Here is a 281,080-nt window from a genome sequence, read left to right on the forward strand (position 1 = left end):
AGAGCTGGTCCTGCGCCCGGTGGCCTTGTCTTCAGGTTCTGTTGTCCAGAGATGTGTGGGCAGTAGCCTTGGTCCACGATGCCCACGGGGAGGTGCCGGCGGTTAATTCATCTTCACGCTCCCTTTGAAAGGGCCCCTTGGCACCCTTGCTGCTGGCGCTGTCTGGGCTCGGGGCTGTGGGCGACCCAGGATGTGTTCACGGCACTGCGGCCGATGCCTCCTTCGGTCCTGTGGGGAAGGCAGGCTGACCTGGGACTGGGGCCAGCGGCGTTACGACAGGTGCTGCTTAAAGACGGCCTTGTTGAATTAGTGTAAGAAGTGAAAGCTGTCCCTTCTCCAGTCCCGATCCGTAGCACAAGCCTTGAGTCCTCCCTGTTTCGCAAGCTAACTACTGAATCAGAAGTAACGTGTCAGGTTACGCTGTGTGCTGTGCATGTGGACTTCAGCTGCAGGGGACAGAACCACGGCTCCGGTGGGTTTGTCTCATTACATCCCTCACTTGCCTGAGAAGCGATGAGTGGAGCCTCAGGTATGGCCGGTTCTAGGTGTTCACTGCATACTCGGGCGTCGTCCAGAACCCGAATCCTCCTCCTCCTCTCTACTGCTCGCACTCAGGAGGCCTGCGCACTGGGCGTGATGGTCAGACCCCATTCGTGCTTCTGGTGACGGGCAGGGGCTGGGTGGGGGTATCACCACGGGTGCGGGACAGGGGCAGGCAGGCAGACGTCCAGGAATCAAAGCACCGTCACTGTCTTGTTCTCTTCAGCAGGGTAAGCGTAGGTACAGTTATTTGCTATTCTCCACAACGGCAGTAACCAAAGTTTCCAAGGCTGGGCTTGGAAGGCGAGGGCTGTCTCTGACGGCCCTGTTAGCACAGAAATGGAGACTGCGTAACCGGGAACCTGGTAAGTTTGAGATGTTTGAGATCTCCGTGAACACCCACGGTCTCTAAGGCCGTGGTTTCTAAAAGGGCTCAGTGCTAACTCACGGCATTGCTCACACCGAGTGGAAAGTGGGTCTGAGCCGAGGCTGTGGGGCCGTCCGTGGTCCCGGGCTGCTGGTTGCTGTCACACCGAGACGACACCGTGGTCTCTGCACACCCGGGAGGGTGGGTGACCAGCTGTGTCCATCTCAGCTGGTTGGGCCCCTCCTCGCGGGCCCTGGAGGGAGACCAGAAGACAGCTCCTCAGTGCTCAGAGGCCCCGAGGCCCCGAGTGCTCCGACGAGTGACAGGACAATGCCGGTGGTAGGATGTGAAGACCCAACACCCGGACCTGGTGTCACCAGCAAAGAAGGGCCGAGGCCCTGGGAAAAGGAGACACCTGTCCGGGGTTGGGGACGATTGGAGGCCCAGTTGCGAGCTGACCCGAGCAGGAAAGACACGGAGGTTGACAAGTCGTCCCGAAGACACGTCTTCACCTGCTGGGAAGGGTGTGTCAGGGACCGTGATGCTGGTCAGGACTCCGGGCAGCCCCGGGATGCTGGGTGGTAGTTTTCTCTGGGCACTTGGACTTGACGTGTCCGGTGGTGTTCCCCAGAGCGGGTGTCCGTGTGGGGACGTGCCCGTCTGCAGCGAGGCTCTGCTGTGGGGGACGCCCGAGGACCCGCTCGACCCACGGCCTGGGAAGGTTGGGGGCGGCCAGGCAGGGGCAGGGCCTGCGGTGCCCTCCGTGGGGGGCCTCCCAGCCCCGCCCACGGTGGTCTGCTCCCCATCATCTGGCCTCTGGTGGTTTTGTCACTGTTAACGATGCATTTGTGCCCCAGATGAAGAGAAAATACGTCTTTAAACTGAGGACTCAAATCCCCCTCCCTCTGGGCACATGACTGGCCAGGCAGCCGTCCTGGTCGGGCCTTCTCTTCAGAGGGGCAGTGGGGCCACCAGTCACCCCTGCCCTCTGGCTCCCTCATCCAAGCACACGCGTCTCGGGGGATCCCAGCAGCCGAGTCGACCACGTAGTCGCTTCAAATGCTGCTCTTGGGGTACCGGGGGCTCAGTCAGTTGAGTGTCCAACTCTTGATTTTGGCTCAGGTCATGACCTGGCAGTCTGTGGGTTCGGGCTCTGCGCTGACAGTGCGGACCCTGCTTGATATCCTCCCTCCCTCCCTCTGCCCCTCCCCCTGCCCTCTCTCAGAAACAAACATTAAGAAAAGAAAAATGTTTCGTGGGGCTCTTGCAGAGCCGGGCCGGGCGGTGGGAGGGTGGGCTGGGGCTGCAGAGAGGAGCACCGAGTGCACTCTGGTCGGGAACACAGGGACACGAGCCTTCCGTGCTCCAGGTGAACCCTCTCCAAGAGGTTTTAGGAGATGCGAGCCTGCCTCCCCGAACATCGCGTTTGGGAACTCGGGTCCACGATGCAGCCGTGAGGACGTCCCTAAGCAGGAGCTGGAAGGGAGAACTCCTTAGGTCCCCAGAAGTCTGCACGAGTAGATGATAAATTTTAGCCTTTTGTTTGCAAACTTTCAAAAATCCGTAACAGTAGAAATTAATGAAATTTTTATTTCTTGGGAAACTGTTGAAATTTTGCGTAAATATGAGCGGATCTCCTGTCCTATCTGAATTTCTCGTGTTTAGAAAACAACCGTGAGCCTCCCCGTGTGCAGGCCAGCTCCCCCTGGAGGCATAGGCTCCCCCTGGAGGCATAGGCTCCCCCTGGGGGCATAGGCTCCCCCTGGAGGCATAGGCTCCCCCTGGAGGCATAGGCCGACCCGCCTGGGCCCCTGTGCACCGGCCGGAGGCTCCGGCCTGGAGGGTTTTATACTCCGAATGCCCTGGGAGTCACGCGGTTGTACACGAGAAGGGCATGCCTCAAGGTATGGGAATCGCGTGTGCATAAAGCTGTTAGTTCTACAACGAAATCCAACCCAGCCAGCCAGAGCCTGCCTGGTATGCACACACGCGTGTGCTCACGTTCAAGGGCGCAGCCTGGTCTTTAAGCAAACCTTGTCTATTTTGAAAGTACTATCCAGGTGGAAAACCTTTCAAGTACAGAAAAGGAAACAGGAGAAAACTCAACACGATCATCGCATCTAGCGTTTTCTTTACTACAATCGTTTGCCTTGATTTTTAAAATTAATCTGGGGCGCCTGGGTGGTGCAGTCGGTTGAGCGTCCGACTTCAGCCAGGTCACGATCTCGCGGTCCGTGAGTTCGAGCCCCACGTCGGGCTCTGGGCTGATGGCTCGGAGCCTGGAGCCTGTTTCTGATTCTGTGTCTCCCTCTCTCTCTGCCCCTCCTCCGTTCATGCTCTGTCTCTCTCTGTCCCAAAAATAAATAAACGTTGAAAAAAAAAATTAATCTGTGGCCTTTTAGCATATACAAATGAAAGATGAAGAAAAATTGCTAGAATCCTGCTCCCAAAGTTAACCACATTGACATTTCAGTGTGCTGTTTGTCTACCTATGCATATTATTTTAATAGACTTCAGTTTTTAGAACAACTTAAGGTTAGAGCAAAGGTGAGGGGAAGACGCAGAGACCTCCCTTCCATTCCTGGTTCCCACCCACGCGGAGCCTCCCCATCAGGATCCCCAGCAGAGTCACGCATTTGCCACTGCTGACCCACGCCGACCCACCAGAGTCCCCCAGAGTCACAGTTTGCATCAGGGTAACTGGGTGGCCATCCCGTGGGTTTGGACAAATGTATGATGTCATGAGACCACCAGACAGCATCACACGTAGTTTTGCTGTCCTTCCCCCCAGCCCGTCCCCTGACGCCCCCCTCCCCCACCCCCCGGGTTCCTACTGTCTGCATAGTGTTGCCTTTCCCAGTGTGGCCTTTTGCCGTGTGCAGCTTCTCACCCTGGCCTCTTGTGCTCGGTGCCATGCGTTCCAAGTGCGTCTATGTCTTTTCATCACCGATATCCAACACACAAAATCCAGATTGTGGGAAATCAGACAACCTGGTTTCTTCAAAATATAATTTGTAAGAAAAAAAAAAAAGAAATGGAGGGAACCTCGTGGTTAGAGACCCAAGAAGCGTATCAACCCATCCCCGCACGTGGGCTTGTTGGGTTACTAATTCAGACGAATGGGAGTCCGCACAGACAGCCGTACAGAGCTGATGTTTATGGAGTATTCACCTACTTTAGATGATGTGCTTTTTTAAGAATCCCTATGTTTTGTTTATTTTGTTTTGCTTTTTTTTTCCCACTATTTTTTTATTTCAATGCAAGTTAGTTAGCATATAGTGTAACAATTATTCCAGGAATAGAATTCAGTGACTCATCACTTACGGAGCACAGTCAGTGAAGAGCCCCTGTGTTTTAGAACTACTGAGACATGATGGCAACGATAGGATGTCTGGGCTTTGTATCAAAATGCTACAAGACAAAGGGGGGCACACGGAGCTATTAAAGGACAGAGCACATCGGGGTTTATCAGCTGTGAGGTTGGAGTTCTGTGTGTGTGTGTGTTTGAAATGTTCCATAAAGATGCACAGAATGAGGCTCCTTTGCAATAAAAGGACCAGGGCCGCCCGTGCACCCGGGAGGGTCAAGCACAAGCCGCGACCCGGCCGTGCCTTTAGTTAGCGTTTACCGCCATTTGTAGCAAGTAGAAGAATGAGATGGCAGCAGGTGGTCTCTGGGCCAGAAGGTGCTCGGCACGGACTCATGGGGACCACCTGTCCACGGGAGGGTCAGCTGCCCCCGCGCCACAAAACTTGCCCCAATTTGGCTCCGAACTGAGACCCTCTCGTCTTTTTTAACCACAACTCCTGGTTCTTGCCACGCATGGTAGTGTGTTTCCTGAGCCCCTGCGGTCGGGAAACCGGCGTTTTGATGTGATGTCGCATGAAAGCCCACCCAGGAGAAGTCGCCCTGGCCTGAGTTCCCTGTCAGAGTCCCGCAGACTTTGTCCCGGCGTCTGGAGTCTGGCCCCACTGTCCCAGCTGTGTCCAGAGTGCTTTTAGGATTGTTAGCCGTACGATTTTGTTTTACTTCAGGATTTCTTTGGATATCGTACCTCTTTGGAGATTTTTGTTTAGGAACCAGTCTGCATGCGTGAATATTTTTTAGTTTAAATTGTTTTTGTTGCTTCCTAGTTATTCTGGGTTTTCTTGGAGAAACTTTGTCCTCTGTCACCTGTCACTTGTCGTCCCGTACCTGGGGAGCTGCTCAACCGACTGAGCCACCCAGGTGCCCCACATTTGCCCATTTTCCAAAGGCAAGCCCTTGTTGGCAACACGAATGGTCACCAAGTGACCAGGGATGCCAGCACTTGGAGTGCCATTGTCCCCAGAGGGACACCCTGACAGCTTAGCCCCTAATGGCCACCCTGTTTGAGGGTGCGGCTGTGGTCCGGGACCCCAGACTCCCATCACCAGGCACGTGGTGGGAGGGGTGCACGTGGCTGTCAGAATCGGAACAAACAGCAGCAATCCGTAAGATGGTCGAGACAGCAGTGGACGTGACCGGCTCGACCCACAGCACCCGAGGGCAGGTGGCCGCTCCCTTGCTGGCCTCCAAGGGCTGGGGCAGGAAAACCAGGCCTTGTAAAGATTTTAGCCCCAAGGGTTATTTTTGTTGCAGTTGTTATGACTAGTTTCTAATAGTCCGTTGTTTACGTTGGACAGTGAAGAAAGCAGGACGTCGGCGCTCGCGAGGAGCCGTCTAGTGACGTCGACAGCCTTAGAATGAGTCCAGAGCCCTTGTGTGAAACGCCGGAGGCCAGAAGGCTGAGCGCTTTCCTGCGGCCGCAGCCAGAGTCGCCGCACTGGGGATGGGGTGTGGCCCCATCAAGGCCGTTAGTAGGTACTTTCTTTAAAAGCTTGATTCTGAAAACTCCGATCTTTTGCAAGAGGGAGGAAGAAGACAAAAGTAACTCCGACCTGTGTCCCGGGACGGGAAGAAGCACACGACAGACGCTCTGGACACGGCTCTGATGCCATCGAGATGCCCTTCCTCCCGGCACTTGCTGGGAAGACGCGTTTTGGTCGTCCCAGAGTACAGAGCCCCCGCGTGCACAGTGCCTGACACCCACATCACTCCGGTTAGGCTGAGAGGCCGGGCCAGCGCATTCTTCGTTTTCCAGACCTAGAACAGTATGTGCATACAGCAGGGTATCAATAAATGCTGAAGAAGATGCAAGTTAGGAAGCGAGCCACTGTCCTTGCCTAGCATGGTTTTCGTGCATCCAGGTCGAGACTCCTGCGTGCCGTCTGGGGCCCGGCCTTTCCTGGGCCTTGCTGCCCCCTGCCCTCCTGAGGAGCTGCCCCAGGGGACCCTGTTTGCCGTTGCCTGTCAGACACGCCGGAGGACGACCCTCTCGCTTGCCCCCACCTCGAGGCGGCCCAGCAGGGCCTCGCCCAACTGTGAGAACGTGGTCGTGGGTCGGGGACACTGTGGCCCAGGGGAGAGTCGGGCCGGCTGCCCTGGCGGTCACCTCCTGGCGCTGGCCCACAGCCTCCTCTGCGCGAGGGCTTCCTGTTGGCAGATATGTGGGGAAGTCAGCCACCTCTGCGCGGCCGTCGTCACTGTGCCTCTGTTTACCAGCTGCTCCCGGACTTGCTCGCGGGGCCGAGCCACCGCCGCCGCTGTGCGTCAGGGCACCTCCGTCCCGGGAACCCGATGAGTTTACAGAAGCAGGACTGACGGACCTCATAAATGGGGAACACGGGGGTGACGGGGCTCCCACGGGCCGGTGGGCAGGAAGGCCAGGCCCCCCAAAGCCCGGCCCAGAGGGCAAGCCCGTGTCGCCAAGGCACGTGCTGCGCTGGGCCAGACGGGCGAGGGCTGGGCACCACGGTGGTGGGGGGTCAACGTTCAGAGCCAGAGCCCCTCCCGTCCCTGTGGGCTGCAGTCCTAGGCACGGAGAGGCTGCCCCCGGGCCCCGCCGCTCCAGCTCCTGCGGCCTCCGTGTGCACACGGCCCCAGGGGCTCGTGGGAATACAGCCCCGACCCCGTGGGCCTGGGTGGGCCCTGGGTTTGCATGTTCCCATCCGGCTCCCGGGCCGCGCCACCGGGCCCCTGTTCGCGGATGTGCACAAAGATACACGGGACGAAGGCGAAGGCCCCCGGGGAGCACGGCAACTTCCGGTCCTGCTCACAACGTCCGCTTTGCCTCCGGTTCTGGAACCCGCTCGCAGGGGGAGCTGCCCTTCCTCCCACAGGTTTGCCGTCTGCTGGACCAGCTGCCGAGCAGAAGAGACAGATGCCACCCTGGGCTTTGCTCCCGGCCCTGCGGGGACAAAGGTGGCAGAGAAGGCAGGGGGACACCACCCCGTCCTCAGCCAGGCGCATGCCTGCACGTGCACACACTTGCACGTGTGCACACACCTGCGCGTGCCCTCACACGCACATGCATGCACATGCACGCTCCCACCCGCACCCAGTGGGGGAGGGGGGGCCGCCCCTGCAGCAGCTCCGCCCTCAGCATGAAGTGTGTGCTCGTCCACGGGAACCTGGTAAGTCCCGCTGTGGCTCAGCAGACAGGCAGGAAGCAGCCACCCCCCGGAGCCCCACTCTCCGTGGGCAGGTGCTCTGGCACTTTCAGCGGCAAGGAACTGAGGCCACCAGATGGCATGCCTGGGAGGGAGGCAGACGAGGGCCAACCCGGGGACGTCTGACAGGTCGGGACCGGGACCTGAGGACACAGGCTGGGGTCACGCTGCCCAAGCCGCACGATCCTGGCGTGTTTGGTGATAACGTGCCACCTTTGGGTTGGGTGGCGTGGCTTCTTCCCCGGTCCTGGCCGTCGAGGCTGTGACGGGTTTTCTGGCTGTGACACGTGTGGCCCGATGTCCTTCCGACAGCCCGGCAGCACGTGACTTGCACTTACCAAGTTACTTCTCCATCTTGACGAAAGCCGTGTGAGGAGAGATGTCAAAACGTATCAAATGAGGTAGAATGCAGCTGTCCTCGTGGCAGAAGAAGAAATACAAAGTATTCGGCTCCGCTCCTCAGCCTCCGTGAGAGGCCAGTTTTGCCTTTTCTGAATTTCCGGTCTTTTCCCAGCCCAGGCCCTGCCGCCCGTGACCTACAGGTGCCCACGTGGCCACTGCTCCCGGGAGAGTCCGCCGCTGCCGGGGGTCCGCACCTGCCCGCGTGCCCTCGGGTGCTCCGCACGCCTGTCTGTGTCCTCTCCAAACGCCCACGGTCTCGGTCTTGGGCCGGCGAGGAGGGTGTGCAGAGCACAGCGGAGCCGGCCCTGGGCGGAGCCGGGTGGGGGAATTAGCTCCCGCCGCAGCCCAGCACCCGATACGGAACAATCGTGTGGAAGGGATTGGCCTTGACTTCTGAGCTCCCCCCGCCACGTGGGTTGACCTGGCACATTCTCCAAGTGCAGCAAGGTTGGGACACGACGTGTCAGTTTGAGGGAGGGACGTGTAGCAGGACACCTTCAGGACAGCTGTTTCCTGGCTCTTCCCTCTCCCCAGGGGTGACAGTGTTCCAGGAAAGTCACTCTGGACTTCAGACAGGGAGCTCAGAAAGGGGACGTCCTGGTTTATTGCTTGTGCTGCGGGGAGTGTAACCCAGGGCTTAAGGTCAGGACTGACAGAGCGTTGAGCCACGCGGGACGAGGGGCTTGAGGAAGCCCCTACCCCTTGGGTCACCCCGATGGGCCCAGTCAGCCCTGCGGGGAGGAGTCTGAGCTCCCACCAGCTGGAGGGTTCAAGCCCTCCGGGAGGCCCTGACCCAGGGGGCCCTGACCCGCACCTGCCACTCAGCCTGCTGGAGCCAGGTGGGAGCGACTGCTGCCCCAGAGCCCGGGGGACCCTCGTCAGCCTGTCCCCTCCTTCTCTGCAGATGGTCTAAGGGGACGAATCCACCAACGTTCCATGCCCACTGAGCTCTGTCCAGGCCCTGGGTCGCTGCTCAGAGGCAGGTGGTGTTCAAGCGCGTTTCTGGGGGCGGAGCTGAGAGCTCAGCCTGCCTGCCGCCCCGCCCGCTGCCCACGAGAACTGTCTCTGCCCGAAAGGAAGCTGGAGGCCAGAGGCCAGACAGGACCGCCCACGGGGGGGGGGGGGGATCACCCTCCTGTCCTCGTGGGGGGTGGGGGTGGGGCTTGTCCTCCTGTCCCCCTTGGGGGGGCTGTCCTCCTGGGGGGACAGTCCTCCTGTCCTCCTGGGGGGCCATCCTTCTGGGGCAGCTGGCCTGAGACCTGGAATCAGGCCACTGCTGAGCCGCCCCTGACCGAGCTTCCCAGGCTCTGCCCAGCTGGCCTTGCCCTTTGGGAAGCAGTGGGGACACCCAGCAGGTCCCCCCTCAGGAGGGGCTCTCAGGAGGGAGGGAGTCCGTCTAGAGTGCTTCTCACTTCCGCAGGAGCATCTTCCAGGCGATTCTACAAGGAGGGCTTAGCCCTAGGACCTCTGAGCCTCTGGAGGGTCCTAGAGATGAAGAACCAAGGGCTCCCAAACCGTGTCCACTCTGCAGGGCTGCCTGCCTGTGACAGTCGGGGACAGTGTCCCGTTCACCTTACAAAGCTGTTTCCGCAGACTCTCCCCAGGCTGCACTCCCCACTGCCCCACGGGTCTGGTGGGGCCATTGGTGCTGCCCCCACGACAGACAGCGGGGACCTAAGACTGTTCTAGGCCAGCCCTTGCCTGGTCTGGGCTCCTCTCCCGATACTTGGTAATAATTATTCGAAGCTTAGGGAGGGGAGGGAAAGAACCTCACACCCCACCAGATGGATCCCAGCCCAAGTCAGCAGCACAAGCAGCAGGCCTCGGGGATAAAACGGACCCTTCTGTGTTCGAAGTGGCTCCAACTCTGTGCTCCCTCGATGGAGAAGTGACAGGGGAGCCTCGGTTCTGAGGCCTGGAGTGTTTGAGGCGGCGGCCTGGGCCCTCAGGTGTGCACACCTGGGCACCTGGCCCCGACATCCCCGGGAAGAGCTCAGTGACCTTGCTCTGGCTGCAGGCCCAGCGCGTTTACCGAGAGCCAACTTGCTAGAACAGCATCAATCGCTCTCCTTCTGATGTTTCCGGGGCCTTCCTGCAGCCCCTCAGTGACTCTCTGACCACCTCCTAAAGTTCGGGGCCCCCAGCCTCCCTGTGCCCGGCCCCTGCCTCGTCACCGCCACTGGGTGCCTAATACCTGTTTGCTGAGCGCGTGAAGGACAGCAGTGCAAGGATGTGCAAGCTCCGGCTTGCGGAGAGGAGGAGGGAGCGCGGGAGAGGAGGCGGGCCGCGAGGTGGTCCCGGGCTCCTGGAGTCCCTGGCGGGGCCCCACCGCCCCTTCCCAAGAGGGCCCGCTCCTGTCCTGTCCGTTCGCAGGCTGGATCTCCACGCAGGACCCGGTTTGAAGACAGGGCCTCCCGCGAAATAAAGAAGAACAATGGAACTGCCGGCTCACTGCGTCGAGCGCCTGAAACCAGTAGCGTATGTTCACTAGCGCGCAACTGAAATAAAAGTTTCAGAAAGAGAGCAGAGACAATGACAATAGTACGAGTAACGTCTGAAACTTCACCAGCCTGAACAGCCCACTGGGACCTTGCTGCACACACGGGGAGCCGCGGCACAACCTGAAAGTGCCAGAGCCAACAGCAGGTGCCGGCCTTGCCGAGACGCGCGGCAACATTCGGCGGCGTCCCTGGTAATTCGCTCAGGATGTCACAACGCACACTAATGAGTGCAAAAGAGAACAGCCCCTCAGCTCTGGCGGCACCCACATCCCGTGGCAGGGAAAGAAAGACTCTCACCTCGGGCCCACAGGGAGCCCATCCTGCCGGGATTCCGCAATGGAGAGCCGGGGTGGGGGGGGGCACCAGAGGAGCCAGCTGTCCTGGTGGGGCCTCTGTCTCCCGTCCCAGGGGGGAGGGGACTGGTGTCCCCAGTGCCGTCTGTCCTGTGGATGTTTGTCCTGAGAGGAGACAACGCCTGGCTGAAACATGAACGTCCGTGGACTGAGCGGGCTCGGAGACATGGTTGACGTCTGCACCAGCTGCCCCACCGACGACGTCCTTTTTCTGTTCCGGAACCCGTCCCAGGAGCTCCCGTGGCCTGGCGAGGAGAACTGGTCAACGGGTTCCTCGGTTTGGGCTTTTCTCCTGTGTCCTCATGGCCAGAGTCATTTCTGTCCCCGCTGTAGGACTCCCCACAGTGGGGTGCCCTCCCACAGCCCCTCCCAGGGACAAGGTGGCAGCTGTGTCATTACCGTGACGTGGACCTTGGTCCCCGGGCTAGGGCAGTGTCCACCAGGTTTCTCCTCATTTTTCAGAAGTGCCCTGGGGGAGGGTCTCCGGGGCTCCGTGAGCATCGCGTTGCCCTGGGGGAGGGTCTCCGGGGCTCTGTGAACATCGCATTGCCCTGGGGGAGGGTCTCCGGGGCTCTGTGAACATCGCATTGCCCTGGGGGAGGGTCTCCGGGGCTCTGTGAACATCGCGTTGCCCTGGGGGAGGGTCTCCGGGGCTCCGCGAGCATCGCGTTGCCCTGGGGGAGGGTCTCCGGGGCTCCGCGAGCATTGCGTTGCCCTGGGGGAGGGTCTCCGGGGCTCTGTGAACATCGCATTGCCCTGGGGGAGGGTCTCCGGGGCTCTGTGAACATCGCATTGCCCTGGGGGAGGGTCTCCGGAGCTCCGCGAGCATCGCGTTGCCCTGGGGGAGGGTCTCCGGGGCTCTGTGAACATCGCATTGCCCTGGGGGAGGGTCTCCGGGGCTCTGTGAACATCGCATTGCCCTGGGGGAGGGTCTCCGGGGCTCTGTGAACATCGCATTGCCCTGGGGGAGGGTCTCCGGGGCTCTGTGAACATCGCATTGCCCTGGGGGAGGGTCTCCGGGGCTCTGTGAACATCGCATTGCCCTGGGGGAGGGTCTCCGGGGCTCTGTGAACATCGCGTTGCCCTGGGGGAGGGTCTCCGGGGCTCCGCGAGCATCGCGTTGCCCTGGGGGAGGGTCTCCGGGGCTCTGTGAACATCGCATTGCCCTGGGGGAGGGTCTCCGGGGCTCTGTGAACATCGCGTTGCCCTGGGGGAGGGTCTCCGGGGCTCTGTGAACATCGCATTGCCCTGGGGGAGGGTCTCCGGGGCTCTGTGAACATCGCATTGCCCTGGGGGAGGGTCTCCGGGGCTCTGTGAACATCGCATTGCCCTGGGGGAGGGTCTCCGGAGCTCCGCGAGCATCGCGTTGCCCTGGGGGAGGGTCTCCGGGGCTCTGTGAACATCGCATTGCCCTGGGGGAGGGTCTCCGGGGCTCTGTGAACATCGCATTGCCCTGGGGGAGGGTCTCCGGGGCTCTGTGAACATCGCATTGCCCTGGGGGAGGGTCTCCGGGGCTCCGTGAACATCGCATTGCCCTGGGGGAGGGTCTCCGGAGCTCCGCGAGCATCGCATTGCCCTGGGGGAGGGTCTCCGGGGCTCCGTGAACATCGCATTGCCCTGGGGGAGGGTCTCCGGGGCTCTGTGAACATCGCATTGCCCTGGGGGAGGGTCTCCGGGGCTCTGTGAACATCGTGTTGCTCATCATACTTCGGTTGATTTTAGCACCAGTGACGAGGTTTATCTGCAGCCCCTCCCACTGCGGGTCTCGCCAAATGGCGGGGCCCTGTAGCCACAGCCACCTGCCAGAGGAGCCTGTTCGCAGCAGCGGCCTCCGTGGGGTCCCTGCCATGCAGTCACGGCCCGCAGTCCCCTGTGCCTGGACCCTGTGGCGGGGATCTAGGGGCACATTGTCCCAGCACCTCACATGCTAGATGGACACCTGGGAGGGCCTCAGAAATAACATCCGAGGGGATGAGCGCATGGTTTTATTTGCTCGGAACGTGGAAATCTAGCATTGGACCGCCTCTGCCCGAGCTACGCGGATGAGGTTCTTAAATTCTTCTTTTTCAGCCCGTTCTACATTGGAAAGTAGCTTGTGTGAAAAGCCACGCGTATCCATCTTGCAAGATCTCCAGGACGTCAGGCCAGGACGTCAGAGCCAAAAGTAGGCTCCGGTGCATTTCTGTGCTGGGTGGAGGGCTGCATGAGCACCCACACCAGCTGCTGGCAAGAGCGGGTGGGTGACCGTGAGGACCGCTCTTTGTGAAGAAGCTAAAGATAAAATGATGCACAAAGTGCACTCACATTGCCCACCCCTCCCCCCGAGGCAGGCTTTCGGGTGTGGGAAGAGCGCCTTATGGAATGTCACAGAGATCCAGAAAGTCAAGGACGTCCCAGAAACCAACAAGGAACCTGTGTGATGATAGTGCTGGCTACTTAGCGGGCAGTCAGGAGGGTCCAGGTCAGACCTCTGACACGGAGAAGAGGGGGCAACCCACAGCCGGCCATTCTGGAGGAGGGAGAAGGTCTTGGAGGAAGAAGAAGGTCCTGGAGGAGGGAGAAGGTCCTGGGGGGGGGCGCATCGTGGAAGAGGGAGAAGGTCCTGGGGGGGCATCGTGGAAGAGGGAGAAGGTCCTGGGGGGGCATCGTGGAAGAGGGAGAAGGTCCTGGGGGGGCATCGTGGAAGAGGGAGAAGGTCCTGGGGGGGCATCGTGGAAGAGGGAGAAGGTCCTGGGATGGGGCATCCTAGAGGAGTGAGGAGGTCCTGGAGGAGGGAGAAGGTCCTGGGGGGGGCATCATGGAGGAGGGAGAAGGTTCTGGGAGGGGTGTCCTGGATGATTGAGGAGGTTCTGAAGGAGGGAGAAAGTCCTGGGGGGGGGGGGGCATCGTGTAGGAGGGAGAAGGTCCGGGGGGGGGGGGGGCCGTCCTGGAGGAGGGAGAAGGTCCTGGAGGAGGAAACTGGCCCTAGTCCCAGAACCACCTGCTGTTGAGAAACACAGACTGGGCCCGGGTGCCTTGCTCAGGAGTGATCTTTCTTTGCAAAGAATATTCAAGGAGAAAAGACAATTCGATGACCATGGCACACAGTACACAGGACATAACCATAGGCTTTTTATTCAGTGTTCTTAAAAATATGTTATTTGAAGTATATTAAAGAGATGAAACGCTAAGTGCGCTGAACACAACATAAATCATAGATGTATGACTTACATATGTATGTGTATATATTTAGCAGTGGTTTTCCATTTCAGCAACAGAAAAAGGTATAAATATGAAACCCACACGCATATGAACTTAAATTTTGTTTGCATATATTACACTATAAATACATATGCTCGTGTTGAAGAGGGACGGAATGCCTGGACCCAGCCCGCACGCAGCTCCTCCCTAACTGTCCACATCGGTCTCCTGCTCCGGGTTTGAGGGAGATCCTGACCAGACTGTCTCCGTCCCATCGTCTGCGTGAGTGATGGGTGGGGAGACCAGGGGAGTGGGCTTTGTGTTGCGCCCTATCCTGAAATCTGATCCCGCTCGTAGAGCCCCGGAAAACGCCAGGGACAGGCCTTTCACGGGGCTGGTGGGAGCCGGGGGAGCGGGGCCCTGGTTCAGAGGGAGCAGGAATGCCTTCACCGCCTCTGAAGGACCCCCTCGCTCTCACAGGCACCGATCTTGCTGCCTGAGGAACACAGGTGATGGCCCAGCAACGGGAGGCCTGGGTTCAGTGCCGTCATCTGGGCTGTGGCTCCAGCTCCAAGCCCTGACCTTGGCTCACTGTCCACAGGGCAGGAACAAGAGGCTTCAAACAGATGCGCACAGAGGAAATGTTAGGGGAACAGAAGCAGGCTGGTGGGGACCAGCCAGAGCCTAGCTGATGCGGACAGCCCGACAGGCCAGTCTGTCCCAGACGCTGAGAGCAAATGGGGGTCTGTCCGGTACCTTGGACTCAAAGGTAAAGCCTAGCTCCCGGGTGTCTGCCAACCTGACCCCACCACTCGGCAAGGATGTGGCTTACTGGGGCTCCGATACCCCGCATATCCCCCGTCTCCTGGAAAGGCCCCAGGACTTTGCATGGCTGACAGCAGAGGGAGAGATGCTAAGACACAGGCCCACCGGCTCCGGCGTCGTCCCCTGCAGCCCGTGCGAGCCCCTCGCGGAGGGTGTCCACCTGCCGTGGCTGCTCTGTGGGAAGGTGGCTCGAGACCTGGGGGGGTGGGGGCCACACAGGCAGGGCTGGGGGGGGGGATCTGAGTGGCCTGGACCTTCTGTTATTTAAGTCGGGCAGAAACCGGGAACCCTACGGTCCTGGCTGCCAACAGCGCCTCTCACTTGGGACATTGATCTGTCCTATTTATAGCGAGACGTGTGTGTGTGCACGCGTGCGCGTGCGCACGCAAAGCCCTCTCGGGCAGGAACCACCTGCCAACACAGAATTCTATACGTTCAGCTCAGCTCAACACATGTTCATTGAATATCTGCTTGGAATCAGCCTCTCGGCTAGGAGCCACGGACACAAAGAAAGGCCAATGTCTGCCTTTAAAGAGATCACCTCCACACAGGAAGGGCGTCTGAGCACCATGTTCTGACACTACACATGGGCTTGGACACCTGCAGGCCCGCAGGGGGCCACTGAGCCATCAACCGAAAACCAGCTTTGACCACTTTGGGCAAAGGGCCATCACCTGGCTCTTGCCCTCGCGGAATTGCCGAAACCTTGGACCACACAGGTGGGAGGCAGGGGGAGTGGCAGCCACAGCCGAACGCAGGCGCGCCATGCCGCCTCCCCCTGCACGGGGCCTGCTGTCCGGCCTCCCCGCGCCAGGCCCCGCCCGCCGGAGGAGCAGTCTGTCTCCTGCGTCTGTCTGGGCTTCTGCTTGCAGCCCACCCGCCCAGGACCCAGTGGGGAGTCCCCGGGCCAGGGAAGTCGTGGTGGCAGCTCCCAGCGAGGAACACGGTCTGCTGGAGAATCAATTCTCAGAGGCAGGTGCTGGCCCTACGAGAAAGGGGTGTTTAGGGCAAGAAAAACTACCCATGGTTACTCCACTAGGCCTGGGGCCAGACGGGGAGGTCAGAACAGCGGTCAGCCTGTCACCCACTCTGGGACCCTCCAGATGCCAGTGGGAGGGGGTCTGCACTCAGGACACAAGGACGCTGGAGGGCTGGGAGGGTCACCGCATCCAGCCTGGGGCGCGAACAGGCCGGGACGCTGCACGCCGCACACGGGTGCCCTCGTTAGAAGCTTCTGGCTTCGACTTCCAGCCAATTGCTAAATTGAAGGGCCCCGTGGACAACGGTGGGCCCGCCAGCCAGCTGTGTCCACTCTGGTCTCGAAAGACCGCCTCGTGCCAAGTCCCGCCTCCCGCGTCAGAACCTCGTCGGTGACGGGAGGGTCTACATCTCTGCTAAGCGCAGACGTCCAGCGCTTTCGGCAATGAAACGGGGCTGCTTCTCACTCGTTCGTACATTTAACAAACGGTTATCTGGCGATGGTTGCTGGACACACGGCCGGGCGTGAGGAGGACTTGTCCCCAGAAGATGTCGTGTTGGGACCCAGAGGCCACTTACCACACAGCAGGCGAGGCCGGGGAGGGCGGGGTGCAGAGGCGGCTGGCCTCAACCTCGTGCTTCTGCGTCAGCGTCCTGGAGTGACCCCGCATCCCGCGTCCCGGCCCCTGGCAGCCAGCCTCCGGCGGGGCAGGCCCACCCCTCGGTGGCTTCTGCTGGGAACTGTGTCCTCGTGACTGCATCCGGGTGAAAAGACACCCCAAGGCGTGCACCCAGCGCCGCGGGGCTTCTTCCGCAGGATTCTGACAAAATCCCCTCCTTGGCTGTGAGCCCAGTCGGCCAGCAGCACGGCAGAGGGGGGCTGGGGGGCCAGACGTTCAAGTGGAACTTTGTGATGGAATTGATTTGGAGTCTGGTTTTGAATGTTAGACCTGAGCGCCCGGATGGAAGAGCTCAGCAAAGCCCACAAGAGGGGCGCGCTGTGTGTCGGGGCTGAGCGCCCGAGGGGCACGTCCTCTCTAACGCGGAGGGAGGGCCGGACGGATGGTCCCTCCCTCCGGGAGCTCCTGGAGTCTGGGGCGCAGAGCCCCCCGGGACCGCTCCCTGTCACTGGGGGGGGGGGTGCGCCGGTCCTGAGGGAGGAAGGCCTGGCCCCCCTCATGGCGCCAAAGGTCAGGCCGCCAGCTGCCACCCGTGACCTTTTCAGGGCCGCTCGTCCAGACTCCGTGGCCCCGGAGCTGCCCCACTCGGGCCTAGGAGCTGACCAGTGAACCTGTGAGCTCCGACCGTTTTTCTAGGAAGTGACCAAGTCACTCGTGGAAACTTCACCTGGGAGCGGGTGGTGCTGGGGGCGGGGGGGGCCTTCTGGGTGCTGGAAGGCGCCCCACGATCGCGGGCAAGGGTGTGTGTGCGTCTGCGGTGTGAGCCATCCCGCCTGGGCCCAGTTTCCACCAGAAAATGTAGGACAGCGGTTAGGGATTGATCAGGCTTGTTCTTTACTATTTATGTCCTGGTAAGTTTATGAAAGTTAATTTTTAATAACGGCTGTTCAACAACCGCCTTGCTCCCATGCTGGCCCAGCAGCCCCGGGCCCCCGCTGCTCGAAGGCGCCTGCACGCGCCCCAGACAGATATTAATAAGCAAAGGTTCTCCATCAATGTAGCCCCGTTGCCCGTCCTGTGAGCGGCTGGCCTCTTCACAGCCTCTTCCGAACCTGCCTTCTTCCGAGAGAAGCGAACACGTGATGTAGGGGGCAGACGGTAGAGACCGGGAGCTGGGACCGCTGAGGAGCCGCCTGGGCATCTTGGGACGTGCAGACCTGCAGTCTGTGGTCCGGGGCAGGGTCTGGGTTCTGGAAGGTCCAGCCGGCTCAGGGTGCAGGTGCCCGGCTCAGAGCCGCGGCAGCCCTTTGTTCTGGACGCGCACCGGAGGCCCCAGAGGCCCATAGCGGCCGCCGCTCTCTTCCCAGCTAGTCAGACAGGCTCCCCCGCCCGCCCCTCCCCTTTCTCATCCACCCTCACTGGTGTGCCCGCACGGCCTCCCCCTGCCTATCTCATCACTGTGCCTGCAGGGCCTCCCCCCTGCCCATCTCATCACTGTGCCTGCATGGCCTCCCCCTGCCCATCTCATCACTGTGCCTGCATGGCCTCCCCCTGCCCATCTCATCACTGTGCCTGCAGGGCCTCCCCCCTGCCCATCTCACCCAAGTGCCTGCAGGGCCTCCCCCTGCCCATCTCATCACTATGCCTGCACGGCCTCCCCCTGCCCATCTCATCACTGTGCCTGCAGGGCCTCCCCCCTGCCCATCTCATCACTGTGCCTGCACGGCCTCCCCCCTGCCCATCTCATCACTGTGCCTGCAGGGCCTCCCCCCTGCCCATCTCACCCAAGTGCCTGCAGGGCCTCCCCCTGCCCATCTCATCACTGTGCCTGCACGGCCTCCCCCCTGCCCATCTCATCACTGTGCCTGCAGGGCCTCCCCCCTGCCCATCTCATCACTGTGCCTGCATGGCCTCCCCCTGCCCATCTCATCACTGTGCCTGCAGGGCCTCCCCCCTGCCCATCTCACCCAAGTGCCTGCACGGCCTCCCCCTGCCCATCTCATCACTGTGCCTGCACGGCCTCCCCCTGCCCATCTCATCACTGTGCCTGCAGGGCCTCCCCCCTGCCCATCTCACCCAAGTGCCCGCACGGCCTCCCCCTGCCTATCTCATCACTGTGTCTGCAGGGCCTCCCCCCTGCCCATCTCATCACTGTGCCTGCAGGGCCTCCCCCCTGCCCATCTCATCACTGTGCCTGCACGGCCTCCCCCCTGCCCATCTCATCACTGTGCCTGCAGGGCCTCCCCCCTGCCCATCTCACCCAAGTGCCTGCAGGGCCTCCCCCTGCCCATCTCATCACTATGCCTGCACGGCCTCCCCCTGCCCATCTCATCACTGTGCCTGCAGGGCCTCCCCCCTGCCCATCTCATCACTGTGCCTGCAGGGCCTCCCCCCTGCCCATCTCATCACTGTGCCTGCACGGCCTCCCCCCTGCCCATCTCACCCAAGTGCCTGCAGGGCCTCCCCCTGCCCATCTCATCACTGTGCCTGCAGGGCCTCCCCCCTGCCCATCTCACCCAAGTGCCTGCAGGGCCTCCCCCTGCCCATCTCACCCAAGTGCCTGCAGGGCCTCCCCCTGCCCATCTCATCACTGTGCCTGCAGGGCCTCCCCCCTGCCCATCTCATCACTGTGCCTGCACGGCCTCCCCCCTGCCCATCTCATCACTGTGCCTGCACGGCCTCCCCCCTGCCCATCTCACCCAAGTGCCTGCAGGGCCTCCCCCTGCCCATCTCATCACTGTGCCTGCAGGGCCTCCCCCCTGCCCATCTCACCCAAGTGCCTGCAGGGCCTCCCCCTGCCCATCTCATCACTGTGCCTGCAGGGCCTCCCCCCTGCCCATCTCATCACTGTGCCTGCACGGCCTCCCCCCTGCCCATCTCATCACTGTGCCTTCACGGCCTCCCCCCTGCCCATCTCATCACTGTGCCTGCACGGCCTCCCCCCTGCCCATCTCACCCAAGTGCCTGCACGGCCTCCCCCCTGCCCATCTCATCACTGTGCCTGCAGGGCCTCCCCCCTGCCCATCTCATCACTGTGCCTGCATGGCCTCCCCCTGCCCATCTCATCACTGTGCCTGCAGGGCCTCCCCCCTGCCCATCTCACCCAAGTGCCTGCACGGCCTCCCCCCTGCCCATCTCATCACTGTGCCTTCACGGCCTCCCCCCTGCCCATCTCATCACTGTGCCTGCAGGGCCTCCCCCCTGCCCATCTCATCACTGTGCCTGCACGGCCTCCCCCCTGCCCATCTCACCCAAGTGCCTGCACGGCCTCCCCCCTGCCCATCTCATCACTGTGCCTTCACGGCCTCCCCCCTGCCCATCTCACCCAAATGCCTGCACGGCCTCCCCCCTGCCCATCTCATCACTGTACCTGCAGGGCCTCCCCCCTGCCCATCTCACCCAAGTGCCTGCAGGGCCTCCCCCTGCCCATCTCATCACTGTGCCTGCAGGGCCTCCCCCCTGCCCATCTCATCACTGTGCCTGCAGGGCCTCCCCCTGCCCATCTCATCACTGTGCCTGCAGGGCCTCCCCCCTGCCCATCTCATCACTGTGCCTGCAGGGCCTCCCCCCTGCCCATCTCATCACTGTGCCTGCAGGGCCTCCCCCCTGCCCATCTCACCCAAGTGCCTGCACGGCCTCCCCCCTGCCCATCTCATCACTGTGCCTTCACGGCCTCCCCCTGCCCATCTCATCACTGTGCCTTCACGGCCTCCCCCCTGCCCATCTCATCACTGTGCCTGCACGGCCTCCCCCCTGCCCAGTGCAGACTCCCAGCGGTTTCCAGTGCACTCACCTGCACCCACACTAAACAAACCACAAAAATGATGGGGACCCTGTGTAAACAGGACATTTAGCTGCGTATCACACAGTGAACCACACAGACCCTGGTGCGCCAGCTCACAGACACTGTTGTCGTTCGGGTCTGTCGTCAACACTGTGACCTCGGCAAGCACAGAAATGCCACTGTGCCGCTGGGCACAGCTTGGGGACAGCAGTAAGTAGGCCTGAGTCCTGCTGGCCTTCTGGAATCAGCTCTCACAACACCACTGCCAGGCAAGTGGGTGGCCTGAGGGTTATCCAATTGGCCAACAGCTCTGCTTTCAGAACGCGACACAACACAACGCTGGGAACCGGAACTGCTTCGGGTCACCCGGCGGCTCAGTGGGTTAGGCGTCCGACTCTCGACCTCGGCTCGGGTCGTGATCTCATGGTCCGTGGGTTCAAGCCCCACGCCAGGCTCTGCACAGACAGTGCGGAGCCTGCTTGGGATTCTGTCTCCCTCTCTCTCAGAATAAATAAAGAGGAATGGAAAGGAAAGGAAAGGAAAGGGAAAACTAGAACTGCTTCAAGCTCCTTTTGCAAAGGAAACAACCTTCTCTGGCCCAGCTCCACGGCACTGATGACGGGCCCTGGGTCTGGAGCTCAAATGTCCCCTCCCGGGGGAAGCTTCTCTTCAGTGAGCTGCCCCGGTGGGCGGCCCTGGGGCCCACAGGCTCTCTGCCTGACTGAACACTTAGCTTTTTGGGCCACACAGCTCGTGACGGGCTGCCCTGCGGCCGAGGTGAGAGGTGCTTGGTCAGCAGGGAGGAACCCGGTACCCACATCCTTCCGTCTCCTGGGGGCAGAGCCGCACCCAGGACCCGCGATCCCCGATTCCCGTATTTTAGCTAAAAGATGAGCGGAAGTCTCATCCCTGAGAGCGAGGGACCGTCCGATCTCCCGGTGCACGGAGGACCGGCCCCCCGCCCCCACCATCGAGCTCTGTGCCTCGTCGTGCGGTGTGGACCCTGGCACACGTGTTGTCACGGAGACCGTGGCTCTGCAAGGGTCAAATTGTGCGGTGGTTGTATTTGGAAGGAGTGCCGGGCACCAGCTCACCCTGAGGAAACTGCCCTTCTGGCCCTGTTTCGCGACGACGTTTTTCTTCCGAGACCTGGCATTTTATTACTCTTGAACGGCTGTGCGTTTCCTTCTAAAATCCAAATTTTCAGTTTTAGAACTTGGCCGGAGCTCAATTTGAGAAAAAAGAAAACAGCTTTTTTTTAAGAGAAAAGAAAAATTTTAAGCTAGCAGCATTTGGCGTTTTTTGTTTTTGTTTTTGTTTTTTTCCAACAGGAACTGTTTCTCTCATGGCTCTGCAGTCTTAAGAGTTCCCGCGAGCGGGGTCCGGGGGGCCCCGGGGGGCCTCCCATCGCTGTGCTGTGCCCTGCTGGAGGAGCTGTGGGGCATCGTTTTATTTTTGGTCCTGGTAATCTCTGGCTCGTAGGTGTTGAGGGAAGGGGAATTTTCCAGTCGTTCCAGTCGTTCCGTACAGGAACCTAGGTGAGCAGGAAACCGTTCAAACACGGGCCTCTGCCTTTCCGGCCTCTGTGACACCATGACTGTTCCCTAAACAGCATTTCCAGAACCGCGTGTTGACCCAGGAATTAGCCCGTTCCCTGTGTGCCACGGGTCGCCCCCCCCCCCACCCCGGTGCCACAGACCCCAAAGGTGGGACGGTCCCTCCTTCGGCGGCTAAACCTGCCCAGCGGATGCCTGGCCCGGGATGGGTCCTGCAGAAACCCCCGTCAGGAGAGGAAATGAGCAGACAGATGAAGCTCTCACGGCCACTCTGAGCAAAAGGCTTCCCCAGAGTCTCCCTTTTCAAAACACGGTCATGTCCTGGAGTCACTCTGGGAGCTGGACTTCCAACCCAGCAGGGGGCCCCCGCGGCCCCTTCTCCGGTGCCCGTGCTCACAGCAAGGTCGCGAGGAGCACGCGGCCACCCCGTCCGGAGCTCACAACTGGGGCGCCCGGCCGGCTCACCCGCAGAGTGTGCGATTCTGGATCTCAGGGTCGGGAGTTCAAGCCCCACGCTGGGCATGAAGACTACTTAAAAAAAAAAACAAAAAACAAAAAAGCCTGTCGATACTGACCACTGTCTCACTATCAAACAAGTAAAAGTTTATGCCCAGTGCTCTTGCCAGTGGCCGGGGAAGAGTTTTACTCAAGATCCCTCACCTGGTAATCATGTCCCGCCCTCTGTAGTCAGGGTGAAAGGCACGCATCTGGGGAGGGGGAACGGAAGCAGGGGGGGGGAGAGTCCGCCCATGACATCACAGGGGACAGGTGGCACACGGGAGGGGGGCCGTAGCCCGTCCCCGGGATCACCGGCCCAGGTAGTCCTCAGCGCAGGGGGAGACGCGGGCCCGGCACCCGAGAGGCACCCGGTCCATCCTCTCTGTGAAGGTCCAGAGCGGCCCTAAGACGGTCACCCCAGCACTCCGTCCTGCAAGTGTGGCCTCCCCACTGGACACAGCCCTCCGGGCCGCTGGCTCTGTCCCATCGTGCTGTGAAACGACCCTTCTCACTTCTATCCATATACAGAGCCCACCCCTGGGTCTGCCCCTCAGACGTCCGCGCAGGAAGGGCTGCAAGGTGGCGGCGAGATGGGGAAAGGATGAGGTAAGTGTGCCAGCACCACGACTGGGGACAGCCCCACGAGCCCTTTTCATTAAGTGACATGCCTCCACACAGGCAGGACCGAGGCCAGCTGAGAACCTGGGGGCACCTTCTGCGTAAGGCCGTCCTCACTTCTGACACCCCTGAAGACCACCCTTGGATGGGATGAGAGTCCACAGAAAGCTGTCACGCTCAGGATTACAGCTCATCCTGGGAAGGACGGACGGCCACCGCCGAGGGGAGCCCAGGGCCGCTGCATCTGGGCAGGGTCACTGTCCCACACCTGTGTGGTGGCAGTGCGGGGCCCTCCACCCAGGGAAGCTCCCACAGCCCCGGTGCCCACAGTTCTGTGCGGCACGGTCCCAGAGGCACTACCGATTGCCTGATTCTGATTGAGGACCGGGGGCTGAGTCTGTGTCTGCACCCAGCTAAGAACATTCTAGAAATTCCGCTTTCGAGGGCTGGCGTAATGAAAACAATAGTTTCCGTTTTGCTTTGTTCCCTGTGGAATGTGCTTTCGCAGCCCACCTGGGCCAAAGCACAGCGTCCAACAAGGAGGTAATGATAGCGAGACAGTGAAACATCTAACCCCAAATCAAATCGTCTGTCTTGCTCACGCTGGCTCAGACACCAGAGGCAACCGACGCAGAAAGGGCTCCCAGCTAGGTCTCGGCTCCTTGGCCGCTCGTCACCGGTAAACTGTGGCACACAATGGGAGAAGGGACACAGTACGTGCCCGATGGCACAGAACTTTGTAAGGTTATGACAGAAAAGGCCGACAAGGCCATTGGAAGTCATCAGAGCGTCAGAAAGATGTGGAGATCCAGAGCCAGATAAGTCTGCAAATAGGTTAGAGCAGAGTCGGCAAACTGGGTAAGAGCGAGGTCCGGAAAGAGGAAGGCCTAGGGCCGGGGCGGGTACAAGAGAGTGAGCGGAGAGCCACGCTTCCAGCAAATGGACCTCCCTCCCTTCCCTTGGTGTCACCCAAACACAAGAATTTGGAATGCGGCCGGCACTCCGTCACTTCTTATGGAACTCAGTGCCATCACTTCATTCCTCTACAGAACTTTCTGCCCCCGCCAAGTGCCACTGTCCCCGGGATTGGGGGTGACAGACGTGGGCCCACGTGGAGGAAAGAGACACCGAACCAACACCAGCGTGTAGCAAAGGGACGTGCGTCATGACGGCGTGAGTGCCTGCACAGCCCCATCTGCCCCATCACACCCGCCCACCTCTACCGTCACACCTGTCTAGCTGCCCTACCCCACCTGCCTTTCTGAATATCACACCTGACACCTGTGTGTGGGTCTCTTTCCCCTTAAGATCAGAAGCTGCTCCGTGGCAGGAATTTTTGCATCCCAAGCGCCTGGCCCATACCTTGCAGTGAGAGGGTAATTAAGGAAAGTTCTGGAATGAGGAGACATTATTTTACAGTAACAGGAAACTCAACTGACAACCCTGTGTTCGGGCATATCGATACGGGTTTCAACCAGTCAGTTCAATATGAAATGTGGGCGCGCCCAGGGAAGCTGGTTGACTGCGTTCTGAGCGCCGCGTCGATAAAGGGCGCGGCGTCCTACGGGCGATGCAAGGAAAGCCAAGACGAGCGGACGATGCCGGGTCCCCTCACACAGCGTCTACGCCGTCCGGGGAACGAGTTGCTTCGGGACTACCTTGGTCGGAATCTATCGTACTGTGTGCTCTTTCTCTGACAGGAGCCTCGGCGCTAATCCTATACTAATTTTAAATGCTGGCTCAGCTCTGGACCCCACAACGAGAGGGCGGACTCGGGATGACTCAGCCCGCAGCCGCGCGCAGGAGTAAAGTGCTGGCAGGTTCCCCCCATGAAAATCTGCTAACGGAACTGGAATGATTTAGCTGGAGAAGGGAGAAGACGGGCCGAATCCATCACCCATAACGCGTCTATCTTTAGCTCCTGCGACTCCCACTTTGGGGGTTGTGGCTTCGGGGCCCATGGGAGCACTGGCTGGCCGGGGCCAGGGGGCCGCCTGGTACGTGGGGAGGGGCCGCTCCCGACTCGGCCGCACACTCCGCCATCGTTTCCTCCTCTGTTTGTGGGCGGGGTCACATCTTCCTTCAGTGCGATGAGTAGTCAGGCCTGAAACAGGTACAGAAAACCAGGGGCTTGCTTCTCTGTGCTTCCAGATTGGATCTGAGACGTTATTGAACGTTCCGCTCCCACAAATGCAGCAGCACCGGATGACCTCTGAGATCAAGTCCAAGTGGCAAAACCTCATTTCAGCTCTAAAATACAGCGGTCTTCTTTATCCTAACAGAGAATTCGGGGTGTGGACGTCGTATAACACAATAGTTCTCCAGTGGGGTTCTCTGCCCCCACCCCCGGGAACATTCGGCAACATCTGGATGGTCTTGGTTACATATGGGGGGGGGGGGCACTGGCATCTTATGGGCGGGGGCTGGGGACGCCGAACATCTGGTGAGACACAGGACCCCCCATAGTGATCCACCGGGGAGTCGAGGGAGCCAAGGTGGAGAGGCCCGGCTGTCCGGTGTTTCTCTGCTCTGCGCGGTCCCTCTCCTCACCCTCTCCCAGAGCTGTTCCCCCCTGGGGACCCGCGGCCCTGGTCCTCCCTTCCCCACCCTCCCAGCCTGATCTGCCGGGGAGTTCATGGACACCAAGATAACCACGCTGGGACAGAAACGAGACCTGAGCTAGACCGTTGGGACCCCTCCCGGGAATGCTGCCAGAACGTCTCTGCACGGGAGGCTGGAAGACAAAGCCTCCTGCGTTGGGGCCTCCGCCCGCGTGTGGCACCTGCTGAGAACAGACAGGACAGGACGGCAGGGCCCAGACCAGCAGGAGAAGAAACACGGGCCCCATGACATCATCTGAATGCTAAATTCGGGATGGCCTGAGGCTGAGCTCTTAGCCCTGAGAAGGGGGTTGCAGGGCTGAGTCCTCTGGAGGCTGAACCAGCTTGAGAACATTTCTCGTGTCCAACCGAAGTTCTGGTTAATACATTTACTGATGGCATAGTGTTTCTAGTAAAGGGGCAACCATGTAAATAAATATAAAACCCTTCACTCTTTAATAGCACACTAGAGGAATGGGGAGCGTTTTTGCAAAGCCTGCAACTCTTCCTTTGACTTGAAGTTGAAAATGTCAGAAAACACCAGAATTACCTTTCTTTCTTTCCTTTTTTAATGTGAAGCAGTTTAATAAATTAGGATTTTTTCCCTATTTAACTGTCATTTGCTCCAATGTTCTATGGTTAAAAATGACACTTTACAGGGGCGCCTGGGGGGCTCAGGCGGTTAAGCGTCCGACTTCAGCTCAGGTCATGATCTCACAGTCCGTGAGTTCGAGCCCCGCGTCAGGCTCTGTGCTGACAGCTAGAAGTCTGGACCCTGCTTCGGATTCTGTGGCTCCCTCTCTCTCTGCTCCTCCCCATTCACACTCTGTCTCAAAAATAAACATTAAAAAAATCTTTTTAAACAGCACTTTACATTCCCGGTATTTTACCAAATTGTTTGCAAAACACTAAGTCCTTCCAGCACAAGGACTTCCTCGATCAGTTGATAGAGTTTACGGGTTACAGGTCAGACGGGGCATTGTGACTGTCCTGTGACTGCGAGTGAAGCCGTGGGGTGGGGACGGGCCCTTATATACCGTCCGTTTCCCACCTGTTACCGTTATGAAAGTCCCACGGGTTCTTGACAGAAGACACGGGAAGTACAGAGAAGCACGAAGTGCTCAGATCTGCAGGCGAGGCGCACGGCGAGCTCTGTGCGACGCCGTCCTCCGAACCTCCGCGTCCTCCGGCACCTGCCCCGCAAGCGGGACCCCCGAGGCGGCCTGACCGGAGACCGCTTCGCATCGCATTTGGCAGATTTTAACCCAGAGGCAGTGTAACACCGCCCCCTGCACCTGTCGTGGCGCCAGGGTCGTGCAACATCACGAGGCGTTTGTGGCAATAGTGTTCTGTGCAGCATCTCTGTCCACGTCCCCCACCGCGACCCACGAGGCCAGGCCGAGCTTGGTGGCTCCCCATTTTCCCACTTTGCAATATTATGAATACAGCTCCTGTGAACATCCTGGGACCTAGACCCCTCCGTTCCAACCCCTTCCCATCTGGGACAGCGGAGAAGGGTACCTGTGCAGAGGGCATCCGACGGGAAGAGACATCGTCTCGAGGGAGCCTCAACGGCGTCTCCAAGTGCTTGTTGGTATTTTTACACCTTGTCACTTCCATTTCAGTCCCTTGGGAAGGAGCCGCCCTTGACCGCTCTCATCGGACAGACGACAGACTAAAAGCTGGGCGGAGGCCGCCAAGCCCAGCGGGGAGAAGCCAGAGCCTCTGCCCGCCAGGTGTGGCCTCCGGCCAGTGGGCCGGACGCCTCTCTCCTCCACGGAGCTCAGCTGGCCTCGTGGTCACCTCACAGCGCAGCAGGGCCGCGGCCTGCTGCGGAGGACCGTTGGGGACGCTTGTAGAAAGCTGCACTAAAGATCTGTTCGCTCTGAGAGGTAAAAACACAGCTACTCTGATGGACAGATATTTTAGTGATTTTCAGCGGAAAACAATGGCAAGGGCCCCACCCAACCATTAGACACTTGAGAATTCGGACCCCTGTCCACACAGGACACACAGCACAGAGGGGACAGATGGGCACCTGCCGGGGAGGCCCAGTCAAGGGACACCTGTGATTCAGACACTCCCTTGGTGCCCAGTGACCCTACGTTCAGGAATTACTCTTCCCCAGCAAAAGTCGTCCAGAGGCCGCGCCCAACCACACCGGTGCCGCACCGGAGCCCCAGGCCGTGTCTGTGCCTGGACCCCCACCCCCAAGGAGCCCCAGTTCCCCCTCCACCCCACCCCTCCACCCCACAAAGATCCCGGGCCCCCCTCCACCCCACCCCTCTGCACACCCTCCAAGGAGCCCCAGGACCCGCTCCACCCCACCCCTCCAGCCCACAAAGAACCCAGGCCCCCCTCCACCTCACCCCTCCACACACCCCCCAAGGAGCCCCAGTTCCCCCTCCACCCCACAAAGAACCCGGGCCCCCCTCCACCCCACCCCTCTGCACACCCCCCAAGGAGCCCCGGGTCCCCCTCCACCCCACCCCTCCACACCCCCCCCACAAGGAGCCCCAGGACCCGCTCCACCCCACCCCTCCAGCCCACAAAGAACCCAGGCCCCCCTCCACCTCACCCCTCCACACACCCCCCAAGGAGCCCCGGGTCCCCCTCCACCCCACGCCTCCACACACCCCCCAAGGAGCCCTGGGCCCCCCTCCACCCCACCTCTCTGCACATCCCCCAAGGAGCCCCAGGACCCCCTCCACCCCACCCCTCCACCCTACTTCGCAAGAAGCCCCGGACCCCCATCACCCCACATTACCCCACCCCTCCACCGCACCTGCAAGGAGCCCTGGGACCCCCCCTTCACCACCCCCACCCCAAAAGGAGCCCCAGGACCCCCTCCACCCCACCCCTCCACCCCACCCCTCCACCGCACAAAGGACCCCGGGCCCCCCTCCACCCCACACCTCCACTCCACCTTACAAGGAGCCCCGGCCCCCCTCCACACCCCCCCCACCCTACCAGGAGGCCTGGGTCCCCCCACACACACACCACACCTCACAAGGAGCCCAGGCTTCGCTCTACCACACCCTCCACCCCACAAAGAACTCCAGGTCCCCCAACCACACAAGGCCCCCACCACACAAGGCCCCTGGGCCCCCCAACCCCACACACACCCCACCCCACAGGGCCCCAGGCCTCCCTAACCCCCTCACACCCCACACTCCCACCCCACATGGCCCCAGGCCCCCTAACTCCCCCAGACACCCCACCCCACAAGGCCCCGGGCCCCCCTAACCCCCACACCCCCCACCCCACAGGCATCCAGGTTCCCTAACTCCCCCACACGCCCCACCCCACCCCACAAGGCCCTGGGCCTCCCTAAGCCCCCACATGCCCCACCCCACAAGGTCCTGGGCCCCCTAAGCCCCCCAGACACCCCACCCCACAAGCTCCCGGGCCCCCTAAGCCCCCCACACACGCCCAACCCCACAAGGCCCCGGGCCCCCCTAACCCCCGCACGTCCCCACCCCACAAGGCCCCTGGGCCCCCCAACCCCCCACCCCCACCCCGCAGGGCCCAGGCCCCCAAACCCCACACCTCCACCCCACCCGGCAGGGCCCAGGCCCCCAGGCTCCAGTCTGGGTCTGGCAGACCGCTTTCATCTCACTTGTGGTGTTTCCGCTGAAGCCTCTTTTTCTGGGAGAGGAGAGCCCTCCCGGGCCCATGAGGACACCTGTTGTCCCTCCCTGGGCATCGAAGCCGACCCTTCACATCTATCAGCCTCCACCAGCCCTGTCGCCGCCACAGAGACCCCGCTACGACAAAGGGCCACCAGCCAAGACCTCGGAGACTCTTGAGGTGCTGTTGGGGGAAGAGAGGAGGTCCTCATTTTCCACCTACCAGACTCCCCAGTGGATACAAAGCGACCTCCAACAGGGCAGTTCCTAAACGGAAGAGAACGTTTTAGCTGACCACCTCTAGCCGGCTATGATCTCCTCCCGTGCACTGAGTTTAAATGTTTTCCAATGAGTTGTTTCAAATGCAAGAAATATGACTGATTTGCTACCAAAATGTAAGAAGTTACTTTTCCTTCAGAAAGCTTGTATAAGCGTGGCAACGGAGGGTGGCCCATAACACACAGCAGGGTCCCGGTTCCTGCCTGAGAGACAAGCCAGCAGGATTGTTCCCCCCTGTTGAGTATGGTCCACGTGCCACGGCAGTGGGGCCACGCCAACTGTCTCCGGTGGCCCCAGAAATTGGAGACTCCAGCATCGATCCTCTGGCCCTTCGCTCCTTCCCAGCTTCACCTGGGGCCACCCTTCTGGACAGTTCCTCACCTCTTTGAATGGGAGAGACCCTCACCCACCCCCGGGCGTGGCCGCCCTGAATTCCCGTCTCCTCGTTGCTGGAGGCTCCGGGCCGGAAGCCAGGAATGGGGAGCAGGGGAAGCAGCCTGACAGCCACCGGACCCCAGGCTTTGCTGCCGGAACTAATGCCACAAGTATAACCCAGCACCCGCCACACGCAGGACTCCCTCCCAGGCTCTGTGAGGACACCTGGCGTCTCCCCTCCAACACGGGGGCAGGCTGAGGGGCCAGGCACACACATGCACACACGTACACTCTACACACACGTCACGCTCACGTGTGCACACACACTTCACACGTGCACGTCTGTGTGTGCTTACACACGCATGCACATACACACACCTCACGTGCACACACACCTTGGGCATGTGCACGCACATCGCTCAAACACACATGAACAACACAAGGTTAAAACCCATCAGGTGGCGCGTGTGAAGGGACCAGGAAGTCCCAGCGAGCGTAGCAGGGAAGGCTGTGCCTTGGGAACGAGACGTGGGCACACGCTTGTCCATGGTCGTCTGCCAGCCTCCAGGGACAGATGGCTCCCGCCCGTGCACCTATTTCCTCCCTGGACCCAGGTCAGACTGATGTCACTGTTCCAACTGCAGAAGCAAACACAAGTGTCTCATGGGAAAATGCCCTCGGAATTTCCAAAACCCACCACCAAGAAAGTGATGTTTCACACTGATAAATGCCACGGATCGTGTGCACGCACGCGCGTAGGCACGAGGGCGAGAGCGAGCCCTCACGGATTGCTCCTGTCAGAGCTCCTGGGACCGGCCCCCAGAAGGGGTGTCCGTGGGGCCCGGGACAGGCTCTTGCCACACGGCATCACTTTGCTCAGGACAGGTAGCATGCAGCCCCGGCCTGACCCACACGGCGCGACCACCACAGAGGCCCCGGGAACAGAGTTCCCAGCGTCTCCGAGGTCACCACGCTGTCTGCAGGGGTGCAGGGCGCTTCCGATGCTGTTGTGTCCGGGGCCTCGTCTCGTCCCGGATATTCCTTCTGGCCCCACGGGACGTGTGGAAAACCCGCCACATCGCTGGTGTGGTAAGGGACAGACCTCAGGCACACCGTCCCCAGACGCGGTGGGGAGGAGTTTGTGCAAGGGAAGCCTTAGCAAGGGTGTGAGGCTGACAATGAATCCAGGGAAAAATTCTAACAAAACGCCAATCGTAGCTGAAATACTACACGTTCTTAGAAACCGCGGTCTTGCTGTTTATTCGGAGGAGACGGACCACGTCCTTAGACAACTAGGGGAAGGACAGCACAGCCGGACAACAGGGGGCCGTCTGCAGGGGGCCGGGCCTGCGATCCGCGGCCGGGAGACACTTCTGACCTGAGCCGACAAGGGTCTGGGCGTCTGGGCCCGCCCCCAGGACACCAGCTCAGGCAGATGGTGACTACCAGCATTTAGACACAGGCAAGGGTCCAGACACCGAAGAAGTCGGCTAAAAACGAGTGGATGATGGGGGGTGGGGGAGGGGCACTGAGGAGGGCACCTGTTGGGAGGGGCGCCGGGTGTTGCATGGAAACCAAGTTGACAGGACATCTCACATAAAAAAACCCCAAGTGGACGCATGCCGCCCCTCCGTCGCCCAGCAGCTGAGAAAGAACTCGCTCTCGCGGGGCACCGAGCGCCTCTGATCCGAGCCCACCCTGACGGACCCGTGCGGACTGAGTAACAAAATGGAAGCCTGCCCACGCCTTCCGCCTGGAGCAGCGCTCTATTCCCGGGGCGCCTCTGCTGCGTCGGGAACCTCGCATCCCAGCAGACGGCTTCCCAGTCGGAGCTCGGGTTAAGGTGCGGGAACAGAGCTAGGGGATTGGGATCAAAAGGAGCGGACAAAGGAGGAAAGCCGAGCGAGCTCAAAGGGAGGGGGCGCTCCCGGTGACTGACGGACGGGACTGCTTGATCCATCAAAAGCGGGACGACAAAGCCGTGCGAGCTAAGAGAGGCCCGCGGGAGGGACGCCGATCTCCAGGCATTTGGGGCCACGGCAACGCGACCGGGAGAATAAGCACTGCGAACCCTCGAGAGAAAGATCTGAGAGCAGAGATGCGGAAAGAGAAGCGTTGGCAGTGGCAGCCGAGCGAAGCCGGGAGAGGCGCCGTGGAGGAGGTGGTGGCTCGAGGAAGAGCCCGTGGCCGCAGAGACGGCTGCGGAGAGGGAGGGCGGCAGAGACGGTCCCCTCTGTCGTGACGGCACAAAACAAGAACCGAGAGCCAGCGGGTCAGCAGGAGAACACACGCGTCTGCCGGCGCGGGGTGCCGGGGTGCACCGGACGTCGTGGGAACCCAGCCCAGCTCCAGCCTCCGCTGCCCGCGCCCCAAGGGCCACCGGGCCGGGGAGGCAAGGCAGTAAAATGTCCTGAACCGAACGTGCCAGTGGCCGCACGCCTCTGTGAACATCCTAAAAACCACTGAATGGCACACTTTCAATGGGCGAATTGTCTGGGGTCTGAATTCTACCTACCGCAAGGCAGCTGTGACCAAAAAAAAAAAAAGAAGGAATGTATCATCTCTTGGTTTGAAAAGCATCCAAGGAATGAAAAGTCATGAAACTTAGAAATATCTAGAAAAACCGACTACTTTGGAAAATATTAGTGAAGCGAGAGATTAGACGTGTTACTCGCCTCCTCAGCCGCACACTCGGGAGACGTCCGCTGAGCTCACACTCGGGCTTCCGGGCTTCACAGAGGTGAGTGAAGGCACACACAAACTCTGTTCAGGGAAATGAATTTTCAGCTACACTCACACAAGGACCTAAGAGCACGGCGGCCAGTGTCACTCACCACTGTGTTGCTGTAGGCAAGTGGGTCAAGATACGCCTCCTAAGCTGCTTATGGCAGAGTATTTTATAATAGGGAAAAATTCAAGACAATATAATAGCCAGATAATGGAGTCTCACTTACAGCATGGTGCCAGCCGCAGGACGGAGTTCTACGCCATCATTCAGAATGACGCTGGAGCCTGGAAAACATCAAAGATGTTCATTTCTCGTTAAGTGGTGAAAATGTGACATACATTATGGTGCTATTTTTGTATATAAACAACCAAAAATATATTGTTACTTTAAAAAAGGACAAAATGTTTTGGCACAAAAATTAGGGACCAAAAGAGGGGCAGTAATGATTTCTGAGCGATGGGGATGGGAAAGCAGGGGGGTTCTTCTTTTCTCCTTTGGATTTTTCACAGAGAGTTTACTGATGTTCTACAACGAGCACGTTATTTACCTATTGTAAATGTTTGCTCCTTCCAGAAAACCGAAGCTATACAAAAGTGCAAATGCGTAAACCAGGACAGGAGTGTAATGTTACCTAGCAAAAGCAACCGGGAGCCTCCTGGGGGGGGTGCACACCATCTCTGGCAGCCCCGCCCCGGGCTTCTGTCCTCGTGAACCAGCCACACAGCACCCCTCCCCCCCCAGACGTGTGGCTGCCAGAGGGTCCAGTGCCCCCAGCGTCAGCCCTTTACTGACGCTGCCCAGCTGTGACTTCGACAACAATCGAAACACAGACGAAACACTGGGGGGTTGGGAAACAAGGCAAGACAAATAATAGGAGAGAAGGAGACACATAGGAGGGAAATTACAGACCAGCCTGGCATGAAAAAAGACACACAACAAAGGGAACGTGGAGTAAGAGGTAAACGGAGGTACATGCACAGCGGCCCTGAGCCCACCGGATGCCTGCTTAGTTACATCGCGTTTCTGAAAGGCTTTCCGGAATGTCTCCGCTGATGCACGCCAAACAAAATGGGAGATGCGAGTTGCTGGAACAGTCCAGGCGGGAGATAGATTGCGGCCGGCCCAGCGGTCAGGCCCGGTGAGTTGATCGCCGGCCAGCACCAGTTCCCAGGCAGAGCTCCGTGAGCCCTCCGGGACCTCCGGCACGGCCTGCCTTCGACAGCAGTGACTGTATCCGTGCCCCGGCCTTGTGGATTTGCCTACGGCTCGGGGTGAGGAAGCAGCAAGACGTTGCACGACAGGATTAGGTTTTCTGAGACTCTTCATTGCCAAGAATCAGAGGACTGCAAATTATGGATCAGGACAAATAAAAAAACAACCAGCTGTAGAGATTTTTGTTGACTAAAAAGCCAAGGTTGACCGAAACTGATGCAGCGTCAGAAAAGCCCAGATGAACAGGGGTCTCGCGTCTGGAAAAGGGAGGTGACGGGCCAGTCCCACTCTGCACAGTCACGGAAACCCAGACACTCGCTAAAAGCTTCAGGGTCTGCAGGAGGCAGCCAGGGTGCAGCTGGGTCTGGAAAATTCCTCCGGGAGGAACTGCAAGGGACTGAATAACGTTCAGCCCGAGAAGTCATACAAACCCACCCACATCCTTACCTGTGTAAATAAAACTACCAGCTGAGTGCCAGGCACACGAGAACTTTCCATGAGTTATCTGTTTGCCTACTGGTCCTTCAGTGCGTGTTCTCGGGTGGAGGCTTATGTGCTGTGGTTCCCGGAGGCCCCTGCAGGGCAGCTGGGTACCTGCTCCGGAGAGGCAGAGTTCTGCTGGCTCTGGGGAAGACTGCTAGGAGAGGCGACGAGGACAAGCCATGGCAAGTGACAAGTCGTGGCGTCCCGAGGGAAGGGTGGCCTTCCAGGGCCGCTGGCCAGGCCTCTCCTGCTCTGAGAGTCAACCAGGGTTTCTACGGAGAAGAACCCTCTTTCCAAGGTCTCCGTGTTCAGGCTCAGGCTGGGGGGAGCGCCTCCTCCCCGGCAATGGAAACCAGGAAACGAGTCCTCACCCGAGGCCGCGTGGGTCACCCAAGTTCATGACAGGGACGCAGCTGGGATGCTGGCCCAGACGGCAGGCCCTCTTGGCGCGGGACCCGCCGTCTCCAGACCCGAGCGGCCTTCCGGAGGGTTCCCGGGGCCGCGCCCACGAGGACGGCCCGGGGTCTCCCCTCTACCACAGGGTTGCTGCGGGTGTGGTTTGGAGGGGCGCCACGTTGTGTGCGTGTGTGTGAGCGCGAGTGTGTGCGAGCGAGTGTGAGCGCGTGGGGCGCGCGCGGCGCGGGGTCGGGCCTCGCGTGTCCCCGAGCGCCCGCTGAGAGCGGACCCGGCCCTGGGGACCTGCGGCCGGGCGCGAGGGGGCGCCGCGCCACCGCCGCGGGGCGGATCGCCGGGGCCCGAGCCGGGCCGGGGGCGGCGCGCGGGGCGGTGCCGGACTCCGCGGGCTGCGGGCTCCGGAGACGCCGCGCTCCGCCCCGAGGAGGCCACGGCCGGACGAGCGGAGCGGCGGCCCGCGGGGTCCCGGCCCCGAGGTAAAGTTGCGCGCGCGGCGGGGCCGGGAACACGCAGGGAACCCACAGCCGGGGCGGGGGGGGGGGGTCGTGGGGACGCGGAGGGTCTACGCGGGAGTGTTCTGGGCGGGGGCGCGGCGCGGAGGAGAGGTCCACACGGGAGCCTCTCGGGGCGGAGTGGGGACGGGGGTGGTGTCCACACGGAGGGTCCGCGGCCAGAGGGGACGCGGAGGGGGGGGAGCGCAGGCGCTGGTCCCGCGCGCGCAGTTGCTACTGGGTTGCGCCGCGTGGTCGGGGGCGACGGAGATCCGGGAGGGGGGGCGCGTCTGGAGAGCCCTCCCCGCGCCCAGGGACCCCCGAAGCCGGGGAGGGGCTGTGCCGGGCGCCGCCCCCAGCCCCCGGCCGCGACCCGAGTCCTTCCTCCCCCCGCCGGCCGGCGGGGCCGACTCCGGGCGCCCTGGGCACTTCCGCGGGGGTCTGGGCGGCCGCGGCCGGAGCCCCTTCCGTCCGCGTCGGGTCCGCGGGAGCCCGGGGCGGGGAGGGGGGGCAGGCGGTGCCCGGAGGGGTGGTGGCCGGGGCTCCCCCTGCGCCCGCCCCCGCCTGCTGGTTGGGCGCCCCCGGCTCCTGCTGCCCGAGTCGGGACGCAGGCGAGCGCGGGGCTCGTGGGGGCCCTTCCTCGCCCCTTCCTGCTGCCCCTCGTACCCACCCCTGCACGCCTCACACGCGCGCCTCACACTCACACACCTTTCACGCGCGCACGCACGGCCCTGCCTTCTCCAGCCGCAGCCCCGGCGCGGATCCGAACGGGGGTCCCCAGGGTGCCCCGGCTCGGGCAGCCGAAAATTCTGCAAACTCAGTTGCCCGAGCCGGGCCGAGGGGGCGCCCGCACTTGCCCGAGGAGCCCGGATCAGCGGCTGGGGCGCGGGGTCCGTGGGGGCGCGCCGGGAGCGGCCCTGGGTCAGTCGGCGGGGGCTGGGGAGGGGCGAGGGGCGCGGTGCTGAGAGGGTTGCAGGCGCCTGCGTGTGCTTGTGTCCCGGCGGTTTGGGGGTCACGGTGGAGTTCTTCCAGCCTGCCCTGTTCCAGAGGTTTCCGGCCCCTGAACAGGGCCACGGTCCCGGGAGGTTACTCCCTTTGTCACCCAGACTGAAACCCCAGCCCAGGCGCGTGGTGGACTCCAGTGAATTCTACGTGGTCTTTAGAATCCCTTGAAAGTCCGTTCCCGGTCCCAGGCCTCCCTTTCTCCTCCCTCTTCCCTGGGCTGCAAAGACCCATGGTTTCCTCAAGTGTGTGCTCAAGGTCGGCGTTTGGGCCAAGTAGTGGCTGTAAAATGGACTTGACTCTGTTGAAGCGTCACAGAACGACCGACCTCCGTGGTTCAGCATTGGTTCACTTCCCAGCCCTGTCCGGGGAGGGGACGGGGCGGCTGCTGAGGTCAGTTAGGGGAGCGCTCCCAGGTCATCCTGTCTACCCGGAAGGAAAACCCAGTGGAGGGAGTCATGAGATGGTTCTGTTTCTGCCGAGATGCCAGGATGGAGCCCGCAAAGCCCAGACGCGCTTCGGCCGCAGCGTGGCCCGTCGGCCGGCACCGTCTCTGGGGTTGTGCAGTGGGTGCTGCTGTCCTCCCGGGGCTCCCTGTCCCTGACAGTCCCAGTTAGTGAATGGGATGGGACTGCTCTGGGTTTTTTCCTCTTTTTTTTTTTTTTTTCCTCTTTTTTATTTAAGTTTGTTTATTTATTTTGGGAGAGCACGTGCACTATCAGGGGAGGGGCAGACTAGGCAGAGAGGGAACCCAAGCAGGCTCTGTGCCGTCGGCGCAGAGCCCAACACGGGGTTCGAACTCACAAACCGGGAGATCGTGACCTGAGCCGCAGCCAAGAGTCAGGCGCGTGACCGATTGGGCCAGCCAGGTGCCCTGCTCTGGGTTCTCTTGAACTGGGAATGGTGGGGAGGGCGCGTTGCGGCTGGGGGGTGACATCCACTTAGCTGTGGCTCCCTGGTGTGCACCGGCCACACACATACTAAGAATCACACGCTGTGGCTAAGAAAAGACATATTTGTATCTTAACTGGAGACAGGTTAAGAAATCAACTTCGAGATTCTTTCCAAGGCCAGTGCCAAATAGCGTTCTGATCTCTTTCCTCTTACAATTTATATATTCCACTTTGCAAAAGTTTTTTTTATACCTTGAGATTTCCATAATTCAAGAAAAAATGGGTGTTTCTGTAGGCATGGGGAGAAAAGGAGGGAAGTGTGTTCTTAGCTGGCTCCGAAGCGGGGAGGCTGTGAGGCGTTCCTTTTCTATGCCTGGCACCGAGTCCTGCGCATGCCAGATGCTCAGAAAATATGTGCTGCTTGATTAATTGTTGGAGTTGCAATTAAGAGTTCCTACCCCGTGTGTGGCTGGGAGCTGCGTTGTCATAATTACAGGTGTATGTGCTGTAATTAGTAGGTCGTGTGGAACACACAGGCTGATGGGAAATGGTAAGGCGTTGGGGTTTGCCCTGGCACGAGCGGGTGGGGTCTGAGTGTCTGGGGAGGACTTGGCAGCCCAGGGCTCGGCAGCCTCTCCCTCCTCCTGTCCCACGGTTCCGGCTGCAGCGTCTCTCATTCAGGCGCCAGGAGGGCAGGACTAGCTGAGGAGTGTTTGCAGTGGGAGGGAGTTCTCCGCTTCTGCAGCAAGTGTGGATGTGTGGGGGTGGGAGCCGGGGGGGGGGGGGGCAGCACCGTGGGGGGGGAGGTGCTGGGGGATCAGGAGGCCGCAGAGGATGTGAGAGATGGGGAAGGTGGGCTTTTCCAGATGAGATGGGGGCGGGGGGTGGGGGCGTCCAAGACGCGTGGCCGTGCGTGTCATAATACCTGAGCACCTGTGCACGGCCGGGCAATTGCGTGAGGAACAGGGGTATTTTAGGGCCGAAGCCGGGGAGCCCCCGCTGCCTGAGGGCCCGCTCGCGGTCCGACCGAGTAAGGGCGGCACCAGGGAGCCTGGGCGGGCCGTGTCTGAGGACAGTGACACGGTGAAGGGAGCCAGGTGAGGGCCAGCTCCTGGCACCCGGCTCTCCCACCGTGCGGAGGATGGCCCTGGAACTGGTCAGGGCTGCAGCCAGGCTCCCGGACCCCACGCAGCCTCTTCGTGAGCTTAGTGGGCGCTTCCAAGCTGGAGAGGCACGCAGGGCCACCGTGAGGTTAAAGAGATAGCCATCCAGCGCTTCCTGTCCCTGGGCTCTGAGGCCAGCTCCTGGCTCGGCGTCTCGCCTAGGGGCACCTGCAGTCTTTGCTGGGCTCCACTTAACAGGCAGGTTCGTTCGTAAGAGCAAACTTAAGTCAGAAACCACTTTGAGAAGCAAGAGGACCGCATGCCAAGTGTAAAGACATCACCGGGGGAAGGCCGAGTTGGGTCGACCCGCAGTCACAGAATTCCTGAAGGAACCCTGTGAACGGGCTGCTTCGGCCTCTTCTTGCGACAGGTGAAGCCAGACTGATGGCAGTGCACAGACTGCTTACTGGCTCCTATTGTGAAGACCCCCCAACGGCTAAGGGTGCACGTTCCTGGGAGGGCCAGCGCAAAGGTCCTGGGCCTCGTGGGACGGGAGATGTCAGTCAGTCTGTCGTCGACTGCTTGTGTTTTCTGATTCCTCCCGCAACAGATGACAGGGCTGGGACGAGCCGTGTCTTAGCTTTCTGATGTTTGGAGGAGAAACATGCATCCTGAAAAAGGAAGTTAGTAATATATTCACTCAAAATGGAAACACCAGTATTTTATTGATTTCATGCTTAGGAAAAGGCTAATTGAAGTATGTTTAAATAGCACAGAAGACCTTTTCGTTGCTCTGTTCAATTAGGGAAGGTAAGACAGAGAGAGAGAGAATTCACAGAAATGCGGGTGCCAGCTCCCAGGGGTGCCCCTGAGGGGCCAGGCTCAGTGCCCCTCAGCCGCTCCTGCCCAGCACGGGGCGGGGACTTCACGGCGCCTGTAGACCCAGCAGTGTCTCCCATCGGCCCCCAGGCACCGTGCCACAGGCCACAGCGGCTCTGTCCCGGCCCTCGGCTCGGCCTCCCGTGGACAAGCTGGCGTGGTCAGAGCCCTGGGTGGCAGTTCCCAGAATTTAGGGAAATTCCTGGATATGTTTAACCTTCTCAGATATTTGAACCATGAAGTTTAAATCTCGGATTAGGCTGGAGTGTGTTGGGCACACGAAAATCAAAGGCGAGAATTACGGGCCCAGCGGAGCCTCAGAAACCCTCAGTCTCATCTGAATGTCAGCACTTTTTACACAACGTACCCTGAAGAGGCAGATTTATTTCTGTAAAGGCTTAGCGCCCGTGGGAGAGCCTGTGCGGCGGTCACGTTCCTGACTGGGCTCTGACCTGCACCCGCCTGGCCCCAGTGCACCCGGGGAGGGCTGGGTGCACAGAGCGTCTGCCGCCCACCGGTGTGGCTTCCAGGACCTTCTGTGCCCCTGGCTGGCTGTCCCCACACACGCCCTGGGCCCTGGAGGGGCGTGAAATCGGTGCATTGGGTGGACGCCTGCCCCCAGGACACCTCTCTCGGTCCGGTCTGGTGGGTCAGGTGGGGCCCGGGGATTCAGATTCCCAACACGAATTCTGGGTAGTTCTCATCATTTGGAAGGCTGGAAATGCTCGTTTGTGGGTTGTGACTGGCCCTTCTGTAACAAGATAGAGAAGAGCAGGTATCAGAATTTGGTATCTCACAGGTGCGGTTTTGTGTGTGTGGACAATATACAATGTATTTCTTACTGTGGGTTCAAAATAAGGACAGTCCCCTGACCGTGTGTGCCTTGAGGCGCCCAAGTCTGTCTCTGCGCTTAGCTGTAGAAATTTCCGAAAGCTCCCAGTTGGGTAGCCCAGGCTGGCATGGGTCCCGGAGCACAAGGGGCTGGGACCAGCACTGGGGTCGGGCCCCGCCCTCGCTGAGGGGCGCCTGGCAGGCTCCCCACACAGTCTTGCTTCCTCCGCTCGCGGTCAGGCTCGGGGGTCCCGCCGGGCGGAGTCGCGGGTGCAGCCCAGCGGGGTTTCTGATCACCCCCCAGAGCGGACAGGGGAGCCCGTGTCTGGTAAAGCCAGGAAAAGGGTTCCCTTCCTGTTCCCCTTCTCTCTTCTTGGGGGGCGTGGAGGAGGCGTCTTCGTGTGCACATTAACGGGAAGGTAAGCCGCATGACGAGTTTTATTTCACATCATAGCAATTAATGTTTGGTAAAATAAAATGCATGAAAAATCAGTGCTTGTTGTGTCGCGTGGCTGTTCGGTCACAGGAGGGAAACTTGGCGTCTGTGAGGCTCGACCGTGGTGGCAGGAACAGGCGGCACCCCGACTTCTGGCGTCTCTCTGAGCTCGCGCTCGCTCGGCTCTGTGTTTCCTTCCAGAAAAGGACAGTTTCTGGCTGTGAATAAATTCCCCTGCAATTTTTCCACCGAAGAAGACAAAGACATCATTTAGATGAGGGAAGATGAGAAACGTGTTTCGCTGGCTTCCTCCGGAGGCAACGCTTTAGAAATAGAAAAATTCTAGGGCCTGGAGGAGGTGCAGGTGTAGGAGCCGGTGGGCAGCGCTGAGGAGACACGAGGGGACTCTTGCCCTCTGGCAGTCGTGACACGTTGTTTTTCCAAGCAGCCCGCGACGTCGGCGGCTCCCGAGGGGCCCTCCCGCCGGCCGGGGTTGGGGCTGAGACGCACCCGTCTCGGGCGGCATGGGCGCTACGGTCTGACCCAGAGCTGTGGACGGACCCTGGTCCCGCACAGGCCACGTCGCCGGATCTGGCAGGAGCCTAAGGACAGGGCCACCCTTCCCGGTGGGCCCGGCGCGTGGGTCATGTCTGGGCTGACGCTCTTTTCTGGGAACTGTGAGGGGACCGTTTCCCAGCAAAGGCAAGGAGCCGGCACTGGGCCCCAGGAACTCGTACAGTTTGTCGTGTTTCCAGATGCAACGAATACGATGTTAAAATACCTGTTTCTGCTTTTCCCTCCTTTCGAAACAAGCCCACGTCGGAGACAGAGAGTAAAGAGAAGCATACGTTTGAAACCCCTGTGTGGTTTCCGCTCTCCGCAGGCAGTGGCTCCGGGTTGACAAGGACGTTTCCCCTGTCGCTCGGTGTCTGTGCGCAGAATCAATCACCCCACCTACCAGCAGCGCACACAGTGTCACCTGCACACTTGTTCTGTTGAGCACGTTTTGCACGGATCTCTCGGAACCTGTCCGTGTGTCCTGCGGTCGGCCCCGTGGATTGTTTCTAGCTTGTCCATATTCTAAGTACCACTGACATAGCATCTTTGTACACAAATGCTTGAAAAACTTTGAATTGGGTCACAAGGCATCAATGCCTAAGGCGCGTGATACTAACGTCACGTTGTCCGTCAGGGGCCTTGGGGGCCCGCACCCCCGGCACCCTCCTGCTCGACCCACTCCTCTCTCCAGATGCCAAAGTGAATGCCTTTTGGTTGTGAGTCACACATGCTCGTTATGAGACATCCTCACGGGCAGAACGTGTGAAGTGGGGTACGGGCTGCTGTCCGGGCCCTGTCTCTCTGGGCCCCGGGTCGCGTGTGCACACGCGTGTACACGTGAGTACGTGCATGGACACGTGTGTCTGTGCACAGGAGATACCGGCTTATCTGGGTGTGTTCTCAGAAGCCCTTGCTGCCCTGAGTGTCGTATTTACCTGTTGGGAAGGTGACCTTTCTCTTGCTCCGGCCTCAGTTTCTCTGCGATGCTCTCCTGTGCCCCGTTTTGGCGTACACTTGTTCCCAGAACACTGTGTGCCCACCCCCCCCCCGACACTGTTTGCATTTGCCTCCAGCCTGCGGTGGGTCGCCCAGCACGCCAGCACCCACGCTTGGCCGGCTGTCCTCGGGCCCGTCTGCACTCGTGGGGAAGCATGTACCCTCCTGAGTCAGGAGACGCGGCTGGGCATTTGGAGTGACCTGGGTCTGCTCAGACTTAGAAAACGTGTCTCAAGCCTCTAAAATCTCAAGTGTAATCATGGGGCAGGAGGAGCCGTAGACAGATACAGGTAGATGTACAAGCCTCCAGTGCACACACACGCATGTGTACGAACGTGCACACACACGTGCGCGGATACGCAAGCCTGGGGCGCAGGGGTGACCTGCGGAAAAGTCGCCCGGCGTGTCCCGACGAGCAGGTGCTGACCCAGAGCTGACTCAGGGCTCAAGTCCCCAGCGAGAGTCTGACCTGCACACGCTGAGCTGGGTGGTCCGTGTTGTGTCTCGCCCTCATCCGTCTTCCTGATGTCTGCACTATGACACGCAAGTGCCCTGGGCGACTTCGAGCCTCGTCCCCGCCGAGTGGGGGGAGCCTGCCGCCGAGAGTCTCGTCATCTCCCGCGACGAAGGGCAGCATGCACGAAGGAGCCTTCCGTGCCCACTCGGACGTGCTGGTCCGCCCGTCCTCTGACCCCACGTGGGGTCGCTCCACCCTGCAGGCCGTCTGGCCAGCAAGGGCTTTGTTCACCTCGTCTCCGGGCTTGGGGTCCGTTGGGCTTGGCGGGATCACATGGGTGTCTCCTAAGATGTGTTCGGCCAGCCGCTGGCGCATTGCCTGGGGCCCTCGGCAATGCGAATTATTCTGGGATTCTTCAGACGTGCTCTCTGACCCTAGCCAGGCCTGGGGAAGAAAGCCCGCGGAACCAGACGTCTGCTACCTCTCAGAAGTCGGCACGATTAACACCCGCTGGGAGGAAGCTTCAGAACACGCCTCTCTGCTCCTCACCGCGTCTCCGTTCACCACGGCAGTGACCCCTCGCTGTGCTGTCTGGTGCCGGCACTCGCCCGAGACCGTGGTGGTGACCCCCTTCCGGGCCGAGCCCAGGAATAAGCCCTCGGGAGCCTCCTCGGGCAGGTGAAGGTGAAGTTAACACCGAGGAAAACAGCTTCTTCCCTCCCAGGGGGCCTGCGTTCCCAATGCGCACTGGTTTGGGGCCGGAATTAGAAATTAACAATAAGTGGGGGTTTTGCATCATTTTCTCTTCTTCAGTCCCTCCCCATGGCTCGCAGCTCTGTGTCGGGCGTCAGGCTTCCATCGGGGCTGAACTCCCTCATCCTTTTCAGGGTCATTACTAGAATTAGCCTCCAACCTGGGGCCGCCTGGGAAGAACTCTGGGGACGCTGCCCCAGCGCTCACTTCAAGCCAGAGGGGTCGACCCAGGGCGCGGCGGGCTCGGGCCCACGTGCTGGCCTGCACCACGGCTCCACGCCTGGAAACGCAGAGGTGCGTCAGGGGCAGGGCTGCGGGCTCTCGTTCTCTGTTCTTCCCCCAAAGGGGGGTCTCCGAGGGGTGCAGTTCGCACACGGGGCTTTCCTTGCATCCCGCGAGACACTTCACAACTTGCCCCGCACCCCTGTTTGCCTGCACGTGTTGTCACCTGAGTGAGCCCTTGAGCTGCACGTTCAGGCTCCAGGGGAGCATTGTGGGCGCCCGAACTTTATGCCGTCTGCACACATCACGCACTCACCCTCACAGAGACCCTGAAGCAGGTGTGCTCGCTGCAACAGAGGAGAAACATACTGAGTGATGGGCTCAAGGGCACACATCTTCCAGTCAAATGACTAAGACATTTTCTGACTCAAAATCCCTTTTCCCAGCTTGTTGTCCCAGGCCCCGACGGCCCCCTTCCCTCCTGACTGTTCCCGTCATCTGGGTCCTGGCAGCACTTTGGGCATGGGTCCACAGCCGCTCACGCGGTTGGCCCCCATCACACCACGGCCAGAAAGGCGGGTCCCAGTTGTGATGCCCCAAATCCCATCCGAGTCTGCACTTGAGAGCCTGGTGCCATCTGCCTCCAGCCACACACGGTGCCCGGGCGTACCGGTGCTCTGTGGGGCTTCTGTCCTGACCCTCAGTCACAGCAAGGAGGACACTCGTGTCCCCCGAATCATCTCATACGGTGCACTGTGGCATGCCGCCCTAGAATAGAAGGCTGTTCCTCTCTTCTAGAAGATGCAAGAGCTTCAGAATGACGCTAACTGCCCCGGCCCACCGTGGTTGTGGGATTTCACGAAAGTCTTCCTCCTTGCCTCCTTCGCTGCTCTGGGCTTCAAACTCCTCGTCCACCACGGTGGGCACCCAGCCTGCAGGGGCCGTGGGGGATCCTGAGCGCAGGGCCAGGGTCTGTGCCCCAGGTAGGCACCTGCATTTGGGCCAGGCTAGTCCTGCGCCGCTCACTCAGTCAGCCTTGCATGGCTGCCCTGTCCCTGGGCTGAAACGGGCCCCCACCAGTCTTAATACAACTTACAAAATGGGATAAATTCTTTTAAGACTCCTAAGAAAGGAGATATTCAAGCCTAGGTAGTCTCACTGGAAAATTCTACCAAACATTTGAAGACGACTTAATTCTATCAAACATTCAACAAAAAGGAGGAAACTCCTAACTCACTTTCTGAGGCCAGCATTACCTGGAGACCACACTAGACGGCACAGAAAAGGAACTACATATCAGTAGTTTTCGTGAACTTAGACACAAAATTGTAAGCAAAATATTAGCAGATTTCTCCAGCAATGTAGAAAGCTGTTGGACCAGGTGAAATTTACTCCAGGTGTGCAGGGCTGGCTCAGTATTCAAAAATCAACCAGTGTGATCCACCACATCCACAGGAGAGATACACAATCAGATCAACTGGTGCAGAGAAAGCATTTGATAAGGTCCAACACCCACCTGTAATGAAAACTCTCAGAAAACTAGAAATAGATATTTAACCAGATAAAGAACATCTCCAAAAAGCCTAAAGCTAACAGCATACACATGGCAAGAGGCTGAATGTTTTCCCCTAAGATCAGGAGCAAGACAAAACTGTCCACCCTCACCGCTGTTACTCAACCTAGTACTGGAAGGTAGGTAAAACAGGAAAAGGAAACAAAAATGGTATAGGTTGGAAAGGAAGAAATAGAACTGCTCCTCTTTGCAGATAGTATGATTATCTGCGTAGAAAATTCCAAGGCATGTACCCCCCCAAACCACCTAAACAAATGAAAAGATATACCATGTTCATGGATTGGAAGACCCTATATAGTTTACTTGTCTCTTCTTCTCAAATTGATCTGTGGATTTGATAAAGTTTCTATCAAAATCACAACAAGAATTTTTGTAACACATAGGCAGCTTATTCTGAAATTCATATGGGAAGGCGTGAGCTCCAACATAGCTCAAACAATCTTGAAAACCAGGTCTCACTACCCAGTATTAATGTTCATTATATAGATCCAGGAGCCAGAACCATGTGATGCTGGCAGAGAGACAGAGAGATGCACAGAACAAAGGAACAGAATACAGACCCACACCAGTATGTCCAACTGATTTGTAACAAAGCTGCAAAGCCAGGTCAGTGGAGGAAGCAGAGTCGTCACAACAAATGACAGTTAAGCAACTGGTCATCCACAGGTGGGGAAAAAAAGAACCTCATACCTGACCTCATACTTAACCTCGGTTAAGTGTCTGACCCTTAATTGCGGCTCATGAGCTCACAGTTGTGAGATCAAGCCCCAGGTGGGGCTCTACAACTGACAGCATGGAGCCTGCTTGGGATTCTCTCTCTCTGCCCCTCCCCCACTCTCTCTCTCTCTCTCTCTCTCTCTCTCTCAAAATAAATAAATAAATAAATATTTTTAAAAATGCATCATAAATTTAAATGTAAAACGTACAGCTATGAGACTTTTAGAAAAAAATGAGAGAAAACCATTTGGATCTAGGGTTAGGCAAATAGTTTTTAGACTTCACACCAGGGCGCCTGGGTGGCTCAGTCGGTTGAGCGTCCAACTTCGGCTCAGGTCATGATCTCGCGGTTCGTGGGTTCGAGTCCCGCGTCGGGCTCTGTGCTGGCAGCTCGGAGCCTGGAGTCTGCTTCAGATTCTGTGTCTCCTCTCTCTGCCCCTCCCCTGCTCACGCTCTGCCTCTCTCTCTCTCAAAAATAAATAAGCGATAGACTTGACACCAAATGCATGATCCATGAAAAGTAGACTTGATAAATCTGACCTCATGAAAATTAAAAACTGCCCTTCAAAGGACCATTTAAGAGCATGAAAGGGAAAGCTAAAGTGAGAGAAAATATTTGCAAACCACACATCCAATAAAGGACCAAAATCTGTAATATATAAAGAACTCTCAAAACTCAATAGCAATCCACCCCCCCCAAAAAACACAAACAAAATATGCAATTAAATGAACAAAATGTATGAAAAGATATTTCACTGAAGACGATATACAGATGTTAAATGAGCACATGGAAAGGTGTCTAACATCATTAGCTATTAGGGAAATGCAATTAAAACCATAAAGAGGTTATCATCACACACTTATCAAAGTGACTGAAATAAAAGTAAACCCCAATACTGATGAGGATGTAGAGAAATGATCTCTCATACACTGCTGATAGGAATGGAAAATGATATGACCACTCTAAAAATAGTTTGGCCATTGCTAATCAATCACGGAACTACCACGTGACCCTGTGGTTACACTCCTGGGCATTTATCCCAGAGAAATGACAACTTCTATTCACACAAACACCTGTACACAACTGTTTATAGTAGTGCTGTTTGTAATAGTCGAAAACCGGACGCAATCCCATGTCCCTCTATGGGTGAATGCTTACACCACAGATGTCCTCACACGACACACTACTCAGCAGTGAGAAGGAGTAAACAATTTTTTTTTCAATGTCTATTTGTTTTTGAGAGACAGAGAGAGAGCGAGTGGGGGAGGGACAGAGAGAGAGGGAGACAGAGGATCTGGAACGGGATCTCTGCTGACAGCAGTGAGCCAGCCCCACGTGGGGCTCACACTCATGAACTGTGAGATCATGACCTGAGCCAAAGTCAGACATTCAACTAACTGAGCCACCCGGGTGCCACAAGGAGTAAACTATTAACACACCCAACAACTTGGATGAATCTTCAGGGAATTATGCTGAATAAAATAGGTGAATCTCTAAATGATCATCTAATGATTCCAGTTTCTATAATATTCTCGAAATGACAAATTACAGAGATGGGAAACAGATTAGCAGTTGCCAGGGGTTATGGAGGCAGGGACAGGGAGGGACCTGGGTGTCAGGATGCACGTCCCGCATATGGGGCATCAGTGTCAACATCCCGGTGGTTTTAACACGGGGGAACTAGGTAAGGGGCACGCGGAATGTGCTTGTATTAGTGCTTCAATTGCATATGAAGCCACAGATATTTCAAAGTAAGTTTTATCTTCAGAATGTGTATGCAAATATTTCATAGAAAGGTTTAGTAAAAGCTCTGGGCAAATGTGTCACCTTGAAAGTCACCTGTGGGTGTTGGATTGAATTTGAAGGGGACGGTGGACACGGGGGCTGTTGTAAATGCTAATATAGAGACAGTTGGGATGAGGAAAGCGTCTCAGGACAAGCGCGGGAGCGTTCACAGCGTCTGACTGTAGGTTAGTATTGAAATACTGTCCACTCGCCGAAGTAAGTCGTGACGCATCCTCGGGTTGAGACAGTATGCACGCTTTCTGTAAACACGCTCGCCAGCGGTGTAGACGAATGTGGCGGAGTGGCTTCTAATGGCGTCGAAGAAGCCCCAGTGCCATGTTTATACTGGATTCCCAGTGTCAGTGAGAGAACCACCGTTTACCAGAAGCGTGGACCTCATCACACTCCATGGCCGTCCGTCCCGTCCAACCAGACGGCACAGACCCCAAACTTGTCCTCGCAGGCCTTGCTCGACCTTTTTGACTGTTGACTTCTTCTGGGGAGGGAGGAAGGAGCAGAGTCCTGGACACGAATCTGAGGACGCTCGAACTCCTGCCCCAGGGGCTTTCCTGCCGTGGCGACCCGTCCTCCCAGGGTGCAGCCCCGCCCCTCTCTGCCCTTGACCCGGAGCCCCGCGGCCCATATACGGAGTCAGCCAGCCACGAGGAAGAGGGCCCAGGTTCCCACGGCTGTGTGGGGCGCTGGGGTTAAAGGTGTTCTTTTCCTTCTATTTTACTCTACTGTGCGATTTCCCATTTTTCCCATGGGTTACTTTTATCATCGGAACATTATTTTTTATGAAGTTGAACGTCTGAGACTCATTTAGGCGAATGAACGTAGAGAAGAATAAGAAAAACAAGAACATACCCTTCTTGTGGCTAAAAGAACAGAGAAGAGTGTCGTATCTGCTGGGGGGCCCCACCCCTGGGTGGCCCCCGGGTCAGTCGCCATGCTGGGCGTTAGCTAGACGTAGACGGTGTGGGAGCGAGACGTTCCCACAGGGACGTTTGCTGACTTGAGTAAGGCCATGCACGCATCAGCAGGGCCAGCATGTGAGCGAGCGGAGGGACAGCCCGGCCACCATGAGGAGAGAAAGCAAGGACCGCAGAGACACGGCCGTCACACATACAGAATTTGCAGATTTTATTCCTGAACCAAGCAGATGCCTGGGGGCAGGCACGTGGGCAGTAACCCAGCCCCAGTGGCTCTTTGGCTCCCTGAAGCCACGGTCGTCACGCCCAGGGGTCCCGCACAGGTGTCGCACAGGCCGTCACATACTTGAGGGTCAGCAGGTACTGGGTGGGCACAGAGCTTTCTGGGATGCCCCATCCTCTGCCCTTCCCCATCATCGTGCCCACAGCTTCCCCTGCCCTGGGGCTCCTGGACCCCCACCACCTTTCCCATCTCTCTCAAGGCCTCATCCTTGACCCTTGAAGGGGGGGCAGCCCACCCCCCCACCCCCCCACCCCGGGACCCACAAGCCGGCCACCCCGCAAGAGGCCACGAAGAGGAAGCTCTCGGAGCGAGAGCTCCCGTCACCCCAGAGGGCGTGCACGGGGCGAGGACCCCAGCACAGAGGGATGCCCGCCCACGCCAAGTGCTCCTGCATTCCAGAGCCTCGGAGAAGCTGGAGGGGCCGGGGCCCCTTCCTCCTCCCGACCCGGCAGCCCGTCACCCTGACTCTTCACAGCAAACACCATCACCAGCTTAGGAGACCATCCAAACTGAGGAGAAGTAAGAGAACCCCAAATAATCGGAAAGGAACACGGCTGGTTGTGACCTGATCACTGAGGAGTCAGCGGAGAAGTTGTTCACGTGTTAAAACCCGGGTTCCTGGGCAGGTGTCCTACCTCTGAGTGTGGCTCCACCCAGAGCAGGGGCAAGACCGGGTGTGGACAGAGTTGGGGCAGGAAGGGAGGGCATCTCAGCGAGACGGATGGCCGTGAGGGGAGCCTCGGGGACCCAAAGCTGACGTCCTCTGCAGACAGCCAGGCTGGAGTGGTGTGCCCAGATGGCCCCTACGGCCTCGGGATCTTCTTGAACCCTGACTCCGCCTCTGGGCTCCCAGCCCCTCCCGGGAGAGGCCCGTGGCCGCCTGTGGCCCCCTGACGCCCCTCAGCTGCCACAGACCATGGGCCGAGGAGTGGGTCTCGGCGGGGAGGGCACCCAGCTTCTAGGGGGGCGCCTGGCCACAGAGGACAGAGGGGGTATTTCCGGGGACTCCCGTGTGTGCGTCGGCCACCTGTGGTCTGTTCGGGAAATTCTGAGCGAGTCTCCTGAGGAGGGCACTTCACCTGAGAATTTGGGGGGTTCCTCGTGCCAAGTGTGGCCAAGAGGAGGGTGATGAGGTGTAGCCAGGGTGGCTTCAGGACTCCGCGTGGGGTGTGCTGGACGTGTAAACGGCGCTTTCTTTGTGATCCCTGTAATCTGGACGACGACTCGGTGACAAGACCACAAGCAACTACACGGCTTTGGAGGGTTGTTACTGTGGTAAAATACACATCACGTGACAGGTGCCGCTCACCTGCCTCTAAGTGGCGGTCCGGGGGCGGGAATACATTCACGCTGTTGTCCGGCCATCACCATCCGTCTCTGGACCTTTCTCATCCAAGCACGTTAAACGGCAGCGCGCCGCCCCCGCCCCAGACCCTGCCCGCGTGTCGGCACCTCAGTGTGCCCCTCGTTACCGGCCCGTTGTACTCAGCACGGCGTCGTCGAGGCTCGTGAATTTCTGCAGGGGTCAGAATCTCGTTCCTCTTTGAGGCTGAATAATATTCCAGCGGATGGATAGACCGCACTCTGCTCTCGATTCACCCGCTGACGGACACGTGGGCTGTTTCCACCTTCCGGCTGTTGTGAGTGATGCTGCTGTGAACGTGGGTGTACAAATGTCTGATGCATCTTGGGGCAGATGCCCGGAGGCGGACTTACTGGACCCTGTGGTGGTTCCACTTTTAACGTTTCGAGGAATTTCCACACCGTGTGCACAGTAGCTACACCCGTGTACGCTCCCAGGGCCCCAGGCCTCCGCTTCCTTGCGAACACTTGTTACGTTCTGTGTGTTTTCTTGGAACGGCCCTCCTAGCGGGTGTGGATGGCGTCATTTCTCTAGTGATTAACGATGTTAGAGCATCTTTTCGCATGCTTCTCGGCTATCTGGGTATCTTCCTTGGAGAAGCGTCTATTCAAATGCTTTGCCCATTTACAATTGTTTTCTTGGTGCTGCTGTGTTCTCTGGATACATGGAGTATTCTGGATATTAATCCTTGATCAGATATATGGTTTGAAAACACTTTCTCCCTTCAATCTGATCTGTGGGCCTTTCCACTGTTGATACTGTTGTGTGTCCACAAAATGGTTTAGGGTTGAGGAAGTCCAATTAGTGGATTTTTTCTTTTGTTACTTGTGCCTTTCGTGTCCTCTCCGAGAGCTCACCACCAAACGCAGTGTCATGAAGGCACTGTTTCCTTCTAGGAGGTTTAAGGTTTGGCTCTTACATTCAGCCCATTGGTCCGTGTTGAGTCAGTTCTTCAGTCTGGCGTGCGGCGAGGGTCCGGCCCCTTTCTTTTGCACGTGGACGTCCAGCGTTCCCAGCGCCATTTGTCAAAGACCGTCCTCTCCCCAGTGGATGGCCTCGGTGTCTTCACCAGCATCCGTGACCACGCACGGTGACTTCATTCTGGGCTCTCTGCTCTAACCCTTTGGTCCGTGAGTCTGTCTCGATGCCAGCAGAACTCTACTTGTGGTGGCTTTGAAATCAGGAAGTGTGAGACATCCAACGTGGTTTGTTTTCAAGACTCTTTCGGCTGTTCAGAGATCTCACATAGATTTCTTCGGTTTCTGCAAACACGTGTTGTTGGGACTTTGATAGGGCTGCACTGGGTCTCCAGGTCGTTCTGGGTGGTGTAGACACCTTCGTCCAGTACAGGAACGTGGGGCGTACGTCCTCTTTTTTTAACTGTTTTCTAAGTTTATTTATTTATGTTTTGAGAGAGGGAGAGAGAGAGAGAGAGAGAGAGAGAAAGAGAGAGAATGAGCAGGGGAGGGGCAGAGAGACAGGAAGACACAGAATCCGAAGCAGCTCCAGGCTCTGAGCTGTCAGCACAGAGCCCCACGCGGGGCTCGAACCCACAAACCGTGAGATCACGACCTGAGCCGAAGTCGGACGCTTAACCGACTGGGCCCTCCACGCACCCCAGGGTGTACTTCCTAGTAGCTGTGTGATCTTTAATTTCATCCAGCAGCCTTGGTAGTTTTCACAGAAAACTCACCTCCGTGGTCAGGTGTATTCCTAAGTATGTTATCCTGTTTGATGCTACCATACGTGCCGTTGTCTTTCACTTACAACGGCCTGGGCTCTGCAGGGTCCAGGGCCGCGCCCCACACATACCTGCTTCCTGGGGCCTCTGCTGTCCAGCTTCCCTCACTCTGCTTCTGCCACGAGGTCCCCCAAGCTTTGCAAACATGGACGGACCCTGCCCCAACCTGGACCTGTCCGGTGAGTTGAGGACAGCAGTCGGGACACCCCCCCCCCCCACCCACCGGCTCCTTATCACTAGCGCCCCGGTGCCACCATAGGACTGACTTCCTGGAGGAGAAGACGTAAGCGGCACAGGCGTTTTCCAGGAAGGCATTGCTGTCGTTAGAAGCGGTGGTAGTCACCGACCCCGTGGCCCTCCCTGACCCCCGCGGCCTCTGGCAGGTGAGGTGCCATGCCGTTGAAGAAGGGCTGGGACGGCACACCCGCGACTCCAGGCTGCCGGGGCCCTGACGACTTTGCGGGACCGGGACGTTGGCTTTATTTGACTCGTTTTGAACTGTAGCAGCTGGAGATAAACGTGAAGGCGGGGGAGCCTTCGCTCTGCTGACAGAAAGCAGAATTTCTTTTAAAAATGTTGTTTTCTGAGGCCTGAAAGTCACAGCAGCCCACAGGCGGATTGCCTGGAGGCCCCTTCGCCGTCCTGATGGCGCCTCGGAGGGTGCAGGGTGCCTTCAGGAGCAGTTAAGTAGCTTTATGTCAGGGAGACGGGCTCCAGATCAGCTCTGTGTCTCCAAGGAGCAGCCCCTCCCGCCCCGAGCCCCTTGTGTCCGAGACGGAGAAACGCCTCCTGGAAGAAGCGGCTGGAAGGCACCCTCCTTGAAGGCGCCGAGCTTGCCGATGCTTTGCAGGGAGGGCCGCTCCCCAGTTACCCCGAGGTGGGCCTCTGGCAGCCTTGCCGTTGAAAACGGCCCCCCAGTTGGCTGCACCGAGCCGTGGCCCGCCGTGGCCCCGGGGTCTGGCTGCCATCACTGAGGACAAGTGGTCCAGCCTCTCAGAGCCCAGGGCCCGGCCCGGCACCTGGCCAGGGTAGACGCTCCGGTGTGTCAGATGACAAACTGAGGCGCCTGTGACAGCAAGGAGCTGAAGGAAACGAAAGACAGAGGAAAGGAGCAGCTGGGTGCACGCGGCCCTGGTGGGGAAGCTGGCTGTGCAGCCCTGGGGTGGGACTGAGCCCTTAACCCGCACCCCCCCCCCTCCAAGGCCGGGGAGGGGCAGTGGCCGTGCCGGGAGGCAGGGGCGCAGACCACGTGCCCACAGGACGCAGGCCGTGGAAGAAGTCTGCAGAGGGATGCTGGGCAGGCCGATGCCCCTGGACGGCGCGTCCTCCACCCTGCGTCACGGCACGTGGCCGCACGGACGCTCGCAACCTTGCAGGTGGACGTAGGGGTGCGGCTCAGGGCTCGGCCGGCAGGGCCAGAGCCAGCACTGTCCACCCTGCGGAATACAGACGCTGCCGTTGCAGCCATTCCAAACTTTCCTATGTGGCGGCAGTGACTGCGGTCGCTGCACCCACTGAGCGCTAACTCCCCCTCCCTCCCCCAGCCTCCCTGGCAACTTCTAAGCTACTTTCTGTCTCCATAACTTTGCCTTTTCTAGCCATTTCACGCGCTGTCTGTCCTTCCTGTGTCTGGCTTACTCACTTAGCACAATGTTTTCGCGGTCTCTCCGTGTCACTGCGCGGATCAGTACCTCCCTCCTTCTTGCGGCTGAAAACATCCCAGTGCATGTTTACACCTCATTTTCTTTCTTTTTCTTTTTTCTTTTTTTTTTTTTGGTAAAAATACGGAGTTTAATTTAAATTACCCTATAATTATTTTTTTCGTTTCTTCTCTTAACTTCAAGAAAAAAACACAGAAGGTTGTACAAATATACCATTGTCTTTATCCATCCATCCGTTGGAGGATGCTCCCACCTTTTGGCGAGTGTGAATAAGGCCGCTGTGAACATTAGCTTACACGTATCTGCTGGAGTCCCTACTTCCGAGTATTTTAAGCATTACTTAGGGGTGGGATTGCATGGTTATATTATAATTCTATGTTTAATTTTTGAGGACCCTCCAGACTCTTCCACAGCAGCTGCACCTTTACATCCCACCAGCCGTGCACGGGGTTCTGGTCTCTCTACATCCTTACCCACACCTTTCTGTCTTTGTGATTCTAGCCATCCCTGAGGTGGCAGGTGAAATGTCATTGCGGCTGTGATCTGCGTTTCCCCAATAGCTAGTGACAGTGAGCATCTTTTGGGGCATTTATTGGCCATATGTATGTCTTCTTTGAAGAAATGTCTCTTCCAGTCCTTTGCCCGTTTTCTAACTGGGCTGTTTTGTTGTTGTGGAGTTGTGGGGGCTCTTACACATTGTCAATGTTAAGTCCTTACTGTGTGCGTGATGGGGAAATACTTTCTGCGTTGCGTGGGCTATCTTCTCACTTTGCTGATAGTGTCCATGGGAGAACAAAAGTCGTTAATAGAGCCCAACTGATCTATTTTTTCCTTTTGTTGCCTGTGCTTCTGTGGCATATTTAAGAAACCACTGCCGAATCCAAAGCTGTGAAGGTTTCACACTGTGTTTTTCCCTAAGAGTTTTATAGTTTTAGTTCTTAAACTTAGATTTTTTATGTACTTTGAGTTAAGTTTTATCAATGGTGTGAGGTAGGGATTTAAGTTCACCCTTTTGCATGCAGACGCCCAGTTTTGCCAGTGCCATTTGCAGACAAGACTGTTTTTTCCACATTGAGTGGTGTTGGCACCCTTGTCTAAAATCAGCAGAACACGGATGTGAGGACTTATTTCTGGACTTCCTGGTACGTGACACTCATCAGTGTGTCTGTGCGTCTGCCAGGGCCGTACTCTTGATTACTGTAGCTTTGTGGTATGTTTGGAGGTTGGGAAGTGCGAGACTTCCAACTTTGTTGTTCTCTTCAAGGTTATTTTGGCGATTCCGAGTCTCCAATGTTCCTCATGAATGTTAGAATAGGTTTTTTCTATTTCTGGAAAGAAAACACCGTTGGGGTTTTGAGAGGCCATCCTAGAAGTGGGCTGAACATCCTGGTAGGTTTGGCCTGTGCGAAACTCCCAGCACTAATATTTGGGGGAGGGTGTGAGGGTTCCAGTAAAACTGGTCAAATGCAGACTCACGACATTTCATTCCAGTGCCCCAGGGTTGAAGCAGAAGAGTTAGATTTAAAAAAACCAAAAACAAAAAGGCTTTATTTGAACTATTTTAGGCTTACAGAAAAGCTGCAAAATTAGTACAGGGCCTTCTCACTCGTCTCCTTAATGTCACGTCTCACCTGACGAGAACACAGTGACCCAACCAGGCCGTGGACGCTGGTCCTGCACACTGACCGGGCTGGAAGCCTCCCTCAGCTGTGCCCACGTCCCGCTGACGTCTGTCCCAGGCCCCCGCCCAGGCCCCCACAGCACACTCGGCGTGGCCTTCTCAGCCTGTCCCCTGCCCCTTGGCTGAGGAGAGGGCCGTTGTCAGCCCGTGAGAAGGTGCGGGCCTGAGCCGGCCCTCTGTGCACAGCTCTTACTGCCCTGGATTGTCCCCACGGCTCCTCGGGTCGGGTCCCGCCTCCTCAGCCGCAGTGACGTCGTGCTTTATGCGGCACATGAGCTGAAGTCTCATTTATTTCGTGGCATCTGAGGGGCTGTGGAGACCACCGTGTTTCTAAGGGTCGTAGCCGTGCAAAGGGCGCTCGGAGGGGGTCACCCTCCCGAATTTCTTCCGGTAGTCAGACACGTGTGTATTGTCACGTACGTCTGTGTCACCCAAAGCGTGTCGCCCTCTGCGTTTTCCTCTGCCCCTTGCGTTTCGCCTCACGGCCTGCCCCGGAGCGCACGCCAGGTCTAGGGACCTTCCTCATTCTCCGCGCCCGGCAACACCCCACGTGTGGACCCCCAGGTGTGTGCGGTCCCTCCCCCGCACGGGCGTTTCCGGTGTCTGCTGCGGGGGACCCGCGCTGTGGGCTCTGAGGTTCTCTGCAGACCCGCTCCGGGGGGCTGCACCTGCAAGGCGGCCTCACGGTGCCGTGCGGTTGGCTTTGTAAATCGTTCAAGCCTCCCGGACGAGAAATGACGTCTCACTGTTGCTTCTCTGACGATGAGTGTGCGTCAACATTTGTTCACACGTCTGAGAGCCATTTTTGTCTTTTTTGTGGATTGCCTTTTCGTGTTTTTTCCCTCGTTTCTCCATGGGGTTTGTGGTTCTTTGTCCCTCAGTTGTAAGAGTTCTTTATATGTTGGCTTTTCTCCTAACTTCTTCTTCGGAGTGTTCCTGACGACGCGTGCGTATCTGAATCATAGCGTTACGTGACTGGCTCCGTAAAAGGCTTGCTCTTTTACTGGGATTGAATTGAACGTATAAACCGACCTTAGGAGAAAACTTCTTTGTGTAAAATGCTGGGTCGTCCTGTCCAAGAACAAGGGATGCCCTCCCTGTGTTCCGCTCTCCTTTTGTGTTTCTGGAGTGTGTTTCAGTTGCTCCTTGTAAAAGCTGTACACATTCCTTGGGAAACATCTTCCCACGTATTTGGTTTTCTTCTGTTGCTGTCGTAAATGGACTTCTCGATCGTCACATCCTCTGTTTCTTGTGTGTGTGAAGAAAACTGTTGGCTTTGTGGCCTGCCACCTCACTCAGTTCTTTTGTTCCGTCATTAAAGTTTTACCACTGGTTCCCTGCGATTTTCCGAGCGTGCTGTCGTCTCCAAGCGGACACGGTTTTCCCTTCTTCGCCTACCCCCTCCTCTAATTCATGTTGCTGTGTGATTTCACTAGTTCGCGCCTCAAGGAGGGTGGTGAGTGATTTCAGAGACAGCAGGTATCCCTCCCTTGCTTTTTCTGGGAAAACCTCTCGTACTGAACCAGAGACTGGCTTTTCACGTGGTAGTTTATGTGTTAATGAAATATTCCTCAGCTTCTTGACATTGTTAAGAGGCTTTCTTGGTGTCTATGGAGATAATCAGATGATTCTTTACCCCTTAGATTTATTTTTATGATGTATGATGCTATTGAACCTGTCCTGCATTCCTGGAATAAATTCCACTTTTCCTAGTATTTTTTTTAAGTTCATTTATTTATTTTCAGAGAGAGGGAACACGTGCGCACAAGAGTGGGGAGGGGCAGGGAGAGAGGGAGAGAGAGAATCCCAAGCAGGCTCCATGCTGTCAGCACGGAGCCCGACTCGGGGCTCAAACTCACGAACCATGAGATCATGACCTAAGCCAAGATTAAGAGATCAAGGCTTAACCGACTGCGCCACCCAGGCGCCCCTTAAATTTTTTTTAACATTTATTCATTTTTAAGAGTGAGAGAGACAGAGCATGAGCAGGAGAGGGGCAGAGAGAGGCAGACACAGGATCGGAAGCAGGCTCCAGGCTCTGAGCTGTCAGCACAGAGCCCGACGTGGGGCTTGAACTCATAGACTGTGAGATCATGACCTGAGCTGAAGTCAGATGCTTAACCGACTGAGCCACCCAGGCGCCCCTGCCATCCTAGAATCTTAAGCATGATTATTTTCAAAGCAACATGTTACAGACTACTGTTCACTCTCAGTTTTCAGAGAATAAGCCAGCGTGTGGTTTTACAAAATGCCCCTTCCGTGCTGTTGGTTGGAGAACTGCCCACCGTGAAAGTAGTTGCAGTGCTTGGGAATCACGGGAGCCCAGCGATGGGGAGGCTCTGACCATCCCTGCTGCCGGCTCACACAGCTTCCAGAGCAAATACCGGGGTGTTCCGTGCCAATACAGACGTCTCACAAAGGTAGATGTATCACATCACCATTTCATGGGGTTTCCCTCTCATCACATACAAACCTGTAGGACGCGACTGTCCCCCTATCGTTGCCCAGGCTTGAAAAGATTGTCTTGAAAGCGACGCAGAAAGGAAGCTCCCTGAAGGGGACGTTGTGGGTCTGTGGGCTCAGGTTGTGGGACGTGCCCCCTGGGTCCGCATCTGCCCCAGCCTGGCAGCGAGGGGGGGCCCGCGGTGTCGGCGCACGAAAGTCGGGGCGAGTGCGACAGCGTTCTCGTCAAACTGGCTGAGGGAACCCTGGATGGTGAGTTCTCCACGTGAAGGTTGCTGCTTCCGACTTTACGTGAAGACTTATTTTTGCAAAAGTGGGCAGCGCCAGACCCCGTGGAGACGTGCTGTCCCCTCTGTGGGGAAATGACGGCCACTCAGAAATCGGGCCATCAGTGCCCCCCCCCCCCCGCACACGTGCCGTTGGCACCACGGCGAGGCAGCTTCACAACTGTGCACACAGCTTCTCACGGAAAGTTGAATTATGTGCGCTATGTTCTGTTTCAGGGGCAGAGCAGTGATTAATCGCTTGCTTTATAAAATTGATTTGAGAAAGAAATTACCAATTAAGAGTTGTCGTGATTGAAAAGTAAAATTAAATCGCCTGGGAAATTTGCTCCCTTCCTGTTGGGGTCAGCGAGATTTGCCGTTTGTGTCTGCTGTCACTGGGGTGGGAGGGGGGCCCGCTTTGGTCTCCGCTGGTCCTTTATGGGGACGCGACAGAGGCCTGAGGACCAGCCTGGGGACCCCTCACTGAGGGCTCGGCAGAGACTCCCCGGGGTCGTGCAGCCAGAGTGGAGCCTGGCGGCTTGTCCGAAACAGACCCTGTGCCCTCGGATCGCAGCCCCCACCGCGGCCTGTCCGGTGCCGGGGGTGCCGGTGGGCAGAGGGCGGGAACAGGGAAACTACCGGAACCCATGGGAAGTTCAAACCGAGCTCCCATTATTTCCCCTGCTGTTTCGGTGGCTCTGTCCCGCAAGCCAGGGCCAGGCCGCACCGGGGCCGTCCGGATGGAGCGGGGGCTCGGGCCGGGACAGGGCAGGGGACTCAGTGGCTGGGGGTAGCAGCTCTCACACGTCTCCGCGGCCTTCAAGGAGCTGGGTTTTCACGTGGGTCGTGTGTAGCACCACTGCCAGGCTAGAAATCGATGGGCAGAAGCGCCCTGAGGGCCGTGCCCTGGACGGGCCAAGGGTCCAGCCCCTGCCCGGATGAGGGGCTGCACAGGTTCTCACCGCGGGTGAGAGGTGCTCAGGGCGGACTTGGGAAATGCTAGAAGGAGTGTCAGCCACTCCCTCCAGGACTGCGTTTCCTGCAAGCTATGGGCCCGGAAAGCACCGGCGAGCAGATGGGCGACTCCCCTGCCCACCCGTCCGCTGCCCGCTGCTCACAGCGCTCGCTTGGAGTGTGGTGGGCGGAGGGAAGTCTCTCTTCTCTGGACTCCACAAGCAAAAATACTCCCAGAAATAGCTGCTTCAGAGGAAAAATGAAGTTGACAGTACATTTGCATACAAGTGTGCTAATTATAATCCTCTTACCTATACGCTGAAACAGATTTAGCAGTTACAATTGGACTGGAGCAGCTCGTCTTCTCAAAAATAGGCACCGGGCAGAGGGGGGGGTGTTAGGCACATACGAGGGCGTGTGTGTCTGTCTTTGCAGACTAATGGGACCGCGGGTGGGGGGGCCCAGGCTGCCCCTCACGGGTCTCGTGGGGCCCCGCGGTATGGCTGACCCGGAGGGGACGTGGTGCACACCTGGGGTCGGCTGGACCGGGGACACCGAGGCAGGGGGAGCAGGCGCCCCGGTTACAGCGACTTGTGTTCCAGCAGCTTCATCGATGCAGGGGCGGCTGGTTCTCGGGGGGAGGGAAGGAGACGCTCTGGGCGCGTAGGATGTGGCGAGCACTGGCGTTGCCCAGACGTCCGGGAGGAGGTCAGAAGCCACCAGATGCAGAGAGAGAGGTGAGGAGCCAGGACCCGGCTTCTCTGTCCTAACCGCACGCCGGTCCAGATGACCTTGGGTGGAACGCACAGGGCCGGGGGGGCCCGGGCCGAGCCACGATTATGTGTGTGCTGATGTAGATTACGTCCGAGGAGATGGGTTGTGGTCGTCACATTCTCTGACAAGTTCGTGACCCAACCACGGTCAAGAAGCCGTGCCCTAAAGGGGGATTTGACGTGTCGTTTCAGGGACCTGAGAAGCCCTGGCAGGGGCCTGATGAGATGGCAGCATTTGCAAAGGGCCGCCTGGGATGAGCCCCCGCACGGGGAAGCCGACAGGAGGTAAGAAGCGTGCCTGTCCCCAGCGTCCCACTCCCGAGAAAACTGGGAGGCTGATCTTTTCGGTGAAACCATCTCATTTAAAGAACCTTACCATACGAGGCCACAAACGCACTGACTTCCTCACAGGTTAGGTGACGGATAGGAAGGAGCCAGCCCACGACCTGTGTCCTGAGCGAGGCCACTTTGCACACCTGTCCCCTCAGGATGGCTCCCCGGAGCCCAGGGCTACTCGGGAAGGCCGGCAGGAGGCGGTCAAGGGTGCCGGCTTGAGTTTTAACTGCAGAGCGGGATGGACTGGGATCCCCCAGAGAGCCCGTGTCCGCTGTCCCCCAGCCCCATCCTTTGTCCTATGAGTCCCCAAGGCTCCAGCCTCCCCCATCCCCCACAGGACTGTTTATTCTTCCAGCCCCTCCCAAGATCCCAGACTGAAGGCTTGAAGGGGATTTGGGGTGCTCACCACCCGGAGAAGGGATGATGTCACAGCTCACAACCAGCTCCGTGCCAACCTGCCGCACCTGCCCCCCGGGGGTCCCTCACCTACACCCCCTCCCTCACCTGCCCCCCCAGGGTCCCTCACCTACCCCCCAGGGGGCCCCTCGCCTACACCCCCTCCCTCACCTGCCCCCCCAGGGTCCCTCACCTACCCCCCAGGGGGCCCCTCGCCTACACCCCCTCTCTCACCTACACACCCTCCCTCACCTGCCCTCTGGGGTCCCTCACCTACAACCCCCCCTTACCTGACCCCCGGGGTCCCTCACCTACACCCCCAGGGTCCCTCACTTGTCCCCCGGGGTCCCTCACCTACACCCCCTCCCTCACCTGCCCCCCCAGGGTCCCTCACCTACACTCCCTCCCTCACCTGCCCCCCCAGGGTCCCTCACCTACCCCCCAGGGGGTCCCTCACCTACACCCTCTCTCTCACCTACACCCCCTCCCTCACCTGCCCCCCCAGGGTCCCTCACCTACAACCCCCCCTTACCTGCCCCCCGGGGTCCCTCACCTACACCCCCTCCCTCACCTGCCCCCCCAGGGTCCCTCACCTACACCCCAGGGGGCCCCTCGCCTACACCCCCTCCCTCACCTGCCCCCCCAGGGGGTCCCTCACCTACACCCCCTCCCTCACCTGCCCCCCCCAGGGGGTCCCTCACCTACACCCCCTCCCTCACCTGCCCCCCCAGGGTCCCTCACCTACACCCCCTCCCTCACCTGCCCCCCCAGGGGGTCCCTCACCTACACCCCCTCCCTCACCTGCCCCCCCCAGGGGGTCCCTCACCTACACCCCCTCCCTCACCTGCCCCCCCAGGGTCCCTCACCTACACCCCCTCCCTCACCTGCCCCCCCCAGGGGGTCCCTCACCTACACCCCCTCCCTCACCTGCCCCCCGGGGGTCCCTCACCTACACCCCCTCCCTCACCTGCGCCCGCAGGGTCCCTCACCTACACCCCCAGGGTCCCTCACTTGTCCCCCGGGGTCCCTCACCTACACCCCCTCCCTCACCTGCCCCCCCAGGGTCCCTCACCTACCCCCCAGGGGGCCCCTCACCTACACCCCCTCCCTCACCTGCCCCCCCAGGGTCCCTCACCTACACCCCCTCCCTCACCTGCCCCCCCAGGGTCCCTCACCTACACCCCCTCCCACACCTGCGCCCGCAGGGTCCCTCACCTACACCCCCAGGGTCCCTCACTTGTCCCCCGGGGTCCCTCACCTACACCCCCTCCCTCACCTGCCCCCCCAGGGTCCCTCACCTACCCCCCAGGGGGCCCCTCACCTACACCCCCTCCCTCACCTGCCCCCCCAGGGTCCCTCACCTACACCCCCTCCCTCACCTGCCCCCCCAGGGTCCCTCACCTACACCCCCTCCCACACCTGCGCCCGCAGGGTCCCTCACCTACACCCCCAGGGTCCCTCACTTGTCCCCCGGGGTCCCTCACCTACACCCCCTCCCTCACCTGCCCCCCCAGGGTCCCTCACCTACACCCCCTCCCTCACCTGCCCCCCCAGGGTCCCTCACCTACACCCCCTCCCACACCTGCGCCCGCAGGGTCCCTCACCTACACCCCCAGGGTCCCTCACTTGTCCCCCGGGGTCCCTCACCTACACCCCCTCCCTCACCTGCCCCCCCAGGGTCCCTCACCTACCCCCCAGGGGGCCCCTCACCTACACCCCCTCCCTCACCTGCCCCCCCAGGGTCCCTCACCTACACCCCCTCCCTCACCTGCGCCCGCAGGGTCCCTCACCTACACCCCCAGGGTCCCTCACTTGTCCCCCGGGGTCCCTCACCTACACCCCCTCCCTCACCTGCCCCCCCAGGGGGTCCCTCACCTACACCCCCTCCCTCACCTGCCCCCCCCAGGGGGTCCCTCACCTACACCCCCTCCCTCACCTGCCCCCCCAGGGTCCCTCACCTACACCCCCTCCCTCACCTGCCCCCCCCAGGGGGTCCCTCACCTACACCCCCTCCCTCACCTGCCCCCCCCAGGGGGTCCCTCACCTACACCCCCTCCCTCACCTGCCCCCCCAGGGTCCCTCACCTACACCCCCTCCCTCACCTGCCCCCCCCAGGGGGTCCCTCACCTACACCCCCTCCCTCACCTACACCCCCTCCCTCACCTGCCCCCCCAGGGTCCCTCACCTACCCCCCAGGGGGTCCCTCACCTACACCCCCTCTCTCACCTACACCCCCTCCCTCACCTGCCCCCCCAGGGTCCCTCACCTACAACCCCCCCTTACCTGCCCCCCGGGGTCCCTCACCTACACCCCCTCCCACACCTGCGCCCGCAGGGTCCCTCACCTACACCCCCAGGGTCCCTCACTTGTCCCCCGGGGTCCCTCACCTACACCCCCTCCCTCACCTGCCCCCCCAGGGTCCCTCACCTACACTCCCTCCCTCACCTGCCCCCTGGAGTCCCTCACCTACACCCCCTCCCTCACCTACAACCCTTCCCTCACCTGTGCCCCCAGGGTCCCTCACCTGCCCCCCAGGGGGTCCCTCACCTGCCCCCCCAGGGTCCCTCACCTACACCCCCTCCCTCACCTGCCCCCCCAGGGTCCCTCACCTGCCCCCCAGGGAGTCCCTCACCTGCCCCCCCAGGGTCCCTCGCCTGCTACCCAGGGAGTCCTTCACCTGCCCCCCCAGGGTCCCTCACCTACACCCCCTCCCTCACCTGCCCCCCCAGGGTCCCTCACCTGCCCCCCAGGGAGTCCCTCACCTGCCCCCCCAGGGTCCCACACCTGCCCCCCCAGGGGGTCCCTCACCTACACCCCCTCCCTCACCTACAACCCTTCCCTCACCTGTGCCCCCAGGGTCCCTCACCTGCCCCCCAGGGGGTCCCTCACCTACACCCCCTCCCTCACCTGCCCCCCCAGGGTCCCTCACTTGCCCCCCAGGGAGTCCCTCACCTGCCCCCCCAGGGTCCCACACCTGCCTCCCCAGGGGGTCCCTCACCTACACCCCCTCCCTCACCTGTCCCCCCCAGGGTCCCGCACCTGCCCCCCCAGGGGGTCCCTCACTTACACTCCCTCCCTCACCTGCCCCCCCAGGGTCCCTCGCCTGCCCCCCAGGGAGTCCCTCACCTGCCCCCCCAGGGTCCCACACCTGCCCCCCCAGGGGGTCCCTCACCTACACCCCCTCCCTCACCTGCCCCCCCAGGGTCCCTCACCTGCCCCCCAGGGAGTCCCTCACCTGCCCCCCCAGGGTCCCACACCTGCCCCCCCAGGGGGTCCCTCACCTACACCCCCTCCCTCACCTGCTCCCCCAGGGTCCCGCACCTACACCCCCTCCCTCACCTGCCCCCCCCAGGGTCCCGCACCTACACCCCCTCCCTCACCTGCCCCCCGGAGTCCCTCACCTACACCCCCTCCCTCACCTGCCCCCCCAGGGTCCCACACCTGCCCCCCCAGGGGGTCCCTCACCTACACTCCCTCCCTCACCTACAACCCTTCCCTCACCTGTGCCCCCAGGGTCCCTCACCTGCCCCCCAGGGAGTCCCTCACCTGCCCCCCCAGGGTCCCACACCTGCCCCCCCCAGGGGGTCCCTCACCTACACCCCCCCCTCACCTGCCCCCCCAGGGGGTCCCTCACCTACACCCCCTCCCTCACCTGCCCCCCCAGGTTCCCACACCTACACCCCCTCCCTCACCTGCCCCCCCAGGGTCCCACACCTGCCCCCCCAGGGGGTCCCTCACCTACACCCCCCCCTCACCTGCACTGCCTGCCCCCCAGGCTCTCCTCATGGGCTTGAGCCCCTCCCCTCTTCAGCCTTTGCTGCTACTTTCCTCCTCCCCAGTCTGCTATTTTCCAAAACACCACGGCTCCCTTGCCGTCCACTCTTACCTGGCGTTGACAGACCTTAAATCTGGAGGAGAGGTAGAGAGTTTCATTCGACCCTGGGTTTACCACCTGGACTCTGAGACCCTGAGGGATCCGGGTGATGGGCCCCAGATACACAGCCGTCGCAGCCAGGACGCGTCTCCCAGCCCTGTCCTCTGACTCATCCCCCGGCTTCCCCGCCTGGGCGGCAAGAGTCCTGCTGGGCACAGCGCCCGGCTGGCAGGGAACCTCCAGCATTTGGACGTGGCGTTTCAGCGTGGTCTCAAGGGGACATCCCTTCCCCACGGCCCCGTGGAAGGCAGGTCGTCATGAGCCAGAATATAGACTTGGGCCCCCCCTGCTGCGAGCCCGGGCTCCCCCCTCCTCGGGGAAGGTAGAAGCTTCATGTCCCTTAGAATTTGGCAGAAAGGGATACCCTGTGACCTTCCTTTGCCGTGGTGTCTCTGCGGGCCTCAGGCTCCGGGCCTAGCTCAGGTCTTTTGACGTCCCACCTGAGTCTCTTGATGTGACCGGTCCTGTGGCGGACAGTGTCACGTGTGATTCTAATTTAACGCCCGCATCCGCGTGGCATTTGGGGAGTGAGAAAGCAGGGCCTGAGAGGACGAAACCCAAATCTGGCTACAACAGTTTCAGAAGTGCACTTTCACCGAGACCCACGGGTGGACAGAGGCTGCGCAGGTCAACGTGCGCTGCACGAATGGAAGGGACAGATCAGTGGGAATGTCTTTTCACGAGATTAACCCGTCCTGTCTGGTCAAAGACCAGTGTTGTGCGTTGACGGGTTCCGGGAGTGGACATACGACACAGCAGACGAGCACGCACCCCAGCTGGGTCCTTGGCCTGGGGCCACACTGTGTCCAGGATCCAGACTCCATCCAAAGGCTGCAGGGGGCGGCTGGATCCATCAGACTGAGCGGGATCGGGAGAGAAAGGAAAACCCTCGTGACCCACAGCAGATGGTCAAGGGTGTGGATGCCCAACCCAGAAAGTAACATCACGAGAATTACGTTTGGTCGGTTTGGAGTTTGTGTTTTGTTCTGTTTTGCTTTTGGCTGTTTTTCCCCAGGTTTTTTTTCACCGAGATTCAAACATACACAAAGTAGAAAGAGTAGTGTGATGGAAACCTATGTATGTGTGTGTACGTACACGAAACGTGTGTGCGTTCATATAAAATGAAATAATGAACCATTCTGGAACTAGCTTACAGAAATCAAGACATTTATCCCTGAATAATTAAGTATGAATTTCCTAAAAAATAAGGTCACTCTTTTCCATAACCACAATACCATGTAACACCGAAGATTTCCCCAATTGTCCGAACACTGTCTTTTATAGATTTTTTGGATGAAATTAATCTGGTTTATAAACTTCATCGCTTGGTACGTCTCAATCACTTTGACTCCATCAAAGAGAATCAGGCCATCCTGATTCTAGAACATTCTTCCCACTGGCTGATCCCCCACATCACTGACTCTGTGAAGAATGCAGGAGTCGTTCTGCAGGAAGGCCTTTGCTCTCGTCTCTGTGTGGTGTTTCTCTATCGCCCCGTATTCTCTGGACCCTGGGATGCGGGTCTACGTGTCTGATCGGAGTGTGTACTCAGGGCAGAGCCAGACGGCTGCCCGTGGTGCCAGTCACTCTGCACGTTGCGTCACGTTCGAGGCACATAGTGTCAGGATGGCCGTGCTGAGTTGTGCTACCGGATTAAGGGGTGAGCCCAAACGTACTCATGGTAAAGCCACGTCCCCCTCTCGGAGGCTGGGTAGCCAGCGCGGTGCAGACGCCCGCCCTCCGATGGCGGCGAAGGTTTTTTCCCTCCTCTCTGTTTCTCTTTTATTCCTGCGTCACTACAGACTCGCGGCCTCTATTGGCTAATGTTTTACAAGAAGCTGAGTCGTTCCATGTCTAGACTCTTGGCATCTGCGGTAGGTCCCTTCCGTGTGCCTGTTGACACCGGAGTGCCTCTCTGCTTCTGGACACAAAGCACGAGGTCCCACCCCGGACTCTGCCTGCCTCCCCTCAGGAATCGGCGCTTCTGGCGAACACGGCTCAGGTGGGAAGGACCGGTCCCTGATGGCTAAGTGCGTTGTTAGCATTTATCTGTGTGGTCTTAGGAGCTACGTGGGGAGTGTTCACTCTACTCTCCCGAACGGCTACAGCAGGAGGTTATGATAAGATCCAGAGCCCGTAACATAAAACCCAACGTTTCCAGGTTTCACTGGAAAATCAGTCATCACACCAAGAACCGGGAAGATTGCAAACCAAATGGGGGACAATCAGCAGACACCGACATCAAGATGACAGAATTATTTGAGCAGCTGCTGTAAAAACGCTTCAACAAGTGGTTACAAACATGCCTGAAGCAGACACGGAAAGAGAGTCTCAGCAAAGACATAGAAAGTCTCAGTGAAGGAAGAGAAGACATAAAAAAGAAGGCCATGGAAACTCTAGAACAGAAAAACACGATACGTGACATGAGAAGCTCGGTGGGTGGATTCGGCCTCCAGCAGGAAGGACGGAGGAGTCTTGGACGCAGAGCAGAGCAACCACATTTACCCAACCTGAAAAGCAGCGAAGACACGGGCCGAAGATAAAATGGACAGAGGCTCAGAGACTGCGGTCCGTAACCAGAGCCGACACTCGTGCTGTCGGAGTCCCGGAAGGGGAGGGGAGTGGTGGGGCCGAGAGTTCCTGCAGAAATAATGACTTAAAACGCCCCCAAATCAGGGGTGCCTGGGTGGCTCGGCTGGTGGCTCAGGTCATAGTCTCCCGGTTCGTGGGCTGGAGCCCCACATCTGGCTCTGGGCTGATGTCGAGGAGCCTGCTTGGGATTCTTTCTCTCTGTCTCTCAAAGTAAACAAAGAAACATTTAAAAAAGAGAAGAACGAGGAAGAAAGCCACAACTTGTGGGCGGTGAACAGACTGTGGCCCCTCCGTGCCACGAGCCATCACCAGGACGAGGAGGAATGTGGACGAGCCTCCAGAGACCGATGCTGAGCAAAGGGAGCCAGTCCTGGGCGGCTTCCTAACGGCCCGTCAAGACGCCACTCCGGGGTTTAACTGGAGGACAGGGAGGGGCGGGTGAGCAGAGGCCGGGGGAGGGGAGGGGAGGAGGAGCTGAGCCCAGGGGAGGGGAGGGGCAGGCGAACCGAGTCCAGGGTAAGGGAGGGGCGGGAGGGAGGGGGCATCAGGGGCCTCCTGCTGGTTGGGGTTCTGACCGGGTCAGTGCCCACATGACACCCTGGCCGTGAGACGGGCCTGCAAGTTTGCACGATGCCACTGCCTGGCATCACGGGGCCGCTGCAATCTTAAAAGTTTAATTTTCAACGTTTATTTATTTTTGGGACAGAGAGAGACAGAGCATGACCGGGGGAGGGGCAGAGAGAGAGGGAGACACAGAATCGGAAACAGGCTCCAGGCTCTGAGCCATCAGCCCAGAGCCCGACGCGGGGCTCGAACTCACGGACCGCGAGATCGTGACCTGGCTGAAGTCGGATGCTTAACCGACTGCGCCACCCAGGCGCCCCTTAAAAGTTTAATTTTAAAAAACCTTCGAGGCAGTTATTTGCAGCTGTGCTGTGCGGGTAATTAGTTGCCAGATTTCCACGTGTCTTACAGATTTGGAGATGGTATGTAGTTCTAATACATCATGACTGAAAAATAATCGTCGATTTTTCCGTCGATGACACGGCTACAAATACATTTAATTAGCACATCTTCAGGTCTGTTCAGATACACTTTAGAGACTTTTCTAAGTTGTGTCGCTTTGACATATAGAAAATAATCCATTTCAAAACAAAACAACTGAACACATGTGGGTTTGAAAATCAGAAAGGCATTATAGGAATGATCCTAAGAGTACTAATTTTGAAGACTATGAAAATCTCCGAAGAATCATGTTTTATTTGAAATTAGTTATTTGGGGCACCTGAGCGGCTCAATGGGTTAAGCGTCCAACTTCGGCTCAGGTCATGATCTCGTGGTTCTTGGGTTCGAGTCCCGCATCAGGCTCTGTGCTGATGGGTCAGAGCCTGGAGCCTGCTTCGGATTCTGGGCCTCCCCCTCTCTCTCTGCCCCTCCCCCGCTCGTGTTCTGTTGCTCTCTGTCTCTCAAAAATCAGTCAACATTAAACAAAACGTTTTAATTAGTTATTTACAGTTGGCTCTTTGTTTTTAACTGATAGGTGATCTTTACCTTAACTCATCTTTACCTTTACTTGGCGGGACAGTAAGAATTAAAGACAGAGCGGCTCCTGGCCCAGTACTAGCCTGCGAGCTGTCGTGTCACGAGGGGAGGGTGCTTGGGCTTCGGCGGTCTCAGCCACCGTCCCACGGGAGCCGGCCGGCCGAAGGGCATCATGTGTCCCTGCTGTCACAGGGCCTGGTTCATGCGTCTGCTCTTGTGAACTGGGTCATCTCAGAGGTTACGTGTTTGGACTGAGAGGCGGCGTGTGTGCCCGGGAGAGGACCAGACACGCCGGGAGGGCCGAGGGGGCCTGGGAAGGCCGGGCGCCCCTGCCCCGAGGACAGACAGCGCAGGCCGCGGTGGCCGGTGAGGAGCAGAGAGGGAGTCGGCTCCGTGAAGACACCGGAACCAAAAGTGAGGCAGGGGCAACAACCAAAGGCTTTAATTGCTGCATTAATTATCTTGCAACATCTGTAGTGTGAAAACATTTTTAGATCCTAAAGTAATGGCTTGTAAGCTGAGGCCAAACCACTCTGAGCTTCCTCCTCGCCGGGACGCCCCCGTCGGGACGCCCCCAGCCTCAGCCGGGCTGTACCATCTCTCCTTGCACGGCTGCTTCCGTGAGTCAGACGGGCTAGTTTGAACGGGGTCTCCCCTGGGCACCGCTGACATTTGGGTGAATAGCTCTTTGCCGTGGACGTCCTGTGCCCCGTGGAGCCCTGACCTCCACCTCTGGTGCCGGTTGTGATGACCCACAGTGTGAGCAGATGGCACCCCGTGGCCCTGGGACCCCACAGGGGGCCCCGTGGTCTGTCTTTGCTGCAGGACCGATGACCTTGTTTCCCGGGGGCCGCCCTCTGAAGCGTGTTAACCCGTAGGTCAGGCCCGCCTGCCAGGCGCCCCCTGGGGGAAGGCATCCCTTGTGACCGCGAGGCCCCCACAGGAGCTCTTTCGGGGCTGAGCCATTCCGGTTCACAACTGCAAATGTCATGATGTCCCGGCACCTGCTGTTTATTTGTTACATCTCCCAAAAAGCCTCGGTGACACTGGGGTGACCACACCCTTCTGTTCACACACATACTCATGTGGGAAACGCCAGGGACGCCCTGGGAAGTACTTACTCGACTCTGGTCCACCCTTAGCCTTGATTCAAATTCAGACTTTTTTTCCAAGCACCTGAGTGCAGGTGGTGTTCTGGGCATTTGAGACACGGCAGCAACACGGACCCAAGTGTGCCCTCCTAGGGCCGGGCTGTGAGTGCACGGGAGCCCCCTCTTGGCTCTGAGATACGTGTCCCTCCCCGGACGCCCACCGCCTGAGCCTGGGCACGGTCAGGGACAGGGGCCGCACGTGCAGGTGTGGAGGCCCAGGGGCAGTGACGGGCCCGGGGCGCCCCAAGCCCTCCCTCGCCAGCGTGTGGTCACCCCTTCTGTGGAACAGATGATGCCAGCACACGCTCGCGTCTCTGCGGCACGGCATCTGCGACGCCCGGGGCCTCAGCGGGCGACTGGAAAGCCCGCGTGTGGCCTCCCTGTGTCACCCAGGCTTCCTCACATGTGGCACCTGGGCCCCACGGCGAGGTTCCCGGGAGAGTGGGAGCCTGTCCCGAGAGACCCCAGAGCTCGGCATCCACCACGGAAGGAGCATCACTGGACGGAGTGGGCTCCTGCTCTGTGTCCTACTCAAAAGCCGATCTGAGGTGCCGTCCCCAGAGAGGACGGCTACGGCACGAAGCTGGTAAGGACAGACACCACGCTGCTCTTGGCCAAGAGGCCCTTTGCAATACACTTTCAACAACGCGTAGGCACACGTACGCGTTAACATGTGCGGAGGACTCCCGTGCCAAGACTGTCCTAAACGCTCACGTGGCCTTTGTCTTCCTCACAAGGCGGGTGCTGTCATACTATTACTTATTCCGGCTTATTCGCGTGGGATCTGTGGCTCTAGCAAAACCAAGTGACTTCCTGAGACTGCACGGCTCTTGAGGCCAGGAGCTTGGCGTCGGCCCGGCCGCCTGGCCACCGTCATGCCCTGAGCGTGGGCTCCACCTGTCCCGTGGTGGCTGGAACGGAGGGCGTTACAAGTTGCCGTGGTTGCCACCGAATCGACTGTCCACTCCCTCGGTGACAGTACGTAAGGAGTAAGCTTTCTCCCTTCTCACGGGGATGAGGCCACGATTGGTACTTCCGGTAAGGCGCCACGCATCTCCTACCGCTCAGAGAGACGCTGGTCTGAACGCTTCATTCCCTGAGGAACATCTCGTATTAACTTAATCCTCGCTCTATTTCTGCAATATTAAATCATGTCCGGGAGCCCGCGTGTTGAATCAGGACGTGTTGAATCACCCAAGAGGTTCAGACGTTAGTTAACGGAGAGGACGTGTTCCCGGATAACGTGGCACCACCCAGCAGCGTCACGGGAGGAGAACGTGGAGCCCTGTTTGCAGGCTGCTGGCGTCCCTGCCTGTGCCCTGGCCACCTTGGGTCTCCCCACACCGGTGACGGCCACACCCTTCACGGCCCTCAGGGCTCCCCCAGCCAGGGTGGGCTGTGGCCCGTCAGAGCCGGATGTTCGTCTCACTGGTGAGGAGACCAGAGCTCCTCGGTGGGGCCCCAGCCGCTCGCAGCAGAGCCACAGCTCAGCCCCGGGCCCCTGACCCCGCTCGGTGTTCTTTCTGTGCCACAGGTGAGGACCCCGGCTCCCGCCCTAGTACAACCCTTGTGGCTTCTTCCAGGGAAATTGCGTGGGCTCCGTTCGTGGGCGACCCTGCGTCGGTTCAAAGCGGTCCAGCAGAAGCCTCCTGTGTCCGTGGACTGGACAGCCACACTCACACCCACTCTTGCCACCGTTCAAGGGGCAGGTGACGTGTCGGGGCCATATGTGCTAGGAACATCTGGGGCAAGTCTGAGGCTCATTCATCTACTGGCTTGTCCCTCCAGCAAATATCTCCTGACTACCCACTATGCTCCAGGGACGGCGTTGGGGTGTGTGATACGTCCTGGGCAAAACAGGAGAACGACAGCCATTCCCTCACGGGGCTCAGATTCTCGCAGGAGTAAAAAAAAAATAAGCGATTGGTGAAACAACGAATTACCTGCTCCTTCAGGAGGAGAAAAGTGCTATGGAGACGGGAAAGTACTCGGCAGGTGCGCGGCTGGGGAAGGACACGGGTGTGGGTGGTGGTGTAAACTGAGCGAGGGAGGCCCCAACAAGAGGTACAGTGCGAACAACGCTGTGGCTGCGGCATCTGGGCAGGTGCTCGGGGCAGGGGGACAGCCAGCACAGGGACCCCTAGCTGGAGCGTGCCGGGAGGCGAGGGGGAGGGCACGGCACCGACCCCGCCAGCACCGTGTGGAGAGCGGCCTTGTCCGCGGGAACAGACCCGGAGCGTGGAGGTCGGTCGGAGGGATGGTGGGCGGGCGGGCTTCGGGAGCCCCCGCGGCTGTGGTGCTGGGCACAGGCAGCAAAGGGCGGGGGGCTGGCAAGGAAACCCGTCGGGGCGGCTACCAGCAGTCCTGGCAGGAGGGGGTGGTGGCTCAGAGCCGTGCGGTGGCTGGCCTCCGCCGCTCGTCCACACCAGTCAGGAAATCCCCCCGGGGTCGGGCCCGTGGTGTCAGCGGCCCGCCGCCGTGACCAGGCTGGACGGATTCTTGCGGAAGCTGGCGCGGCTGGGACCACAGGACGGCTCGGAGGCTGCCGCCAGCGCTGTGCGGGCCGGCGAGGAGGTCGGGGTGCGTTGCCTGCTGGGCGCCGACGCGGCCTCCTTCCCGCGGGCTGACGCCACTCAAGGGGAAGCTGGCCTGTCCTCGCCGTGAGCCTCCTGGCGCACGGGGGTCTGGGCCCTCTTCATCCAGTGCGCGGCCTTGCGGGTCTAGGCCTGTAAAATGCCGTAAGGGCAGGAGCACAGACCTCATTGCCCTGAATCTGAGCTGGACGCGAGTGCGTGAGCTGCAAGGCCAGCTTCGATGTCCGCTTCTGCAGCCGGCCTTGGGAGTGTGTGTGCGTTACAGACGTGGGCTGGGGGCCCCGTGTCACAACCACAGAACACGGCCCCAGGCCAGGCACCTCCTGAGTGCGGCCGCTGAGCGTCCACACCAGCTCCCGAGTTCTTGGGATCGTCTTGGAGCACGGCCCCCATCGTCCCATGGCCCCCAGCGGGCTGGCTGGGAGCTCTTTCCTGTTTGTTTTCTGTGAGCTTTCCTAAGTATGCTTGGAGTTGAAAGCGAGGAAGCAAAGGCCTTCTTACACGTTCCACAACACACATAAAACGTCCGGAAAATGCTGTCGAGTCTCAAAACTATAGTCTTCTGAAATTTTGAGGAGGAGTCAAAGAATACCAGTGGGAGACTTGGGGGTGAACAGGCCTTCCGGCACCAGAAGGGGCCCAGGAGGCGTCCGGGAGCCAACGCACCCCGAGGGTCCCACCCTGAGGAGCCAGAGCGGGACACGCGGCCCGGCTTCACTGCTGTCCGGGCCGCCGCCAGGACGTGGACGGTGCCCAGCCACCAGCGGCGTGCCCACCGCTGCCAGCAGTAAACGCCACAGAGATGCCAAGCCACAAAGAACGGGTAAATTACGTGGACGTCCTTCCATCCGGAGGACGCCACGAGGCAGCACAGCTCGGCCTGCAGACCCGGCCCCGCTCGGCGTGGCCTTTGTTCACAGCTCTGCGGGCCCCCGCTGACCGCCGAAAGAGCAGGCGGCTAAGCAAACACCACCACATGTCAGTTGATCCGGCAGAAAGGTGAAGGCAGACAGGTTAGCAGGACCCGTTACTGAGGAATCAGCAGGGCAGGGTGAGTGTGGGGGTGGCCAGCGGCCAGTGCAGACCAGGACCAGAGCCCCAGCTCTGTCACTCCACAGCGAGGACACTACTCAGCCTCCGTGATACTCGGTTTGCCACCGCAAGACGCAGCCGACAGAACCTGCCTCTTGGGGTCCCGGTGCACGGAAACGACACGGTATTCACGGAAGTCTTCCCACCTCGCAAGCCCTTAGATGGTCCCCCGAGCAGCTGGCGCTGCCCTTGGACCGTGCCCACCCCCCAGCTCCTCATGTCTGCCCTGCTCCCGAGGGTGAGAAGTGCCTCCCTGGGCGGGCTTCCTCTCCCTCCTCCACCCCGTGCTTCTCCTCCGGGCCTGGGTTCTGTTGCTTTCGCCAGTAAACGAGCTCGGGATTCTCTAGGGGCTGCGTCCCCTCTGCACAAGCTACCAAGCCGGCCGTCTCGAGATCGGGTGGGAAACAGACTGCCAGGGCATGAGCTCCAGCTGATGCACCAGCCTCTCCCAGGGGACCCTCCGCAGGGCACCAAGAGCTTTGCCCGGGTCCCTTCTGCTCCCCTGGGGCAGGGTAACATCCCTCTCAGTGGACTCTGTTGTCCCTTGTCATTGTTAACAGCACCCTTGCCTTCTGAAGAGTGAAGAGTGCCCCAGTTTGGAGGATAGGCTATGTGGCACGGGGGAGGAAGGTAATGGGCAGAAGTTGGCACTGCGAGGTTCGCAGAAACAGTATCATAAACAGCAGCAGCTCCTATAAAAGACCCAGTAAACCAGCCAAGGTAATGGCATTAAATCCCCTTTCTTTCTACAAAAAGCAGAAGGTTCCATTCTTTTTTTTTTAATTTACATTCAAGTTAGTTAGCATAGAGTGCAACCATGATTTCAGAAGTAGATTCCTTAATGCCCCTCCCCCATTTAGGCCATCCCCCCTCCCACAACCCCTCCAGTAACCCTCTGTTTGTTTTCCATATTTGAGAGACTCTTCTGTTTTGTCCCCCACCCTGTTTTTATATCGTTTTTGCTTCCCTTCCCTTCTGTTCATCTGTTTTATATCTTAAAGTTCTCATATGAGTGAAGTCATATGATATTTGTCTTTCTCTGACTGACTAATTTTGCTTAGCATAATACCCTCTAGTTCCATCCACATAGTTGCAAATGGCAAGATTTCATTCTTTTTGATTGTCGGGTAATATTCCATTGTGTGTGTGTGTGTGTGTGTGTGTGTGTGTGTGTATAGCATCTTCTTTATCCATTCATCCAGCGATGGATACTTGGGCTCTTTCCATACTTTGGCTATTGTCGAGACTGCTGCTATAAACATTGGGATGCACGTGTCCCTTCGAAACAGCACTCTTGTATCCCTTGGATAAATGCCTAGTAGTGCAATTGCTGGGTCGTAGGGTAGTTCTATTTTTAGTTTTTTGAGGAACCTCCATACTGTTCTCCAGAGTGGCTGCACCAGTTTGCATTCCCACCAACAATGCAAGAGGGTTCCCCTTTCTCTGCATCCTTGCCAACATCTGTTGTTTCCTGAGTTGTTAATGTTAGCCATTCGGACAGGTGTGAGGTGGTATCTCATGGTGGTTTTGACTTGTATTTCCCTGATGATGAGTGACGTTGAGCATTTTTTCATGTGTCAGTTGGCCAAATGGATGTCTTCTTTGGAGAGTGTCTATTCATGTCTTTTGCCCATTTCTTCACTGGATTATTTGTTTTTTGGGTGTTGAATTTGATAAGTTCTTTATAGATTTTGGATACTAACCCTTTATCTGATATGTCATTTGCAAATATCTTCTCCCATTCCGTCGGTTGCCTTTTAGTTTTGCTGATTGTTTCCTTCGCCGTGCAGAAGATTTTTATTTTGGTGAGGTCCCGATAGTTCATTTTTGCTTTTGTTTCCCTTGCCTCTGGAGACGTGTTGAGTAAGACGTTGCCTGTAGCCAAGATCAAGGAGCTTTTTGGCTGCTTTCTCCTCGAGGATTTTGATGGCTTCCTGTCTTAGGTTTTGGTCTTTCATCCATTTTGAGGTTATATTTGTGTTCGGTGTAAGAAAGTGGTCCAGGCTCATTTTTCTGCAGGTTGCTGTCCAGTTTTCCCAGCACCACTTGCTGAAGAGACAGACTGTCTTTATTCCATTGGATACTCTTTCCTGCTTTGTCAAAGATCCGTTGGCCATACGTTTGTGGGTCCATTTCTGGGTTCTCTATTCTGTTCCATTGATCTGAGTGTCTGTTCTTGTGCCAGTACCATACCGTCTTGATGATTACAGCTTTGTAATACAGCTTGAAGTCCAGGATTGTGATGCCTCCTTCTTTGGTTTTCTTTGTCAAGATTGCTTTGGCTGTCCGAGGTCTTTTCTGGTTCCATACAAATTTTAGGATTATTTGTTCTAGCTCTGTGAAGAATGCTGGTATTACTTTGATAGGGATTGCATTGAACATGCAGATTCCTTCGGGTGGTATTGACATTTTAACAATATTTGTTCTTCCTCTCCAGGAGCATGGAATATTTTTTCCTTTTTTTGTGTGTGTCTTCTTCAATTTCTTTCATAAGCTTTCTATAGTTTTCAGTGTATAGATTTTTCATCTCTTTGGTTAGATTTATTCCTAGGTATTTTATGGTTTTTGGTGCAATTTTAAATGGGATCGATTCCTTGATTTCTCTTTCTGTTGCTTCATTGTTGGTGTATAGGAATGCAACCGATTTCTGTGCATTGATTTTATATCCTTCAACTTTGCTGAATTCATGAATCAGTTCTAGCAGTTTTTTGGTGGAATCTTTTGGGTTTTCCATATGGAGTATCATGTCATCTGTGTAGAGTGAAAGTTTGACTTCCTCCTGGCCGATTTGGATGCCTTTTATTTCTTTGTGTTGTCTGACTGCTGAGGCTAAGATTTCCAATACTGTGTTGAATAACAGTGGCGAGAGTGGACATCCCTGTCTTGTTTCTGACCTTAGGGGGAAAGCTCTCAGTTTTTCCCCATTGAGGATGATATTAGCATTGGGTCTAGAAGGTTCCATCCTTGAATCAAAGAGTGTGACACAGAGGAGGCTCTGAATAATCATTAGTTAGAGGGACAGATGCATGCTTGAACGAAACCACTGATAACGTTCTCTTTTAGACCCTTTTCCCTGCATGTTCCTGTTTCTTTAAAGTTCCAGCAACTGTGCACTCCAAACCCAGAGCTGGCCTCACACTTCCCAGATGTCTGAGCTCAGTTTGTCCAGGGCAGACCCTAGGGCAGGGGTGCAGAAGCAGGCAGCTTACTCGGGAAGCAACCCCAGGAATGCCAGTCTGGGAGTCGGGAGTGACCAGGAAGGGAATGCAGAGCAGGTCAGCTTGAGAGGCCCCTCCCAGGACCAGAGGGCTCCAGAGGTCTCTCACCTCGGCTTCTCAGTCCTGGCGAGAGCTGTCCCTGGGGACACTGAGTCTCAAGTATCCCTGGTCTGTGCGGGGCAGGCAGGGCAGGCCTGGCCGCCAGAGAAGCCCAGGCAAAGAGACACAGGTGCTGCAGCTGGGTGTTCACCCAGTGTGCCCACAGGCCCAGGGGGACGGGGAGCTAGGGGGACGTGTGGCCCAAGGAGATTTGGGGGCTAAGGGACATGGGCCCAGGGGGACGTGGGGCCCAGGGGGACTTGACCAGGAAGACATGGGACCCAGGGAGACTGGAGCCAGGGGACATGGGACCAGAGGATGTGGGTCTAGGGAGATTGTGGAGGGGGAAGAACATGGGCTCAGGGGAACGTGCAGCTCAGGGAGACTTGGGGGCCAAGGGGCCTGAAGCCAGGGGACGTGGGGCCCAGGGAGACTCGGTTTCTTGTTCAGGTCCTCCTGGTCTCTTTGAAGATGTCCTTTTTCTCTGGTGTTTTAATTCCTTCTTTCACATCTTTATATATCTTTTAAAATTGTGTTATCTAAAGTTCCCAGGAGCTCAATTTTCTTCTTCGTGTGGCTCATGTGGGTTATTGCCCTGGGTGTTTTATAATTTTGTTTTGTAAATTCATCTTAGTTGGGGCTTCATCTGTGGGAATCCCTGAGACTGGAGGTGAGAGTTGTCCCTCTAGACCAATGGCTCTGTTGACACTGGGGCTGGTTTCCAGCTCTTGGTTCTGGTGGTGTCCTGTGCATTGGAGGGCTTAGTGGCACCCATGGTCCCTGCCTACCGTTGTCGGTCACAACAATGAAAAATGTCTCCAGGCCTTGCCACATGCCCCCTGGGGCAGGCTGTGAGCGACTGCTCTAGACCAGTGTGTGGCTCTAACACAGGCTGCAGGGGGGTGACTTCCTGGGACTGCCCACCGTGAGGGGTCATTTCCTGGCTTTGAGTTTCACAAACCAAAATTCCAACCTCAAAACCATTGTGCAGGTGGACTTTTTTTTTTTTTTTAATTTACATCCAAGTTCGTTAACATAATGGTGTCAGGAATAGGAGTTAGTAATTCAGCACTCACACACAACCCCCAGCGCTCATCCCAACACGTGCCCTCCTTAACGCCCGTCACCCATCTAGCCCATCCCCCTGCCACCTCCCTCCATCAACCCTCAGTCTGTTCTCTGTATTTAAGAGTCTGCTATGGTTTGCCTCCCTCTCTGTTTTTATCTTATTTTCCTTCCCTTCCCCTAGGTTCATCTGTTCGATTTCTTAAATTCCACATATGAGTGAAAACACACGATATTTGTCTTTCTCTGACTGACTTATTTTGCTTAGCAGAATACCCTCCAGTTCCATCCGCGTTGTTGCAAATGGCAAGATGTCATTCTTTTTGATTTCCGAGTGATATTCCATTCTATATATATTTACCACACCTCCTTCACCCATTTGTCGGTCGATGGACATTTGGGCTCTTTCCCTACTCTGGCTACTGCCGATAGCACTGCATGTGCCCCTTGGACTGAGCCTTTTTTTATCTCTTGGATAAATAGTAGTGCAATTGCGGGGTCAGAGGGTAGCTTTATTTTTAACTTTTTGAGGACCCTCTGTACAGTTTTCCAGAGCGGCTGCACCAGTTTGCGTTCCCAGCAGGCGGGCTTTTAGGTCCACGCTGTCGTGTTTCCCCTAGAGCCAGGCAGAGAACTCTCACGGTCTTCCTCTACTGGCAGCTGCGTGTTTTCCAGTTTTTCTCTTCCCTGGAGACGTAGCCCATCAGAGGCCTGGTTAGTTCACGCCCTCAGCTGTCCTAATGGCTGAACCCATTTACCAGAGGTGGGCGCGTCTGACAAGCCCACACCCTTGACAACAGAGCGCTCAGACCTCCTCATTACACGCTGCGCATTGGGAACAGGGTGTGTGTGCAGGCTGCTTGGAAGTGACTGTGCAGCCTCTTAGGGCAAAAGGAAGTTGACTTAAAACACTTTCAGACTCACATATGATTTATGATTGTATTGCTTTTTTTTCTTTTTTTGAGGGCGAGAGAGAGAGAGAGAGGGAGCACGTGCACAAATTGGGGGAGGGGCAGAGGGAGAGAGAGAAGCCCAAGGAGGCTCCACACCCAGCTGGAACCCACCTCGGGGCTAGGTCTCTCCACTGTGAGGTCATCACCTGAGCCAAAATCCAGAGCCGGACACTTAACCGACTGAGCCACCCAGGAGCCCTATAGTTATATTTCTAAGTGTATATTAGGGGGAAGAAAACTGTTTACAGGAGTTCCAGGTTCTAGCCCTCTTACTGACTATCCATTTGCCTAAGAGACTTCGGAGCACACATTTGATTTAGCCACAAAAGGAATCCTCCCTCCTGTCCCGCAAATTTCGTGTGTGACTGACTGCAGGGAGCCTGGAAAGGGGGAGGGATCAAGGCCACGTGCAGCCCAAGCAGGCTTTCCAGCATGTGTGTTATAGAAGCCGGGTTATCCTGGCCCTCGTGGTGAAGCCGGACTTGTATTCCAGGCAGAAACTGTCGTCCCACCTGCGACATCAGCAGCCCCAGGAGAGGGCGTGTGGGCTTGCCCCCTGGGGCTCTTGATCTACACAAAGGCTCACCTCTGCCCTAGCTCACAGACTCAGGGCGCGGCACCTCCTGAGCCTGCCCCGGAACTGCAACCAGCTGGCCTCTGCGGCTCCAGAGACTGGACAGAGTCTCCCAGGAGGGCCACGGGCCACCCCCACGAGGCCCCCCGGGCACAGTGCTGCCGCCGCTGAGTCCCCGCAGTTTCAAGTGCGTGTGTTCAGATGCCCTGTTGCCTCATTAAGAAGTTCAGTCTGTGAGCCCTGGAGTTCGTGTGAGTTGGAACCCTCAGAGCCCGAGCCCCTCGGGGTCTCCGATTTGAGGAAGCAGCTCGGGAAATCGTGGCACCCAGTGTCCACCACCCAAACACTGGATTTTAAGTAACCCAGGTCTGTCTCTTCCAGCACAGCTTCTTCCACATTTCCCCCAACTTGCTGCCCAGTCAGCTGCTTCTGGGAAGCCCTCCTGGCTGCCCCGGACCTCGCTGGTGCCCTCCAGAGCACCGCCCCCCCCACCCCGGTTCTCACACGGAGCTCACCTTGCAGTTGGGGGTGCCGGGCTGTCCCTACCCCAAACTGTGACTCCAAGGAGCCATGTCCTTGGTGCCGGGAGGCTACCCCCAGGTGTTCATGGTCTCCAGAACGCAGGCACAGGTACCCACAAGATTCAGTTCTGGTCACCCTCTGTCACATCCAGCACCCAGCTTGGCTTTCCAGAGTCCACCTACGCCCTGTTCCACAGGTGGTCCTCCTCCCTCGACCTCGTTTGAGGATCGGGTGAGCCCGGCCTGGATCCCCTGGGGGCGGGGGGGCGGGGCACCTCCGGGGCGGCCGCCCTTGGTCGCCGGTCACCAGGGGACGCAGCGGGTCTGCTCCGCGGGCCCCCCGCGGACGGACGTGGGGGCCCCCGCCCGGCGCCGCCTGACGCCTCCTTTCCTTCGCAGGCGCTGCGTCCTGAGCGCGGCCGGGCGCCCGGGGCCATGGCGCTGCGCCCCGAGCCCGCGGGCGGCCGGCGCGTCGTCACCATCAACGTGGGCGGCTGCAGGGTGCGCCTGGCCTGGGCGGCGCTGGCGCGCTGTCCCCTCGCGCGCCTCGAGCGCCTGCGGGCCTGCCGCGGCCGCGACGAGCTGCTGCGCGTGTGCGACGACTACGACGCGGGCCGCGACGAGTTCTTCTTCGACCGCAGCCCGTGCGCCTTCCGCGCCATCGTGGCGCTGCTGCGCGCCGGGAAGCTGCGGCTGCTGCGCGGCCCGTGCGCGCTGGCCTTCCGCGACGAGCTGGCCTACTGGGGCATCGACGAGGCGCGCCTGGAGCGCTGCTGCCTGCGCCGCCTGCGCCGCCGCGAGGAGGAGGCGGCGCAGGCGCGCGCGGGGCCGCCGGGGAGCCCGGGCCGCCGCCTTCGGGACCTGCTGGACGACCCGCGCCCGGGGCCGGCCGGCAAGCTCTTCGCCTGCGTGTCCGTCGCCTTCGTGGCCGCCACGGCCGTCGGCCTGTGCCTGAGCACCATGCCGGACATCCGCGCGGAGGAGGAGCGGGTGAGCGCGGGCGGGGGCGCGGGGGGCGGCCTGGGGGGGGGGGGACCCGGGGGCAGTGGTGGCGGCGGGGGGGGGGGGGGGGTTGGGGCCAGCCGGGATGGGGCAGGGGGCTGGAGGCAGCCGGGCCAAGGGAGAGCCAGCCGAGCCACGGTCCGTGACACGCCTCCCCCGCTGGGTGGCTGGCGCCTGCAGGTGCCAGACGCCCCCCTGCGCCGGGTAAGGGCACCCCGAGCGGGCCTTCTCCAGGAGGCCCGCACATCGGACGGCTGCCGTGCCCTGACTGACTAGACGGTCTCGAGAACCCAGTGAGAGGCCTCTCTCTGGTCAGCAGGCCTTCCCTGAACCTCTCCAACAGTCGGGCCTTCAAAGCCGGGACAACTTGGAGCTAAAACGTTCGGTGTCCTGAAGGTCTAGGGAGTTGTGTGCTCTGGTCCCAAGTCCCGTCATCTCGAAGCAAGGGGACGTGACCGCCACGTTCTTGCGGGTCACGGGAGCCAGGGACGGGCGTCTGCTGAGGCAGGCCCAGCCTGCCGGTCTGTTGAGGTGCCGGGGGCTGTCTCCCACCAAATGGTAGACTTCCCGCCCCTCTTTGGTCTGTGACAAGCTGGTCAGCACCCAGCTCGTGTGGCCAGAAATGTTGCTTCCGGGTTAGGATGTCACCACGCTCACCAGCGTTGGTGCACTGAGCGCACCGTGGAAGGTTCAGGGAACGTTCGGGGAAAGCCTGGAGTGTGCTGTCTGGGGCGAGAGGGATGGAAGGCGAGAGGACACCGCAGTGTTTGCAGGACAGAGCCCAGCGCGGCCTTTCCCCCTGGGGGGTGGGGATGACCCCTCAGCAGTCCCCCTGCCCCGCCCTCCAGGCGCAGCACAGAGGCTCTGACTGAATGAACCCCTTTCTTGGGCAGAGAGCTCACCGTCAAAGCTTAGAGCCCTTCGGAGGTCAGGAGGTCGTGCCTGGAACACATGTGGTGGGGTCAGCTCCTTACCGAGAGACACGGTGGAGAGCTGAAACATTAGGCATTAGCCGGCTGGACCGAGAGCAGGGCGACCCTGACCACAGATCGCGTGTAAGTGTAACTGTCGGGAAATCGGTTTGGCTCCCGTGGCTGTTTGGGCGTCCGATTCCTGAGCCGTGGCTCCCGGTTGTGCTTAGGTTTTTCTAAATGGCGGTAACGCCATACAGCACATAGGAGGGGAGCCATTTACGTGAGAGTCAGGACACAAGGCAAGTTGGAGGTGCCTCAGTTCGTGACATCATCCCAGGAGTCGAGCTGGCCCTCTCAGAGCATCCACTGGCCTCCATGTTACCCACTGTTCATATTCGCCAGCCCCCCTCCCCATTTCCTGAAACGTCACTTCATACCGCCCAGGTCCTGTTTTACCAAATCAGTTATCGGACTGCGGGGTAATAACCCAGTGTCGGTGAGCACGTGGTGACGTATGTCTGTGCGCTCCCCGTTGCCTCGCGAGGGACGCCGACGGAGCATCTGGCCTGCTGCGCGTGGCAGGTGCTGAATCAACAGCAGGTGCTGTCGCTCGTCACCTTTCTAGGTGTGATGAGATATACACAAAATGTATCGATATCTTAACCATTTTAAAGTATGCTGCCCGGCGGTATTAAATACATTCACATCGTGTGGTTGTCACCACCACCCATACCCAGGACTTTTTCTCCTTTCCAAACCGCAACTCTGTCCAGTTAAACACGAGCTCCCCACCGGGCGCCCTCCCCCGGCTCCTGGAATCCCGCATCTGCCGTGTCTCTATGACTGCGACTCCTCTGAGAGCCTCGCAGAAGCGGAATCCGACGGCGTTTATGTTTTGGGGACTGACATCTCACTGAGCGTATTGTCCTTAAGGTTATTCCGTGTCGTAGCAGGGGTCTGTGCTTTCTTCCTTTTTAAGGCTGAATAACGTTTCGGTGGTACGCGTACACCACTTCTGCTTATTTGCTCGTCTATCAGTGGACACGTGGGTTGGTTCCACCTTTGGGCCACGGCGCATCATACTGCCGTGGACGTTCACGTAAAAACATCTGCCTGAGTCCTTGCTCTTGGTCATTTTGGGCAGACACCCAGGAGTACAAGCACTGGACCATACGGTCATTCTACGTGTACTTTTCCGGGGAGCCTCCAGACTGTTTTCTGCCGTGGCTGCACCACCGACTCTTTCCAGGCACAAGGCAGACGGGGTGGAGGGCGGAGAGGAAGAGAGAAACTTGGGAGCCTTTGATTATTTTTTTTTGTTGGTCTTTTCCAGTAGAATTTTACTTGAAAGTTACAGGGCTAAAATATTCCGTGTGTGATCTCTGGTTCTAAACAAGTGGCTAAGAGATTTCTCTCTAAAGTGGAAGCATTGTTCTGAAGCTCCCAGTGAGCCCTCCGAGGCCGGGTCGGCAGGCCCGTGGGCCACCGGCTCTGATGTGCGTGGGCCACAGAACTGCTTCTCCTGAACCACATTCGAGTGGACGATCTGACCACAGGCACCCAGTGTCTTCTGGAAAAACGCGCTGGGGGAGCAGGGCGTGGCCTGGAGAAGCAGAGGTGAGTGCAGGTGCTTCCCATCAGCTGTCTCCCCTCCGGCAGCGCCAGCATCAGCGGTCGTTTTCGCGTGTTGGCCCGGAGAAGCACGGAGGAGAGAAAACATCGTTCCCCGGGATTAAAGGGCTTGCAGGAGAACAGCTGTGTGGTTCCCAGGGCTGGTCCCTAAAATGCCTCTGTGACTGAGTGAGTGCCCTTGCCGGGGGTCCCAGCCCTCAGCTCCGGGGAGGCCGTCTCCATCCACGTCTGTCTCGGCCCCACACGGGATCACTAACTGCCACACAGAAACCCCTTCCCTGAGGCGGGCTGGGGCCGAGTGACCCAGCTGCCGGGGAGGGGCGGGGCTCTGCGGCCCGGAGGAGGCGGGGGCGGGCCGCGGGCCGAACTTGTGCCTGTACTTGACGCCCCTGAGCCGTGCACCTGAAAGGCCTGAGGTGGTAAATGTTACGCTTCGCATATTTTACGCACACACCCGCGTGAAGTCATCTGCTCGCCTGTGTGGGTGGGAGAACGTTAGCAGAGACCCCGGGGCCTTGGCCAGGGCTCACCCTTTGCCCCGGTTGTCTGGCCACCCGTCCCCGCGTCCACCCCTGTGCTCGGGGTGCTTGTCAGCTTGGCGTGAGGCTGAGGGCATAGAGGTGCCTCCCCACACACTGGGGAAAGCCAAGCACCTGGAGACTCAAGCTGCACGATGGCCGGGGTCACCTGGTGCCACAGCTGCCCTGGCTCAGCAGAGGTCCCGGGGTCTCCTGCTCTCCGGTCCCTTCTGGAGTCCCTTCACTCACCCTGGGGCACACGATGTTCTGGAACTAGCTGCTGCCATTGGGTGGGTGGGGCCTGGGGCAACACAGAAGCCAGGCTCTTCTGCCCAGGGCCACGGGCCCCACTTCCTAACACACCAAGGACCCGGGCCGGGAAGCGTCCCTCCCCCACTCAGCTCTCCCACCGCAGTGACAGTGAGTTCTGGGGGCCTTCGTGAGCTTAGAGGGACTTCCCCAGCAGGCAGCCCCTCAGGGCTGCTCCCAAAGGGCCGGAGAAGACGCACAGCCCCCTCCCAGCTCATCCCTGCCTCCTGCTCCTTTCCTCTAAGATGAGGAGGGCCGGGGGGCACAGAACTACTCCCCCAACTCGGTGGCCCGTGACCGTCCAGATGCTGGCATAGAAGCACCAGCACCCTGGTGCCCAGAGGACCCCAGGTCAGGCCGAGCAGCAGGCGGGGACCGGGCCAGGCCACAGTGCTGGCCCCACATGACCCCAGGGCGAGGAGTGCAGCCAGGGGACCCTAGGGCCCCTCCTATGGCTGGAGTCACCCTCAGGGCTTAGCCCAAGCCGCCAAACCCTGCCGTTCCGAGGGCGACGGTGTGCGTGGTCAGGCCCAGGTCAGGCCCAGTTAGCGGGTGCTGCTCATGGAGAGCACCTCGTATCTGCCTCTGGCTGCATCGCGGGTCACTGCGTGTGCTCCCTGTGGCCTGAAACAAAGTGCCACAGACTGCCTGGTGGCAACGCCCACGTGGCTCCCCCCAGTCCTGGCCCCCAGCCCGCCGGGCTCAGACCGCTGGGGTGGGCTGGGCCAGCCCCCGGGGGCTCCGGGACGGCCCCGGCCTCCCCCTGCAGCTTGCAGGGCAGGTGTGCTCCTGGTCAGTGGCCTCTGCCCCCTTCGTGTTCTCCTTCCTCAGGCCTCCCTCTCGTGAGGACCCTGGATGACATGGGGCCCCTAATCCAGGACTGTGCCCAGGGGACGGTAAACACTGCTGTGAGCTGCTGCCTCAGGCTGCTTGTGCTGTGTTCACAACCTCTGCTGAGCAGATGGGCGAGAGCTCCTCCTCCAGTAACGAACCCCCCTCCTGGGAGGGCGTCTGGGCCTGAAAACCACGAAAGTGGTAGCTGGGCCTGTGGCGTCAGACCTGCGCCCTGCAGAGTCTGCAGCGGGGAGGCGAGGGTGAACCTGTACTGAGCGAAGACCTTACCGTCGGGCACGTGTGTCTGTAACGGGAAGTCAGCCGCCCGGAGCGCTGTGGACCACACCCCAACCCTAACTCATCCGTGGGCCGGTCACCATGTGTCACCGACAGCTCTTTGAGGCATGCTTCCTCGTTTCGGGGGCCTCTCCGAGCACACCCCGCCCCTTCCCCACTGCACCCCGCATCCCCCCGGCCAAATAGCAGCCCCCAGGGCCACGGCCGCTGGCTTCTTGGCCCCCACCTGCAGGACCTACCCTGCCGGGCCCCAGAAGGTCTGCAGCTCAGAGCTGGCCCCCCCTCCCGTGGCTCCTGACAACAGCGGGGCTCCCTCCCCAGCACCTGGTCCACGGGCAGCTGTGGAGTCCCAGGACGGAAGGCTTGGTGGCATCCTGAATTCAAAACTCGTGGCCAGGTCTTGGGGCAATCTGCCCGGTGGTTCCACCTTATGCGCAGAGACCAACATTGGTAACATAAACATCCGTGGCCAAAGAAAGTTACGCTGAATTCTCTGATCGCCAAAAAATACTAAACCAGAACATGCCCGGTGCATACCCTCTCTTTCCCACGCTTCCCAGAACACACAGCACAGTAGTGAGAATCCAGAGGTGTCCTTTGTGACCACGTGGGAGGGTCTCGGCAGATGAGTCCACGTTCTGACGCCAGGAGCTCGCAGGGAGTGTGGGGTGAGGGGGGGACAGCCGGAGTGGTGCTGTCGCCGCTGTTTACAAGGAGACCCCAGGCCCCAGGCTGAGGGTCGTCTCCAAGCTCCCTCTCCCTAGAAGGCTCGGCAAGTCCCCGTGGCATCTGTGGTCTGCACCTGCAGGGTGGAGGCTCTCCCGTCTCCCTCGCCCCCTCTGCTGTGGTGCCCACACACCCACGTGGGGGCGCCCGTGAGCACGCGCTTGAATTACTGTGTCGACCCTCCATCAGGAGTGAGCAAGGTCACCGAGGCCCAGCTCACTCCAGTGGCCGGGAGAGGCCAAGGCCGTGCTGAGTGTGGGCTGTAGCCAGACTTGGCAGGGAGACCTCGGTTCTGGCGACTCCGTGCTCGGAGCCGAGGCCTCCGAACCGTTTGGAGGACGGGCCACAGGAAGTTTAATTCCGGCAAAAGGCTCCTGGGTTCCTTTTGTGCGGCGGCAGCTGGGGTGTTGCTGGGAGACGGTGCTGAGCGCCCACCCCGCGGCTGGCCGTGGGCACGGGCCACGCACAGCAGACTGTCGGAGAACAGGGTGTCTTCGGGGAAGGCGCTCGGGGGGGCGGTGCGTGTCAAAGCCGTCCCTCGCTCTGAGGTGGTGCTGGTCTTGGGCTAAGTCAGCTTTTGTCCTTAAAGCCCACATGATCAAAAGAAGACCCGCGTATTAGTTACAGATTTCGTGACTGTGATTGCAGCCTGAATTCACCAGGAACATTTTGGCAACAGCATCGAAAAGCTGGTGGCCAAGCTCCCGCTGCATGTGGCCGTGACACACACACGGAGCTTTGCCAGGTGCTCTGAGTAAGAGCCGCGCTGTTTGTGAGCTTTGTTAGGGTTTTCCAGAGAAACAGAATCAGAGCCAACGAAAGGGGACCTCTCTCTCCTCCTTCTTTCTTCCCGTTGGACAGAAATGTCTGCCCTGTCCCCGGCCGACTGTTGCATTTTGGGAGCCCACACCTGGTCCAGTTCACAGTTCACAGCCGGGGGGCGGGGGGGGGGGGCACTTTACCCTGATGGATCACATCTGGAGTATCGCCTGCCCCTCCGTAGACAAGGGTCAGCGAGGCTTTGGCCTTGGACTTTGGAGCTGATGTTGCAATGACGTGAGACTGTGGGGCTGTTGGATAGAACGAATGAGTCTTGGGGCGCCTGGGTGGCTCCGTCGGTTAAGCAACTGACTTCGGCTCAGGTCGTGATCTCGCGGTTCGTGGGTTCGAGCCCTGCGTCGGGCTCTGTGCTGACAGCTCCGAGCCTGGAGCCTGTTTGGATTCTGTGTCTCCCTCTCTTTCTGCCCCTCCCCCACTCACACTCTCTCTCTCCCTCAAAAATAAATAAATGTTAAAAATATATTTAAAAAAAGAAAAGAATGGAGGAGTCTTGCCTATGGGAAGGGCAGGAACTGCGGTTGTCTCGCCAAACTCACATACTGAATCCCAACCCCAAGGGGATGGTTTTAGGGGGTCAGGCCCTGAGAGGCGATTAGGGCAAGGGGGCGATTAAGCCCCCATTAGTGTCCTTAAAAAAGAGGCCAGAGCCCCCCTCCCCTCTCCTGCCACAAGAGGACACAGTGAGAAGACACCGTCTACAAACCAGGAGGCAGACCCTCACTGAATCTGCAGGCGCCCTGATCCTGGACATCCAGCCTCCAGAACCCTGAGGAACAAATGTCTGCTACCCGGCCCCCGCTCTGTGGTTGTCACACTGCTAACGGACAAAGCCAGCAGGCGGAGGAACCCCGGGCTCTGAGCACAGCGCAAGGACCGGGCTTTCCTCTCGAGCTCTCACCAGAGTTTTCTGTCCAGCACGAGAGAGCTGTGCCGGCCGGGGCCGCTGCCAGAGGGCCAGACGACGGGCGTCTCCCCTCCGTGTCCAGGGGCGGTGAGCGGGGGCCACGGGCAGCTGTGAGCGCTCAGCGTGCAATGCTCCCCTCGTCCCGAGAGGCTCCGGCCCCGCCCAACAGGGGACAGGTGGCTTCCACAAGGAAATGTAGCTGCACAGGGAGCGGCCCGTGTCCTACGTGCCATTGGTGCACACACGTGGAGGGGCTGGGATCGCTGTCCTGACCGGACGGCCACAGGCCCAGGTGACACTCAGCTTGCTCTTTGCCGACGGGAGGAAGGAAACACAGACGGGTCAGCAGCCTGTGCCACCACAGCCGGGCCCGACAGACCGTCGCGGGATTCCCCACGGCTGAGGGATACAGACAGTGGAGAACAGCACAGGGAGTGCCTGCCCCTGGGGGCCAAGGAAGCCACAGGACCACTGCCAGGAGAAGAGGCTTCCAGGACCCCCCAGAAACAGAGAATGAGTTTGGTTGGTTTGTTTTCCCATTTGCAAAGATCTGATCTGATGATCAGCGAACTCCAGTGGCAAGTTTTGTGCAGCGAACCACGCCCGTTCGGGGGGACAGACATGCCCGGTGTGGGCCCTGGTTCACCTTCCTCTCGGTAAAATTAGGTGATCATTCCTCCGGGGCTGCTGTCTTGGGTGCCAGCGGCCCCCCCAGCCGGCCCGCAACTCCGGTCCAAGGCCTCAGGCCGTCGTCCGCGCCGCTTTGGAGAGACCATTGCCTGCTTTCGCAGGAGACCCTTTGGCGAGAGCCTTACAGGCTGGAAACAGCTAGGAGTGCCGGGCGATAAATGTGAGGACTTTGCTCCGCCTCTGACACATCTGGCAGGAAAAATGCGGGATTTGTGCTTCAGTCTGGAAAAAAGACTTCAGGGCACCTGGGTGGCTCAGTCCGTTGAGCGTCTGACTCAGGCTCAGGTCATGTGTCACCATTTGTGAGTCTGAGCCCCGCCTCGGGCTCTGCTGACAGCTCAGAGCCTGGAGCAGCTTCGGATTCTGTGTTTCCCTCTCTCTCTGCTCCTCCCCCACTCACTCTCTGTCTCTCTCAAAAATAAATACACGTTAAAAAAAAAAAAAAAAAGCCTTGTACTCAAATGCCTAGAATAGAGGCTTCAAGATTCTTGTTGTTGTTGTTGTTGTTGTTGTTGTTGTTGAGAGAGCATGAGCAGGGGAGGGGCAGAAGGGAGAGGAGAGAGAATCTCAAGCAGGCTCTCTCTCCTGAGTGGAGCCGGACGCAGGGTTTGGCCCCACAACAGTGAGATCATGACTTGGGTGGAAATCAGGAGTTGGGCACTTAATCGACTGAGCCACCCAGGCGCCCCTCTTTTTTTTCAAAACCATTTTTAGAGCAGTTTCAGGTTCAGAGAAAAATTGAGAGGAAGTCACAGAGATTTCCGCTAGACCCCCGCCCTGACACGCACGGCCTCCAACATCACCAGCATCCCCCCAGAGTGGTGCATTTGTCCCTGTTGATGAAGTGACACTGATGCGTCATTATCAACCAAAGTCCGCGGTGGACATTAGGGGTCACTCTTGGTGTATATTCTGCGGGTTGGGACCAAAGTAGAAAGTCACGTGTTCATGGTTATGGCATCACACAGAGCAGTCTCACTGCCCTACAAACCGTGTTCGGCGTGTTTGTCCCTCCCCCCACCCCGCCCCCCACAGCCACTGGTCGTCCTGTCTCCACAGTTCTGTCTTTCCCAGAGTGTCCTATACTTGGAATCACACAGGATGTCGCCTTTCAGACTGGCTTTTTCCACTCAGCAATAGGCATTTAAGGGTTGGGGCGCCTGGGTGGCGCAGTCGGTTAAGCGTCCGACTTCAGCCAGGTCACGATCTCGCGGTCCGTGGGTTCGAGCCCCGCGTCAGGCTCTGGGCTGATGGCTCAGAGCCTGGAGCCTGCTTCCGATTCTGTGTCTCCCTCTCTCTGCCCCTCCCCCGTTCATGCTCTGTCTCTCTCTGTCCCAAAAATAAATAAACGTTGAAAAAAAAAAAATTTTAAGGGTCTCCCGTGGCTTCTCGTGGCTTGATAATGTGTCTCTTTTCATTGCTGATAATATTCCATTGTCTGGATGGACCACAATTTATCCATCATCTACTGAAGGACATCGTGGTTGCTTCCAAGTTTTGGCAGTTAGGATTAGGTAGATTATGAATAAAGCTGCTGTGTTTATCGTGTGCAGGCTTTTGCATAGATACAGGTTTTCAATTCATCTGGATAGCTGAGGAGTGCGATTGTGCCATCGAACCTAAGAGGACACTTAGCTTTACAAAAACCAGCAAACTGTCCTCCAAAGTGGCCGCACCATTTTGCATTCCCACTACGCCAGATAACAGTTTCTGGTGTTGCGCGTCCTCTCCGGGATTCGGTGTCAGTATTTTGGATTTTGGTCATTCTGACAGGTGCGTGTGGCATCTGGTCGTCGTTTTAATCTGCATTTCCCTGACGACGTCGACGCGAAACGTGCTTTCCTGCGCTCACTTGCCATCCGCGTATCGCCTGTGAGAACGTGGTCAAGCTCCTGGAGGCAGGTCTGAGCGCGTGGCGGGGCCACCCCGTGGCTGGAGCCTCGCACACTTGCCCACGCTGAGTGTCCAGCCGTCTGGCGATCACAGTTTGGGTTCTCCTGCCCGGCGCCGGCTCCCGCGGCGGTTTGGAGCGTCTGCCTCCGCATATCTGCTGTCTCTCCGGTCTTGGGGCCGCATTCTCCCTTCTCCCGGATTCCAAAAGAGCCACCGATCTTTCCATCTGTTCAGCTTTTAATTGGTAGGATGAAACCCTTTGGTGCAGAACTGGAGACAAGCTCCCAGGTTCTTTTTGCCAGAACCTGTCCAAGGCTCTCCTTCCCTGTCACCATCAGAGGCAAAACTGGGTACCTGTTCAATTCTCGGGCTCTGTACACAGAGCAGGGCCCTTCCCACTTCCTGCCCGACAGCTGCAAGACCTTGCAACACTCCTGCCTCCTTCCAGAGCCGCGGCCACCTCATCTTGTAGATGCAGACACTTCAGAGCTAGTGAGATTAAACTGAATAATTCATGTAAATTACTTTGGATGGTGCTTTGCACGCAGAATTGAATATGTGGCCACTCTCTTTGCCTTTCTGCGAACGAGGGTACTAAACTGTGTGCAGGATATGGCAGCAGTGGCGGGGGTGGGGGGGCAGTGCCCAGGAGAGCCTTCTTCTCCCAAAGCTGGGTTCTGTAAATGGTCTGTGGAGCAGCAGAGAAAGCCAATCCAAAGACATCAGCAAACCAGACGCCCGATCTTGCATGGAGGTCAGCAGGTGCTTTGTCACGCCTAGGATGTGACCCAGATGTGGCCACCGCTCTCACCTCTGCCTCCCCTCCGGGTGCTCAGTGGGGTTCACAGCACCTGGCCAGGTCCGCACCCTCCCTCCCGGCCCCTTCGGGAGCCCCGGGACTGCCTGCAGCCCGGGTTCGAGCAAGACTCCCACCGGCCGGCAGACAAGACCCCCCTCCCCCACTCCCCACAGCCCAAGAGGGAGAAGGTGGGCTTTACTGTTACTGCACATTGAAGGAGTCTTTCTGTCCCTTCTTTCCCTGCTGCTGCCGGCGGCTATGAGAATATTAAATGCTTATCAGAAATAAGTGGAAATAGAAAGATCTCTCCAAGTGTATATAATCTCATTGCCTCCCAGCATTTCCCTCATAGGATTGAACTATTTTGACTTAGAAGCTGCATTTTTAAGGGACCTAAATTCATCAGGCATCACCACCCAGGAGAAAAGACCTGAGAATTCAGATGATTTTAGGCTCCACCTAAGCCTGAAATATTAAGTATGACATCAGGGTTGGGTTTTTTTTTTTTTTAATGTTTATTTATTTTTGGGAGAGAGAGAAGGGATGGGCAGGGGAGCGGCAGAGAGAGAGGGAGAGAGAAAATCCCAAGCAGGACTCAAACTCACAAACCTTGAGATCATGACCTAAGCCGCAACCAAGAGTCAGACACAAAGGATTGAGCCACCCAGGCGCCCCACGAAGGGATATTTTTAATAATAATACATTATTCTAATTCAGCAAAATGGCTATTCCCAAATGAGGAGCTTCTGCTGTTTATTTTACCAAAAATATTAATTTATCAACACATGTAGTTTGCTAAAGGTTTGGAGTTGGGACACCAGCAGGAAATACGTTTGTGAAAGTTGTAAACTGGGGGCTCTTGGGCCCTCTGGGGGGAGCAGTCGGGGTCCTGTGCTGCCCGGGCTCTGTCGGAGCTGCGTTTCCAGGCAGGACTCACAGGGGTGGATGTTTTTGAGTTGGCCTGGAAATGTCCATCTCGAGACAGAGCCGGGCTCCTCCCCAAGAGCGGTTTTGTGGGCTCAGGGTGCCACGGAGCTGGGGGAACACAGCCGCCGAGCCTGGGGTCCTGTCCCGGGACAGGTGTGTCAGGTGCGTCCCACCTGCCTCCTGCGCTGTCACTGCAGCCCTAGGGGTCCCCGGGCGGCCTGTCCGTCTGCCCCCCCCCACCCCTGCCACCAGCCCGGGGAATTTGCAGCTCCTCACAAGTGCCTTCCTGGCTAAGCATGCCACTTGCTGCCTACAGAAAGGTCCAGAGCCTCACGCACCTTCCTGCCCTGCCTCTCAGAGCCTCTTTATGCCGTCGCAAAGCAGCATGCAGTCCGCGGACGGTGCAGCGTGGAACAGTCGTGTCGTTCTGTAACTCTTGAGTATCCCTCCTCACTGCTTTTGGTTCTAGTTCTTTGCGGACATAAGGCCACATTGGGATGAATGTTCTCACAGACCTTCCACCGTCTGCTGGCTGTTTCCTGGGTATTCTCATCCGTCACGCTGCAGGCCCCACTTCTGCCCCAAAGGGCCCCGTGCGGTCACGTGAGCACCTCACGGGTCGTGTCCCCGAACGCTGGGCCGTGTCCTCGAACAGTTAGCCTGCGTCTGAAAGAAAGCCGGCTCCCGGTGGGACGCGCACTCGATCAGCCGGAGGCCAACGCCCTGCCACGTGTTTACTTACCAGTTACACTTTGAGGGTTTCTTTTCTTCTGCTCCGCTGGCTTGTGGCTTTGCTTTCGCTCTGTGTGCACAGCAGCTGTTTTCCCAGTGGCCCCGCATCCGCCGTGGGGTCGGGGAGGATGGCCTCCAGCCTCTGCCACATTCAGGGTCCCCAGGGGCCTCACGCTGCCTGTGGCCTCCTCCCCTGCTGGCCCTCGTGGGGGCCGTTACGTCCCGTTACGTCACCACGCCTGTCCTCTGTCCCGTTACGTCACCACGCCCGAGGTGGCCTCTCTGTGGGGCTCCTGCGGCTGCCCCTCCAAGGCCACCTCTGTATCAGCCTTCCCGCGCTGCCCCCGTCATCCTCCGCCCCTGTTTTACCGACAGCAGGCGCTGGGACCCTCCTGACATGTGTCTGGCTGCGCCTCCCCCACGCCCAGGAGCCCCAGTGAAGAGACGCACGGCGGGTCCTCACGGGAAAGATGCGAGTGACGGCTGTGAGGTGAGGGTGCCGCTACCCTGGCCCAGGAGACACCCTGGGAATCCAGAAGGAGGGGTTTAGCCCAAGGAAAGACACAGCCTGTGCCCCCAGCGGACGAAACCACGTGGCCTTGGCACAGGCGGGCACAGACACAGCCTCAGAATGCGCTCGGAGGTCCCAGCGCCCCAAGGGCACCCGAGGTCACGCCTGCAGGGGGAGGCTGCCGGACGGGGCAGAGCCGCATCTGAGGGCGGGGCACGCACTTGGGACGAGGCCCCGGCTCTGAGTGCCCACCTCCCGTTGCCCGTCGTCCGGTGCGGCTTTGCAAGCTCCCCACAACCTTGCCTCTGACCTGAGTGCTCCTCCCGGCACCAGGCCCGAGGGGTGGCGATTCCATGCACACACTGCATCTGGTTAGCAGGTGACAGAAGACGGACCACAGACGCGTTTATTTCTAATAAGCGACTAGTACAGTTGGCATAAGCAAGTCCTTTACTTAGGAAGTATAAAATGTGAATGGTAAAGTAAACGTAAATGTTCCTTTCACACATAAAAGTCTAAGTGACTAAGAGGATGGATCTAGATCTGTGAACACACCGCCATCAGCCGTGACGTCCAGGAGCCGCGGGAGACGAGGACACGAGCGCGAGCATCGGCGGACCCGTTGCAGACACCTGTGTCGAGCCCTGTTTCGCACACACACCGTTCTCCCCTTCGGGCCGCACAGCTGAGTGACTGCATCACCAGGTGGAAGGCTTTTGTCCGTGTTCTGTACTGAGAGCTAATTTGCTGCGTTATTTGCACGTCAAATGAAACCCAAGAGGACTAGCTGAGAAGTTGTTGTAAGTAAATGAATTTGTCAACGTAGCTGGCTTCCAAATAAACATGTAAATGTCAGCCGCTTTTCCATATATTATCAGTAATAGAAAATGTAATGGAAAAACTGTCCTGGTCACTAATAAAAAACACACGAAATGCCCAGGAATGATCTTAGCGAGAAAGGTTGGATATTTATAACAGAAAAAACAATGTAACTCTACCGTGTGACACAAAATGGCTGAATGAGAGGCAGGCACCTCACGTTCTCGAATGAGAAAATCACTCCCCCGGGGCGCCTGGGTGGCTCGGTCGGTTAAGGGCTGAGTCTTGGTCTCCGCTCAGGTGGTGGTCTCGCGGTTCATGAGTTCAAGCCCTGAGTCAGGCTCTCTGCTGTCAGCGCAGGGCCTGCTTTGGATCCTCTGTCCCCCTGCTCTGCCCCTCCCCTGCTGGTTCTCTCTCTAGCTCTCTCAAAATTAACAAATAAACTTAAAAAGTTATTAAAACAAGAATTGGAATCAATAAATAATTAAAAATAGTCTATTCTTTCAAAAAAGACAGAGAAGCACATTTCCTACCGGCAGAGACGCAAGGAGGTCATCGGCCGCACCCAGCGTTTGCGAGCTCCGCGCGACCCGCGTCCGGTGGGAGGGACTCCCACAAGGGAAGGCCACTGGAGACACGTAAGTGTGCTCGCCGCTGAACCCACGCAGTGCGCCTGGGTCACCGGTGCTGCGTGTCTGGGAAGCTAAGGCCCCAAATGAGGACAGTGGCTGCAAAGTATGTGCTCAACGAACGACACTCCTCGGTACACGTGTGTTCGAGGCTGTGGCACCGCAGTCTCCTTCCCTGCTTGGGGCACCAAACTGTGGGCCCTTCCTCGTTTGTGTAGAGACCCTTCGTGGCATTTAGTCCAGGACGCTGCTCACAGGAGAAACCAACAGACGCCAGACTGGGGCCCTTTGGAAGCCCAGGCCAGTTCCAAGCGGGGGCGGGCAGAGTACGGAACACTTTACAGCGAAGCTGGAACCATTTCTTTTCGAAAGACGGCACGACACTAGTCAACGGAGCGATAGCAGGAACGTGAATTGACACCCTGCCTCAGTGGAGATAATTTGAAATGAATACGTTCATTATCTCTATGTAAATGTTCGCTATTTTTAAACAATCTGTTCTCTGAAGTAGATTTAATATTCTCCCACTTTTCTATTTGCACTACAAGAACCTTTTTCCATAGATAATCGGAAAGAATAAATCCCAATTCAGTTCAAAGTCAAATTATTATAAATTCACAGTGAAATGAGTTAATAAATATTTTCTTTCAGGCACTTATGGGAGGCTGAAGATAAAATCTGCACACAAAGTCATTCACGAATGAGTAGATAAGTCAATAAGGGTATGTCCCTTTTATAGGGTGTGTCCTTCACGGTGGCCGGCGTGGGAATGGAGGTGGACTCTTGACCCAGCCCTGCAGCTGAGGACACCAGCTTTCCTGGACTGCTTTGCCGCCTACACCGGGCCCATGAACAGCGAGATGGGCATCGGTGTCCAGAAAATACACAGGCGGCAAAGGCACGTGACCATTTAAGAATTTAATTACACGCCAGGTAAACACAGGGCAAGTCTGCAGGCCTCGGGGTCTCTGCTGAGACCCTCACTGCGGTCACACCCCTCACGCCGGGGTGATGGGCCTTCAGGCCGGGAGCCCCGAGGTGCCCTTGCCGTGTGGCTTACAGAGAGAAACCCGCCCCCCCGGCCCCGCCCCACGCCCTTACTCTCCGGTTGAACCCACGCGAGTTACGGCACAGAGTGTGGTGGAGCCCGCAGAGCTCACTGCTCGGTGCTCTGAAACGAGAACAGGGCAGAGATGGGAGGCTGTGCGGCGTGGCCTCGCCCGAACTCCGTGTGCCGAGGGCCCCGCAGCCTCTGTTTGCCTCGTGGAGAGAGGGAGAGGACCGGGCTGCAGGTGCAGGGTGAAGGTCGCGGTGGCCTTGGACCGCGGGCGGCCGGGCCTCTGCCTCCCGTCTGGGCTCCGTTTGGAACTGCGCTGACACGGTTTATGTGCTTTTCCGAGTGAACGTTAAACTTCTGGAGCTACATGGAAAGCTTGGACACAACGGGGAGCACCTTCAGAATCCTGCATGGGGTTAATTTCTACCCATCGTTCGACATCAAACTGTCATAGCAATCCAGGCTGGGGGTAGAACGAGGCTTCCCAGACGTGCAGAGGCTCAAAAAGTTACCCCCCACGACCGTTTCTCAGGAAAAGTGAAGGCTACACCTCAACAGAGTAATGGGATAAACTAAACAGTGGGGGTGGGGGGCACAGCGTTTAAGCAGCTCAAATCAGCGGCGGAGAAACTCCAGACACAGCGTTCAGCAAGAGGGCCGGGGTCCCCGCAGGGCAGGCGGGGCTCGGAAAGCAAACAGAACCCGTTAACAACTTGATGTGTTTGGGCATTTGGAAAAAATACACCGTGCTTCAAAATAGCAAGCCAAGCAATTTTAGAATGAGGCCATAAAACTTTAAGAAAAGGAAAACACTTTATGAGGGAAAAAGCCGTAATCGTACACCACTACCTGGGGCCAGCAGTGAACAAGATTTACATTATCTTAATAATTGCTGATTTTACCCCAGAATGTGACAAAACTATTTTTGAAGGAAAAGGGTCAGGGGTGTGGCGGGGGTGGTGAGGTGGGGGAGGTAAGGGAACCAGATCCTGAACACAAAGTCAGCATAAATGTATGAAGTTAGTATGCCTGTAAGGAGCCAGATACACATATTATGAAATAAAAATACGGAAATGACTGTCAGAAAAACCGAGTAAAATAGAAAATTATTGCCTCCGGGAGGTAAGAGTTGGGGTGAGAGTACTCTTTTTTTCCAATAAGCCTTTTAGTATTTATCGAGTTTTTTTTAATTATACACATGTGTTCGTTTTGTAAGACAATTAAAATTAAAAACATGTTCAATCACCAAAACTCACTCAAGAAGACGTGGATAGGGGCACCTGGGTGGCTCAGTCAGTTGAGCATCTGACTTGGGCTCAGGTCGTGATCTCACGGTTCGTGGGTTCAAGCCCCGCGTCGGACAGCTCGGAGATGAGCCTGCTTCGGATCCTGTGTCTTCCTCTCTCTCTGCCCCTCCCTCGCTCGTGCTCTGTCTCTCTCTGTCTCTCAAAAATGAATACATGTAAAAAAAATTTTTTTAATTCAATTCACAGTTTAAAATCTTTGAAAAAGAAGACTCCAGTCTTCGTGGTTTCACTGGTGAATTCTACCCAAAAAAGTAAGGAAGAAATAATATCAGTTCTGCACACTATCTTCCAGAAAATAGAAGAAGACAGAGTACTTCCCAACTCACTCTGTGAGACCAGTATTATCCTGGTGCCAAACCAGACAAAGACGTTGCAAGAAAAGAGAAAATACAGACCAACATCTCATGAACATAGATGCAAAACTCCTCAACAAATATTAGCAAATCAACTGCAACGTATAAAAAGGACACCACATCATGACCAGGATGAGTTTTCCCAGGAAAGCAATCCGGGCTCAACATTTGAAAATCAATCAGTATAATTTATAATATTAACGCACTGAAGAAGAAAAGTCACGTGATCATCTCAACAGATGTAGAAAAAGCATTTGAAAAAATTCAATATCCATTAATGGTTAAAACAAAAACTTTCAACAGTATAGAAATGGAAGGGAGTTTCCTTCACGTGATCGAGAACCCCTGCAGCTGATGACATACGCAGCAATGAAAGACGGAACCCTCCCCCCCCAAGATCGGGAGCAAAGCCTGGCAGTCTTGCACTAGAAGTCCTAGCCAGTGCAATGAAGCAAGAAAAAGAAATAATAGGTAAATGATTGGAAAGAAAGAAAACTGTAGATTTTTAAATGCATGAAAAAGCTTGAAGAACAAGGACGTGAGTACGCTCACATGCCATCCAGCAGCCCACTCTGGGTCTTCGCCCAGGAGCAGTGACTCACGCATCCATCCGTAGATCTGTACAGGAAGGTGCGTATGGCTGATCGGAAACGGCCCCAAACTGGAAACCACACAACGCACACCAGCACATGTGACAAACGTACGTGCGTACGTGTGCCAGTCAGAGACCAAGAACAAACCACTGATTCCCAAACAACATGACTGAGTCTCCGATTATACTAAGTGGGAAAAGCCAGATGCAAAGATCTGGCATAATTCCATTTCTGGGACGTTCTGGAAGGGGCAAAGGGCGTCAGTGATTGCCACGTTGGGGTGGGGACAGTCCGGCTACAAAGAGGTGGCACAGAGACGGCGGGGACGACGGTGGTGCTCGCGGGCCTCGACGCATGTCCGGAAGGAGCACACATCCTCCCACGTAAATCCGTGGGCACGTGTGCGCTGTTTCCTGAGAACCCATTTCCCAGACCAGGATTTCCAGGTCAAATGTACACACACTTTGAAGGCTTTGAAAATATATTTGTGAGAAATTGTACAAATTTATTCTCTGCCCAGTGACCGGGGATCTACCTGGAACCACCCAGGGCCTCCAGACCCTTGGCCTGGGGGAGGGAGTTCAATCTGTGTAGCTACTTAGGGGAACAATTCAGCAATTGCTGACAAACGTGAAAGTGTCCCACCTGACAAAGCAGGAAAGCCCTAGACAAGCTCTAGCCGGTGCACACGAGAATATTCCCAGTTTCGTTTGCCTGTGTTGGGTTTTGTCGTTGTTGTTGTTGTGCGTTTTGTTTGTTTCGGTGATGGCGAGCGATAACATCTACCTAAGGTTTAAAGACATGTTCCCAGTCTGATGTTCGGCTTAGTAGTGACTGGACATCAGGGACATGGAAGGAGCGGAACGTGCTAGCTGAGCCACTCCCTTGTAGGCAGCTGACCTTTGATTCTTGAGCCACAAGTCACTGAAGGATGCCAGTTCCTATCCTAGAAAGAAAACAAAAGAAAAATAGGACGGACTCACGGCCCAAGGGCTCAGGTGCCAGCTGGGGTGACTTTGTTCCCTGCCACGTGCTAACTTTGAAGGTTGATACCCAGACCCGGGCGGCCACTGGGGAAGGGCACACAGTGTCTTGTGGCCTTTCACCGAGAAGGGAAGTTTGCCAGTGAGGAGCCCAGTGAGGGTGTCCAAGCCCGTCTCCGGAGGAGGGGTCGGGATGACCGTGGGGGCTCCTGGCGGAGGGCTCTGCGTCCCGGAGCTCAGAGAGTTAGGGCCCTTCTGTTACCTTCAGCCCCTCTGGGAGCAGGCCTGTGTGCTGACTCAGCTGTGGCTCCCAACCTGCTGTCCCCGAGGATGACCCTGCACGGGGCTCTTTCTTTCCCGCAACCACGGGCCTATCCCCACGTCAGTGGACCCTTTCCACAGGCTCTAGAGACCCTTGGGCCTCGCCTTCCCCAGCACCACCACCCCCACCTAACGCCCCCCAGGCTTCCTGGTGGTGGGTCCAGTGCTGGGGCCGTGACCTCTGGCCCCGGCCTCATGTTGTCTGGGCCTTGAGGCCGGGTCTCCTCTGCCTTTGCTCTCCTGGTCCTCAGCCCCTCCCCCACAGCCCGGATGCCACCTGCTTCCTGTCGTTGCCTGGGGCCAGTCCCGGCAGTGGAGGCCCGCACCAGCCTTGACCCTCCTGAGTGCAGCATAACCCACAGCTCCTGGCCGTTCCTGCAGGGGTGTCCACTCCGCGCTGCTCCACCCGCCCCGTTACCACCCCCGTCTGGGCTGGGACCGTCCCCCTGACCCTGACGTCTCCATCTCCGGACCCCAGCCCTCCTGCCGTTTCCTCTCGTCTCACGCTGCTTCACGGCTTGGCTCTCACCTCCCCGCCCACGTCCCTGCCTCCATCCACAGGAGCTGAGGCCTGGCCCCACGTGGCCCAGACATCCCCTGCTTTTTCCACCTGTCTCCCAGGGCCTCCACCCGCCTGCAGGGGCCCCTCCTTCCCCACACACCCCAGCTTGACCCTTGTACCCCTGATGAGAAGCCCCTGCACCTGTCACTGTCCCTCTTGGCGTCCACCAGCCCCACGGCACCGTCCGGCGTGTGTCGGCAAAGGGAACCCACCGAGGCTTCGTCCTCCGCTGCGGCTGCCGTGGGGCCGGGGCCCCAGCGCGGCAGCCGTGTGGCCAGAGCAAGAGAGCTCTGATTCCTGGGATCCCCTTATTATCACTTTATATTCCTGTGGGGCTGGGAGGTGAAGCACGTATGGGTTCGGGAGCCGCTTTACCTGCGCCCGGGGGGGCAGCGGGGAGGGGGTTGGCGCATATGTGGGGCTCTCTGGCACCTCCTGGCACATGGGAGGCGATGTGTCCCACATGCACACGTGGAGGGGGTGTGGGGGTGAAGCGGCCCCCACACTCCCCGGGGGTCTGCAAGCACCGGTGCTGCCCAGACCCATCTCAGGGTTTGGGGTCCGCTTTCTGTCCGTCCACAAGTGTCTGTACCAGAGTCCCTGCGTCGTCTCCAAGACCCCAGGGCCACAGCCCCCTCCTCTTGCCCCCGACAGCGAGCAGACGGTCAGAAGCCGTCGGCTGGACACCCCATCCCGTTCCCGAAGGCCAGCTCCCGAGTGGGAGCAGGGAGTGACCACAACAAAGAGACGGACGGTGTTTCGCAGCCTAGAGCCAAGCAGGCAGAGGTTAAAAGGCATCGGCCCAGCCCCGGCAGAGAGAGGAGTCCGGGGACCCCAGCCCCACCGGGGCAGGCGGGGACAGCCTGCATGCCTGTGCCGCTCGGCAGGGCCGGTGCGCAGACAAACGTGTTATATCCATTCGGGTGCGGTTTGTGACCTGGGCACAGCTCCACACGTCCATGAAAACAGAAGCAGAGGCCGGACAAGGGCAGATAATGAGAGGGAGCCCTTCAAAACTCGGTGAGCCACGCCGAACGTGGGTTTATTTCTGACCCGATTTTGCCCAAACAGGCCAGATGTGTCAAATTGTGATAAATCAGGGTCTGTTTTCTGGGTTAAAGTTCCAGAAATAGCTCCTTCCAATTAACCTCCACGGCTGGTCCTTAAGCAGAGGGCAGCCGGGGGCAGGGCTCTGGTGGGCTCTGACAAGCTGTGTCATCTCGAACCCACCGGGGTCGGGTTGGCTTCAGGCGAGCATACTGGGGTCACTATGCACGCGCGGGGTTGGGGGACAGCCTTCCCCGGCCACCCCCCGAGGGGCCCAGGGTCTCTACATCTGCTCTTTCTGAGCACGGAGGTCACGCCCGGACGGGGACTCACACAGCTGCACTCAGCCGGCCGGCGTGGCGGGGGCTGGGCCACAGTCGGCCCAGACGGATGAGGGGCCTCATGGGGGTGCGTGCGGGTGGGCCTGGGGCCCCAGGACACCGAGCGTCCCTGTGCCGTGGTCCTCAGACTCCTGCCTTCACCTTCCAGACCTGGCTCTGGGCTGGACTTCAGCCACCCTCCTCCGCCCCGTCCCGGGTCCTTCCACAAGCTGGGACTTTTCTAACCACACTGGCCCCCGTGGGCCCCGGCCGGCCGTCTCTTTACTGAAAACTTGTCAGTCGGGTTCCCCCTTGGATCCAGCTTTCCCACTCCTGAGGCCCCGGGCTCTCTGACCAGCCCGGGTGCTGAGGTCTTGCCCTGGAGAGGTCCTGTGACCTCCCTGAGCCTGACCTAGCTTGAGACTGATTCCACACCGGGGGTGTGACAGCGGGACCCCATCCTGGGGAGGGTATGTCCCCCAGGCTCGCCTGCCCCCTGGGGTTCAGGACTCAGAGCCTTTCCGCCATCGCCCAGCGCAACCAGCCTCGACTTGTCTGCCATCGAGATAAATAAGCATCACAAAGAGCTGGGACAAAACTCCCACCCGAACCTGGGGGCAGGGTGGCTCCGGGAGCAGGGGTCCTCGGTGCCTCGAGCGCCAGCTGGCACGGAGCAGCGCTGGGGAGACCTGACCGAGCCCGTGGGATAACAGCGGCCACGGTCGGCTGCTGGTGATGCCAAATTCTGCACACCTGGGACAGGAGTCCTGCAGAAAATAAATGGGAGCTGGCCCTGGTCCTAAGGAACTTTCCGGAAGGATGAACGGCAGACGCCCTCGCTGTGTCCATGCCCCCAGTCGCTGTGGACTGTCCTCCCACCAGGCCTCGCCCCTCGAGTGCCCTCCTGCCAGGACCTGTGCCTCGCCAGCCGCCACCGGGTGAGCATGAGCAGAGCCAGTCTGCAACACCGTCTGCGGGGGGAGAGCAGCTGGCACCCCACCCCGGGAGCCCAGCAGGTGATATCCCCGCCTCACTGGTGTTCTCCATGGACCCGGGATCTGCAGGGCTGAGGCCAGGACACCCCCAGAGCATGGCTGGGGCAGCAGCCCTGGGGCGCTCCACGTACAGCAGCCCCTGATTCCAGCTCTGCTCTCTCCATGCGACAGAGGGACGCAGGCACAGGGGCTGACACGACGCCACAGACCGGACACGCTCAGGCCCCCAAGCTGTGCTGCAGACCTGTCCACAAAGAAGCCGGGCCCCTCCAGTCAGGCTGCAGCCCCCGCTTGTCTTTAAATCAAGGGCAGCAGAGACGCCACAGGAGTTTCTGGGACAGGCGCAGCACCGTTGGCACCTGCAGTGAGCTAGCTGTCCACTCCCGAGCCAGGACGGGCCAGGTGACCCCTGGAAAGCCTCTGGACTGGCCGAGACACCACCGGCCCTGGGAGGAAAAAGCCTCTTGGAAAGATGGGCCGTCGAGGATCCCCAATCAGTGGCCTGCACACCCCGGGAGAGGGTCCGAAAACCCCTTCATCTGGGCTGAGGCACCACGGCCTCTGTTCGGGACAGACCTGCCAAGTGGTGATCAGGGGACTTACACCTAAGCTGTGCACCTGCAATCAGGCATGTGGAAGTCAGAAGCAGCAAGCGCGTGGCCATTATTTCCAGTCGCCAAACAGAGACGATGAGTAATGAGGCGGCTGAGGCATCGGGCTCTGACAGCTCGTTAATGGAAGGGCTGAGCTCTGCTGGTGCACACACACTGCCTGAGGCAGTGAGCCTCTGGCTGGGAGTACAGACTGGAGACAGGTTTGCGGGAGCCCAGTTTGCCTCGGGTTCCTTGAACACCCACGACGAATCGGCGCCTGGCCCTGGACATACGAGACAGGACTTGGGGAGAAGCCCTATGGGGTCCTACTCACCGCTGGCCTTCAGAGTGCCGAGCTCAACGCCACGGTAAATGTTTGCAGTGCGTAAAAACTGATCGCAAGCCACCACCTGCCCCCATTTGAAGCAGCAGCAGCTGTCTGTGGGTGACAGAAACTCGCCAGGACTGGCCCCCTGGAGAGGGCTCAGGAGCTGGGCAAGTGTCAAGTGTGAGGGACGTGAGCCAGCGGGGGACAGCGCAAGGCCCCCGGTCCCTCTCTCCTCCAGCATGGGGTGGGTCCACGAGAGCACGCGGGCATCGGCTGAGTGTGGCGTGTTCTCTCCAGCCCCCGGGGAGGGGGTTCACTCCAGGTGGGCGTCCAGACGGGGCCGGACCAGGGCCCGCCAGCAGCCGGGGGCTTGCAAAGGTCTGCACGTTCTGCCTTCCGCCGCATCAGCAGATGTCCGGGAAGGCCCCGGCACTGGGACCCCCCACACACTCAGGTTTGCCTAGAGACGAAGTGTTCTTTCAAAACAGCTTTACCCATCTGTAATTCACATGCCATACAATTCACCCATTTAGGGTGAGCGATTCGGTGGTCTTTAGTACATTCACAGCGCTGTGCGCCCATCACCACAATCTAATTTTTGCACGTGTCTATCACCCCAAGGGAGACCGGTGCCTCTAGCACTCAGCCCCCTTCCCCCCCTCCCCCCACAGCCCTGTGCAGCCACTAATCTGTCTTCACGCGTTCCGTGTCCTGGGCTCCGGCGGGAGCAGCATCAGACCGCAGGCCCTCCGTGGCTGGCATCCTTCAGGTCACATCTGTGAAGATCTGCCCGTGTTGCACACGAATCAGTACTCGTCCCTTTTGATGGCCCAGCGGTACCCGCTGTATGGATTCAGCAAGTTGTGTCTACCCTTCAGTCCGCCGGTGGGCATTCGGGTTGGGTCGTGCGGCACCCCGTGGCGAACACCAGTGCACGCTTTTGTGTGCGCACGTGCTCACCTCTCTCGGGCGCACACCCAGGACTGTAATCGCTGGGGCACGTGGGAATGCCATGTTCAGCTGCGCGAGGAGGGCGGGACTCTCTTCCAAAGGGCTGGACTGTGTCATGCCGCGCCAGCTGTGCGTGAGAGCCCCATTTCCTCCCCGCCCCCCAACACTCGCTGGGCTCATTCCAGCCGTCCCGGGGGGAGGGAAACGGTATCTCTTGGTGGTTTCAATTTGCATTTCCCTGATGGTGAATGATGTTGAGCATCTTTTCACAGGCTTCTTGGCTGTTCGTGTATCTTTCTCAAGATGTCTATTCCTTTGCCCATCTTTTAATTGGGGCTTTTAATTGTTGAGTTGTAGGAATCCTTTATATATTCTAGACACAACTCCCTCATCAGATGTAGCACTTGCAAATATCTTCTCCTGTCCTCTGGGTCATCCTTTGCTTTCAGATGGTGTCTGTAATAGTTGCTCCAGCCGCTGTAACAAAGGACCACAGACCGTGAGGCTTAAACGATGGAAACCTATTTTCTCACAGGTCTGGAGGCTGGAAGTCTGAGGTCAAGGTGTCGGCAGGGCTGGGTTCCCCTGAAGCCTCTCTCTGTGGCCTGTAGACACTCTCTTTCCCGTGTCCTCCGTGTGAGACTGTGCCCTGATCTCCTCTTTTTATAGACACGTCAGTCACGTTGCATTAGGGCCACCCTCGTGACCTCATTGAACTTGAGTCACCTCCTTAATCAAGACTCTATGTCCAGGGGCACCTGGGGGGGCTCAGTCGGTTGAGCATCCGACTTTGGCTCAGGTCATGGTCTCGTGAGTTCGAGCCCCGTCTGGGTCTCACTGCTATCAGTGCAAATCCTGTTTCCGATCCTCTGTCGACCTCTCTGCCCCTCCCCCACTCATGCATGCTTTCTTTCTCTCTCTCTCTCTCTCTCTTTCTCAAAAATAGGTAAAACATTAAAAAAAAAAAAAAAAAAGATCCTGTGTCCAAATACAGTCCCCTTTCTAGGTGCTCTGGGTCAGGGCTTGAACATACGGATTTTGAAGAAGCCAGAAGTCTTAAATCTTCATTAAATGTATCTATTATGTCTTGCTTGCTCATGTGTTTGGCGTCATCTCTAAGAATGTTTTGCCAAATCCGAGGTCATGAAGATGCTGGGATCTTCAGCCTAAAGAGCTTCCTTCTGAATTTTGGCAGGGCAGCTGCGCTAGAAGCAGATTCTTTCAGTTTTTGCTTCTCTGGGAAAGTCTGTATTTCACCCTCACCCTTGAATGACGGCTTTGCTTGGGTACAGGATTCTCGATGGCCACCTTTCCCGAGCCTTTGAACACGTTTCCCCACGGCACTCTGGCCTGTGCTGCTTCTGCTGAGACGTTAGCCTGATCCGAGGCACTTTGCGAGGACAGGCTGCTTCTGCCTGCCCGGGGTTGGGGTAGGGGGTGGGGCGGCTCCGCATTTAGCCTGCTTGCGATCCGTGGAGCTCCCGGGATGTGCAGGCCACTGTGTTTCCATAGATTTGGTGACTTTCCAGCCCTTATTTGTTTCTAAAAGCGTGTGTCTCCGCCTCCCTCTCCCCGCTCCTTCCGCACTGGCGTTTTACAAACTCGCCCCACGCTTTTCACACTCTCCTCGGTCCCCCTTCTCTCTTCTCGGGGTAATCTTCTAGTTCACCAGTTCATTCTTCTGACGGTTCACATCTTACTGTGGAGCTCCTCCCGTGATATCTACTTGTACTTTTGAACTCCAAAATCTCCATGTGGTTGTTTTAAAAAGTTTCTCCTTGTTGATATTCTCCATTCGATGCAATGGATTTGTCATCGCACCTTTCACCTCTTCCCTCTGCCTCTGGTTCCGTGAGCACACCGGTGACGCTCCTTTGAAAAATCCGACACTGGGGCCTCTCAAACGCAGTTTCTGTTGCCTGATTTTTTTCTGCTGTGTGGATCATACTTTACTGCGTCTTTGCCTGACATGATTTTTTCATTGGAAACTGGGCATTTTACATAGTACACTGTAGCAGCCCTGGGTAATACCCCCCCCCCCACACACACACACACACTTTTTTTCAGGGCTACTGTTATTTGCCCATTTGTTTAGTGATTGGCCGGATTGTTTTGGTGGAGTATATCCTTGCCCTCCCCACACACCCAGACACACACAGAGCTGAGCCCCTGACGCTGCCCCTCCGGAGGCACAGTTGGGGGACGCCCACGGTCTGAATGGCCTCCCATTTTCCTTCACTACCACCCGCACGGTTCCGGAGAACCCCTCGAAAGTGGAACTTCTCCCTACCGTGTTACAAATGAAGCCTGTGCAAGAAATGAGCTGCTTTGAGAGCCCGCTTCTGCCCCCAGGCAAAACCTCCGCGCAGGGACTGGGGAGTTGGTGACTCCCGTTCTCTGAACTGAGGGCGGGGCGCGGAGCGACCCCACAAGCCCAGGGACAGGGCGCCCCTCTCCTCAAGCGCACTCCCCCAGGGGGAGCCCCGTGGCGCGGGGCAGTGGGGTGTCCTCCCTGAGGCCGGGGTGGGGGTGGGGAGGGGCGCCTCCTCTCGCCTTTTTAAGCGAAACTTCCTCCATTTTCTTGAAGAGATGCTCCATTTGCAGTTTGCCCCGGGGCCCGTTTGCAGAGGCTTCAGTGACGTTTCCCAGCGGCGCTGGGGGCCGTGGGCAGAGCTCCTCGCTCCACCCCCGATCTGGAAGCCAGCCGCCTCCGGCGGGGATCGGGACCGTCCGGCACAGGAACCGCCCCCCGCCCCCATCGGCGGCGCCCCGGCGAGGGTCGGGGTCCCGCCGGGAAGGGCGGCCCGGGCGTGACCCCCCGCCCCCTCTCCTCCGCAGGGCGAGTGCTCCCCCAAGTGCCGCAGCCTGTTCGTGCTGGAGACGGTGTGCGTGGCCTGGTTCTCCTTCGAGTTCCTGCTGCGCTCGCTGCGCGCCGAGAGCAAGTGCGCCTTCCTGCGGACGCCGCTCAACATCATCGACATCCTGGCCATCCTGCCCTTCTACGTGTCGCTGCTCGCGGGGCTGGCGGCGGGCGGCGCGGGCGCGGGCGCGGGCGGCGCGGCGCTGCTGGAGCGCGCGGGGCTGGCGCTGCGCCTGCTGCGGGCGCTGCGCGTGCTCTACGTCATGCGTCTGGCGCGCCACTCGCTCGGGCTGCGCTCGCTCGGCCTCACGGTGCGCCGCTGCGCGCGCGAGTTCGGGCTGCTGCTGCTGTTCCTGTGCGTGGCCCTGGCCCTGTTCGCGCCGCTCGTGCACCTGGCCGAGCGCGAGCTGGGCGCGCGCCGCGACTTCTCCAGCGTGCCGGCCAGCTACTGGTGGGCCGTCATCTCCATGACCACCGTGGGCTACGGCGACATGGTGCCCCGCAGCCTGCCCGGCCAGGTGGTGGCGCTCAGCAGCATCCTCAGCGGCATCCTGCTCATGGCCTTCCCGGCCACGTCCATCTTCCACACCTTCTCGCGCTCCTACTCGGAGCTCAAGGAGCAGCAGCGGCGCGCCGTCGGCCCCGAGCGGGCCCCGCGCGACGACAGCACGCGCTCGGACAGCACGCGCTCGGCCCCCGCCACCGAGGACGGCGCGCAGGGGCCCGGGGGCGGCCACGGCTGCCGCCCGGGCCCGGGGCCCGCTCCCGAAGAGCCTCTGCAGAAGTAGAGCCTTCGCCTTTCCTCCCGCCCGCCGCGCGACCCGGCGGGGGGGGGGGGGGGGGGAGAGATGGGGGAGGGGAGGGCCCACCCCGTCAGGCCGCCCCGCGGGGCGTCCACTGCATGTCGCTCGAGCCAGCGAGGTGCGGGCGAACAGCGCTTCCAGCCCGGTCGTTCCCTCATCCGCTTTCCGCCTTCCCTTTGGAGCTCGGCCTCTGGCCCAGAAACTCCGAGCTTGCAGCAAATGCCAGAAGGCTCTGCGGCCGGCCCAGGGCGGGCAGGTAGGGGAGTTCCCTGAGGAGCAGCCGGCCACAGGGGGTCTAGGGGCCATGCCCCACCGCGAGGGAGCCCCTGCCTGCACATGGCGCGCTGCTGAAGCCCACTCCCCCGACAGGGACAGGGGCAGAGGTGTCCCATCCACGTGGCCACCCACGCCCAGACCTCTGACCTCCCTCCCCTAGGCCAGCTCCGTGGGGGCTTCCTGGACCCCCTCCCCTTCCCCCCACAGGCTCTCCCTGAAAAAGACTCTGCAAAGCTCAAGGCCTGCATGCTTCCCGGCCCTTGTGCTGGCCTTGGACGTGCTTACCCTCCGGGGTGCCTCAGGAACACCCCCTGGTTCTCCAAGGGCCGTGGGGGAGGGGCTGGGTGTGCAGCCGCTGGAACCCCGTCCTCACCAAAGCATGAGCCTGTTTCTGCTGCGGGCATGAAGGAATGGAACTTTCCGAATCATGTTACTTTGTACTTTTTCATGTTAATGAGTCGGGCCATGACATGGGAGACATTGCTGCCACAGGCCCCTGGGAGGATCACCCGCAGCATCCGCCCCCCCCCCCCCCCCCGCCCCGGGACCTGCTGACACCCGCACCCACCCTGCCACCATCACAGCTTTGGCAGGGGCCCTGGTGCGAGGCCAGAGCCAGGACACGCTGGGTGGGGCTGGGGTGGGACCCTTGCTCTGGGGACATTTCCTAAGATGCTACCGCAACCAATAAAAAGTGCCACCTCTCCTGCACATACCTCTGCTGAGTTCCTGTGGGCAGCACCGGCGTCTGCCCCAGGCACAGGGGCTCCCAGGCCAGGAAGGGGTTTCCTGCCATCGCAGGGAAGTCCGTGTGTGCAGATGGCGGGGCACCTCTGCCTGGACAAAGCCCTCGCATGCAAAGCCGGGTTGTACCCCTGCGAGTCCTACCGCAAAGAGCCCTGTCCCTAAATCTGCAACCACACTGTGACCCTCCCCCCCGGGGGGCTGGTCGTTCTCTGGGAACCAGGCTGGAATAGAACCCGGGGCTGGAACTGCAGGCTTTACAAACAAGCCCCAGCTCTGGGGCGGGGTGGACTGCCTCTCGGCAGACAAGTTTCCCCTGTATCTGCTTCCTCCTCACTCCCAGCCTCACTTTCACACACACACACACACACACACACACACACACACACACACCTGGGCTCCACTGCTGGAGTCTATAGGTCAGTGTCAAGTGGGCAAGGGCAGTGAGGAGTAGGGAGGCTGAAATAACGGTCTTACCAGCAGCCAAGAAACGTTCTGGGATCAGAATGAGCTGAGGGTCCCCAAACCACATGCAGGTGAAGGCTGTCTCCCACCGTCTGCTCTCGCATGGATGCTCACATCAGCTCCGAGGCAGAAAGGGTCCCCTTGTATCAGATGGGGACACGCTCTGTCCACAGTAGACCAGGCCATTCGCACCCGGCCTGACACCTGCCCCCCCAGCCCAAGCTTCTCCCTGGGGCAGGCTCCTGGCAGGGGGGAGGCTGGGCTCCTGCCCTGGAACCCGCACTCCCTGGGGCAGGCTCCCCTGCTCCTTCCTTCCTGGGTCCACGTACTCAAGCAGAGGCCAGCAGGGCTCTGCCAGGAGAGAGGGCAGGGAACTGGGGGCCAGGGGAGCCCCCCTGAGTGCAGGCTCTCGGCAGACTGAAGCCGGAAGCCTAGCCCTGCCTCTTCCTGATGTGCCCGGTTAGCTGAACCCCCAGAGGATGGGGCTCGGGAACCCACAAACACACCAAGGGTGGCCGCGCTCTTGCAGTGACGGCATTGGGTCTTGCTCAACCCGGGCGCCGTAGCTGGTGCCCGTGGGGTTCCCACGCATGGGGGCCACACTCGGGGTGCCCGCTCCTCTGCTCCTCATTTGGCTCGGCCGATGAGCCCCAGGGACAAACTGCTTTTTCCTGTGCCGTGGGGCTTGCTCAGCATCACCACGAAGACCTCCGGAAATTACCCGAGTTGTCTCTCCAGGACCAGGTCAGAGGTGGTGGATGGCCTGAGGGACCTGTCCCCTGTCCTCCTCGCCCGGGGCCTCAGTGGTTCTGTGGGTGCCCCGCAGTCCCCCCCAAGACTAGGAGAGCCAGTGGAACACCACGGGTCCCAGGAAGGAGGGGCACCTGCCAGCCGTCCTGCGTGGGGTGCGCTTTGCCCAGCGAGCCCCAGGTTTGCTTTCCCCTTCCCCACGGTACCAGCCACCCCGCCTCCCCACCCCCAGCCCCATGGCCGTCCCTTCCACACAGTCCGAGCTCCTGCCGCTGGGCGCCGGGCAGGCCTCTGCCGCCTGTGGCCTCACTTTCCCCCTCCGGGTCAGGGACCGGGAACTCGCCAGGTCCCCACCAACTGCCCCCTCACACACTCTGACAAAACCTGTACTGAAACATCTGCTGTGGGATAGAATTGTGCGAGCCCTACACGTGACGCTGACCTTGCCAATCTGTTCAAGATGCGCAAAGGCAACGAAGGGGGGCAGTTTGGAAATGTGGCCGTTATCACCTCCAGAATTATGCGGAGAGCTCTGTCCAGCTCCCGGAGTATCACTGACTCGGGAGGCAGGCTCTGACACCAGGTGGTCAGTGACTTGTCCCAAACCAGCAGGCCAGCCAGAAGCCTCTGGCTCACCAGAAACCGTCCTGAGTGTGTAAGGGGTGTGATTTGGGGCCGTGACGTTCCAGAAACCACCCCCCTTACCCTCGGGGCCGCTATGTGTAAATGCAGCGCTCTCCCTCTTGTACCTGAGCCCTGCCTCGTCCCCCCACCTACACCCATCACACCCACCCGCTCCCCCCACACCCACCCTGGCTGAACTGTGTGCTTCTGGACAACCTGGAGACCCGTGCGGGCCGAGCACGGCAGCCCCAGGACGGAACCAGCTCCAGCATCGCTGTTGGGGAGTCTGAAACCCTCCCCGATACTTGCTGCCCAAAAAATCCCTCCACACTTTGCTTTTGGGAAAAACGCACCACACACACACGCAGACACACACTCTCTCTCTCTCTCTCTCTCCCTCTCTCTCTCTCTCTCCAGTCCTTGGCCAGCTGGAGACCGGGACAGCATCAGTGGCCCCAGAGCCGTGGGCAGGGCCACGGCACATTCACAAGCCTCCATATGTGTAAGTTCTCCGAGGCCCAGCAGGATGAGATAGACCGTGGCGCTCACCCGGAGGCCGTGACGGCGTCCCCGCACTGCTCCCACCTCCCAAATGCGGTCCTGTCAGAGGAAGGGCCGTGGAAACAAACAGGAGGCTTAAGGCTGCGGAGGGTGGCCTTCACCTGTTTTTAATTGGGGCCGTTCAAACCTGGGCCCTCCCCCCAACAGACAGCTGTGTCCAGGGCTCAGGGCACGTGCTGTCCCGGCCAGGGCGACAATGGCCCCGGGGCTCTCCGCTCGGAGACTCCTCAGAGGGACACGGCACTCTCCCCGTGCCACTGCCCTGCTCGTCGGTGGAGCCGCAGGAAGAGGCCGCAGGTGAGTTTTCAGGAACACAGATGGGTTCACAAAAAAGACACCTTTGTATATTTTGCCGCCTTTCATCTTACTGTGGACGTTTTCACTGCATGCGTTAATTTAATTAAGTTGGTTTTAGGTAACACATGGTCAGAAAGCAAATAAAAAGCCACCGCCAGGCAGGACTGTCGCCCTGCGGCAGTAAGCGGCCCCCAGGGCCCACGCCGGGGATGTCTGCTGCCGGCACGAGGGCCACACCTGTGTCACCACCTTGGCTCGGCCCAGACCAGACTCTCTCAGACTAGAATCCAGGGCCGGGGGGTGACGCATCCCAAAAACTTAAACTATCACTTCCACGTACCTTCGCTTTGTGTATCGTTTTGACATTTTTTGCATCTTGCCCCCAGTGTAAATTGTCTCCAAGAAAAAAAAGAAAATCGCTCGGTGCAAACAGCTCCGTCCCTACTTGCCATACAGAACCGTCGATTATTCTTGAGACACAGCCCTTGGCCTAAAACGAGGCACTTCCCGCCCTTCCAAAGCATTCCACGGTCCGGGGCCCTGCCGGCACTGGGCCGTCACCCGTCCGGGGCTGGCCTGCCTGGGGAGGGGGCACCTGAGCGAGCAGCCCGGGTCTCACGAGGACAGCCGCACCCCAAGGAAGGGGCGTCCACCCTTCCCTGGAGACCCTGAGGTGAAGTAAGGGCGGGGACCGGTTCCTCCCTCTGTCCTGGGCCCTCGCTCCCGAGTCCATTCACGAGGCCACACTGGATCCGCGAGCGGTTTATTGATTCACAGTCACCACACTGACAGAACGGAGCCCCCCCCACCCCCCACCTGGGCGCGGCCGGTCACCACTGCAATCGGTGACGTTTTAATTCGGAGGCTATTACTGCTGCAGACATGTCCCTTCATTTTTATAAACTAAGCATTTCCAGGTCATCTCACAGCCATTAACTCGGCAGGATCCTCGCTCAAACACGCAGGAGTTTTTGAGGAAAACTCTGGAGGAGGGAACGGCTGTGCACAGCAGACACCACTAGGGCTGTGGCACCCCGGTCAACCCCCCCCCCCCCCCAGAGCTGCCCCTCTGCCCAGCAGAAGGGAAGCCACGTGGAAGCATCCAGAACACAGGCTCTGGGGGCCTGAGAGCTTGCCCAGGGCTGCTGGGCACGGCTGAGATGCTCATGTGACAGTGAAGGGGGGAAACACGGGGCGACCAGAGTCACCCAGCAGCCCCCACCGCAGCCAGATGCAGGGGATGTGGAGGACCAGGGGTTCGGCGGGCAGAGATGCCGGGGCCCGGCCCCCTACCCCGGAAGGTCACCCCAGGCCTGAGGGCCCAGAGTGTGGGGTGTGGGACTGGCTCGGCAGCAGGGACACGGGCCACACGTGTCCCCACTCCTGGCCCGCAGACCGGCCCCGTCCTGAAGATGGAAGGCTCTGTGCTGCAGACACGTGCGTTCCCCAGGGTACAGGGAAACGCCCCGCAAGGCAGCCCTCCTTGGGGGACCCGGTCGCGGGCCCCTGGCTTTCCTGGGAGCACACGCGGGCCACCGGCACCCCACCACACCCCTGAGCCCCAGCAGGGTCCACACCGGTGCCTGCCAGGAAGAAGCCAGCGTAGCAGTGAGGCCCAGGGGGCCCACAGGACAGCCCTGGGCCCCACTGCCGAGCTGACGGCCGAGTCCTGAGTCCCATGAGGCAGCTGCACTGCAGGTGGCCCCGAAAGGGCCAACTCTGGCCGGATAATCAAGAATACTCGTGACGTACGTCCTCACGGCCTCCTTTCCACATGTATCAGGCGGGCTCTGCGCCCGGGCCCTTCTGAGACCGGGCTCTGCACTCCGGAGGGGCTTCATGGTGTCCTCTGTCCTGTCGCAGCCCCAGGTCAGCCTTTCCCGGGTTTGTGAGCACGTTCTAGGCTGCAGACAGGCGTCTTGTGAGAGGAAGGAAGAGAACGCTCGCTTTTCCATCGCCCGAAAGCAGCTGCAGCCCAGCCCTCGCGGTGAACCCCACCGGCGCCCGTCCTCGGGGCGGGCGGGCACAAAGGCCGGCACCCAGGCCCCCCCACCGGCCCACCCCAGACCCACAGAGGCTGACAGAGATCCCGACGGCTGAGACCCCTCTGGGGCCACGGTGCCTGCCCGCCCCGACGGGGAGGCCGGGCGGCCGGGCGGCGCCTGCGGCTGGAGACCGCCACGCGTCCTTGTCCTCCTCCCCGGCTGCCTCAGAGGGCCTTGGCACTGGCGGGGTGCGCCGCGTGGGGGGCGGGCTTCGGGGGGTGGCGGGCGAACACGTAGGCCTGTCCCAGGATGGCCAGGTCCACCAGCACCTGCAACAGGCCACACACGGAGAACTGCAGGGGCGCGCCGTTCAGCAGGAAGTAGGCGGTCTTGAAGGCGTCCCCGCTGGTCCACATGAACACCATCTTGATGCTGCAGAGACACCAGCCAGGGGTCAGGAAACAAAACGGGGCTGGGGGCTCAGCAGACGGGGCAGTCAGGGGACACCCGGCCCCAACCCGTCCCTCCCATCCCTCCCATCCTCGCCATGAGGGCCCTGCATGCCCCGCCACGGGGACAGGGAGGCCCTCCGGCCGGAGGGGCCTCAGCTGTGCGGGGCGGGAAAAGGCCGACACAGCGGTGGGGCCCCCACGGCCTCACAGGTGCTCTGCCCCTCGCGGCTGCGGGCACGTCTGTCGCGTGCCCCTCAGGAGACTCGCCGTGGCCTTAGGACAGGGGAGACCACCCATCCCCACGCTGCATCCCAGGGGGCCGACCAGGCAGGGGCAGCAGCCACAGCCACAGGACTTCAGGACGGCCGCACTCGGCCACAGGAGCCTTGCCCAGGACAGGTGGTGGCCCCCTCAGCCTCAGCTTTCTCTTCCTGGCCACGGAGCCCCCGGTCTGCACCCAGGGGACAAAAGCAGGGGCTGCCAGGAGAAGCGGAGCAAAGCCGGCCACTCTCGGAAATCTCTGCCCGGCCAGACCCCCCCCCCCCCCCACGCGGAAGCTCACTGGAGGGTGATTCCCTTCCTGGTCATGGACGCCGACCCCCCTCAGACACCTCAGACCCGTCTGTAGGGGGACAGGGACCCTTGGTGAGTAAAGAGGGAACTGTCACTCACGTCACTGCCCACAGCCCACATGCACACCACCGAGCCCTGGCTCCCCGAGCGACGAGCGGAGCACCGCTGTGCCTTCCCGCGTACGCTATGTTTAAATCGCACCACCTCCGCCAGCAGGCCGAACCTTCTCCAACTAATGAAACCAAGCCACAGAGTTTGGGGGTGGTGCCACCAGGCAGCAGGAAGGACAGCGAAGTTCCCCAAGCAGACAGGGTGCCCGTCAGAGCCGCAAGCACCAGACCGAGGAGAACTTACGTCGAGGGCGAGGCAGGCGCTGTGGGCTCTTAGAAGTGGGCACTCCTCCACCCCAGAGCCCTGGCGTTCGGACAACCTCAAGCCCCAGGCTGGTTCTGACAGAACCGGGGTGAGGAGCCCCGTCTCCTGAACCCCAGCGCACGGAGGCAGCAGGCGCTCAAACACTGCTCTTGGTCCCATCCTCCGCCCGCTGAAGCGTCACACTGGCCATGCGGAACCGACGGGAAGCGGAGAAATCTCCTGACCTTTCCGCTCACGACAGCCTGAGGTTCTCGGGACGGCCGCTGGGGAAATGGCCTAAGGCCGAGCTCCGTCCAGCTTGTCTGTGGGCAGGCATCCACATCCAAACAGCCCACGGATACATCTCACTTGGCCTGTAGTGTTGGCTCACGTAGTATTTCAAAATGTTTGTTCTGAGTTAGCTGATAACTAATTCTGCATTTTGAAAATCCAGATTTATTATATATAACAGAGCTTTTTCTGGCTGCTTTCCACATTTAACGTTGGTTTTTAGCAGATTGTGATGTGATACATGTTTGGGATTTGCCAAACGTCTGAAATCTGTGTTTATCTAACATCAAACTTGGAAAATTTTCAGCCATTATCTCTCTAACTATTTTTGTCTGCTCCACACTCCTCTCCTAAACTCAGACGACATCAATGTCAGATCTTCTGGTACTGTCCCTACGTCCACTTTTACCCCGTTTTTCTCTGTTGTTGAGAATGTACGATTTTTATCGATCTGTCTTCAGGTTCAGACTCTTTCTCCTGTTACCTTCATTTCTGCTACTGAACTCACGAAGTACCTTTTTATTTGGTTTTCTGTATTTTTTAATTTAAGATCTTCTATTTGGTTCTTTTTTATAGCTTCCACGTCTTTGCTGAGATGTTCTGTTTTTCATCCATCTCCAGAGTGTCTGCTCTCGCTCTCTAGAGTGCTTTCCAGTGACCGCAGTGCCTCTGTCACCTGGTTCACGGTCCTTGTTGTCAGCTGGTTCCCGTGTCCTTGGACAGCTGCTGAGATCTTCCTGGTTCCTTCATATGTTGAGTAATTTGGGTTTGTATCCTGGACACTGTTAACATACAATGAGACTGAATGCCTTATTAAACCCTATGGAGAACGTCGGGTCTTGTGTTCTAACAGCAGCTGATGTGGGCTGCAGGTCAATTCAGCTCAGTTTTCAAGGCGTCTGCAGAGCCACCTGCGTCCGGACTGTGCAGGCAGCACTCAGTGGCCGGGCTGGGATGTGGGTGGCGGTCCTCCCCAACATTCAGTTTTCAACGCCTCTGGGATGTGGGTTAGGGCCAAGTCCATGCACGCGTAGCTTGGCGTGAGCCCAGGAGCCACATGCAACTTTACAGGATCCCTGTCCCAAGATGTCCCTGTCCGTCTCCCTGACTCTGTGCCTCGGGGACACTCCTTTCCCAGGTCCTCTGGCTGGAAAGCCAGGGCTTTAGTGTCCAGGCCCACGTGGTGGCAGGGTGGACGGAAAGAGCCACAGGATCCCCCTTTACTCTCAGGGGCAGGTGTCTGTCCAGCCACCGCTCACACGGCCCCAGCTCGGCAGACGGCCCTTCAGGATTGGGACTTGCCTGGAGCCAGGACATAAGAGCAAGGCCAAAACAGCAGCGACGACAACCTCGGGCGTCTCCTCACTCTCTGCCCTGGAGGGGGCCCTGCCCCACGCTGGGACCAGTGGAGGAGGCCCCTCGTGGAGCTCTTTCCACCCTACCCAGGGCACAGTGCTGAGTTCCAGGCTGGCAGAGATGGACGGGAAAACGGAACTCAGGTCAGTCATCCATGTGTCAAGTTGCGGTCTCCCTCCCGTGACCTGCCCGCGCCGGCTGACTTCTTGGAGTCCCCACAGCTGCTCCGTGCCTTCTGTCCGGGCCTGCGGTCGTGCTCAGGGGGAGAGATGGGCTTGCCCCGTGCAGCCTCATGGAAAAGATCCGAGATTGGAAGTTTGGGTCTGCATTCTGCCACTGGCCACCTTCCCCGACTGGTCCCTGTGGACATCGGACCTGGTCCACACTGGGCAGCATGGCCGAGGAGCAGGAGGGACGGTGCTGGCTGCTGTGACATTTCCCACGGGGATTTGTCGCCTGCGGTGATCAAAACCCTCCACTTCCCGCCCCGTGCCTCTCTCTTGGTCTGAACTGTCCTGGTCTGGAGCACCAGCTGGGGATGTCTGCCTGTGGATGACTCGGCATCATGGCTCAGCGCCTCAGTGGGGCCGCAGGGCAGGGACTTGGGCTGATGGCGCCCTTAGAAGCGGGGGAACCGTGGAGGTGGGGGGCACACCACGGAGACGAGCTGAGGGAGGGAAGAGGGGTGAACGGGGGACAGGGCTGACAGCACGCGGCCCCCTCCAGGCCTGGGCTGGGCCACCAGGAGGCCGCAGGCACCTGGCAGACTGGGGCCCGGGTGCACGGAGTGAACTGCACCGCGGAGGGCCGGCCTGTCCAAGCTGCTCACAGCCCCCACACTCACAACACCACACTTTCCGAGGAAAACCCACAGCCACAAAGCAAGCGCCTCAAGGAGAAGCTCCAAAAGCAAGCGAGGTTTCTGCCCTGAAGACAGGAGGGAAGCAACGGGCGCGCAGAGGAAGAGGCTCGTTCCATTCTACGGACTCAGAGCTCAAGGCACGGTCTCCCTCAGAGACACCCAAGTTTAGGAGGGGACCGACAGACCCTCCTCAAAACACAAGGAAAGCCTAACGAGCCACAGAGACAGTTCCAGCTCAGGCAGCAGGGTCGGGCAGACGGCCGGGCTGGAGCCTTCTCAAGTGGGGCTCTGGGGCTGCAGCCAGAGCCGGAGTGACACCAGCCTGGAAAAGCCCTGTGTCCCCAGCCCCTCAGGGCCAGGTCCTTCGACGGCCCCCTGGCCAGAAGCTGGCCCTTCCCTCCACTGGTGGCTCGGAGAGAGACAGGACTCCACACAGCGGCACTCCCTATGGGGCAGGCAGAAAATGCAGCTGCGGTCAGTCCCGGGACCCGAGGCCACCCCTCCCCTGGCGCCCTGTCAGAGCCCCTCTGGGTCCTGAGTGCACAGGTGCACGTGCAGACGTGCGGTCACTGCTCAGACGTGAGGTCACCTGATGTAAAGAACATTTTTAGCCGCACAGACCAGACGCCTCACCCAGCCTCGGCCCTTGAGTCAGCTATGGCTCGGGGTCAGGAATGTGACAGCCTCGCTGAGGTCCCACGACCAGCCGCCTAGGTCAAATATTAACCAAGTTGTTCCCGCCCCGTCTGGTGCAGGAGAAAACCAACACCCTGAGCAATCTGCTTATCAGGAAGGAACGCCCCTGTGCAGACAGCAAGGACTCTGATGTACAAGCTCACGTTGTCACCCCAAGACTCCCAGGACCTTCAGTGAGCTGTGAATTCCCATCACTTGCAGCAGCTATGGGACGGAGGAGCGAGCCACAGAGGTCGGGCTATCACTCTTCAGTATGTCTGGGGTGTCTGGAGTGCCACCCAAGGGAGACCCCGACTCCTCCTCCTACACGGAGCCCAGGGTTTCCACCACGCAGGAAGCCCAGCTGGTGGCCTCCCAGGCCCCAGGCCATGTCCTTCCTGCTCAGGCTGGTAGCCTGGGAGCTGGAGTCCTGGTCAGGCCACCAGCTCCTCCCACACCTGCCCATCCCTACCCCCTCCCACTATTTTAATCCCAGCTCCCATTACCTCATTCTTGGCTCCTGCATTTTTTCCTCTCAGACTACTCCTAAAATACCTCTCACCTCATCCTTGCCCTGCCCCGCAGTCCAGAAAGCCTCCCCCACAGCACACAGGTCAGGCAGGCCAAGCCCTGTGGCCTCCCCAGCCCTCCCCTCACGAGCCCAGGCCCAGACCTTGCCCTCCTCCCACCCATCAAACTCCACCCAAAACACATCCCAAAAGAGTAGGTTTTTGTGACCTTAGGTCAGACAATGGTTTCTTGGGCATGACAACTAAAGCATAAGCAACACACACACACACACACACACACACATACACACACACACACACACACAAATACGCTAGACTTCATTCAATTTAAAAATCTTTTGGGGCGCCTGGGTGGCGCAGTCGGTTAAGCGTCCGACTTCAGCCAGGTCACGATCTCGCGGTCCGTGAGTTCGAGCCCCGCGTCAGGCTCTGGGCGGATGGCTCAGAGCCTGGAGCCTGTTTCCGATTCTGTGTCTCCCTCTCTCTCTGCCCCTCCCCCGTTCATGCTCTGTCTCTCTCTGTCCCAAAAATAAATAAACGTTGAAAAAAAAAAATAAATAAAAAAAAAAAATCTTTTGTGCTGAAAAGGAAAATATCAGGAAAGTGGAGACAATCCACAGGATGGGAGAAAAAACTTGCAAATCATATACCTGACAGAGTTCCAGTATCCAGTGTAGCTAAAGAAATCTACAACTCAGTAATAAAAAGACAAACAACCAAATTTAAAAATAGACAAAAGGTCTGAACAGACATCTCTCCATAGACATATAAATGGTCAAGAAGCACATGAAAGGATGTTCAACATCATTAGTCATTAGGGAAATGCAAATCAAAACCACAACAAGATCCCACGTGACACCCACCAGGATAGTGGGGATGTGGGGGAGAGCGCAAGCAGGGGAGGGGCAGAGAGAGAGGGACAGAAGATCCAAAGCAGGCTCTGCATTGACAGGCTGACAGCAGCGAGCCCGACGTGGGACTCAAATTCACGAACTGTGAGATCATGACCTGAGCCAAAGTCAGACACTCGACCAAGTGAGCCACCCAAGTGCCCCAAAACTTTTAGATTTTATAAAGCCCAACATGTATTTTTTATGTTGTTTCCTGTGCCTTTGGTGTCACATCCAAGAAATCACTGCCAAATCCAATGTCATGATGCTTTTCTCCTGTTTCCTTCTAAGAATTCCATTGCTTTAGGTCTTACATTCAGGTCTTTGATCAATTTTGAGTTAATTTTTGTATACGGTGCCAGGTAAGAGTCTAATGTCATTCTTTTGCATGTGGATATCCCATTTCTCAGAACCATTTGTTGAAAAGACTGTCCTTTCTCCACTGAATGATCTTGGCACCCTTTCCGAAAATCACTTAACCACATATGTAAATGTCATTTCGGGACTCTCTAGACCCCTGGTCTATTTGTCTTTATGCCAATAACACACTGTCTTGATTATTGTACTTTTTAGTTATTTTTGAAATCTGAAAGTATGAGTCTTCTAGTTTTGTTCGAGATTGTTTTGACTATTTGGGGGTCCCTTAATATTCCATATGAATTTTAGGCCTGGTTTTTCTATTTCTGCACAAAAAAAAAAAAAAATCACTGGGATTTCGATAGGGATTCCATTAAATCTGAGATTGCTTTGGGCAGTACTGACATTACAACAATATTGAGTCTTCCAGTCCATGAACATGGGATGTCTTTCCATTTACTTACGTCTCAAATTTCTTTCAGCAGACTGTTTTGTAGTTTTCATTGTACATGTCTTTAATCTCCTTGGTTAAGTTCATTTTTTTTCAGAAAAAAAATTTTTTTAGGTTTGCTCATTTTTGAAAGACAGAGAGAGGGGCACCTCGGTGGCGCAGTCGGTTAAGCGTCCGACTTCAGCCAGGTCACGATCTCGCCGTCCGTGAGTTCGAGCCCCGCGTCGGGCTCTGGGCTGATGGCTCAGAGCCTGGAGCCTGTTTCCAATTCTGTGTCTCCCTCTCTCTCTGCCCCTCCCCCGTTCATGCTCTGTCTCTCTCTGTTCCAAAAATAAACGTTGAAAAAAAAAAAAAATTTAAAAAAAAAAAAAAAAGAAAGAGAGAGACGGAGCACAAGCAGGGGTGGGACGGAGAGAGGTGGGGGGACACAGAATCCGAAGCAGGCTCCAGGCTCTGAGCCGTCAGCACAGAGCCCGACGTGGGGCTCGAGCTCACGCACCGTGAGATCATGACCTGAGCCCAAGTCGTACACTCAACCGACTGAGCCACCCAGGCGCTCCTCCTTGGTTAAGTTAATTTCTAAGTATTTTACACTCTTAATATTACCATAACTAGAATTGTTTTTGTAATTTCCCGAGCGTCCTGCAAGCTGCTCTTGGTGGCACTGGGGGAATTAAGCTGTTGTGTCACTTCCCACATGAAGAAGCTTGAATCTCCTGCCTCTGGCGAGGTCTGTGGACTCAGCTTCCTCTCCGTGGATCACGGCCTCCAACCTTGGGCGCTGGCAGCCTCCACTCTGGCCTGCCTCTGACCCATGGAGAGTTCTTTCCCATCACAGAAGTTGAACTTGGAAAAGTGAGACAATGTTGGATTCGACTGCCCGGGTATCCCCTACATGCCGGATACAGGAAGTTGCCTACAGGATCCAACCAGTAAACGGCGACCGTGCAGGTGTAGCAAGCACACAGATACAAGCAGGTGGGCTTGGAAGCAGCAGGTGTGGGACCAACATGAGCCCACTTGGAGCACGCTGTGGCCACAAATCAGGTGGTCAGCCTCCGTGAGTCCGCAGGTGCCAAGGGTCCCCAGAGGAGGGGACGCCACGCCCCAGCCACCGGACAGGCCTCCCGCCGCACATTCGTATCTGAAAGTGCACGCTAGTCTTCTTCTGTCATGCTTCAGTGGGATAGACATCCATCCGGGGAGAAATGGGTAGGGAAGGGCCTGTAAGCCACATCACGGGAGAGGGAGCCAATGCACCCGAGGAGGGTGAGAAGAGGCCCCCAGGGAGGTAGGGTCACGATGCTGCCTTCACACACACACGACCACCCTGGGAGGGGCTGAGGGTCTGCACGGATCTAGGCAAGAAGGCATGAGAGGTTCAGGTACTACTACAGGCCTCGAAGAGAGCCCTGCACAGCTGTAAGTGCTGCATGGGGAGGGAGCTCCCCATCGCAGGAAGCAAGCAAGTGCCAGAGGAACAACCAGTAGGAATGGCAGCCAATCCGGGGGGCCCCTGGGATTCCAACGGACACCCCGTTCCAACGGCACGGGTGACTCTCATCAGGCCAGGCCAGGGGAGGGCCCTACCCAACGCCTTCAAGACTTGCGCCCCACCGGCCTCCCGTTACTCGGAGGACATCTGAAGTCACGGATGGCATCGGCACACCTGCTCCGCCGTGACAAGAGCGAATCCCATGACACAGGGCCCCCACCGCTGAGTGCACCTCTGTGCTCCGCAGCCAGAGCGCTGTCCCCTCGCCCCCCCTTCTGCACTCGGCACGTCCCTCCCACCGTCATGCTTCAGGGCCAGCCCGAGTGGCGCTCAGGTCCCGCACCGCACACCTGCCTCGCGAGAGGGCCGCGGCCTCCCCCAACCCGTCCCACACTCACGTCTCTGCTCACACACCCAGACATCAAGGGCCAACGTGTCCAAACCTCAACTGCTCTTTACCCGGCGGTTTCACAAGCGTGACCGAAGACACGGCAGCCGTGCTCGTGCACATTCCGTTCTTACCAACTTGGAGGCACCGGCACCCACCACTGGGTCCAGCGAGAGCCGCAGGGGCCGCCTACCTCATTCCCTCGGTGGACTGGTGGCGATAGTTGCGGTAGAGCTGTGGGACACCCAGCATGGCCTCGGTCAGCACGGCCAGGAAGCCCAGGGTCTCCACAAACAGGGCCGAGTCGATGGACAGGTACGTGATGTAGCCCGCCACGCCCGTGAAGGCCACGACGCACTGCACGTAGTCCCCGAAGCTGCTCCAGTGCCAGAAGTGGCGAGGGTCAAAGTCTAGGGCGAGAGGCGAGACAAACGTGAGCCAGGCGTACGGGTCAGGGCACCGTGAGGAGAGGACGTGAGCGGAGCGGGGAGGTCAAAGTCAACGGACGTGAGATGGACGTGGGCTGTGGGGCTCCGTGTGCTCTTGGCAGGGCCCTTGTGCGGGAGCTTTGATATCAGTCACCGTAAAGACGTGAAAATCCTTCAATCCTGTGATAGTGTAGTGCAGGGGTTGTACGGGAGCCTCTGAGGTCTCTTCCCTGGGTCAGAATCCTCCCCCCTTCCTCCACAAGTGGATTAGTTCACCAGGTGTCTCGGTGTCTTCAGGTGTGAAAGGAAGAAGGTCACCTACCTCCTATGGTTATTCTAACGGTTACATGAGTTAATCTTGCAAACCCAATAAAGTGCCCAGCCCATAATAAGGGCCAATAAAAGTATGTACTTATCATCACTACACAGTTGATAGAATGTTATCGTTCGCCTGACAGATAGATGTGTCCTGCAGAAACCAAATCCATAAGCACTCACAAATCAGCAAACTGCGTGAAGTTCTTGGGCTCTGGCAGATAAACACAGGAGGTCCCGGGGACAGAAGCGGCGTCAGGGCAGGTCAGGGAAATGGGGATAAATAGAAAGAGAGCTTGAGGGTGCAGGATGCACCCGATCCTGGCCCAGCCCTTAGAATGGCAGGATCTGGAGCCAGGGCGCCTTGCCAGGAAAATGACCCAGCAAGGGCTGCAGGCATGGGCGCCAGTACGGGGCGGCGGGTCCGGCCCTCCAGGGCCCGGGAAGTGCCGGCAGGGAAACATTCAACCTGCACACATGTGCCTGTCCCCCCCCCCCCCCCCTTCAGGCTCCATTCCCTCACTCTGCGTGAGAACACTGCCCAGAGTCTGAGCTAGAAAGGGGGAGCGCGGGCAGGAGGCGGGGCATGGTTTGCAGGTGTGACGTCACACCAGAGTGGGGGTCACCTCCGAGAGCAGGGCAGGGTACGAGCCAGGCTTGCTTCAGGAACAAACCCCAGCTGTGACACGGGGGTGGCCTGAGCGTGCAGGGGAGCTGGGGGCAAACACTGAGGTGCTCCCTACAGAGAATATGAAGTCACGAGAGGATGTGACAAGGGGGCGGATCTCAGACCCGGATGAAGTTCCCGACTTTGTGCCCAAGGAGTGGAAAAACAGGGTCAGAACCGAGAACCTGGGCCAGGACAGGGCTGGACTACGAACAGACGAGCTGAGGACACCAGGTGGGGTCCAGGGGGCTTTAGGAAACAGGGTCTGAGGTCGATCGGTCACAAGTCTTTCTGTTTTAGGTTCTCAAGGAGCAGGTCAACTGGCAAATGACTAACAGAATGCCTTTATTACAAAATTTCTGAGAAAAGACTGAGACGGGACCCTTACCTTAGCAGACACAAAAATTATCTCAAAAAGACCTAAACATGAGAGAGAGAACGGTAAGACTCTCAGCAGAGAACACAGAGGGAGAGCATCAGGACAGTGGATCTGTCAACAGCTCCTTAGATATGAGAACAAAAACCCAGCAACAGAAGAGAAAATAGACCAATTTGACTGTATCAAAATTACAAACTTCTGTGTTTCTAGGAAAAAAAAACTCTTTGAAATTATTGGGCTTGGCAACGATTTTTGGATAGGACACCAACAATGCAAAGCAAAAATAAACAAGCAGAACTGCATCAAACTGAAAGGCTTCTGCAGAACAAAAGAAACAACCAGCAAAATGAAAAGGAGACCAACAGAATGGGAGAAAATGTTCGCAGACTGTCATGTTATAAGGGGTTTATACCCAAAATATATGCAAAACTCATACAACTCAGTAGCCGAAACAAAAAACAAAAACAAAACAAAACAACCCAATTAAAAAATAGAGGACTAGAACATGTATTTTTCCAAAGAAGACATACAAATGGCCAACAGACACATGAAAAGATGCTCCACATCACACATCAGGGAAATGCAAATCAAAACCACAATGAGATACGATCTCACACCTGTCAGAATGGCTAGAATAAAAAAAAAAAAAAAAAAAGGGATCAGCGTTGGTGAGGATGTGGAGAAAAGGCAACGCTAACTGGGGCAGCCACTGTGCAGAACAACATGGAGGTTCCTCAAAATATTAAAAATAGAAACACCGCATGACCCAGCAATTCCCCTTTGGGCATTTATCCAAAGGACATGAAATCACTATCTTGAAGAGACATCTGCGCCCCACGTTCACAGCAGCGCTATTTACAATAGCCAAAACATGGAAACAACCGAAGCGTCCACACCAAGAGGTGAATGGAGAAAGACGACTGGTGTATATATATACATAATAGACTATTATTTAGCCATAAAAAAGGGAAATCTTGCTTTTGTGACAATATAGATAGACCTTGAGAACCTTGAGCATAATGCTAAGTAAAATCAGTCAGAGAAAGACAAACACTGTGTATTCTCACTCATATGTAGAATCCAAAAAAGCCAAACTTGTAGAAACAGAGCAGAATGGCGGTTGCCAGCACTGGGGGTGGGGGAGGTGGGGAGATGTTGGTCAAAGGGCACAGACTTCCAGCTGTAAGATGAATAAGTTCTGGCATCTAATGTACAGAATGGTAACTATAATCAACAATATTGCATTACACACTTGAACGTGGCTGAGGCACCTGGCTGGCTCAGTCGGTGGAGTGTGTGACTCTTGATTTCGGGGTCATGAGTTTAAGCCCCATGTTGGGTGTAGAGTTTACTTCAAAAAGAGAAAAGGAAAAAAAGAAAGGTGTTAAGAGAGTAGATCCTGGGGTGCCCGGGTGGCTCAGTCAGCTGACCACCTGATTGCAGCTCAGGTCATGATCTCACGATTCGTGAGTTCGAGCCCCACAGGCTCGCTGCTATCAGCACAGAGCCTGCTTCGGATCCTCTGTCCTCCTCTCTCTCTGCCCCTCCCCTACTCATGCTTTCCCTCTCCCTCAAAAATAAATAAACATTTAAAAAAAAAGATCTTAAATGTTACCTCCACCAAAAAAATAAATAAATAAATCATGTGAAGGGATGGAAGCATTAATGAACCTTACTGTGGTACTTATATCACAAATATAAGTGTATTAAGTCATCACATTGTACATCTTAAATAGGTTATATGTCAATAATACCTCAATAAAGCTGAAAAAATGAAAATTTTTAAATAGTTCTGTTTCAAATAACACAATCAACAGAGTAAGAAGGCAACCCATGCAATGGGAGAAAATATTTGTGAATCAGATATCCAATAAGGAACTTATATCCAGAATACATAAAGAATGCTTACAACTCAAAAAAAAATTTTTTTAAGGGGCAACGTAGTTGAACAGACATCTCTCCAAAGGACATCTATAGATGCCCAATAAGCACATGAAAAGATACTCAATGTTATTAATCATTAGGGAAATGAAAATCAAAACCAAAATGAGATACAACTTCACAACCATTAGGACAGCTGCTTTTAAAAACAAAACAAAACAACGCAGGGCACCTGGGCAGCTCAGTCACTTGAGCATCCGACTCTTGATTTCGGCCAGGTCGTGCTCTCCCAGTTTGTGAGATCGAGCCCCATGTCGGGCTCTGCACTGAGCCTGGAGTCTGCTTGGGATTCTCTCTCTCTCTGCCCCTCCCCGGCTCGTGCTCGTGTACTCTCTCTCTCTCAAAATACAAAATACAAAAAAACAAAATACAAAATACAAAAAAACAGAAACAATTGTTGGCAAGGACGGGGAGAAACTGGAACGCTGTGCACTGTTGGCGGGTATGTGAAATGGTGCAGCCGCTGAGGAAAACAGTATAGAGGGTCCTCACAAAATTCAACACAGAATCACATGACCCAGCAATTCCACTTCTGGGGAGACACCCAAAAGAACTGAAAGCAGGGGCTCAAACAGATATTCGTACAACCATGTTCACAGCAGCATTATTGGCAATAGCTGAAACACAGAAGCAATTCAGGGTCCGCCAACAGGTAAATGCATAAGCGAAATGTGGTCTGTACATACAGTGGAGAATTATTCAGCCTTAAAATGGAAGAAAATTCTGCAACGTGCTAAAACATGGATGAACTGAGAGCATGATACTGGGTGAAATAAGACAGGTACAAGAAAGAAGCGAAAGCAGACCCCTAATGCTGCCCAGGACAGCGATTCTAACAAAGCAAAGGTGGCAAAGGAACAGCCAATCGGTCACCACTGCTTCCCAAAGGAAGGGTGAGGCATCCTTCCACTCTGGCAAAGTCCAGTGTCGAGAGGAGGAAGAAAAACCCACATCAGATGGGTAGTCACACATATAAGCAGCTAGGAGCGGTTAAGGGAATACAAAGCCAGGAAAATGCAAACTGAGCTGCCTCTCTTTTTCCAGTCGAGATGGAACAACAGAGACCAGACCTACTGTCTAAATAGCCACAAACTGGGCAAAATAGATGTCTGCAAAACACTGGACACGAGGCAGTAAAGGACAGGGATCTCTAGGAGATGCAATACAGGTGAAGTGAGCCCCAAACTGTCCCAGGTTCGGCCTGGAGTTTCCAGGGTGCAGAAAATGAAGTGAGAACCAGGCCAAGCCCCCAGAAACCCACAGTGGGGAAGACAGAGCTGGGTCTAGGACATGAGGTGGCTGGAGTTTGCAGGACAAAGCAAGCACCGATCACAAGACCGGGCAAAGAACCGCTGAAAAAGGTAAGCATTCACAGGGTGCAGCATTCCCAAAGGGCCAGGAGCAGTGTCTTCCTTTCAGTCAGAATGGGAAACCTCGAAATTCACAGGGCTTTAGGTAGAACATTGCTTCAGCAGTGGGGAGTAACTAGCCCAGGCTGAGCAATGCTCCCACCTAACTCATCTTTTTTTTTTTTTTTTTTTTTTAAATTACAACCACACTGTACTTTTTATGCTTGCTCTTTTTTTTTTTTTTTTCAACGTTTATTTATTTTTGGGACGGAGAGAGACAGAGCATGAACGGGGGAGGGGCAGAGAGAGAGGGAGACACAGAATCGGAAACAGGCTCCAGGCTCTGAGCCATCAGCCCAGAGCCCGACGCGGGGCTCGAACTCACAGACCGCGAGATCGTGACCTGGCTGAAGTCGGACGCTTAACCGACTGCGCCACCCAGGCGCCCCTCCCACCTAACTCATCTTAAAAGCAAGATCTAAACAGATCACACTGTTTACAAGTTCCTTAACCATATCCCCAGAACAAAGCTCACAAATATTTATAGAAACTTAAAAATATTCAGCAGATAGCAAGATAAAACTCACAATGTCTGACATCCACTCAAAAATAACCAAGCATGTAAAGAAACAGGAAAATGTGATCTATAATGAAGAGACAAATAGACCAACTGGAAAAAAAAAAAAACAAAAAAAAAAATTGGAACCAACATGAATGTCAGAACTGACAAGGGCATCAAAACAGTTATTATAACTATATTCCATTTGTTCAAAAGTTAGGTTGGGATACAGAAAATTATATACATATTTTTAGACTCTACACCCTCCCCAAAAAACCATCTAGGGATAAAAATCACAACATCTGAGATGAAAAATGAATATATGGATGGGGTTAATATCAGATTAGATGAAGAAGAAAAGATGAGGAAACTTGAAGACATAGGAAGAGAAATTGCAAAATATAAAAGAGAATTTTTTAAAAAATAAAAAAATAAAAATTAAAAAAATAAAAATAAATAAATAAATAAATAAATTTTAAAAATAAAAATAAATTTAAAAAAAAAGAGAAAAGAATTTTTTAAATCAACCAAGCATTAGTAAGCTGTGGAACAACTTCAAAGCACATAATATTTGTGTGATTAGAGTCCCTGAATTTCAGGGTTGGGGGAAGGCAGAAAAAAATTGCTGGAGGAAAAAAAGGGCCAAAATCTTCCCAAATTTTATGGAAACGTTAAGTCATAAATCTAAGAAGTGCAACGGATCCCAAGCACAAGAAACATGAAGAAAACCACACCAGGGCACAACATAATCAAACTTCTCACCAAAACCAGTAACAAGAAGAAAATTATAAAGGCAGCAAGAAAAAAGGATATATTACATACAGAGGAACAAAGAAGAATAATGTCAAGTTGCTCATCAGTAGAAGACAAGACAGCAAGGGAGCAACGTCTTGAACAGACTGAAAAAAAAAATGTGTCAGCTTGGGATTTTATACCTAATGAAACTATTGTTCGACATGAAGGCAGATAATGAAGATTTTTTTCACATTTAACAGCTAAAAAGGCCGGTGGCTTCGGGTCCCTCCACTACCGTGAAGAGTCCTTGTGGCTCCTTGTTGACCTAACATAGTGAATGCAGTTAGCCCAGGAGGCTAGCCCAACCCGCTACAAGGGTCATTCCCGCCTACTAGGGTTGCCGGGACCTCTTGCCCTCCTTCACCAGATTTTCAGCTACTGATGTTACAAACAATAAAATAATGGAGCATAGAGTTGAGGAAAAGACTTAAACCAGATTTTTCTTCAATCGGTTAAAAATAATGGATCCTGAATCACAGGGACCACAGATTATCAAAGTGACACCTCTTCAACAAATGTTTGCCTCTCGTGTTGGAGCTATCCTGACATCACTAATGGTAACTCCTCTGGATGTTGTGAAGTTTCAAGTCCAAGCCCAATGCAACCCATTCTCCAAAGGAAAATGTTTTTTGTAGAGTAATGGACTTATGGATCATTTATGTGTTTGTGAAGCGGAAGGCAACAAAGCATGGTATAAGAAGCCAGGACGTTCCCATTGGATGCCTTTTTGAAAACCATTCGAAATGAGGGCATTAAATCCCTGTGGAGTGGCTTTCCCCCTACTTTAGTGATGGCAGTTCCTGCCACAGTCATTTAGTTTACCTGCTATGATCAATTAACTAATTTTCTGAAATCAAAATTAGGAGAAAATAAAAGTCATATACCAACTGTTGCTGGAATTGTTGCCAGATCACTGTACTGGTATAATTATGAAGTCTTAAAGAAGCTGCTGTGTGTGAAATCTGGTTTATATGAACCAACATTTATGATCCACTTTACTTCTGGGGTAGTCTTGGTTATACTTCCGGGGCATCGTCTGGTTTTTCTGCAGCTATCGCAGCTTTGCCCGTGGCAAAAACACAAAAGCAGACACAACTTTGGATATGTGAATGTCATAAAATTTCTATGCCTCTGCATATGTCAACGTGAACTATCATGAAGAACACTGTTGCTAAGAATGGGTTTGCAGGATTATTTACAGGACTCATTCCCCGTTTAATTCAAACTCTTCCTGCTTGGGCCATTATGATCAACACCTATGAATCTGGGAAGGCTTTTCCCAGAAGCAAAATGCTCTAAGACAGCAATACTAGTGATGCTGTTTCAACCTGAAATAACAACCAAAGCCAAATAATAAGTCGGAGACTCTAAGGCAAGAACTCTTTCACCATTATCTTGAAATGATTTTATTATTTTCTATTTTATAATTTAAATAAGTAGCAATTTCTACTTTGCCTCTAAATCATAATCCTAATTTAAAAATAAATTTTGTTACTCTAATTTTTGAGATATTGAAAACGGTATTCCAGAAATCACAACCATTAAATGTTCTTGTAAAGAAAAGAAAAATTATTCCTTAGCGCTGAAAGCAATAATCTGAGAGTTTTATAATTGAGAATGTTTCGGATATATCATGATACTTTGAATTGTGTGCTGAATGATGTAGAGAGTCTGGAAGAAAAATGCCCAAGTCTTTTATGCACACTTAAATCATATACATAGATATTTAAGTATTTCAGCAAAGTATATAATAGATAGCAGGCTTTAAATAACATTATTCGCATTTACCAAATAATACCTATTAGATACCTTCTTTAATTCAAATGCATTAGTTTTTTTTTAACTTCCTGTTGCTATTTTAAGGCTTCACCTGAGTTAGGATTTCTTCACTCAAAGGTATGGTTATTTTATATCTTTATGAACCAAAATTAACTGTTTATATGATATAGATATTTTTGATAATTAAAGACTCTGTATAATGTTAAACGAAGTCCTTTGGACAGAAGGAACGCGACACTACATGGAAATACAGATCTAACATCTTCAGTTTTTTTTTTTTTTTAATTTTTTTTTTTTTTATGTTTATTTATTTTTGAGACAGAGAGAGACAGAGCATGAACGGGGGAGGGGCAGAGAGAGAGGGAGACGCAGAATCAGAAGCAGGCTCCAGGCTCCGAGCCATCAGCCCAGAGCCCGACGCGGGGCTCAAACCCACAGACCGCGAGATCGTGACCTGAGCTGAAGTCGGACGCTCAACCGACTGAGCCACCCAGGCGCCCCTAACATCTTCAGTTTAGATATGGTAACTAAATGGATTGGGGCACCTGGGTGGCTCAGTGAGTTAAGCATCTGACTTCAGCTCAGGTCATGATCTCGCAGTTCATGAGTTCGAGCCCATGCTGGGTTCTGTGCTAACAGTTCAGAGCCTGGAGCCTGCTTCAGATTCTGTGTGTGTGTCTCTCTCTCTCTCTCCCCCTCCCCTGCTCATATTCTGTCTCTCTCTCTCTCAAAAATAAATAAACATTAAAAAAAAGATTTTTTTTAAGACATGGTAACTAAATGGGTAAATGTATTTGATTTTTCTTCTTATAACTTAAATCTCTTTGATACACAATTGACTATCAAACAAATATAAGAAACAGTAGAGTTTTAGCATATATAAAGCTAGATAGGCCAAACAATCACAGGGACAGGAGGGGTCAGTGACGCCCTGCAGGTGAGGTTCTCAGCAGCACGTGCAGGTGGCAGGACGTCACTTGAGGCAGACAAAGGTAAGGGTGACCATAAACCCACAGCAAACGCCCATCAACACGCGAATAAAGAAAGAAAACTTAAAATTAGGAAAGAGAGGGGCACCTGAGTGGCTCAGTCAGTTAAGTGTCTGACTCTTGATTTTGGCTCAGGTCATGATGTCACGGTTCGTGAGATCAAGCACCACACTGGGCTCTGAACTGACACCGTGAAGCCTGCTTAGGATTTTCTCTCTCCCAATCTCTCTGCCTCTCTCCCACTCGCGCTTGATCACTCTCTAAATAAATAAATAAATAAATGTTTTAAAAAATGAGGGAGCACCTGGGTGGTTCAGTCAGTCGAGCATCTGACTCTTGATTTTGGCTTAGGTCATGATCTCAGGGTCATGGGATCAAGCCCCATCAGGCTCCACACTGAGCAGAGAGCCTGCTTAAGACTCTCTCTCTCCCTCCACCCCTCGCCCCCACTTGCATGGTCTCTCAAATAATAGATAGATAGGTAGATAGTAGATGGATAGATAAATGTGTTAGAAGGAGAACTCAAAAAGAAATTAGGAAAGAGAAATTAGAACATATTTTGAACCGACTGAAACAAAAAAGCTACACCCAAGTTGAATGCAGTGCTGGGAAAGACTCGTGGCCGCACGCATGGCCCTCGATGCCCACACTGGAGGGCAAGCATGCTGGGGGGTGAGCAGAGAACAAAGTAAACCCAGAAGAAACAGATAAAGGGAAATAAGAAGGATAACAGAAACCAATATACAGAAAACAGAAAAATAGAGAAAATCAATGAAACCAAAGCTGGTGCTTGGAAAAGATCAATAAAATGGATCAACCTGCAGCCAGAATGATCAGGAAAAACAGAAAAGGTGTGAATGCGCTCCCAATGAAAAAGGTAATACAAATGACCCTATATCCATTAAGACGCCGAATTTGAATTAAAAACTTCCCACAAAGATAACGTCAGGCACAGAGGGCTTTCCGAGGGAATTTTATGGAATATTTGAAGAAGAAAAAATAACAATTCTCCAAAAACTCATCTAGTAAATTGAAAAGTATGGGATAATTCCCAACTCATTCCATGAAGCCAGCACTGCTCTGACACAAAAACCAAATAAAGGTGCTACAAGAAAACTACAGACCAAAATATCACTCATGATCATAGATGTAAAAACTCTGAACAGACTTCAGCAAATAAAATCTAACAATATATAAGAGGGTTAGTATATCATGACCAAGTAGGGTTTATCCCAGGAACGCAAGGCTGTGCCAATGTCCATAAATCCACCAATGTAATGCACTATATCATACTAAACTAAAAAAGAAAAACACAGGATCACATCAGCAGATGTAGAAAAAAAGCATCTCACAAAATTCAACATTCGGTCCTGATAAAAATCCTCAACGACTGAAGAATAAAAGGGAACATCCCCAACCTGTGAAAAAAACAACCCCACACAGAACCTGCAGGCAACAATCGTCCTCGTGGGGAGCAGCGAATGCCCTTCCCTAAGATCAGACACAGGGCAAGTGCACGCACCACCTTCTGCCCGACGCCACGCCCACCTCACTGTGGCGAGTAAGCAAGAGAAAAGAGACGGAAATTTAGAAAACAATACCATATATGATACCCTCAAAAAGTATGAAATACCTAGGGATAAATCTGACAATGTGCAATACCAGTACGTGAAGACTGGGAGGGAAGCAGTGGTGACATTTTAAAAAACATAAATAAACGGAGACACACACAGTGCTCATGTCCAGAAGTCTCAATGTTGTATGTGTAAGAGTTCCCAGAGCATCTCCAGGTCTGACGATTGTTCTACAAGGACTCACCCAGGATGAGCTTAATTCCCCCAGCAAAGAACTATTGACAACGTGTGAAATGCTGTCGACCAAGGAAGCTCATTAGAGACTCAAGGCCCAGAGTTTTCATTGGGCGCCGGCCACGTAGACGCTCTCTGCCTGGCACATACCAAAATCCCAGACTTCCAGAAGGGAAGCAGGTGTTCAGTGTCTACTATGTCGGGCCAACAGTCCCGGCACAGAGAGCCACTCCACCGGTTCTGGGAATGAAGCAAAGTCTCCTACAATGCAAGTTCCCAGACACCAGCCAGGGGCCAGCTTTGCAAGCAGGCCTCTCCAGAGACCACAGTTATGAGGCTGCTGTGTTAACACTTTCTGCATAATCGTAATTTTACCCAAACTAATCTAAGATCCAAGATAATCCTAATCAAAATCCTAGCACGCTTTTTGTAGACATTGACAGATTGATTCTAAAAGCCATACAGAAATGCACGGCGTCTAGAGCGAAGTTGGAAGACTAACACTGCCCGATCCGAAGACTTATTACCAGGCGACAGTAATCAAGACATGTGGCAGTGCCCAGGGCTAGAGAAGCGAATCAGTGCAACAGAACAGAGTCCCCCCACCACAGAAGCTCATCCTCGACAAGCACACAAAGGCAACTTGGTGGAGAAAAGACAGTCTTTGGACAACCATACGCAAGAACAAAGCTGGGCCTGTGCCCACATCATACACAAAATTAACCCAAAGCGGATCACAGATCTGAATGTAAAACCTGAAACTACAGTCGTACAAACATCTCCGCTAGGACACCAAAAGCACAATCCCACAAAAGAGCAGACTGATAAAGCAGACTTCTTAAAAGCTGAAAGACTTCTGCTCGCCAAAGGTGATGTTAAGGGAACAAAAAGAGCACCGACCGAAAATACTGCCGACCACACGTCTGACAGAGGACCTACGTCCAAACTAATAAAGAAACTCAAAACTCAGGACGAACGATTTTTGAGTTGGCAGACGTGGACACTTCACCGTGAAGACACAGGAGGACAGACAAGCCCAGGACAAGATGCTCAACATCCTTCGTGAGACGAAGACCGCAAGGAGATTGCCACTACCCACCACAGACGGCTAAAACCAAAGACAGGTTTACACGGTGTAGACGAGGGGGTGGGGCAGCAGGAACCCACACGCTGCTGGGGAGACAGCGGACGGTTTCTTCAAAAGTTAAACATGCACTTACCACAGGGTCCAGCCCGTGCACTCCTAGGTACACACCCGAGAAAAGAAAGCATACGTTCACATAGAGACCTGTACCCACATGGCCACGGCAGCTTCATCTGTAACAGCCAAAAACTGGAAGTGACCTAGATGTCCACCCCCGGTGAGTGAGCAGAAAAACGCAGTACAATCAAGATGGGCTAACGAGGAAGGACCCACTGACGCGCGCTGCCATGTGGACAAATTTCAGGATAATTCTGCCGCGGGAAAGAAGGCAGACAAAACAGAGTGCACACCATGTGATTTCATTTCCGCCCAATTCTAGTAAAGGCGACGAATGTGTAGTGATGGAGAGCAGACGGGAGCTGCCTGCTTGGGGGGGTGGGGGTTACAAAGAGGAAATTTTGGGGGGTGAGAAGCACGTTGTCTCAGATCACGGGTGAAGGTTCCATGGTGAACACGTGTCAAAACCTACCCAAACCGCACACTTTAAACACGTGTTCACCTTGCACTGATCACACCGCAGAAAAGCTGCGAAAAGCCAGCTGAGCTGCCCGAAGCTCAGGGAGAAGGTTCCAGGGGCCGGGGGTGCACCAGAGCCACACAACCAGGACAACAGGGCCCCCCAGTCCTCAGGCACCGCGGCGGGGCGCCCGTCCGTCCGTGACAGCAGCCCCAAGCCTCCTGAGCCCTGCCCCCGGTCAACCGAATATGACGGCAGTTTTCCCCGAAGCTTTGCCGAAGCTTTATCCCCCTCCAAGATGAGACCCAGGCTACTGCCGGGTCCCAGGCCTTACCTCCCCAGGTCACGGCACTTTCCTTGGGTGGCTGGAGGGACACGCTCCAGCCCGCGGGGGACCCGAGCCCACAGGCGCCCCTCGCATGCACCCTGCCATGTGAGCCTGCCCCCTCTGCTCCCCGCGGCGAGTGCCTGCGGGCTGGAGCGCTGTGTGGGGGCCCATGTCGTTCCCACAGCGACAGTGACGTGATGGTGATGGTGACACCCACCCCAGGCCGCACAGCCACCCGAGGGAGCCCAGCAGCATCACCTCCACAGCCTAGGACTTTCAAGTTTGCTGCTCTCCTGCCGCCATGGGGCTCTTAGGAGCCACGTTCCCCAGACCACAGGACACACGTCCACCCCTGTGGGAAACAGCCATCAGAGCCTCTGGGCTCACATTCCTTGTCCCTCACACATGGGGGACCTCGCCTTTTCTGTGGGACCATTTCCTAACCTGGAGTTACAGGGGGAGGCATCACGGCCCACGCACACGTCCCCTCTGGCAAGGCAGCGGGTCCTCCAAGCAACTCGGACATCTGCGGGGACAGCCGAGGACACGGAGGGCTTCCCGGTTTTCCCTGACTCCGGCCTCTGTGCTCACGGGCAGAGCACTCAAAGAGCGTGTCCACGGAGCACGTAACAGGGACACATGAGAAGCAGCCCAGGGGGGCCCCTGGCCCCGAGGACACCACCCCTGACGCCGCTCCCATCACCACACCCCCTCTGCGCGCCCGGCCCCCGTAGCACCATCCTTCCTGATTCTTCCCCAACAAGAAATCCTGCAGAGGGTACCTGCACCCCTAGTGCCCGGCGTCCTTCCCCACACACAGTGCAGGAGGGGACTGTCCCACACGGACCTGGGGACCCTGCACGACAATCCTCACCAGTGACGAGTCTCTGCCAACAGCACCCAGGAGGTACTTCGGCGCAGAGCCCCGATTGCCAAGGGCTGTCCCAGATCCTCCTGCGCACAAACGTCTTTAACAAGGAAAACGACCCTGACGGACACAGCAGTCTCTTCTGAGGTTAAGGCTGGATTTTCCAAGAAGCCTCCTTCTTCAGCAGAACGGCAGCTCTGAAGGTTTCCACGGACCTCAGCCCATGGGCAGACCAGCTTGCCTGCGCTAAACCTTGCGGATTAGCAGCCCCCCGGCAGGACTGGCTTCCTTGGCCTGTCCCTGTACCACCAGAGGAGGGCAGACGGGATCGAATTTCCATCTGCAGCAGAAGCGACCTGAGAAGGACCGTTTCTAAGCCCAGCCAGTAATTTTGCCCAAGAGTGTGAGACAAACACGCTTTTGAAGGTCATTAAGGAAACAAAACAAAACAGCCGAAGCTTGAAGGAACGTAAAAATAGCCCCCACGGAAGCCGCGATGAGGGCAGCGGCCCCGGGCGCTAGCACACCCAGCAGCGTGCGCACAGCGCACACAAGCCGACCTGGAGGTCTGGCAGCGCCCTGGTGCTCCCACCACAGCGTCACCCACCTGCAAACGCACGAACCGCTCGGCGGCAAAGGGCTACCGCCGCCGAGCCTCGATCATGGGCACGCGGCAAGGCCCAGCAGGGCCAGCCCGATGGCCACGTGTGTCAGCCCCTCCCGGGCCAAAGCTCCCGCAAAGGGCAAGGGGAGTGGGGTGTGCACAGAGCGCCAAGCTCTGGGGCTCATCAGGCCCCTGGGCCCGACTCCCCAATGAGGGACCTGAGGCCAGAGGGGCCTCGTCCACTGCCTCTGCCTTCTGGATTCCAGAAGTTAGCAAAGCCTCCTTTGGGCGTGTCCTCAGCACCTCCTCAGTGTGACGGCCGTCACCAGGGGACCCCAGAGAGCAGCTCAGTCTCCACCACCTGACCCCTCCTGGCACCGAGCCGGTCCCAAGGCAGTTATCCCGAGACCCCGGGGAAGACTGAGGGCTGCCGCCGGGGAAAACGCACACGTCCCAGGTTTATCTCCCAAGACAGCAGCACCAATAAAAACTGAACACTTTTAACGATCTATAAAATAAACATCATTCGGCATTCCCAGGATAGTTGAAGAAGAAATATTCCTTCTGAACATATATGATTTACAATAAAATGACAACACAATTTAGAAAACGGCAAGGGACCTAAGTAGACATTTTTCCAAGGATGACGCACAAATGACCAAGAAGCTCATGGAAAGATGCTCAGCATCACAGGTCGCCAGGGAAATGCAATCACAGCGTCACTGAGATTCCACTTCACAGCGTCTATGACGGGAACGAAACGACAATAAAAACTTTTGGTGAGGACATGGAGAAACTGGGAATGTAATGTGCAGCTGGTGGGAATATCGGAAAACGTTCTGGAAGTTCCTCAAATGACTGAACACGGAGCTACCTGTGGCCAGCAACACTCCCATGTGCGTGCCCAAAGAACTGAAACATGCATCGTTTACAGACTCGTACACGAGTATTCACAGCTGCGTTATCCCTGAAGGTAGAAAGAATCCAAATGTCTTTCAATGGGTGAATGGATAAGCAACACGCAGTCTATCCATATAACGGATCTGGCTTGGCCTTGGGAAGGAATGAAGCCCTGAGGCCCGCTACCGCATGGATGAATCTGGAAAACAGGGTGCTGAGTGAGAGAAGCCAGTCACAAAAGACTGCATCTGGTATGACTCTCTTGTGTGAAATATCCAGAACAGGCAAATCCAGAGACAGAAAACAGAGGAGTGGTTTCCCAAGGTTGGGGTCAGGGGGACATTGGGAGGGATAGGGTTTCTTTTTGGGGTGATGGAAACGTTCCATAATTAAACCTTTTTTTTTTTTTTTAAGTGATTTCTACACCCAACATGGGGCTTGAACTCAAACTCCAAAGTCACATGCTCTTCTGAATGAACCAACCAGGTGCCCCAAGAAATGTTCTGTAATTAGATAGTGGCGATGATAATACAACATTGTGAAGGTATTAAAAACCGCTGAATTGTGTACTTTAAGGTGATTAAAATGGTGAATTTGCTGTGAATTTTATCTCAAGAAAATTTCAAGGGTAAATTTTATGGTATGTGAATTATACCTCAAAAGACAAATTTTAGTGAACAAAATAGTTTTAACGTATATGATATTTTATAGAGAAAAATACAGATATAAACAGCCATGTTAGTAAGTATATTTTCTAATGCTGGAGTTAAAATACTTCTTTTAAACTTCAAGTATAAGGTGCTGTCCTTTGTATCCCGGATCATTTAAAATAAATTCAGCAACCCATGAACCCATCAGATGTAACTGATACATTGCAGTGAATTAAACCAAGTGGTAGGGAGAGAAAAGCGGGAACTAGATAAGCAAAAACGTCAGCCGAGGATAATACCGGGTAAATACGGAAAGCATGAAATGAGATTTGCAATGAGGAACACAGAAGATGCTTTTTAAAAAGTACAGATCAGATAGAACCACACTTTTTCTACACTTCTGAGAGATTCCTATGTCCACACAATTTCATTAATAAATACTAAAATAAATATTAAAATAAACTTAAAGAGAGTTCTGGCTTCCCTCTCAGGAAAAACGGGTGCTGTACCCGGGCACAGGGGAAGGCAGCCCCACTCTTCAAAAGGAGCCCCCGAGGTGACCCCTGCACCTGCAGTGAGCGTCCCGGGAGAGGTGCGGGTAAGGAGCCCGCGCTCCAGGCGCTGGGACAGGACACGGGAGGGCCAACCCGAGTCACACCCCCTCAGCATTTTCACAACCTGCACACCGACCAAGATGGGACGTGTTAGGTCCCACAGGGTGTTTTCTAGACAAGACTTGAAAGCAAGGAGTTTAGCGCTGAACAGATGTGTGCAGGGCGAGGGACAGGCCAGCCTCCTCCCAGCCACGGTCAGCCCTCCCTGCCCCTTAACTGCTGCTCAGAGAACGGCTGATAGCCACGAGGGATTCCTCATGACTTAAACGTCTGCAAGTCCCTACCTGTCAGGGCAGTGGCTTCCCTGGGTTGGCAGACTGACCCCTTCCTTGCCCGCAGCCCACAAGGGTTCCCATTCAGCCTCACCCCCTCCAGGTTCACCGTCTGGAGAATCTGTCCCTGCGGACAGGGAATCTGCACCAGAAGACGGCGTCCCGATGGGCACAGGGACCCGATTTCTCACCCGCTGGCGTTCTGATGCTCCAAAGGTGACGAAAGAGATCTGGTCTTTCTAAGAGGATGCTGAGCAAGCCGCACGTGAAAAGAGCAGGCACTTTGAGGAAGCTCGTGAGTCAGGAGGAAAGTGCAGGAAAAACACCGCAATGCTGGCTCCAGATGCGAACAGACAGCTGTACCCGGAAGCTGTTTCCCACCGGAGCCCGAAGGGGCCGTGGTGACACTGCCTCACAAGCCCCCAGCTGACCCCCCCCACCCAGAAGACAGGCTGAGTGGTAACGCCTTCCCTCAACTGTCACACCCCCACCCCACATGCCCCACACACTACACGCTTCAGCCACACCAGACCACCTCCCTACCCTCACCCAGGCAGCCCCTCCCCCAAGGCCAGCTCAGACAGACCCAAGCCCCCCCAACACCAGCCTCACCACATCTGTCTTCACTTTCCCCCCTGACCCCGGTCCTCTGTCCCCCAGCCCCCTCTTTGTCCCCAGCCTCCCTCTCTGTCTCCCAGTCCCCCCTCTGTCCCCAGCCCCCTGTCTCCACTGGCCTCCCCTGAGGCAGGAGATCAGGTTCGAGAAGGCTTCCCAGGGACTGACTCTAACCACCATCCATCAAGTGTGGTGTGAGAAGGCACAGAAGCTATTTTTTACAGCCGAGGGCTCCAGAATTAGAGTCGGTTCTGTTCTGACTGCGGGAGTGGACTCCCTCCACAGCCCGGACGGTCACCCTGATGATGGGAGCATCGCCTTGGCCGAGGTGACCACAGCTGGCCCAGAGTCACCGCAGGAGCCTGCCCCGTGCAGTGGCCACACGAGCTGCAGAGGGTACGAGAGGTGGAAGGAATCCCCCAGCTCCTTTTCCCCTCTGCTGACCCTGAACCCGTGAAGTTTTCCAAAGAGCAAACTCTAGCCCTTTCTACCCACCCCTTCCTCTTCCTCACCAGGCAAGTCCTTTACACGGGTGCCCTCTCCTCGCCACAGCCCCCCGGCAGGCCTACAGACCTGGCCACGTCCCCAGGGAACAGCCAGGGTCGCGCAGAGCCAGCTCCGGTGAAAAGGTGTCCCGGGGAGGAGCCCCTGCTGCTGGGGTCACGGCCAGTCCCTCACAAGTGCTGACACCACGCCAGCATCGGGCATGCACACACCCCAGGTGTGTGACCTTGAGACAAGGGCCTAACCTCACAGCGCCTCAGGATGCCACGCCGCCCCATGAGGTCACGCCGTCTGGCAGTTAAGACCCACGGGCACAGAACGAGCTCGGCCCACCCTCGGCAGCCCTCGTGGTGAAGCCACCCACACGCCTTCTTCCCGAGACATGCACACAGGTGCTCGGCCAGGAGGCCGAGGTCTCAGAGGGACCCAGGGGGCCCTGGGCACCGGCACAGGTGTGTGTGCGGTATGGCACCTCATCTCCCTCACCACAGGGTCCAGTGGGCCCAACACAAGGACGAGGAGGCTGGTCAGTGTCCTTCTGGCCCTGGGCCCTCTGACCCACCACATGGGAATTACAGTCCCTCAAGCTGGATGGGGCCCAAGAACCTCGAATCCCAACACTTCACTGGCCAATAGAAGCAGGAGTTGCCCCGATGCTCCTCCTCCGACGAGAAACCAGGAATAGCATCTGGCTCCCGCGGTCTACACCCCCCAGGGGCAGACACGGCTCACGGCACACGGGAGGGGCAGGCGCCAGGGACCACCCCCACCGACCAAACAAAACCCCCTTCTAGTGCCCCCAGTGACTACCCGATGGGCGTGCGCACCTACAAGGGGGCATTTTCTTGTATGTAAACTGTACATGGAGACGTTTTTTAAAAACAGACCCCCTTCTTCAACCTCCATGCACTAACTCCACTCTCAGATCACGGAGACACATTTCACAGAGAAAAGGAGGTTGTTACAGCTGCCGTGGGGAGTTCCCACTGAACAAACTGCGGGGGGGGGCTCCTCTGCATCCCCACCAGGGCAGGGGGCCCCTCCTCTGCACCCCCGTTGGGGCAGGGGACCCTCCTCTGAGCCATCGTCGGGGCAGGGGGCCCCTCCTCTGCGACCCCGTCGGGGCAGAGGACCCCTCCTCTGCACCCCCACTGGGGCAGGGGACCCTCCTCTGCATCCCCACTGGGGCAGGGGGCCCCTCCTCTGCACCCCCGTTGGGGCAGGGGACCCTCCTCTGAGCCATCGTCGGGGCAGGGGGCCCCTCCTCTGCACCCCCGCCGGGACAGGGGGCCCTCCTCTGCGTCCCCGCCGGGACAGGGGGCCCCTCCTCTGCGTCCCCGTCAGGGCAGGGGGCCCCTCCTCTGTGTCCCCGTCGGGGCAGGGGGCCCCTCCTCTGCACCCCCGCCGGGGCAGGGGGCCCCTCCTCTGCGTCCCCATCGGGGCAGAGGGCCCCTCCTCTGCGTCCCCGTCGGAGCAGGGGGCCCCTCCTCTGCACCCCCACTGGGGCAGGGGACCCTCCTCTGCATCCCCACTGGGGCAGGGGGCCCCTCCTCTGCATCCCCGTCGGGGCAGGGGGCCCCTCCTTTGCACCCCCACTGGGGCAGGGGCCCCTCCTCTGCATCCCCACTGAGGCAGGGGGCCCCTCCTCTGTGCCCCAGTGGGGCAGGGGCAGCCACCAGCCTCCGCATGGCTGAGGGACTCCACGGTGGCCCAGAGACCACGTGCTGTCACGGGATCCTGCCAATGCAGCTTCACCTCCTGTCTCTCAGTCAAGGGCTGAGGAAAGCCAGCGTGCCACCGAGGGAGCCGGGTGCCCCTCCACACAGCCCCGGGCCTCGTGGGGTCACAGAGGGCCTGGCCAGGCAGGGGCCAAGGCCAAGTGCAGCCCCGCAGCTTGTGGCCTGACCCCAGGGAGGCAGCTGGTGGTCAGGCTGCTGAGAGAACCAGTGCCTCGTCAGCTGTCTCATTCCACCCCAGGGAACGAGAGCAGCAGAGACCCCAGCCTTCCCTGAGGAGGAGACCCCCGCCCTCTCGGGTCACCTCTTAGGGCTCCATCGCAGACCCCATTAATGACGGAACAGTTATGTAACCTGGAGCCGTCCCTGCGCCTCCCAGACCTCGAAGCCCGCCAGCACCCCCGTGTGGCCTGTCCCTGCCGGTGCAGGCAAAGTCCTTCCCGCTGGAAAAACACTGCAAGAGACCATGGGGGCCCAGGGTTCAGGCCTGGGCGCCGCAGCTGGAGGGAGGCCCAGCACCAGAGGCCACAACCACAACCAGAAGCTGTTGGAGAAAGTCGTGTGAACCACACAGCCACGGGCTCTCCACACGAGCCACGTTCAAAAGACCCCCATGTGCCCCGAGCGGCATGGGCAGTGCTGGGGGCTCTGGCCACCGTGGCCGGTCCCGGACCCCAGCTCCCGGCCTCCCCGGCCCCTGCCCCCAGATGCCCACGAACCAAGGGGAGGCTGTGAACAGAGGGCTGCCCTCCAGGGGACAGGGGCGCTCCCAGGGTCCGCGACACACACGGTGACAAAGTCAAGCGGGCCAGCCAGGGCTGAGCTGCTGGGTGGGCCGGGGCGGCTAGCTCTGTCCTACAGGACAGGACGCCCTGATCCCGCGTGGCAGGCAGCTACAGAGCGAGCAGGGCCATTGCCCAAGGGGGGAAGGCAGGTTCCCAGAGGGCCTCGTACAGCAGCCACAGAGACAACACGCACGCGGTGGGCGCCAGGAACAGAGCCGAGCGCCCCGCTTGTCGCGGTCACTCTGTGGGCCCTCACGCTGCCTGGTCCATTGGTGTCCCCCGCGCCTGGGCACACAACCCCCCGCCCCCATCCCGCAGACAGGCTGTGGCTCCACACTGCACGGCTTCTGCCCCGGTGTGTGCGGCAGGCCGGGGTCCACAGGCTGGGGTCCCCGCGGGAGCAGGGAGGGGACACAGCCGGCAGGAGAACCACCGAGGGCAGAAGTAACATGCAGACGGGGGCCGGGGGGGGGGGGGGGGGCGGGGCTGTGCCTGTGGTGAGAGCCCACCCATCGGAGAGTGCAGGGCCCCAGGGTGACCCAGGAGCAAACACACACAAGGCTGCCAGCGAAGACGGGGGGACGCGGGGTCCTGCTGTGAACATGGCTCTGGGGCCCCAGCCGGCCTCTTACTGCTGTGTGCCTTCCTGGCTAGCGATCCAACCTCTCTGGGCCTGTAAAATGGGGGAATCACAGCACGCTGTGCATAGGCCAGCAGGAAAATTAAATGACCGATTTCCCATAAAAGACTTAAAACAGCGTCTGGCACCTACTGAGCACTGAACATCAGCTACGTTTAAAAACAAAGTCTACCAAACAAAATCCCCGCGGCCAGGGGCCACTTCCCAGGCGGCAGGTGGACTTCACCCCTCGTAGCTCCATCCGATGGCAGTCGTGCTGTGCTGCTCACCAACCCCCCACCCCACCGAGCCCAGCAGGGGACCTGCCCATCACCAGTTTCTGATGAAGAGAACAGAAATTGGTGGGGCTCGGGGGCCAGCCCAGGCCTCTCCCTGCACTCAGGTCCCCGCTCCCTCAGCGCCCCCTCCCAGCCGGCTCCCCACTGGCAGAGTCCAGATCACCGGACACACCCGCGGCACCCTGAGGTGACGGGACGTGGGGACCCAGCAGCAGGCCAACCAGACACGGGGTTTGGTCAGTGAATGAGGCACAAGGCCATGCGTCCCTGTCGTGGCCATCACACACGGGAACAGGATGAAAGGGGGAACGGGCTTTTTACATCCTTTCAAAGTGTCCCCCCAACGGGTACAAACCACCGGCAGAGGCGTGGGGGCCGGTGGAACGGCGCCGTGTGGCCCCCCGCACTGGAAGCACGGGGGACCTTCAGCCAAGCTGCCCCAGGACCCCCAGGACAAAGGTCCGGAACTGAGCCCTGGGAGCGGACGGCCAACGGCGAGGGCAGCTCTGGCGTGGTGAGGCCGCAGGCGCCAGGCTCGTGGGACCAGGCCGCGCTGTGGCCGTGGAGGCACAGGTCCTGCCTTCCAGAGGGAACACTGGAGGACGTGGGTGTCACCAAGCACCGAGTCAGCAACTTGTTCTCCAACAGCTCGAAAACACACTACCAGATTCCCACCTTAACTCTACGGTCTCTCAAAAAATTTTTAAATATTTAAAAATCAACTCTCCGTGAAAACAAAACCACCCGGGGCAAAGTGACACTCAGCTCTCACTACACTGCTCTCCTGGAAGCTCCCCGTCCCCCGCCCCTGCCCAAGCACCTGTGCTTGTCTCTGTGGCCCTGCCGAGTGCCCGCTCAATCCAGGGACACAGGGACACAGCCCTGACTTACGACCCCAAGTCCCCGAGCTCGCACTCCAACAAGGAATAGGGGGACGCCAGGCTCTGGGGGTGAGGGGGGGCATGTGGCGCCTGTGGGGCCACCAGAGAAAGCTCAGGACAGGGGCCCGTGGGGCTCCTGCTGTGCGGGAGGGAAGCCACAGGGCAGGGGAGGAGATGGCTTGCAACCACTCTGCCTGGACAGGGAAACAGGGTTAGCAGAGACAACAGCGCCATCTGGCTGTAGGACTGCAAACGCCCTCGTCAGCCTTCAGAGCCGGGGTTCACTGTACTGAGCCACCTTTGCCCCATCCGCCCACACCCACACCCACCAGGCGGGCCAGGGGACCAGCGGGCCGCTGCTGTGAGACACAGATCCAGGGATCCAGAGGCCCCAACCCACCCGAGGGAGCTGAGCACGACTGAGCAGTGAGCCGGAGCACTGGCCCTCACTGCAAAATGCTCTCAGAGAGTAAGCCCATCGCGTCCTCGTGGCTGACCCCCCAGCAGAGGTGAGCCCGTCTTGGGTTCCGTTGATGGGCTGGCCTTTCTGGCACCCCTCAACTGCAGCAGCCTTTTCCTTTTATCCTACTGCATTTCTGGCTCTTTCTTTTGCTGCTAATTTCTGGTTAGTGGGCATCCTACACTGGACAAGAGGCCACAGGCTGAGGCCCCGTGCCCTGCACCAACAGTCCAGCAGGAGGCCGGTCACCCCGGCCAACAGCCCCACAGACAAGTGCTTGAGCAGTGACTCTCCACACAAGCACCCTGGACTCGGCGGAAAGAGCAAGGGAGGCCTTGACACAGAGGGACGGGGACGTAGTTTTACCCCAAGTCAAAACAGCACCTTCACTTACAATTACGGTTTGAAGGCTACCTCTAAAAACTTAACGGAGGACATGTCTTATTCACATGAACACGAAACCAACCAAGAAGCGGCCAGGCCCCGAGTCCAGCCTTCAGGGAAGCTCCAGATAAAAACAGACCGTGCTCTCCTGGCCCGAAACATCCCGTGTAATCCCGGCTGCCAGGGCTCCAGTCGGGTAACCCAGTGAATGGGACAGAGTGGCGACGTGAGGGTCTCTGCAGACGCTCTCCCCGGCAGAATAAGAGAACCGCTGTGAACTCTAAAACACCACCATTGACAATCTCTGGAAAGTGTCCTATGGCCGTACAGCAACGAAGAAACATCTACTTAAGAAAAGAGGGTTTGAGACATGACCCCGCGTGACGAAAGCTCCACCCCGGGTGGGGCGGCCAGAGCTCCCAGTGCGGGCACAGACACTTCTCACCTCTGGCTGGGCTCCCGCTCTCCTCCTGGCAAGAAGGGCAGACAAGTCAGGGCTCCCTGCCCACCGGGACAGACACTCCACCCCGGGCACAGCCAACAGAGAGCACCGTCCTGACCCAGCTCACGGGGTTTACGGGTCCCACGGTGGGTGGAGCGGCACGCCGCCCCAGCACGGGTGCCAGAGCAGGGGTTCAGAGGTTCTGTCCCGGAAGTGGGGGATGTGAGAACAGCCAGTTCTGCAGCTCTCCCGAAAGGGAGAACCTCTGCTTAGAACACAGTGTGAACAAGTTCAAGCCTAAGGGCGCTGACAGAACAGTGAGGAATCTGGTACCTGAGCAATTCCAGGAAGCTGGAAGCTCCACTATGGCAACAAGGGAAACAGACCCGGTCGACATTTACCAGACACAAACAGCCAAGGAGAGGCATCCTGGGGACACAGCAGTTCTCAAAGACTGCCCTCAAGACACCCCCTGACCCCCTGCCTGGCCTCAACTGGACCAGACCTGTGCACGCCCCAGCGTGTTATCAAAACCAACAGAGCAATGAGCTAGCCATTAGAGGAGGCTAACAGGTGAGTGTGACAGCAGTGGAGGCAGATCACCCAGGGGCTTGGAGGGGACCAAGTACATCAACCAACCACAGCCTCACCTGGGGGAGGAGAGGTGCAGAGACAGCGCTCATCCAGCCAGGTCACTAAACAAATAAGCAAACAAGCCTCCCCGCAGCCAGGATCAGGGATCAGTAACTAGAGTTGCTACAGTATTTTGCAATACAGTTTTCAACAAAATATTGAGAAATGCAAAGAAATGGGAAAGTGGCCTGCACACAGAAGAAAAAGAAAAATAAAATCAAAAACAAAATTGCTTTTGAAAGGGAACAGCTACCAGACTTAGCAGAAATGACTTCAAAACAGTTATTATAAATATGTTCAAAGAACTAAAGGAAATCAATCGTAAAGGATAAAGGAGGGCAGGGGGTGCCTGGGTGGCTAGGTCAGTTGAGCGTCCAACTCTTGATTTCAGCTCAGGTCATGATCTCACAGTTCATGGGATTGAGCCCCATGTTGGGCTCTGTGCTGACAGTGAGGAACCTTCTTGGGATTCTCTCTCTCTGTCTCTCTGTCTCTCTGCACGCCCCCCCCCCCCCCACCAAATAAATAAACTTAAAAAAATTAAAACTAGAACTCCACATGACCCAGCAATTCCACTACTAGGTATTTATCCAAAGAAAACAAGAATAATTCAAAACGATGTGTGCACCCCTGTGTTTACAGCAGCATCATTTGCAGTAGCCTAGATGTGGGTGCAGCCCAAGCGTCCACCAACAGGTGAATGGATAAAGAAGATGTGGTGTGGGGGCGCCTGGGTGGCTCAGTCAGTTAAGAAGATGTGATGTAAATACGTACAGTGGAATATTATTCGGCCAGAAAAAAGAAGGAAGTTCTGCCACTGGAACAAGGATGGACCTTGAGGGCATTGTCAGTGAAATAAGTCAGACAGAAAAAGACAAAAATACCATATGAGCTTATTTATATGTGGAACTCTAACAACAACAACAACAAAAACAAAGCCACAATAAGCCCATGGATGCAGAGAACAGACTGGTGGTTGCCAGAGGTGGGGGATTCAGGATGGGTAAAATGGGCGAAGGTGGTCAAAAGGTACAAGCTTCCAGTTACAAAATAAGCCAGGGGGATGTAATTTACAGAATGGTGCCTATAGTTAACAATACTGTGGGGCGCCTGGGTGGCTCAGTCGGTTAAGCGTCCGACTTCAGCCAGGTCACGATCTCGCGGTCCGTGAGTTCGAGCCCCGCGTCAGGCTCTGGGCTGATGGCTCGGAGCCTGGAGCCTGTTTCCGATTCTGTGTCTCCCTCTCTCTCTGCCCCTCCCCCGTTCATGCTCTGTCTCTCTCTGTCCCAAAAATAAATAAACGTTGAAAAAAAAAATTAAAAAAAAAAAACAAAAAAAAAACAACAAAAAAAAACCACAGTCATCTCACACACACACACACGCACGCACACCAATATCTCTTGTGAACACGGACACAAAAGTCTTTAACACAATACTAGCAAACAGAATCCAGCATCTTATAAAAAGGGTTACGCATCATGGTCAGGTGGGACGTATCCCAAGAATGCAGTGTTGGTTCAACATACAAAAATCAGTCAATGTAGAATAAAGGACAAAAACCACATGATCATCTCAACAGACACAGAAAAGCAGTAGACAAACTTCAACGTTGTTTCAGGACTACAACAAACAAACAAAACAACAAACTCAGAACAGAAAGGTTCTCGCTTCTGCTAATCTGAGGCATCCGTGAGAACCCACGGCTGACATCACACGTAGTGGCGAAGGGATGCCGTCTCACTCAGCTCGGGAGCAAGACCAGCTCGGCCAGGCTCACCGCTGTAGCCATTTCGGACTCTAGGGTAATCGGGCAAGAAAGAGAAAAAGTATCCAGACTGGGAAGGAACAAGGAAGCGGATCTCTATTTGCGGATGATGTCATCTTACATACAGAAGTCCTAAAGTATCCACTAAAAAGCTAACAGCACCAATAAACGAGACGCACGAAGCTGCAGGATGTGAGATCGACGTATGAAAATCTATTTTATTTCTAGGAGATAGCCACATGCGATGCGAAATGAAATCAAGAAAACAATTCCGTTCGCCACGGCAGCAAAAAGAACAGACTTAAAAGCGTTCGGAAACCTGTACCCCGACCACCTCCTTGTCCCCGCGTCTCTCCTACCCTCCCTCCCTCTTTCTCTCACACCCACACACACACAATGGGCAGGTTTCTAGGAACTAGTTCATGCTTAACAGTAGCAGGCTACGTGTTGGTTAGTTTGCTGGGGACGCGGGCGCACTGGTACCAGGAGGCGCACGCGCGGGGCAAGCATGGCCGTGAGGGCTGAGCGGGGACAGAGCCGCACAGAATGAACGAAGCAGGGGCTCCAGCGGGCGGGCAGCCTCGTGCGGTGTGGTACGTACCCAGATATGACCGCCGGGGCGGGGGCTTGATTGCTTCATCCTGGGTATCCGCAGCTACATTTAAAAAGAGAGAAAAACAGAAAGGAGGAAGAGAAAAGAAAAACAGACCGATTTTAACACGGGCAAGCGGCTGTGTCTCCCAGTCCATTTTGCATTTCCTTTTTTAAGAAACACCGGAAAAGAAGGACAAGATCTTGGTGTCTGAGTTTGAGGAAGTTTACTTTCTGAATGATTTTCCTCCAAACCTACCCTCTTCCAATGTAAGCCCCTGGGGAAGGAGGAGGAAATCTCGGGCCAAAACGAAAAGTCACCACATTTTCACTGAATTTCTAAGGTCAGAGATGGCATGAAGCCCACGGCTTGCCTGCTCTGCTGACAGAGACAGCAGGCGGTACCCCCATTTCCCCTAAAAGCTCGTCCGTACACAAGCTCTGACTGCAAGACAGCTGTCCCAGGTCAAAGCTCTTCAGAAGGCTGCCTGATAAAGCCGTTTTCAGAGGACACTCAACAAAATGCCCTCTGGGAACAGGGAGCTAGTGCAGCATGTGAACTGGCCAAGCGTGCGGCTCAGAGGCGACGGCCCGTTACATCGGGGGTACCGCGGTACCCTGACCGCTCCCTGAGCCCCGCCACAGCACCCAAGACAAGCACGCGAGGCCTCCGTTCGGAGGGAGCCCAGCCCCACCCGAGCCCCCCCCCGCTCCGCACTGCCCAGGACGCAGCCCGCGGCCCTTGAAGACTCGGCCAGAGTCCCTCCACAGTGGGAAGAGTGAGACTCAGGCAGGCACTGGACCTGGCCACAGAACGGGGGGCAGGTGTGTGTCATTCGCCCCAGGCGAGGCAGGCTCCGCCTACAAATGGACATTTTGCAAGTAAACGGCTAAAAGAAAATGCCAGACTGGCTATGTGGGCTTGGGGACGGCCCATGTCCACAGACCCTGCTGACCAGGAGTCGCTGCCCCTCCCACCTGAGGGTTTCTTGACCCAGCAGCACCACCTCCGGGAACCGCTGGGCTCTGCATAGCCAGACTCAGCTGGACTCCCTCAGCTTCCTGCATCTGTTTCATGATTGAGGCCAAGTTTACGGCTCACCGACACTTCCTCTAAAGATCAGGGTCCCAGAGTGGAAGGGGAGGGAAGGAAGGGGACGCAGTAGGGACTGCTCACTGTGGCTCCGGTGCAGTTCAGACACACCCATGCCGTCTCCCCTCTCGCCTCGGGCCTGATCGTGCCCGGCACACAAGCTGGAAACATGCCAGGCAGCAGGGCAAGGCCAGGGTGGAGGCCCGGAGAGTGCGGCCGGGGGCCTCTCGGGTCACAATGACGGGGGAAGGAAAGGCAGCAGCTGGTAGGGGGTGTGGGTCAGGGTGGGAGGTCTGCCCCGTGTCAGACTTTCCGGAGGACAGAGTCAAGCCACCTAAGGTTTCTCGGCTAGAAAGCCGTGAGATCAGGCCTACACCTTAGAGAATCATCTTTGCGCAGGACAGACGGGAGGAGGGCCAGTCCTGAGGCTGAGAGACCAGGGGGCATCGTCCACAATCACATACTTTCAGGCATCTGTGAACACCCACTCCAGGCACCGAGGTCCAGAAACAGCCTCGACAACGTGTCCACATCGTCCCCATCGGAGGCGGCATGCATGTCCTCGCCCCTTGATTACGGGGGGCCTGTGACCACTCCATTCTGCAGAAGCGACGCATGCTTCCCAAGACCAGAGCACAGACACGGCTTCCACCTGGTTCCCTCTCACGCTCCCCTTGCGACCTGGTTGCCATGCCGCGAGGAAGCTAGGAAGCTTAGGCCACACGAGGAGGCCACGTGAAGATCTCCCAGCAGACCCCCAACACGGGAGCAACTGAGAGAAAGGGAGGGACCCAGAGGGTGAAAGACACAGAAAGAGGGAGGGAGGCAGGGCCCTGGCAAATGGCCAACCATACTGTCGCTGTCCAGCCAGACTCGTGAGCATCACTGCGTCCTTGCAAATCACCAAGCCTGGGGTTACTTGTGGAGCAGCCACAGAGACTGGAACAGAACCTGACGGGACAGAAGTCTGGGACGAGCTCAGACAGGAGAAGTGGCCATCCTGGATGCCACGGGACAGCAGGATGGAGGGCCGGTGAGCTGACCAGAGGCCAGACCATCAACCGCTCCCAGGGGCTTCTGGGCTTTGTCACAGTGTGAGAGCCGCTGCAGTGCGCGAGGGTTGGGGGGGGGCGATGGCCACAGGTGGCTCACACGATGCCCTAGAGACCAGGGGACCGGGCGGAGGTCCGGGCAAGGAGAGACAAGACCTACATCAGGGTCGTGGCTGTGGACAGGGCAGCTCAGGATTTGTAGCCTCACGTCCAAGGACATCAATAAGCCCTCGAAAATACAGAATGGTTTACAGACAAACATTGTACTGAGTGGGAGTGGGAGTCCTCAGCTTTCATTGTCGGAATGGAATGTGACCCTCCCCGCCCAAGTTTTTAGTTTAATGCAGACATAACCACATATCATAAAGGATTCACTCGTTGAACGTGTACAATCAAGTGGTTTTTAGCATGTTCGGACCTGTACGACCACCACCGCAGTCTTGGAACACTTCCGTCCCCCACAACAGAGCCCCGTCTCCGTGAGCAGCAACCCCCGTGCCCCCACCCGCCTCCCCAGCCAACTCCATTCTGGAAGCGGACTGTTGAGACTTGGGGCAAACGTCGAGGGAATGTGACTGAGTCGCAGACAATTTCTCTCTCTTGAAGAAGGAACAAGTGAGCCCCTGTGTGCCGCTGGTGGTGCCGTTCCCAGAGCCGATAAGCCACGTCATCTGGCGGTAAGAACATGTCATCCCGGGACCCCCGACAAAACAGCGTTCCAGGAGCCTCCTCACCGAGACCCCTGCGAGCAGGGACGAAGCAAGTGGCTCTTTCATTCTCGGCCCGTGGAAGATCAGAGCCACGACCGAAGAGCTCGGTGAAGGGTCACAGGACGCGTCAGCACGCACACCTGAACTATTTCGTCTGCCACGAATCTCCCAGCTCCACCCACTGAAAAAGCCAAAACCCACCCCCAATCCACAGCTGTCCCAGGGGCCAGACCGTGGTCTCCAAATGCCACAGCCCAGTGCCACAAGCGCCCCTGGGAGAAACGGCCGACTCCAGGTCTGGGGCAGGAACAGAAGAGGACGCGCCCAGAGCACCCTGTCACACCAGGGACACGGCTCCGAGGGACCACTCGTCTCTGCCGAAAAGTCAAGAGCCGACCGGAGAGGCTCCCGCTGGCAGACGGGGGGGTCCGCGGGGCCTTGAAGGGACACGACAATGGCAATCAGGCGAACACATCAAATATGTTCACATCCACACACTCGGAAGAGTGGAAAAACAAACGTGAACGCAGCTGCAGGATGTGAGGGACCAATTCTGAGAACTGGCAGATAAAGAGAAGGAAGCAATTACCTGCCTTTAATTTATAAATTACACCCTGGATAACTGCACTGCTAGAACAGCATTTCCAGGGAAGTTCCTCTTCGGAGAAGCCCCGTGGCTAACAGCCGAGCAAAGGCTGACGGGGCATCAGTGTTCTGCAGCCCCACGACTGATGGGTTTAGGCACGGGGCGCCCTCCACCACCCACATCCAAAGTCAGCCAAGGCGACGGGATGTGCCCCTCGTGGAAGAAACAACAGTCCGGCAAAAAGAAGCCAGACCTAGATCTGACCAGACCTCTGGATCCAATTAGCTTCTCAAGACGTGTTTCACAGGGCGTCCCGGAGACAGGAAGCCTCGATGCACCACCACGGGGTGTGGCAGAAGCCAGGCGGGGCCACCTCCGTGCAGCCGCGGGAGTCTGGTCCACACGCAGGCGTGGCTGGGCGGCAGGGCCGGGGTCTCAATTCCGCATCCCCACACTCCCCGCGTGTACCGCTCAGGCCACAGACGGAGGGCTGGTGCACAGCAGGCACCACGTGCAGGGCAGACACGGCAGACACGTTTCGAGGGACAAGGGACGTCAGGGAGAACCTGCAGCTGACCTCGGCGTGCCGCCTCGACTGCGGCCCGCAGACAGAAACCAGCCCCGAATCGGGAAATGAGGAGGAAGCCGCACACTTACACAAATACTGGGTCTTTGACAATTAAGGGATTACTTTTTTACGGCTGAAAATGGTATTATGGATACTTTTTCAAGTCCTTATCTATTCGAGATCCGTTATGAACTATATACAGACTATGTCTGGAATTTGCTTCAAAAACTGCAGGCAGGCGATGTGAACAGGGTCTCGGGACAGCTGGAGGCGGGTGTGATTACTGGGGGGGGGGGGGGGGGGGGCTCGGACACGCTCTCCCCGACTCCACGTGTGTTCGAGGTTCTCCACGAAAAAACACGAGGGACGGAAAGGAAACATACAGCACACGCAAGCCACTTTGGACCTCACGCCCTCTGTGCGGCCACACGGAGAGTCCACAGCAGCTTCTGGAGATCTCCCCCTGAAGCCTGTGGGCCTGGCCCCCTCGGACCCACAGCCCAGTCTGACCTCCCCCGGGTATGAGCGAGGGCACGGAAGGAACCCCCGATGTCACCTCTGGACGGCTGGGTGGAAAGCTCTTTGCTTTCACTTCACGTTCCTCTCGTCCCCAAAATGTCGACAATGACCATGTACTGCTCTTCATAATCAGATAACAGATCACGTGTTAATTTGATAAGCAACCAGCTTTTTCTCCTTTAATTCCAGTTGTTTCTTTAACCTTAACTTCTGAGCTGAACTGATGACCTTCAAAATTAAAAACCTTTATAAAAGACAGCTATAAAACATTTAAGCTTTTATTTTATTTTTTAGACTGACCGTCCTACGGAAACCCTGAAATATAGCTGTCGAACGTGTCTTCGTAAGTTACAAAGTGCCTGCTCGGTGTGCCTCCAGCACCCCCCCCCCCAACGCTCCACTGACAGCCTCCAGGAAGCGGGGACCGCAGGCCTTCCCCAGCAAGGCCCAGGGCGCAGCCGCTCCTGCGACCTCAGAGCTTTCCAGCCCGAACTGGTTGGTGTTTTCATACCCTACCCTCCCACTTCTGGCAGAGGAGAGGCAATAAACCCACAGGTTTCTTAAAAGCTTCCTGATGAGTGTGCTGTGTACCTCACACATGGTAGACGCAAATATACGTAACCCTAATTCCATCCAAGAATTAAGTAGGGGCACCTGGGTGGCTCAGTCGGTTGAGCTTCCGACTTCGCTCAGGTCAAGATCTCCCGGTCCGTGAGTTCGAGCCCCGCGTCTGGCTCTGTGCTGACAACTCAGAGCCTGGAGCCTGTTTCAGATTCTGTGTCTCCCTCTCTCTCTGACCCTCCCCCACTCACGCTCTGTCTCTCTCTGTCTCAAAAATAAATAAACATTAAAAAAAAAACAAAAAACAATTAAGTATGAATCTCAAGATCTCTCAAACACTGTATCCCGGATCCCAGGATACGATCCCAGGATGCGGAGTTTAGGGTAGATTCTCCCCCTGAGGCCGTCTGGGGCCCAGCAGGGAGCCCAGGGGTCAGGAGCCTGGCCTTCCGTACCCCACCAGAGCCCCAGCAAAGCGGAGGCCGGCAGGGCAGGCCAACTGCCCCCACAGTCCTGGCCGTCACCAGCAGACGGCTGCTCCCCGCTGCAAGGTCAAAGCCCCTGCAGCCCCGCCCACCTGTACGTCTGCGGATTTCCAGCCAGCCCTTTGGCCAGCTGCCAACGCCTGCCAACAGACACCCGCCAGACGCTGCAGACCTCACAGCTGCCATAACAGGTTACCCCAAACTCGGCGGCCGACAACACAGACTTATCACCTCACTGTTTGGGAGACCAGAAGTCTGACATGGGTCTCACTGGGCTAAAGTCAGGGCATATTCCTTCTGAAGTTTCCCGGCAAGAACCCAGGTCCTCCCGTGCGTCCAACCTGTTGGCAGAATTTGGATCCTGGAGGCTGAGGCCCCCATGTCCCTGCTGGCTGGAAGATGAAGGCTGTTCCAGCCTCAAAGGCCTGCATTGCTTTCGGCTCCTAGCCCTTCCCCCACGTCCAAAGCCAGAACCACATCCTCTTGACGTCCATCCCTGACGGGCTCTCCTCTTCCACTCCACGGGCCCAGCGGACCCTGGGTCCACCCAGACAGTCCGGGCCAACCTCCCCCCGCCTCCGAGGCCTCACACTCACCTTGCCTGCAGCCCCTGTGCCCCGCGACGTGGCACCACGGTTGCCAAGTGTGGACGAAGCGGGCTCCATTAATTGGCTCATCACAGAGAGGGTTACTTGCCAAAATTCAGATAGCAGCCCTATCCCTGGAAACCGGGGTTCACGGTCTTAACCCAGTCCATTCTAGTTCACCAGAAGAGAAATGCTGCTTTTGGAAGAATCTACATAGAGCACTGGAAGTCAAGACAGAATGAACCCCCGGGACAGGAGAGGAGAGGCCCGGCTTCCCGCTGACAAGGTCGGCCCCCGCCTCACCCTCACTGTACCTACGTTCCCGTATTTCAGCAAGGTCACATAAATGTTAAACTCCAGGACTGTCCAGGGCCCGGACGCTCGCACACCTGCAGGATATCTGGCACCCTACTTCATCCGAGCTTACACCCCATTTCGCACAAGGTCACAAAACCCAGGCTCATGATTCAAAGCCTGAGGCTCAGGACACCAAGCAACTGTGGGCACCGCGTGCCCGCTCCCGGCGCTCCTCTGTCCCTGGGGCAGGAGGACCGTTACTGACGCCCCCCCACACCGGCGCTCTGCAGCCGGCCTTGAGACCCTGCGCACATGAAAGGTGGGGTTCCCAGACCACAGACAGAGGCGGGCGGGAGCTGTGCCAGCAGAGAAAACTGCTAGGGAAGAGCAAGTAAAGGGCCCAGCCCCTCGCCTCTTAAGGGACCGGCCGGACACGCCCGCTCTCAAGGAAGGACCAGCGATACGAGCAGCCCCGCCTCGGGTGCGATTTCCCAGGTCACAAGAGGGAGAGACAAAGAACAAACACACGACAGAAGCACACCGTGCTGGTCTCTACAGCTGACGTGACACTAATCGGTCCAGGCCACCTGTCAGAGCTGGAGGCTGACCTATTTTCTACAAAGACTGAAATTAGCATACCTTCGTCTCTAAAGACAGAAGCTACGGGGGGGGAAAGGGTCTGCTCAAACGGAAAGAAAATCACCGTCAGGAATAAAATTCAGGGGCAAGACCTCAAGTCCACAGGAGTTCCCAAAGTAAACAAACTAGCAAAAACGCTTCTCTGAGCAACAGTGGAGATAAACACACACTATTTCAGACAAAATCAAAGCGAGAGCTGTCTTCAATTTGGTAACTAGAAGAAAACCAGAAGTAAGGCATTAACCCTCCTGCGTGTTCAAACACAGAACATCAGCTGAGAAAGAGCTTTTTCAAAGGAAAAGGCAAAAACGAGAAGAATTTTCTCTTCGCTGAGCCACAAACAGTCACGGAGCAGCGCGGGCCGAGCATGTAACCCGTCCTGCCCACGCTCCAGGGGACAACCCACCTGGCCCCACAGCAGCATGACTCTGGGTGAATGTTCAGTAAGGTGTGTGAGAAGATCCCCGCTACCCCGGCCACCGGTAAATGGTACAAGTGAAGGGCATGTCTCATGTACAAGCCACACACAGAGATACAACTGCCTCCTCAGACGGCATCTTTCTGTGACCTGATCCTGTCCCAGTTCAGAATCCCCTCGTAATCATCACAGAGGATGCTGGCACACTGAGATTAGTGAGTAAACATTTAACGTGCTGAAAACACAGACATCGGTTACACACAACCGAGCATCTGGTGGGTTCAAAGCTGCTCAGGTCACACTAACGCGGCTCCCTACTTCACCCACGAGCACAGGATGATTTCGCTTGCTGATTTAGTGCTTTATTCCCCAAGTTGCAGATCACCAACCTGCAAAGAAACGGCGTTTTACGTTCAGCTCATTTGTCACGCGGACTTCGGTGCAGAGTTTCAACATCAGTAACATGGTCAAGATCATGACTATGCTTTGCCAGAGGAGCGGCGACTCAAAATGCCTTCCAAACCTGGGGAGGTAAAGAGACCACGGCATCAGGAGGGCCCCCGCACACCAGGGGCCTCACCGCCTCTCCCTGCCCAGGTCCCGACCAAGGCCCCCACGGCCACATCCTGAGCAGCCCCCAGAGGGTCTCTCACATCCGTCACAGCCTCTGGCACCGACTGCCTCGGCCTCGGGCTCCACGGTGCACGGAGCTGGGTGAGCAGGGACACTCCTGGACGGCTGGGCGCGGGGACACCTCTCAGAATCATGTGCACGGCTCCTCAAAAGCCACACTCACCTCCCCAGGAGCCGCTGATGAGGGTGTGGACGGGACGCCCCGTTCCCTCGCCACACAGCCAGGTGCCCAACACCCCACCTGCAGAGGCACCTGCAGAGGCACCTAGACCACCTGATGCCCTGGGAAGATGCATTCCGGAGTCCAGGAATGATAGGAAGCCCTGCCCCCTGACGAAGACGAGTGGGGTCAGCAGGCCAGAGCAGCCCACGCTGTGAGCAGACCAGTGAAGGGGGCCAGGGCACCCCCCACCCCCCCCCCCACCCCAGAGAGGAGAAGGCAGCTGAAGGCACAACCCCCTCCCGACCTGAGGCCCTGACCCCCCCACCCCCACCCGACCCAGGCCTCTCTGTCCAATCTCCCTCCCCACCCAGGTCTCGCTGACCCCCAGCCGAGGCCTAGTGGCTCGTGCTCTTCTCCGGGCCCCGACCCCGCCTGGCTCTCACATCCTCCCTGCTGGTTTTCCCTCCAGGGGCAGAACTTCTCACCAACTCGGCCACAAGCTCGAGGAGGTGAGACCGCAATCTAGTGACTAGCACGGGCTGGGCCTGTCGGCAGAACCCGAACCCCAGGGGCTGAGAACAGCCCGGCCCTTCTGGGGGCAGCTCGGGGTCTCCGCCACGGCCACCGGAACCACCAGAGCCGTGACCTGTTGGTCGGGCCACGCAGGCCTGCGGGACTACCATCGCCGAGGCCAGGGCACAGCACCGTGCTCTTTCAAGGCCCAGCCCCAATTCTAGCCCAGCTGCTCTGGAGAAGGAACCCCGCTAGGTCTGCCTACAACATGGCCTGAAGGGTATTCCCAAAACTGGGGCTGGCGGTCAGCACCTCTAAGTCAGGAGAGCCTGCAGTCTGATTTCCCAGCTGCTCCCGAAAGAGACCACCACCCGGGCCCCACCTCCCACGTCCTCTCACCCCCTCGGGCCTGAGCCTACACCCAGCTCCCCCTGCAGAGAGGGCTCACGCCCACAACACAGAGCTGGGGCAGACGTCCCTGAGGGGCCACCCCTGGGACTGCACCGAATCAATGAGAAATCGGGACAAAAACTCAGCGGCCGGGCTCGTGGTAAAGGACGAGACCAGAGGCAGCCCCTCCCCGCCGGCCAGGGCATGTCTCTGGAAGCTGTGCCTATGCTAACAAGTCTTACCTACAAGGTAAAGAGACAGCGATGTCCCCAAGGTAGAGACACTGACCCCTGCACCCGCTCCAGGGCCGACTCGGCGTCTTCAAGCCCACGTCTGTGAGCACCTCGCCGCCAAGCTCGGATCACCTGCCTCTCAGGAGAGAGCAGACAGCACCTCCGATGAGGATTTGCCACGACCACAGCCACGGCCACAGCCACGGTGAGCCGGCCCAGCAGGTGAGAATGTGCCACCTGGAGGGGAGCCACACCAGCTGAGGCTCCCACAGGAGGTCAGGCAACCAGGAAAAAACAGACGTTCCCTGCGGAGTGGGGGTTCCGGAGACACAGGTTCCAGGACCGGCATTCTGCACTGGTTCCTGACGCCAAGGCCCATGTCCTCTGAGCAAAGGACAGAGCAGGCCTGAGGTCACAGAGGCTCAGGCCCATGCCACCTGGGTCCAGGAAGGGCAGAGGGGCCAGGACACAGCAGACGGCTCCATGACCACCAGCTTCTTCCTGCCTACCCAGGAAATGTCACTTCGGCTCACCTGGGACCCTGCTGCTTCATCAGGCCTCTCCTGAGGCGCCTCAGGAATTGCAAAGGAAATGCTAAGTGACTGGAGCAAGAAAGGGTTGATGAGCCAGGCCTGGGTGAAGAGAAGGTACGAGAAGAAAGAGGTGACAGTGCCCTGGGGCTTTCTAGGTCAGAGGCACAGGCTGGGGGCGCTTCCGTAGGCTCACACGGGCTCCAGGCCCCTGGCACCCATGAGCCGCTGCCCCTGCACCTCATCTCTGCTGTAGAGGGCGACTATAACACTGGGGACTATCTAAGGACGTTTCTAGTCATTTCTAGGAACTGGATCCCACGGTTACCCAGCTGACCCCAGGGGTCAACTCATCTACAGGTGAAGGTCAGACAAGGGGCCAGCAGAAGCTAGATGTCAGCCTACTAAGACTGGAGACGCTTCCTTCCCCAGCAGGCCGGGAAGAACCACAATAAATAAGCTGCTCTGGGGCCTCTCACACCAAGCGCATCGTGCGAGAAAGGCCACTTTCATGTTTTAAATGCTCAACAGAAACAATGACTGGAAAACCTGGGCAAAGGAATCAAGGTTTGCACTTCTCCTTAAACCACACACCTGAAGAGGCGCCTGGGTGCCCCAGTGGGTTAAACGTCCGACTCGGGCTCAGGTCATGACCTCATGGTTTGAGAGTTCAAGCCCCACATCAGGCTTGCTGCTGTCAGCACAGGCCTGCTTGGGACCCTCTGTCCCCCTCTCGCTGCCCCTCCCCCGTCGCACATGCTCTCTCTCTCAAAAGTAAACAAACATCAAAAAAAAAAAAAAAAACCCCACCAAAAATCGAATCCAGATGAACCCAGTATTTATAGTAAAAACAAGACCATTTCAAGTGAAGTGAGAGGGAGCAGAGGTGAGTACTTAGGGTGAAGACAGGCTGAGACACAAAATTTCAAAAAGCACAACTTTCCACCAAAGATATACAAGAGACAAAATAAATATGAAACAAGGTTCAATGTCATTAGTAATTTCATAAACTAATTAAAATACAAAGATACCATTTTTTACTTGTCAAGTTAGTTAAGCTTTTCTTCCTTTGATGCTAATAATCTGTACTGACGGGGATGTCGTGAGAGCACTTTTCCCTCTCCTGTCCCTGACAATATGGGTTGGCACAACTTCTTAGAACAAATGATGGGACAGCCTACCAGACAGGTGAAGGGCCTGCCGCTCATGCAGCCACTCTGAAAGGGTTCGGGGCGCCTGGGAGCCTGGGAGCCTGGGAGGCTCAGTCAGAGAAGCATCCGACTTCGGCTCAGATCATGATCTCACGGCTGGAGTTCGAGCCCCATGTCAGGCTCTCTGCTGTCAGCACGGAGCCCACTTCAGTTCCTGTCGCCCTCTCTCTCTGCCCCTCCCCAGCTCATGTCTCAAAAGCAAATAAAAACATCAAAAAAATTTTTTAACTAAAAAAAAAAAATACAGTAAAATAAAAAAAGTTCTCCCTTAACTGCAGCGTCCCTAGGTCTCACCCCCCAGGAAGGTACACACCGAAGAGGGGACAGGCAACATTTCACCCAAAGTTTCCATAGAGATCACCTTCTCCGGGTCTTCAAAGTTACAGAGTAAAGCTCAAGCGGAAAGAAGTTGTGTATCTACTCCCCTGTGGCTACACCCTTAGCAAAATGTTACTACGTCCTCAACGGTGTGGTATCTCTGGCAGTGTTCCTGCATCTCCCATCCAGTGTCATGCTGCACGTCCAAATAGTGTTACCACACCTGGGAAACAGCTTACGGCGTCGCTGACACAATGTTGCCGTATCCAGCGCAGCGCTAAGGCAGGGCTCCAACGCGGTGTTATCACCTCTCAGTTACTTTGTTTACTGCACGTCTGATACAGTGTTAATACATCTCCAATACAGCCCTACTACATCTCTGATAGATGATGCTACGTTACCACATCTGATACGGTGTCACTACATGGCTGAAGTGTGCCCACGTTCCTGATACAACGTCACTGCATCCAATACAACGTTATTATGCATCTGATCCAACATTAGCGTATCTCTGATGCAGCGTGTTCATCCAATACAAATGGAGCTTGAGAACTGCCTCTACCAAGACACAAAGTTCTGGGGGGGCCTTGCAACACCATCCGTGCACCGTGGCCCCTCCCTCCTCGTCCCTTCTACAAAATCACAAGCCTGCAAATAGGAGCTACGAGGCATCATTTAGCCTTTCTCTTGGCTTCTCCTGACACCACAGAGGCAAAATCCTATACATCAGCATTTTATAGAATATAATCTGCTGAATGTTAGTTTTGCAAAAGGATGATAAGAATCGCAAGAAATCAGGGCGCCTGCGTGGCCCAGTCCGCTGAGCGTCCGACTTCAGCTCAGGTCATGATCTCACGGTTCATGAGTTCGAGCCCCACGTTGGGCTCTCTGCTGTCAGCACAGAGCTGGCTTCAGAAACTCTGTACCCCTCTCTCTGCCCTTCCCCTGCTCACTCTCTCTCTCTTCTCAAAAACAAATAAACATAAAAAAAAAAAAAAAGAACTGTAAGAAATAAAGCGCTAGGGTCTCACGAGTTTCAGGAACCTGGGGTTTACAAGCTCTGCTGGCCTCCCTGGGCGGCAGGGCCACCCACGAGCTCATTCCACGAGTCTGCAGGGGGCTTCCCAGCCTGGAGCTCTGAGGACCACGCTCTCAGCCAGCTCTAGGAAACACACTCTTCAGTTCTAACTTCACCACTGTTCCAGTGTAGACCCTGCTTCCCCCTCAGGGGGCGCCCGCCATGACCCGTATGTGTGTAAATGGTACGTTCCACACAATGCTGCTGCTGAAGCGTAAACCCTGCGGCATCTGCAGTGTGTGGAATGTGGGAAACCCTCTAAAACCTATTAAATCATGTGGGCCACTAACCCATGAAGCCTGGAGGAGGCCCAGGAGTGGGGTCTTAGGACTAGGTGGGCAGAGAGGTACATGTTAGTCACAAGCCACAGGCGGAGCCCAGCCTGCCTGCTGGGGTTCACCCCGTGAAATCCAAGTACTGCCCTATGTGAGAAGCACATGCCCAGGCCAGAGAGACTCCTGAGGAGGGACCAGTGCCCTCTGCCAGCCCCCCTTCATCCCAGAATACTGCCTGAAGGCGGCGCTGGGGTTCACACGGTAGCCACAGGACCCCTGAAGTGACCCAGGACGGTTCAGGGTGCAGACTCCGGGGAAGGACCAATAGGATGCACAGAAATACGCTGGCCCGTGGACAAAACTGAGAATCACTAAAGGCCCCCTGTGCTGAATTAGGAGAGAGCACACACTCGTTCTCAAAGTCCCAGGCCCGGCAGTGAAGGGAGAACTTCTAGTCCAAACGCATTAAATGCCAATTAAATCCAGAGGCCCTGGTGACTTGGCTTTCAAAAAATTAGTTTAATTTCTGACTTCTCCAAACCAGGTATTTGGACATAGATTAGACACCCTATTCTCTTCTCTGCAATCGTAAAGGATAAGTACTCTTTTTTTTTTTTTTTTTTTTATGTTTATTGATTTCTGAGACAGAGAGAGAGTATGAATGGGGCAGGGGCAGAGAGAGAGGGAGACACGGAATCCAAAGCAGGTTCCAGGCTCTGAACTGTCAACACAGAGCCCGACACAGGGCTCAAACTCACAGACCGCGAGATCACGACCTGAGCCGAAGTCGGTCCCTCAACCAACTGAGCCACCCAGGCGCCCCAAAGGATGAGTATTCTTAAGGAAAAGACGTCTCAACTGCTCTCCGTCCCGCCGCCCCTTCCCATAAGGGAAGCCAGTCTCGGGCACTTCCCCTCCACTGCCAGAGAAAACTCACTCCAGCGCCTAATGAAGTGCCCTTCCTGGCCAACGCTGTGACACCAGGCAGGTGGCAGGCCAGGGGCTCCCTGAGCGCCCTCCAGTGCGCTCAGGGTTAACAACTGTGTCAGAGGCAACTGCATTTTGGGACCTGCTTCCGTTCAACCTTAGACTGGATTAAGGCCATTTTAGAAAAGGGAAGCTACGTGTCACCCTGAAGTGAGTGAGCTCTGTCCCCAAAGGAAAAAGAGGAATCTTCAAAATGGGGTTCTTCAACTTGTGCCAAAGAAAAAACTAAGCACCCACTGGCCCTCCTTTCAAAGCAGCCTGGCCCAGAGACAAACCTGGCGGTGTGACACATTCTCCGGGGAGGAGCCAACTTACCAGCTCACCTTTTAAAAGCCCCGGACGAGGGCAAAACTAACACACAGTGGACACAAATCAAAGGCATGGGGCCACGGCTGGATGGAACACAGAGGAGAGAACTTCGGGGCTCAGAACAGTCATCTCTCGGTGGCGATGGTGACGGGAAGGGGGCGTTGTCAAAACTCATCGAACTGTTCACTTACAATGGATGCTTTTATTCCACGTAAATCATACCTCCGTAAGGTGGACTCAAACATGAATTAGCTGGGGAGCCAGGGTGGCTCAGTCGGTTAAGAGTGTGACTTATGATTTCAGCTCAGGTCATGACCTCACAGTTTGTGAGTTCAGGCCCCGCATCGGGCTCTGAGCCGACAGTGTGGAACCTGCTTAGGACTCTCTCTCTCTCTGCCTCTCCCCTGATCGCTCTCTTTCTCTCTGTCTCAAAATAAATAATAAACTTAAGAAAAAGAACTAGCAAAAAACGTGATTACTCAGTAACGAACAAGTCAGAAGGAAGGGCCAGAAGCAGAGCTCTGGACACCCCCGCCTGGTGCCCTTATCCGGCCTCCACACCCCCCCACCCTCCGGAGCAACTTTCCTCACTATCTGTGCTCACAGAGGGTCCGGGCGCCACCAAGCAGAAAGGAAAGTTCCAGGCCTTTTTAGTCTTAGAATGAGGCTCCAAGATCTCATTTCATTTCCTCTAAAAACTCCCCCTCCCAAACATGTCTGGCTTTAGCAACTGTTAAAATTAATTTCCGGTTCCTTACCCGAATGCAAATGATAATAAGAGGAAGCTGGGCTGGGAGTGGCAAGAAAAAATAGTCTCTTAAGTATTATCCAGAAAGTTGACTTTCCTATTAAAACAAAACAAAACAAAACCGTACACACAACAGGAAGGCTGAGGGGACCACCGTCCCTGTACATGACCCCTGAATGCTCTTTCCTGTCAGGCTGTGATGTCCCCTCCTAAGGGGCTCCAGTGGTCAGTGGTCAGGCTGTGATGTCCCCTTCCTACAGCTCATCCCTTTTTCTTCATCTTAATCACTTACTCATTCCTTGCTTTCTCTTTCCCACTCCCATGCAAATTCTAAGGACAGGGACCCAGTTCTAGGACCTTATCCGGCACACAGAAGTCCGTGGGAAAATATCTGACAACGTAAGAAGGACAGAAAATGAAGATGCGGACGTGAGACGACAGTAAGTTTCTCCACTCCGATCCCACCATTTTCCCCGGGGAACAGTCCCGCCCACTTCACCAGCTCCCTCCTAGGAAGTTCAGCCGCCTGCACCACCACCCCACTCCGAAACCCCAAAAAGAGAAAGCCATCACCCTGGAAGTACCCCCACGGAAAGCTCCCAACTCACCAGAAAAGGATCCGTAAAATGTTAGCCACCAGGAGCACCAGACACACGTAGGTAGAGAAGCCCTCAGCATTCTGAGTCCTCCGGATGTCCCTGTACTGTGGGATATAGGGCACGACCCCTCCGAACACCATGGCCCCGGCTGCCCCCCAGGACACCAGCTGGTGCAAGGGGACCAACAGCCAATCCAAGCCTTCTGCTTCCATCCCGACTGACGTCCACCTGGCCCGGGGGCCCTCCGCTCTCACGGTCCTGGAACGCGCGCTGACGGTCACCCCCACATCGCCGCCGCTACCTTGTGCAGTCCTCCACCCTCGGGGCCTGGCGAGAGAGGAAAGGAGGTGAACTGCGGCGCAGGGCCCTGGAGGCAAAGTGAGGGGCGCGCTCCCAGGGCGCTCCCGGAAGCCCGCGGAGGCTCACGGCGGCGGCACGACCCCCTCCTCAGACACCGGCGCCTCCGGGAGCCCTGCGCACGCGAACCGGCACCCGCGGGGGGCAAGAGGCGCGGGGCGCACGGCGGTGGACGCGGGCCTGGGAAGCACGCTCAGTCCGGGGGCGGGCGATGGCTGCGTCCCAGCGGGAACACGCGGCCGGGGTGGGGCGGAGCGCGCTCAGTCCTGGGGGCGCGCTCAGTCCTGGGGACGCGCTCAGCCCTGGTGGGGCGCTCGGCCCCGGGGGCGCGCCCAGCCCTGGGGACGCGCTCGGCCCCGGGGGCGCGCTCAGCCCTGCGGACGCGCTCGGCCCCGGGGGCGCGCTCAGGCCCGGGGGGCGCGCTCAGCAGGAGAGTGGGGTGGCTCGGTCTGGGGTGGGACGCACGGCCCGGGGGTGGGGAGACACACTCAGTCCTGGGACCCACCGCCCGCCCCGAGCCCCGAGCCCCGAGCCAGGGGAGGGCGGTCCCCGCGCCGCGCCCGCGTCCACACGCGGCCTGCGGATCCAGGGCCCGGCCCTTACCCTCCGCGCCCGCACCCGCACCCGCGCCCGCGCCGGCCCCGCCCGGTCTGTTCTGCGTGCACTTTCCGTCTGTCCGTCCCAGCGCCGCAGCCCCGCCTCCGAGTGACGTCACAATGCAGGGGACCCGCCCACCCAGGCGGCGGGCCGAGAGGCGCTGGGTCCTAGAGCGCACCTGTCTGTCAGGGAGGGGTCGGAGCTAGACCGAGAACGCAGTCGTGGGTTGGGGGTCGCCGCGGCCATGCTGCTCCGCCGGCCCGGCCCGCCCCTCCCCGGTTAGGAAACACCTGCGTGGCGAGACCGCGCCTCGAGAGCCAGGGACGCACCAGACGCGTCCCCCGACCTGCGCCTGGGCGAGGGGCCGTGTGGACGCGGTGCGCCGCCACGGAGAGCAGAGGACAGGGTGCCGTCCACGGCCGAGGTCTGCGCGAGGCCTGGGGACCCCCCTCGTGGGGGCCCGGGTTGGGTCTGCCCTCCCCCCGCCCCCGGTGATGCCGGCGGTCCCTCCGCACCTTCGTTTTCCGACGACCTGGAGAGTCGGGGGGGGGGGGGGGGGGGCTGCCCGTCCCGATGCGGGCGGGGCCCTGAGGAGCAGGGTGCAGAAGTGAGCCGTGTCAGGAACCTCACCTGGTCTCCGGTGAGGCGGAAACAGGCCCACCGTGTGCCCGAAGCCTCCGCAGGCCCGCCTTCCGCTCCCATCGCAGGTACCCCAGGCCCAGGGCGGCAGCCGGGACTGCTGGTCGGGGCGCAGCCTCTCAGACACATCGTGACCGAAGGACCGAAGGACGTGCTGGACGTGCCGCTCCCTGACTCGCCAAGTGCTTCCCAGCCTCGGCCCATTCACAGAGCTCTTCCCCGACCGAGGTGAGCCCCCAGGGGCCCTAGCAGGTGCACCGCGCCTGCATGCTGGCGGTCTGGGTGTGCATGGAGCCCGGTGGCCGGTGGGATGGTGAGCCGTGAGGACCCTTGTGAGAAGCCAGCGAGCCCTGTGTGCCCAGGCCTCTTGCAGGAGGGACTCAGGGCAGAGAACTGCAGGGCCCCAGGGTTCTGCTCCCCTCTCAGTGCGGTGGGACCCGAAACACCCCAAAAGGGAAGGCCTGGTGGATGAGAGCAGGTGGCCCTGGGGGCACACACCCGGCCGGCCAGCTTCCCCGCCTGCAGGTCTGACCTGGTCTCCTGCTTCCTACCCGGAAGATTTTGTGAGAAATCCTGGGAACAGCACGGACCTCACTGAGACTAAGTCCCAAACAAGCCTGGTGTGATGAAAAGGGCCTCCTTAAAGCACGGGGTCATGCTTACTTCCCCCCAGTGTCCCAGGCTGTTGTTAGGTTTTCTGAGTCACAGCTACTCAGAGGATCCACAGGGAACAACGGAGAACACAGCAGCAGGAATGTACAGGGAAATGAAAATACACACACAGAGGGAAGTGGCGGCAAGACTGGGAGAAAAGAAGTAGGTGTTCCTACTTAACCGCCTCTCCTGAACTCTGCAGGCCCGAGAGCGGTCCACCCCGTCCTGGAGGCTGGGGTGGCGTGACAGGCTCCCCTCCCACTCTCACTGGATCACGTGGAGTCACGTCCACTGGTCCTGTTCATGCTGGCAAAGGCGGGCAGATTGCTCACCGGCCCCCAGCCGCCCACTGCTCTGGACCCGTCAGGGCACATCTCAGAGCCTGCTAAGTGGATACAATCCTGCGTTCTTGGCCCAGGACTTCACCCCGAAAGTGAGCTGATGACTGAGAGTGGGCTTGTAATCGTTTTAAACACCAACTGTCTGGAATCCGAGTGGCACTCTCTGGTCTAGAACCATCGGTCAGTCAGGAGAAGGGAGGACAGCTCATCTGAGACGGTGAATGTGTTACATGACTTCCCGCAAACAAAAGAAGCCAAATTGTGCTAGGCCAGAAAATGGCCCCCAAGTATATCCTCCTAATCCCCAGAAACCTGCGAATGTTACCTTATTAAAAAAGAAGAAGACGAAGGAGAAGGAGAAGGACAAGAAGTGCAGGGCATTGGCTGGCTCAGTTGGTGGAGTGTGTGACTCTTGATCTCAGGGTTGAGGAGTCTGAGCCCCATGTTGGGTGTAGAGATTACTCAAAAAATGAAACCTTTTAAAAAATAAAAATAAATAAAATTTTTTGAATATTTTTTAACATTTATTCATTTTTGAGACACACACACACACAGATCATGAGCAGGGGAGGGGCAGAGAGAGAGGGAGACACAGAATCAGAAGCAGGTGTCAGGCTCCCCACCTGTCAGCACAGAGCCCGACGCGGGGCTCGAACTCAAGAATCTCGAGATGATGACCTGAGCTGAAGTTGGATACTTAAACGACTGAGCCACCCAGGCATCCCAAAATAAACTATTTTTTTAAAATGCAGATGTGATTACATTAAGGATCTTGAGACAGCAGGGCGCCTGCGTGACTCAGTTGGTTAAGCATCCGACTCTTGATTTCAGCTCAGGTCACGGTGTCATGGTCCGCGACATCAAGCATTGTGTTGGGCTCTGTGCTGACAGCACGGAGCCTGCCTGGGATTCTCTCTCTCCCTCTCTCTCTCTGCCCCTCCCCACTCACGCTCTCTCTCTCTCTCTCAAAATAAATAATCTTTTTTCTTTTGCAAAAAGGATCTTGAGGTAGGGAGATCACCCGAGATTACCCAAGAGGGCTCTAAATGCCATCTCCTGTGTCTCTACAAGAAGAAGGCAGGAGACAAGACCAAGGAGCAGAGGCCACCACAGGCCAAGGGACACAGGCAGCTCACAGAGGCTGGAGGCACCGGAGGGACTGTCCCCAGGAGCCTCCGGAAGGAGCACAGCCCTGCCAGGACCCTGACCTGGGCCTGTAAAACGGATTTTGGACTTCTAGCCTTCAAAACTGCGAGAGAACACATTTCTGCTTTTTCCGCCAGTGTATCGTGACAGCCACCACCGGAAGCGAATCTAGAAGTCCCCAGGGAGTGACTAACAAGATGGTCAGCGTCACGGGCAGAGAAGAGGCGGGGCCACCCCCCTCCGCTGCTGTGCCTGCCCCCGTGTCCAGGAAACCTGCAAGGAGACAGATCGGAGGCTTCACTCAAGGAACTTGGGTTGTAAAGTTCCGGAACACGGACTTCCAGCGCCAGCCCCAGAGCACTTGGTGCTGGTCCCCCGATGACTCTCACCCCCACCCCGGCTTTCTTCGTCGACCCAGCCGTGGCCCTCGCCTGGTGGAGTGGGGCAAAGAACGTCTGGGTGCCCATACTCCGAGCTCAGCCTTTCCTTTGGGCAGCTCACCACCCGTGGCCGAGGCTGGGCCCACCACCGGCCTCTGTGTCCTCACCCTGCACTGGTGCCGAGTGGCCGAGCTCTAGCCAATGAGGGTAGGGGACACTGACTCACCCCACCTGCAGGCCTGACCCCTTGGGCCTCCACCGGACCCTCCTTGCTTGCCTTCACCTGCTGACCAGGTGCAAACAAGACAGTGGAGAATCCACTGGGATGTGGCCTAGGATGTGGCTCCCGGCTAGATGGGACGTGACGCTTGACTGACAACATGAGGCAGAGCCCCCATGTCGGACTGTGACATCGATGAGTTTCACCAGGCTCAACCACTGGAATCTGGGATTGTTCATTACAGATGAGCATTACTTCCTGTAACATACAATCGAATTCTGAAATGTCCACCACCTTACCACTTCCCAAATGGCATTTAACCACACTCACACGCACTGCACAAAGCCCCGGACTGAGGATTCCTAAAAACCCAGTTGAGCCCACTTCTAATCTTTCAAACCGACACCCATGTTGTTATGTAGAGGAGCCACTGTGAGCCCTGCAGTGTCTGCCCAGCCCGACGTGGACCAAACGCAGCTCCCACCTGGTTGGCACCTCCCACTAAGACTCCACCAGCAGAGCAGCTCTGCAACTATTTTAAATTTCATACACGATGGCTCTTTTTTTTTTAAGTTTGTTTCTTTTTGAGAAAGCCAGCATGAGTGGGGGAGGGGCAGACAGAGAATCCCAAGCAGGCCCCACACCCGCCAGAGCAGAGCCCGATGCAGGGCTCAAACCCACCAAACTGCGAGGTCATGACCTGAGCTGAAACCCAGAGTTTCGCCTAATGGACCAAGCCCTCCAGACACCCCTAAAAGATGGCTCTTGAAATGCAGATCGCCTACGGGGAGGACAGAACCACACTCCAGCACCACAGACCTACTGCCTGTCCCGTTTCCCTGGGCCGTGGGAACGGTGGTCCGACCTTCCAGGCCTTCTCTGGCCTCTTCTGGACTCAGGAAAGGCCCCTGGCATCCAGAGGTCAAGGGTATTACCACCCTTCTCAGCCCTACTTCTGCCTTTGAGAGCCTTGAGTTTGCAAGGACCTGCTCAGCCATTGGGGCAGGAATGTCCAGGTGGCTGACAGATTGCTGAGACACCACACAGGAACATTGTTACCGCTTTAGTTTTGAACATCAAAATCATGAAAATAGATAAAAGGACAACAAAAGGGAGGAAATACTCAGAAAAACAGGAAAGAAAAGGGGTGGGCCCTAAGAGGTGCCCCGACCAGCTCCTGCTCATGAAGCTGCATGGCTTTTCCTGGTGAGAAGGCGCTGACCCAGTCCAGGCAGAGCCACCAGCCCATGACAAGTACTTCCCCTTTCCCCAAATCCGTGAGAACAGTAGCAGAAATGGAAAGTCCTCCTGCAGTGAGACCAGGAGAAAGCGAGAGCTCCGAGCTGCTGGGGTGTGGAGACAGGCCACCTGCACGGGCCATAGAGAGGAGGAAGTGAGGACCCAGGTCCAGAGAGAGCCAGGGGAACACCAGCTGCGGGGCATCTGAGCTGCAAAAATGAAACCCCTAACTTGCAGCAGGGGAACAAGGTTGACAGGCTGCTGCTAGGAACATTCCAGAACTAGTCAACAAAGAGAAAATAGAAAACAACAGCCCAAAACAGTGTAGGAGATCTTCGTGAATCCTACTTCGGAAGCATCTGTGAGCCTCACCGGGGAGGAGAGCAGAGGTGCCCGGTGACGCCCCACGGGGCTCAGGCCAGAGCCTGGTTTTCATGAAGCACCTGGGAGCTTGACAGCCACCACCGCCTTGTTGGGACCCAAGCGCCTCGCCACCTTTCTTATGCAAACCTAACTGTCCCGAGAGTGTAACAGATCAGTGACCGGGCAGCAGAGGGTGTGTGTTGTTTTAAAATATCTTCAGGGGCGCCTGGGGGGCTCCCTCGGTTAAGCCTCCGACTTTGGATCAGGTCACGATCTCCCGGTCCGTGGGTTTGAGCCCCATGTCAGGCTCTGTGCTGACAGTGGAAGCCGGGAGCCTGCTTCGGATTCGGTGTCTCCCTCTCCCTCTGCCCCTCTCCTGCTCATTCCCTATCTCTCTCAAAAATAAATAAACACTAAAATAGATGAAATATGTCAGAGAAACACATGCAATTCTTAAAATTTGTCAGATGATGATAGTATTAAGTGGAAGGGAGGGAGGGAGGGAGGGAGGGAAGTCTGGATGAAGCGTGCAGTGTAGCTGACAGCAGTGCCCCATGTCCTGGTGTCCTGGGTCCCTGGTGGTGACAGCGCCCTGTGGTTGTGGAAGACGTTTTTAGGGGAGGCTGGGTGAAGGACACGGGAACTGTCGACCCAACAAGGTACTCTCTGAGAAAGAGGCTGGGCTCAAGGGTGTAACTGCAGTTTGAAGAAACTAAACCTACGCGGGTGGGCAATCTGCTAGAGAAAAGCTGGAGAGAGGTCTACGGAATGATTATAAATTTTTTCAAGGAATTATTTTATGAAACATTCAGAGAGAAAAATAACCCATTACGAAATTAAACTGAGAGAAGACAGTCAGAATTTGACCGAATCTAAAAAGACCAGAATGAGCGGGTACAGTTACCCGCAGAAGCTGAGTCCAGACACGGGACGTGCGGAGCTCAAAGCACCGGTGAGCTCATATCAGGAGTCCCAAGACTGGGGCGCCCAGCCGGCTCAGTCAGTGGGGTATGTGACTCTGGACACTGGGGTCGTGAGTTTGCGCCCCATGTGAGGTGTAGAGATTACTTTAAAAAAAAAATTCTCAAAGACCTAGAAAGGGCTTTACTTACTTTTCAAAAAGTGAAATGGAAATTCCGCGTCATTGGCTTGTCCTGCTGCCTGGCTGGAGGGTCATCAGCAGGAAGGATAAGAGAGAGGAGAAGCTATACCAGGCTGTCTCGCGAGCAAAACTCTTCGTTAATAACTGGAATAGAGACCATTTCAAACAAAAACTGGGTAATAAGATGGCAGCCACACATGAGACGAACAAATAAAGAAATTGTAACATGACTCTCATTTACGGTCTTTGGCTAAGACTCCACTGGAAAATGAATGTCAGATCTTGTACCAAAAAAAAAAAAAAAAAAGAAAAAGATGCCCCATGAGCTTTTTTTTTTTTTTTTAATTTTTTTTTTCAACGTTTATTTATTTTTGGGACAGAGAGAGACAGAGCATGAACGGGGGAGGGGCAGAGAGAGAGGGAGACACAGAATTGGAAACAGGCTCCAGGCTCTGAACCATGAGCCCAGAGCCTGACGCGGGGCTCGAACTCACGGACCGCGAGATCGTGACCTGGCTGAAGTCGGACGCTTAACCGACTGCGCCACCCAGGCGCCCCCCCCCCCCCCCATGAGCTTATTTAGCAGAAATATGTGACTCTGCAAAGGGAGCTGTTTCGGGACAGTAGGGATGACAACAGAATGAGCCCAAGGCATTAGCAGCGAAGGAAACGAGAAGTCACAGAGCAGTCAAGAAAGGGAGGAAGGTGTGCGGAAGCCGACCGGTCTGTGCAGACTCCCTGTGACCGTGTGACCGAGGGAAGCTCCCTGGGCCGGAAGAGCCCCTGCTGGGGAGAAGCAGCGCGCCCGGGGGAGACACGACCAGAGCGAACCGAGGAAGCCAGTGCCTGCCCAAGCCAAGTACACGCGCACGCGTGCACACGCACGCGTGCACACCACGCACAAGGGGCTTTCTAGCTCTAGAAGCACGCGGTTTTTCTTATGAACCTTCCCCTCTTCTTTTTAAATTGAGGCACACTTCATGCGACACAGAATCGGCACTGTCAAAGCACACAGTTCGGTGGCAGCCAGCGCAGTCACGCTGCTCTGCCCGCACATTTCTGTCCAGTTCCCACACATTTCATCACCACAAAGTAAAACCTCGCTCCTCCCCAAGCCCCTCCCTCCAGCCCCTGGAAACCACCAATCTGCTCTCTGTTTCCGGGGATTTACCTTTTCTGGCTCTTTCCTATGAACGGAATCATACGACATGTGACCTTTGGTATGTGGCCTCTCGCATGGGGGTCATGTGACCGCTGAAAGCTGCGGGAGCAGGAGGCCAGTCCCTCCGCCGCCCGCTGCCCAGGGAAGCCCAGCTCCAGCTCCCTGAGAGCCTCCCTCCTACTTGCCTTCCTGGGTGGGCTCCAGAAAAGCTTCAGGCAGCTTTAGTTTTCTGCTTTTATTCACACGCCTTAAAGTATTTTAAATCCTAGGATCTTGGTCTGAGCAGTGACAAAAAGTAGCACAATTCTCACGTTTGCAAAACCATTCAGGAAAGGAAAATGAATTGAACTGAAGAGAATATTTTAATACAAACGCACATCGACTGGCTACCAAGTCCCCGAGACTCTTCCTTCTTACAGGTTTCTCTCCCTGCCTCCCACTCGGTGTGCTAGAGCTGTTCCTGGGGTCCCCGTGCTCTGCCTCGAACTGGCACCCCAGCCTCCCGGGAGCTGAGCACGTGCCCTCCGGCCCCAGCCCGTGTGATTGCTGCCTTGGCTCTCCTCATTAAGACTGTGGCTTGATGAATTGTTCATCTGAAGGAAAAGAACGGTTTTCCTCAGGTTTGGGGTTTTGTTCCCAAGACCCACGGACAGGGAGGAGGTACTTAAGGGGAGAGGGACTGATGGCCAAGAGCCAGGCCAAAGCTCCAGAGTTTCCACCTAAGGAGATTGATGGGAAGACACTGGTTTTTCTTTCTTAAGCTTATTTATTTTGAGAGATACAGAGAGTAAGTAAGGGAGGAGCAGAAAGAGAAGGAGAGAGAGAGAGAGAGAGAGAGAGAGAGAGAATCCCAAGCAGGCTGTCAGAGCAGAGCCCAATGCAGGGCTCAAACCCACGAAACCCGGAGATCATGACCTGAGCCGAAACCAACAGTTGGACGCTTAACCGACTAAGTCCCCAGGCACCCCGAGATGCTGCATTTCCTGAGCACCGTGCCACCGTGTTTGATCCACAGAAACAGCAGCACTGATTTTATTTCTACTCTACACAGAATGCAACTTTTTAGGGGCGCCTGGGTGGCTCAGCCGGTTAAGCATCCGACTTCGGCCCAGGTCATGATCTCACGGTTCGTGGGTTCAGGCCCCGCATCCAGCTCCGTGCTGACAGCTGAGGGCCTGGAGCCTGCTTCGGATTCTGTGTCTCCCTCTCTCTCTGCCCCGCTCCCACTCATGCTCTGTCTCTCTCTCAAAAATAAATAAACATTACAAAAAAAAAAAAAGAGTGCTTTTTTATTGTATTCTCCTCGGGGTGGCTTTTGAGAGGAGACTGCAGCCACGCTGGTGGTGCCCAGTCCAGAATAAAAACCAGACACAAGGCTGGTCAAGGTGCGAAATGAGGAAGCCTTTGTCGGGGCCATTCGGAATTATGTATCACACTCTTTTTAAGGTGCTTATAACCTTGGAGAGGATTCTGGGAAGACGGCGGAGCAGGGGCCCCGGGCATCTCTCCCCCCCAGATGACAACAGCAGGGGCGGAACCTGTGTGACGGGACTGCTTTGGAACTCTGGGCTCTGCCCGAGGCCTGCCACGTGTCCGGGAGAAGTAGTCGATTTTGGTCCATTCCAGCTCGTAGCACAGCAGCACCTACCCGTCCCGCGCCCCAGCCGTGTGGCAGGCAGCCGGGCACGTGTTTCTGGAGCAGCCCGCAGAAGCCAGGTGGACAAAAAGGACCCTGTCCCCCCAAACGGCAGGAGGCCATGCCCTGACCACACAGGTGCGGACTCAGAGGCTGGCGGCCATTGCTGTCACCCCTCCAGCTCCAGCTCGAGTGACTTCAAGGGGATAAGTGCCCTCTTATCCCCCTTTTGTTTTCCCCTTTTCCCCTTTGGGGAGCCACACGTTACAGACTAGGACATTGAAAAACAGCTGCCTATTTGGGGGAAGTTAGGAAGTGACAGCACATGTCCAAGGAAAGGCTCAGAAAAGACCGGGGAAGACATTAAATGGACACCTCAGGCTGACCCCCGGCACAGAGCCTGTAACCACGAAAAGAACGACGACAACAAAACAGCAAACCCTGGGGAAGGGGGAGAATCTGATTTCCAGAGTAACCGCATCATGAGATTCGAATGTCCAGCGCTCAGCAAATCACAAGGCACACAAAGAAACAGGGGACTTCGGCCCATCGAAAGGAAGAAGATAATTCAACAGAATCTGTCCCTAAAAAGGACCCGGTGTCAGATCTACTAGAGAGACTTTAAAGCAACTGTCTTAAAGATGCTCAGAGAGCTGGAGAGTGACAAAGTCAAGAAGACAGTGTGTGAACTACTGACAATAAGAAACAAAACCTAACACCAAAAGAAATTCTGGAGCTGAAATTACAGCAACTGAAATGAAAAATTCACCAGATAAATCAAAGGCGGATTTGAGCACACAAAGGTTGAAAATCTGTCCTGTTTCAAATTGTAGACAACTCACAGCGGCTCATTAGTCTGTATCCAAATCAGAGACAGTGAAGGTCTTTTTGCTTGGGGGGGCGGGGGCAGGGCTTAACCTCAATTCCTTCTCTCCTGCTTCCCCAGGTCTTTGCTCACCCACAGCTTTTGCACACTTGGTCACACACTGAAACCCTGGCGGCTTTACAGCCACCCCAGGGGCACCCGGGGGCCTAGTCTGTCAAGCATCGACTCTGGGTTTCCACCCAGGTCATGATCTCAACGTCGTGGGATGGAGCCCCGTGTCAGGCTCTGGGCTGACGGTGCGGAGCCTGCTTAGGATTCTCTCTCTCCCTCTCTCTCTGCCCCTCCCCTGCTCACGCGCGTGCTCGATCTCTCTCTCAAAAAAAACCAAAAAACAAAAAACATTTAAAGCCACCCCAGAGCACTGACAAATAGGACGGTGCTGAGTCTGGTCACCGTGCAGCCAGGTTTGAGAGCCACTCTTTTCAAATTCACACCCAGTGCAGGAAGTCCTCATGGCTTAGGAGAATTGCTTCCAGGAGAGGACACTTAAACAAAGGGGGCCAGATGGCACAGTAAATAATTAGTGGATTACAAAATAGTGGATAATGTTGCATTAAAACATGAAAAAGTTATGAAACTAAAATAATTATAAACATTATTCGAAATTAGGAAAATGTTGCCACTATTTCAGAATAAAAAGCAAGAAACTTTCTACTCAGATCTGTGTATCCAAATCTGTACCCCAAAAGAACCCCTTTTCTAACAGATTTTATAAATGAGAATCTGCAAACATACCAAAGGTAGAGACTGGAGACCGGGAGCCCCATATCCCGCATTCTGCATCGATACCTACAAAAAAGCCCTTTTGACGAACATGAGACAAAGACGAAAGAGAGCGCTCTGACCTGTCCTGACGCAGCAGCTGCAGGCGCCTGGGTCCGCAGCGTGCACGGGTGAGGCCCTGCGGTGAAGGCCCCACGTGGCGCCGGGGGCACCTGAGCCTTCCCTGGCGTTGACGCTTCGGGCACAGAACTGCCTCTCACATTTGGTCAGACAGGGATGCTCTCCTCTCTCAAAATTTTAGTTTCCAATTGAGATAAAGCTTTGCTTCCTTTTTAGCTTGTGCTCTGGTGGCCCGCGTCCTTGGTTTCATAAATATGTTCTGCTGCCTCTTTTCTTTTCCGATCCATCTAGCCTTGGACCAGCGAGACGTCACCCACAGCATCTGATGTCTGCAGTTTCCTGGCACGCTTCAGCGTTCTCATGTTGTGGATGCCCCACCTCAGCTACATTAGAGGATTCTTCTCCCCAAACCTAGTTCCTTAAATGTAATATTCCTAAGGTGGGTTTCTATTAAGCGATGCTTGCCTCCATATTAATGAATTTGTCTCACGTGGATGCAGGATTAAGACTTTGCTCCCTAACTAACCGGTATAGATGAAAACCACCCAGGTGCTAGTTGTAGAAGGACAGATCCTAGATCTCCGGCGGGAGGGGGGTGGTTCTCAGAGACTTTCTGAGTAGGTTCGCACTGGACCAGAGAGATTACACTTCAGAAACATAAAACGTGTGTTTAAAAACACAAAGGCGAAAGAGAATCACAGGTTTCCCAGTTCCTGCAATTCTTTTTTTTTTTTTTTTTTTTAAGTTGAAACTGTATGTTTTTTTGTTTGTTTGTTCATTTTGGTCCTGGAATTGTTAGCCTAGAGTTTGAAGCTGGAAAAAATGTACTTTAAACAACTTTTTTTTTATTAAACTTTTTTTGAGAGAGAGAGCAGAGGAGGGGCAGAGAGAGAGAGAGAGAGAGAGAGAGAAAGAATCCCATGCAGGCTCTACAATCAGCACAGAGCCGATGCAGGGCTCGATCCCATGATACTGGGATCATGATCTAAGCTGAAATCAAAAGTCAGATGCTGGGGCGCCTGGGTGGCTCAGTTGGTTAAGCAGCCGACCTTGGCTCAGGTCATGATCTCGCGGTCCGTGAGTTCGAGCCCCGCGTCGGGCTCTGTGCTGACAGCTCAGAGCCTGGAGCCTGTTTCAGATTCTGTGTCTCCCTCTCTCTGACCCTCCCCCGTTCATGCTCTGTCTCTCTCTGTCTCAAAAATAAATAAACGTTAAAAAAATTTTTTTTAAAAAGTCAGATGCTTAACCCACTGAGCCCCCAGGCACCCCCCCACCCCGTTTTCACTTTTGGGGGCATATGCCCAGAAGTGGAGTCGCTGATTCATATGGTGATTCTATTTGTAATTTTTTGAGGACCCGCTGCCTCACCGTCCACAACTGCTCCATTTTAAGTTCTGGCCAGCAATACACCCGAGTTCCAGTTTGTCCACATCCTCACCCACACCTGTTGTTTCTGTGTTTCTGATAATAACCATCATCATGAATGTGAAAGGGTATCTCTCTGTGGTTTGGATTTGCATGTCCCTGGTGACCAGTGATGTTGAGCATCTTTTCATGTGCTTGTTGGCCACTTGTATGTCTTCTTTGGAGAGATGTCTGTTCAAGTCCTTTGCCCATTTTTAATCAGGTTGTTTATTTTTTGTTGTTGTTGAGTTTTAGGAATTCTCTGTATATTCTGGTATCAATTCCTTATCTGATATATGACTTGGAAATATTTTCGCCCATTCTGAAGGTTGCCTTTTCATTGTGTTGATAGTATCCTTTGATGGACTTTCTCGGTGCTACACCCCACTCCTGGCCCTGTACTATAATCTCAAACAACTTAGTGAAGTTTAGGGCCCCATGTGTGAAGTGGCAAGGCAATAATATTTGCCTTGCGTGTGTTATCGTGGAGATGAATGACAAAGTGGAAATAAAAAGTATTAGCCCGTCTTCCAGAAATAGCATTTGGGTATTCCCCTTTCTATAACACTTTTCCTACCCTTCCCAGTCAGCTGACACACCTTGTCTGTCTCCCAGTTCTGTACCCCTAGAGTACCTGGGAACTTGGAAGTGCTTGCAACCCCAAACACGGGACTAAGCCTTTCTTTTCCTCTCCCCTAAAGTCATCGAGCTCACTTTCACTCCGGCCCAACACTATCAAGCATCATGGGTGTGCAAAGGTATTACATGATGTGCTTGTCCAAATGCAGATTCTTGGGGTGGCTCAGTCGGTTGAACATCCGACTCTTGATTTTGCCTCAGGTCATGATCCCAGGGTCATGGGACTGAGCCCTACAACAGGCTGCTCAAGATTCTCTCTCCCTCTGCCCCCCTCACCTGAACATGGGTTCTCTCTTTCTCCCTCTGTCTCAAACTGGAAAAAAAAAGTTGATTCTTGGGCTCAGGAAGGGCACCGAGTGACGTGGATGCTGTGGCTTGAGAACCGTGCCAGGATGCGCTGTTTTAACCACCCAGACCCTGAACATCCCACCTCCGGTGATTTCTGCCTCTGTTCCAGGACAACCACCTATTTCCATGACCACGTCAAGGTCTTTGCCACCTGATCCCCTAACAGCTGGACTTCTAGAATCTTCCTACATACCTTACAGGTTCTCTTTCTTGGTGACCGCATGAGCCCTCACATCACGCTGCCTCTGCTTTCTTATCATTCCCAACTGGGTGAGGGAACTGGGTCTGAGCCCCCTCCCTTCTTAGGGAGCCCCCAGGCCTCAGATTCTGGTGGGAGTTTCAGAGGCTCTGTCCCCTCAAGGGTAGTGCCGGGCCACCTCTACCAGATCTACCTGGAGAGAACCCCATGACCCACCCAGACCTCCAGCCACCCTCTGAGCTGGGGGCCTGTCTTTGTTTTCTCAGACTCATGTCCCAGTGGCCTGCTGGGCGCAGCAGGCTCCGATTGCCTTGGTCAAGCTGTTCTGGAAGCTGGGGCTGAAGACCACTCGAGGCCAGGCTGGGCAGCCTCACAGAGGCTCCTTGGAGGAGAGAAACACAGGCAGATGAGAGGCCCGTGGCCTCAGAGACAAGAGCCTCTGCTCTTGTGTGTGTCTAGTTCCAGGCTCCCGAGGGCCAGGCCGTGCTCCCTGCCTGCTGTCTACTGTCTGTCATCAAAAACAAGGAAGGCATAGCCTGCGTGCGGTGTGAGCGTGCACATTAACGCGGACCTTCGGCTAGGACCAGCTGTTCGCACCGGGAGTCCTCCCGGGAATCCGTGCTTCCCAGGGTGCTCCCAAGGCCCACCCCAGCCTAGCTCTGCACAGAATGTCAGAAGTGTCCAGCACCACGCAGCCCTGCCCTGTGTGAAGGAGCGTCTGGGGAGCCGTTTGCTTCCACAAGGGAACCTGCCCTTGCAGACAAGGTGGGTCCGGTCGGTCGTGAGAGAATCCGGGCTGGGCCCTCTTGCCAAGCAGGTTTTCCCTGAGTCCTTAGTGGCTGAGGGAGAACCCGGAGATCACCCAGCATGAGGCCTCTCCCCCTCCACATCCTTCAAAGAGAAACCAGAAGCCGTAGGACAGGATTCCTCGCCTGGGAACCATCCGTGGAGAGGAGACTGAAGCTCAGGGCTTAGCCAGTGCACCTCCTGCCACCCCCCTCTCCCTGGGCCGAGGTCCCTACTGCAAGGCTTCCTCCTCAGTCGCTGAAAGATCCTTAAAAAGACACGAAAAGTGGCAACACGGCCATGCTTTAAGAAAGCTATTAAGTTTATTTATTTTGAGAGACAGAGAGAGAGAGAGAGAGAGAACGTGCACACCCGTGTTTAAGTGGGGGAAGGGGCAGAGAGAGGGAGAGGGAGAGAATCCCTGCTGGGGACCCTCAGCATCGCAGAGCCAGACGTGGCTCCAACCCCCAAACCGTGAGGTCACGACCTGAGCCGAAGCACTTAACCGACTGAGCCACAGGCACCCTTAAAAAGGTATTTTAACAGCTTTATTGAGATATAATTCACATACCACAAATCCGCCCTTTAAAGCATACAATTCAATGATTTTTACTTTATCCACAGGGTCCTGCACCCATCATCATAACCTAACTTTTGACTCTTTTGCCCCCCAAAGAAACCCCCTAACTATTGAGCAGTCTCTCCCTCACCCTTCCGCCCACAACACCCAGCAACCACCACTCTGCTTTCCTCCTCTATGGATTCGCCAATTCTGGACGTTTCATGTAACCGGAAGCCAGTCACAATGTGTGGAGTTTTGTGACGGGCTTCCCTCTCTTCGCATGAGGTTCCCAAGTCCACCCACGTCATAGTGCCCCTCGGTGCTTCTTTCCTTCCTTATGGCTGAGTAACGTTCCACCGGATGGATGGACCACATTTTCTCTGCATTTGTCTATTGGTGGCCTCCTGGGCTGTTTCCACCCCTTAGCTATTGTTAACGGTGCTGCCGTGAACATCTGTGTCACGCGTATGCTGTCACTTCTCTCGTGTCTATGTCTGGAGGTAGAACTAAGGCTATATGGCGACGTTATGTGTAGCTTTCCGTGGAGTTGCCAGGAGGTTCTCCATACTGGCTGGGCCATGTTACATCCCACCAGCAGTGTGTAAGAGCTCTAACTTTGCCACACCCTTGCCAACACTCTCATCGTCTGGCTTTTGATTCTAGCCATCATAGTGGGTGTGAGGTAGGATCTCATTGTGGTTTTGATGTGCATTCTCCTGATGAGGCTGGGCCCTGGGACACGGGGGTGACCCAGACAGACACAGCCCCGCCCCACAGAGCTCTGAGTCCAGAAGGGTACAGACACATAACCAAAAAAGGTACCTGCTAAAAACAGGGTCCTGGGGGTCACCATGAAGTGACCCACGAGCCACAATCCAGACAGGCCTGAAGGGTGCCAGGAGAGAAATGGGTTATGAGACCTTCCTTCCAGGGCTTCAGTAAAATCAGAACAGGGACACAAGTGTTGGCGGTGTGCCAAGACTTGGTCATGTCCTTAGGTTTAAAGTTGACCGTAGAAATAGCGGAGATTTAAAGAGCTGGCTGTCTGGTGGTTGAGTGGTTATGGGCCCAGGACGGGGATGCAAAAGAAGCCACGTGAAGGCTGCAGCTAAGTCACCCAGGGTCTCCGTGATCTCACTAGAGAAGGGACCACATTGCATAAAAACGGAGGAAACCTAAAGGCAGAAGGCAGGACAATGGGTGCCAGGGGCTGGGGAGGGGCTGTGCAGGTGCGTGCTGGTGACACAACGTGAGGTGCTCCCTGCCCCTGCCCCCTGCACATGGTTACGGGCTAAGATGGTAAATGTCAGGGGCGCCTGGGGGGCTCAGTTGGTGAAGCGTCAGACTCTTGATTTCAGCTCAGGTCATGATCTCACGGGGTTTGTGGGTTTGGCCCCTCGTGGGGCTCTGTTGACAGAGGGGAGTCTGCTGGGGATTCTCTCTCTTCCCCTCCCCTGCTCGCACTCTCTCTCTCAAAGTAAAAAATTAAAGATGGTAAATTTTAGACTGTGCATACTTTGTCATAATAGTAAAAAGATGATGCTCACTCTCTAGCTACCCTCTTCCGTCTCTGACGCAATGAAAACAAGGCAAACCAGTGGTGCGCAGGGGAAGCCGTCAAACTGGACGAGCTACCTTTTCCCTGCACGGGGTCTCCCCTCCCTCCCCTGGGGGTGGGGGCTGACCGCCGGGCTGGAGCGGCCACCTCCCCAAGCCCTCACCTCCCGGGGCCCCCTCCCAGGACCTGACGCCGGTACCCAGGGTGCCCGGCGCGGACAGCCACGCCCTGCCCAGGGATTCCCTTCTGGGCCCTTTTCCAGCGTCGGGGGGTCAGGAGTACGAACATCCAGGCGCTTCCAGTATTTGCGTCCGAAGCCCGAGCATCTCTGCAGCCGCCGCCGTCATCGCTGCCGGGATCTGTGTGGGTGAGGTGCGGCCCATCCGCCACAGCCACCTTCCCCCTGACCCCCCTCCGTCCCACCTGGACCACCTGCCACCCCCCACCCACCTGCCCCCAACCCCGACCCACCTGGACCACCTGCCCCCCCCCACCCACGACCCACCTGGACCACCTGCCCCCACCCCGACCCACCTGGACCACCTGCCCCGCCCCCCCCACGACCCACCTGGACCACCTGCCCCCACCCCGACCCACCTGGACCACCTGCCCCCCTCCCCCCCACGACCCACCTGAACCACCGGGACGCCGACCCACCTGGACCACCCGGATCACCCGACATGGACGCGCGGAGCCCCAAAGCCCCGGGCGGGGACGCGCTGCGGGACGCGGTGAGTGGGGCCCCCCTCCCCTCTTCCGCGTCCCTCCTCACCTTCCTCACCGTCTGGGCGCCGCACCTCCTCCCGGACTGTGCGTCCCCCACCCCCCCATGGGGCGCAAACCCTTCGCGCCACCCCCCTTCCCGCTTCCGGTTCGCCGGGAGGAGCTCCCGGAGCAGGAGCGCCAGGCTGCGGGTCAGGAAGCGACTTCAAACGCTAGTCTGTCTTCTTGAAAAGAATTTGTTAGACGTTATACATACTTGAGGCTACATTTTCTTGACAAAAGTGAAACAGAAACACCAAACCTTCTGAAGGGAAACTGCTCCCGACAGAGGCCGCAGCACCTTCGTACGCACGTGCAGGTTGCACACTGATACCCGTCTCTGTATTCTCATCTCCAAAATGGGGACAGAGACAGGTGCGGGGAGGCAATTATCCCTGGTTCCAGATTTCACTCGGTAAGCCACAAGGAGGCAATATGCAAATATGGCCTGCCGTCACCAACAATACCGATACTCAGATACTCGCCTATGGCCTGGTCAACAAATCCTGCCATCCCACCCCAGCTGGTAACTACCCCAGAGTGCAGGGGAGACGTGAGGCCCTCGTGTGCTCTGGATGGCTGGTTCAGCCCTACTTAGGAATTCTTTGAGGGACTCAAGGTTATTAAGGCATTCTCCTATACTTTCTCTTGGACATTTGATAGTGTCAGTGCTTACATTCAGGTGTATGATGATTTGGAGTTAATTTTGGGGTATGGTGTGAAGTACCTCTGCTTATTTAGTTAGTTATGTGTTTGGCTATCTCATTGTCCCAGCATGTTTTCAAAAGATTTTCCTTCGCCTTTGAATAGAAAGCTCTGGGCACCTTGTCCAAAATCTAACTAACTAACTAACTAACTAACTATATATTTATATGGAGGCTCTATTCCATGATGCTAAAAGGCCCTACATCAAGAGTAAATATTATATTCAATTGTCTTATGGTTCATTTTTTTCAGGCAGAAAACCTATTTCAGGATCTTCAAGAACATTTTCAAGCTCTAACTGCAACTCTGAACCTCAGAAATATCCTTTCTATCTTATAACAAATACTATAACGCTTTTGAACTGTAATATTATCAAGGAATATCTTGTCTGCTATTAGTGGATAATTGTTGACCTACGATGTCCTGGTGTTTACATTGTGCCTTTCCATGATACCCTGGTGTATTAACTACCACTCACAGGTAATTACTTCCTGCTTGGCCAGCCATACAGGGCATTTTGTATGAGAGCAATACGATACAAGGACGCAATGCACAATACTACCCAGTGGGGCTTTCTGAGCCTACAGACTAGTAAATCTGAGTAGTCTGCTGAATAACATCTATGCACTTCCACGGAATCAGAAACTTGCAAACATCCCATGGAATGTCTTCAACCGAGGATACTATATATGGCTCTCCTGACCTTTGTTTTGTTTGGTTTTGCAACTTCAGCAGCTGTTTTAAGACATGAATTCAAACAGAATTAGAGTAAAATGTTTGTTTCCAGTTTGAGCAAATCCAGATAAGCTGTAATATCGGTCCTAAGACTTAGAGTGCTAGAGCTCACTTTACTAATTGAATTCATTCCACAGAAATTGTTTAAAAAAGGGGCGCCTGGGTGGCTCAGTCAGTTCAGCATCCGCTTGCGGCTCAGGTCATGATCTCACGTCTGTAGGTTCAAGCCTCCTGTGGGGCTCTGTGCTGACAGCTCAGAGCCTGGAGCCTGCCTCGGATTCTGTATCTCCCTCTCTCTCTCTCAAAAATAAACATTTTAAAAAATTAAAAAAGAAAAAAGAACTGAGCTTACAACTCAAAGGTTAAAGACACACTCCAAAAACCTCAGGAGAATAATTTGCACTGACCTAAGGTATTAGTACGCGTAGTCTTTGAATCCCTCGTTTTAAGTGTTGCACTGCCAGGGCGTTTTATCAGTAGGCTCGATGAGTCGCTGCAATCTGAAGGATCTCTCAGGACTTTCTGGCTGGTGCCCTGTACCCTGTGTAAAATTCTCCTTAACATTGTACTGGAAGAAATGGGAAATCGCATCGAAGATTTACAGAAGAATGTGAATGACTTAATGGTGCAAGCTGGGATTGAAAATTCTATTAAAGAACAAATGGTAAGGCCATTATTAGGAAACTAAATATGTTTGTCTTTTGCATATCTTTTGGTTGCTTTCATCTTGAAAAATACAATCCCGTATTTGTTCACTGTGGGGATTATTGCCTCTGTACTACATGGAAAATCTTCAGGAGTAATAAGACATTTACAAATGCTCTTTTCTAAATAGACTAAGAGAAACACTCTTTGTCATAGTTCCTTAAAAAGTGTACAGTTTATTTATTTAAAAAAATTTTTTTTAATGTTTATCTATTCTTGAGAGATAGACACAGAGCACAAGCAGGGGAGGGGCAAAGAAAGACACAGAACCTGAAGCAGGCTCCAGGCTCGGAGCCATCAGCACAGAGCCCAACGCAGGGCTCGAACCCACAGACTGCAAGATCATGACCTGAGCTGAAGTCAGACACCCAACTGACTGAGTCACCCAGGCGCCCCAAGACGTGTACAGTTTAAATGACAAGCTCTACTATTTAAAAAATGGATGTTATTAAAGTGCTTTTCACAACCACCCCTCAAATTAGTCTTCTATCAAAACACAAATCGTGATGAATTGGAGACTGGGGATTATAACGTAGTTTCTGTTTCAGACAATATATTTATATAACCATTTGAAGAAGACATATGGGCATTAAGCCCTCAACCCGTTTCTCAGTGGTTCATGGGCCGTCCATCCTGGCCTCCCACAATGCAAACCTTTCCAGTGGAACGTTGCATTTAATCTTGAAGATCCAAGTAAATGCTTGGCTTCAGGTCTCAGACTGGATCTGTATCCACGTGCTATATGTGGAGGTTCACAACTTCATTAAGATACTTATGTCTATTTTATTCTGATAGATCAGAATAATAGATTATTCTCATTGAAGATTAGGTGTCTTTGTTTCCCTCGTTTTACTGTCTCTTTTATCATTATCCTAAGTCAGCTGGCAAATTATCCCCACTTAATCCTGCTAAATCAGGGCCAGTTCACCTATCAGCGACTTACAAATACCCACATCTGGTATCCTGGTAACGAAGGTAATCGTAACCTGCGTCCTGCTGCCACCATAAAACGCTGCAGAGGACGCTCTGTCTCAGAGGTGGAAGACATAGCTTCAATCAGGCTCCCTCGATGGGGCCCACCAGTCCTGAGGCGGGGCGAGCAAGCCCTCCCCCGCCCCCCTGCAGGACTGAGTGAGAAGAGGAGAGCCTCAGGGCAGGAAGCCCTGTGCCCAGAAGAGATCTGGCACACTGCAGGCATGGGATGGCAGCCAGGTAACCAGGTCCCTGCCCTCCATCACTCAGATCTAGCTGCTGTTTTAAATTTGGTCGAAACCACTAAATATTAGGCATCAAGTTAAATGATCAAGTAGGTGTGGAACCTCACTACGTGATGTGCACGCAGCCTGAGAGAAGGTCAGATCTCCAAGGGTGTTTAAAAGTGGTACTGCCTTCTAAATGAGAAGACCTAAACAAACTGAGATGTTTGCACAAATCTGTACTTGTTGGTTGTGCTTGGTCGCACTCGGTCAGGGTTAACACAGGGCTGGCTTGTGCTGTACATCTCAGGGGATGGTGCACACCCCTCAAACCTGTGTTCCAGTTGTGGGGAACCCAAGATGTTAAAAACTGCCGTTCTATATTCCGATAGATCTGGTACTTTGTCGGTCTCCCCGTTAAATGACGTTGTAACACCTTTCCCGCAGTTACTTAGGCACAGATAGGCAGTGAGTGTGTGGGTGGAGGGAGCGGGGCGCTTCCCTCTGGGGTACTGTGTGCTCAGTCACCGCGGTGGAATACTGATGCAGGAGTCACGTTTCGGTAAGAGAACGGGCCGTTTATTCACCTGCAGTTGTGAATCCACACTGACTCCATCTGTCAAACATGACAAATTTGTGGTTTTCTATACACTCAATTTTTCCTGTCCACAAAATGTTTTAATAATTAAGGGAAATTGGGGCACCTGGGTGGCTCCGTCAGTTGAGCCCCTGACTGCGGCTCAGGTCATGATCTCACGGTTTGTTAGTTTGAGCCCCATGCGGGTCTCTGTGCTGACAGCTCAGAGCCGGGAGCCTGCTTCGGGTTCTGTGTCTCCTTCTCTCTCTGCCTCTCCCCTACTGGTGCTCTCCCTGTCTCTCTCTCTGTTTCTGTCTCTCAAAAATAAATAAACATTAAATTTTTTTTTTTAAATTACAGGAAATTAAGGTATTTTATTGAAAGCTGTGGATTCCAGGTAATGTAAGTGTGCATTAATTGGTATATAAATCAACCCTAACCCCTTTCAAATTTTTTCTTGCAGACCTGAAGACTTGAAAATATGATAAAGTCAAAGTTGTACTTTTTGAATGACAATTTGCATAGTATGTGTTCTGGTTTTTACTATTTAATTGAAAAATTCATTTTAATGAAGTGAAAGATGAAAAGAACAATGCAATAAGGACATAGTTTAGAAGGTGACTAACCACTTGACCAAGGTGGTTCTAAAATGGCAGAACATCTTTCAACGCATACCTAGTATTTACACGTCATGGGAGGGAAGCATAAGCTCTATCAGGTCAGCTCTGTTTCCTGAATTAAGTTCTAGACAGATCTTTTTAAAAAAATCATAAGCTGTTTTGTGACTGAGATTTCTTTCTCAATACCTGCATTCCAACTCAGCTTTTCCAATCATATGGTTCTCTGTCTAGTCCGAACACATTCTGATAGCAATGTTCTCCAAACCAAACAAAACCCAGGAAAACAGCCCGCCTCGTCCCAGGTCACCCTTGCCCACTGTGCTCCTAAGGAGGTGGTCACCAAGAAGAAGCACGAAGATCACAGTTCGGCTTATTTTGTAGGTTATATAGAGACGTTTTCAAATAATTATCCAATTTGCCTCTCTGAGCCAAAGTAAAGCGGAACAGGGTCGGTAAGAGGCTCTTGTTGTAAAAATAACACGATTCCTGCATATGAGATAGATTTTATTCTTCGTACAAAAGTCAAAACCACGCATAATTCTACAATTTAAATTGAATTAGCCACTGTAAACATTTTTCTGTGCATACAATCCTATATATGGTTGATGACGTTGTTTATAATCTCATATCCTGTTCTCTTCATATCATAAACATTTTTCCATCTGAAAATTTCACACACTTCTTACATTTTTTTTTATGGCTGACTACTATTCTATCCTATGGATGTAATAATTTAACCATTTCCTTGACTGTTCCTTGGACATTGACGATATTTCCCGCCATCTTGCTACTATAAATAATGCTGTGAGGAACACTGTTACCATGAATTCTCTGCATGTTTCATTAGGGTCAGAAGTGTGACTGAAGACCGAGTACATTAGTCAAATGCATTTAAGAAATGAAGCATCATTTTATACTCCCAACAGTGGTGTATGTCTTTCCTTTTTTAATCCAAAGTTTTAAAATGGCGTCATTTAAATTCAGTATTCTGGGGCGCCTGGGTGGCTGTCGGTTAAGCGTCCGACTTCGGCTCAGGTCATGATCTCACGGTTCGTGGGTTTGAGCCCCACGTCGGGCTCTGTGCTGACGGCTCAGAGCCTGGAGCCCGTTTCAGATTCTGTGTCTCCTTCTCTCTCTGCCCCTCCCCACTCGTGCTCTGTCTCCCTCTGTCTCAAAAATAAATAAACATTTAAAAAAAATGTTTAATTGAGTATTCTTGGGGACTTAAAATCATGATAGTTCTATTGGATTATGTGAAAAATCTGAAAGCGTTTTAGCTGCTATTATAATTTTAGCAGAAACTAGATATTTGAATTGAAGTAAACCAAACAGATTTGAGTCCTCATTAATAACATAGATCACAACTCAAAACCCAGGATTTTTAAGAGATTAAAGTAGGTAGAAAAGAAAACTTCTGTTAGTTATTAACTCAATAAAAACACGAGGGGCACCTGACTGGCTCAGTTGGTAAAGCGTGTGACTCTTGACCTCGAGGTCGTGAGTTCAAGCTCTACATTGGGCATGGAGCCTACTTACAAAATAAAATAAAAACAGTAATACTGTCCAAAAAATACTAACTTCTTTGTGGATCCTCTTTAACAGTCTGACATTAAACATCTCAATGATTCATTCAAACCTTTAGAGAGATTATTTGACATTTTAGAATATCATACCTGTTTCAACGTGTTCCTAACATTTTTATAAAGGACTGCTATTCTCCAGCACCCTGTTACATATATTTAAAAGAAATCAAATGCTTCCATAAGGAAAAAGGGGGACGTAGCACCTGGGTTTACACGTGCTTAACCATGCTTATTCCAATCTAAACTTGATTGATACGGAACTTCAGTAGCAAGCAGTTTATTCATAGAATACTTAAGTGAAATGTTGCGAATTCAGTATCAAATGCTATATTCATATACTTGCAATTTAAAACTCATTTAACACAAAATTTTTGAACTTATGAGAACACCAAGCTTAATAACAAAGGGCTAACTTTGTAAGGCAGCATTTCCGGATGCAATTGTCTGAAGGTTTAATTGTCACATTTAATTTCCTTTTTGTTTTTTAAAGTTTGTTTATTTTTGAGAGAGAGAAAGCACAAGTGGGGGAGGGGCAGAGAGGGAGGAAGAGAGACAATCCCAAGCAGGCTCTCTGCTGTCAGCACTGAGGTGGTTTCAGGGCTCAAACACACAAACCGTGTGATCATGACCTGAACCAAAGTCAGAAGCTGAACTCACCGAGCCACCCAGGCGCCCCTAATTTCCTTTCTTTACAACTATGGTCTCTTGCCCAACCTATCACCATAGACTTTTTTAAAATATATTTTTAAAATTTTTATTTATTTTTGAGAGATAGAGCAGAGTCGGGGAGGGGCAGAGAGAGGGAAACACAGACTCTGAAGCAGGCTCCAGGCTCTGAGCTGTCAGCACAGAGCCGGATGCGGGGCCTGAACCCACGAACTGTGAGATCATGACCTGAGCTGAAGTTGGACGCTGCTTAACCGACTGAGCTACCCAGGCGCCCCTAAATATTTGTTAAAATGTTTATATTTGAGAGAGAGCACAGAAGGGGGGGGGGGAGAGAGAGGGACTCAGAGGATCTGAAAAAGGCTCTGTCTCTCTCAAAAGTAAACAAACATTAAAAAAATTTTAAAAAAAGAAAAGAAAAGAAACCTGGTGAGGCCACGAACACATCCTATATTTTAACTGAGCAGCTTGAGAAAGGACATTTAGGGTGCAGATTTTAGAAATATCAGTGGTGTGGTTTTAGAGTAGTTGTAGCTTTGATTTTGTCAGTCCTCTGAGCAACTCCTCTCTCCTCTGCATAGGATCAGAAGTTAGAAAAAGGCAGCCTAGGGACCCACACGTAACAATCTACTGCAAACACACAAGGTTGCTGGTTGTTTTAATGTTTCGGATCTTTGTTTGAATGTCTGAGGACTGTATGTAAATGACATCATACCACAGTATCCTGCGCCCAGCCTCTCCAGTCAGTAGTTTCAAATTCATCTATGTCGATGTGTGTAGCTCTACTTGAGTCACTAACTGCTGTGTCATAGCCTTCTGAATTGTTTTGCACTGGACTAATACCGTTTCCAAATTATACTGCAATAAACACTCTTGCGTGTATCTCCTCTGTGTCGGTTTCCCTGGGGTACTTGATTACTTACTGGGTCCCTGAATATATTCTGTACCTTCTAGGCTTGTTGCCTCTGTGTCAGCTGCCACGACTAATTCCTGGACTTTGCACAAAAACCATCCTGGGGAGGATGGGAAAGAGAAATCATTCAGATTCAGAGAACCAAGGGTACTGGTATACTTTCTGCACTAGCTAATTTCAACTTGAATAAAACAACCTGGTGCAGTGATGAGGCACGTTTCAGTAGCCATGAAGATCTAGGTTTGAATTCATGCCCTGTGTAAGAGTTGTAACTTTGGGCAACCTAAGCTTTAATTTCCTTCTCTACAAACTATCCACCTCGCAGGTGGTTTGCAAATGGTTTGCAAATCACTTAGCTCTGGGCAAGGTAAACAGTAGGTACATAATGATAAGATATAAACTTGGAATGAAGAGGCCAAACTATGATAAATTCAACTATATTGCAGCCACAAAGCACTTCCAGTGAAAAAGATAGTTATTTAAAAATTTTTTTTTTTTTTTCAACGTTTATTTATTTTTGGGACAGAGAGAGATAGAGCATGAACGGGGGAGGGGCAGAGAGAGAGGGAGACACAGAATCGGAAACAGGCTCCAGGCTCCGAGCCATCAGCCCAGAGCCCGACGCGGGGCTCGAACTCACGGACCGCGAGATCGTGACCTGGCTGAAGTCGGATGCTTAACCGACTGCGCCACCCAGGCGCCCCAAAGATAGTTATTAAAGTCAAATGTGAATGAACTTATTACAACTTATAAATACAAGTTTACGGCAAGTACAGAGTAAGTTTACAAATGTGGAGTGTAATTTTTTTGCTTATTTTTTTTTTGTTAATAGCAATAAAGCTTTATCAATAAGATATAATTCACATGTTATGCAATTCACCCAGTCAACACACACACTTCATTGGTTTTGGTATATTCACAGATGTGGACAAACATCACAGTTTTAGAACGCTTTCATCATCTCAAGAAGAAACCCCATTCCCATTAGCTACCACCGCACCCCTTCCCCTCCTCCTAGTCTTAAGCAACCACTAATCTACTTTCTGTCCCTACGCCTAGGCTGGATATTTCCTATGAATGGAATCACACAATACGTAGCATCTAGCCTCTTTCCCTTACCCTGACGTTTTCAGGGTTCACCATGTTGTAGCCCACATCGGTAGTTTACTTGTGACCAACTAATACTCCATTGCATGGCTGTGCCATATTTTGTCTATCCATTCTTCAGTTGATGGCCACACAAGTTGTTTCCCCGTTTTGGCGATCATGAATAACGCTGCCACCAATGTTCTGTCCAAGGTCCCGTGTGGACATACGTGTTCATTCTCTTGGGCATATAGGCAAGACTGATATTTCTGGGTCGAATGGTAATTCCCGATTTTATTGGGGAACTGTCAAACTGGTTTCCAAAGTGGCTGCAGCGTTCCACCTCTCCACCAGCAGTGCACGAGGGCTCCAATGCCTCCATGTCCTTGACCTTGAATCTACTCGTCCTTGACCACACATGTAGTAATCTGACCCTTTGAATCTACTCACAGCCATCCTAGTGGGCGTGAAGTGGCATCTCCTGGCTTTGATTTGCATTTCCTTGATGAGTAATGACAGCGAGCTCTTCCTAGGATTGTTGGCTGTTCTATCTTGGATACACGTCCGAAGTAGAATACTGTCTATTATGTCAGGTACTTGGGGTCGTGCTGATGTTCCCACTAGCCCCTCGTTTGATATGGGATCATACACCCTATTCTGCAAATGGGCAAGTTTAGGCTGGAGGAATGAAGCTGAGGATTTGCATTTGAGTTTTAAATCCATTTAAAGCACACCTCCTTTGTACTTGTATTCCAACCACAGTCAATCTGGTCACAGCAGTGAGGGCCCAGCAGGCACCATCCAAAGACACTATTCCAAGACATGGGACAGCAGACACTACCACCCCCACACTCTAGAGACAACGGAGCTCCAGGAGGCCACTTGCCACAGTAAGCGGCAGAGCCTGGCGGTGAAACCAAACAGGGCTGCAGGGTGTGGCCCCGGCTCCCCACAGGATGTTCCTGGGAAGATCCTAACCACCCACCCATCAACATGCTGCTGGGGTGAGAGACACTCAACATTGTGGTAAGGAAACCAGCTGCATGTACTGAAGAGCTGTGGTTTCTACAGAAAATACAGCCTGCTTGGGGCGCCTGGGTGGCGCAGTCGGTTAAGCGTCCGACTTCAGCCAGGTCACGATCTCGCGGTCCGTGAGTTCGAGCCCCGCGTCGCGCTCTGGGCTGATGGCTCAGAGCCTGGAACCTGTTTCCGATTCTGTGTCTCCCTCTCTCTCTGCCCCTCCCCCGTTCATGCTCTGTCTCTCTCTGTCCCAAAAATAAATAAACGTTGAAAAAAAAAAAAAAGATTTTTAAGAAAATACAGCCTGCTTAAGTTCGTTAGATACGATGTTTGGAGGAATAAGAAACGACTTCTTGGGGCGCCTGGGTGGCTCAGTCGGTTGAGCGTCCAACTTCGGCTCAGGTCACGATCTCACGATCTGTGAGTTCAAGCCCCGCGTCGGGCTCTGTGCTGACAGCTCGGAGCCTGGAGCCTGTTTCAGGTTCTGTGTCTCCCTCTCTCTCTGCCCCTCCCCTGTTCATGCTCTGTCTCTCTCTGTCTCAAAAATAAAAATGTTAAAAAAAAAATTAAAAAAAAAAAGAAACGACTTCTTACTCTTTATATTTAAAAGGAAAATAAGACTCATTATTTTATTGCACTGCTTTTATAGCCAGAAGACTAAAAAATACTTTTTCCCCCAAGTGTATATTCTTTCTGAACTCAAGCCTTTGGACTCTGTTGTGGGTTGAATTGTGACCCCCATAAATTCCTATGAGTTCTACCCCCAGTACAATGTGCCCTTAGTTGGAGATGGGGTCATCACAGGTGTAATTAGCTAAGATGAGGTCATGCTGGGGAAGGGTGGCCCTCATCCAATGACCAGTGTCCCTGGAAGAAGGGGAAATCTGGACACAGACCCGCACACAGGAAGGAGGCCCCGTGAAGATCCGGGTGAAGCGTCAAGCCAAAGATTGCCGGAAACTACAGAGTCTGGGGGAGGGGCAGGGAACAGATTCTCCATCACAGCCCCAAAGACCCCAGCCCGAGCACACGTGGATCTGGAGTCCTAGCCGGCAGGATGTGCGAGCCCACGCGCTTCCGTTGTCACCCCGTCTGCGTACTTTGTTACGGCAGGCCTCAGAGACGCCCACGGCCAGGCGTATAAAACACGGCGGCCCCATAGGACATGCGCCCGAATTCCACTCCCAATGGTAAAGATTACGACTAATTTCTGACTGCCAAGATCAGTGATCTGTATGTCAAGTTTCTCAAGAAAGAAGCAATCATGGCTTTCCACCACTGCGTATTTTATTTATCTCAGCTAGGTATTTACAGATATTTGCTAATATAAAAATACAATGGCCCGGCGGCCGGAAAGTTGAGGCCATGCAACCCTTACTTCTTCGTGTCCAAATGCTCTAAGGCTTTAAATGGTTCAAGGTATTTCCACATGAAAAGGACTCCACAACATTTATACGCACAGAGAATGGGCTGAGAGCTCAGTATCTGTATTTTGTGGAGTAGTCCTTCGGAGACACCACCAGGCCCCGACCTTTCCGGGCGCCTCGGTACACGGTCTCGATTATGTCTATCATTTCCTGCTTGTCTTCCATGGCCCAGTTGATCTTGTTGTTGTTCCCAGTACCCAGGTCAATCATGATGTGCTTGTTCCTGCAAAGAGGAAACAGGGGGGTCAATGCTCACAAAAATCCTTCTAAAAAAGAGTTCCACGAAGAGGCCTTCTCTTTTGCACCTTTACAAACTCTCGTTAAACATCATTTCAGAGAAGAACACACAGTCAAGAGGATCCACCGTGATTCAGGAGAAGATGAAAACAACCTAAATGCTATTTAAAAACACACAGCTTGTGTGGGGAGCGAGCTCCTTCTGTACTCTTCTCTGTCTCCTTAGGACAAATACCCTACAGGGCAGTCGAAAGCTCAAAGGACAGTTTTTGTCACTTGGACCCAGAGGGTTGTACTAATTTACTCAGGAAACACAATGGATGAGTTTTCACGGTGCTCTTGTGAGCACCTAGTGTACATTTCATTAAAAATCCTACTAACTGTGAAGTTAATGATGTTTTGGATTTTTATGATTAGAGACAGAGACAATTCTTTACAAATGTATTTCTTAAGCGGCTACTTTTAACAATGATTTCTATGTGCACTTTATAGAAGATATTAACCCTGGTTGTCCCTGATGCACTGATTTCTCCAGGTTTGCTGAAGACTGATTAGTTTTAATTACTTTAACTTCTCACTTCCCTAAGAACGAAGTGCTCCATCCACCCTGCAGCCTTTGGTCTGGCCACCTGTTAACCAGAGTGAGCCTCCAAAAGGCAAATCCGATGTTCCTTTTCTGCCACAAAATTTCACTTCTAGGATAACATTCCACATCCTCGCTCTGGCCCAGGAATCTGGGCGTCTGGACCCTTCCCTCCCGCCCCCTCCCCCACCAGTCTCCCACCATCACCCACCAGCCACTCCGTGTCCTCTCAGGCTCCCAAACATAGCATGAAGCTCATGCCGTGTGCCCGTCCCCCAGAAAGCTGGAGCTCATCCCAAACCTACCCCAGCTGCCACTTAGCTCCCGCCTACTGACTCAGTATTTGTGTGCCTATAAATACCCGCCCTCTGGCACCTGTTTCCCTCTGCTAATTTACTCAGCTGTTCCCAACCTACAAAGTTCCCTGATGGCAGGATCCGCGTCCCAGCACCAGACCACAAAACCTGGCAGGACTCAGTATATATTCATTTAGTGAAAACACTAACTGAAATGCCACCACGCCTCGTCTTAGAACTCTGGGTGGCAGAAAGAGACGTTCTGTCTTCTCTGGTGCAGCCTCCGTCCTAAACACCCATGTGCACAGACTGCGGGGGGGCTTCTTTTTTTCAGCCTCACTCCCACCTGAAGGGCTAGGGGAGAATTTCGAAGAGCACGACAGAAAAGGCCTAGACTGCCTCCAAGAGCCCGTGAGAAGAAACACGGGCTTGGAGAGCACAGCTGGTGCCGGCTCCAAAGGAAGGGAGGACCTCGCGTTGCTGGGGGTGGAGGAAAGGGACCCTGTTACTTGGCAGGACATCGCGATGGTACCCTGCGGTTCTGTGGGAAGGACTGGTAATGACTGATGCCCTTGGATATTCAACCGAAGGAAAGCCAAGCGAAGTCTTGAAGGTGCTGTCTGGTTTCCCCCTGGTGCTCACAGCAAAACGAGAGAGACAACCTAGTGTGAGAATTGCGAACAAAGACTCAATTCTCAGCCTCTCCAGATGGCAGAAGGTGCCGAAATCCAGAAACGGCTGCAGAATGGGGGGTACAGGGAAAAGGAAGCCACACGACCTACTGCTGACGCCCAGGAAAGCCCTCAAGGCCAAAACGTTCAGTCGCAAGAGAGGGAGGTGTGCCTCACGGATCTTCCCCGATGCCCAGGCCAGGGACTCGGCTGCAAGGGACAGAGGGCACAGCGAAAGGAGATGACAGAACCCAATGTGCTGCTGGCTGAAGGAGGCTGGAAAATGGCCCAGCTGCGAATGCCTTTCATGAAAAAGGGAGGAAAATCCAGGCAAGCACCCTCCCAGGGCTGGGGCGTCGGCCCCCTTCCTCCTCACGTCCCCTTGGGAAACCAGACCTGTTTCCTATGGTGTCCCACACTGTGTGCTGGGAGAGCTGGGGCCACAGACAAGTGGTGTCCAGGAGCCTAAGAAGCCTTGTCCATACCTGATTTTGCATATGAGAAGGATGTGAGTTTTCGGAGCCAGAGGGCAGACTGGTAGGCAAAATCCTACATTAAACCCTGTGAATTTCCTGCCCGATCCCCTGGGACTGTGATGTGATGGGGCATAAAGACTCTGACAGATGTCCCAAAAGTTTCTGATCAATTGACTTTAAAATAAGGAGATAATCCTGGATTATCTGGATGAGTCTATTCCAATCACCGCCCTAAAAGCAGAACAGGAAATCTCAGAGACTGTGCAGACTGCAAAGGCGGAAGGGCCTCCAGGAGCAGGGAGGGGTCCCAGCGTACAGCCAGCAAGGAGTCAGAGACCTCGGACCCGTGAGCACCAGGAACTGCATTCAGCCAACAACCCAAGTGAGCCAAGTGGCTTCTTCCCAGGCTGACGGTCCAGGTAAGGGCCCAGCCCGATTCTGACTTGGTGAGACCCTGAGCGGGAACCCGCTGAGCCTGCCCGAACCTTGACACAGCACTGAGCTCATAAGTGGTGCTGTGTTAGCTACTCAACTTGTGCTCGTTTGTTACACAGAATATAACGCTAATCCACACCCTGTACAATCCACGCAAACATTCCTTGCCAGCCAGGGAGCTCTACTTCCGGAGTACGGTCTAAGGCTTAACACTGCTATTTACCCACTTCTGTATTAACAATAAACAGTAAGAAATTTTGACCAAACCTCAAATGGTGATTCCTTTCTAAATTAAATGTCCACGACAGAACTTTTTTAAAATTCACGACGTTACTTGACTTTACTACCTAAATACCATCAAATATAAAGATCAAACTTCCAGACCAGCAATATTCAACTGAAATGACAAGTTTAAGAGAACATACCTGAAGAAAAACATGACGGTGCATGGATCGTATAACTCATACATTTTGTTGAAGTCAGGCACTTCTGTAATATCCACAAGGTAGATAACTGCAAAATTTTTCACCTAGGAGAGATTGAAACAACCCTGTACAGTAACACACCATTTTTTTATTCTACAAAAGCACGTTAAAAACAAACACAAGAATTTGTATATAAGCGGACAATTTTCAAACCAAGTCCCCAGCATTCTTTCCCAGCAGAGCTAGTACACACGGAGATGATTCAGCACGTTCGGGCTCCTGACAACTGGCTGCTTACACCTCGCTTTACCATTTTCACAACAGCAAGTTATGAGAGTCCCACAGAAAACGTCCGCGGGTACGTTATTCATGCTGATCTAGTAATGACCTATCTCGACTTTTCCAGATTTGTACTTCTACAAATACTTAATTGCACACAGGAAACCACTATTTTAAAACCCACTGCTAGAATCTGCTGCACACCTGCCTTTTTGATTCAGGGGTGCACACATGCAGATACTAAGACTACTACTCCAAATAATACTATACACAACAAATTTTCATTTTTTTCTCTAATTACAGATTCATCACAGATTTAGAAAACTCAGAAAACTGTAAATAAGACAGAATCACCTCCAGTCCCAACCACCAGAATTGCTACAAATGTATTTTTTTTTTTAATGTTTATTATTGAGAGAGAGTGTGTGTGTGCAAGTGGGGGACCGGGAGAGAGAGGCAGACAGAAATCTGAAGCAGGCTCCAGGCTCTGAGCTGTCAGCACAAAGCCCAATGTGGGGTGTGAACCCACGAACCATGCGATTATGACCTGAGTTAAGTCAGACACTCAATGCACTGAGCCACCCAGGCGCCCTGCTACAAATATATTTTTGGTAAACTCTTTCCCATTTTTTCTGGCATACACACACACATATAAATCTGTTTATACTGTTTTAACAAAATGTGATCATTCCATGCCACAGTATTTTATATCCTGCTTTAATTATGAGCATTCTCTTATACAAATTACATACTTTCCCAAAGCACAATTTTCAGGGCTACATAATACTTCATCAAACAGCTATGTCATTAGTTTATCATTCTTCCATTATTTTCTGATTTTTCCTGAAAATAAATAATTCAGATTTTTCATTAGAACCAATTATTCACCTGTGAACATTCTCACCTTTAAATCTATGTACATATGTCATTATTTCCAAAGAACAAATTCCCAAAATAGAATCTCTCCAACGAAAGACATGACATTTTAATGGCCCTTATAGGGGCGTCTGGGTGGCTCAGTTGGTTGAGGGTCCAACTCTTGCTTTCAGCTCAGGTCATGAGCTCATGGTTCATGTGTTTAGGGTGACAGCATGGAGCCTGCTTAGGATTCATTCATTTTCTCTCTCTCTCTTTCTCTCTCTCTCAAAATAAACAGTGCAAGACGGCACAGGGCTGAGGTCTGACCAACAGAAGGCATTAAATATGGACATGTCCCACAAAGAGCCTGGCTGCGAAAGGAGAGAAGTTACTGAGGGACCCAGGCATGGAGCTGGGGCCCCTCCTGGCCACCCCCCAATTCCCTCTTTCCTGGTGACAGAAGACAAGGCAGCTGTGGAATCGAGTGTGCCACACATCGCGTGTCCAGATGGCCTCTGTGGCAAGTGTTCTTTTCATACTGCCGCGGCCCTCAGGCAGCAGGGCCGGAGCACAGCACACGCCTCTGCAGAGCTTTCCGGCAAAAGGGACCCTGTGCATCCGTAGGTGCTGCCTACCCCTACGTTTCACTTTATCATTATTCCGTTATTACTTTCCATGTAATACAACAGAGCTATCACAACTTACACTGACAGATGTTAACCTTATAGTAAAACCAAACAAACACATCCACTTGTGTCCCCTAAAGCGTAAACTGCCAATGCAGTAAAAGCCCAAGATGCCTTTCGGATTCAATGTGAATTATTTAGCCAGTTCCTAGAACCTCCACATCTCCCAAGTTAAAGCAGAAACTGACACAAGAAACCACGTCCTCTTAAAGTGATCAAAATAAACCACCTGTTTTATACATGAAGACATTCAATTACCCAAACTCAACGATATAATCTTCACTATAAACGTTGGTTTTTACAGCGAGACTTTGAGAGCAGGCCCTACTTCCCTTTGCCTTCAATGAGGAGGAAGAAAACGGTAGCTCGTTCAGAAGTAAAACAACTAACGACAGCACAGTACTTAATTCTTCTCTTCCCCTCTATGTACAGTACACTATGGTTCTCCAGATAAATCTAAGGCTTCCCGAGGCTAGGAACCACGTCTGTTCTCTTTACTGATGTGTCCTCAGAGCCAAGCAGTACCTGACTCATACACGGGACCAGTAAATGCTTATCGAGTGAATCTGAACAATAAGCTTGTATTCTGAAATACGAGAAACACATTAATGTCACTAAAAATGTGTTTTTAGACAGTGTGAGCTTAATCATGTAACGCTGAGTTCAAACAGACCTGCCCTCAGGGTTGGTGGGGTGCCACTTCTGTCTGACGGGAGGCTCTCAAGCTCCTGCAGCTCAAACACCTGCAGAAAGCAAGGGGCTGCTCACCCATCTGGGCGGCCAGATGAGAACCGCACGCGGCACCAAGGGGCCTTCCTAGAAACCTGTGCAACCTACCCAGTCTTTCCCCTGGAAAAGCTACCATTTATCCAAGCTGCTTCTAATGCGGGTTACATGAATTGTCGTGATGCTTTCCACATGGTCTGAACGTTTCACACCCACTGAGGAACCTACAGTTAACTAAAACTCTGTGTATGTTTTATAAAAGTGAAATGAAGCTAGGAGTCTACTGTATTTTCTCCATTTAAAAAAATGTTCAGGGGCGCCTGGGTGGCTCAGTCGGTTAAGCGTCTGACTTCAGCTCAGGTCACGATCTCACGGTCCATGGGTTTGAGCCCCGCGTCGGGCTCTGGGCTGATGGCTCAGAGCCTGGAGCCTGCTTCCGATTCTGTGTCTCCCTCTCTCTCTGCCCCTCCCCCGTTCATGCTCTGTCTCTGTCTCAAAAATAAATAAAATGTTAAAAAAAAAATTTTTTTTTTAAATGTTCATTTTGGGGTGCCTGGGTGCTTCAGCAGGTTAAGTGTCCGACTTTGGCTCAGGTGGTGGTCTTGAGGTTTGTGGCTTGGAGACCCGTGTCGGGCCCTACGCTCTCAGCACTGAGCCTGCTTCAGATCCTCTGTCTCCCTCTCTCTCTGCTCCTCCCTCACTCCCACTCTCTCAAAAATAATACACATAAACAAATAATGTTCATTTTGAAAATATAGAAATGGAATGGAAAAACCACTACTGGGGCGCCTGGGTGGCTCAGTCGGTTGGGCGTCCGACTTTGGCTCAGGTCATGATCTCACGGTTCGTGGGTTTGAGCCCCGCGTCAGGCTCTGTGCTGATAGCTCAGAGCCTGGAGCCCGCTTTGGATTCTGTGTCTCCCTCTCTCTTTCTGCCCCTCCCCTGCCCACACCCTGTCTCTCTCCCTCTCAAAAATAAATAAACATTAAAAAAATTAAAAAAAAAAAAGAAAAAAGAAAGAAAAACCACTACTATGTGTCCAGCCCCGTATTTTTAAGCAAACTCTACCCCAAATGTGGGCCTTGAACTCATAACCCTAAGATCAACAGTTGCATCCTCTTTGGACTGAGCCAGCCAGATGCCCTTAAGTTATACAACTTGTTTAAAAAACACTGGGCTGGAGCACATGGCTGGCTCGGTCAGAACAGCGTGCAACTCTTAATCTTGAGGGTGGGAGTTCAGGCCCATGTGGGGTACACAGGCTACCTAAAAGGAAAAAAAACCCAAAACTTAAAAATATAGGACCGTCAAATAAAATCAATAGTATGGGTGTCTTAAAGCAAAAAGTGTTTCCCTTTCCCCAGACCCACAAGCTCACTTGTGAGGAAATCATATACATTCTGCTTTCTCCAGCTGACATCATTAACAGATGCCCATGTTATTGAAGAAGCTCTTAGAAGATAACTTCTAACAGCCACATAACATTCCATCCCGTGAACAGGACATTCCCAGTTTAAATCCCAACCGTCTGTTTCTGAGCCTGGACAAACTACGTGCCAGCACCTACCTCTGGGAGCCATCGTGAGGACCACAGGACAGGTATGTTTCCCACCTGGCAACAGGATGCGTCTCAGGGTTCAAAGGCTAGAGCTCACGGTCATCACCATGTTCTCCTATCATGAGACACTGCTGTTGTTTCCAGGTATGACAGAAGTTATAGCAAAGGTCTTGTGGAGCATAAAACTTCGTCTATTGAAGACGCAGGGTTACTGGGCATAAGGTATGACTATTCTCAAGGCTTTTTATACGATGCCAAACTGCCTCCTGAAGGGAGATCCGTTCTACAGGTACCTCAATATTAACTTTCACCTTTTTAGCTCTGCTATATCTAAGAAACGATAGCACACTATTTTAATGTGTGTGTCTCTGAAGTTTACTTAACCATGAGAATTTCCTCTTTTTTAGGTTCCTTGCCTCTCTACCCACAGGATTTATTTATTTCATTTTTTAGGAGTCATCTTTTTAAATGGCACTTTAAACTTATTCGCCTAAGTCTACTATATCTAAAATAGTATTTTGCCTGCTATGTTTGCAATAATTTTAATTGGCTGTTCGACAGTATCTTTTAAAAACCAACGACTCTATGTACAAATTTCATTTCTATTATCAAGTTGTTTCTTAATGTACATATTCTTTTGATTGTCTACAACAGTAGCTATGATTTCCAACCCTACTGCCTACACGTTTTATAAGCACCCCTCCTTCTTCGTCACCAAGTCGCTGATTAAACTGTTTGGTAGTCCTTCTACAAGCCACTCAACTTGCCTCCAAAAAGTAACTCCTGCACATCACAGACTGAGCCTGGCACATGACCCCAACCACCACTCCACCCTCTTGTATGGGACTCCTCCTCTGGCTAAGAACCCACCTAAAATGCTGGAAAAAATCTTATGGACTGCCAACTGGCACTATGTATTTTATTTATAAGTCAATTTTTAGATAATTCATGTCAAAGCCATCAAAAAACTGCATGATAACTTTATTTTCCCCCACTACTATCTGCCTGATTAGCTCAACAATAACTCTCGAAAACTCTGCGATGTGAGTGGTAATGATACTAACAACAGTGGCTAAGAATTATGGAACATACTGCTTACTATGAGACAAGAAGTGTTCTGGAAGTCTTTTATATTAATTCTATCCTCATGACTGCCCTCTGGGTTAGGCACTACCATCCCTTTCCCACAGATGAGTAAAATGAGGCACACAGACAAGTTATTTAAGGTCATACGGGTAGTAAGCAGCAGAAACAAGCTTGGTCTCTACCCTTAGTGCCCCTCATAGCTTGCTCCTAGCTCCAAGACTGTTATTTCCAGAAACACAAATCCAGAGCAAACATACACATTTTGTTGGCTCTTATGAGAACGTCAACTTCCAGTAGAGTCCAACTTACTTTATGCGAGGTTTAAGAGTGATCCCCCTAAGGGTGCCTGGGGGGCTCAGTCGGTTGAGTGGCTGACTATGGCTCGGGTCATGATCTCATGGTTCATGGGTTCAAGCCCCGCGTCGGGCTCTGTGCTGCCAGCTCAGAGCCTGGAGCGTGCTTCAGATTCTGTGTCTCCCTTGCTCTCTGCCCCTCCCCCGCTCATGCTCTCTCTCAAAAATAAATATTAGGGGCGCCTGGGTGGCGCAGTCAGTTAAGCGTCCGACTTCAGCCAGGTCACGATCTCGCGGTCCGTGAGTTCGAGCCCCGCGTCAGGCTCTGGGCTGATGGCTCAGAGCCTGGAGCCTATTTCCGATTCTGTGTCTCCCTCTCTCTCTGCCCCTCCCCCGTTCATGCTCTGTCTCTCTCTGTCCCAAAAATAAATAAACGTTGAAAAAATAAATAAATAAATAAATAAACATTTAAAAAAAAATGCTCTTCTCTAAAGTCATTTCTAAAATGTTCCATACATATATTTGTCTTATATACAATTTAATGAGAATGTATGCTCCTGAGTCAATGATATCATTGAAGTTTTGCATATTTTAAACTACTTATTTGGGCTTTTAACATACAAAAATTAAATGTCCTGTTTCTTCTTCCCCATTATGGGATTTCGGTAACAGTGAGCTGTCACACACTTCCTACGAAACGGCAAGACAGCTCAAGACAGCTCAGAGATACACCAAACAGTCTCTCTTTGAAGCTGTGTATAAAATCAGCTGTTAATCAGGAAGCTTTGCTTATTACCACTCCAGCAAACTCCAGACATCTGTAAAATCGTTCAGCACATCTCTTACGTCTTCAGAGCAGCTCCAAACTACTCCAGCATGAGGTGGGGTCGGGAGGTCGGCAACGTCAAAGCATCAAGTCAACACACTACATTCCAGGAGAACAATCTAATCAAGTCCAGCCTAAACGGCGCAACTTTTACTCACTTTAAAACAGCTGGGGTATCCAAACAGGGCTCGTAACAAGATGAGGAAGATCCCCCACTATCTGCCATTTCTGCAGAGGGAGATTTTTAAATAGAGAGTTAAGTTGTTCTTTATACTAAAACTTTAAATTTCAAATATTCCTGTTGAGATTCCCCAAAAAGGGCTTCCAGAATTATAAACTCATATTTTGCCTTTATACCAAGAAAAAAATAAAACAATAATCTTGTGATGCATTTCAAGTTTGCATTTTTAATAACTATACTGTAACATTATATTAAAAGTTTATTAGGACAGAAATCCAAATTTTGGGACAAAAGAAAAAATACCTTAAAAAAAACAAAGAAAAATACTCAAAATGAGCCCAATTAAGCCATTCTTATCAACACGTTCAATACCAGAAAGAGGACGTCCACCAGCGACAGTGATTCCGTCTGTAACTGACAGAAACGTATGAGAAAAGAACAGCTCTGGTAAAAGTCCCTAAAAACTTACATTCACACACAAAATCTGTCTCCTAGCTAAAAGCATTTTGCTGGGTTTTGCTCAGATATGAGAAGCCAAACGAGCCTCACATCTCTAATTACCGTACCCTCACACTGAGGGCAGCGAGAGCTGGACGTCGCCTGGTGTTCACACGGTCGCCTGCAACACAGAATTCGGGGCACACACCCGAAGTTATTTCAAAGTCAACAGAGCGACAATTTGCTTCTCAGAAAAGTGCCCTTAGGCAATTCTTGACTCAACTGGCTAGTGTCTGCCCCTGACCACCATAGCCTAAGCGAGGCGTGACCCCCTGGCACCACCTCAGTTATGCCCTCTGACCCCAAATGGGAGGACCCCTAGCGTCAGAAAACTGCCGCTCTCCTGAGTTCCCCAGGCACCTCCTCAAGCTCCTTGCGGAAGAGGAGGGGAATGACTGCTAATCACAGCACCCATATTCTGATCCTGACCTCTGTTGAGGGGTTTTTGAAAGTCACATCAGAATTCCCAGGGGAGCTGGGCCTGTTTCTGGACCTCACCCCAGATCAAAAGAATCAGAATATCTGAGATGCACTTGGGGAAGTATCCCAAGTGACACTCATGATGACTGACACACACGAATGGTCCCTAATGTCCCCAATGCCATCACCCCATCTCACTTTGCCTCTCTTACCAAATAGGAAACAGTAAAAATTAGCAATAGAAGATCAGATAGTTTTTTTTTTAATGTTTATTTATTTTTGAGAGAGAGAGAAAGACAGAGTGTGAGTGGGGGAGGGGCAGAGAGAGAGGGAGACACAGAATCCGAAGCAGCTCCAGGCTCTGAGCTGTCAGCACAGAGCCCAACGCGGGGCTCGAACCCACAGACCGCAAGATCATGACCTGAGCCAAAGTCAGCCGCTCAAACCACTGAACCACCCAGGTGCCCCCAGATAGTTGTTTTTTTTTGTTTTTTTTTTTTAAGTAAACTATACCCAATTGTGAGCTCGAACTAATGACCCCAAGATCAAGAGTCGCATGCTCTACTGAGCCAGCCAGGCGTTCTGAAGGTCAGATAGTTTTTCCTTTCCTAAGTACAAAATACATCCTCACATCTTTGCTATCTACTAAAAGGTGTTGTTTTAACCCCTTATCCCTAAGAAAAGATGGCTTCAAAGCTTCCATTACTTTTACTCTCAGTTGGCAGTTGGCGGGGAGCCCCACGATGGGCTCTGTGCTGACAGCTCAGAGCCTGGAACTGCTTCGGATTCTGTCTCCCTCTCTCTCTGCTCCTCCCCCGCTCACACTCGGTCTCTCCCTCTCTCTCTCTCTCTCAAAAATAAACATACATTTAAAAAAAAATCGCCATGCGGAAATTTAGAAAAGCGCTCAGCCCCCCGTTATACAATAGTGCCAATGACTGCACTTCTGTTATCAAGCAAGACTGAATAGCCAGGGGACTAACACTAAACATCAGGAAAACCAGTACCACAAAGCACAATTCTATTCTCTCCTAACATCTCCTGCAAATGAATCACTCTAAGCTATAAATCAAGTGACTTACAAAGAGCATCGTGGAGTAAAGGGGAAAAAAGACTAGAAGAAAACCAGATTAACATGAAAGTTCTGCTTTACGAGTACAATAAACAAGGTAGCAAAAATGGACAACGCTTTAAACTAAACTATTTCAGTAAACTCGATCGTTCTTGCCAAAACCTGTAGGCGTTTGTTCATGGCACTATAGAGAAGGAATCATGAATCATTTTTAAAATTTGAAAATGTGCGGAAACTTCTCCCAGAAAAACCACAGGACCTATCCTGTACAGTTTCAGGACCACAGCCTCCCACCACAAGGTAAGAATCCGTGTGCTAATCTAGCGAATGTGCTGCACGCCAGGAATAAAGGCACGAGGAAGGAGCACTGGACGGATTCTAACCTCACTTTTAAATTCTACCGCCAAACAGACAAGCAAAAGCAATGCCGGTGAAATGAGCAAGCTGATCACGGAACGCAACACGAAGCGGCGGAGCTGCGTTACCTTTTCGGCTATACTGTACAGGACCTCGTCCATCTTCATGCAAGTGGGGTCCCAGTCGTGTCCAAACCGGATGACGACCACCCGGTCTTCCTCCGAAAGGATGGCCTGGTCCACCTGCCAGCCGTTGTGCAAGTGCGGGAGCATGTACGACATCTTCAGGGCCGCTCGGGTACCTGCAGGACGGGAATTCCACGCACCCGCTCCTTCCGGCCAGACCGCACTGCCGGCAGGGGGGCCACGCGTCGCCCCCGCCCTCACCCCTCGGTCCCGCCGCGGGGAGGGCGCAAGGGCCAGCACGAGACCCTCGGAAGGGGGCCTGGACCGAAGGGACGCCCGGCGGGCCACTGCCCGGGAGCGGGGCCCCGAGGGGGGTCTCCCCCAACCTCAGTTCCCCACCTCCTGCCTCCCCGGACCCCCGTCCACTCCCGCTCCAACCGCACGCACCTCTGACACCTAGAGAGTCCCGCGCTGCGGTCCTTCCGGGCGTGGACCCGCGCCGGACAGTGCGTGCGCGCCGACGTGAGCGTGCGCGTGCCCGCCGACGTGCGGCGCGCGTCCGGCGCAGCTGGGCGCGTCGTCCGGAGCCGGGGGGCTGGAGTCTGCGCGCTGGCGGTGCGCGGGCGGGTTGGTGGTCTCCGCGTGGGCCGCGCGAGCGGGGTTTTCCCGGGGAGCCGCCGCGGTCGAGAGGAGCCCGTCTTTACCAGACCTGCTGTCGGTCCCAGTCGGGCCCGTCAGAGACCCAACTTCACCGCGCCGCCACGGTGACCCCGGGGGTGGGAGGGGGCCGACCGGACCAACTAGAAGCGTTCGCGTCTGGACGGAGAGGACGCCCGCTACGCTGGGCGGGGAGGGGGGACTGAACTGAGGATCCCCGTGACTGCGGGGGAGGGACTGGACCGAGAGGACCCCCGTGACTGGGCCGGGGGTGGGGGGGACTGGGCAGAGAGGACCACTTGACCTGAGGTGTGGGAATGGGGGCTGGACTGAGGACCCCCGTGACTCGGGGGGAGGGGGAACGGGGTGGACAGAGAGGACCCCCGTGACTGGGGTTTGGAGGACCGCTGGACACACAGGATGACATGGGGAGAAACGCTTGTCCTGTGCACTCCCACACCAGGTCCCCAAATTAATCAGGGTGATCCTGCTTTCTGGACATAAATGCAGTTGATTGAGGTGTGAAACCGATGTGTTCAGAAGAGCACTCCCCGCGGAGGGTCAGATCCTGCAGTGAGATAGAGCCAACGTGGAAGTTACCCTTCCCACCGCACCACCTGAGCTTGTAGCTCGGCGGCACTAAGCCCCTTCTGTTGTGGTGCAACATCCACCTCCAGATAACAATTCTTTGTTAACAAATTCTGCTGCAATCTCATTTGCATGCTACAAGATTTAATTCATTCAAGTTAAGGTGGTTTTTCGCGAGAGTTGTGGAACCTTGAGGCCTGGGTGGCTCAACTGGTGGAATGTGGAACCTGGAACCTTGGACTCTTGATTTTGGCTTAGGTCATGACCCCAGATCATGGGATTCAGCCCTGTGTGGGGGCTCCCTGCTGAGCATGGAGCCTGCTTGGGATTATCATTCTCTGTCTCTGTCTCTCTCTCAAAAAAATAAAGTGTGGGACCAACATTATGATCTATTTTTAGAACTTTTTCATCATCCTGAAAAAAATCTTGTACCCATTTGGCATCATTGCCATTTCCCTCCTGACCACTAACCTGTTTCCATCTCTGCAGATTTGCCTATTCTAGACATCTCAAGGGGTCAAATGGAAATGTATGTAGTCTTTAATTTAAAAAACTTTTTTAATGTTTATTTGTTTTTGAGAGGGAGACGGAGCACAAGCAGGGGAGGGGCGGAGAGAGGGAGACACAGAATCGGAAGCAGGCTCCAGGCCCCAAGATGTCAGCACAGCTGAACCCCTGAGCACTCGAGCCCAGGAACCATGAGATCATGACCTGAACCAAAGTGGGGTGATTAACTGAGTCACCCAGGCGCCCCCGTGACTGCTTTCATTTAGCATAATGATCTTAAGGTTCATATTGTAGCAGGCGTCAGGACTTAGTTCCTTTTTATTGATGGTTAACATTCCATTGTATGGATACACTGCATTTTATTTATCAGCTAATTAACATTTGGGTTGTTTCCATTTCTTGGCTATTATGAATAATGCCGCTATGAACAATGTGTATAAATTTTTGTATGGATATAAGTTTTATTTCTCTGACTATATATGAGTGGAATCGTTTTGTCTTATAGTAAGTACGTTTGACATTTTGTGGCATTGCAAGTTGTTTTCAAAAGTGGCTGCACCTTTTAACGTTTCCAACAGCAATGTGTGAGGGGTTTGATGTCTCCACATCTTTACCTACACTTGTTATTTGTGTATTTTTTATTATGACATCCTGGTAGATATGAAGTGATACTGTGGTTTGACTTGCATTTCCCTGATGGTTAGCAATATAGAGAGCATTTTTCATGTACTTTTTCTCCATTTGGAGAAATTTCTGTTCATATCCTTTGCCCAATAAAAAATATGGATTACTTATGTTTATTATTGAGTTTTTTAAAGTTTATTTATTTATTTTGTGAGAGAGAGGGGGGAGAGGGGCACACAGAGAGAATCCCAGGGAGGCTGTGTGCACTCAGTGCAGATCCCAACAAGGAGCTCCACCTCTCATGAACTATGAGATGATGACCTGAATTGAAACCAAGAGTCGCATGCTTAACAGACTGAGCCTCCCTTATTATTGAGTTTTAAGAGTTTCATTAGGTATATGATTTAAAAATATTTCTTCCCATTCTGTTGATTGACTTCACTTTTTATTGCTATCATTTGCAGCACAAAAGTTTTAAATTTTCATGAGGTCCAATTCATCTATTTAGTTGTTTGTGCATTTGGTATCATATCTAAGAAACCATTGCCTCACTTAAGGTTGTGAACATTTCCTCCTGCATTCTTCTGAGAGTTTTATAATTTTAACCTTTTTTTTTTAAGTAAGCGCTAGGCCAATGTGGAACTTGAACTCGAGACCTGGAGATCAAGGGTTGTATGCTCCACAGACTGAGCCAGCCAGGTGCCCCCGTTAACTTTTACATTTAGGTCTATGATCACTTTGAGTTAACTTTTATGTATAAGGTGTCCAACTTCATTCTTTTGCATGTGGCCATCCAGTTGTTCTGGTACCATTTTTTGGAAAGATTATTCTTTCCCTATGAAATTGCCTTGGCACCCTTATTGAAAATCAATTGTCTTTATTGTTTTATATTATTTTTAAATTTTTAAATATTTTTATTTTCCATGCTAACAAACACAATATGATGTGCCAGGCACTCTTCACAGTACTCTATAGGGGAACTCTGTGTGGGAACATGGAACCCACACAACAGCCCTATAAGATAATTGTGCTATGGTTATCATCCCCAGATGAAATGACTGGATGGAGAAACCAAACCCCCAAGTGTTTCCGTATCTTTTTCAAGATAACCAGCTAGTAAATGGCAAAGCAGGTTTGAACCTCTATGCTGTTTTAAAAATTTCCATTGTTTTCTTTATTTGAGTATGAACCATGTTCATAGGTTTTAAGCTTGATCATCAGAATTTTCATTTGCCACCACCAGTGGGTGGCCCTAATTGAAAATAGTTTTAAATATTATATTTTTCTTCAAATTTTTACTTAAATTCTGGTTAATTAACATATGGTGTAATGCTGTTTTCAAGAGTATAATTTAATGATTTGTCACTTACATGTAACACCCACTGCTCAACATGACAAGTGCCCTCCTTAATGCCAATCACCCATCTCGCCCATCCCCCACCCATGTCCCTCCAGCAATCCTGTCTGTTCTATCTAAGAGTCTCTTATGGTTTGTTTCCTTCTCTTTTCTTCCCCCTTCCCATATGTTCATCTGTTTTGTTTCTTAAATTCCACATATGAGTTAAATCATGGTATTAGTGTTTCTCTGACTTATTTCACTTAGCATAATACACTCTAGCTCCATCCACATCATTGCAAATGGCAAGATTTCATTCCTTTTGACAGCTGAGTAATATTCTACTGTATATACATGCATCACGTCTTTTTTTTTTTTTATTTCACTTACAGCATGCACACACATGCATATGTATGACTGGAGGAAGGGCAGAGAGAGGGGGAGAGAGAATCCCAAGGAGGCTCCACACTGTCAACATGGAGCCCAACGTGGGGTTCGGTCCCATGAGCCTTGAGATGCATCCCACCACATCTTTATCCGTTCATCAGTTGATAGACATTTGGGCTCCTTCCATAGTTTGGCTATTGTTAATAATGCTGCTATAAACATTGAGGTGCACATGTCTTCTTCGAATCATCATTTTTGTATCCTTTGGGTAAATACCTAGTAGTGCAATTGCTGGGTCATGGGGTAGTTCTATTTTTAACTTTTTGAGGACCCTCCGTACTGTTCTCCAGAGCGGCTGCACCAGTTTGCATTCCCACCAACAGTGCAAGAGGGTTCCCCTTTCTCTGCATCCCTACCAACATCTGTTGTGCCTTGTGTTGTTAATTTTAGCCATTCTGACAGGTGTGATGTGAACATCTTTTCATGTGTCTGTTACCATCTGGATGTCTTCTTTGGAAAAAAAGTCTATTTGTGTCTTCTGCCCATTTCTTAACCGGATTGTTTGTTTTTTGGGTTTTAAGTTTGATATGTTTTTTTTTTTTTTTTGGTTTTTTTTTTTTTTAATGCTTATTTATTTTTGAGAAAGAGACAGAGACAGCATGAGCAGGGGTGGGGTAGAGAGGGAGGGAGACACAGAATCCAAAGCAGGCTGCAGGCTCTGAGCTGTCAGCACAGAGCCTGACGTGGGGCTCGAACTCACAAGCCGTGAGATCATGACCTGAGCTGAAGCTGGACACCTAACCAACTGAGCCGCCCAGGCGCCCTGAGTTTGATAAGTTCTTTATATATTTTGGATACTAACCCTTTATCGGATATGTCACTTGCAAATATCTGGTCTCATTCCATAGGCTCCCTTTTAGTTTTGTTGTTTCCTTTGCTGTGCAAAAGCTTTTTATCTTGATGAGGTCCCAATAGTTCATTTTTGCTTTGGTTTCCCTTGCCTCTGTCGATGTGTCTAGAAAGAAGTTGCTCTGGCTGAGGTCACAAAGATTTTTGCCTGTTTTCTCCTCTAGGATTTTGATGGTTTCCTGTCTCACATTTAGGTCTTTCTTCCATTTTGAATTTACTTTCGTGTATGGTGTAAGAAAGTGGTCCTGTTATGGAAACTGGTCTGGATCACCCGGCAGAAGAACCAAGCAGCACTCGGAGATCTTGGAAGGCAGGAGGTTTAGTTTACACCGGTGGGCTCAGAGGAGATCATTCTCCAGAGGTCTGAGCCCAGAGCATCAGCAGCCGGATGATTTATAGTCTGTTGGAGTGTGGCAAGTGGGATGGGAAGAAAAACCCGGACGGGGAGTCTTTAGGCAGGGACTGGAATCCCCCTGTCCTGTCAGCCGTCTTATAACAGACTTCTCCCTATCAGTACAGTTTCATTCTTCTGCATGTTGCTGTCCAGTTTTCCCATTTCCATTTGCTGAAGAGATGTCTTTTTTCCATTAGATACTCTCCTGCTTTGTCAAAGATTGATTGACCATACTGTTGTGGGTCCATTTCTGGGTTTTTTGTTCCGTTCCAGAATATCAATTGACTTTATTTTTTTTTTTCAACGTTTTTATTTATTTATTTATTTATTTATTTATTTATTTATTTTTTTTTTTTTTTGGGACAGAGAGAGACAGAGCATGAACGGGGGAGGGGCAGAGAGAGAGGGAGACACAGAATCGGAAACAGGCTCCAGGCTCTGAGCCATCAGCCCAGAGCCTGACGCGGGGCTCGAACTCACGGACCGCGAGATCGTGACCTGGCTGAAGTCGGACGCTTAACCGACTGCGCCACCCAGGCGCCCCTCAATTGACTTTAAATGTAAGGATATATTTCTGGATTCTCAGTTCTATTCCATTGGTTTATATGTCTAGCTTTATGTCAGTACCACACTGTCTTGATTGGTGTAGCTTTGTGGTAAGTCTTGAAATTAGGACATGTGAGTCCTCCAACTTTATTTCTTTTCATGATTGGTTTGGCTGTTCTGGGTCCCTTGCATTTCCATATGAACTTTAGGATTAGCTTGTCAATTTCTGCAAAAAAAAGGTACCTAGGATTTTGATAGGGATTGTGCTAACTCTGTACACCATTTAGAGAATACCATATTACCATCCTAACGATGTTAAGTCTTCCATGGTTATAGGATGTCTTTCCATTTATGTAGGTCTTCTTTATTTCTATAACTTTTATATTTTCCAGTGTTCACATCTTGCACTTTTTTTTAGGAGGAGGTAAAATGTATCCCTAAGTATTCTTTTTTGATGATATTTAAATGGAATTGTTATTTTAAATATTTTCAGATTATTCATGACTAGTGTATAGAAATACAATTGATTATTATTATTTTCTCCTGTTTATTTTTGAGAAAGAGCTCGCATGTGCTTGAGAGCAGGGAAGGGGCAGAGAGATGGGTACAGAGCATCCAAAGTGGGCTCTGTGCTGAAAGCAGAGAGCCCGATGTGGGGCTGGAACTCAAGAATCGTGAGGTCATGACCTGAGCTGAAGTCGGGGGCTTAACCAACTGAACCACCCAGGCGCCCCAGAAATACGATTGGTTTTTGTATACTGATCTTGCATTCTGCAATCTTGGTGAACCATTCATTACTTGGAAAAGTTCTTTATTTGCATTCCTTAGGATTTTCCCTAGATAAGATCTTGCCATCTGGAGATAAGCACAGTTTTACTTCTTGTTTTTCAGTCTGGATGTTTTTTTTCGTTGCCTAACTGCCCTGGCTGGGACGTGCAGTACAATGTTGAATAGAAGTGGCGACAGCAAGCATCTCTTGTTCCTGATTTTAGGGGGAAAGCATTGAGACTTTCACTATTAAGTACGAGGCTTGCTACGGGTTTTTCACAAATGCCATTTATGAGGTTGAGGAAATTCTGTTCTTATTTTGTTGAGAGTTTTTTGTCTTGTTTCTTATGAAAAGTTGTTAGGTTTTGTGAAATGCTTTTTATGCCTCTGTTGAGATGATCATGTGCGTTTTGTCTTTTATTCCCTTAATATGGAGTATTCCATTGACTTTTGTATGTTAAATCAAATTTGCATTCCTGGAAAAATCCTATTAGGTCACATTAACTTTTAACAATATATTGCTGGAATAAGTTTGCTAGTGGTTTTTGAAGATTTTGTGTCTAATTCATAAGACATATCAGTGTGTAGTTTTCTTGTTGTCTTTGTTTGATTTTGCTGATAGTGGCCCCATAGACTGAATTGAAAAGCCCACAATATAGGCAAGAAAAATTGGTTATTTGGCCAAAGCTCCTCATCTTTCCTTCCATTCATTCACAACATATCCGATCATCTAGAAAATGGAAATAAGTAGGCTAAATCATTCTGAGTGAATCAGACTGCTTGAATTACATTTTATCATTAGAAATTGAATTCTTCATTTAAAAAATGACTAAACATAAGCATTAAGTATTGCTTTCTGGAATTCTCAAGAGCAAGACAGATATTTGGAAGGAGCAGGTGTCCCTGTGTGTCGAATTGTGAAAGGATACATGTGTCTAAACAGAGTGCCCCTTCCTTCAGAGCAACTGGCCTGAGTTAAGTTGAGGAAGAGAGCAATTTGACTGAACTAATTGTTACTGATGAAAAGTGACTGGAGAGCCTTATAACCCTCCCAGAGGAATTTGCATTTTTAAAAGAAAAAATGTTTTAAGTCAGATGTAAGGCAATGTTAAAGTGAGACTTTCCTCTCTCTCAGATTTCAGCAGAGGCCCCAAACTGAAAATAAATGATTTAAAATGCTTACACGTTTCAGGGGCGCCTTGGTGGCTCAGTCGGCTGAGCATCTGACTCTTGATTTCGGCTCAGGTCATGATCCTACAGTCTTGGGTTCCAGCCCCACGTCAGGCTCTTCACGGACAGCGTGGAGCCTGCTTGGGGTTCTCTCTGCCACTCCCCCTTGTGCTTCCTCTCTCAAGTTAAATAAACTTAAAAATTTTTTAAACAAAATAAAAAGCTTACATGTTTCAGAGCAAGAGGCCACACTGGCTTTCTCCAGATCTTGCAGAGGAAAGAATAATTTGCATATTGTTTGTCCATCACTCCTTAGGATATATAAGAGGAAGTGCAAAAATGTTTTGGGGAACAGTGTGCCATCAGTTCTTTGGAGGAAGCTGTGCACATGTGTATTTCCATGTGCATTCTCTTCCCTTTGGAAAAGAAAGGGGTATTCCACCCCACCTCAAGCCAAGCAAAGGAGCTCCAAAGGAATCCCTCACTTTAAAAAAAATTTTTAATGTTTATTTTTCTTGAGAGAGGGAAGGAGCAGGGGAGGGGCAGAGAGAGACACACACAGAATCCAAAGCAGGCTCCAGGCTCTGAGCTGTCAGCACAGAGCCTGACGCGGGGCTCAAACTCACCAGTAGCAAGATTATGACCTGAGCCGAATCAGACGCTCAGCCAACTGAGCCACCCAGGTGCCCCCTCTAAAGCTTTTATTTACTTATTTTTGAGAGAAAGAGAGAATTGGGGAGGGACAGAGAGAGAGAGGGAGACAGAGGATCTGAAGCGGGCTCTGTGCTACAGCAGAGAGCCCAACGCAGGGCTCGAACTCAGGAACTGTGAGGTCATGACCCGAGCTGAAGGCAGACGCTTAACCTACTGAGCCACGCAGGTGCCCCAAGACCTCCTCACTCTGGGCAGGAGATGGTCAGGAGGGAAAGAACCTGTCACCTCGTAGTGAAAGTTTGCTTAGCTGTAGAAATCTCTATGTCCAGATCTGCTGAAGGGACCTGAGTTGAACTCTTGGGAGAAACTCTGCAATTTATAGAGGATGTTCTCTATGAAAGTGGCCAATGCTCAACCTTATACTAAGAGAGATGCAATTATCCCGTTGCAGGAAAGTGGATAAACTGAGGTGTACTTACTGGCACATAGAGCTGTAAAGAGGAATGAGTGTACCTCCACATATAAACAGGCATGAATCTCACAGACTAATAAACTTAGAGGAAGCAGATCCCCAAAGGCTACACAGGGTGTAATTCCGTGAACATAAAATGCAAAAATACGCCAAACCAAACCGCGTGTTGTTTAGGCTACTTTTACCTGTCTCTTACCTACCTGTAGGCACGCTCGTTTTACTGCACTTCACAGATGCTGCATTTTGTACACGTGGGAGGTCTGTGGCAAGTGTGTCGGTGCCACTTCTCCAACAGCGTTTGCTCACTTCCGTCTTTCATGTTTTGGTGATTCTCGCAGTAGTCCAGATTGTTTCATTATTGTATTTGTCGTGGTGATCTGTGATTAGTGACCTTTGATGTTACTTTTGTAATGTTTTGGAGCACCGTGATCCGTGCCCGTATTGAAACCAGTAACCAAAGGGAGACTGCGGATAATCCGCACAGCGGCAACTTTGCGCCCAGACCTTTTTGTGTGCCTTTACATGTCTCCGACCCCTCCTTTGGGGAGACGCACGGGGAGGTTGTCCTCCACGTCTTTGTTTGGCTGCCCCTCCGGCAAACTCTTTCCTGGCTGCATACTTGGTGTCTCGGTGTTTGTGTCTGCTGTGTGCCGGGCAGACACGTGGGTTCCATTACAGTATAAGGTGGTGAACGTCGTTGGCGAAAGTGTGTACCCTGACTCTTCCGCCCTCTGGCCATTCCCCATTTCTCTCCCTCTCGACCGGCCTCCCTATTCCCTGAGACACCACAATATGGAGCGTAGGCCCGTTAATAACACTCTGGCCTCTCAGTGTTCAAGTGAAAGGAAGAGTCGCACGACTCTCACTTTAAATCAAAAGTTAGAGATGACTAAGGTTAGTGAGGAAGGCGTTTCGAAAGCTGAGATAGACCAAAAGTTAGGCGTCTTTGTGCCAAACAGTCCAGTTGTGAATGCAAAGGAAAGTTTTGGAAGGAAGTTAAAAAGTTCTGCTCCGGTGAACTCACCAATGTTAAGAAAGCAGAACAGCCTTATTGCCGATACAGGGAAAGCTTGGTCTGGATAGAAGTGAAACCAGCCATGACATTCCCTTAAGCCAAAGCCTAATCCAGAGCAAGGTCCTAACTCTTGTCAGTTCTATGGAGGCTGAGAGAGGTGAGGAAGCTGCGGAAGAAAAACTTGGAGCTAGCAGAGGTTGGCTCTGAGGCTTAAGAAAAGAAGTCATCTCGATAACATACAAGTATAAGGTGAAGCAGCGAGTGCTGATGTAGAAGCTGCAGAAAATTCTCCAGAAGATCTAGTGAAGATAATTTACAAAGGTGGCTACTAACCAACAGATTTTCAATGTAGATGAAGCAGTCGTCTGTTGGAAGAACATGCCATCTAGGACTTTAAGCTGGAGAGGAGAAGTCAATGCCTGGCTTCACACTTCAAAAGGCAGACTCGCTCTCTTGTTAGGGGCTAAAGTCCCCGGTGACTCTTAAGTTGAAGCCAGTGCTCATTGTCCTTTCTGAAAATCATTAAGTATTATGCTGTATGTACTCTGCCTGCTCTAGAAATGCAACAACAAAGCCTGGATGACAGCACACCTGTTTACAACGTGGTTCACTAAATAGTTTAAATCCACTGTTGAGACCTACCACTCAGAAAAAAAAGATTCCTTCTGAAACATTGCTGCTCATCGACAATGCACCTGGTCAGCCAAGAGCCCTGATGGCTATGTGCAATGAGATTAGTGTTGTTTTCCTGACTGTGAACACAACATCCGTTGATCCACGGATCAAGGATAATTTCAACTTTCAGATCTTTTTAAGAAATACATTTTGGGGCGCCCGGGTGGCTCAGTCAGTTGGGCGTCCGACTTCGGCTCAGGTCATGATCTCGCGGTCCGTGAGTTCAAGCCTCGCGTCGGGCTCTGTGCTGACAGCTCGGAGCCTGGAGCCTGTTTCGGATTCTGTGTCTCCCTCTCTCTCTGACCCTCCCCTGCTCACGCTCTGTCTCTGTCTCAAAAATAAATAAATGTTAAAAAAAAAAAAAAGAAATACATTTTGCATGGCTATACCTGCCATAGATAGTGATTCTTCTGATGGATGTGGGCGAAGTAAATAGAAAACCTTCTGGAAAGGATTTAATATTCTAGATGCCATTGAGAACATTTATGATTCGGGGCACCTGGGTGGCTTAGTCCGTTGAACTTCCGACTCCGGCTTAGGTCACCATCTCACAGACGATGAGTTCGAGCCCCACATTGGTCTTGCTGCTGTCAGCAAAGAGCCCACCTCAAATCCTCTGTCTCCCTCTCTCTGCCCCTCGCCTGCTTGCACTCTCTCAAAACTGAATAAAAAATTTAAAAAAAATCGTGTCCCCCCCAATAAAATACCTAGGAATAAACTTACCCTAAGAGGTGAAAGACCTGTACTCTGAAAACTATAGAACATTGAGAAAAGAAATTGAAGATGATGCATAAGAAATAGACGTTTTGTGCTTGTGGATTGGAAGAACAAATATTGTTAAATGTCTACACTGCCTAAAGCAACCTACAAATCTAAATCAAGCCCTACCAAAATACCAACAGCATGTTTCACAGAACTAGAACAAACAATCCTAAAATTTGTATGGAGCCACAAAAGACTCTGAATAGATAGCCAAAGCAATCTTGAAAAAGAAAAAGAAAAAGAAAAAGAAAAAGAAAACTGGAGGTATCAAAACTCCAGGCTTCAAGTTATGTGACAAAGCTGTAGTAATCAAAACAGCATGTTACCGACACAAAAATAGACACATAGATCAATGGAACAGAATAGGAAGTCCAGAAGTAAGCCCACATTCACATGGTCAATTAGTCTTCAACAAAGGAGGAAGGAATATGCAATGGGAAAAAAGACAGTCTCTTCTTTGGTGTTGGGAAATGGTGCTGGGAAAACTGGACCACTTTCTTACACCATACACGAATATAAACTCAATATGGATTAAAGACCTAAATGTGAGACCTGAAACTATAAAAATCGTAGAAGAGAACACAGGCAGTAATTTCTCCAATATTGGTCATAGCAACATCTTTCTAGATATGTTTCCGGAGGCGAGGGAAACAAAAGCAAAAATAAACTGTTAGGATTACATCAAAACAAAAAGCTTCTGCACAGCAAAGGAAACAACCAACAAAACTAAAAGACAACTTACTGAATGGGAGAAGATATTTGCAAACGACATGTCCAATAAAGGGTTAGTATCCAAAATATATAAGGAACTCACACAAAACTCAACACCCAAAAAACAATCCAATTAAAAAATGAGAAGACATAAACAGACATTTCTCCAAAGAAGATATCCAGATGGCCAACACACACATGAAAAGAGGCTCAACATCATTCATTATTAGGGAAATGCAAATCAGAACCACAATGAGGTATCACCTCATACCTGTCAGAATGACTAGATCAAAAACAAGACTTAACAACAGGTATTGGTGAGGAGGTGGAGAAAAAGGAACCCTCGTGCACGGTTGGTGAGAATGCAAACTGGTGCAGGCACTATGGAAGACAGTATGGAGGTTCCTCAAAAAATTAATTACTGAAACCTTATGATTCAGGAATTGCTCTAGTGGGTATTTGCCCAAAGAATACAAAAACACTAATTCAAAGGGATTTGTCCTATGTTTATTGCAACATTATGTACAATAGCCAAACTATGAAAGCAACCCAAGTGTCCAAGTGTCCATTGGTAAGTGAATGGATAAAGAAGATATTATATATATATGTATATATATATATATATGATATATCACATATTCATATATATATGAATATTTTTCAGCCATTAAGAAGAACAAAATGTTGCCATTTGCAACAACATGGATGGATCTAGAAAGTATAATGCTAAGTGAAATAAACAAGTCAGAGAAACACAAATACCATATAATAATTTCACTCAAATGTGGAACTTAAGAAACAAAACAAATGAACCAAGGGAAAAAAAGACAAACCAAAATACTCCTTTTTAAAAAAAAGTTAAAAAAAGTTTGTCTGTTTAAGTAGTCTCTACACCCAACCTGGAGCTCAAACTCAGAACCCCGATATCAAGGGTCACATGCTCTCTCAACTGAACCAGCCACGTGCCCCAAACACTCTTAACTCTAGAGAACATGCTGGTGGTGACCAGAGAGGAGTTGGATGGGGTGATGGGTGAAATAGGTGAAGGGGATAAAAACACTTGATGAGCACTGAGTGCCGTATGGAACCGTTGGATCACTATATTGCACACCTGAAACTGATAGACCACTGTATGTTAACTACACTGGAATTAGCATTTTTAAAAAATCCATAATTCATGAAAGAGGTCAAAATATCAACATTAACAGGGGTTTGGAAGCCGTTGACTCCAGCTCTCATGGATGACACTGAGAGGTCCAGGACTTCAGTGGAGGAAGTAACTGCAGACGTGGCGGAAATAGCATTAGAACGAGAAGTAGGGCCTGCAGACGGGACTGCTGCCATCTCATGGTAAAACTTGAACCAGTGGAGAGTTGCTTCTTACAGATGAGCAAAGACGTTGGTTTTTCAAGATGGAATCTACTGCTGGTGAAGGTGCTGTGAAAAGTGTAGGGGCGCCTGGGTGGTGCAGTCGGTTAAGCGTCCGACTTCAGCCAGGTCACGATCTCGCGGTCCGTGAGTTCGAGCCCCGCGTCGGGCTCTGGGCTGATGGCTCAGAGCCTGGAGCCCGTTTCCGATTCTGTGTCTCCCTCTCTCTCTGCCCCTCCCCCGTTCATGCTCTGTCTCTCTCTGTCCCAAAGAAAATAAATAAACGTTGAAAAAAAAAATTAAAAAAAAATTGTTGAAATGACAACAAAGGATTTAGAATATGATGACATACCTTTAGTTGATAGGGCAGTAGCAGGATTTGAGAGGATTAGCTCCAATTTTGAAAGAAGTTCTACTGTGGGTAAAATGCTATCGAATAGCATTGCAGGCTACAAAGAAATCGTTTGTGAAAGGAAGAGTCAGGTGGTGTGGCAAACTTCACTGCTGTCTCGTTTTGAGAAATTGTCGTGGTTGTCTCAGTCTTCAGCAACCACCACCCTGATCAGTCAGCAGCCGTCAACCCCGAGGCAAGACCCTCCGCCAGCAAAAAGATGATGACTCACAGAAAGCTCAGTGATGGTTAACATTTTTTAGCAACAAGCTTTTCAAATTGAGGTATGAACTTTTTTTAGACATAATGCTCTTGCGTACTTAATAGGCTACAGTATAGTGTAAACATAATTTTTATATGCCCTGGGAAATAAAAATCACTTGACTTGCTGTATTGCGATATTCACTTTATTGGAACCAGACTTGCAAAATCTCCAAGGTGTGCTTGGAGATCATTAAACTCCAAGTAGGGGACACCTCTTGAGCAGCAAGGAGTGGTAATGGTAGTGGTACATTTATTAAGCTTGGCGGCACTTAATGGGCTCATTTTATTATTATTTTTATAACTTGCATGCGTTATAAATAATTAAATAACATTTATAACTTAAATGTGTTATAAATTTAATTAAAAATTAAATCCAGGGGCGCCTGGGTGGCGCAGTCGGTTAAGCGTCCGACTTCAGCCAGGTCACGATCTTGTGGTCCAGGAGTTCGAGCCCCGCGTCGGGCTCTGGGCTGATGGCTCAGAGCCTGGAGCCTGTTTCCGATTCTGTGTCTCCCTCTCTCTCTGCCCCTCCCCCGTTCATGCTCTGTCTCTCTCTGTCCCAAAAATAAACGTTGGAAAAAAAAAAAAAATTAAATCCAGTTTTATCAAATTCTTATTTTTTTACTACAGTAACTTCCAACTGAATACAGCAGGGATTCTGGCAATTTGGATTCTTGCTGGGCTGAATTTGATAGAGCACCCTGGGTAGGTTGGCCAGTAATAAAACTTAAAATAATCTTTTGTGACTACTGGTAATACTCCCTTTTTGCCAGTCAGTGATTAAGAGCTTTTTTATGCTCTTGAGGTAGAAATAGTGAAACTTGGGGCATCTGTGTGGCTTAGTCAGTGAAGCATTTGACTTCGGCTCAGGTCATGATCTCACGGTTCGTGAGTTTGATCCCCGTGTCGGGCTCTGTGCTGACAGCTCAGAGCCTGGAGCCCGCTTCAAATTCTGTGTCTCCCTCTCTGCCCCTCCCACACACACACTCTGTCTCTCTCTGCCTCTCAAAACTAAAGAAAACTAATAAAAATAAAATAGTCATCTTAATAAAAATAAATAAAACCTTTAGTCCATTTTGCAGACAATAACATATATCTTTTACTTGCACAGTAAAAAATGGCCAATTTTGTTAGTTATTGCTGCATACATAACAAATTTTCCTAAATTCCAGTGGCTGTAAAAACAAACTCTATGACCTCCCAGGTTTTGGGGTCAGGAATCCAGGAGTAGCTTGTCCAGGTGGTTCTGCCCAGATCTTATGAAACTTTAATTGAGGGTTGGCCAGGGCTGTGGTCACCTCAGGGCTCGCCAGGCTGGTGTCAGGCCTCTTCAGATCAGCTTCCAAGCTCATTCATGTGGGCCTCTGCACAGGGAAGCCTCCGGCCTGGCCCTGGCTCCCCCCCTGGAGAGGGAGGAAGAGAGCCCAAGCTGTGACCTCCCGTGGCTTCTGCCGTATTCTCTTCACTAGAAGCACCGGGGTTGGGGTCCCACAAAGGTGTGATTAACAGGAGGGGGACTTTGGAGGCCACCTGAGAGGCTGCCATCACAGCTGAAGGGCAGAAATCAAGACTCAGGCAGAATAGGGAGGAAAGTGGGTGTGATGGAGACATTGGTAACTTCAGACGGGTGGGTCTATTGTCCTTCAGGTTTTTTAGGGACTTGTCCAGGAAATAAAATGAATCCCAGTGTTGATGTAATTTAGAAAATCTAGAGTAACTGCAATATAATGATTTATGAGAAATACATATTTCATCGTTCAGAGGACCAAACTACTTCTCAGATATATTTGGTCTTCATCCATAGTTCCTGGGAACACTTCAGAGCCAGAAAGGTGACAAGGATGTCTTAATGAAGGAGACTTCTGGACCCCACTCAAGGGCGGGGCTATCGCCAGGACGACCAAGCAGGTGATCAGAGGGTTGGAACTTCCGGCACAACCCCCCCCCCCTGCGGAGAGGGGAGGGCTGGAGGCTGAATTGGCCAATGGGAACTTCCAGACCCACCCCAGACGCCTGCATAGAGGGGAGGGGCTGGAGGCTGAATCAACCAATGGAAACTTCCGGCCCCACCCCCGACCTCCTGGAGAGGGGAGGGGCTAGAGGCTGAATCGGCCAATGGCCAATGATTTAATAAATGGTGGGGATACAAAGAAGCCTCTATAAAAGCCTTTTCTGGAGCCGGCCCACACTTCGGCACCCGAACTCTTCCGTGTGCCGGTGGGCCGGGCCCCAGGCTCCACGAGGACAGAAATTCGAGTTGGGCACCTCGCTCTGTGGATCTCTCCCATCTCCGTGTTGCTACACACTCTTTGTATCTGTAAGGAACCGGTCAGCACAGGTCAGCCTTCCCCTGAGCTCTGTGAGACTCTCGACAAGTTAACAGAATCAAAGGATTCTGCAGAATCGGCTGCCGGTTGGTCAGAGGCACAGGTACCTGGTACCTGTGACTAGAGTCTGAAGGTGGGGGCTGGGAGGGGGCATCTTATAGGACAGAGTCCTTAACCCGTAGGATGTGACGGTGTCTCTGGTAGATAGTGTCAGAATTGAATTGAATTCTGGGACACGCTGCTGGGATCCTGAGAACTGCTTGGAGTTGCGGGTGGGGGACTTGGAAATTGGTGCTCAGAACCTTAAAAGAGCAACAGAGGAGCATATTGATGGTCTCTTAAAGACTGTCTTTGACAGCAGAAATTGTGCTTCTCTTCCTGCAGGCCATGGGGGATCAGGACTTACCTGGCGTTTTGGTGTCTGGACTGGAAGGACCTCATGGTATATGTGAGGATCACATTGGAGATCTGCAGAAACACTTTACTCTCATTACTCTGCAAGAATTTTTGGAAAATAACACACGATTCGGTCCAAAGGTCCAAGCTGTATACATCTGGGGCGGAAAGCCAGCCGTTACCCAGGAGCTCCTGCAGAGTCTGCCCTCCTTGAAGATAATTGCCAGTGCAGGAGCAGGTCTAGATCACCTGGACCTGAAGCTCATTGCCAGCTATGGTGTGAAGGTGGCCAACACACCACAGGCGGTTTCCAGTCCCACAGCAGACATGGGGATGGCCTTACTGCTGGCCGCAGCTCGCAGAGTCGTGGAAGGTACCCAGTCCTTGGAGATGCTGGTTTTCTTTTTTTTTTTTTTTTTTTTAATTTTTTTAACGTTTATTTATTTTTGAGACAGAGAGAGACAGAGCATGAACGGGGGAGGGGCAGCGAGAGAGGGAGACACAGAATCGGAAACCGGCTCCAGGCTCCGAGCCATCAGCCCAGAGCCCGACGCGGGGCTCGAACTCACGGACCGCGAGATCGTGACCTGGCTGAAGTCGGACGCTCAACCGACGGCGCCACCCAGGCACCCCAAGGAAGAGCACGTTTTAAATCACAATCGGAATTCGGTCATTTTTTTTTTTTTTTTTCAACGTTTATTTATTTTGGGGACAGAGAGAGACAGAGCATGAACGGGGGAGGGGCAGAGAGACAGGGAGACACAGAATCGGAAACAGGCTCCAGGCTCCGAGCCGTCAGCCCAGAGCCCGACGCGGGGCTCGAACTCACGGACCGCGAGATCGTGACCTGGCTGAAGTCGGACGCCTAACCGACGGCGCCACCCAGGCGCCCCATGTGATATTTTTATGATTACCTAGGAATGTGGCTGTGACTTTTGTGTTGAAAAATTTCACCAAGAGAGAGATTTTAACTCACAGCTTTGTTTTTTGTTTCTTTAATTTCTAACGTGCTTTTCCCAAGGGAGCTTTCCATACCCACTGAGCAATTTGACTGGTTCCTTTCTGTGCACTTCCTCCCTCAGCCTGACACCCGGTCTTACTGATTCTGTCTCCAAACAGCCTTCAGACCTGCCTGTTCTCTCTCACCTCATCGATGCCACTGGGCTCAGGCCCCGTCCTTTCTCACCTGAAATACGTATTCTCCTAACAGTCTGCTCACACCTGCTCTTGAACCTCCCACTCTCCTTGCAAACCAGCCAGATGATGGCCGTTGTTTACGACCTTTACTGGCTTCCCACTGCACGTGGAACACATTTCCGGCTGGTGAGCAGTTTGGGGATGTACGGGGAGCTGAGAGATTGTGCCTTAGAACTGTGCCCGTTTTTCAGTCACTGTTTGCACCATGGGCAGTGGAGGGACTTAGGTAGATGTGACGACTTTCCTTGAGATGAACACGCAGGCACAGAGGCCAGGGTTCTCCCAGGACAAGGTGTGTGGTGTGGGCAGCGTATTCGTCTTTCCTTTGGGCTGTCCCCTGACCCAAACATGTGTTTTGTATTCCATATATGTATTCCATATTTGCATAGCAGTGGAGGTTACCCGGCATGCTGTGGCCTCCGGGATCTTGGAATTCCTGTTGAGTAATCAGTTGTTTGGGATGGCCAGAGCAGGAGTTAAACAAATCCTGCCTGCATCGGGCCCTTGGGTCTTTGCTTTGCGTTTCGTAGGCAACGTTCCAAGGCCCTCTCCTGTTTTGTTTGTTTTCTAGAGACTGCGAGGTGTTTGCTGCATTCAGCAATGCTCTGTGGTCACAGAAGTACACACTCCTGCTCTTACTTGGGAGTGGGACCCACTTCCTGCCAGTAATGTTCTGTCGTTGCTGAGTGCATGTCCGATGCACAGTCAGGCTCGCACCTGTCTCTGGGGGCTCAAATGAGAAGAAGCTCCTGGCCGCAAGGAGCTTCAACGTGGGGTGCAATTCTGCAGACCCAGAGGCCTCGCCTCAGAGGTCCCGAGGGGCCCCCAGTGTTTCCATGGTGGGGGAGGAGCCTGGACCCAGCAGCAACAGGCCCAGTCTTTGGCTCCCCTCAGAAACTCCTTCCGGAGGTGCCGTGATGAATTCCTGACTGGAGAACATGGTGTTTCTTCCTTGTCCCCTTCATAGGAAATGAGAGGAGGAGGAGGCTGTGGGGGCCACTTACTGTGAGAGTCTGGATGACCTGCTTCAGCGATCAGACTTTGTGCTGTTGGCCGTGAGCCTGACGCCCCAGACCCAGAGGCTGATTGGGAAGCGGGAGCTGAATCTGATGAAGCCCACTGCCATTCTCGTCAACATCGGCACAGATACTTGCCTGCGCCACGGTCTGTGCGGAGGCCCGCGGGGCTGCAAAGTCTGCAAAGTCGGCCCAGCTCGACTTTCTCCTGGACAGCTGTGGGTCCAGAGAGTCCGTGCGCACTGGCGGGTGATGAGCTCAAGGGAGTTTCCATTTAGAAATATTTCTGATTTTTGTTTTCACATCATTTCGAGCCTCCAATTAGTAACAAAAAGGATGAGAATAGTACAGTATGGGGTTTTCACATCCCAATTGGGGCATCTACTTTGGGGCATCACAGTTTGGTCTTCTAGGTGTGATTAAGCAAAATTTATGGGCATACATTTTCTGAGCCTTCACTTTAAAAACATTTCTTTTAAGTGTGAGAACGAGGCGGGGAGGGGCAGAGAGAGGGAGAGAGAAAACCCCAAGCAGGCTTTGCACTGTCAGCGTGAAGCCCAGTGTGGCCTGAGCCAAAACCAATTGTCAGATGCTTAACCAACTGAGTCACCCAGGTACCCCTTCACTTTTGTTTTTAAGTTTATTTATTTTTAGAGAGAGCGAGAGCGAGAACACATAAGCAGGGGAGGGACAGGGAGAGAGAGAGAGAGAGAGGGAGAGAGAGAAACCCAAACGGCTCCACACTGTTAGCACAAGCACAGAGCCCGACTCGGGGCTGGAACTCAGGAACTGAGAAATCATGACCTGAGCTGAAATCAAGAGTTGGACGCTTAACCAACTGATCCACCCAGGCGCCCCTCTGATACTTTACTTTCAAAAATAAATAACAGTGTTAGTTTGGTTATTTGGCATTTATGTAGTGCTTTGTGTTTACAGGCAAGAGGGAGTTGGCCCTGTGCTGATACCAAATATCGTGGGCTGGTGTGACATTTATAAAGAGTAGAGGATCAGTGCCGACATCAGACATCCAGGCCACTCACCTTTGTGGGGTGGGGGGCCAGAGTACATATGACTAACAACAGCCACCCGTGTGTCATCTGTAAAACAAGGAAAACAATGCTTGCCACATGAGATAGTGTAATTTGTAAGAAATACATATTTGGTCATTCAGTTGTGGTTTTCATCCATAATTCTTGGCTCTTTCCTCACCAAATTGACCAAGTGTTGGGAGTGATAAAGGTGTCTTTTGTTAATGGAGACGGCTGGACCCCACTCAAGGGCGGGGCTGTTGCCAGGACGACCAACCATGTGATCAGAAGGTTGGCCCTTCCAGCCCCACCCCCGACCTCTGTGGAGAGGGGAGGGGCTGGAGGCTGAATCGGCCAATGGCCAAAGATCTAATCAACTGTGGCTATACAAAGAAGCCTCGGTAAAAATGCCAAAGGACCGGGTTCAGAAGCTTCTGGAGATTGGGAAGAGTGCTGTGCGGGGAGGGATGGAAGCCCCACAGCCTTTCCCCAGACCTGTCCCTATGATCTCTTCCTCTGGCGGTTGATTTTTAGCCTTTGTCACCTCCTTTTTTTTTTTTTTTTTTTTTTTAATTTTTTTTTTTTTCAACGTTTATTTATTTTTGGGACAGAGAGAGACAGAGCATGACCGGGGGAGGGGCAGAGAGAGGGAGACACAGAATCGGAAACAGGCTCCAGGCTCCGAGCCATCAGCCCAGAGCCTGACGCGGGGCTCGAACTCACGGACCGCGAGATCGTGACCTGGCTGAAGTCGGACGCTTAACCGACTGCGCCACCCAGGCGCCCCAAGCCTTTGTCACCTCCTTGAGCCACCAGGTGAGCGGCAGTGTTCCCCTGAGTTCTGTGAGCCGGGGCAGCAAATTGCCAGTTGGTCAGAAGCACGAGTAACAAACAGCCTGGGACTTCCGACCGGTGTCCGAAGTCGGGGTGGGGGCATCTTACAGGACTGAGCCCTTACTGCGCAGGATCTGATGCTGCCTCCGGGTGGACAGTGTCAGAATCCGCAGGCACCCTGCAGGTGTCCCGAGAACTGCCTGAGCTTGTGTGTGTGGGACCCTCCCTACCCCAAGTTGGAACCGGGTCCAAGAACTCTAAAACAATTGTTGAAAGACCAAAAACCCTCATGGGACCGAGATAATATGCTTCAGAGTTCTCTGAAAATTCAGACCGTCTAGGTGAGCAGGAAGGACCAGTGCGTATTAGGTACCTTCAGGAATGTCAGAGGCTGGCGAGCACACTAAAGATTCTGGAGAAGCAAACGCCCCAGGAAAGCCTCTGGGACTGAGCTTCTCCCCCAGCAGCACCAGCATACCAGGGCTGTGTCCCGACCGGCGGGCCGGCCGCTCCCAGCCCATCAGCAGAAAGGAGGCACCCTCAGTCTTTGGGCCCCTTGCAGGGCTCTGCTGGAAGGAAAGGGCTTTCTTCTCAGCTTCTACTCAAACATGTCCTGCTTTTCTGTATTTGAAATGACAGTTACAGGATCGTGCTTGTGGCTTAGTTTTTTCGTGTGCATATACAGCTATCTGGGGGCTGTGTCCTCAGCCTGAACTCCTAGGTGGTGCTGGGAGGTGGTGTAATAAAATGAGACGGGCCCCGGCTTGAGGTCAAACAAACCTGGGCTCAGATCTGAGTCTATATGTTAGAAGCTGTGTGACTTTGGGTGTTTGTAACTTAAGGGCCTCAGTTTCCTCAAGTATAAAATGAATATTGACTTTGCCAGGTTAGTGGAGGATTCGGTGAAGGCCTGAGTGCGCGGCCTAGTATGTGGTGGGCTCACAATGTCTGATGATGAACTGGCAGAATGACACTCACGTGCTCTTTGTCAGACCTTTGACAAGATCAGGATGTGTTTGGAATAGCGGCTAATGTGACCAAAGCATCTATCCCATGTACTCTTAATGGTAGCGACTGCAGAGGAACTGTCTTGTTGACGCAGGTCTGTTAGTCGATCAGGACGCCCTGGTGCAGGCTCTTCAGACTGGGGTTATTAAAGGAGCAGCACTGGACGTGACGCACCCGGAGCCCCTGCCCAGGTAAGAAAGCTGGACAGAATCTACATCCTCTGGTCCACGTAGGGCTGTCCTCAGTGGTCATTGCTCCTGGTCCACGCAGGGCAGTCCCCAACGGTCATTCCTCCTGGTCCACGTAGGGTGTCCTCAAATAGTCACTGCTTTGGGCTTTTTCAGATGTGTTGTCACAGACCCATAGTCGAGTCTTGGCCACGCAGGGGCCTGAGAAGGCCTCTGGTGGCCTGTCCAGTCCTGCAGATCATCAGATGTCTGTTTCAACACCTCCATGGACAGGGAGCTCCAGGCCCGCAGGCAGCAGTCCCCATGGATGGAGACTGTACAGAATATTCTTGCTCAGATCAAACCAAAATAGTCCTTCCCTTACCCACTGACTCCAGTTTGCCCCTGATCATTCTCCTCTTACTAACCTTATGTGTTTTAAGACAACCACCGTGTTTCATCTTACTTCAAAAACAATTTTTTTTAACGTTTCTTTATTTTTGAGAGAGAGAAACAGACTGTGAGCAGGGAAGGGGCAGAGAGGGAGGGAGACCCAAAATATGCAGCAGACTCCAGGCTGTCAGCACAGAGCCCAGCACGGGGCTCATACCCATGAATCGTGAGATCATGAGCTGAGCTGAAGTCAGATGGCTAACTGACTGAGCCACCCTGGCGCCCCTGTTTCTCTTTACTTTTATTCCCCCCTAAATATCCTTCAATCACAGCCTAAATGATAGCATTTCCAGACACCTGGTCATTATTGCTGCTTCTGGCACTGCAGTTTTAAAGGGCCTTTGAAAATGTGCTCTCAGGAACGGAGCATAGTGTCCACATTGTGGCCTGACCACGCAGAAAACTTGCTCAGAAGTTGTATCACCAGCCTCATTGCACCCTTAGTTCATTACGTTTTTAGTCAGCAAGAACTTAAATTATTCTTGCAATTGTTCTTTAAGTACATGTGTGGAGCTTTACACTTCTGTGCATTTAATGCCATTTGCTTGTGTGTTTTGACCCATTGATCCCGCCCATTAGGAGTAGTCTTGATTCTGTCATTCGTTAAGCTAGCGATTCCCAGGTTGGATTCCTCCAGCTTTGATTTGTCTGGTAAACAAATTACTGTCTGAATGTTTGCCATTACAACCAAATTTAATATCTAAGTTTATCAAGATTGACCATAGAACTTACATTTCTGAGAAAAACAATAGTTTATCTAGAACAGCCTTTCTCAAAACACGGTCTGGAGACCCTTTCAAGGGGTCAAAACTATTATTATGTGAAGTCAAAATTATTTTCACAATATTGTAAGATGTTATTTACCTTTTCACTCATGTTTCGGTACATTGTACAGTGGAGTTTTCCAGAGACTAATGACATGTGATTATCACTCTGACAACTAATGAAATGTGTGCTTCAAGGTTATTGCATTAAAATTTTTTTAGTTTTAATCTCTAACATAGTGAATGTTGATAGATACAACCCATGTAAACAAATGTTCTTTGTGGTTCTCAATTTTACGAGTGTAAAGAGGTCCTAAGACCAAATGTTTGGGAACCACTAACGTAGAATAGAAATTTTTTTCAATGTAAATTAAGAAACTTGAGCATTTTAGACAGTTGTCAACTTAGAAACCTAGAAGTCTAATGCTCACCTGTTGGCTAGTCTGCCAAGATGAGATTTTATTAGCTTCATTCACTAGTTTTCAGTTTTATTATATAACAAATCAGTGACAGTTACAGAGGTATTTGCTACGCCTTCTTAACAGAGTTGGCTCTTGCCTATACACCTCATATTATGGACAGGTGTTGTTACAATTGGCCATGATTCAGTTATTTCTGAGTTCCAAGTCAGTTGAGAGACAAAACCAGTCACCCTGTCTTAATTCACTGTGTCATACTGAGACTGGTTTCCAATATGTGCTGTTATAGTAGGGCCCACCTCCTTCCTATTAGGACAGAAGTGTTTTTTTTCAGAATAGCTCCTATCCTTGCTGTGTTCTAGGCTGTATCTTAATTTCAATCAATTCTGGGGGCAAGGACAGAGTGTTGGTATAAATTACAAGTGCCCCAAAGAACTTCCACAGGTTTGGGGGTAAGTCCCAGAGGTGTGCTCCTTGAGCCTCAGGTAGGATTAAGGGTTACTGCTGCCTGTCTGCTTTGGCCTTTGTATTAAAAGTCAAGAGGTCCTGTTTGGGCAGGTGACTACCTTTTCATCATGCTGGTTTCTGGAGTTTTCCATCGTTTCAGTCTGGTGGATCACTTCACTAACACTTCCTTATTTTCCCAGGCTGACTCCCATCCTCTCCCTTCTTCCTGGGAGAGAACTCCCTCTCATCTAATTCTAGGTCATAAATATTTTCCCTCTGAATGCCACCACTCACTAAAGGCACATTCAGCTTATCGCATGATGCCTAGACTAGCACCCATATCCCCAGGAGCCTTTTCATTTTTGTGGATCAGTGTTGTCTAAACCACCACATATGTGGTGCTATTGTGTGCTAATGGCCGGGGTGCCATTAGGATACATGTTTTGCACCCAAAAAATGCTGAGCCCCCCATAGTGGGGTTAGATGAGTGGTGGTCATACCTAGGTATAATTTAGAATATGCCATAAGGCCCCTTCTCAGCGTGGGGCTAGAAACCCAGAGTATGGAATTAGAGCAGACAATGTGGAATAGTTTTCATCAATTAATCTGCATTTCAGAGATCATCCTTTATTGAAGTTGGAGAACGTCACTCTGACACCTCACGCTGGGAGTGCTACTCATCAAGCCAGGAGACAGATGATAGAAAATTTGGTTGCAAGCATCCTGGCTTCTCTCCATGGTCTTCCCATTCCTAATGAAGTGCGACTTAACTGGGATAATTCCGTGGCATGACACGTGGCAGATTAAATGAAAAAAAAAAAAAAAAAATCTTGTTTTGTGTATCTACGTTAAAGCCCATCATGCAGATGAATACTCTTTTGGGCGAAAAGCCTTAAGAACAGCGGTAACATTTGTTGAGAACTTGGCAGGCGCTTCTCTTCCATTCCCGCCGCAGCCTCCAGGCCGCTCTGAGCGAAGTCCCCCCCCCCCCCCCGTTTTCATTATGAAGCACAGAGAATTCCCTGAGGTCCCGGCAGCCTGCAAATACTCGGTCTTGGATGAAAACCCTGGGCCAGGTCTGCGCGTTTCCCAGTGGGCCACGCTGCCTTCCGTCCCGTTAAACTCTCGTAGCTCCTCGGACCCCAGTACCCGTGACACTTGGAGCCCGAACCCCTCGTTTCTTCCCGTTATTCCACCGGCGGTTTCTGAGCACCCTCTGCGTGCCGCGCGCGCGTGCTGTTCGAAGCTCCGGGGCTTCCGCGGGAACGGCGTCCCGGAATGGGGGGCTGGCCCGCTGGTGGGGGCGACAGGAGCGCGGGGCACCGAGCCGGGGTCTGCGGGCAGGCCCCGGGATGGGCGCGCCTCCTTTCTGGAGCGGAGGGGAGACCGGCGAGGCGGCAGGGGCTCCACTGCCGGCGCCCGAGGCCGCTCAAGCCGCCCCCTGCCTTCCTCACGCGATGGGGCGGGGAAGGGGCACGGGCCTTGCGATGCGCCCTCCCCAGCTCCGTGAGGGAGCGTGAACCGCGCTCCCGGCCCGCCCCACTGCTCACCACCACGAACGCCGCCAGCCGCGCTCGGGGGCGGGGCGTCGCCTCGCAGCGCGTCTCCCCGGCCTCTAGACCCCGCCCCGCTATGCACGCAGACCACGCTCCCCTAGTGTCCCCGGAGGCGCGTCGCCCCGCCCAATGTCGCTCTACAAGCGGGTCGCCCCCTCCAGGTGACACCGCGTTCCCAAACTCGCCACACTCAGCTCGCTTCCGCTCAGACCCACGCGCGCCGCACCTCGCCCCGCGTCGCCCCGCCCCGCGTCGCCCCGCCCCGCGTCGCCCCGCCCCGCGTCGCCCCGCCCCGCGTCGCCCCGCCCCGCGTCGCCCCGCCCCGCGTCGCCCCGCCCCGGCGCTCTCCCGGCAGCCATGTGGGCTTCGGCCCTCCGAGTGTGGGGGCTTCGCGAGAGGTTTCGGGCGCCACTCGGCGGATGGCAAACGGCTCTCCTTCCGGGCGGTGCCCGAGGCGTGCACAGCTCGCCAGTCCCATGTGGCAAGAACCTACTCAAGAAGTTTGCTTCGAAAACCAAGTAATGCGCACCGAGTCTGGGTGAGGGGCTCCGGGGTGGGGGCGGTGCCCGTGCAGCCGAGGCGACGCTCTCGAGTCAGGGTGCAGGGGGCAGCGTCTACGGGGGCGGGGAGTCCCTGGGGTGGGCAGGGGGCGGGGGGGGGGGGCCGACGGGGCGGAGTCGGTGCCCACGGGGATGGGTCCACGGGGCGGGGCTTCACGCACAGGCCTTGCCCTGGGGCCCTCGCTGCGGTCTGCCCGTTAGACCGATGCTTCCGGAAGACTCGCAGGCAGTCGCACTCACTGGTTAGCATTTGCTCGTGTCCCCACTCAGCCCGCTTCCGTAGTGGAGGTCATACCCCTTACGGTACGTCAGGAACGTACGAAGCGAAGTGGTGCGGACGTTTCTGGTGGTTCTTGTAGATTCATCAGAGGGAAGGAAGAAAGCGCGCGCGTTTTCCTCCCATGTTACTGCTTCCTTTGTTGGCCTAATTTGAGGATAGTTTTCTTACCGTGACAGAAGTAGAATACAGTGTGTTGGTTTTCGTCGCACACTTTCAGTTCTGACTATGGTAGATAGGGTTGTGTGCTTGTTTTATTTTAATAGATTAATTTTTAAAAACATTTGCAGAAAACTTGGCAGAGTACAGTTAGTTCCCGCGTAACCACACCCCACGTCTCTTACGTTAACATGTTAGCGGGGCACATTTGTCACCTTAAGGAGCCAGTACTAATACGTGATTATTAACTGAAGCATATGCCTTGTTCCAGTTTCCTTTTTTTTTTTTTATTTTGTAATGTTTATTTATTTTTGAGAGAGAGAGAGAGAGCATGAGCGGGTGAGGGGCAGAGCGAGGGGGAGACACAGAATCGGAAGCAGGCTCCAGGCTCTGAGCTGTCAGCACAGAGCCTGACGCGGGGCTCGAACCCAAGAACCGCGAGATCGTGACCTGAGCCAAAGTTGGGTGCTGAACCGACTGAGCCACCTGGGTGCCCCTCAGTTTCCTTAGTAAAAACTCCCTTTTTCTGTTCCAGGACCCTATCCAAGGACCCCATTACATTTAGCCACTGCTCTTGACTGTCTGTTTTGTGACCTTGATGGGTTCAAGGAGTTACGGTTAGATATTTTCTAGATATTTCTAGACATTTTCTGCTCCTCTCTTTGGATTTGTGTGATTTTTTTTCTTCTAACGATTATGTTGGCATTGTGGGTTCTTGGGCGGAAGACCGTAGAAGGAAAGTGCTGTTTCCATCATGTCTAGGTACATACCATGAATATGGTTTGTCTCTGTTGGCATTGGCCTTGATTACGATTTGAGGTCACGTCTGTCAAGTTTATGTTACCTACTCCCCATTCCATACCATTGTTTTTATCAGTGTTTGTTCATTTCTGAGGGGGGCAGGCAGAGGATCCAAAGCAGGCTCCAGGCTGAGAGCAGAACCCGACGTGGGGCTCGAACTCACAAACCGTGAGATCATGACCTGAGCTGAAGTCAGACGTTCAACTGTCAGGTGTCCCCCCCATATTATTTTCCTTAGGGGGATCTCACCGTGAGCAGTCCACACCTCAGGAGGGGGAGTCATGCTCTTGAGTTGTTTGGAATTCTGTGAGAGATGCGTTTCTTGTCCTGCGTTTACTAATTTAAGTCAGTGTGGACTTAACAGGTGTTAACTAATACTACTTTATTTTGCTCAGATTGTTTTAGCTCTTTCGTTTAGACACACTCATCACTGTGGGTTTTGTGGTGGGTTTAAAAAAAAAGTTTTCTTCTGTGCACTTTTTTCCTGGCACATCCTTTCTGGGCCCAAGAATCAGCCGTTGCTCCAAGGGGCTCTGGTTGCTGTTATTGCAGAACGCCATCAGAAACGACGGTTTGAGAGCTGGCCTGTCTGTTAGGCCTTTTCAGCTGACAAAGGAGAACGTACGTTAACTTTAACTCTGTACATACGCTTGCCTGTAAACGTTTCTGTACGTGACCGCCGTGTTGGTACACAGAGAGACGAGCCCATACTGATGTCCACATGGCTCATCCGGCGCCCTTTCCTCGCTTATCTGTAACCTCCCCCTGCAGCAGGTGGCCGGCCTCCCCTCCACCACCCTGTTACTCGTCCAACCCCAGCATGTGCATGGCCGCGCGGCCCTGGGAAACTGCTTTCTCAAGTGTGGTACGGGCCTCAGTGCAGCTTGGTAGGCGTTCTTTTAAGATTCTCTTTCTGCACCTTTGGGATTGGAAGTAGACCTTAAGTAAACATCAGAAGGTTGAATGGAAACTGTCTTGTCTCCCCTACAACCCTTGTTGATTAGATTCTAAATTCCTTAGCCTCCCAGTGACATAATTTCTGTGCCCAAGTTTAGCCCCTTAAAAAGAATTTTGGTATTGGGGCGCCTGGGTGGCTCGGTCGATTAAGCATCTGACTTCAGCTCAGGTCATGATCTCACGGTTCGTGGGTTTGAGCCCCACGTTGGGCGCTGTGCTGACAGCTCAGAGCCTGGAGCTGCTTCTGATTCTGTGTCTCCCTCTTTCTCTGCCCCTCCTCCGCTCGTGCTCTCTTTCTCTCTCTCAAAAATATATAAACATTAAAAAAATATAAAAAAAGAATTTTTGTATTATAGTATTGAGTTGGTGTGTCTAATATTTTTTTCTTTCATTTGCCTTCAGTGTTATAGTTCTTGTTTTCTCCCCACAGAAAGAAGTTTTGGTATGAAGGTCCTTCCTTGGGCTCTCACTTGGTAAGTCCAGAGTAGCAGCTGCTGTAGACTCTGGTGGGCGTGAGGTTCCAGAAGTCGGCAAAACTCCAGCCTGGCCGTCCTTCCATTTCCAAGTTTGAATGCACAAGGTCTGCAGGCTGGGACTAGATACACTGGTAGAGTGAATTTTGACTTAAAAAAAAAAAAAAAAAAAGTCATACTAAAGTTTTCTGGAATGTTGTCTCCGTTATCAAATACTAACAGTGGTTTTTAGTGTGTGCGCATGACACGTGTAGATGTGCTGTAAAAGTTTATATAATAAATGGTTCTTGTTAGAAAAATTACATTGTGTGTTAAAAACCACTGAATTGTGTATCTTTAGAGAGGGAGAATTTTATGGTATGTGGATTATGTTTCAATGAGATTTTGGGGAGGAAAAAATAGATACTGACAGTACTTTTAATTTTGGGGGGGCGCTAGGTAAATCTATGAAGGATCCAGGTCTGTAAACTGTATCTTAATGAATCAAGCTGAGATGGTTGAGGGTAACGTTGGTTTTTGTTTTTCAAGGTGCTAAGTCCTTCCCAGCTCCCTTTTTGTAGATTAGGACAAGTTTAACATACAGTTGTAACGTTGGCCTTTCTGTCTGTTCTTCTTGATGGAGATGTACAAGCCGTCCCAGTTGGAATTCCTAACGAAGACCACCTCAAAGAAAACCAGGAAGGACGACCAGGTGCGCCTGAGGGCCCTGAACGGCCTGCTCTACAAAGCGCTGACTGATCTGCTGTGCACCCCTGAAGTGAGCCAGGAGATCTGTGACCTGAATGTGCAGCTCTCCAAGGTAGACTGGGCCCGGGTGGCAGGAATCGGGGTGAGGCCTGCAGGCCTGCGTCTAGTGGTTAGAAAGAAGGCGCCATGCTGCATCCAGTCTGGTCTAGTGGTTAGAAAGAAGACGCCATGCTAGACTCAGGGTCTTTGAAGTTCTGTAGTGATGCTAAGTGGGACCATTCGAGTTGTGAAGACGGAGGGTACGTGTGCACGAGTGTGTGGTGTGCAAGCACTGAGGGCGTTGTCAGATGCCCAGGAAGCACGATGGGTGGACGCGTGTGCGTTTGTCTTGGTGAGAAGACAGCAGGTGCCTCCCTGCAGTCTCCCTGTCCCTAGAGCGAGCTGAGCTGGAGGGAAATGGGAAAATAAGTGGTAGTTCCGGCGGTTCTGATGTGCGCTGTGGGCTTGGGGTCAGGGACGATGAGGGTTTGGATTCCGGGCCCAGCTTCACCCCTTGTGAGTGTGTGGCCGGAGATGGTGGCCTGTCGCGGTGCCCGCGGGAGCGCCTGCTTCTGGGTGGTGGGTGCCTGGACCTGAAGACTGCCGATGAGCTGGTCTTCAGCCGCGGCCTGTGGTCCGCGGAAGCCCACGGAAGCGGACAGTGACTTGAGGCTGGGGGGGGTGGGACTCAGGTGTCTCTGACTTCAGACTTCTCGGCCTGCCGCGTGTACTGGAGGACGACCGTCTCGGCCGAGCAGAACGCGCACGCAGAGGCCGTCCTGCGGAGGAGCGCCGCGCACATGAGGTGACCGCGCTCTTCGTGTCTGCTTCCGCACGCGCCTTGTGTTTCCCTCTTGTTGCATTAAGTTCTCTTGCTTTGAAGGAAAATTTTGGACGCATTTTCTTAAATTTCAAGATGTAGTTTACATCTGCACGTGAGACGTCATCTTGGACAGCGGTTCTCACAGTGTGGCCCCAGACTTCTGGGGACTGCTGACACCCAGGTGTCCCTGTGGTCATTGTAGCTTCGTGCCATGTGCTCCCAGTAAAACACAATGCCACTTTGGTTTAAGGATATCTGTGATGGGGCGCCTGGGTGGCTCATTTGGTTGAGCCTCCGACTTCGGCTCAGGTCATGATCTCACAGTCTGTGAGCATTGGGCTCTGTGCTGACAGCCTGGAGCCTGCTTCGGATTCTGTGTCTCTCTCTCTCTCTGCCCCTCCCCTGTTCATGCTCTGTCTCTCTCTGTCTCAAAAATAGATAAACATTAAAAAAAAAACAAAAAAAAACTATCCATGATGAATAAGCAAAAGTTACTAATTTTATTAAATCCTAACTCTTGGGTACCTGTCGTTGTAATGTTCTGTGTGGTGGGGAGGAAGCCTAAAATAACCTGTGCTGATGTGGTTGTCTGGAAAACACACAGTTGATTGTGAGCTGAAATAGACACTGTTCACTGGAAATGACAAGTGGTTTTTTCAGATTTGGGTATTTGACACATCTTCTCTAAAATGAGCAAAGTGAACCTGTCCCTTCAGGGAAAACAACTGACTATACTTGTTGCCAGTGATAAAATTCAAGCTTTCAAGTGAAAATTGATTTTAGAAAACCTGTATCCACCACCGTGATTTTGGTAGCTTTCGATGAGAACGTTGGTCATGTTGACAAATGCAGTGTCATACTGTTCAGTGTGTCAACATTCTGCAAATCTGGGTAACTTGGTGAGCCAGTGTTTTCCAAATGACTAACGCCTGAAGTTACAAACTCAAGCATAGGGAAAGAGCCATTCGAGGTCAAGATACACCAGTGGATTTTAATATGACAGTGACACTCATTGATCTGGTTTCAGATTCCACGCTGCAACTAGCTTTAACAGTATCCTTTGTTGAGTTTTTGTGGAGTGTCGGAGAAGATCCATTCTTTTCTGGAGTGGTGTTCATTTGCTCCTCTTCCAGTTACAGGGCAGTGTGAGGCCGGATCTTCTTCTAGTCCAGCCAGAATAACAGAGCAGCTTGGGTGCAGCGGGGAGAACGTCTCCCATTAAGCTGGGCATTAGATTTGTGACTATGTAAACAAGGCCACGTTTCTCAATCATTTTTTGGGGAATAATTATCTTCAATGGTTTAGTTATTTTTCATTAAAAATCCCACGTAAACATTTAATAGGTTTGTGATCTTGAGTGAACGAATGTCTGTTTTTCAAATTCTCACTTTTATTTCTAGTGTGGTAGATACAGACAGATCCAGCACTCATCAACGAAAGCTCTTGGGAGTGCTCAGTAAGTTTTAAGAGTATAAAGAGGTCTTGAGACTAAAAAGTTGAGAACTACCGAGGTGGGTGCCAGGAAAGGAGTTACTGTGTTTTGTCCCCAGTCTGAAGAAATGCAGAACCGGATCCCCTCCTTCCCGCCTCCTTCGTCTCTCTGTTCCTCTCGCCTCTCCCTTGTACCTCACGCTTCGCTTCTAGGGGAGGGGGATGGAATCCTATGTGGAACAGGGTTTGCACAGACCGTCTGCTTCAGCTCAGCTGACACCATTCCCAGGAGGCCCTAGGAGTCTCTTTAGAGGAGAGTATTAATTGTGTACCAAGGAGTGCTCAGTTAATTTCATTTTTCTCTTGTTAACAGAAACAAGAAAAAGATTTCTGACAAGTGTTGTACTAACAGCATTGCTTTCTGATGAGCTTTTGGGTAATCAGAAAACCCAACCGAACAGACCGTCCCTTTCCGCAGCTCCTCTGCTCACCTGAGGGTTGGTGTAGAGGCTCTCCTGTAATCACGGGCCAGGACCTGCTGTCGCTGTGTGCAGAGAGGCTGTGCTCACCAGTGTTTTCGCCGCGGACTGGCTGCAGCCAGTTCACCTTAGTCTGCTTGTATCAGTGACCGATGCAGAGAATGACACGTGCCTGAGAATGGCTGAGGACCTCGGTGCACGTGTGTGGCCTTGGTGCCAGTGGATGTCCACTGGAACGAAGCCGAGGCGGGTTGTCGGTGCCCATACCACGCAGCCCACTGCCACGGTGCTGCCCGGGAGGCGTCTAAGCGAAGATCAGGTTATTCGTTAGGATCTCAAGAGTTGCATTTGGGCAGCTAAAAATAGTTGTATCCCTTTTGTGATGTGGCGGTTGCCTGCGGAAGACTTTCCTGGGCTGACGTGTTGGTGTTTTGAGTAACGTGATAAGCAAATCTTCTGTCTTACCTCTCCGTGAGGTTACTGTATATTTTTCTGTCCGCTAAGTGTCACCTGCAACGCACAGTGTGCCTTGTCTCTCTCCAGGCACATTTTGATGTCCCAGCAGACCCTGAGGAACGTGCCGCCGATAGTGTTTCTTCAGGACAAAGGAAATGCGGCTCTAGCTGAGGTAAGGCTAAGTGACTTTCCATAATGAGCTTTTATATGAGTAAAATTTTATATTTAATTTTGAGAGATTCAGATGATGTGTACAGTTAAAGGAAGCAACCCTTGGCGGGTACAAATGAAAAGCGAGGCTCCCATGCCTGTGTCCCGGCCAGACTCCCCAGAAGGAACCACTCTTCAGGCTTTAAATTTTAACTGCTTACCACCGTCTCTCTCACCAGGACACCGAGTCTCTGTTGCTTGTCTTACAAAGTTGATGCAGGCAAAGCTGCCTCCCTCCCTGGATCTGACCGTCTGCAGTTACTTTACACCAGAGGTTACTTCTGTAACCGTTTTGTATAATTTCCCTTACTTTAAATACTGTTAATTATGAGGTCTAAAACCTGTGTGTAAATATATGTGTGTATATATTTGTATCTGTGTGGTGTTACCTGGTGGTCATTAAGATACGTCACACTTTTAAAAAGTTTAGGGGCGCCTGGGTGGCTCAGTCGGTTAAGCATCCGACTTCGGCTCAGGTCATGATCTCGCGGTCTGTGGGTTTGAGCCCCGCGTCGGGCTCTGTGCTGACAGCTCAGAGCCTGGAGCCTGTTTCAGATTCTGTGTCTCCCTCTTTCTCTGACCCTTCCCTGTTCATGCTCTCTCTCTGTCTCAAAAATAAATAAATGTTAAAAAAAAAAAAAAAAAATAATAATAAGTTTACAAAACCCCCAGTAAGTAGCACTTATGATTATAATTAGGTAGCTGTTATTCACTGCAGGACTAGGTAGTTTTTAGAGCCACAGAGGAAAACAAGTCTAGTCGGACATTTTTATCTTTGTTATTCATTATACAAGCAACACTGAAAACCTTATACAAACAATAACCTTGACAGGTAGGGGCTTTTCCTAGCGACAAAAGGAGACGGAGGAGTGAAGTGACCAGTGCCAGCTTTAGAGAACCCAGGAGAGCATAGGTTAGGCGTGTGCCGGGGAGAGTGCAGCAGGGAGCTCACGCGTGCATGTCCGGTTGAGTTGGTGGAAGGAAGTACCTCTGCTCTCACCATCCCAGGCTTGTCCCTCTCTCGCCAGCGAGGTCCTACCTGGCTCCGTGGGCTCCTTTCTAGAAAAAGGGATTGGAAGGAGGGAGGCGCAGACAGTGCTCAAAGCAGCCTGGAGCGGTTCTTTCTCCAGAGATGCTGCTGCTGGGTATTCGCGGTGGAGGCCCCGCGTCTGTCCTCTGTGCCCTTCCTGTGCCGGGGGCAGAGTTAGGCTTCTGCCTGGCTCGCTGTCACTGTAGTTAGACGCAAGCAGGGGCCCGACCGAGGGGTCTCTGAGGGGGGCAGGTGGCTAGCCGAGTGCACAGTCATCACGGGTCATTGTTGGCTGGCTCTTGCGGAAGTCAGTGCGGTGGTTTTGAGACCCTTATGTCTGTTTGTAAGAGAGTTGAAGTCAGCCAGTGGCAAAGTAATCTGGATAGACACGCAGATTTGAAGTTGGGGTTTGTGGGTGGAACTTGGAGTCTCGTACCCTCAGCGTACGTGTGTGTCGTGTGGGCTGCACGCGTGGAGGCGTCGCGGGTGGTGGGAAGTGGTAGCGGCCGGCGGTGGTCGCAGCGTGTACTTTGCGGTGTCAGGAAGCAGAGCGGCACCAGCTCCGTCCAGGCCGAGCCCCGAGGGGCACTTGGCTTCGCTGCCGTCACTGGTGTCGGGAAGAAAGCAGGAACGGAAACCACAGGGAGGTATGGCACGTGCCCTTCCCCCGCAGCGGTTGACATTAAACGGTGCCCACACCGAGCGTGGAGGAATCACGGGGCTGCGGCCCCGCCACCCTGTGGTCCCGTGGAAGCCGCGCGCACACATCCTGTGACCCAGAGCTCCCGCGGGGGGGCCCACGGAAACGCGTGTCCGCCAGAGGTGTGCAGGTGCTGGTGTTGGGGTTTCTTGTAGGTGCCTCGCTCTGATTCAGCCATGGAGGGGTGAACGCGGAGCCCCAGGCGAGGCCGTGGTCCCTGTGATTCTGTCTGTGGGACGTGCAGGGACACGTGCGACCGGTCTGTGGTGACGGAAGTCAATAGTGCCTGTCTTTGGGCAGGGAGTGGGCAGGAGGGGCTCGAAGTTTCCTGGGGTTCGTCTCCTTAAATGTCAGGGGGATGTCCACGGGCACAGTCCCTTTGTGACATGTCATTGAGCCGTATGCCTTGATGTCCTTGCGCTTTTCCCGTGTATTACGTTTCAGTCAGAGGGTTTGTACAATGTCGATTTTGTCATAATTACAAAGGACGAAAAGTGGATTTTTAAAGAAAATACATAAACTGTGTTCCCAGCGTTGGGATTTATTACACATTTGCTGGTCTCCCTGCTTCTGAGAGCAGGCGTGGCTGGGCCGTGCTCGCCTCGCCCCACGGGCCTCATGCTAGAGCCTGGACTTCTCCTTGGGGTGGGCACTGAGCCGCTTCCGTCCTCGCCCGAGGTTCTGTGCATGCGGAGTTCTGCTGGGACTCAGCCCTGCAGCCTGTGTTGACGTGTTAGGGTTTGGTGGTGTCTGCATTGGTTCTTTGTTAAGACTTTTAACGAAAGCTTTGGTGCGGCAGGATTTACCCAGAGGCCCGCCCCGTCCTCACCCTTCCCACCACCCATCTTTTTTTTTTTTTTAAGTTCTATATCTCTACACCCAACGTGGGACTTGAACTCGTGACCCTGAGGTCAGGAGTCGGATGCTCTTCCGACCCAGCCAGCCGGGTGCCCCAAGTTTTCCTTGTTAGATTTCTGCAATTTCACACCTAGGACGTTGTCTTGGCACCTGGCTGCTTTTGCTCAGCACTGTTTTCAAGATTCACGGTGTTTCGGTGTGAGTTGTTCCTTTTTTCTTGGTAAGTGGGGTCATTATACGAATACGCTACGTTTCATTTGTTCACCTTCTCACGGACGTTTGTCTTTCTAATTCTCGGTTGCTCTGAGTGAAGCTGTTGTGAACATGTGTGTACACGTTTTTGTGCGGATGGACGTTTCTGTGTCTCTTAGGTCAGCACGTAGGAGTGGCAAGTGTCTGTAATTGTGAGGAAGCCGCCGGTTGCAGGTGAGCGGGGCGCCGTGGCGTGGCTCACGTGTGTCTTCTCGATGACTAGTCGAGCACCTTCCCCTGTGCCTGGTGGCCTTTCCTTGTTTCGTCCGGTCCCACCAGGTCTTTTGCCCAGTCTTGTGAGGTGTGCTCAGGGTGGACCTTCACAGGATGGCCACGCGTCCTGTCCTTGTCGAGTGCGAGCACACGTTATCCCAGCCAGCTTGGGAGACCCACGCTTGGTCCTCGTGTGGTGGCATCGTTAGTGCTGTTTCTGGTATTTTCTGTGGACTGACTTTTCCCTCGGTTCTGCCGTTGGTTTGCGATGATGCAGTCTGTTGCTGCAGAACGCCGGGCCCTGGTCCCGAATCTGGGCCGTCCCGGGCCGGCACTGTGGCCAGGTAGGGTCCAGGTGTGTGTCCTGGGCACGCAGGTAGAGGTGGGAGCCGCCCCTGGTATCCGGGGAGCAGGGGCCTGTGTAGTGCCCTGGGCTCAGCAGTGGTGTGCGTGCCCCCACCGAGGGGAGCTCTTGTTTCCAGATTGGGCCCCTCAGACACCTTGGAGCTGGATTCGCATGCCACGCCCCTGACTGTGGCTTTGTTGCTATGCCAGGAGGCTTTCTTTTCCCAAACACACAAGTTCTGTGGCAAAGTTCAGTTTAAGTGTTTTATACAACTTCGTTCAGAATCAGGAAACGTTACTTAATTCAGCTAATAGTTAACTGGTTTCTTCATAAATTTGACTGAAGTTTACAAGTTTTAAGTGTAGTTTTAGGAAAGCCTCGGTTCGTTATTAGAGAAAATGTGATTGTTAAGTAACAGGTGTTTGAAAGCACAGACTGGTGAATGGCTTCATCCCTGGGGGATGTCACCGGAGGGGCACGGAGGACAGTTGGAAGGCCTGTGTCTGAGCTGGGCCGTGGTGCAGGTGGCACAGAGGTGTGGCTTACTGAATTGCTCTCTATGCCCCTTTCCAGGTTGATTGGTTACTGGCAAATGCTGACTTTGGGCCCCCAGAGGAAAGAGAAGACCGTGTGCAAAGTGATGCCAGGTACACGTGGACATGGTTTTGATTGTCCTGGGCAAATGTCCTGGTGTGATTCCCACGGCAGCTGCCCAGTTCTGCACCCCTGGCCGTGCACTGCCCCAGCAGCCTGGCAGTGACCTGTGGAGGGTCCCGGGGGCAGTCTGCAGTGGTTCTGAGTACTCAGCAAGGCTGCTCGGAGTGCCTTGGTGGTCTATCCGACAGTGCTGGAGCCCATGGCATCTGCCATCACTATGGTGACTCCTGGAGAGGGGACAGGTGTCTCTCCCTCGCCCTGTTTTTCCACTCGGCACATTTTTACTGAGCATGTCCTGTGGCTCTGTTCTAGCATGTACAATATGTATGTGAATAGAACAGACATTGGGGTCTTTGGAGCTTGCATTTTGCTGGCGGAGACCCACAGGGAGCAGTGAATCCACAGATGATTGTGTGTCAAGAAGGGCAGGTAGGACACCCCTTCTGGTGGGGGGGGGGGGTGTCAGGAGGTGGGGGCGGTGCTGCAGCTGAGAAAGAGACGTGAGCTGTATGTGGAGGGGCCCCGTTCCGGGTTCCGGAAGAGCTTCAGCAGGTCCTGAGCCTGTGTTCTCAGAGCGGGTGCGTCAGCGTCAGGGGCAGCACTGTCAGGACTTGGGTGGGGCCCCCAGCGACCTGCTTGCCAGGGGAGGGGACGCTGCACCCCGAGGGCCCCAGGCAGCAGTGAGTGCCTGCATCCCGGACCAGCAGGGAGTTGAGCCTTCCAGAGCTGAGCAGGAGGGTGGTCAGAGGCAGGACACGACCATGTTTGGGTTTTGACAAGTACCCTGAGTGGCACACGTAAAGGACCATACCCATAATTCTGCCTGACGGGCCTAGCACGCTGGCTGTATTTGGGGAAAAGCAACTGAGAGGGCATCTGACGGGAGGGCTGTGTCCAAGCTGTCCTGGGCTGCACCATACACGGGAGCGGAGCCCCTTCCCCGTGCCGTATCCCCCAGCCTCCCTCGGACGTCAGTGTGTCCACCAGGAGGTGGCCAGGAGCCCCCACACCGCCCGGCTTCACCCACGCTTCACCTGACGTCTCTTCTTCCCTCCAGGGGCTGTGGGGCCCTGGACGCCCCTTCACGCAGCACCCAGGGCCCTGCCGCCTGCTCAAGTCTGTGTGGGATTGATCACGAGGTGCTCAACAAACAGATCATGGAATATAAGAGGAGGAAAGAGCGAGGGTGCAGGAGCGAGAGCCCCGCGGAGTCTCCACTGACACACACACGAGAGGGAAACGGGGCAGCCACACCCTGCGCAGATGGCGACCTCTCCCGCGAGAACCACCTGTCGGGGGCAGCGAGCGGCCACCCGGACCCTGACCTGGATGGCTCCCGAGGGGCGGCAGGAAGGGCGGAGGTGACTGAGGGGCGGAGAGGGGGTGAGGTGTGAGGCTCTGCTGGGCGGAACCACGGTCCCACCGCCCGGGCAGCCTTGTGCCTTAGCCTGAGAAGGAAGGGGGCCCGTGGGGACAGTCAGGCCTCTTTGTCCCGCTTTTCACCCCTCGCGGGCTCCCAGCAAGCAAGGCAGAGCGTCGCCTTGTGTGTGATCCCGCTCATTCCCTAAGCGCTGTCCTCCTGGCGGACTTGGAATGGCCCCACGTCTAGTTTTCCCCCGGGCAGGACCGCTGCCATGCAGGGAGTGTGGGTCAGGGGCGTCACAGCACTGTTGGAAGGAAGTGAAAGAAACCCTGCTCCACGTGTGACCTAGAGCAGCTGCTCCGGGCGAGGGGCACCTCCGTTTCCTGAGTGCCATCAGTGTCGAGATGCTGAGGACGGCATCAGCGCGGCTTGGATGATGAGACGGGCGCTAGTGAGGTGGAGCAAGGAGGCTCGGGACTTGGCTTTTGTAAACAGTGTCAGGAAGGAAGCACTGCTGTCCCCTGGGCGCCTTCTGGCATCTGGTACCAGGGCCGGTGCCCAGCAGGCAGGCGGCACCGGCAATGCCGCCTTTGTGGGCACAGCAGCCCCTGTTGAAGGGACCTGTCACGGGACGCGGGCGGACCACTGGGAAGCTCTAGGCACGTAGCCGCCCGGGTGGCACTCAGGTGATCCCGTCCGCCCCGGAAGGTGCTCGTAGCCGCGTGTGTGGAGCATTTCACCCGGGCGTGCGGTTGCTGGCGTGCAGACTGTCAGCTTGTGAAAATGTACGTGCTTTGCTCTAACCGGGAGTGGGAAGACACACCTTGAGCCTGCTGTCCGGAAAGGGGAGTTCACTCACCACATTGCCGGGAGGTGGGGACATGCCGTGCAGGGCCACTCGGGGAAGCTCCAGGGTCGGTCAGGAGGCTGAGGGAGAGGAGAACGTGTGGCTTCTGCAGGAATGAATGGCTGAGGCTGGATAGTGTGAGTGGTTTCAGCAGGCTCTGGGCTATAGGAGTGCTTTCTGCGTGTTGAGTCCTGGCCCTGGGGGGATGTGTGGCAGAGGAAATACTGGCTGGTGTGCAAGAGCCAGATAAAGGAGGTGGTTGGGAGTGTGGGCTCTGGGTCTGTGGGTCTGTACATAAAATGTGAGTTTACAGGGGAATGGTTCACTGTCTGTAGGAATTAGCCCTGGGAGGGGCAGTGTCCGCAGCCAGCAAGGCCCCCAAGATGTTATAACATCACAAATCCACGGTATAAAAACCCTGACTGATACAGGACCCTGCAGCGCCAGGCAGCCCGTTCTGCTGACCGTAGATCTGGTCTCCACTGCCGAAGGTGTCCAGACGTCCGTGCGGAGCAGCGGGAACAAGCCTGGATTCCTGGATTGTGAGCTCTGTGCCGTGGACGGGGACGTGCCCATCTGTGTTGTGTGTCAGCTAACGGGCACTGGGAGAGGCCGGTGCAGGGGGCTGGCCTGCTCTTTTCTTTCCTCTTTTCCACCTGTGCTTCCAAAAGTCAACAAACGGCAGGAAAAAGATGTGTTTTCAGACCCGGAAATTCTGTGCTCCGTACTACCGATTGTCTTAGGTTCTCCCCGTAAGTACAGTTGGAGACCAGAAATGGGGCCAAGACTAGAGCGGAGACCGAGGGGCTGCCTGGTGGTGTGGACTGGTTTTACGGGGTTAAAGGTCACGCTAACAGCATCTCTGTTAGCTGCTGGCATTTGGTACTCTGCACCTTTGTAAGGGTCCATCTTCTCTTTGGGGTGGAAAGAACCCTCACTAAGCACGGGACCTCTGAGCGCAGAGAGTGCTTCCTACCTCACCTTGGCGTTTGTTAGAAGGACTTGGAACTTCAGGTACAGCGTGTTCCCGGAGCTTCTGGGTGGTGCGTGTGGAGGTTTGGGGGTGGGCCTGGCAGCTCTGTGCCTTCCTGGCGCCGCCTTCTGCCTCGTCCCAGGCCACTCCCTCTCGTACAAGCCAGGCGTCTACGGGGGAGCTTCAGCTGGCAGCCAGCAGTCCCACCCTGGAAAGGACTGAGTAGCCTGAGAACAGAACTGAAAATAACCACATATCAAGCAGCTGAAACCGAACAGGACAGAAAATTTGACAGGCTTCCATGGGAAGACTGCCCGGAAGACCATCGTTTTCAGTCTTTGAACGCTCACTTCGTGTTCAGAAGGGTTTCCTCCCTTGAGTCTTCCCTCTGACGTCTTGGCCTTTTAGGTCCTATCAGTAAAGTTCAGGATATCTCCGACTTTTTTTTAAAATTTTTTAATGTTTATTTACTTTTGAGAGAGACAGAGCATGAGCAGGGGAGGGGCAGAGAGAGAGGGAGACGCAGAATTGGAAGCAGGCTCCAGGCTCCGAGCCGTCAGCACAGAGCCCGACGTGGCGCTTGAACCCACGAATGGCGAGATCATGACCTGAGCTGAAGTCAGATGCTCAACCGACTGAGCCACCCAGGCGCCCCGAGGATATTTCCAGCTTTTTTACGGCACCTTTTCTGTTCAAGAGTTTGTGATACGTGCATTGTTTTTTTGAAACTGAAAAAAGTGCTTAGAATAAAGCGTATTCAACGCGCCCGAGTTAAATCTATGACACATGTAGGCTCTAGAGTGAAATAAATGATCCATTTGCTCCCTATCACCCCGTGGGAGGGAGAAAAGCCTGTGCTACTCCGGCCCTTACTTCCCTTGTGTTCCGCGCCCCCCTGTTGAGGTGTGGAGACCTGTTTCTGAAACCCCGTGTCCCAGGATTTGCTCAGTTCTTACTTAAAGGCTATCGAAATTACATAAAGTGTAGAACTGGGAAGAATGTGTCACGTGACAAAATAGAACTCACAATTGCCTTTCGGTAGGTTGAGATGCAGAACCAAAGTTAATCAAGTGAAGCTTGGTAGGGCTATATGTAAATTCTTGTGATTAAGATTTAAAATCTTATTCAACTGCAGCATTGCACCATCCGCGAAAGCAGTCTGGTGTTTGCAGCATGTGTCCTAACCAGTCTGTGGCCGGTGTGGCTGCGGAGGCAGGGGGGAGGCGGTGGCAGGAGGCCATGGAGGGAGGCCGGCCCTGCCTTGTACTCGGCTACACAGCTGTCTACCTTCAGTTCCTGGAACCTAGGACTTCCGTAGTGGGAAGGGCCAGAGGGGAGGGGGAGGGGGAGGCAGCCTCCAGAAGCGGTGCGGTGATCCCGGAGCAGCGGGGCACCCGGCCGGGACCCGACAGCAGACACGAAGTACGAGGCAGATTCAGAGTGCCCTCAACCCTGAACTCCCAGCCTGGACACCACCCGCACCGCCCCCCCCCGCCCCCCTCAAGTCAGAGTCGGCCTTGCGTCTGTAGGTTTGCCTTGGGAGTCAGAGCTTCTCGCTAAGCATCCTTCCACTTTCACACTTAAGCCCTTTTCCCCTGCAGTCACGAGCCCAGCCCCCACCCACACCAGCCTCTGGGCTCGCTTCTCTCAGGACCCTGGTGGCATCACTTGGCACCACCCGTCACCTGCCCCCGTTCCTGTGACGTCATGTTTGCACGTGCTCTTCCCCCCTTTCTGCCTCACCTTGGGGAGGGGGCCGCCTTTGGGGACCCTTCTGTGAATGCCCAGTTTTGGTTGCGGTGCCCTAAATTCCCATAGCTAAGACCTCACTGCACTGATTGCTGAGTCAGCGTCTTGTCTGCCTCTTGCATGAGGTTTTCCAGGCCAGAGTATAGTACGTGTTGATCGACTAATGGACCGGCGGGGTCTGCTTCGAGTCAGGGGTAGGTGTTAGCGCTGGCTCAGAGGAGAACGTGGGCAGTAGATGCAGGCGTGGCCTGATGCCCTTTTTCACCCTGGGCCTGAGGAAAGCTGAGGCAAAGCAGAACATACGGCCAAAAGGAAGACTGAGAGAGAGCCACCTGTGACCAGATTGCAGCAGAAAACCAGGGCTTCGGGTTAAAAGTAACAGGAAGAAGGCAAGGTGCAGCTTTTGTATATTCAGGGAGAACACAGGTGCCGGCCTCGTGCTGCAGGGAAGGACTTTGCGTCCGCTGGGCTCTGAAGCCTGCCGCTCTGGGCTCAGTACTCAGTCCGCCAGCAGCGACCTCCGTGCTCAGCACCCTCGGTGTCCGTGGGGAGAACGGCATCCGCTTCAAAGGTCAGCGAGGGTATACTGAAATGCGTGAACGCCCACGTAGCGGAGCCTGGCGCGTGCTTTGTATTCCCCTTCTGCTTAGGAGCTTGGTTTTATTGAGCAAAGGGATCGAGGGGAAGCGTTCATTCAGTGTCTGGTGGGGGGGGTGCGTGGCCTACGTCACGAGGACGCGCGGAGCACCGTGTACACGTGCTCGCACTGGAGGCCCGGCGGCCCTCTGCAGTGTGGCCCCACGGACACGGCTAGGTTTTCACGTCTTGGTGACACACCAAGATGACAGGAGAGCAAAGTCTGTCCTATTGGAAGTCACATGTGTCTGCCAGCAACACACACAGAGCTTCATAGGTGAAGACGTCCCTCTAGGACCCTAAAATGCTGTTGCGAGACCAGAGGCTCAGCGTTCTGGCCTCAGGTTTATCTTGAAGAATGTGAGCACGCGCCTGTGCGACTTGTTAGCATTAATGTGAATACTGTACAGCTCTAGGAAGTTGAGTTTGAGGAACAGAAAGGAAAAAAAAGTTAAAGTTAATGGGACCTAAGGGACCTGTGGGATCCCACCAAGCAGACCAACGTATGCGTTGTGGGCGTCCCAGAAGGAGACGAGAGAGAGAGAGAGAGAGAGAGAGAGAGAGAGAGAGTGAGTATTGGAAGAAACAATGGCTGAACGTTTCCCAAGTTTGAGGAAACACCCAGGAAGCTCAGTGAACTCTCAAGATGAACTCAGAGACCCACACTAAAACACATAAACTTTTTGGTTTTTAATTTTTTTTTAATGTTTATTTTGGAGAGAGACAGAGTGTGAGTGAGGGAGGGGCAGAGAGAGAGAAGGAGACACAATCCGAAGCAGGCTCCGAGCTGTCAGCACAGAGCCTGACGTGGGGCTCAAACCCACAGACTGTGAGATCATGACCTGAGCTGAAGTCGGATGCTTAACCGACTGAGCCACCAGGAGTGCCCCCCCCCCCTTTTTTTAACTTTATTTGAGAGAGGCAGACAGCATTAGTGGGGAAGGGGCAGTCCGAGAAGGGGAGACAGAGAGTCCCAAGCAGGTGCTGTGCTGCCAGCCCAGAGCCCGGTGCGGAACTCATACGACCTGAGCAGAAATCGAGAGTCAGACACTTAACCGACTGAGTCCCCCAGGCGCCCCATACACAGAAACGTGCGAAAAGCCAAACAAAGCATCTTGAAGCAGCAAGAGAGAAGTAAATCAATACATATAAGGGAATCCCAGATAAGATTAACAGATTTCCATCAGAAACCAGAGGTCAGGAGGCAGTGGGTTGATATACGCAGAATGCTGAAAAGAAAAACTTTCAACCAGGAATTCTATATTCAGCAAATGTCCTTCAAAGGTGAGGGAGAAATTAAGACATTTTTAGGTAAATAAAAGCTGAGGGAGTGCCATTACTATTAGACCTGCCCTTGAAGCGATGCTTAAGTCCTGCAGGTGAAATGAAAGACAGTGGAGCGTAACTTAAAGCTGTATAGAGAAATAAAGATCTCAGTAAAGAAAAATTCATGGCCAATGATAAAAACTAGTATTTTTAGGACAGTTTGTAACTCCACATTTTGATTTCTACATAATTTAAGAGACTAGCGCGTTCGGAATACTTGTTAATTTATGTTTTGTGACAACAACTGAGAGGGCTGGGGACAGAGACGTTAAAGGAGAGTGTGTATGTGTTACCGAAATCAAGCTGGTATAAATACAGGGTGTCGAATGTAATCCTCACGGTAACCACAAAGGAGACAGCTGTAGTGTATATATACAAAAGGAAATGGGAAAGGAATTTAAATGTTTCACTACTAAACAACGGCAATAACAAACTAAACACAAAAGAAGACAGTAATGCAGAGAATGAGGGACAAAAAGAAGCTGAAGGCACATAACAAATAGAAAAATGACAAAAGTCCTTCCCTGTAGTTATCTTACATGTGGATTACAAGTGAATTAAACTCTTCAATGTAAAGACAGAGATTGCCAGAATGGATAAAAAGCCATCATCCAAATAACATGCTGTCTCCAAGAGACTCTAGATGCAAAGCTATAAATAGTGAAAAGTGAGAGGATGTGAAAAGATGTTCCATGCAAATAATAACCAATGATAGCAGGAGTGGCTACACTAATATCAGATAAAAATGTGTTTAAATTTTCAAAAATTACAAGAGATAAGGGAGGGCGCTATAAATACAAATTTCAATGAGACGATACATAACAATTATAAACATTTACACATCTAATGATAGGCCACGGAAATGCGTGGAGCAAAACTTGACACAACTGAATGGAGAAACAGTTCTACAATGATAGTCGGAGACCTTAATACTCCTCTCATAACCGTGGGCACATAAACCCGACAGAAGCAGGGAAATCGAGGACTTAACACGATAAGCCAACCAGAGCGAACACGTACCGGACACCAGCCGACAAGAGCACGTGCGTTGCTGTCAGGTGCACGTGGGACATTTTCCGTATGTCAGGCCACAGATTAAGTTTCAAGAATTTAAAAACAAGGCTGTCCTGCAATCTATCACCATAATGGGATGAAGTTCAAAATCGGTAACAAATAAAATTGGAAATTACACCAACACAGTCTTAAATAACCAACAGAGAAGTCATCACAGGGAGATTAAAAAATATTTGAGATGAATGAAAATGAAAACAACACATCAAAACCTACGGGATGCGGCAAAAGCAGTGCTAAAGGGATGGTTATAGGTATAAATGCTGACGTTAAAAAAGTCAAGATTGCAGAAAATCAACCACCTAACTTTACAATTTAAGGACGTGCAGAAAAAACCCAAAGCTAGAAGAAGGAAGGAAATGAAGTCTAGAGTGGTGACGAAGTAGAGAATACCAATAAATGTTAGTTCTTCGAAAAGATAACAAAATTGGCAAAACTTTATTTTATTTCTAAAGTAGGCTTCACACCCAGCACGGAGCCCAATGTAGGGCTTGAACTCAGAAATGAAAATGGAGAAATTATCAGTTCTAAAGAAAAGAAAAAGGATTATTAAGAGTACTATGAGCATTTGTACACCAATAAATTGGATGACCTAGATGAAATGGACAAATTCCTAGAGACACAAACCTGTTATGACTAAGTTACAAAAAATTAGAAAATCTGAGTAGACTTAAATAAGATTGAATCAGTAACCAAAAATCTCTACAGAGAAAAGCCCTGTCCCTGATGGTTTTATTGATGAGCGAGTGACTTTTGGTCTTGGGGTCGTGAGTTCTAGCTCCACATTGGAGGTACAGTTTACTGAAAACAAAAAACAAACAAAAAACCGCACCCATACAATAGAAGACTCATACATGTTAGAAAAAGTGGTGTCAGGTCTGGGCGCCTGGGTGGCTCAGTCGGTTAAGTGACCAACTTCGGCTCGGGACATGATCTCACGGTTCGTGGGTTCGAGCCCTGCGTCGGGCTCTGTACTGACAGCTCAGAGTCTGGAGCCTGCTTCAGATTCTGTGTCTCCTCTCTCTGCCTCTCCCCTGCTCGTGCTCTGTCTCACTCTGTCTCTCAAAAATAAATAAATGTAATAAAAAAACTTTTTAAAATGGCACCAGGTCATTTGGAACCATAGTTTCTGCTAAATGTGATAAAATACAGGTTATTTTTTGTTTAATTAAAAAATAAATCCAAGTATTGGCAAGGATACGGCCATGTTAAGTGAAATAAGCCAGTCACAAAAACATATCCTAGAGAATTCCACTTACGCTGGGTGTTTAGAGCAGTCGCCGTCATACCTGTGGTGGTGCCAGGGGCTGGGGGAGCCGGGAGCTAGTGTCAGTGGGCAGAGAGGTTCAGTTTTCCAAGACGGAAGCGATTACAGGGGCGGATGGATGGTGGTCACAGCTGCACGTCAGTCCGTTAACTGAAATGTATGTTTCCATGGTTTAGACAGTGAAGTTTCTGTTGTGTGTATTTTACCACGATTAAAAAATCAGAAGAAAATGAAATGGGAAAAAAAGTACAAATATCGCTCAAAGATTCAAGAAAGAGGTAAAGTTTTATCTTATTTACATTTGCAATACTGGTGAAAAACATACACAGGTCTGCAAACCCTTACCTGAAATCCTTAGGGTCTGAAGCAGCACATTGTATCAAAAACATTGTTAAACGTTTAAACGTTCACATTGAGTAGCTTCACCAGAGGAAGGACTTTGGGGGAAAAGGAGGTAAGGATAATCGTGATAGTTGACATTCGCCACACGCTGACTGAAGGCTCGAATGGTGCAAACTGTGCTTTGTGTGGACACAGCCGCCTGCGGGTGCCGGCAGCCCGTGTACAGATGAAGATGCGGAGGTTCCGAGCGGCTCTGGGATCGTCCTCCAGCTCAACCGAGGCTCCACTGGTCCCGATGCCTTCCTTGGGGTTGAGGCATTACAGCAAGGCGATGATGGGGTCCCCTACCTTCTGCCCAGGCAGCCAGAATCCGGCTGAGGCAACACGTGGACCTCCTCAAAGCCAAGGCATCGAGGCGGCCCCGTCCTCGCCAGCACCAGGTTTAGAAATGGGCACTTGGCCAGCGAGAGGCGAGGGGGCAAGAGGAGAGGCCCCTTTGCCTGCCTCTGGACACTCGATCGGAGATGTGCCGGGCAGACGTGACGGCATAGGAAACCATGGCCTGGGTTTGTCTGGGCCGCGAATGAACTTCCTTCACTGTCCTGTCTCTGTCCTCCTCTTGGGCGAAATGAGAAGTATCTGTGTTGTCAAAACAAATTCACTTAGTCCTGGTAATTGCCCTTAAAAGCATCCTGATTCCCCAACTGAAATGGAATTGTGGCCGGGAAGGGGGCCAGCCCATTATTCGCCATTAACACCTCAGTGCTAATGAGTCACTTGGGCAACCACCTGCCACCCTGAAGAGCAAAGATGAGCCTATGGCGCCAGAGGATTGGCAGCGACAAAGTCTAACGCTCCCTGTGTTCTTCTGGCGTGACTGGAAGCACTTTGTATTCATTTAATCCTGGGAGGCAGAGGCGACGTAACCCATCACAGAGCCAGAGTCAGCCTGCAGCCGCGCTTCTCTGCTGCACCCCTTATTTGTGGGCAGGGGAGCCCCTCAGCGCGAGAGGCCGCGGCTCCCACACCCGCCTCCTGCCAGGGTAGGGAGAGCTTGGCCACCGGGCCAGCCCCACTGGGATGGGGCCAGGGCTCCCGGCAAGGGGACGAGCCCAGCCCGAGGCCGGAACTGTGCAACCTTGCATCCGATATGCACTTAGCCCACAGGTCAGCCGGTTACTACATTCTGGCAATTTTCTGGTTGCCGAAAGAGGTCATCGCCCTCGTGTTTTCTTGGAGGTCCCCTCCAGTATGTGGCAGGCTCAGTGTGTCTGGGGTAGTGGGGACACTAGAGAAAATCGGGGAAAAGACAAAAGGGGGCGGGGGGGATGATGGGGGGAGGCAGAAAGGCGCCCTGGCCGGCGAGCCCCAGGCCACTCGCCATGCCGGGGTGCGGGCTTGCAAGACCAGTGCTCGTCTTACGAACACGGAAACTGAGGCCCAGGCAGAGGTGAGCTCGCCGGGCGCCCAGGTCAGAGCCCGTGCCCGTAACAGTGGATGCCGGTGCCTCCAAAAAGACAACGCACGGGCACGTTTCAGAGAAAGTTTCCCTAGACCCTCGCTGCTCACAGGGTGGCCCCAGTAGAAGCGCGGGGGCTAGAGCCCCATTCCCAGGGCGAGTCCACACCTGGGGGTCTCCCAGGCTCCACGGATGCCTCACGCGCACGAGGAGGCTGGGAAGCACTGACCCGGCGAAACCCTCACACCAGCCTCGTGAGCAGGCTAACGAGCTCGTCCGCATTCTGACTTCCTACAGCTGCCTTTGGGTGTGAGGCTGCCGCTCGGCGGGCGCTCGCTTTGCTCGGTGCAAGCCGACGGACTCGCCTGTCTCGCCACCCGTGACTTTGTTGGGGCAGGGCAGGTTGTCCAGCTTCGGTGCACGTCTCCGGGGGGGGCTTCTAAACCAGACCCTGGCCCGCCCCGGCCTTCCCGATTCAGCGGCCGCGAGCTGCGCGGCTGCCTTTCCGTGGCCCTGGTGGTGCCCACGCTGCCAGCTCAGGAAGCACGCTGTGCAAACCACGAGGGCACCTCGAGGGAGAGGAGGGGAGCTTCGCTGTCCTCTGGACGCACCCACAAGAAGGGAAGCCACGGCCAACAGCGACTTTCCACCTCAGCCGCACACCCAAGCCCCCAGGGTGCTGGCCGAAGACCCCTGTCCCGGGCCCCTCCCACACCAGTGCATCTGCAGCGTGGGGCCAGGTCCTGCCTGGGCAAGGGTCCTAGTGGCTCGAGTGAGAGGCTGGCGTCCCTGCTCTGTGGGTGACTTCCCTTGGCCAAGTCTTCCAGTGTCCCGTGTGGGACAGTCGCTGGCTCCTCCAAGGACCCGGACCCCCTCGAAGGAACACAAGTCTAGCTTTGGAGCTTACTCTCATGTCCAGGAAGGAAAGTCTAGGTGTTAGATGAGAAATCACAGGTCCTTGGGCGCCTGGGTGGCTCAGTCAGTGAAGTGTCCAACTTTGGCTCAGGTCATGATCTCCCGGTTCATGGGTTCAAGCCCCGGGTCGGGCTCTATGCTGACAGTGCAGAGCCTGGAGCCTGCTTCGGATTCTGGGTCTCCCTCTCTCTCTTCCCCTCCCCTACGTGTGTGCTCTCTCTCTCAAAGACAAAAAAAAAAAAAAAAAAAAAAAATCACAGGTCCTTTTAAAGCTGTCCGCTGCCTTGAAAGGGAGGGGGCACAGGTGTATTTACGTCAATGAATGAGGGGCAATTACCTGGGACAAGGGGTAAGAATAGGGCCAGAAATACAGATCAGGAGGAGGGGTTTGAGGAGGAAGGCACAGATGCCCACACAGGTCCAGGTAAGGGAGCAGAGGCCTCCCAGGGCTGGTTCAAAGCATGAGGGGGCCTTGAGATCCTGCGGCCCTGCCCGTGGCACTCCCACCTCAGACCTGATGAGGGAAGTTTCCAAGTTTTCCTATTTGTGGGACCTGCTACTGGGCTCCCAGAGAAGCTACACTGTAACATTTACCAAGGTCGGAAAGACTTGGCAAAACCTCAGATTTGTGGCTGTATTTCTGCCCTGGGCACACACTGCACGCGAGCTTCGTTACCAAAATAGCATCCGACATAAAGTAAATAAGAGGAAAAAACCTCCTTGGTTCCCGTGAGATTAAAATCACACAGCCCCGCACATAGTGCACACAGTAAAAACCTGTCTGTAACTTTCCAGAAGGTCCTTCTTCCTGATGATTTGGAACTCTTGATGTAAAACACACGTATGACCCTGCAGCAAACGTTCCTTCCCCGGAGCACTCACACTGTGGAGATTGTGTGTCCCCGGGAGCTGTCCTCACCTGGGCTCCAATAAAACTTTTTGTTTTTGTTTTTAATTTTAAAAAAGGCTTGTTCGTTTTGCCTCCATAAACCCCTTTCCCCCTGTTCATGGCCTGTTAAAATGGCATCCAGACCACAGATGCCAGTTTCTCGTGGATTTTTCTGGATATGGTAACTCACTGTTTCTCAGCTGCTGTCCTGGGGGCCTGGGGCTGGACCACCTCCCGCACAGCCTGCCGACACCCCCACCCCCACCCCCTCTGGGGATTTAGCTCCTGACAAACAAAACAGGTCCCTCCTCCTCCCAAGATCCTCCGTATAAGGGGTTTACTGCCCATTATTATGGGAAAACAAGGAATACTTGTAAATGTGAGGAATTAGAAAACCGTCAAGTCCTGAGAGTCTTGTACTCGGGTTCCATATCTGATTTCCTGGAGAGTGTGGCAGACAGCCCCATTCTCTCTCCTTCTTCACGGTTCTTGTTGTGGGTGGGCTCACCCACCCTCCCCTCCCCTCCCCTTCAGACCCAACCTAAAAGGAAGGGCGCCCTGACCCTTCCCAGCCCCAGATCGCGGCCCCTGGCGTCAGGCAAAACTCGAGCCTGTGAGGACTGATGTCTACACCCGTCGGATGTTACTCTCACCGGGCTTCAGCTCACGGCAAAGATCCACCTGAGGCATTCCTCGCAACACACGGTTTTCACCTGGATCCGCGGCCTCACCATCTCAGGGGATACGGGAGTAAAGCCAAGCAAAGGGCTCCTGGCTTTTACAGCTCAGACCAGAGCGTACAGTGGATGGTTTGGATTCACAATCGCCAGTTCAGAAAAGCCCACCCTGGCTGGTCCTCTGGGGCCTGCCTTCCTTGCTTGGGATACCAGCCCTTTTAAAGGGCTTCTTCAGGAATCAGGTCAGAGAACCAAAACGAAGTTCCCTCCCTCCCTCCCGTCCCTCCTTCCTCCCTCCCTCCCTCTCCTCCCCTCCTGCCTCCCTCCCTCCCCTTCCCTCCTCCCTCCCTTCCTTCCTAATATGTATTTTATTCTGAGACGGAGAACCCTAGCAGGCTCCGAGCTGTCAGCGCAGAGCCCGATGCAAGGCTTCAGCTCAGGAATCTTGAGATCACGACGTGAGCCACCCAGGCGCCCCCAGAACGAGGTTGTCCCGCAGCGGCTTCCAGTCCCACCCCCTTTGCTGACGTTTACAAAAGGCAGGAGAAAACGATTCAGTAGCAAGAAACTCCTGTGTTTCCATCACCCTCACGCCCACGTTGTGCCCCACGAGCCGCGGAGGGACGTTTACTGACGTTTTCGTACCTGGAGCCCCCGGAGCCGGGCGTGCGCAACCCCGGGGTCGGGACATTCCGGACCAGCGTCCCTTCCGGCCGCCCTCGCTGCCCTCGGGTCCGAGAAGACTCCATCCGACCCCAGGCACCCAAGTCCGTGCACCGGCTGCGAAGACCCTCGGGGCAACGCCCCCTCCCCCCCCACGCCGTCCCGGCCCGCGTGAGCTGCGGGCGCCCAGAGGCTGAGGTGAAGGTCGTCCGCTCGGCTCGGCTGTTTGGGACCCCCCAGTCCACTTGGGAGCAGGTGTGGTTTTGGGGTTCCAGCCGTTTGTTTCAAAATTGCAGAGCGACCCCGGCCCGGGGCGCGGGAGGGGGAGGAAGAGCCGGGGCCGGTCGCTGGGGCGGCCGGAGGGGCGGGGGATGTGAGCCCGGGACGCGGACGGGGCGGGGGAGGGGCGGGGTCGGTGGGGGTGGCCGGAGGGGCGGGGGTAAATGCGGGCCCGGGGCGCGAAAGGGGCGGGGAAGGGGCGGGGTCTGTGGGGGCGGCCCGAGGGGCGGGGGTGCGGGCCCGGGACGTGAAAGGGGCGGGGTCGTGAAAGGGGGCGGACGGAGGGGGAGGGGCGGGGTCGGTGGGGGTGGCCGGAGGGGCGGGGGGGATGCGGGCCCGGGGCGCGAGAGGGGCGGGGAAGGGGCGGGGCCGGTGGGGGCGGCCCGAGGGGCGGGGGGCGGGCCCGGGACGTGAAAGGGGCGGGGTCGTGGAAGGGGGCGGACGGAGTGGGAGTGGGGGTGCGGGTGTGGGCGCGGACAGGGCGGGGAAGGGGCGGGGTCGCTGTGGGTGGCCGAGGGGCGGGGGATGCGGGGCAGGGGCTTGGGAAGCGGGGGAAGGGCCGGGGTCAGTGGCGGCGGCCGGAGAGGCGGAGGTGCAGGCCTGGGGCGCAGGGCTGCGCTCTCCCGGGGCTGGTTGTTCCCGCCACACCGCGAGTCCTGGAAGACGCTGGGGGGTTCCCGCGGTCCCGCAGCCTCGGCCGTGCGGGTCCGTGCGGGCCCGGGCTAGTCCCCGCGACACCAGCCAGAGCTGGAGGTTCCAAAGGGTAAGGGGCTCGCCCCAGGCCAGGTCAGCGAGCCCGGAGCCTGCCTGTTCAGATCGCGGGTGCCGCTCGGTCCCTTGGCAGAGGCCCTGCGGGGGCGGCCTGGGTCGCCCACCGTGCGCGCGTCCACGCTCGACCCTGCCGGGGGCGGGGGTGGGGGGGTGGGGCGGTGCCTCTGCTCGCGCCAGCTTTGTGCGTGGGTGGCTGATCTCTGTAGGGTCTCAGGGTTCTTACCCCTAGGTGTGGGGGCCATTCCTCAGAGGACCTCACCTTCCAGCTCCCTGATGCGGGTGCCTGGACTCCCGGTGAGGCCCCCCCAGGCCAGGGCGGGACCGAGTAGACTAAGGCTTTTTCCTTCTTCCTTCTGCTAGGCGCCCTCCCACCCTGCATTGGGGATTAAAATCCACCTGGAGAATTCCCGGTTAGGAGTTTACATTGAGATAGAAACTTCCAGAAAATATCTTCTAAATTATATAGAAGACACTTTTATAGAAAATGTCTTCATCTGGGGCGCCTGGGTGGCTCCGTCGGTTGAGCGTCCGACTTCGGCTGGGGCGTGATCTCGTGGTTTGTGAGTTCCAGCCCCGCGTCGGGCTCTGTGCCTGGAGCCTCCTTCAGATTCTGTGTCTGCCCTTCCCCTGCTCGTGCTCTCTCTCTCTCTCAATGATAAATAAACATTAAAAAAACTAAAAAATAATAAATAAACATTAAAAAAACTAAGAAAACGAAAACTAAAAAAAACTGAAAAAAAACACCATCAAGGATAATAAATAATTGGTTTCACTAACTCAACATAAAGCCTTTTCCAATTACACAATGATCTCACTGTAGCTTTTATTAAAATTTTAGCTGATGGTTGAAAGATGCTTCCCTAATGCTCCAGGAGGACCTCTCCCCAGGGTAGGAATAGGCACCTCAACACCGGCGTACCCCAGATTACCTCACAGCTCCTCCCCCGGGGTAAGTGGCAGTTCCATTCTTGCGGAAAACCTCATGCGTCATGCGGCTTACTGTGTGTGAGCCCTAAAGGTGGGCGGGCCCCCTGATCTTAGCCCCTCATGAGTGTTTCCGGGATGTTTTAAGGGGATTCCTCAGGTCGTGTTTATGTCTGGGTGCTTGTTCGGATTAGGAGGGAAATAGTGGTCACATACTCCCTTACCACCAACTTTCATGGCCTCCTGATGCATTAGTGGATTTGTGCAATTCTCACCCCCTTGATATGGAGACCCATCCTCCCTCACCTGGAGCCCAGACCCAGGTGCATTTTAGACTTTGGAATGTTTTGGACTTTAGAACAGGGATATGCACATAGACTGGACATTATGTAGCAGGCTCCAGGCGAACCCGGTATCAAACGCGATACAATTTCTGTAGCACAACACGAAGAGACTCTTGAACGTATAAATAATAACACTGGTTTCTCGCTGGGACGTGTCTTGCTGTCAGTTAAGGATTTGCGGTTTCCAGAGCTTTCTGCAGTTTGGATTTGTGGATTAGAGACCCTGAACGCATCAGTGCCTTCCCTTAATTAGAGGAGCTTCAAGTGTTTGCTGAATGCTTCCATTTCTAGTTTCCAGATTTGCCTTGGACAAGTAGGTCCCGGACGTGAGCCTCACTCACATCCGTATTTCTGATCCTTGAAAAAGATGGTGGCCGTCCCTGTGTTCCGGAACTTCTCCTTCAGTTTCATGTCTTTCTGCCAACTCCTCAGTACTGGCAGGCAGTCAAACCTCTTCCCGGCCCTCTCCTGCTAACCGTTCTTCCTCAACACCCTCTGGACCTTGGTCACCTTTGGTGATTCCTGCGTGGGGCCTCCAGGCCCTGGGGTTCTGGTGAATTGGCACAGAACTGGTTGCTGGTCTGCAGTTCTGACAGCCTGTTGGAGAAAATGGAGCCCCCCGCCCCCCCCCAGCTTGCCTGTTAGCATTCTACCATCGGCACCAAGTCTTTTTTTTTTTTTTTTTTAACATTTATTTAGTTTTGAGACAGAGAGAGACAGAGCACGAACAGGGGAGGGGCAGAGAGAGAGGGAGACACAGAATCTGAAACAGGCTCCAGGCTCCGAGCTGTCAGCACAGAGCCCGACGCGGGGCTCGAACTCACAGACTGTGAGATCACGACCTGAGCCGAAGTCGGACGCTTAACCGACCAAGCCACCCAGGCGCCCCGGCACCAAGTCTTTGAGTAAACTGGCTGCGATCCCTGTGTGGGAGCAAGCCAGAGCCAGCTCGTCCGTGTCCGTCATCAGCACTGTGACGCTGACGGGAGCAAGCCGGCCACTGTCCTCATAGGCGTCACCTTGCACGCGGTGCGGTCCTTTCTTCTCCCTGCTGGTCAGCACAGACCGCAGGCATGATCTGGGTTCCGTGGACCCTGTTACACTTGAACTGGCACGGGAGGGACGCATAAAATGAGAGAGCTCCAAGCTTCCTAAACTCAATCCTTATTTTTTTAGTTTGGGAAAATCATGGTATTGGCATCTGTGTATATTTTAGTTTTGTGGTTTTCTAATGGGATGAGGGGATGAGAATTGCGCACCTTGTTTTAGGAACGTGGAGTCTGAGAGGCAGCTGGGACTCATCAGCTGTTTCCCTTGAAGGGGAAACCATGTCAGCTCGGCAACATTTTAACATATAATGTGTCCCAACCTGCAGACTCCAAGGTAAGCGCATCAGATGAACACCCTTCCGGCCAAGAAGAGTGAACTTGGCCCCCACCCTGGGCAGCTCTCTTCCAGGCCTTGGGACCCTGGTCGCCCGGAGCTGACAGGGCAGCAGCTCCACTGGTGGCCACTGCTGCGTTGGGAAGTCCATTAAAGTCCATTAAAGTACCCATGAAACCATCCCCTAATGAAATGAAAAAGTGGGGGGTGAAACAGTTCTCAACTTGAGCGGTTTCTCCCCAGTGCATCCTTTTTAAAACTCCCCAGGTTTTCTCGTTGGGCCTGGGTAACATTGTCGACTCGCCGCCCTTCTAAGAGTCTGCCTTCCTTTTCCTCATCCGGTCTCTCCGTCCCAAGAGAGCCCATCCAACCGGTGGGTCTCAAAGCTAGGCGTCCTGCTCTGCTCCGTGGCTCTGGTGAGGTGCCCCCCCCCCCCCCCCCCCCCCGTCCTGCTGGATCCGAATCAGCTCTAGGGCTTGGGACGCACCTCGAGTCTGGCCTCAAGAGCCCGTGGCCCCTCTGTTTTGCCCCTTCAGGGCCTCTTGCAGCTATATAAAAAGGTTTGCGGGACGCTCTGGAGCACGTCTCCTCAGCTTCCCCAAGTGCAGCCTTTCTGTTCGAGATCCGTACCTTCTGCACAGCCCTGGGATTTCTGTGGTCCCTTCCTGGGCTTGAGGCTCAGGGTCACCGACAGCAGGTGTAGGGACCTACATAAGACCAGACGCGGCTGGCAGGAAGGGCTCCCCCCAATGTCTCCTCTTCCAGCATTGTAGGGATGCTAACTCCCGGCAGGGACTGTCCTTTCCCTTCCCTCACCGGTGAAGTACTTAAAGCTTCTGGCCCCCCAGAGGGGCCCTCCAAAGGCCATGTCTAGAAGCCACCAGCTGGGGTGTGGAGGAGTTTCTGCACTGGCTCTGACAGAAGGGAGGTGTTCGTAGAACTCTCAGAAGGACAGCACTGTGTCCATGCACATTTTTATTTGGAACAATCTTTGTTTGTGATTGGAAAATGGGGAGGGCCGAGGGGTGCAGGGGTGGGTGATGCGCTTGTTACAGGGACCCAGGTGGGAGGGGTGGGGCGTGGAGGGAACGAGAAGCGGTTGCACAGGGTTCCCGCTGTGTTTACTTAGCTCTGTATATTTTACCGTCCATTCTGTTTGTCATCTGACACTCGGATAAGTAGAATCGTTCAGTGGGTCCGCACCTTCCCGCCAGCAGCTTTAACTACTAACGACTCCTGGTCACTGGTACCCACCACCTCCCCACTCCCGTGTCCCTCCCTCACCCTGACCTGCTCTGAAGCGAACCCCAGACATCATAACATTTCGCCTTTGACTTTCACAGTGAAATGATTACCGCAGTCAAGCTAATTAATGTGAAATCTCCACACGTGGTTACTTCCTAGGAGGCTTTTTGTTTTTTTAAGACTACATTATTTATTTAAATTCAAGTCAGTAAACACACAGTGCAGTATTGATCTCAGGAGTAGACTCCGGTGATGCGTCACTCAGGGGCCACCCCCGGTGCTCATCCCAGCCTTGCCCTCCCCAGTGCCCGTCACCCATCCGGCCCCTCCCCCACCCGCCTCCCCGCCAGCCACCCTCAGTTCGTTCTCTGTAGTTAAGAGTCTCTTGTGGTTTTCCTCCCTCTCTTTTTTATCTTATTTTTCCTTCCCTTCCCCTATGTTCATCTGTTGTGTTTCTCAAATTCCACATATGAGTGAAATCATGATACTTGTCTTTCTCTGACTAATTTTGCTTAGCATAATACACTCCAGTTCCATCCACATTGTTGTAAATGGCATGATGTCATTCCTTATATTGCTGAATAATGTTTCATTATATATTACTGGAAAGCCCTCAAATACAAGGAGGTTAAAGAACATCCTACTAAAGAATGAATAGGTTAACCAGGAAATTAAAGAAGAAGTAAAAGAATACATGGAAACAAATGAAAGTCAGAACATGACAGTGCAAACACTTTGGATGCAGCAAAGGCAGTCCTAAGAGGAAAATACATTGCAATGCGGGCCGATCTCAAGAAGCAAGAAAGATCCCAAATACACAACTACCCTTGCTAGTTCCTACCTAAAGGAACTAGAAAAGGAGCAGCAAATGAAGCCTAAGCCAGCAGAAGAAGGGAAATAATAAAGATTAGAGCAGAAATAAATGATATAGAAACAACAACAACAAAAAACAGAACAAGTCAACTAAACTAAATGCTGGCTGTCTGAAAGAATAAAATTGATAACCCCCTGGCTAGACTTAACAAAGAGAAAAGACAGAGGACCAAAATAGATAAAATTACAAATTAAAGAGGAGAGATCACAACCAACACCACAGAAATACTCCAATTCCCTATTCATAGTATTATATTCATAGTAGTATAAGAGAATACCATGAAAAATTATGTGCCAACAAACTGGGCAATCTGGAAGAAATGGACAAATTCCTAGAAACATAAACTACCAGAATTGAAACAGGAAGAGATAGAAAATTTGAACAGGCCCGTAAGCAGCAAAGAAATGGAATCAGTTATCAAAAGTCTCCCAAAAAACGGGAGTCCTGGGCCAGATGGCTTCCCAGGGGAATTCTACCAAACATTTAAAGAAGAGTTAATACCTATTCTTCTCAAACTGTCCCCCAAAAAGAAATGGAAGGAAAGCTTCCAAACTCATTCTATGAGGCCAGCATTACCGTGATTCCCAAACCAGACAAATACCCCACTCAAAAGGAGAACTATAGGCCAACACCCCTGGACGTGGATGCAAAATTTCTCAACGAGATTGGAGCAAATCGAATTGAACAGCACATCAAAATAATAATTCTCCATGATTCAGTGGGATTTATTCCTGGGCTGCAGGGCTGGTTCACTATTCACAAATCAATCAATGTGATACACCACATTAATACAAGAAAGGATAAGACCCATCTGATCCTGTCAATAGATGCAGAAAAAGCATTTGGCAAAACACAGCATCCTTTCTTGATAAAAACCCTCAACAAAGCAGGGATAGATGGGACATACCTCAACGTCATAAAGGTCATATCTGAAAGACCCCCAGCTGACCTCATCCATTTCTCAGGAAAACGCGAGAGCTTCCCCCGTAAGGTCAGGAACATGAACAGGGATGGCCATGAGGCTTTTTAAGAAGTTTGTTTACCAGAATGAGATCCAAAAAAGGTTCAGATATTGCAATTAGTTGATGCTTCTTAAATCTGTTACTTTCCAGGTTCCTATTTTTAAAAATAAATTTTTTTACATTTATTTATTTTTGAGAGACAGAGACAGAGCACCAGTGGGGGAGGGGCAGAGAGAGAAGGAGACAGAATCTGAAGCAGGCTCTAGGCTCTGAGCTGTCAGCACAGAGCCCGATGCGGGGCTCGAACCCACAAACCACGAGATCATGACCTGAGCTGAAGTCGGATGCTCAAACGACTGAGCCACCCAGGCACCCCGGTTCCTATTTTTTTTAATGCTTTTTTTTTTTTTTTTTTTTAAATTTTGAGAGAGAGCAGGGGAGGGGCAGAGGGAGAGAGAGACCATCCCAAGCAGGCTCCGCACTGTCAGCACAGAGAATGACATGGGGCCAGATCCATGAACCATGAGATCATGATCTGAGCCGAAATCAAGAGTCTGATGCTTAGCCAACTGAGCCCTCCAGGTGCCCCTAGGTTCCCTATTTTTTGAATTGAAATTTACTTTGAAAAGGCTGGAGATGTGGCTTCTGGAACAACTCGCCCATTGTAGACTTTCTGCACCACAGGAATGTTCTGTGTCCAGCCAGGCAGCCCCTGGCCGTATGTTGTCTCTGGACACTTGGAATATGGCTACTGTCCCTGAGGGACTGAACTTTAAGTTGTATCCTGTTGAGTTGACTGGAACTCAAACAGCACTGGTAAAGCAGGCTGCCTCATCGGACAGCGCAACTCTGGGGGTTCTCGTGCCCTAGATTCTGCAGCTGGCCGTCCAGGATGAACTTTGAAGCAGGACCTGTGGCTGGACTGGGTGCCGGGTGTGACAGAACAGATGACACAGCAGGTTTCCTGTGCCTGGGAGGGCAGAGGGGCCCTTGGTTGAGACAGGGGAGGCCAGGGAGGGGCCCCGCTAGGCATCTGTCTGCCCAGGACCCGGTGGGGAGGCGCAAGGCCTCCCGCAAGTGCAGCGGAGGCTCCAGTTCTGAGTCTGAGGGGCTTGGGAGGTAGGGGCCCCGGAGCCCCCTGAAGCCTGGAGCTGAGCTGGGACAGCGCCTGCTGGGCAGTGCAGGTGACGCGGTCAGCCCCGGCCTCGGGTGCGGCAGGTGGTGTTGGTGGGTGCAGGCCCCCGGCCTTGCGGGGGACACAGAGGGGCTCAGGAGGGCAGGAGGGCGGTAAGGCTCCCAGCCTGAGCTGAGGAGAAGTAGACACGGGACCAGCTCCATGCACGCAGGGGCGGCAGTGACGGAGGGCAGAGTTGTGGACCCCAGCACTTAAAGCAAAAGCCACTCACAGCTCTGCCGACATCAGATGTGTGGGACGCACCCGACCAACCAATCCTGCAGCTCTCTGACCAGCCGGCAGTCTTTCAGTTCACTTCGGAAGTCACACTGACCATTGGGATTCGTGCAGACCCCACACACAGACCCTCAGGCACAAGGGGAGGTCCCAGGTTGTCCCCCGTACTTGTGACCGACGGGCTGCGAATTGGGGTTCCATCATTTGCTAGGGCAGGGACACACTTGCTTACGCTGAGTGGCTTACCGTGTCATAAAGGATGTGACAGGACACAGGGGAACGGCCAGATGAAGAGCCACACGGGGTGAGGTCCCAGCGGGTCCTGAGCGTAGGAGCTTCTGTCCCCGTGGAGTTGGGAGCGGGCCACCCTGCCGGGACGTGGGTGCGTTCGCCAACCCAGGAGCTCCCCGCACCCCGCACTTTGGGGATCTTTGTGGAGGAGGCGTGATGGGTCATGAACTCAGTCTCCAGCCCCCTCCCCTCCCTGAGGACGGGGGTGGGGCTGCAGGCCCCAGGCGTCCGCTCTGGCTGGGCTCTGGTGACCAGCCCCATCCAGAAGCCGAAGCTCCGGGCTAGGGCCAGGCGGGGTCCATTGTGTAAAGGAGGAGGAAGGGGATGGTTTGAAGTTGGGGGCAGACTTGTGGGAGGAGGTGCCCCACCCGAGGGCTCTGGACCACGGCGTCTGCCAGAGCCAGGCTGGGTACAGCTGCAGAATTCTGAGTCTGTCTTTGGTCAGGCCCTTGGGAATGCCTTGTGAGCTGGGGTCTGCTTCTCCCAAAAGACCCATAAACACCCAGCTTCAGGGTTCCTGGACCCAGAGCACCAGGCCAAGGGGCTAGGGTGCAGCCAGGTGGGTCGTTCTGGGGTTGCAGGAGTCCAAGCCCGGCAGGAGGAATGCAGAAGGCAGAGGGGGGTGGGGGCTTGGAAGAAATCATCTTCCCAAAGCTGTTTCTTCCTGTGTCTGGCCAGCCCACATTGCGCTGACACCGGGACCCCCGCTTGTAGGTCGTGTGCGTGTCCCCGCGGCCCCTCCCTAGCCCTTCCGTGGCCACCCAGCTCTTAGAACTCAGTCGGCTTTTTCTCCCTCTTCCCCACTGCAGAACGTCCAGGGAGGGAGAGCAGCTCCGGGAAGCCGTGGGTGGGTCTGCGCAGCAGGCGCACAACGCCTTTAGTCCCAGGCTCTCAGGTTCCTAACCCCGTAGGGTTGCAGCGTGGGGGTCCCCACGGGACAGTCCTCCCCCACGGATCCCCTGTCCCCTCGTGGCGAGCTCAGGCCCGAGCTCAGACCCGGGACTTCACTCCTGCATCGTGTTCCCGCCCGGCTGCCCATGGTGCACCTGCTGGGAGAAGAGCCTCTGTTCCAGGCAGTCGTGGCGCAGGCGGGGTCTTGTCGGCCTTGGCAGGACCCGGGCCCTGGTGGTGGGAGCCGTGGCTCCCTGGTGGTGGTTGACGTGGCAGTTTGGTTGCCCCGTGGAGAATAGGTTATCGGAAGTGCAAAAGCCGCCTGGCCAACCGGGAGCCGCCTGGTGTGGAGGTGGTGGGTTCCAGACACGTTGGCCGCCGGAGCCTGCGCATCCCCGGCAGAGTGCAGACGGGTGTGAGTGTGCACGGGGAGCTTGGGTGTGAGTGTGCACGGGGCGCCTGGGTGGCCCCAGCTGCGGAGGGGCTGTCCCGCTTGCCTGCGTTCGCGCTGTCAGAGCGGCCCCCCGGGCGCGGTGAGCCCCCTCCCCCCTCCCCCTAGCACCAGGAGCGCCACCACCGTGACCTCCGGCCCCTCGGCCACAGAGCAGACAGGGAGCCTCAGACCTGAGTTACACTCGTCGGGAATCCTCTCCAGGGGATGCTGATTTTGAGGGAGGTTATTGCACTTCGGGAGTGACATTTGACATTTGTCCTTTACCCAGGATGATGCTTCTAGTATGTGATGCTTTTAGAATTACCGAAATCTTAGGGATGCCTGGGTGGCTAGGTCGGTTGAGTGCCTGACTCTTGATTTTGGCTCAGGTCATGATCTCATGGTTCCTCGGATGGAGCCCGCACCGGGCTCTGCGCGGACCGTGCGGAACCTGCTTGGGGTCCTCTCTCTCTCTCTCTGTCTCTCTCTGTCTCTGTCTCTCTCTCTCTCTCTCTCTCTGCCCCTCCCCTCCTTGTTCTCTCCCTCTTTCTCAAAAAAAATAAAAATAAAAAATACAATTATCTAAATCTTCAGTGAAGCATTGCAAGTGTGGGACTTTGTGCAGAAAGTTATCGGACAGGTGACTAAACTAAGGGGACACCCTGGCTGCCAAGCGGGGGCAGGACACTGCTCTGGGCCCGGGGGAGCCGTGTTGCTGAGGGGGGGCCGGGGGCACGTGCTGCCGGGTGCCCCTTCTCTGTGCCTGGCTCCTGTGTGAGGCGAGGGTCGGTGTGCTTTTGCAGCTACCAGCCTCACCAGGTCTTCCCGGGAGCCAGAGTCTCCCCACCCCCGGCTCACACAGCTTCCCTGTGGCCTGGCGGTCCCAGCCAGCGTGGGGGGACGTGTTTTTCCAAGGGACGTGGCAGCCTGGCAGTGTCTTCCGGACCCGTGAGTCTCTCAGGGGTCCCTCTAGCCCCGATCCCTGATGATCACCTACGAGGGTCGTCCTTGTAACTGGTGACTTTGGAGGCCCGTCTGCAGGTGATCTCCCGGCCAGCCGGCCTCCGTGGGTCAGAAGAGGCCGTGTTTGTCTGCAGTCCTTCCTGTGCCCACACCTTGAGTTGCTGCGGGTCTGTGAACATGATCTGCTCGGTGCCTCTCGTTCAGCTGGGCCCTGACCCGGGGCCTCCATCAGCTCTGACGACCCCGAGCCGGGGCCCTCCCCACCCCGTGGCCAAGGCTGCCTGCCGAGTTAGTGCCTTCTGTAGTGTGGGTGTATTGAATCACTCTGATGAAAGAACTGGGAGGGCCCATGAGACAAGAGGCAGAAGGGCGTTTGTGCCTTTTGTGCGGGGACAGCAGGCCAGCAGCCACGTGGGCCTCGCTGTTCATGAATTCACCGGTGTCTGCAGCTCCCAAGAATTGGTCAAAGTTGGAACCTGGACGGGCACGGCTTTGAAGGGACAACTTCACCAGCCGGAATCCCGAGGGCAGACGCTCGCGCAGGCACGTGGGAGCCACAGAAAGTTCCGGTCCGTGCAGAACTCACGGGCAGGCGGTACAAATCACACTCCGCAGGGTTGGGAGGTAGGCTCAGGCGATTCTGTTTTCTCTTGTTTTTCTGTCTTCGGTGATGATTCTCCATTACTTTGGAAAGGGGAGAAAGTGGTGGAGGGTAGGCCGTGAGGACTGGGCCGTGAAGGGGGCGCCCCGGGGGGCTGGGCAGGAAGGACGAACTGCGAGACCGACTTGCGCTCCTGCCCCCCCCCCCCCCCCCCCCCCCCCCCGAGAACACAGGCCCACGGGCCTCGAGGGTGCAGGCGGGGGTCAGCCCAGCGGTGGCCGCCCTGACCAGGATGCCAGCGCCAAGCGCCGGGCCCTGAAGGCCATGCGGAACCCGAAGGGTTTCCCAGGTGTTGGGCAGGGGGAAGACCTGGAATTCTGGGCGGCCGGGGCCAACTAGAGGGGTGGGGGTGGGGCGGGTGGGGGTGGCGGCCCCCCTCCCCCCGCAGGCGCACACCCAGGGACCTCCGCGACTTCTGACCCGTGGGTGGAGTCAGGCAGCCCCTCTCTCGCAGGTGGCACCGTCAGGCTTGGGGACTGTGTGGAAACAGGAAGTGTTTGGTTTCCAGTTTTGCTGTGGCTGAAGTTCTGAAAGTCAACATTTTAAAGACTGATTTTTTACATAATCCTCTTAAGATGGGAAATAGTTCCTTTTTCCTTGTCTTTTATTGTTTATTTGAAACCTATTTTGTCGTTGTGTAGCCTAGGATCTGGGAATGAGAAACCCTAGGATCTGGGAATGAGAAACCCTGGGATCTGGGAATGAGAAACCCTAGGATCTGGGAATGAGAAACCTAGGGTTCCCGCAGAGCAAGCACAGCGGCCTGTGTGTTTCCTCCCGCAGCGGGAGGTGCGGGAGCGGCTTCTCTGCAGCCAGTCGGCGCCGTTGGCCTGGAAAGTGGGTGTGGGCTCGCGGGGTGCAGGAAGGTCAGAGGGAGGGGCTGCCTCCGACAGGCCCACTGAGCCCCAGCTCTTTCCCCTAGAGACACGAGGGTCTCGTGGTCCGGAGGGAGACACAGGAAGCCCCGGGGGCCCGTTTCTGGAGGAGGAGGTTGTGGAGGGTGTGGGGCAGGGGAGGTTCAAGTTCTGGATGCTCAGAGATTAAAGTTTTCAAGAAAGTTTTTATAATGTAAAAGAGTTCCCTTTGAGGGATTAAAAAGTCAATGGGATATGGGTGCTTGGCCTTGGGTGTTGTATTGTTGTTTTAAGTTAAGTTGAATACATACTCATTTAACTAAAACTCAAATTTTTATTTTGTTTTGTTTTATTTTATTTCATTTTATTTTATTTATTTTGAGAGAGAGAGAGAGCGCGCGCACAAACAGGGGAGAGGGCCTGAGGGGGAGACAGAATCCCAAGCGGGCTCCATACCCAACATGGAGCCCAGCTCGGGGTTCCATCCCGTGACCTGGGGATCACGACCTGCGCCAAAAGCAAGAGTCAGATGCTCAACTGACCGAGCCACCCAGGCGCCCCTGAAACCCAAATATCGAAAATCCCCGTGCCCTCGCATCCCGCGACCATCAGTCAGGGTACAACAATCCGCCCTGACAGCTTGCAGGGAACTGAAGGGGAGGGGTCACATGTTTGCACCGTTGAGTCTCCTGGCAACTGCAGGCGGAGGCACCCTCCTCCGTGCCGACCTCGCACTCCCCCTGGTGTTAAAGTGGGCAGTGTCTTGGCGGACTGATTTTTTGAGCCCCATGCCCTTGTCCAGGGCAGAGGCTCTCTGGAGCCTGTGGGGGTGGCCCTACCCTGTGACCGTCCTGGCTGACCCTTCAGATCCTGGGCAGCCCCCCTGCGGCCCAGAGCGATGCTCACCGAGGACCGGGAGCCAGAGAGCCCCCGGGGTGCCCGTGGGGGACTTGGTCTTCGCGAGCAAATGCTCCAGGAGGTGACTGTAGCCAAAGAAAAGGAAACGGAATTGTTTTTCTCCTGTTGGATGGGTGACGATCAAAGTGAGTGGAAGCACCTTTGTCGGTGATGTGCTCTCCCACACTGACGTGGTCGTGGGGTGCAGGCGGGCGTCCTCACGGGGAGCAGCTCACCGGCGTCTGCTGGAGTCACAGTGCGTTCTCCGTGGCCCCCACGCCACGCGTGGCAGTGTGCCCGGCGTCTGAGTCCCAGCGTCGAGGGGCGGTGAGGAAGAATCGCCGTGGTGAGCAGCATGGTCGTTGCGAAGATGGATTTCTTCAACACGGTTTTAAAATCAGTGTGTATGCTCCATAACGTCCAAGAGTCGGCTCTAAAACCAGCATTAATGAGAGCTGATACCCAGCCAGGGCCGAATCCTGTGGGGGCCCCATACGGACTTGGTTGTGTCCTTTGGACGGACGGACCCGGTACAGAAAATTCCCGGAAGAGCTTTTTCTATCAAAATGAGAAACGCTCTGCTCTCAAGCTGCAAAGCGGAGCGCGGAGGGAGGCAGGGTGGCCACGCGCGCACACACACGCACACGCACACACACAGAAGCTTTCTGGTGGCGGCTCCGTGTCCCGCGACCACTGGGTCGGGCGCGTTTGTGACACGGGGGCTGAGCCTCCTTCTGTTTTTCTTTTTGGAGGTCGAAGAGGAGGGGATGTTTACTCAGTTTCTCCGGCTATTTGTTCTGAAGAGCTTGAATCGCAGGTGGACTTGCCCTGATGATATTTTGAGTGGCCTCCTGTGAGTTTCACTGACTGCTTTGTACGTGGGCTCTTCACGCCGCTCCCGGTTTGGTTTGACTTAAGAAAAATGCAAGGAGCACAGCACTTTTGTTTGTGTTTTCCTTTTTGCTTGGGAGTAGTTCAATAAATAAAGGGGAAGGGACAGTTTCAGAGAAACAACGTGAAATGACAGCTGACGGGGTGGCGTGCCTGGTGGGTTCTCCAAAACTATGTGTGTGATCAGAAAAATTTCTGCTTTTTTGGTTTTCTAATAAGTAGCAGAGAAGAAAACAGTGCTGTGTAAACTCACACCGTACAAAGATGGGTCTGAAGAAAATGATCCAGTGGCGGGGGTGGCGCCTGGGGGGCTCAGTCGATTGAGTGTCTGACTCTTGGTTTGGACTCAGGTCGTGATCTCACCATTCAGTGTGAGCCGTGCGTTGGGCTCTGCGGTGACAGTGTGGAGCCTCCTTGGGAATCTTCTCTCTCTCTCTCCGTCTCTCTCTCTCCCTCTCTCTGCCCCTCCCCCACCCGTGCGCACGAATGCTCTCTCTTTCAAAATGAATAAACTTCAAAATAAAAAAAATTATCAGGAGTATCAAGAAATATGATGGTACCTAACAAGGTAACCTGGAATAAGTAAGTTTTCCTAATCTTGTGGTCATAGAAAAACTCCCAAAACCTGTCAAGAAATACCATGTTTTGAAACTAAGTTTTCTGCTTAGAGGGCTCCCATTTTGTGTTCAGTCAGAAGTTAGCTGGCCAAGCAGTTGATTCTGACCAGGTAGTTTCTGTGGCTCAGGACATCTGTGGCATGACCGCTGACACAGCGTGGGCTCTGCCCTTCGGATAGTGGAAGATGTGAACGTGTTTCCTACCACAAACGTGTCATGTTCTCTCTTGGCATTGCATTGAGCCAACCCCACTATTGCGTTGAACATATAATTTTAATACTTCAAAATGGGGCACCTGGGCAGCTCAGAGGTTGAGCGTCTGACTCTTGATTTCGGCTCAGCTTGTGATCTCACAGTGTGTGAGTTTGAGCCCCTGGTCAGGGTCTGTGCTGACAGGGCGGGGGCCTGCTCGGGATTCTGTCTCTCTGTACCTCCCCCCTGCTCATGGTCTCTCTGTCTCTCTGTCTCTCTGTCTCTCTTTCTCTCTTTCTCTCTCTGTCTGCTTTTCCCCTGCTGGTACCGTCTCTTTCTCTCTCTCAGAATAAATAAATACACATAAAAAATACTTCAAAGGGATACTTCCGAAAATGGTAATATTTCACAAGACTAAAACTTTGTATTATGATACCATAAACATCCTAAGTCTTAAATTTAAATGAAAAAGCAAGAAGTCTGGTCTGAAACCTCTGGAAATGTATTGCTAATGGCATATGTGGAGTTGAGGGTTTGCAGTTTGATCTTTGGCCTTTGGGGAAGCAGGCCGGAGCCAGGCGCAAACCAAACATTTGCATTACACGCCATTACTTGTACGCTGGTGTTTCCTTGGGACGCGGTCTCCTTTTGGTCATGCTAGGGATCTGCAGCTGTGCAAATCGGGCCTGCGGGGCACACAGCATCTAGTGAGGCCCGGCCACCACCTCCGCAGCCCCTGAGTCAGGGAGGAAACAATGCAGGACCGCGTTTCAGTTGCTGCTTTAAGCAGGGAGCGCGTTGTTCCTACCTGTCCTTCCTCCAAGACGGGTCAGAAGTGAAAACAGCTTATGTAATTCGCCCAACCCTAGCGAACGCTATCTGTTGCCAAAGAAGTGTGGGGAGATTTTGGATGGGACAGTGTTCTTTATTTTTAAGTATTCCCCAAATCTGTATTCTCTGAAGAGAATTATGTGAGTATTGAGTTTTGGGCTTTCTAAATGAAGATTTGTTCCTTAGAATCATTAGGCAGGGGTGAAATAAGTGTATTTGTAAGTTTTGTGTCTGAATGCCTGGGGAGGGTATCCACAGAGATTAGACGTTGTGATTCAGACTCGCCGTATACACACGACATCGTAATGACCGTCTTCCAGTGATACAGTCAGTGCATCGTGCCTTTTTTTTTTTTTTAATCTGAGCCCCTGAGAATGGAAACATTCCTAAACTACACATGTTTTGTTCCGTCCATCATGGCCTCACTCTGCATTGGGCTGGGTCAGCTGTTTGCACAGGGAAGGCATTTATCGCCCATACCTCTGTTGGACCAGACGTGGGGCTCTTCTCTGCGATGGCTCCACCTCCTTTGTGATGGGATGTCCCCAGTACTCCGGCTTAGATCCTGGCCCCACATACCTGATAATCATGTGACCTGTGACCTTTACAGATGAAAGCTTGGTAATAAGAATGTCGATGACAATTATTCCAAGGCCAAATCGATCATAGTTGGGCATCCGTCCTTTTTATTGTTTGTTATCTGAAAAAATATGACGGTCTTTCTTTCTTTTTCTTTAAAGTGAGCTCCACACCCAAAGTGGGGCTCGAACTCACGACCCTGAGATCGAGATCCGTGTGCTCTACCGACTGAGCCAGCCAGCCAGCCCAAAATGCATGTCTTTTGACACAAACCATCACTTTTGAAATGTTCCAATCTGTATTTGGAATGGGTCTCTTAGAGAAAACCGGAACATTTAGCATTTCAGAGGTTTGCAGCAATTTTTCTTGACCCAAATGTTCTCTTTTGCTCAGGAGGTGGTTTTCCTGACGTGTTGGTTTCTAGGCATTCCATACTTGCTCCCCTTGAGTGGCATGGAGTGTGTTTCCCTTCTTTTTGGTTAGCAGGCGTCAAGGACTCCTTTCAGTGGCTCACCCGTGGGTGGCCTTTGGCACCGCAGTGATGGCTCCCACAGAGAGGGAGCCCGGCAGTGCAGCCCGGCCGTGGCGGGCACCCCTGATCTATGTGCGGCCTCCCTGGCGCAGCGAAAGCTCAGGGCGAGGCCCGGAGCGGAGTCCACCCGCCAGGGAAGTGAGGGGTGTAGACAGCAAAGGCAACCGTGGGGGCGGACCTGGGGACCTCTTGGGGTAGGTCAGAGCACCGCGCGTTTCTTGGGGCTGTTTTGGTCCTTCTGCCCCATGGAACGAGGTAGGCCTTCCTCCACCCCTGCCCCCGGGTTTTTCTCACCAGAGGAGATACAGTGCGTCGGCCGAGCGTGCAAGCGTCCTTGTTAGCGCGGGCGCCTGCCGCGCGTGCCCCGTCCGCCCCCTGCCGTGCAAGGGGGTCGTGACCGAAAGCCCGGCTCTTTCCCGGTTTCCCTCGCAGATGGGACCGGTGTGTGACGGCAGGCGGCTCCGGGAGGCCCCGCCTTATTTCGACCCACTGGACGCAGAGTGGAGTTGCCAGGACGGGCCCAAGAAATGGAGTGTGGGTGTCCACCCGGGGGCCCGAAGTGCCGTGAGAAGAAGGGAGGGTCCGGCGAGGGGCAGGTGCGGCCCTCACACCTCGCTCGCGGCCGTCGTCTTCTGACCCCCCCTTGCAGGGCCCCTCTGCATCTTCCAAGAGCACGGACTCAACGTCCGGGACAAGATCAGGTCTCACAACGGCACAGGGCAAGCTCTGACATTTTTAAAGCTGACACTGTGTGACTGCCGTTCACGTGGTGGCGGAGGGAAGGAAAGCCCCGGGTCTTTTCCACGGTAGGGGATTTGGGTCTGTCCATTCAGCAGTCTGTCCATTCAGCGGCACTGTCGGATGACCTAAGACGGACTAGCGACTCCGGTTGCCTGTTTTCTGCGCCTCCACGGCCACACCCTCAAGAGAGGACCCCTCACCGGGCACGTGGCTGCCCGTGCCTGTGCAGCTGTGTTCCAGAATGGCTAAGAATCGTGGCACAAACCCAACCTTACAAGGGGTGGACGTGTCTGTTCATGTTTATTATTTTTTATTTTTAAAACATGTTTGGGGGCGCCTGGGTGGCGCAGTCGGTTAAGCGTCCGACTTCAGCCAGGTCACGATCTCGCGGTCCGTGAGTTTGAGCCCCGCGTCGGGCTCTGGGCTGATGGCTCGGAGCCTGGAGCCTGTTTCCGATTCTGTGTCTCCCTCTCTCTCTGCCCCTCCCCCGTTCATGCTCTGTCTCTCTCTGTCCCCAAAATTAATAAACGTTGAAAAAAAAAATTAAAAAAAAAAAAAAAAAGGGGCACCTGGGTGGCGCAGTCGGTTGAGCGTCCGACTTCAGCCAGGTCACGATCTCGCGGTCCATGAGTTTGAGCCCCGCGTCGGGCTCTGGGCTGATGGCTCAGAGCCTGGAGCCTGTCTCCGATTCTGTCTCCCTCTCTCTCTGCCCCTCCCCCGTTCATGCTCTGTCTCTCTGTGTCCCAAAAAAATAAATAAACGTTGAAAAAAAAAATTAAGAAAAAAAATGTTTATTCATTAAAAAAAATTTTTTTAATGTTTCTTCATATTTGAGAGGGGGCGAGGGGCACAGAGAGACAGATAGAATCCAAAGCAGGCTCCAGGCTCTGATCTGTCAGCCCAGAGCCGGATGCGGGGTGTGAAGTCATGAGTCGTGAGATCATGACCTGAGCCGAAGTCAGACGCTCAACCGGTTGAGCCACCCAGGCGCCCCACGTCTATTCATTTTTGAAAGAGAGAGAGAGAGAGACAGAGAGCGCGAGAGCGCATGAGTGGGGGAGGGGCAGAGAGAGAGAGAGAGAGAGAGAGGTAGGGAGAGGATCCAAAGCAGGCTCTGAGCTATGGGGCTGGAACTCATGAACTGTGAGCTTGTGACCTGAGCTGAAGTCAGACGCTTGACGACTGAGCCACCCAGGCGCCTCTCATGTTTGTTATTTTTGAGCGTTGGCCGTGTACCAGGGCAAGGCCAGAAAAAATGTTCACTTCTAATCTTATAATCTGGAGTTGGATAAAGGACAGTAAAGCCAAAAGAGAAGTGTAAGATAAAATCACTAAAAGCAAAAAGAAATGAGCAGACACATATAAAATTACATTGCATGGTGCAGACAGGATTGTGTGTGAAATACATAATGATGGAGACAGATACGGGGAAATGGTTTCTGTCTTAAAGGGTAAGTTTTAAGCTTGGCACCTATTTGAAGTATGTGAGCATTCTGCTTTTATAAAAGGAAAAGGAGTAAGATTTATTAAAACATGACAATTATGATAATGGACAAATTCTGAACTAGGTATTATGCAGTTTTCCATACAAAATGTTTACTTTTTGGTAAATAACTAATTTCAAAGGTTCCCGAAGGTCATTGCCCTCCTCACCGGGCGTGCGCTGCAGAGCAGAAATGGATGTGGATGCATCTGGGAGTGTCTCACGTGGAAAGCCACACACTTAGCTGAGGTTCAGAGTCTGAGTTCTCAAAGTGAGCCTCACCTGTATTTTATTTTAAAAGAAAATCATCAACTTTCCTCCTAAATAATTTAGAAATCCGTTTTCTTGTGTGTTTTAAAACAAATGCGGAGTATGTCCTGATGTGTAAATGGAGAGAAATCACCCCCATTTCAGCCACCTGGAGCCAGCACTTTATGGAAGGAAAGGAAGCTGGTAGAAAAGGCAGAGAGGAGGGAGTTGGAGTATCCAGGAAGCTAAAAGTTATTGAAATTACAGAGGGTGATTTTGAAAGACTGCATCATGATGTAAAAATATATATGGCAAGGAGAGAAGAGAGCATCTTGGAGAGGGAAGAATAAGGAGAAAGGTTTTGGTGACCAAGTCCCAATGTTATTCAGTGGTGATGTGAACACACAAAACCAGGAAAATGAGGAAAAATTAGATACAGAGGAAGATGACGACCAAAAATGAGATGGAGAAGTCTTTAATGTGAACTTGTTGCTATCAGGCTCAAGGTGGCTAACTGCTTGGTCGGCTCCCTCCTGCTGGTGCTGTCTGTCAGGAGTCATATCTGCACTCTGTCAGGCTGGGCTCCATTCTGGTCCTAAAGGCCAGTGTTGAAGGGTGATTCCTGTGGGAAAATGGGAACACCAGGAGCGTGGAGTCAGATGGCCCATCTCTGCATGCCATTGCTGGTGTGGATTTAGGGACCATCCGAATCTCCCTGAGCTGCAGTTTCCTCCTCTGTAAAAGGAGACAAGAACATCTCTAAGGATGTTTTGAGAATTAAATGTTCGTTCTTTTTCCCTTCTCTACGTCATATGATGAATGTGTGTGTGTTTTTTGGTTTGGGAATCAGGCATATATTGTGTGTAAACGAAATATTTTAAGTTTATTTATTTTTTTTTGAGAGAGAGAGAGAGAGAGAGCACACGTGCATGAAGAATGGAGAGACACAGAGAAAGAGGGAGACAGAGAATCCAAGCAGGCTCTGCATTGTCAGCACAGAGCCCAATGCGGGGCTCGATCCCACGAATGATGAGATCACGACCTGAGCTGAAATCAAGAGTTGGACGCCTGACTGAGTCACCCAGGTGCTCCTATAAACCAATTTTTAAATGATGGCTTTCTCTCCCTAAAAAATATTTGTATCCCTCTTCTAAGAACACCGTAAGAATACCATTAGGAGGCCAGCAATCCAACTGTTCTGTTATTTTTCTGTTAAGGCAGGTGGATGTGTTTAAAAGAGCTTGAGACGGAACTCTGGAGAACCCTATGCAGAAGGAAATCACTGGAGGAAACACTAGAAACATTATAGAAAATGAGGTGAAACCAGTCCAGGCTTGGGACATGGCTGCTGTGTGCTTCTGCTAATAGCAGCTTGCACTATACTTGGACATCGGCTTGCGGTTTTCTCTTCCGCCAAAAGGACAGAGTGTCGTTTTGCTTCTCTCTAGAGCAAAATGGAGACGGATACACTGAGTCTTGTAACCGTGGTCCTGAGGCACTATGAAGCTGCTGCCAGCACTGAATTAGTGAACATGGACCATCGCTCTTCAGGAAATACAGTGTTAGGTTCCTACAAGCCTCTGGTCACAACATTTTCAGCAACCGATCAATACAAAACCTTGTTCTATGTGTGTGTTTGTTTAAAGACACCCTATTTAATATATATTGTTGATTCATTAACATTGAACTCACAGCCAGCAGTGCTCTAACCCATCCTGAATGAAGCCCATCTAACGCGTACATTTCCTCCATACGGCACATCACAGCCTTCTTGCATGTAAGAACACTAAGGTAGCACTTCAGCACTACGCTTGGGGACTTTTCAAACACTGAAAACACCAAGAAAAAGCACAAAAATGCAATAGCAACAATAACAACAAAAAAATGTGGCACCGGATGGGCCACAGAAAGGACACACTTATGATAGGAGCTGAAACGAGAAAGCAGAACATTCCCTGTTCAACCTCAGCAGGGCCGGGTGCCTCAAGCGCTGTGGTTGGCATGGTGTGGCAGATGGTGGGTGCTCAGAAACTAGCCACTGGTATCACAGGGCGTGAAGTTTGCAGGTGTGTCAAATACTGAGCCAGATACTCCCTCCTGGGGACGGCATAGGGTGCTGTTCTCTGAGCTGCTGCCTGGGGTGGCCCAGGAAAGATGAGCGCTGAATATGTCACCGATAAAAATCTTCCTCAGATGATAGCATGTTTTAACTTTCTATTTGTAAGCAAAACAAACCCGACCAAATAAGGCTACAAGGAACAAGAGTGACTGCACTCTGCTTCTTTAAATTTGCTTCTTCTCTTAACCTCAAGCCTGCTCCAGGCTTTTTAAGAACTGTTCCATGCTTATTTTTGCTTATTATTTTTCACATGTTCCAGCTTATTTTTGCTGTCAGGGGTTCTTGAAAGGGGCTGAGAGGGAACCAGAGAGTACCCTGGGGAGACAGAGCCTTGCAAGTGCTAATGGGTAAAGGGGCCCCGTAGGCTAGGCAGGGATTTCCTATGCACAGAGTTCCAAGGACACCAAGTTGATTAAACTTTCATAAGCTGTTCCAGCAAGTGGGCTGGACCCCAAGCTATAAAAGAGCGCACTTCTTTGTTTGACCCAAATCTTATCTTTCAAGTTGGTTTTTTTTTTTAATTTTTTTCTGACGTTTATTTATTTTTGAGACAGAGAGAGACAGAGCATGGACAGGGGAGGGGCAGAGAGAGAGGGAGACACAGAATCTGAAACAGGCTCCAGGCTCTGAGCGGTCAGCACAGAGCCCGACGCGGGGCTCGAACTCACGGACCGTGAGATCATGACCTGAGCCGAAGTCGGACGCTTAACCAACCAAGCCACCCAGGTGCCCCTCAAGTTGTTGGCCAGGCGCCCCTCAAGTTGTTGGAGAACAATACAAGTTGACACTACAGCCTCTCCAGACATTTTACCAAAAGTTAGGACATTGACTGGGGAAACGTGGAGCCCTAAGAATTGGAATGGGGATCTTTGAGTGGATTCTGATGAATATGAGAACAATGAACTTCCATGAACTTCTGCCTCCCTGTTGCAGACTTTGTATGTTCTCACTGAGGTAATTAGTTTGCAAGAGAATGCTATTCCCATCCCACCACGTTTTGTTGCCTCTAAACTCATTACCTGCACATCACGGAAGAAGAATACAAAGTCTAACCTAGATAAAAAGGCATATATGAAGATTTTTTTTTGTAGTTATTGTCAGAAGAATCCTGAGTAAAATGTTTGAAAGTGATTTTATTGATAATAAGGAGTAGAGCAATGTTGGATTGAGCTGAATGTATTGATATAGAGGTACTAAGCAAATATTCTGGATTTGTTGTTAGCATGAGCAGCTGGTTGTGACTCCTACAGTTTCCTTTGTTGGTTGACTAATAGCTGGAGTAATTGGTGGCCACAATAAATGAATTTGAGATCCATAACTTCCTTGATTTAGCGTACAGGAGGAAATCTCCAGGCCTAAGGAGTTAGAAATGAACAAATAGATTGATGATAATAATGGGTTGGAGTGAGATCCCTCATGCATCACCATAGTGTCAGTTCCCTAGATTTTCAAGTTCACCTCCATGTCAATAAATAAAATTAATTTTAGGGACGCCTGGGTGGCTCAGTTGGTTAAGTGTCCGGCTTCGGCTCAGGTCATGATCTCACGGTCTCTGGGTTCGAGTCCCACGACGGGGTCTGTGCTGACAGCTCAGAGCCTGGATTCTGCTTCAGATTCTGTGTCTCCCTCTCTCTGCCCCTCCCATGCTTGTGTTTTGTCTCTATCTCTAAGTAATAAATAAATGTTAACAAAAAAGAAAGTGATTTTTTTCTCCTTTTCATGTGTGCAGAAGAGCTTTACCTCCTTTTAGTTATACCTGAAATGAGCACCTTCTCCAGAATTCCTGGTATTCAAGGAGAAAGCACTAACTAGGCTTGACTCTGGAATGATGCATCAGGGATGCCCACCTCATGACCTCTTTACTATGCTGGTATCAGTAGAGACAGTGGACTTGTCAAAGACTGAATTTTCACGTTCCTAATGTGAGAAGCATATCTCTCCCTCTGAAAAAGTTGGCAAGTGGGAAAACAGCAGTATAATTTTAGTTCAAATACAATGTTACACTTATCAACAATCATTCTACGTGATTTCATGCACATCAAGAAACTGCAGACCCAAGGAAATGCTTGTTTGTGCTTGATGTTGTACTGTAGGCTGTCTTCAAAGCACATTGGAAGTATTAGAAATAAGGACTGCCCATAGTTACAAAGACCCAAATAAGTAATTCTATTTTTTTCTTACCAATAGCCAACTGATCAAAAGAGCAGGCATTCAATTGTTGATTTAAAATTTAATGATCCATGTACACTTCAGAATGTGTATTTTGCTGTTGGTGAGTGGAGTGGTCTGTATATGTCTATTAGCTTTAATTGATCAAAAATTTTTTTCGTAGGGTTTATTTATTTTTGAGAGACAGAGACAGAGCATGAGTGGGGGAGGGGCAGAGAGACAGGGAGACACAGAATCTGAAGCAGGCTCCAGGCTCTGAGCTGTCAGCACAGAGCCCGATGTGGGGCTCGAACTCACAAACTGTGAGATCATGACCGGAACTGAAGTCAGATGCTTAACTGACTGAGCCACCCAGGCGCCCCTAGCTTTAAATGATCTTAATATCGTTCAAATTCTGTTTCCTTGTTGATCTTTTGTATAGATGGTCTATCCATTATTGAAGTGGAGTGTTGAAGTCTTCAACTGTTAATGCAGAACTGTTTATTTTACCTCCAATTCTATCAATATTTACTTATGTTTTGGGGCTCCACCTATTTAGTGCATATATGTTTATAACTGTTATATATTCTTGATGCATTGACCCTTTTATCAATAGGTAATGCCCTTGTTTCTCTCTTATAACAATTTTTTAACTTAAGTCTACTTTGTCTAATATTAGTATAGCCACTTCAGCTCTTTTGGTAACTATTTGAATGGAACATCTTTCCTCATCATTTCACTTTCAACGTATTTGTCTTTGGGTCTAAATTGAGTCTCTTATATAGTTGAATCATGTTTTTAAATCCATTCTGCCAATATCTGCCTTTTATTTGGTGAGATTAATCCATTTACATTTAAAGTGATTATGGATGATGAAGGACTTAGTTCTGTCAATTAAATTTTTTTAATGTTTATTTTCAAGAGAGAGACAGAGAGAGAGAGAGACAGAGACAGAGACAGAGAGAGAGAGAGAGAGAGAGAGAGAGAGAGACATAGTGTGAGTAGGGGAGGGCAGAGAGGGAGGTGGGGACACATAATCCAAAGCAGACTCTAGGCTCTGAGCTGTCAGCATAGAG

General features: G+C 54.1%; 7 protein-coding genes, 5 long non-coding RNA genes and 1 pseudogene across 26 annotated transcripts; 10 read left to right on the top strand and 3 right to left on the bottom strand.

Moving 5' to 3' along the window:
• The first annotated feature begins 32,174 nt into the window (after positions 1-32,174).
• KCNG2 (potassium voltage-gated channel modifier subfamily G member 2) lies at positions 32,175-111,549 on the top strand. Of its 2 annotated transcripts, XM_045458059.1 has the most exons (5): positions 32,175-32,375; positions 32,937-34,948; positions 59,479-59,571; positions 79,753-80,343; positions 106,578-111,549. In XM_045458059.1, exons 4-5 carry the CDS (start codon positions 79,789-79,791, stop codon positions 107,385-107,387), a joined length of 1,365 nt encoding a protein of 454 aa, XP_045314015.1. In that variant the 5' UTR covers positions 32,175-32,375; positions 32,937-34,948; positions 59,479-59,571; positions 79,753-79,788; the 3' UTR covers positions 107,388-111,549. The 2 variants fall into 2 exon arrangements, with proteins under 2 accessions (XP_045314015.1, XP_045314016.1); XM_045458060.1 differs by lacking the exon at positions 32,937-34,948.
• Positions 111,550-111,866: 317 nt separating this feature from the next.
• SLC66A2 (solute carrier family 66 member 2) lies at positions 111,867-164,982 on the bottom strand. Of its 7 annotated transcripts, XM_045458065.1 has the most exons (7): positions 164,861-164,981; positions 163,910-164,227; positions 156,303-156,436; positions 148,409-148,462; positions 121,972-122,188; positions 113,434-113,536; positions 111,867-113,037 (listed from the first exon to the last, which is right to left on the bottom strand). In XM_045458065.1, the coding sequence occupies exons 2-7, from the start codon at positions 164,110-164,112 to the stop codon at positions 112,990-112,992; spliced, it is 759 nt and encodes a 252-aa protein (XP_045314021.1). In that variant the 5' UTR covers positions 164,113-164,227; positions 164,861-164,981; the 3' UTR covers positions 111,867-112,989. The 7 variants fall into 7 exon arrangements, with proteins under 7 accessions (XP_045314021.1, XP_045314017.1, XP_045314018.1 ...); XM_045458061.1 differs by having other exon boundaries at positions 111,867-113,536; XM_045458062.1 differs by having other exon boundaries at positions 111,867-113,536; positions 164,923-164,973.
• LOC123587941 lies at positions 128,673-129,583 on the top strand (annotated as a pseudogene).
• Positions 146,930-162,117, top strand: LOC123587944. The gene is made up of 3 exons (XR_006707619.1): positions 146,930-147,122; positions 155,238-155,247; positions 162,107-162,117. It is a non-coding gene; the product is annotated as an uncharacterized LOC123587944 (long non-coding RNA).
• LOC123587945 lies at positions 163,409-163,928 on the top strand. The gene is made up of 3 exons (XR_006707620.1): positions 163,409-163,526; positions 163,637-163,741; positions 163,815-163,928. It is a non-coding gene; the product is annotated as an uncharacterized LOC123587945 (long non-coding RNA).
• Positions 164,469-166,603, top strand: LOC123587512 (translation initiation factor IF-2-like). The gene is made up of 3 exons (XM_045457298.1): positions 164,469-164,711; positions 165,138-165,721; positions 166,350-166,603. Exons 1-3 carry the CDS (start codon positions 164,469-164,471, stop codon positions 166,534-166,536), a joined length of 1,014 nt encoding a protein of 337 aa, XP_045313254.1. The 3' UTR covers positions 166,537-166,603.
• Positions 166,604-181,549: 14,946 nt separating this feature from the next.
• On the top strand, positions 181,550-191,588 carry HSBP1L1 (heat shock factor binding protein 1 like 1). 3 transcript variants are annotated; one of them, XM_045458069.1, is made up of 4 exons: positions 181,550-181,692; positions 182,681-182,747; positions 183,733-183,827; positions 191,272-191,588. In XM_045458069.1, exons 1-4 carry the CDS (start codon positions 181,642-181,644, stop codon positions 191,290-191,292), a joined length of 234 nt encoding a protein of 77 aa, XP_045314025.1. In that variant the 5' UTR covers positions 181,550-181,641; the 3' UTR covers positions 191,293-191,588. The 3 variants fall into 3 exon arrangements, with proteins under 3 accessions (XP_045314025.1, XP_045314027.1, XP_045314026.1); XM_045458071.1 differs by lacking the exon at positions 191,272-191,588 and adding an exon at positions 186,105-187,184; XM_045458070.1 differs by lacking the exon at positions 191,272-191,588 and adding an exon at positions 184,090-184,122.
• Positions 191,589-192,794: 1,206 nt separating this feature from the next.
• On the bottom strand, positions 192,795-205,594 carry TXNL4A (thioredoxin like 4A). 2 transcript variants are annotated; one of them, XM_045458076.1, is made up of 4 exons: positions 205,492-205,594; positions 205,048-205,220; positions 196,080-196,183; positions 192,795-193,179 (listed from the first exon to the last, which is right to left on the bottom strand). In XM_045458076.1, exons 2-4 carry the CDS (start codon positions 205,198-205,200, stop codon positions 193,008-193,010), a joined length of 429 nt encoding a protein of 142 aa, XP_045314032.1. In that variant the 5' UTR covers positions 205,201-205,220; positions 205,492-205,594; the 3' UTR covers positions 192,795-193,007. The 2 variants fall into 2 exon arrangements, with proteins under 2 accessions (XP_045314032.1, XP_045314033.1); XM_045458077.1 differs by lacking the exon at positions 205,492-205,594 and adding an exon at positions 202,550-202,619 and having other exon boundaries at positions 205,048-205,161.
• LOC123587951 (hydroxypyruvate reductase-like) lies at positions 205,498-222,361 on the top strand (the record flags this gene model as incomplete). The annotated part of the gene is made up of 2 exons (XM_045458078.1): positions 205,498-205,671; positions 221,954-222,361. A coding segment is annotated over exon 2 (405 nt), but the record flags the coding sequence as incomplete, so codon positions are not given.
• A 504-nt stretch (positions 222,362-222,865) lies between these two features.
• On the top strand, positions 222,866-224,468 carry LOC123587954. Its single transcript, XR_006707625.1, has 2 exons — positions 222,866-223,288; positions 224,130-224,468. It is a non-coding gene; the product is annotated as an uncharacterized LOC123587954 (long non-coding RNA).
• Positions 224,469-225,991: 1,523 nt separating this feature from the next.
• LOC123587952 lies at positions 225,992-230,680 on the top strand. The gene is made up of 3 exons (XR_006707622.1): positions 225,992-226,022; positions 227,143-227,239; positions 229,916-230,680. It is a non-coding gene; the product is annotated as an uncharacterized LOC123587952 (long non-coding RNA).
• A 492-nt stretch (positions 230,681-231,172) lies between these two features.
• RBFA (ribosome binding factor A) lies at positions 231,173-274,261 on the top strand. 4 transcript variants are annotated; one of them, XM_045458075.1, is made up of 7 exons: positions 231,173-231,372; positions 234,039-234,081; positions 234,704-234,880; positions 235,500-235,612; positions 238,084-238,168; positions 273,697-273,798; positions 273,914-274,261. In XM_045458075.1, the coding sequence occupies exons 1-7, from the start codon at positions 231,212-231,214 to the stop codon at positions 273,992-273,994; spliced, it is 762 nt and encodes a 253-aa protein (XP_045314031.1). In that variant the 5' UTR covers positions 231,173-231,211; the 3' UTR covers positions 273,995-274,261. The 4 variants fall into 4 exon arrangements, with proteins under 4 accessions (XP_045314031.1, XP_045314030.1, XP_045314028.1 ...); XM_045458072.1 differs by lacking the exons at positions 273,697-273,798; positions 273,914-274,261 and adding exons at positions 242,179-242,252; positions 243,320-246,208 and having other exon boundaries at positions 231,174-231,372; XM_045458073.1 differs by lacking the exons at positions 273,697-273,798; positions 273,914-274,261 and adding exons at positions 242,179-242,252; positions 243,320-246,208 and having other exon boundaries at positions 231,185-231,392.
• Positions 251,534-256,530, bottom strand: LOC123587953. 2 transcript variants are annotated; one of them, XR_006707623.1, is made up of 3 exons: positions 256,422-256,530; positions 251,840-252,475; positions 251,534-251,644 (listed from the first exon to the last, which is right to left on the bottom strand). It is a non-coding gene; the product is annotated as an uncharacterized LOC123587953 (long non-coding RNA). The 2 variants fall into 2 exon arrangements; XR_006707624.1 differs by lacking the exon at positions 256,422-256,530 and adding an exon at positions 255,753-255,771.
• Positions 274,262-281,080: the final 6,819 nt, after the last annotated feature.

This window comes from Leopardus geoffroyi, chromosome D3 (assembly GCF_018350155.1).
Source record: "Leopardus geoffroyi isolate Oge1 chromosome D3, O.geoffroyi_Oge1_pat1.0, whole genome shotgun sequence".
NCBI lineage: Eukaryota > Metazoa > Chordata > Mammalia > Carnivora > Felidae > Leopardus > Leopardus geoffroyi.

Bases quoted from the DNA above. Each gene is read 5' to 3' on its own strand.
- RBFA (XM_045458072.1), top strand. From the start codon at position 231,212: ATGTGGGCTTCGGCCCTCCGAGTGTGGGGGCTTCGCGAGAGGTTTCGG. The intron at 234,082-234,703 runs GTAAGTCCAGAG...TTCTTGATGGAG, and splicing joins CTTCCTTGGGCTCTCACTTG to ATGTACAAGCCGTCCCAGTT. The intron at 242,253-243,319 runs GTACACGTGGAC...TCTTCCCTCCAG, and splicing joins CGTGTGCAAAGTGATGCCAG to GGGCTGTGGGGCCCTGGACG.
- KCNG2 (XM_045458059.1), top strand. From the start codon at position 79,789: ATGGCGCTGCGCCCCGAGCCCGCGGGCGGCCGGCGCGTCGTCACCATC. The intron at 80,344-106,577 runs GTGAGCGCGGGC...TCTCCTCCGCAG, and splicing joins TCCGCGCGGAGGAGGAGCGG to GGCGAGTGCTCCCCCAAGTG.
- SLC66A2 (XM_045458061.1), bottom strand. From the start codon at position 164,112: ATGGAAGCAGAAGGCTTGGATTGGCTGTTGGTCCCCTTGCACCAGCTG. The intron at 156,437-163,909 runs GTGAGTTGGGAG...TTACCTCCCCAG, and splicing joins ATTTTACGGATCCTTTTCTG to GTTTGGAAGGCATTTTGAGT. The intron at 148,463-156,302 runs GTTGGTGATCTG...TTTTAAATGTAG, and splicing joins AAAACGCCGTTTCTTTGCAG to CTGCGGATACCCAGGATGAA.
- TXNL4A (XM_045458076.1), bottom strand. From the start codon at position 205,200: ATGTCGTACATGCTCCCGCACTTGCACAACGGCTGGCAGGTGGACCAG. The intron at 196,184-205,047 runs GTAACGCAGCTC...AATCTCTCCTAG, and splicing joins TGTACAGTATAGCCGAAAAG to GTGAAAAATTTTGCAGTTAT. The intron at 193,180-196,079 runs GTATGTTCTCTT...TCCTCTTTGCAG, and splicing joins ACCGTCATGTTTTTCTTCAG to GAACAAGCACATCATGATTG.
- HSBP1L1 (XM_045458069.1), top strand. From the start codon at position 181,642: ATGGACGCGCGGAGCCCCAAAGCCCCGGGCGGGGACGCGCTGCGGGAC. The intron at 182,748-183,732 runs ATATCCTTTCTA...TTAACATTGTAC, and splicing joins TGCAACTCTGAACCTCAGAA to TGGAAGAAATGGGAAATCGC. The intron at 183,828-191,271 runs GTAAGGCCATTA...TTCCAACCACAG, and splicing joins ATTCTATTAAAGAACAAATG to TCAATCTGGTCACAGCAGTG.
- LOC123587512 (XM_045457298.1), top strand. From the start codon at position 164,469: ATGGCTGCGTCCCAGCGGGAACACGCGGCCGGGGTGGGGCGGAGCGCG. The intron at 164,712-165,137 runs GTGGGACGCACG...CTCCCCGGTTAG, and splicing joins GTGGGGTGGCTCGGTCTGGG to GAAACACCTGCGTGGCGAGA. The intron at 165,722-166,349 runs GTGAGCCCCCAG...TGAACTCTGCAG, and splicing joins AGAGCTCTTCCCCGACCGAG to GCCCGAGAGCGGTCCACCCC.